General features: G+C 41.2%; 1 protein-coding gene and 1 pseudogene across 11 annotated transcripts; both read right to left on the reverse strand.

The window, feature by feature from the left end:
* Positions 1-14,117: 14,117 nt before the first annotated feature.
* On the reverse strand, positions 14,118-22,925 carry LOC148019606 (uncharacterized; annotated as a pseudogene).
* A 14,064-nt stretch (positions 22,926-36,989) lies between these two features.
* LOC148019607 (uncharacterized) lies at positions 36,990-173,925 on the reverse strand. 11 transcript variants are annotated; one of them, XM_087699710.1, is made up of 17 exons: positions 173,766-173,924; positions 173,351-173,520; positions 154,510-154,652; positions 101,419-101,614; positions 100,860-100,946; positions 94,618-94,674; positions 92,915-93,005; positions 84,650-84,716; positions 82,805-82,848; positions 82,394-82,564; positions 82,209-82,307; positions 73,967-74,044; positions 73,589-73,727; positions 58,374-58,545; positions 38,763-38,902; positions 38,627-38,654; positions 36,990-37,606 (listed from the first exon to the last, which is right to left on the reverse strand). In XM_087699710.1, exons 3-17 carry the CDS (start codon positions 154,642-154,644, stop codon positions 37,413-37,415), a joined length of 1,698 nt encoding a protein of 565 aa, XP_087555836.1. In that variant the 5' UTR covers positions 154,645-154,652; positions 173,351-173,520; positions 173,766-173,924; the 3' UTR covers positions 36,990-37,412. The 11 variants fall into 11 exon arrangements, 10 of the variants coding, with proteins under 10 accessions (XP_087555836.1, XP_087555830.1, XP_087555832.1 ...); XM_087699704.1 differs by having other exon boundaries at positions 58,359-58,545; XM_087699706.1 differs by having other exon boundaries at positions 58,359-58,545; positions 173,684-173,896.
* Positions 173,926-233,384: the final 59,459 nt, after the last annotated feature.

The following is a 233,384-nucleotide window of genomic DNA, read 5'->3' on the forward strand; positions in this document are numbered from 1 at the left end:
CTTGCCTCTCCTCCCTCCCTCCTTCCCCTTGCCATTCTATCTCTCCCTCCCTCCCTTTCCCACCCCCGCCATTGCGCCTTCCACCCTCCCTTCTCCTCCCCCCTCGAGCCACCTCCACCCTCCCCTCTTCTCCCATTCCTCCTCCCTCCTCCCCCCTTGAGTTGCCTCCATCGGTCGTCTATGGCCCACATTGAACGACTGCCACCATTAACTCCCTTACTACCATCGATTCCCCTAACGCCACCTCAAAGCTATTGCTGTCATGCCGCTCTCAGGACACTACTGCACGCAATCACCGCCATTGTTAGACGTTACCTCCCACTACTTGTTACCTCCTCCGTCCATCCACGAGCTCACTTTTTTGTCTAGCACCACCACCAGCACGCACGCCTCTTGTCGCCCGCAGCTGCCTACCTCCATAATCCTCGTGCTAGCTTTGTTGCTTGCCTCCACCGTTACCACATTTCCCGCCACTATTAACTACCCTCCTCCCCCCTCTTTCGACCCCCCATGTGCCTACCATAACTCCCCCCTTCTCTCCGTCCACCATTTGACCCCCCACTCGCCTACATAACCCCTCTTCCCCCCTTGTAAGGGTATGGGCTTTGTAGCTATACCATGGCATAGGAGCCATAAACACCTATATAAGGAGTAGTTGTGACTCTAAGCTTAGCTTGGTTTCCACTCTACGTGTAATTTCCTATGCTCAGTGGTGAATCCTCATATGTGCGGCGTCACGAAGGTGTAGTCCTAAGATGTGCCTCAATGTTGTACCTTTTGATATCATGAATACAAAGATTCCTTAATGATATATCTTGTGTGCCATTCCATTGTACCTTTTTGTGTCTCATGATAGGTTTTACCATGAAGTCCCGTGAAGGTTTGTAACACTTGGTATCAAAGCAACTCTAGCGTAGAGCATACTAGCTTGAAAGGGGAGCAAGTTCACAGACACGGAGGAGATCCTACCATAACACGTTGCGCACTACACGACACGACAGACACGACATGGTGTGACGCACCCTGTCGCGATGCCCTCCTAGGCGAGTTTTCTACTGAAAATTGGAAGGGAACTTGATGTGCCAACAAAGTTGAGAGGGAGCCATGGCGTGATAGGAACGCGTGGCATACCATTCAAAAATGTATTGGAAAGAGTTGAGGCTATGGGAGGACACTTTCTTTGAAGAGGAAGATGATCTATGTCACTAGCTCAAAATCACATACAAGAAGAAAGAGGTATGGCTCAAAATGATAGAACAGACAAGGAAAACCATCAAGATGCTAAGGAAGACCCAACAATGTGCTGGATGATCTGAAGAGAAGGTTGAAGAGCTGGATGAAGACTTGGAAGAGGTTGGCTACCACCATTTGATCATGGTGTGACAGAGAGCCAGACTATGGCAAGTGAAGACAACCTAAGACCTCGAGACGCAGTTATAGGAGAAAATCATGCTAAGGTGGGACTGGGAGACAACTTCTGGATTTGAAGAAGCCAAAGAGAGGGTCGATTGAAGCAAATGCGGCAGGCTGAAAGAGTCCAAGAGCTGAAGAATGGAAGGAAGCCAACCAAAGAAGAACTAAAGAGCCAAGAGAAGCAGAAACAGGTGAAAGAAGAAGAAGAAATATGGTCAGATGAAGGTGAAGATGAAGACAAGGGGGAGGATGAGCTTGACACTAATCCTGGAACACCTCGCCCCCAAAAAGAAGATGATGGCTACTACCCCGACTATACCCTAAAGGATACCTTGAAGATCAATATTTCACCATGAATACCCTTCTGAAGGGATGAATACTGTTACCTTGAAGATGTTCCCATCGACTACCACCCGAAAGGAGAATACCTCTAAACCAACTACCCCTATCACGAAGAATGCCAAACTAAAGAAATTCCAGAAAGGGAAGAAATGATGGAATATTATGTGAAGGGAGAAGGATGAAAAATGGATGTGAGTTCAAAGGTAGAAAGCATTATGATGGAGTTAGGATACAAAAAATAAGAGGAAGCAAGGTGGACATGTTAGAGGGATGAACCACTATACCCACAAGTTGTAGCCCACTTGGTTGAAGAACCAATGATAGAAAAAGAGAAGGGGGAGGATGAGCTCAATATTGACCTTGGAACACCTCTATCCATTTAGATTGAGGGTGAGGCCAGGTTGACGCCCTCTTGTGAGGCATGGGATGCCTCTGATGAAGAAGAAGATGAAGAAGTAGATAAAGAGATAGAGTTAGAGGATGAGAATGGAAGGGCAAAAGCACCTGGGGTAGGGCATCTGCTACATGGAGCCAACACTTCTACTTTAGATGATGATATAAGTGAAGAAAAAGAAAAGAGAGAGGAGTTAGAAGAGAAGAAAGAAGAAGAGGGGGAGGATGAGCTCATCCCAGATCTTGGAACACCTTGACCCGACAACCCCAACAACAAGAATTAATCAAACCCTCACACTTCAATGATGATAGGCTAGGAAAGGAGTTGAAGGAGAGAATTATGAAAATATGGGATGAGATAGAAGAAGATGATAGAAAAGAAGAAGAAAGAGAGTTGTTAGATAGAGCCATAGAGAAGATCAAGGAAAATATGAGACAAGAAAATAGAAGAAAAGAGATAGAAGAACAAGTAGAGTTAGCTAGGAAGAAGCAAGAAGAAAAGGAGAAGCTAGACCATGATAGGAGAAAACAAGTAGAAGAAAATAAGAAGAAGAAAGTTAGGAAAAATATTGAGCAAGAAGAAAAAGAAGAAGATAGCAAAGTGAAAGAACAAGTGTGGAGAGCTAGGAAGCCAAAGGAAGAAGTTAGGCTAGAGCAAGAAGAGCAAAAAAAGATAGATAAAGGCAGGAAGGCCAAAGAAGAAAAGATAGAAGAGAATGAGATGAAGAAGAAGGTGAAACCCAAACGCCAAGAAATGGAGGTAGGCCAATAGATCCATGATGAGAGATGAGAATGAAGATGCCTCCAAAACCCTCCAAACTCAACTCATGGCTAAGGACGAAGCAACCACAGTTTTTACTCCAAGGCCACATTTCATGGCTAAGGACAAAGCAATCCCAGCTTTTACTCCAAGGCCACATCTCATCCTAGCCAAATCAGATCAAAGTAAGAACCAAGTGCACTTTAGCAATGGAGTCATTGGCTACACCTTTGAGCCCAAAGAGGCAAACCCTTATGAGCTTGAAGAGGAGTCAGAGGAAAAAGCCTCAAAGAAGGGAGAGCATGAGGGAGTTCTCGCAATATGATCCAGCCAAGGTACCTTAGTGCCATGGAAGGGAACCCTGCTAGTCGAGCCTTGGAGAACTCTCCAACTCACTCTTAAGGTGAATGGCTTTGGTCTATGGGACCCATTGGGACATGCACAACTGTACTAACAGCCTCAATCCAAAAGCTCTGTGGTAGGCCTACATGGCTAAGCATACTTTGTATATGCTCTTGGATGGTTCTATTCATCCCCTCAACCAAACCATTTTGAGGTGGGGTATAGGGGGCAGTCAACTGACGCTTAATACCCCTCTCATCACATAGCTGCTCAAAGGCACGTGACACATATTCTCCCCCATTGTCAATCCTAAGGCATTTCAGCCTATGCCCTGGTTCTCAACCAATGCAAGCCATCTCTGAAACACAGCCAAGACATCTGACGTAAGCTTAATGGGGTAAGCCTAGACTTTATGCGAAAAATCATCAATTAACGTCACAAAATTCTTTGCACCACCCATAGACTAACATGGCATGGGCCCATAGATATCCAAATGTACCAATGCCAGGGCTCACTCATGCATGTCCCACCAGACTTCTTATGCGTATTCCTAGTCTGTCTGCCATAAAGACAATGCTCACATGAATCAAAACATGCATAGTCAAGGGGCGGTAAATAATAGAAACTAGATATCATTTTCATTCCCTTCAAGGACATATGGCCCAAATGGGAATGCCAAAGAGATACATGTGGGATGGAACTGATTGACAAAACATGGTTAGTAGATAGTTCAAAACTACTTGCTATTTTTTGCTATAAACAACCAAAATACCACCAAAACCAAGGCAAAAGGACCACAAACTAATAGCTAATGATGCTGCCCACCAAGTACCATCAAAAGTACATAAAATTTGGATGATTCAACATGAAAATTCCATGTCAGTCCATGCATAACTACTTGCTATAATAAATTATAGCCAGGTACAATGAGAGCAAATTGTAGGCAAAATGAATGCACCAAGTCAACGGTCGATTGTCAAAGCATAACTAGCATCAAGTGGACATGAATCACCATGTGACAGTCATACGAACATCAAGCAAACACCCAAGCATGGCAAATGAATTCGTCAATAAGCCAACACACCCCTGGGTATAAAAGGGCAAAGTGTACACAACACTGGCAAGACCTGACACAAATAGGTGTATGCTTAGAGAGTACAAAGCCTAAATCAGCCCAAGTACATGTATGTGCACCACAACATATCAACCATGCAACATCCAAGTGAAGAAGATCCCAGTCTCAGAAGACTCAAAGCTCAATAGCATAAACCGCCTACTCAATGTCTATCAAGCATCCAAAGATACTCACATTGGCACAAAAGCCATATGAATTAGGCCAAGAATTTCAAGAAAGGCATATGATAGCACTAGTGACAGAAGATCCAAGACCAAGCATCAATAAGACATCATGAGCATATAGACTCTGTAGCCTCTAATCATAGTATCCATAGACATCAACTGTATCCCAAATACAACTTTGGAAAGCCAATAAATATCCCAAGTAAGTGTTAGGAATCCAAATTCAAGCCAAGACAAAGCTCTAGTAACAATCGGCTCCAAACAATGTAACTAGCATGTAGTAGTGGCATAGGCCAAGCATGCCAAGACCGGTTAGACATAAGCAAGGTACATGCCACAAGTACATCAAATACAGAGCATCTAAATGATTTCCAAAGCCAAGCTCAAGATCAATCAATGATCAGCGTCGAAAGGTCCCCAAGAATAAAAGAACTCTACTTTTGCACAAAAAAACAAAGAAGAAAGCTTGCACGACATGAAGCAAGAGACTAATTGGGTACAATTTTCCCCCATGCCTTGTGTGAGCACTCCACAAAGCATGTATTTTATATATTATTCATCTTCAAGCTCGAAAAATAGCCCAATTTACAATTAGCGCGCTTTAGCTTTTGTGTTTGCTTTTGTACCACTAAAGAATTAAAGCTATTGGGCGGCCAAGGAGTCAGGTGGTACCCAAATACAATGTCCAATACAGATATTTAAATCATGCGCCCATGCGCATACAAAAGTAATAAATAAATATCAAGCGCTTTAATAAATAAGAGCGTCAAAATATTATCGCCATGCCTAAGATGCGCGCCCATCAAAAATTGATAATAATTTGAATACACGCTATCCTCCAATGCTTCCCAATGCCACCGTTGCTTGCTCTACACATCAACTGAAGCATTCACAATTGTTAGAAAAATAATACAATTAAATCGACAAAAGTGAATACCTAGCAGTCTTCAGCTACAAAATAAATTGGTTAGAACTCAATCCTAACCTTAATTTATTACGAGTGCGCACTCTAAACTCATAACGTTTATTAATTTAAATATGTATTTTGCGGAATCACCCACTTACACATTAAATTAACAAGACACCTGAAAAGGATGGGCGTCCCCATTGACTTTTCGCACAAAGAATCCACCTTGTATATGAGCCCCGGTAATAAAATTTTACGGAATCCACCTCAAAACCTCACGGAATCCACCGTGGAATATGCCTCCTGGCATCAGAGAATGAGCTACTACATTGTCTTTGCTCCTCGTATGAGTGTCAAAATCATAGTTTTGTAGAGTATCTACCCAGCTACATTGCTTAGGAGTGAGATTAGACCGAGTGAGCAAACACTTTAGGACCCTATGATCACTGTAAACTCTAAACTAGCTACCATACAAATAATGGCTCCACTTCTTTATCAAATGTAAGATAGCCAATATGTATTGGTCCAAACTCTTTCCAAAAATCTAGGCATACTTGAATGGGAGTAGAAATAAGGAGTTCTTTAACTAGTTGAAGCTACTATCTGCAAGTGCATCCCAAAAGAAAGCTTCTTTCTTCAATCTATCAGTCAAAGGAACTACAATAGTCACATAATGCTTAATGAATCGGTGACGATAAAATGATAGACTAAGAAACCCTCTAAGTGAAGTAGTGGTATTAGGTGTTGGCTAATCTTTAACACACTAAACCTTCTTAGGATCAACCAGTATCCCTTTTTCACTAACAATATGGCCCAAGTACTCCACCTCAGTCTACATGAAAGAGCACTTATTCTCCTTAGCAAGAGTCTGTGGTGCCCCAATACATCAAAACCTTCTCATATGTCATAAATGGTCCTATAGAGTCTTCTTGTAAATCAATATGTCATCAAAGAAAACTAAGACAAATTGGAAGAGGAAAGGCTGCAAAATCTTATTCATCAGACTCTGAAAGGTATATGGAGCATTAGTAAGTCCAAATGATGGCATTAGGAGAAAATGGTGTAGTCCTCAATTAGTCCTAAAGATAGTCTTAACTACATTACCATCTCGCATACAAATCTAATGATACATTGATCTTAAATCAAACTTGGCAAAGAATTTAGCCCCCCTAAACTCATCAAGTAAATAATCAACTTTAGGTATTGGGTACTTGTTCTTCAATGTGATCTTGTTTAGATCCCTGTAATCAATACACATCCTAAAGGATCTAACTTTCTTCTTTACTAACAAGACCAGAGATGCATAAGGTGAAGAACTAGGTTCAATGAACCCCATCTCTAGAAGCTCCTTGATTTGCTTGGCTACTTCTTCACACTCACAATGAGATAATTTGTAGGGTATCTTATTGATTGGCTCCAAATCAATAGGGTGATCCTTTGCTCTCTTAGGAAATAATGAAGTAGGTATTTCAAACAAATCCCTATACTCCTCAAGAAGAGCTTTCAAGGCTGGATGATCTGCTAAATTTTGGACTAATCTCGAACCTCTTTATTCATGTGCAAAACAAAAACTTGTGAGTGCCTCTTGTACTGCTTGAGTTGTTGAATGGTGATAAGTTGAAAATGAAATTTACTAGACATTCCCTATAAATCGATAGATTATCCATCACATGTAAACTCCTCCAGCTGTGAGAAATCCATGGTAATCTTTCCTAAGGTCATCAACCAATTACATTCAAGTATAATATCTATGGGCCCCATTTCCAAAGTAATCAGGTTTACTTTTTCTTCATAATTTTTAGCCACTTGTAAAGAAACTTGTGGGCATATTTGAGTTTTGATTTCTTCTTCACCATTTGTTATTTGAACTCTTATGGGCTATTGTAAATAAATGGGAAGACAATTCAATCTGTCTACAAAACTGACTTATTCAAAAAATTGTGTACTATCATTGTCTATCAAAATAAACACATCATTTTCATGAATATTACCCTTCATATGAAGTGTATTAGGGCCCTTAGAACCTGTCCAAGCATCTATGGAAATGAAAAAATTAGTGACATCATGTGACTCATCATGAATTCCTCCCAGATCAAAAGGAATACTACCACCCGAATCAAAAGGAAAGGTGTCGGCATGATAAAAAAAGTGTTATTGCCCAACTTCCTCCTCAACATTCTCATTTTTAGTGGTAGTCACAAATGCATTAGCCTCATCATTGTCATCCTCTAAGTCTTTAAAGACTAACATATTATGAACCTTGGCTTTTGCATTCTTGTATATACACTTTATTGTATAATCAAATGTATACTTCTTCCCACATTTAAAACATAAGCCTTTTTCTTTCCTTCCTTTGTAGAGGTTCATAAGAATAGACTTTGGATTTAAAGTGGATCTAAACATGTTGTTCCCTTGTTTAAAATCCACTCTTGGATTGTTTGTTGTCCTGAAATTGCCTTGAGGTCTTGAAGTATTAAACGATGGATAAGTTGGTACTCTTAAGCTCCTGCTTAGTACATGATTGATGCTATAAACATTGCTAACTTGTCCCTATTTTAAAAAAATCATTGATTATCCATAACTAGATTGAAATAAATACTTTCTTCTATACTTCCTTCTATAATGCTTTGCAAGCTCAACAGCTTTGAAAAGATTGGTAGGGTTTTGTGCCATAACATCAGCTGATAGAGAAGGTTCTAAACCATATATACTTGTCGAGTTTTGCTTCATCACTTATGCTCTATACATGGTAAGGTTGAGGAATTGGTTTTTATAATCCCATACACTTAGGTCTTTTTCTCTAATTCATACTATATTTGTGCCAATTTCTCTTTTTCAAGAGGAGAGACAAAGACTTTAGCCATAAGTGTCTTGAATGCATCCCAACTCTTTAATAGTATGTTCTCTTTCTTGATGTAACTCCGACAAGTATGTGCAAATCCTTCCAAATGTAATGATGCAAAATAGATCTTCATATCATCAATTCTAGGGAATATATCAAAATAGGATTCTAATTTTGAAATCCATTCCTCTAGATCAAATGGTGAATATGACTATCCATTGTACTTTGCAAGTGATTTTATTCTTCAACTCTCTTTTATGAAAAGGTTGCTATCCCAAAACAAACTTATCATGATTAGTGGGCATTGAATCTCCAAAATGAGATAGTACTCTTCCAAAAGGTGGTTGGGAATTAGTATGGAACCTTTCCGATGGTAGAGGTTCTCTAGAGAGTTGAGGATTCAACCCTTAAGCTTGGGGATTAGAACCATTCATATTACCCAAGTAGTCATCATGCTTTGTGAAGTCTCTCCTACTTCATGTTGACTATTAGAAATTCCCCTTTTTCCAATGATTCCTTAGCTTTGCCTATTTTGATTAGGTGGCTAAAGTGGGACTGATGGATCACTATTTTATTGAGCTTCCTTAGTTCCCATTTGCATTTGCATCCATTGGGAAAATTGCAATTATTTGGGCATTGGATTCTAATAATTTTTCAATTGAAGCCTTTTTTTGGGTAGTGGAATCCACCAACTTCTCAATAGATGCCTTCATTTGATTACTAGATAATACCGTATGTTCAACTCTAGATAGTAGTTCCATATGCTTATGAGCATCCCTATTCTCATGTTCACATATGGTAATATTAAGTGTATTAATTTTTCTTTGCATTTGAGGCTCTTAATGGCTCTATTGAGTCATATTTTCCAGTATGGAATCTCTAATTTGTTGAGCATATTCATCCTGGGCACCTCACTCTTTCCTTTATGACCTGCCATAGTAGGATAGTCCTACAATACTCCCTGTTAGAAAATTGGCTATAACTTGAGCAAATAAACTTTGATTTCTAATTTTTTTATTCAAAATGGAGCCAACAATTCCCTCTTCAGGATGAACTATAGAATGTCATAATAAGTTTAGGACAGAAAATTCTACAACTCAATCTCTAAGATTGAACCATCCAGGCCTACACCTTGTTTTAACCTGTAAGTACCATGTTTCCACCTATGAGTGAAAAAGGATAGTACCTAAGGGCTTCCAAACCCTATGAGGAGCTAGATAAGACTTATGGGCAACCTATAGTACATGCACTTGTACTTCAATGATGAAGATGATATCTATAATGACCTATATACACCCTACAGTGTCCTGTAAATTCCTTGTTTTACCCTATTTTAACCTTCAAGGTACTTGAATCTTTGAAAGTGCCTAAATCTTCAATTCTCCACTTGTTTCACCTATGTGAGAGATAAAATAGCAAGACATGCTCCCTACACGGGCTCTGAATCACTGGGAGGTGGGCAAAGTTCTCCCTGGGTCAGTTGGTTACACCCCTTTGGGATCTTTAATATTGAGAGAGGGTCACCTCTTTATTGTCCCACGATCTTCCTTGGCATCCACCTTTTCCCTAAGTGGGAATATCAATATGGTAGTGATATGCTACTCTAATCAATCTGCATGATATGCATTATTGCAATTTTTATTCAGCCTTCCATGATATGCACGATTGATCAATGAAAGATCAGAATGAAGAAATGAGTGATCGTTGGCTAAGGGTATTACCAATGCAATTCAGTGACTCACTAATTGCTACTACTTGCCCTTTACAATATTTCAATCTTTGGTAAAGAATATCAGATAATCAAATTAGGGTTATGCATCAAGATATTGTAAATGATATCTATGATAGAATAAGATTGAAATGAATAATGAAAATCAATGTAATAGGCTTTGATAAATGATAAAAGCACTAATCTTTGATCTATTTATCAATTCAGAGAATTAATCGACCAATAGCCTCCCATCAATAAGTGGAAAAGCTTGAAGCAAGTGGATGTGGAGAGATTTTAGAGATTAAGTAAGTGAATACCTTGATCAAGCTTGAAGAAGATGATTGATGCAAGCTTTAGTCCAATTATTAGAAGAGTCCTCCATAATCCACCATGAATCCATCATGAAGCTTTAAAATTCCATAAGATTAGCCCATATAAGGTCAAATAAGATTAAATCCATGAGGAAACAATGCCCTTGGCTTGTTTGAATACTTGAATGTTAAAGATTCAAGATTCTTGAAGAAAACCCCAAAATAATTATTCAATATGAGCTTCAAGGATCTCAATATGTTGAAATCATTGCAATGCCTTCAATCTTGAAGTCTATCCTACTCCAAAATTATGGTAGAGAAGCTTTGAAGGTGGGGAAGAGCCAAAGATTGAAGAAATTAAAGCTTCCCAGTCTAAAGCTATGGGAACCCTGCTGTATATTAGGGTTTCAGAGAAGAAAAATAAAGATTAGTGGCTTACAAAGGCCCATCCCTCTATTGAGTACTTTGCCAAAAAGCAATGGTCCAAATGATAGGCAAGGTAGAGGTAAGTGATTGTTGACTATTGTGGACTGTGAAAACAGAGAGCAGAAAATCAGTGCAAATCACATCACATTTTTTGGGTTGGCTTTGGATGTGTTTGCTCCATCATTTCTCACACTACAATGCTCTATCTAATGCTTAAAGGTTGAAGAATCATTGTCCCATGGTCAATAAGAAGAAAAGGTCACTAAAGAGCAGGATATTGCATTTATTAGCAGTCACCATGGAAGCTTCAACCAAAAGCTTGAAAGGGAAGAAGAAGAAAGCTCCACTCTGAAAAGTAACTAAGGTTTTAGTCTTCCCCAAGTCCAGTTACCTCTTCCTTCTCAAAGTTACCTCCAACATGGCCTATAATGGATGCACGACCTACCATTTTAACCACGGTTTGGCCAAATCTCTCCAAGATCTTTGTTAGAGCCTCGAGTTTAGTCTCTCCTTCAAGTAGAACTCTTGCAAGTACCTACCACGTGGCTATTGTACCTGATGTCCAAGATTTAATTGTGAAAATTGGAGAAAATATGTCTGAAATGAGAAAATTAAATGGATCAGAAGCCTATGCTCTGATACCACTTGTCAAGGAGAGAATTGAGAGGTGAGAGAAAGAAGAGTAGAGAAGAGAGAAAGAAGTGATGAGGGGAGATAAAGACTAGAAATGGAGAGAGAAAGATGGGAAAGAAGAGAGAGAAGCCATAGAAGTTGTAAACAAGGTGAGGTAAGAGATAGTAAATGTATTAATATTCAAAAGATGTGAAAATTTACATGTCTCTCCCTTTTATACCTATGTCAGAGTGACAAGGTATTATTAATAGTTCCACACTATATATATCTTCTTCCCAACTTCTTACAAATTTCAAGAACCATAGTGGGCTCTCCTTCTCCCTCCAGCTCCCCCTTTTGCTCTCCATAGATAGGAACTGTAGTGGGCTCCTCCTCTCCTTACAGCTCCCTCTTCTTCTCTCCAAAGATAGGAACCATAATGGGCTCCTCCTCTCCTTCTAGCTCCCCTTTCTGTTCTTTACAGACATTAGGCTTAGTGGGTATTTCCACATGCATTTTTGTGTCACCCTATTCATTACTTGCTTTAGGGTCCCCAAGTGCCTCTTCGTTGACATCACCAAAGTCATGTCCAAACCCTTGTCTATAGCATGGTTTTTTGCACACACCATATTAGCTCTGCAATCTATAAAGTTCAGCAAGATGACCCATAGAAAATGAGAAAAAGAATGAGATAGACAATATGAGAAAGAAGTAAATAGTTACTTAATCTCCTCAATATATCCCTTATGTGTCCAAGTCTTGGCCACTTTATGAGATTTGATGATTGTATCACACAAGTGTCATTTGTCATGAGAGTGGCAATAAAACACAAGGGGTGGTACTAGTACCTGCATGCTAGCATGAAAGGACCCAACACATAGGCGGAGTCTAAAGACTCCCCACAAGCAATGCAAGTCCCCAAAACATGGATTGTATTGCCTTCATCCACAACCTGGGGTCTAGGAAACAATGCAAACATTTTTCCTTCCTCCAATTCTGGAATCAACATTTTAAGAAAATTAGTCGGGGTGTGAGCCTCTTGACTCTTAGCTATGAGAAATGGCATTCCATCTGTGGGACAAACATGAAAATGTCATCTTAGTAGGGTATCAAATAGTACCAATATTATCAAAAAGCACCAAAAGATAAATCAAAATGTACTAAAATATGCAAAATAATATACTAAAGTATTTTAGAATGTATTAAAATAAACAAATAGTTGGGTGTAAAATGCACTATGATGTGTGCAATAAAACTGTGCCAAAAGTATAATACTATCGTAGAGTACCAAATAATATTTAATATTCAAAAATAAAAAGGATCAAACAATACCAAAAATATTGAAAACTACCAAGCAATGGGGACCCTTCAATAGTTCATATGAGGGTTATCACCAAGTGATAGGGGGGGTCGTCTAGCAACAAGGGATGGGGAACCCACCAAATGATGGGGAGTACGAAATAATATTTTATATTCAAAAATAAAAAGTACCAAAAAACACAAAAAATATCGTAAAGCTACCAAGCGATGGGGGATCCTCCTCTAAGCGATGGGAATTTCTCTGAAAAAGTTCTCATGAGGGTCACTACCAAGTGATGGAGAGCCCTTCGCCAAGGGATGGGGGGTCTATCAAGCAATGGCAAGTACCAAAAAACATTTGTTATTCAAAAGCAAAAAGTATCAAATAGTACCAAGAATATTGTAAAGGTACCAAGCAATGAGGGGGTCTCCCTTCAAGCGATGGGGGATCCTCTGAAAAAATTCTCATGGGCCATCACCAAGAGATAGAGGGGCCTTCGCCAAGGGATGGGGGGTCTGCCAAAGCAATGGGAAGTACCAAATAGTATTTTATATTCAAAAATAAAAAATACCAAAGAGCACCAAAAACACCTTAAAGGTACCAAGCAATGGGGGATCCCTCGAAAAAGTTCACATGAGGGTCACCACCAAGCGATGGGGAGATCCTCTGCCACAATGAGGGGTCCCTCTCACTTGGTCGTGACCCATATGATGATTGGTGCACATGAGGGTTACCACTAAGTGATGTGAGGGCCCTACACCCTAGTGAGGGGCCTCCCTCATTAGTTGTGACAACCTGTAGGGAGTTCAATGCACATGAGGGTCACCACCAAGCGACGTGGATGCCCTCTGCTGTAGTGAGGGGACCCCCTTGCTTGCTGGTGAGCCATAAGGTATTTAGTGTGCACGAGGGTAAACATCAAGCCTAATATACCAAGATCTACCACCGGGTTAAAAAATGTGCAAAACTATTTTGACGAAAATGTGTGAAAAGATTCAAAATGTTCTAAAATGATCCAAAATTTTCAAAACATGCCAAAACAAATATAACACTAGACCAACTGAGTACAGTAGCTACCAAAAGAAAAGGATGATGCCAAAAGGTAAGGCAAATGTACCTATTGAGCTTCGACCTCTTAGGCAAGAAGCTATGAATCCTCAGTCATTCCAAATCAACAAAGCACGCACTTTGACGCATTTAGATCTATCTCCACTTCATTTAGCTCTTTGACCCTTCTTAGTAAAACTTCTCTAGGCATTTCTCAAACGTGGTAATGACATCCTTAATTCTATTAGCCACGGCATTAGAGTCCTCAATTCTCAATAAGCTCTCCTTCTTTCATTGGAGAGATGCCCTCAACTCATGTAACCTACTCAACTTCTATGTGTAGCTTGTCAAAACCCTCTCAACAATGCCCCACAAATAAAAAATGTAATCTAGTTTAGAAGGTCCTGACTACTTAAACACTATTATCCTCTTCAATACACATGTTACTTGCATTCTGCATATAAACGGTCTTTTTGTTTGACCCATGCAGGCCACCCTGAAATATGTTGTCCTTGCTCCAATTTTCCAACCCTTTTTCTAGCCCTCCAGGCTTGCTTTTATACATTTCTAGCACGGACACCCCTTTGCCCATGCAATCTTATGCGCAGAAGGGTCTTCTTTTGTAGCATTACATATGTCAAATGTGTAGCACCTAGCAAACTTTGCCATGGCCTCTCCACATGATGGGAGAGCCTGATATGCCTTGTGGAAGAGTAGTCTGTAGTCCTCAAAAAATTCACATTGTAGATGGTTTAGGTATATCTTGGTATTATTTTGATGCTATAGCTTGAACACCAAGAGCCATTGTTCATTTGGGGAGACCTCAAAATAGGTCAAGTCTCGAGTGACCCTCCCCTCAAGGCTTAGGCTATACTCCTTGTGTAGTTCCTGTGTTGTAAATAAAAAAATTTTGAAACCAGATACTCAACCCTTTTATTTTTCCTTGCAATATGCAACTATTTAATTAGTTGTTGCATGGCACTTGAAATTCATCCTATAACTAACTATATGTGATCATGCAAGTGATGATGTGAACGCTCACCCCTCATTCTTGTTGCCAACCTATTTTGCTACTAAGACAAGGTGTTTTTTGTGGTCTCAACCAAAGAGATTTTCTATCCTCTTCAGCGTTGAGGTAGCGACTGTGGGGCTTGCCCTTGGTGCCCAGTTGTATGCTGGAGGCCTCATAGTAGCTGGGGAAAATGGAACCCTAAAAGCGTGAAGCTTCACACCTTTAACTGACACAAAAGATATTAGGAAGTAAAACCCTCGATGCAACAATCCTCACTGAGTAGGAATAACAGACCACCAAGTAGGAATAATAAGAACTATAGGAGACCCAATCATTGCATGAACATTTGATAGTCTAATTGTGTGGGTAGCCTTATCACCACATGGATGTTTGACAATCTTATCGTGTGGGTAGCTATTCCCTATGCAAGATTCGCTTTTCTTGAATTTTTATATTCGTATTTAATTCCAACTTTGTGTTACATGGGTTTCTTCGAAGGCATAAAAAGACATACGGAATTTCCTCCAAGTTTGTGGAAAAGAACCAAATGGAAAAACCAAAAATGAGTACAATCCCTCCAAAATAAAATCAAATATTAGATACTATAGAGGTTTGCAATGTCCCAAAAAGACCAAAGCATTTCTATCCAACCAAATATGCTAGAGGTGTACTCCCCTAATGCACGTCCTTTGTAGAGCTGGGAGGTTGTTTACGTAGCAGTAGGCTAGAGTAGATCCTTTTTCTTGCCCATTGGGAGACCTTGAGTTTGCTTATGCCATCACTATGCCATAGTTGAGAAAATTTCCTTCTTGACTTTGTTTTTGGTGACCTTGCAACGGTGCCATGATCTATTTTTTTGCTTCTTTTCCTATTGCTCTTTGCATCATCATGTTGGTGCTTGGACAACATCCATGGGGTGCACTGGCTCGAAGTCACCGCAGCTTAGGATGCACCATAATCGAGATTCTCCATTGCCACAGAGAGAGAGAGAGAGAGAGAGAGAGAGAGAGAGAGAGAGAGAGAGAGAGAGAGAGAGAGAGAGAGAGAGAGAGAGAGAGAGAGAGAGAGAGAGAGAGAAGACTACGGAGCTACGCCTACTACAACATGACTAAACAGTGAGTTGATTTTGGGGGGATAGGGAAGAGAGAGAGAGAGAGAGAGAGAGAGAGAGAGAGAGAGAGAGAGAGAGAGAGAGAGAGAGAGAGAGAGAGAGAGAGAGAGAGAGAGAGAGAGAGAGAGAGAAGACTATGGAGCTACGCCTACTACAACATGACTAAACAGTGAGTTGATTTTGGGGGGATAGGGAAAGAGAGAGAGAGAGAGAGAGAGAGAGAGAGAGAGAGAGAGAGAGAGAGAGAGAGAGAGAGGGAGGGAGGGAGGGAGGGAGGGAGGGAGGGAGGGAGGGAGGGAGGGAGGGAGGGAGGGAGAGAGAGAGAGGGAGGGAGGGAGGGAGGGAGGGAGGGAGGGAGGGAGGGAGGGAGAGAGAGAGAGAGAGCATGCTATGAACAATTAGTAGGCCATGCATACAATTTATATGTAGGGAGAGAAAGAGAGAGCAGACTATGGTGATTTTTGCTATGGTAGCAAGGAGAGAGAGAGAGAGAGAGAGAGAGAGAGAGAGAGAGAGAGAGAGAGAGAGAGAGAGAAGAGATGCAAAGTCTTGATCTCAACCCCCCCTTAGCCCCACCATGTTCACATCAATTACAATGGCCATTAGTAGAGGTTCATGGTACTTCAATAATTAAGTTTAGATATTTTAATCCTTCCATTTCTTCCCCCAAAAAAAACTCTTCTAGCCAATCGGGTCGTAGCATAGTGGTTGGTGCATGGGTTGAGTCTCACTAAAGGCACAATCATTGAGTGACAAAAAATTGGTTTATTCTACACACAATTTACCAAAGGAATGTGATTATATGGCACCAAACCATTCTTTCGACCTGGTACTTTCATTGTCTATCATTCATTAATGATGAACTTTGAAGACATTGCATGCACCACCTTCAATGCCTCACCATTGAATAGAAACTATCCTCTTTGATCACTCTCTCAAAATCTTTCCTCTCTGTGTTTAAGACTTTGTTTCCATGGACTCTAAACCATATCAACATTGCGAGCGTGGATCAATGCCTATAACTTGATTGCAAACATGGCTAGCCGTAAATGTCTATACCATCTCCATATTGATCTAGAAGATAAGTATGAATCCATTTGCAAGAGAAACCAAGTGTCTGTCAACACATCAAGTGTGCTAGAGACAATGAGATCAAAGGGTAAAAGGAATATCAATCTATAGACTGATGGCAGGTTGTATCATGTGGATCCCACAATGAGAAGTACCCCTCCATTCTCATCGTGTTTTCTCATTACTGAGGTTTTTGGGAGACGACAACCAAGGGCTTATACATAGAATCTAGCAGGACACTCAAACATATTGAAGCTGCAAGACCAATTGTTACTCCAAGAAAGAGCTAAAATGATGAGACAATGGAGGAGAGCCAAGAAAAAATAGGGAGGCTTGAAACCCAGCTATGTGCACCAAGGCAGAATGAAATGAACCTTGGGAGGTGCGCGAGGCAAAGAAATTTGAAGAATATCAAGACTCTCAAGCTTGGAAGCAAAGGTTGCAAGAGAATAATAGTACCAATATGGTAACATTTGGTCACTCACCCTAAACTACTTGTATTATTCCTCACTCTAACATTGTTGTTGTAACTAAAAAGGCCATTCTCCATTCAAACAAAGCACGAGGAACATGGAGAAAGCATCAGAAGCTTACAACAACACCATTCCTCCCAAAGTTGTAAGGAGCATGTTGACCAAGAAGAGGTTTAAGAAGGCCAAGGATTAGTGCATGGAAAAGTTCCTACAAGGGTCTTGCCTAGATAGAGGACATTCAAAACACCCTAGATAGGGTGGGGACTAGTAGACAAAGCTACATCCAACTTTTCAAAGCTATGCAAGAGACATTGAAAAAGAAAAAGGGTTAAGGGGTCTTTGCTTCCAAAGCCATTTTCAATTCAACAAACAAGACACATCATCAAAACCAACAAGTCTTGGAAGTCCTTGGGTGAGCCCTTTCACATCATGATAGATAGTTAACTTGGAAAGAAGAGAGTGCTAAACTATGACAGTTGTAACAACATATTCTTTGACCTAAGGACATTGCAAAGAGCAACGATTAGGTTTTACATGTTAGAGTATGTTAAAGAAAATGGTGTTACCATTTTGGTTATCAAGTTGGATGAAATTAAGATTTGTAAAGGGCAAGAAAATGGAGAGATTTTCTATCACCTTGATGAATAAGGCTCTTCAACCGTGTACCAAGGGAGGTGAAGGGTCAAAGGACTCAATGACTTCAACGTGCAATCAAAGCAAGCCATCTACTAGTTGGGAGCATTTCAGGTTGACATGGAAGGCTTTCACATGCTAGATTGGGTGTTTTAATGAACTTCTATACTTGAGGTAATAAGTCCTCAACAATTAGGGTAGGAACTAAGTGTTGAAGGGTTTGGATTAGATAATATAAAGTGGAGTGGCACATGGCCATAAATTTAAAGTTACTAAAGTGCATGTATAATGTGTCAAAAGGTGCTAGTGCTAAGAGTCCTTGCATTTACTACATGGCCATGGCCAAGGAGTGCAATTTTGTTTTGGAATAAGGCGCTCAGTAGACACACCAAAGATCCAAACTTTTAGGCCATTCTAGATATCCCCTTAACAAACGTCCACATGTGCACATTGTATGCCTTGTGTAGAATAGTTGAGAAAATTGGTCATTTGTACATTGGATTTGCATGGAAATTGCAACCCTAGAAGGCCAAAGATGGTGCTATTAGGGGTATTGAGAGGGTTTTGTCAGACATTGGTCTCCACGGAGGGAAGTTGTGATCAAGGTAGATCCTCAAAGATCCAAAAATGGAAATAGTGTTCCCACGAAACCCTTGATAGGTGGGGTTAAGATTAGAAGGTTTTTGGGCTTCCATGGCAAGACCAAAAAAGATTCTTCTCACATTCATTATAACCAATGGAAAGTGCTACACAATGCAGTCACAAACCATAGGGATGGTGAGAGGGTAAGTAATAGGAAGGCCAAAGTTTGGGAGGCACTGGACACAATGTTTGTATATTGTGATAAACAACCTAGTCCATCAAGGACCCCCATCCTTCGAGGGCGTCTTTACCTAAGCCCTTTGGAAGCACCCCTTCTAGACTACTCAAGATGTACTCCTGATGGAGCATCTCTGTCGTATAGCAAAATTTGCTCAGCTATGGGTACTCTTCCATTTTATTTTTCCATGAGAGATATCAATTGATACGTGTATTTAGACATACCATGGCCCTCTTTTGAAAGTAAAATAACACTTAACGTATATAAAATTTGGGATGATATTAGACACACCTCCCTGGCATTATTATTAGTTGTTGCTCATCAATGGGATTGATGGCAATGGAAATGTAGCTCATTTTCTTTATCAAAATTTGGTACTGATGACCATTAGTTTGGTCAACTCTAGTTTCCACTATCTACAATCAAGTATGCAAAGAACCTTATATTCTTAAAACTTTTCTACAACTTGTGAACAAATGCTTATAACACCATTGTTTGTAGTACTGTTTATAACATTGCCCACCCTCTATAAGATAATTTGGAGTAGCAAAATGGCCAAACTACAGAACAAAAATAGAGAGTCAATAACAAACAAATATTTAGAAAATAAAGATGGATCTTCTATTTGATTGATACAACTTTGTGTAAATCCAAGGTGTAGATTAGCAAACTCAACATTGATCCATTTGCAAGAAGTTTTGTAAGCAATCACATGGCACTGATGTATTCTTAATTAAAAGGCTTTCTAGTGATGGATTGATCTTCTTTGAATCTCAACAAACAAATTTTGATGTGGACTATACCAACCTTTCTATGGTTCCCTGCTCTTCTGAAACTGAACCTTGCATTGCTCAGTTCTTATAGGAACATTTTCCATGCTCAAAGATATGAATACACTTAACATCTCTGACCTTAATTTTTTTGCTTTTCTATCTCAAATACAGTCATGTAGCTCTACGCCAATCATTACAGACCAAGATATTCATAGTAACAGTTATAGTTGACCCTTCTAGTGTGTTGATTAAGGCGTTGGCAATTGTAAACTAGAGAAGTTACAAATTGCTTTGGAAAGTCTACTAGCTTCTCATTGGGTCCACAAAGTACATCCTTCTTCATGTCTTCATATATGTTTTGTGAAACCAGACCCAAGCTCGAAGAATAAACCTTGGCATGACATCTTTTCTATAACATCTTATAGCTTCTCATAAATTTATTTGCTTTGTGGGTGCTTTTTGTTGGAAACTAAAAAGGATTGAGTTTTTTCTTTGGCATCAATCCACCAACAATATCATGGTTTCTTCCAAGCCTCATTTGCAACTTGCATGACTTCAATCTCTCTTGTATCCTCTCACATTCACACTGCTACATAAATATTAGCTATGTAGATGTAAGTTGAAGTAACAATTTTATCTATCTCAAGGAGACAATCAAAAGCTAGAGGCCTCATGGACAACTTGACCTACATTGAAAATAGTTACAATTTGATTGCCTTGCATATGTAGGGCTACAGACAACAAAGGAAGGATATGTAGGGTTGCAATTTTCAGCACTAGTTCACTCTCTAACCTTCAGGCTTTTCTCACCTCCTCAACACAATTCTCACCCTCCCCCGCACCACATACGAGGGTCGCAACCATGCAATATGAGGGCCCTCTACCTTTGAGATGGGGATCTCTCACTTAGTGCTAAGCCATATAGGGTTCAACACACAAAAGGGTCACCACCAAGTGATGGCCCCTTAAGAAGCCCCTAGATACGTGGGTCAAAATGACTATGTGTGAAGCCATTGTATTAATTAAGGTTTTAGGATTGACAATTATGTTTTCTTTACACTTAAATTACTCACATAAAAGTATCATTTCATTTATCTCTGTAATCCAACTATCAGCCAATAATAACTTTCTTTACTTATTTACTATCCTTTTATCATTACCATCTAACCTCTCAATTTGAACTACAACTCATAGATTATAAACTTCAATAAATTCAAGAATCAAATAAGAGAAAAAATTTATTTTAACACTCTTGTTTCATCCATAATCTCTGTTAATCCTTTAATATAAACTCTAATATCCACTAATTACCATTTCAGCCCTGAACATCATTTTACATAAGAAGTACCTACCAACAGAATCCATTCTTAATAAAAATCTAGGAGCATATTCTTCACAAAAAATAAACTAAAATCTCTTTTTACTTCATCTCTTAATTCCTTCATTATCATGAGTTATTAATTTTCTATTATTACAATCCATAAAAATAAAGATATTCATAAAAATTATATATAATAAATCATCAAGCCCAATTAACCATACATCCATCATGATACATGTAGTTGATATATTAGTTTACAACCATAAATTCCTCCATTTCCTCTTAATATTCACCAATCATCATTTTTAAAAAAACCCAAAAACTACAATTTTCACACTTAGAAATTCAACAACTTAAATTCCAAACATCCATTTCACCTAAGATTTCATGAGTGAATGCATTACCACATGATGAAACTCTATTTTTTATTTTTCATCCCTAATCTTTCATTAATACTCTTAACTATCACTAATTAGGGCAAAAAATAGTTATTTTTAGCATTAAAATGTATATATCTCTCATTAAACTCATTTCTAGGTTATGAGATTTAATTTTGAGGTTATTCTTAATGTTTTCTTACTCTATTTTTACTCATCTATCATTCATATCATGCATAATTCTTAATTTTCACTAATTAAGGTAAAAATGTAGTTTATACCCTAATTTCAGCCGTTCCTTTATCATTTTAATGCATCTAATGTAAGAACTTTGTTTCTTTTATTCCATTTCATCCTCAAAAATTAGAAAATATATGCATATGATCACAAAACATCAATTCTTTCCATTTCTTGATCAAATTTCAAAGAAAACCAACATACTCGATTAACCAAGTAATTAGAGTCGTTCCACCGTATTCGAGAGTGTTGGTGCTTGCTCCTCCACTCCCTTCACTTCCAGAAATCAGAAAACTTCTTAATCTTTCACTCTTCTCACTAATATTCACTAATCCTCTCTAAATCTTGTAGAAATTCTCTCTCAATACCCAAGAATGGTTGCCAAGAATGGAATGAGGTTGAAGGAGATGCAAGAGGGGATCAAATGTAGCCTTTCATTGCTAGAAATGAGGAAGAGAAGTCAAAGAAATCATCAACATCTTCTTGCATGATGGCACCCATTTTTTGTGTGTTCTCCTCTCTTCCTTCTCAACCTCTCTCTTCACAAGACTCTTCACAAGACTCTCCCTACATAACTTCTTGATCAAGCTCTTTTTAAAAATTGTCAATTTCCCACTTGAACTGGTTTCTTTTGGCATCTCTTCACATCTCTCGACCTAATTTGTCCCACCTTACAGCTTCTTAACCTGAAATTTGTGTATGCATGCTAAAGTATACCCGTCTTTCTACCCGCCTCCAATTTTTCTACGCTTTTCACTTAAAAAATTTCCACACCGGCCTTCTACCACTTAACATTTTTTTGTTCCCTAAAATTTTCACTTAAAAAAATATCTAACGCTCAACTTCTAAATTCTCCCCTAACATTTCTCAAATACGGCTTTACGTCCCTATTTTTAATTAAAATTAATAAATATATATATATATAATACAGAGCTGAAACTCTTCAAAATTGCCAAAAAATAGTGTAAAAATGGCACAAAATAAGGAGTTATCATTCCTCTCTCACTAGCTTCAGTGAGCTCCTGCAAACTACTCTAGTCTTCAAGAACAACTTCAACAACAGCTCGTGGGAAAAAATAATTACTCTCACCATGTATGGATTTAGTCTTGAATATGGTATTGATGATGGTGTAACCCCCGCACTTGTCATATAAGCAGCATGAGGAGCTATTGGAGCTCGTGCATATGGTGCGTTAGTAGCCATAGAGGGTGACATACTTGAGGGAACTAATCCAGGATTGTTATATAATCCTTTCCTCCTCAACGTGCCTCTATCTTTGCATCTGCTACATTAACTAGTCGTTTAAGGCTTACGTGCTCCCTAACAATCTCCTGCAATCCTTGAATAAATTTCCGTTTCTGCATATCCTCTGAAGGAGCGTTTTGCCCCATCTTCCTAATTAATGTTTCCATCTTTTCAATATAATGCTCCACAGATTCTCCTGGGTTTTGTGTTAGATAATCAAATTCTAACCCCAAATGGTCTTGAAACCCTTGCCGTCTAAACTTAGTTAGGAATGCACCTCTTAACACTGCCTAAGTCGCCCAAGTGACGTCAGGAAGATTTCCATACCACAAAGCTACTTCATCCATCAAAGTGGTTGGAAATATATGTAACTTTTTATCATCATCAATGATCTCACTCACTATAGATGTAACTTCAAACTGCTGGACATGCATATATGGATTATCATCCCAATGGCCAGGATATTGAGTGAAGTCAGTAAGCCGCACAGGTGCTCTCATAGCCATATAGAATGATCTTAGTACCTCCTCTAGATCTTCAAAGATTGGAACATGTTATTTTGGGTCTGCAAATAACCTACTATGACCCCAATATTCTACAAGACTATAGATACTATTATCTTCTATCGTACATTCAACAAATTCTTTGTTTGTTCTATATCCTATTGTTTCAATGGAGAACTTATCAGACCCCACAAAATCGCCTTTTTGAGACTCTTCTTTTGCTTCTTCTTCCTTCTTATCACTAGGAGTTGACCCCTTCTTCGAGCTACCTTTATTGGTACCACTCATTTCCTCGGAGCTTTCTCCTCGCTTCTTCCAATTGTAATCTGACGCAGTTCCAACACTCCCCAGTGATTTTTCCAGGTTTTAGTAATAAATTCAATCCACCTTGCGAAGTATTTTGTAACTCTTTGTTCAACTTTTCTAACAGCTCCAATATTCTCTCAGTCTTTCTTTCCAGTCTTTTTCTTGCTCGCTCGTCCCGTGCTAACCTTTTATTTTCACTCATTTACTCTGGTGTGTAATGATTTTCCCTTCAAACACATCCCTCGATCTGTCTCTATTGCAAGAGCCCTTGCTTATGAAGGCTTAACTTACGCAAGATATCAGGTACTTCCTTGTCTTACACATCATAAAAGGTAACTCTTCACTAAGCTTTTCTATTATGCCCAAAATCTCAGTCACGTCTCTTGCGTCCCTAGTATCGAATGTTACTTTAGCACCCTTAGTTAATACTACCCACTTTGACACATTAGCCCAATCTATTCACCTAAACAATTTGTATCCCTCTCTCGTAAACCAATCGTAATGATGTTTTATGCTAATAGTATTCAGTTGAATTTCATCAACTAACTTAAAGTGTGCTACTACCAAGACAATTCCCTTTGCTTCATCTTGAAACATACAATTCCAAGTGCATAATTGCTCAACATCAACCCATAGTTGAGGTTCAAAATTCTAACCCCCATCTACCAAATCAATATCCCTTGCCTTGTTGACAATGATGCGATGTATAGCCTTGGGAAATTCAGGAAAGAAGTTTCATAAGAAAACTTCATTATAGCGGTACATCAGAGCCCTGATAGCTTAGATCAATACTTTGTTAAGTAAGCTTCAAGATAACTAGTCAGATCCTACAACATGGTCAAATAGGTGTAAGATTCTAATCCGAGGCTCTATAGCTTCTCCCCATCTCTCAGAGGAGACTCCTTATATGTTTCTCATGCCAAACTTGTGGCGGTTTGTTATTTGCCCCTTTCGGGATGTTGAACTTTAAAGAGAGTATGGTTTCAAATGATTAAATAATCTTCTAGATCTTCCCCGTCGTTTCTATTCCTTTTTAATGCCTCATCTTTGACTTACAATTTATTTATTTTTTTCTTATATTTCAGATTAACAAATAGCCACGCCCTCTTCTCCTTAATTAACGCGTTTTTCCTCTCGAAAAACACACCAAAAAATGATGGCCCCTTAAGAAGCCCTCAAATACGTGGGTAAAATGATTGTGTGAAGCCATTGTATTAATTAAGGTTTTAAAATTGACAATTATGTTTTCTTTAAACTTAAATTATTCACATAAAAGTATCATTTCATTTATCTATGTAGTCCAACTATTAGCCAATAATAACTTTCTTTACTTATTTACTATCCTTTTATCATTGCCATCTAACCTCTCAATTTGAACTGCAACTCATACATTATAAAATTCAATAAATTCAAGAATTAAATTAGAGAAAAAATTTATTTCAAAACTCTTGTTTCATCCATAATCTCTGTTAATCCTTTAATATAGACTCTAATATCCACTAATTATCATTTTAGCCCTGAATATCATTTTACAAAAGAAGTACCTACAAACGAAATCCATTCTTAATAAAAATCTAGGAGCATATTCTTCACAAAAAATAAGATATAGTCTCTTTTTACTTCATCTCTTAATTCCTTCATTATTGCGAGTTATTAATTTTCTATTATTACAGTCTATAAAAATAAAAATGTTCCTAAAATATATATCTGACTATAAATCATCAAACCCAATTAACCATATATCCATCGTGATACATGTAGTTGATATGCCAGTTTACAACCATAAATTCCTCCATTTCCTCTTAATATTCACTAATCATCACTATAAAAAAAACAAAAAAATTGCCATTTCCACACTTAAAAATTCAACAACTTGAATTCCAAACATCCATTTCACCTAAGATTTCATGAGTGAATGCATTACCACATAATGCGACTCTATTTTTGGTTTTCATCCCTAATCTTTCATTAATACTCTTAATTATCACTAATTAGGGCAAAAAATAGTCATTTTTAGCACTAAAATGTAGATATCTCTCCTTAAACGCATTTTCGGGTTATGAGATTTCATTTTAAGGTTCTTCTTAATTTTTTCTTACTCTTTTTTACTCATGTCTCATTAACATCATGCATAATTCTTAATTTTCACTAATGAATGTTAAAAAATACAATTTTTACCCTAATTTCAGCCATTCCTTTATCATTTTAATGCATCCAATGTAAGAACTTTGTTTCTTTTATTCCATTTCATCCTGAGAAATCAAAAACTATATGTATATGATCACAAAACATCAATTCTTTCCATTTCTTGATCAAATTTCAATGAAAACCAACATACTTAATTAACCAGGTAATTAGAGTCATTCCAACATATTCGAGAGTGATGGTGCTTGCTCCTCCACTCCCTTCACTTAAAAAAACAGAAAAGTTCTTAATCTTCCACTCCTCTCACTAATATTCACTAATCCTCTCTAAATCTTGTAGAAGTTCTCTCTTAATACCCAAGAATAGTTGCCAAGAATGGAATGAGGCTCAAGGAGATGCAAGAGGGGATCAAATGTAGCCTTTCATTGCTGGAAATGAGGAAGAGAAGTCAAAGAAATCATCAACATCTTCTTGCATGATGGCGCCCATTTTTTGTGTGTTCTCCTCTCTTCCCTCTCAACCTCTCTCTTCACAAGACTCTCCCTACATAACTTCTTGATCAAGCTCTTTTAAAAAATTGTCCATTTCCCACTTGAACTAGTTTCTTTTGGCATTTCTTCACATCTCTCGACCTAATTTGTCCCACCTTATAGCTTCTTAACTTGAAATTTGTGTATGCATGCTAAATTATACCCGTCTTTCTACCCGCCTCTAATTTGTCTATGCTTTCCACTTAAAAATTTCATGCATCCGCCTTCTACCACTTAATATTTTTATGTTCCCTAAAATTTTCATTTAAAAAAATATCTAACGCTCAACTTCTAAATCCTCCCCTAGCATTGCTCAAATATGGCTTTACATCCCTATGTTTAATTAAAATTTATGAAAAAATAATACATAATACAGAGCTGGAACTCTTTAGTTTTACCAGAAAATAGTGTAAAAATGGCAGAAAATGAGTTATCCCCAAGTGATATGGTACTCTCTGCTCTTGGGAGGGGCCTTTCTCGCTTTGTAGTGACCCATTGTGGGTTTAAACCATGTGAGGGTCACGAGGAGCAAAAGCTCTTAGGAATTAGAATAGTGATATCAACCATATGTGCCGGTATGGCAGACTACATAAAGTCCTGTCTAAATGTGGAAAAACACTGAACAAACAAAGTGAAATTCAAATAAAGTAATACCATGGAAACTCACCTCTAGGTTTTGTCGAGGACTTGTCTTCATCATTAAACCAGAATGATGTTTTCTCAGACGACTCCATGCAACATCTCTCCTTGCTTGCACCAGTGGTTGGGGTTCACGTCTCCTCCAGTATGGACTGCATTGTCTTGTTGATGCTACAAGGGATCTCATCCCCCTCATTGCGCTTCATCATTGGGGGCTTCACTAGGGTGGTTTTAACGGCTTCCCTTCCTTGATGGAGTCTTCATGGCAACATGTAAACAAGCAAATTAGGTGCAAAACACCAAGAAGAGAGTTTGAGCGACACAATAAAGAGCCTTGGGGCTACCTTGAGAGCTTAATGGCTGGAGGGGATTCGTGTTGTATCTAGGACAACGAGCTTTAGCATGTCTCCTATGCCCTATCAATTGGATTATGGCGAGATTCATTTGTGACAGGATAGGACATTTCTCACTAGTTCAAACTCAAGTCTACTCAATTGAACTCCATCCATATGCGATCATAATGACACCATACACGTATGTGGTGGCTTGATATCATTTGGGCTAGTAGTGTGTCCGAAATTCTATACAATTTTAACTTTTCTTATCTAGGAAATTTCCTCCAAAATCCAAATTAAGAATTAATGGAAGCACCAACCAAGCATAGACAAAATTGGCCCTTTTATTGTACCACCAAACCGTGCTTTCACCCACCCAAGGCTAAATTTCTCTAGATTGTGATTTTTTTCCCAATGGTGTATTTTATAAATTGCATAGCACTTTCTCTCTCCTCAATTTCTTAAAAGGCCAAATATTGACCTCAAATCTCCCCTAATGAATGGCCTTATTGGTGTTAGCTTTTCTCCTAGGAGAATTAGGATACATATAGGTTATCTCACATTTGGGGCATCATTGGGCCAATTGACTATCCGTGGGAGGTTCGATTTTCTAGGGACATCTTGAGGACACATGTCTTGATTGCACATAGTTCTAGCACTTTATATTGGGTTGGTGCTCTTCCTCTTCCTAGCCCTAAAACCATGATTGGTATGGGTTGGTAGTCCAGAAGAACTATGTTACCCTCCTTGTTATAAGTTAAGTAGGTGTTTGAATATTACTATTCCTCACTCAACTCCTTGATGTAGGGGGTGGGAGCATTGCTCAAAGGGTGAGCAACTATTGGGGTTGCGGGTTGATGTATTCCAAATGGATGGATTTATGTTCTTTATGTTGCTAGCTTATGCTTGTTAGGAATTGGCAAGGCTAATTACAATAGTCTGGGGTAATATGGGGACCTATTCTACTTTGAGTGTGGATTATTATTGAATCCATAGTTCATGCAAGCTCATGGAGGTCGAGAACACTTGGATGGGAGGTGGTCTCCCTTGGAATGCATGCATTGAATGTTTGGCCGATAAGGCCATGGTTGCTTCAAGGCATCTATTAGCCTTGCTAGTTCATTCTAGTGTTTCTTGAATGCAGTGAGGAGGTCCTATGCTATGTTTAGTTCTACACTACTTCTTAGTAATGCAACATTAGTTCTGGTTCTATTCTTCTTATCTTAGTTCCTTTATCTATGCAAATCATCAACATGTGTAGCCTCATATAAAACAACGTTCAAGTTAGACCTATCAAGTGTCAAGTTACTAGCCATCACCCCATACATGCATTCATCTTGAATCCCCTTAATAAATGCTTTTGAGATAACCTTGGGATTTTTCCTCTTAGCAAGAGGGATGCATTTGTACAAGCTTTAGACCTTAAAGATGTATTTGTGTATGCTTTCATCTTCTTGTTGCTACAAATTCATGACCCATACAATGAAGTTGTGCCCATATCTAGCTCTAAAAAACCACATAATGAATACATCCTTGAGGTTAGAAGAACACACTTTTTTGCTCAGATATAGTCTTGTGAACCAAGTTCTATCCTTGTCACCCAAGCAGAGGCCAAAGGCCTAGGCCGTCTTATCATTGATAGTGAGTTTTGTGCCTTAACACCTTCTCAAATTTCTATACAAAGCTATATGGGTCATTTCTTGCTCTATATTTCCTTATTTTCTTGGCAACTAATGGGATTTTTTATTGGTGCTTTGATCATGGCACAACATCGAGTCCTCCTAACAGTGAGTGCTACTTCCTCAAATACATCTCTCTGGAAATGCTTTCTTCTCCATCGTGTTATACCCTTGTAAGGTCACTTTGACTATGTTTTGGCAAAGCATTTCTAAGCCTAGGTCTATTTGATTTTGTATTGATTGGTTGTTTTTTCCTTGAAGTTTCTATGTTTTCCCCGTACAGTTTATGTTCAGTCCTTGTGCTATGGTTGCTTGTATCATTGATGGTTTGCTTAGATCCATTTATCTCAATAGTAGCAAAAGTTCGCATTCAATTTCAATCAATAACTTAAGCCCTACCTCTGCCCTACTGTGCTCAAGTAGGCATTCACTTTTTCCAAGAAGTTTGACTAATGTCATATGAGTTATTCAATGAGTGCTTGTGCTTAATCTAGTTGTTCACTTTCTTTTCCCAAATAAGTGATTTTAAAGACAAGAAATCAATGTTGAATTCACTTTCCCTTGCACAATCACTAATTGTAGGCAATATGCTTTCACAACTCTAAGATGATGCAATTTTCCACCTTAAGCATGCATTCATCAAACACATATAGACATGTGGTCCATTCAAGAGTCAATCCCAACAACCATGACACTACTTGACAAATTCATGTCAACACCTTAACACATGTGGGAAAGTTGGCAAGTCTAAGTCACAATGAGTTTATCTAGCTGACTTGGTTGTGTCCCCATAGGTTTCTAAGATGGTTTTCCTTGTCACTCGCTTTCTTAGAAGTATTGAGTGTTCAAGCTATGGCTCAATCAATGAGTCGATCGGCTGATGGGTGGGCAAGAGGCTCGTGTTCAAGTGGGCAGACAATTGAGCTTATATGTCACAAATTCCAAAGTTTGATCAACTGATGAGTTGACAAGGTGTGGCTTGGTATCAATGAATTCTTACTACAAGGACTTCAAAAGCTTTGCTTTTGATTGATGGATTAGTCTTGTGTGGATGGATAGTTGAGTTTGAGTGTTGACACTTAATGAATTTAAATACCAATGGGTTGACTCATTGACACTTGATGATTTGACAATCGACATGTATCTAGTTGATAATTGATTATATCCAAAGTTTCAATTGTCAAGTTGACAAATTGAAGTTTTCCCTTGTTGGCGAGTTGATGCCAAGTTGGTGACAGGTTTGTGGTGAATTGATGGACGAGTTTTGAGTTGATGCGTTTGAGTCTCAAGTTAATTATTTTGTGTTTCACTAAGTTGATCTACATTGACCTTTCTTGTTGACAAGTTTGTTGGTAGGTTGATAAGTTGATAAGCTAATAGGATGATAGATTGACAGGTTGTTGAGTTGCTGCCAATCGTTTATTTTGACTAGTTGCCAAGCTCTCCCTAATGAATAATTTCCTTTAAAGGGCTTAAGTTTCATTGAAAGGTTCATTTTATGTACTGGTGAGTTTATTAGTTTTGTATTGATAGATTGAAAAGTTAAAGCATTGTCAAGCCTACATGTTTCATGATAGGTTGATAAGTTTTCCCACAAGGTTAACATGCTTTGTTTGACAGGTTTATGTTGATGGGTATGGGTTCACAAGTTTGGATTAACAAGTTGAGGTTGACAGGTTCGTTCACGTCGACAAGTTTAGTTTTATAGTTTTAATTGGACAAGTTGAGGTTAACAACTTGTGGTTGACAAGTTTAGGATGATGTGTTTTGAATTGAGAGATTGACGTTGACAAGTTGAGGTCGATAGATTGGGCTCAACAATTTGAGTTTGATAGGTTAAGATTGAAAAATTTTAGGTTGACAAGTGTAGGTTGATGGATTGAGATTCATAAATTAAGTTTGACAGGTTCAATTTGACTTTGATAGGTTTAGATTGATGAATTTTAGGTTGACGAGTGTAGGTTGATGGATTGAGATTCACAATTTAAGTATGATAGGTTCAATTCGACTTTGATAAGTTTAGTTTTATGAATTTTAGGTTGACGAGTGTAGGTTGATGGATTGAGATTTCACAAGTTACGTTTGATGAGTGTAGGTTGATGGATTTAGATTCACAAGTTAAGTTTGAAAAGCTGAGATTGATGGTTTAACTCAACAACTTTGGGATCAACAAGTTAGGATTGAAGGTTGGGATTGATAAGTTCAAGTTGACAAGTTTGGATTTGACACGTTGAGGTTGACAAGTTGGGTTGATGGGTTAGCTTGATGAGTTTGAGTTAACAAGTTTAGATTGACAAGCTTTGACAAATTAAGGTTGATAGTTTTAGGTTGATGAGTTTCCATTGACAAAATGATGTTGATGAGTTGGAGTCAACAGTTTGGATTGATGAATTTTAGTTTGAGAAGTTGGGGTTGACAAGTTTTGGTTTGATAAGTTCAAATTGATGGGTTTTGGTTCTTCACAGGTTTATACTAACAAGTTTGGAGAGACAGTTTTGGGTTGAGAGGCTTGGTTTACAATTGGGATTGACAAGTGGGGATCGATAGGGTGAGATTGATGAGTGTGTGTTAACCAGTGGGTGGCGAGTTAGGATTGATAAATGACTAATTCAAGTTAATAGGTTGGGGTTGATAAATTTTTATTAACAAGTCTATATTTATGAGTTTACATTGACATTTTTAGTTTGTGACAAGTTCATGTTGATAAGTTCCCATTGACAAGTTTGTGTTTTAAGGTTTAAGCTGATAGTTTTAGTTTTACACTTTCCTTTTCAATGTTAAGCATGATGACATTGGAAGCATGAGTAGGCATGGTGAAGTGGATGTGGTTGTTGATAGGGAGGATGATGTTCAGAGGAAGGAGATGGCATCTGGAAGCATTGATTACAGTGATCACTTTGGGAAAGAGATAGAGAGGAAGAGCGGGTATGGCCGAGAGAGAGGAGGCATGGGGGTGGATACTAGGTGGTTGTAAAATGATGCGTAAGGTGTAGTAGGTGGGATAAATGAGAGGGTTAAGATTACAAAGAGGTGTAGGTTGTGAAGAGGATGGAGATGCAAAGAGGTAGGTAATGAGATGGTGGAGAGGAGGTAGAGTAAGGGGAAGGTGGAGAGAGGTAGGTAGAGTAGATAGAGTAGGGGGTGGACGAGGCAAAGAGAGGATGAGGATGAAGAAGGGAGATGTCGCTGAAGAAGCGAGGGACAAAGTGGTGGCAGAGTTGGTGGTTGGAGTGGAGAGTGCAGTGGTGGTGAATGGTCCATTACAGCAACAACTAGATGGTGGTGCTAGAGGGTGGTTGCATGAGGGTGATCCTAGAGGGGGCAATGGAGCAAAGGGAGATTTTAGGCACTCAAGCCCCACTTGTGGTCCTAGCATGGGCTGTAAGGCATGTGGTAAACTTAAGGAGTCTAGCATTGGCCATTTGGAGTCGTTGGCGGCTCTGGACACTACGAATAAGAAGGGGGGCTATGAAGCCTCAGGGTTTCATAACCTAGGTTTCCTACCCTCCCAAAAAGTAAACAATGTTTTTTAAAAAATAATCATCAAAATGGAAAATCAAACAAAAGAAGGAGAGGGGAAAAAAAAGAGAGCCCCTATCCTCATGGAAGAGTGTCTCTTCTATCTCTCTCTTGATCATTACCCGTTTGCGGGCCAATCCCCTTTTCCTGTGGTACTTATTATCACACTATGATTAATCAATTCGATTTCAATGCTGATCTCCCTTTCATACATGTAAAATTCCAAGTTATAATCAACATTATATATGTATGTATATATATATATATATATATATATATATATATATATATATATATATATATATATATATATATATATATATATATATATATATATATATATAACAATCATGTATCCCCCCCCGAAAAGAAATAAAAAATTATATATATATATATATATATATATATATTCTCTTCCTCATGTTCTTACGAAAATGATCAATTTGAACTTCTAATATCAACAACTAAGCTACAAGTGTGCATATTAATTCAACCAATAAAAAATCAAATCCTAACTATTCACATGCGTTTTGCGGTTAGCACGTGTGCACCACCTCCTAATCTACCATGTGAAGCATGTGAGTGACTTTGAGCTAGTGTGCCCTTGGTCTAGGCAACAAAATAAAAAATGCAACATTTACATGATACCAAGGACAGGATAATGGACACACCCTTATTGTTTTAAGGGTTTGATTCCCAAAGTCAATACTACCTCTCATCTAGCCTACTCACATACACATGAACACAACGAACTAATCTACCAAATGATAGATTGATTCAAGGTAATTGTAGTCAGACTACTTACCAACACTCACCATGTGGTAGTTGTAACACATTGACAAGCCTTGCTTCACAATCCACATGTACACCTACTTGCTCCTCTTCTCACTTGCATCATTGTAGTGCTTGCAGGGATCATGGAGAATAACTCAATGTGGTGAAGGGAAATTAGGAAAACTTTACTTGCCACATCTCTTACTCCCTGACACTCCCTACCTCTCACACTCTCACTATTACTTGAGTTGCTCCAAAATAACAAATTAAGAATAAGAAAAATATGAAAAAGCTTCTCACTTAATGTCCCTCACCCTCACCCTTACAAGAAAATGTAGCACAAGTATGAAGACCACAAGGTTGCACACACATAAATAGTCTTTTCCATTCTCTTATCACTTCTATACAAAAGTTTTAGGGTTTTCTACCCTCATTAGATGAGATTTGGACTCACTTTTGGGCCTTATAAGAATTACCATATTGTTGCCCTATTAAAAAAAGAGATCCATGGATAACTATATCCACTATACCTCAAAACTAGATCATAAAACATATCATTGGAATGGCTTTGATGAGAGGATTCTAACACATCATCATTTGACAAATTTGATGTTTACATGCTTAATTTATGGCCTCCAGACTAAAAAGTAACCTTAAAAGTTTCGTAATGGTAGCCTCACCCTCATTTATCCTTATGGAATATTCCACAAAATCTCAAAGAGCTTAAAAGGCCCAAAAGTGAGTCCAAATCTCCCCTAATGATTGGACATCCAACCTACACTTGTGGCCACTTGGTCATTCACACTTGCATGTACCATGTGTTCACATTAAACTCACTTGATTTCTCAAAATAATAACTACAATTTGGATGGGAGTGATCCATGCCATTGTTTTTCAATTGATAAACATATTTAAACATGAGAATGTTACATGACACTCAAAAAATTTATTGCACATCATTTACAGATACTCACTTTTTAGTATATGCGTGCTCCATTGCGAGATGAGTATTAACACCCTTGTAGATCCTAACATGCATATGTGTGACTAGTCTAACTACAATTAAGCTAGCACACAGACTTGTGTGTGATTCATCCAATGTGAGTCTATCCAAGTGTGTGTGTTCATGTTAGTGTTAAGGTGCATGTGTGCATATGAAGATGGTTATATGTGTGTGATCAGTGGATATGGAGAGAGAGAGAGAGAGAGAGAGAGAGAGAGAGAGAGAGAGAGAGAGAGTGTGTGTGTGTGTGTGTGTGTGTGTGTGTCCGTTTGATCATGACATCCAATAGCCTATTGCCACATGGAGGAAAGCCTAGCAAGGTTCCATTTGCGCAAGCTTTCTCTTTTAGGAGCTTGGGTGATTAACTTGCGCAAACAGTGTGATCAGTGTGATATGGAGAGAGAGAGAGAGAGAGAGAGAGAGAGAGATAATAATGCATCTATGAAGTACTATAGGTGTCCAAACATAATATACTAAAGCTTTCAGAAACAATGTCTTTCCAAAAATAATTCAAACACTTACAGTTTGATTGTCTTTGACTTCCCTCGACTTTTTCTTTGACCATAGCCTTCCACATTTATTATTAACAATTACCATACATGTTAACCATGTATGAAGGTGACAATACATTTGTATGGTACTAAGTGCTATGCTATTGAAACATTTCTAACTAATATGGCAAGATTCAATCAATAAGACCAGATTTGAACACCATTAAAAAATCTAACCTCGATGAAAAATTTCAACTTGCATCTAGCATACATAAAGCTTAGTTCCTAAAATCAATTTAAGTCCAAAGCCCACATTAAGACAAGTTTATACAATAACAAATGTTACAGATCCATCAAATATACAACAATCAAACTTAGCATTTTATGAACATTGTATTTAGACAAACCTAAATAGTATCAATACTAAACTAGTCATTAGTAAATTTTATTAACATTTCTATTCAATCAAATCCTAGAGTAGTAACTTTCTATACATCAGATATGCTTCTATTAGTTTAGGCCTACTATATGTATTAGTATTCAATTAATTTCCAAAAGAGCATGGCAACAAACCTAAATGCACCTAAGAATATATCAAGGCTATAATGGCATATAGACCAAAGGTGGTCACCCCAATTAAGTAAATATTTATTTGGATTACTAGCACATGTGAAGAAGCAATGCCTAGTATCAGAAGAATGAAATGAGTTCATTAGTGCTATTCAATGCCATATTGACAAATGAAGAAACATAAAAAATTCAAGCAATTTGAGTAAGTGCCTAATAAAGGGTCTTCTTCACACAATGTAATGTTCAGATACCAATTGAAACATGTTATTATATGATGCAAATGCATGCTTATTTAATATCAATAAGCTTATCATGTAAAATCCAAAAAGCATTGTCTGCCACATTTATCTAGGACATGCAAGACCACGAGTATTTATGAAGCATAAATCTTCAATAATGTCAAAAGAAAACCAATTCTGCATCTGGAAGTCTAAAAGACCTTACAATCTTATTGCATGATGCAATAAAAATAAATTACACCATAGTGGTGAACACAAGGATCCCCATAGGGATACCTTTGATGTCTCTCTTAATAACCCCATCAATGCTACCATAACAAAAATCAAATAAAAATTGATGAAAATCAAAGGCTACTTGAACAATATATAAACTGCATTTATGTATTCAACTTTCTTGTTGAAATTGGTAAAAAACTATAAAGCTTCCATTAGGTTGTAGATTTTGTCAATAGCTTTGAGGACATTGATTAAGCAATTCTAAAGATCAATTAACCAAAATGGATAACACTAAGAAAACATTGACCATGATGATAGGAGAAAAATACAAGCATGGGTAATGGTTATCCATGTAAAAGAGTTTGTGTATTTGAATATACAAATAGGGTATGGAAAAGCTAGATACCCCAAGGCTATTTAATATTTGACCTTTGAGAACTCTCTCCATGGAAGAAAAGTGTTGAATCCAAGGATACCTCAATTGTAGCAAAGTTTGGAGACTTCACCTCTTACAAATTTACATATGGAAGGCAAGGTTTGAGCAAGTTTATGCATGCAATAACAAATAAACAATAAGTATTGTCATCTCTAATGACTAGGTCATAAAAACATGGGATGGGAGACTTCTTATCTTAAGGTTTAGGAGAAACTTGAAAGTTCCAATTCAGATCTAGGGGGTTTTGTGAGAAGGGTGTCTATGCTCTACATTGTAAACTTGGAGGGAGCCAACCTAGGCTAGGTCATGAGCAATTTGGTTGTTAAAATAATAGGGGTCCATCATATTGAAAGAGTCTTTGGATGGTGAAGAATATGCAAATGTTGAGCAAAGTTGAGATTGTTTAGACTAAAGATGTGAGGTCGTTCTTACTAAAGATGTCAACAGATCGTATCAATATATAATATCAGTTTTGTTCAGTAGAAACGTGACATGTCAACAATTGGTAAAAGAGCAAATATCGTTGTTCACTCATCTCATGGAGAATCATACAAAAAATGCCATTCACACACATATGCAAAGTATGATAGCTATTACATCCGAGATATTCCTCCACATTACATACAACCTCACAACTCAAATGTGCCCACACACACACACATCATGGAGTAAACCACAATTCTTCTTGGTGAAATTAATTACCAATAATAATGAACCAAACTATAAGGACCTTAACATATGACATATTCACTAAAAGTATGTGCACTTATCATGAAACTTTAGTTTTAACTCAATACGAATTATAGAGGGGTTATTAGATACATAAAATGCCAATTAGCCTTCAGCTTTAAAATTGAAATTCATTCCATTTCTTTTGTGTTTTTAAACAACCTCACTGGAATTGGGACAACTCCTTTCCTATAAAGTGAGCTAGCGTTTTTCGTATCGCAACCCAAAATAGAAACCTTCAATTCCACACATTACAAGTTTTTCCTCATAACTCTTTTAAGGTTTTTGGGATTGTTAAGACGAAATTGCTTTCAAAATGGAAGGTTTTAGACTATCTACCCTCACATTCAAAGGTTTGGTTTCCGAATTTTCTTGGCTGAGGCCTTCATAACATGTAGTGAACCACAAAACAACGAGGGAGGAGGAGAAGTGCATCTTGCCGTCAACGAGTCACACGACATTGGCGCATTTCTATGCCGGATGTCCTCTTCATGATTTGTGCAACGCATACCCAAAAGCTCAATCTCCCTCCTCCTCCTCCTCCTCCTCCTCCTCCTCCTCTTCCTCTTCTTGCTCATAGATAGTATACTCCCCCTCTTCATCACTCAAATCCACGCGCCTTATTGCTCCATCAGTGTCGCCTGTAGTCAATGGGAACTTTTCTAGAAGCTCTTGTAAGTAGTTCTTTGGTACATTGTTGTAAAAATCCATGTCTGGAAGGTAGTTAAGGACTGTGTTCACAAGTTACTTCAACAATCTGAAAACCTAAAATCAAATCCACATGAACAGCTTCAAGCAAGTGGCGCAGCAAATCCTTTCAAGGGTGCAATCACCTGGACCCAGATTCGCAATTAAGCCTATGATGACACATCCACCCTTTAACGGTGCAATCGCGTGGACTCAGATTCACAATTAACCCTGTAATGACACACACCCACCTCCTCAGATACCAGATGTTCAGCAATACACACACAGGCATGTCCCTCTTTGAGCATCTGCATATTTTGCAAGCCTGATACCAGATGTTCAGCAAAACAGACACACATGCATGTCTATATGTGTGCATCTGCATATTTTTCGAGGCTTTGACAACTTCACGCATCACCATCACATGTCAGTAAACTTGTAGGGGATCCATCACACAGCAAGTTGCATGGATTTGGCAAGCCTTTGACAACTTCGCAACTCACATGTCAGCAACCAAGTATAGTAGCGGATCGCATAGCACGTTTGCAAAAGTCCATGCAACTTCTAAACTAGAAGCCTTACAAATTCTGCTCCTAAGACTAGGACCACTTTGGAATTCGAAAACTGTTCAGAGATTTATGAGACACGGTTACCTGCAAAGTTGCGGTACGTGGATGGATGAAAACGCTTTTTCTATGTATACCTTGAGACTCGAGAGAACCATGGATCTGCTGGTAAAGGTTCTGACTTTGTTGAACATATTCCTTGGCTGTAGTCCCTTCAGAAACTGAACATTATTCTCTGCTGTAGAGTTCTCTGCACCAGTCAGAAGTGAACGCTGCATTGATTTCTATTAGAGGATTGACTGATACTTCATTCTAAATACATTGATTTACTTGGCGTCTATAAATCCTTGTCCTAAAAGCCACTGCAACTTAAACCATATGCATGTGTTTTCATGTGACTGATGTATGAATTGGAAAAAACAAGAACAGGGACAACATAGGAGAAAGCTGCATGTGGCCACAGAGCCCAAATAAGGATACAAGTATCTGTGCTTTGTGAATCAAGTTCCTGAAAAAACAGAGAAATATACAAAATTAACTCATTAATCAGCCAAAGATCATAAATTCATTACACCAATTTTTTAAACCTTCGGGCCAAAGTGCAGAGAAATTTGACCTCTCGTTGTTGATCCTCATCTTCATCCTCATCATCCTCTTCCTCTTCCTCTTCTTCTTCGCCGTCTTTTTCGTCATCATTGGGGTGATTTGTTCCATAGGACTCGGTAGTCACACTGCCATCATCTCCTCTGTTTTGATCTTTGAATAGATAGATACGGTCAGCTCTCTCTCTCTCTCTCTCTCTCTCTCTCTCTCTCTCTCAGTAGCATGCCTTGAACGTGATGAACACGTCTCTTCCTCCACTAGCCAAAAATTAGAAAATTAAAAAAATCCACATAATGCAAGAGTTGCCAATAGCAATGTACGTCAAAGAGCACCTTGACTTGTGATGGATGCAGAGCAGCAAAGGGCCTTCTAACAACCAAATTTTGTGGCATAGTGAGGTCACCAAACATGACTCACCTAAATGTACAAGAGACTCTTTGGCCAACATGCAAAATCCATATGCTCAAGAGGATTGGAGGAGAGCCCTTAGAATGGTGTTTCATGGCACTAGAGACTGTAGGACTATACATAGTGGACAGTTCCTTGGATCATGGATAGAGGCCTGACGTGTGGATATGAAGATGCACATGGGTGTCATTTCTTACCATTTCTAGGGGCAACTTGGGACTAAGATCCCCATGTCAGGTTTCTCATAGACAGTGTGGACTCCAGGGCACCATGAGCTCATAGCTAGCATCATTGCTTGGTACATATGGACCACCAAATGCAACCACGCTATAGATTTATTGGACATATCTACTACAAAGGCTCGTTCCAAGATTTGGATGAAGACTCACCACTCTCTCCACTAGAGATGAGAGGATATACTAGGCAGCTTGGAGATTATGAGGGGTGAGAGATACTTTTCTTAAGACTTGGGATTCTTGCAATTTCTTCCATGGTCAAGCCCATACAGCCTGGCAATATCAACATCCCGACTGGTTTCATTCAAGTCTTGCAATAGACTTCCCCCTATCGTATATTTATTGGTACCGAAGTCCCTTACAGGGCTGATTTGTACTTTGTACTTTTGCCATGGAATACTTTGTCCTGATGGGATTTATTAGTAGTAATACTACTCTTCTCTGATCAAAAAATTGGTGACAACATTGGTTTCGTGAGTAAGCTAGCTGGATGGTCTATAAAGAGTGGGTACAAGAAGAAGTTGATGGTAAGAGTCTGCTAATGGCTGAAACGTAACGTTTCGGAGCAGAAATTAGCTTCTTTGTACTTAGTTTGAATGGCTCTTTTATTCTTAAAGAAATACACAAGGAGACCTAAGCTTTAGGGACAATGCGTGTCTTTTGTCTTTGAGCAAGAGCATGCTAACTCCCCATGTGTGAAGTGATTTATGCTGAATTTGTAGTTAACTGTTTTAACAGTTAAGATGAAGATGAAGATGCACTACATAAAGCACAGTTGATCAATGCAGCTAACGGATTTGCTCAATTCTCTACTGCAGTTGGCAAGTTTTGCACCTATAGGTCTCTTATGGGGAAAAGCTAGGGATCACATGGCATTGGTCCTTTTTGACCTACACCCTTCCTTCTCAGATAGGGTGGTAAACAACCTGATTTAACACTAATTACAACAAGTACAAAATTCACATGAACTGAAATGGGCGAGGGCCCGGACCATGGGGGTAATATATGCACCTGGTGGTACCAGCAAAGCATCTATCAGCCAAGCTCAGAGGTGTGACTTTGTACACTAATAGAAACGGGCCGCCTGTGCCATGGCCCACTCGATCATATCCATCAGAGCTCTCCACTATGGAGGGGCTCCAAAGATAATGCTTAGATGTGGGACCTCAGTCCCAACCCACCAATTTATGTCCATCATACAACCTGGCCACTGCTGGGAGAAGAGTGCTAGTCCTCCTCCCATCCACTAGGAGATGTGATCTGCCACCTAATTCTTCACCTCCTCTATCTGTGTCATCGTCCAGTCTCCTGTATGAGAGGTCTGAAGGAAGAACGCATAGTTTAGTCCATCCAGTGGTGCAAGTAGATGGACCTTGCCGCTCCTTGACTTGCGTACCACGAAGATTCTTACCTCCAAAGGTAGTGGGAACTCTCCACGCTCTGCAACTACTTAACCACTCTAAATCTTGAGCATCTCAAGAGATCAAGCATCGTGGGATTCGCCTCTTTTGATTGACCATCTATTTGTGGATGAAAGAATAAAGAAAATTTATCCATATTTTTAAACAATCCCTTCCAAAATAAACTGATTATTCTAGGATCTCGATCACTAATGATCTTAAACACATGCCACAAAAATAAGCATGCCATATAATCAATACCATATGAACCATTTGCATGACTAGCACTCATTCCTTGAGCCCCAAAAGCACCAATAGGTGAAAATGCATTCCCATACATGCCACTTTGTGTCCCAAGCATCATGTCCATGTTGCCATACATGGGATTATGCATATTACCAGCCATACCTAGATACATTGGGCCTTCCACACTATGCATTGGTTGCTGCATACTATAAGGAGTTGTACCATGTATTCCCATATGCAGCCCCTGACCTACCATAGCATGAAAAATAGTGTCATCACCAAAGTATTCGAGCTACTCCATCATTGCATGCATACCCATTGTCCAAAACCCATTCGATTGACACTACAAAGATGGCATTGCATTTGGGTATCCAATCTCACTAGTACCATTTGCTTTTGCTCATCCCCAACTTTTCATGCATCTTTAGACTATAGTGGTTGTTCTTTGGAAGCTTCTTGCTGCCCAAATGCCTTTGAAGATTACATATTCTTCTTGCTCTTTTTGTCCTTTTTAGAAGGATTCAAAAATCTCTCAAACTGTAAATCTTTGGCCACTTGTACAAAGATTTTAGTTGCTACCTTCAACCAATCCTTGAACTAGTTATCATATTCTTCATCTCCTTGCTGGTCATTAGCATCTTGTGGCCTTGAAGGATCCGCTTCTTGTTCAACAACCACATTTTCTCCTTGTTGTCCATGTTTAAGCATGTTTCTAGATTAGACATTGCATTTTTCCCTTTTTTTATGTGCATTTTCAAAATGAGATGCATCATCCCTTCTTGACCTCATCTCATTGTAAGGTGACATAGTTGATGTAAATGCTCACCAAAACACAATTTCAGCACTAGAGTCTAAGAGGAGTAAGAGATCGAAGCTCAACTAAGAGTACAATAGATAGTGTAGAGTGTGAGAGCACGACACCCAATGCAATATTCTGAAGTGTAAGATGCAAGTACAAAGTACAACCCTTGAACCTTAGGGTTGTAAGAGGGTATTCACACCTGAAGGGTGTGAAACACCATAAGTGCCTAAAGCTGTGTAACATAGGCACATTAAATAAAAGAAATAAATCTGGGGAAAAAAGCCTCTTGTACAGAGAGTAAAAAGTGCCCGAATGTCCTATTAAAGATCACTGTCACTCTTGTGTGAGCACCGGTGTGAGCCAAACCCAACAAACTCCCCTAGAGTGAAAAGTGATCAAAATACAAGGGTCATCCATCAAATGTGATCAAATTTAAAGCATTGAGAAATGCTTCAAAATTGTCACGAGGAAGAGCTTTGGTGAAGATGTTGGCCACATTACTAGTGGTAGGACAATAAATAAGGCTTCACCTGCATGTAGCCTCTCTGAGAAAGTGATAATAGATCTCAATGTGTTTCGTGCGTGCATAAACACTCGGTTCCGTGGCACTGCAATGGCCCTCTGACTGTCAATGAACAAAGGAGTAGACTCCATGACAAATACATCCAAATCAACTAACAAGCGTCTAAGCCATACACATTCAACTGTGGTAGTGAAAGATACCTTGTATTCAGCTTCACATGACGATGTGGCAATAGTGGATTGTTTCTTGCTAAGCCAAGAGATGCAAGATGAGCCAAGAAAGAAATAATTGCCACTAGTGGAGTAACAAGAATCATAATCACCAGCCTAATCAAAATCACTATAAGCATGTCAATGCAATGGTCCCCCCTTGACATAAAGCAACCCAAGAGTCCCAGTATCCTATAAGTAATGGAAAACATGTTTGACACCTTACCAATAAGGCATGCGTGACTGATGCATATATCTGCTCAGGGCTGAAACTGCAAACTGTATGTTTGGCCTTGTGTTGCATAGGTAAAATGTATGGATATCAAACAAGTCACTATCATCATGCAATGACAACTTCGGTCTAGGTTCCATTGGTGTACAAATTCGCTTGCAATCCTATAAGCCAACCCTCTCAAGAAGTTTACCAATGTGTTTCGGCTGTGACAATCTAATGCCTCTAGCATCATGAATGAATTTAATGACGAAGTAATAGTGCAAAGGCCCCAAATCTAACATCTCAAAAGTTTGCTGCAAATTTTGTTTGAATGCTGAAATCTGATCAGTATGTGTCCCTGTAAGCAAAAGATCATCAACATATAGACATATGACTGGCAAGGATCCCCCCTCTTTACATACGTAAAGGGTAGACCCTGATGAGCTGTTTATGAACCCTTGGCTGAGTAAAAAAGCATCAATCTTTGCATACCAAGCTCAAGGAGCTTGTTTCAAACCATATAAAGCCTTTTTCAGCTTACAGACGAAGTGTTCCGATCCCTCAACTGCAAAACCAATAGGTTGTTGTACGCACACTTCTTGAAGTTCCCCATGTAAAAATGCAGTCTTCATATCAAGCTGATACACAGTCCATCCATAATGGGCAGCCAAAGCAACCATAGACATAATGGTAGTCATGCGGGAGGTCGGAGCAAATGTCTCCTCATACTCAATGCCTTTCTTCTATGCGTAGCCCTTGGCCACAAGCCTGGCCTTATATTTGTCAAATGGATCCATTTGAATTCCTTTTCAACTTATAGACTCACTTTGTATGAATGGCTTTCTTCCCAACATGCAAAGACACTAAATCCCATGTTTGATTCTTTATGATGGAATCAAACTTAGCTTGCATTGCTGCCATCCAATGCACACTATGTTGTGCATCCTCGAAACATTCAGGCTCCTCATCATCAAATGTAAATATTGCCATAACAAACTCCATGGTATGTGCACCATTATGCATACAAGCTTGCCTTCTAGTACGACCAACAATAGGAGCATCCAAATGACTATCTTTCATAGTTTGCAAATACCATCTACACATTTGTCTGGCCTCTTGACTCTGTACAAGCTCTTGCTCAATTTCAAATTCAGCACCTTGCTGAATATTTACATCAGCCATGGGTTGATTTTCTACATTACCCAATGGAGCACCTAGCTGCACATTAAGTTCACTTGTTGAAGCTCCAACTGTATCACCGAAAGTAATGGACAGCAACCCTTCAAATACGTCATTGGCAGCCTCATGTGTCAAAACCAGCAAGAGATAATTCTGATTTTTCATCGAAAACGACATCCCTACTGACAAATACCTTCTTAGAGACATGATCATATAACCTATATCCTTTGCTCTCATTGTTGTACACCACAAAAATGCATTTAACAACCTTATTATCCAACTTCTTCCTAAGTACCTTGGGAATGTGTGCATATGCAAGAAATCCAAAGGTACAAAAATGCCCAATAGAAGGTTTTTAGCTGTTCCAAGCCTCAAAAGGCGTGACATTTTTCAATTCCTTTGTGGGGCACCTATTCAAGACATGGCAAGCACACATAGCTGCTTCCATCTAGAAACTGTGTGGCAAGCTCTTTGCTTTTAGCGTATATTTGGCGATCTCCATGAGTGAACAATTCTTCCTCTCTACAACTCCATTCTGTTGTGGAGTATAAGCAATAGTGTACTGATGAACAATGCCCTTCTGCTTAAAAAAGGAATTCAGCATAGAGGACATGTATCCCCCCCCTCAGTGCGAACGGAGAGTCTTCACCCTACAACTAAATTGATTTTCAACAAGTGCTACAAAAGCCAAAAATGCATCATACACTTTTGACTTTTTAACTAAAGAGTAGACCCAACAGAAACAAGTAAAGTCATCAATGAAAGTGACAAAATAGTAGCAACCACCCAACATCCGAGTGCACAATCTGTAACCTCGCAGTTGCTCTAAAAGCAACATCACAGGGAAATGAAAAACGATGTATTTTTCCCAAAATACATCCCTTGCATATGTTCTTACAAGGTCTCCAAGAGAGGTAAACCATCAAGCATCTGTGTACGCTCCATAAGCATCAAGCTACCATAGTTTACATGCCCTATGCGAGCATGGCATAACTCCGCCTGTGACATAGCAAAAGTAAGAGTGGACGCTAGATAGATTGACTGATTAACTGAAAAAGCATCCCGCTCATATAACCCATGACATAGAGTGTCAGTCAAAACCAAAGTCATGTGTTCCTTATCTCATACCATGCATTTGCCATCATCAAATGTAATCTGCAAACCACCCCTTGCCAAAGAAGAAATAGATAATAAACTCTTCTTTATGGCTGGCACAAACAAAGCATCTTGCAAGCGGAGAATAGAGCCATCAATGGTTGTCAACACAATCTCCCCAACACCTCTAACAAGGTATGATACATTGTTGGCACACTGTACAGACTTGCCAACTGGGGTTGCAATAACATAAGCAAACAAATCTCTGCAAGATGTGATGTGCCTGGAAGCACCACTGTCAAAAAACCATGTGCTCGCATCCTCAATAGAGCTAGATGCTCTATTAGCCCAAGAAGAGTCATAACTACATGTGTAAAAACAATAGTTCCTTTCTACAACAAACAGTAGCAGTAGAAGGCGCATCAGAAACAGGCATCCCTGACTCCTCCTTGGCTATGCGCTTTCTACATTCAGTGATGTAATGTCCTCGCTTCTTGCAATAGTGACACTTGCCCTTCTTGGCTTGTATGCCCCTTATTTTTTATTGCCCTGTGAAGTGCTTGAAGTCCTAGAGCTTTATGAAGCATTCTTTGTTTGGCTGCCCTTGCCCTTTTGTCTTACCATAAAAACCTGCTCAAAGGCTATAACATCCGCACCACTATTCTTTCTTGTCTGCTCCTCTAAGAGCAAACTGACTAGTAAAAGGAAAGTAAGTGGCTGTGGGGAAATCCTCATGGTGAGGTTCAATGCTGTATGAAAGGCCAAGTACGAGGGCGGCAATGAATTCAAGGTAGTAGATATCAACTGCGCATCTAAGTAATCCTTATCTACATTCATAAGCTACTCATGCAAGTCCTGAATTTTATTTAGATAATCTTGTATAGAATCACCGTTATCCATCTTCACTGTCTCAAGCTCTTTCTTCAAGAAAGATATGCACATCTCATTCTTTCCACCAAACATCTACTCTAAGGTCAGCCAAGCTTCTTGTGAAGAAGCTGCAGACCGAATGTGAGGGATGATAGACCGCTGAACTGCCAATGCAATCAATGACAAAGCCTGTGCATTTCGTGTATCTCATGCCTTTTGTGTTGCTGATCTTTGAGGGAGTGGCTAAGCTAGAGTGGGCTTAACACGCTGAGTTGCCCGTTGTCCACGTCCTCTTGGAGTAGCAGCAAGAGCCACAACTTTGGGTCTAACTTCTTCACCACTGACATAATCCCAAAGATTCTTCATCATGTAGGACTTGAGGGAATAGTTGTTACCATCCAACCTATCCTCCTTGGATACGTATGCAAATACATCACCTCCCTGATTTGCCATGATAAATGTTGCTAATTGGAGAGCAAAAGAACAATATCTCAAGCTCGACCAACCTAGAAATCTCAGAATTTTCAGAAATTACAGCAATATGTGCGGGATTATAGAACGCTAAACTGCCAATGCAGTCAGTTACAATGCTTGAGTATCCCATGTGTCCCAAGCCTTTTGTGCTGCTAATCTCTAGGGAAGTGGCTGAGCTAGAGCGGGCAAAGTGGGTCTTTGACCATGTCCTCCTAGAAGACATGTTGCAGGAGCCACAACTCCAAAACGAACTTCACCTCTAAAATAATCACAAAGATTTTTCACAATCACCACATTTTTCATCATGAAAGACCATAGAGAATAGTGTTGGGTATCTCACACGCCTTACTTATGCCTACGCTCATATGGGAGTGTGCGGGTGATCACTAGGACACTGGGGCACTTTTTACTCTCGGTAGGAGAGGTTTTTTCCCCCAGATTATGTGTACTATTTTGTATGTGCTTGTGGTGCACACTTACGGGCACTTACTGTGTTCGGGTGTGAACAGCCCCTTATAACTCTAAGGTATAAGGGTTATCATTTGTACTTTCAGTTTACACACTCTATTCAGTACTATTGCATTGGGTGTCGTGCTCAACTCTGTCTCTCACTCTCACACTGTCTACTGCACTTCAGCTGCACCTCGATCCTCTCCCATCTGACATTTGGTATCAGAGCTGGTCAGCAGCTCTGTTCGGTTCCCGAGGACTTGCGTCAGCACTGACAGCTCGTCAGTACCTGTCTGGTACAGCACGTGCAGCCTGTACCTTCGTCAGCAGCCACGTCACTTGCAGCTCAGTCCTGCCCGTCAACAGTCGTCCACATCTGCAAACGTCTTCAGTCCAGGCGCAGCCTTCTCTGCCCAGCGCGCTGGTTGCAGACGCCCCCAGCGCCACCTGCCCAGCGTGCCACCTGTCCTGCACAACGTGCCGCCAGTTCTGCACAGCGCGCCATCTGCCCAGCACGCGCGCTGTTCGTCAACGCAGTCTTCGACAGTCCTGCCCGCCGTTTTTGACCACGTGCAGCCCGCCTGCCCATCGCGACTGGTCAGCCCGTCTGACGACCTGCTCCCGCCTGCCTTTGTCACGTCAGCAGCTCGCGACGTGCTGCACGCCCAGGTAAAATTTTCAAAATTATTGTCATTCCAGCCCAGAATAAAATTCTGGAAGCGGCGGTTCACACGCGGTTGGCACAGATTTACTGGAAAAGTAAATTTCATGCAAATTTCTGACTGAATGGTCAGAAATTTTGGGGCTTTTGTGTATTTGGAGGACAGATGCATTTAAACTGCTGATACAGTCACAGACCGACTGTTTTTGACAGAGATTTTGGCAAAATTTTGGGGATTTATTCATAACAGTGTTGCACTGCACTGTTTGCACATTGGGAAACGTGTTGTGTCTGTCTGTGACACATTGAATGCACATTTTGGGGCTTTTGTAACAGACATTTGTGACAGAAATTTTGGGCAGAAAATTTTGGGGCTTTTGATGTTTTAGTGCTGCTGAGCACTAATTGCACCTTGGGAAGCGTGCATCAGTGACAGTTTTTTTGACAGAGTACCCTTTGCACATTAATTGCAGACTTGTGTTTGCTGCAATTTCTGGAAATTTGCAGATTTCCAGCCCGTACTGCATTGACATTGCTCTATTGCCTTTTGGGAAATAATGGCAAATCAGGGAGGAGATGTATTCACCTATGTGTCCAAGGAAGACCGATTGGATGGGAACAATTATTCCCTTTGGTCTTTCATGATGAAGAATGTATTAGTGGCCAAAAATTTGTGGGATTATGTCAGTGGAGAGAAAGCACGACCGGGAGTTGTGGCTCCCGCTACTCCTCCTCCAGGAGGACGTGCAAGAGGGCAACCTCAGCCCCCTCCACCTCATCCCGCTCAGCCACTTCCCCCAAGAACTGCAGCTCAGAAAACTTGGGATACACGGGATGCACAGGCTATGTCGCTGATTGCATTGGCAGTTCAGCGTTCTATCATTCCTCATATTCGTTCAGCAGCTTCTTCACAAGAAGCTTGGTTGATATTGGAGCAGATGTTTGCAGGAAAGAATGAGACTCGCATCTCTTTCTTGAAGAAAGAGCTAGAGACTCTAAAGATGAATGAGGGTGATTCTATGCAGGATCATCTCAACAAAATTCAGGACTTGCGGGAGCAACTCATGAATGTGGATGAGTACTACTCAGATGCGCAGCTGATTTCTACGACATTGAATTCACTGCCTCCCTCTTACTTGGCTTTTCATACTGCCTTGAACCTCACTATGAGGATTTCGAAAGAGCCCATCACTTTCATTCAGCTTGTCAGTTTGCTTCTAGAGGAGGAGCAAACTAGACGGAACAGTGGTGTGGATAGTATAGCCTCTGAGCAGGCTTTTATGTCAAGGCAGAAGGGTAAAAACAGCCAAGGGAAAAATGCTTCGCAGAGTTCTGGTAGTAGTAACACTTCACAGACAAGTCAGAAACAGGGGGGCACGCAAGCCAAGAAGGGAAAATGCCATTACTGCAAGAAGCCTGGCCACTACATCACTGAGTGCAGGAAGCGCATCGCCAAAGAGAAGAAGAAGGAGTCAGGGATGTCTGTTTCTGCAGCTCCTTCCACTGCTAGTGAGTCCGCGTCCTTTGTTGCAGACAAGGACTATTGTTTTTACACTTGCAGTTATGATGTCTCTTGGGCTGATAGAGCATTTAGCTCTACAGAAGATGCTGACACTTGGTTCTTTGACAGTGGTGCTTCACGGCATATCACATCTCGTAGAGATTTGTTTGCTTCTCTTGGTGCACCTCCCGTTGGGAAGTCTGTTCAGTGTGCTAATAATGCATCATACCCTGTTCGTGGTATTGGGGAGATTCAGCTTACAGCCATTGATGGCTCTATTCTCCGCCTACAGGATGCTTTGTATGTGCCTGGCATTAAGAAGAATCTGCTTTCCATTTCTTCTATGGCACGTTGTGGTTTGCAGGTCACCTTTGATGATGACCGTTGCATGGTCCGTGACAAGGAACACATGACATTGGTCTTGACAGGTTCTCTGAGTCATGGGTTATATGAGTTGGATGCTCTTTCGGTAGATCAGTCTGCATATTTGACATCCACTCTTACTCCTGCTATGTTAGAGGCAGAGTTATGGCATGCTCGTTTGGGGCATGTAAACTATGGCAGCTTGATGCTATTACAGCGTACTCAGATGTTGGATGGATTACCTCTCTTGGAGAGACCTCCTGAGCATTTATGCGAGGGTTGCATTTTGGGGAAAATGCATCGTTTCTCTTTTCCCCGTGATGTTGCTTTTAGAGCAACAGCCAGATTGCAGCTTGTGCATTCGGATGTTTGTGGGCCCATGCAGACACAGTCATTGGGTGGTTGTTCCTATTTTGTAACATTTATTGATGACTTTACACGTTTGTGCTGGGTCTACTGCTTGAAAAAGAAGTCAGAAGTGTATGATGCATTTTTGGCTTTCAGTGCACTTGTGGAAACTCAGTCTGGTTGCAAGATTAAGACTCTCCGTTCGGACCGAGGGGGGGAATACATGTCCTCTATGCTGAATTCTTATTTGCAGCAGAAGGGCATTATCCATCAGTACACTACTGCATATCTCCACAGCAGAATGGGGTAGCAGAGAGGAAAAATCGGTCACTCATGGAGATGGCCAGATGTATGCTGAAGGCAAAGAGTTTGCCTCATAGTTTTTGGATGGAAGCCGTCATGTGCGCTTGCCACATTTTGAACAGATGCCCTACCAAGGCCTTGAAAACCGTCACACCTTTTGAGGCTTGGCACAACCGCAAACCTTCTGTTGGCCACTTCCGTACTTTTGGGTGTCTTGCATATGCCCATATTCCACAGGTACTTCGAAAGAAGTTGGACAACAAGGCTGTAAAATGCATCTTTATGGGATATAGCAGCGAAAGCAAAGGCTACAGACTCTATGATCCCGTGACCAAGAAGGTTTTTGTCAGCAGGGATGTTGTATTTGATGAAAAATCAGAATTATCCTTGGCTGGTTTTGATACATATCAGGCTGCCCGTGATGTCTTTGAAGGGCTGCTGCCCATCACATTTGGTGATTCAGCTGGTACTTCAGCAAATGAACCTAATGTTCAGCCAGCTGCTCCTATGGAACATGCAGTAAATCAGCACATTGCTGAAACTGAAATTCAGCAGGAACTTGTACACAGTCAGGAAGCAAGACAGGTGCCTAGATGGTACACGCAGACTATGAGAGATAGTCATTTGGAAACACCCTTGGCTGGTCGTACTCGAAGGCAAACTCGACTGCATGATTCAGCACATTCCATGGAGTTTGTTATGGCAGCATGTACTCATGATAATGAGGAGCCTGAATGTTTTGAGGATGCACGACATAGTGTGCATTGGATGGCAGCCATGCAAGCTGAATTGGATTCTATTCATAAGAATCATACTTGGGATTTGGTGTCTTTGCCAGTTGGCAAGCGTGCCATTGGTACGAAATGGGTCTACAAATTGAAAAGGAATGTAGATGGATCCATAGATAAGTACAAGGCACGGCTGGTAGCTAAAGGCTACGCACAGAAAAAGGGCATTGACTATGAGGAGACCTTTGCTCCTACCTCCCGTATGACGACCATTCGGTCTATGATTGCCTTGGCTGCACATTTTGGTTGGAAAGTGCATCAGCTGGATATAAAGACTGCATTCTTACATGGGGAACTTCAGGAAGAAGTGTATGTACAGCAGCCCATTGGTTTTGCAGTTGAAGGCTCAGAAAATTTAGTATGCAAGCTGAAAAAAGCTCTATATGGTTTGAAACAAGCTCCACGAGCTTGGTACGCAAAGATAGATGCCTTCTTGCTTAGTCAGGGGTTTGTAAACAGCCCATCTGAGTCTACCCTTTATGTACATAAAGAAGGGGGATCCATGCTGATTTTGTGTCTATATGTAGACGACCTTTTGCTCACTGGAACACGTGCTGATCAGATTTCAGCATTCAAAAATAATTTACAGCAAACTTTTGACATGTCTGACTTGGGTATTTTGCACTATTACTTGGGCATCCAGTTTGTACATGATGCTAGAGGCATTGGATTATGTCAGTCAAGGTACATTGGGCAACTTCTTGAGAAGTTTGGCTTACAGGATTGCAAGCCAGTTTGTACACCCATGGAACCTGGGCTCAAACTGTCATTACATGATGACAGTGATTTGTTTGATATCCATACTTATGCTCCAGCAGTGGGATGTCTCATCTATCTATGCCACACTCGGCCAGACATACAGTTTGCCGTTTCAGTTTTGAGCAGGTACATGCATCAGCCTCGTATGTCGCATTGGCAAGCTGTGAAGCGTGTGTTTCGTTACTTGCAGGGTACTAGAGCTCTTGGTTTGCTTTATGCCAAGGGGGGACCACTGCAGTTACATGCTTACAGTGACTCTGATTGGGCTGGTGATTTTGATACTCGTCACTCCACTAGTGGCAATTGTTTCTTTCTTGGCTCGTCATGCATTTCTTGGCTTAGCAAGAAACAATCCACTGTTGCCACGTCGTCATGTGAAGCTGAGTACAAGGCAGCCTTCACTACTGCAGTTGAGTGCGTATGGCTTAGACGCTTACTTGCTGATTTGGATGTATCTGTTACGGAGCCTACTCCTTTATATACTGACAGTCAGAGTGCCATTGCAGTGGCACGGAACCCTGTGTTTCATGCTCGCACGAAACACATAGAGATTCACTACCACTTTGTCAGAGAGAGGCTACATGCAGGTGATATCAGCCTTGTCTACTGTCCTACCACCAGCAATGTGGCAGACATCTTCACCAAAGCTCTTCCACGAGACAAATTTGAAGCATTTCGCGATGCTTTGAATTTGACGCCCTTTGGTGGCGGATGATCCTTGTACACTTGATCACTCTTCACTCCAGGGGGGTTTGTTGGGTATCTCACACGCCTTACTTATGCCTACGCTCATATGGGAGTGTGCGGGTGATCACTAGGACACTGGGGCACTTTTTACTCTCGGTAGGAGAGGTTTTTTCCCCCAGATTATGTGTACTATTTTGTATGTGCTTGTGGTGCACACTTACGGGCACTTACTGTGTTCGGGTGTGAACAGCCCCTTATAACTCTAAGGTATAAGGGTTATCATTTGTACTTTCAGTTTACACACTCTATTCAGTACTATTGCATTGGGTGTCGTGCTCAACTCTGTCTCTCACTCTCACACTGTCTACTGCACTTCAGCTGCACCTCGATCCTCTCCCATCTGACAAATAGTTGTTGCCATCCAATCTATCCTCCTTGGATACAAATGTGAATACATCACTCTATCTGTGATTTCCAATGGGAAATGTCACCTCTTCAAAGAGCACAAGACCAAGACCTAGAGCTGGACCAACCTGGAAATCTGAGAATTTCCAAAAATTACAGCAAGCACCACGCTGTAATTAACAAATCTGATTACACTCTGTCAAAACTGTCCAATGTACATGTTGTCCAATGCACAAACAGTGCTTAGCAGTACAAAAAATACAAAAGCCCCAAAATTTTATTGTCCAAAATTCACAATTTCAGTCTATTGCAGACTGACCCAAATGTACATTTGCCAAGGTTTGCACTAAACCAAAAAAACCCAAATTCCTAGCTCGGAATTCAAGAAATTTCTGCAACAAATGTGTCCTACACACGTGCAGGAGCACAAATAGCCTACCCGAGCAAAAGCCCTTGTCTGAAATTCAAATTTGAATAAAAAATGAATAAATTTCTCCTTTTACCTCTAATGCTAGCTTTGAGCCAACTAGCTGGTGGTGAGATGCTAGTGGGGCATAGTTGGAGCAGAGACAGGTGGCACAGCGAGCTGGCAGGGGGACGAGACTAACGGCGACGTTACACGGCAGGGAGCAGGCGACTAGGGCAGGGTGCAAAAGGTGCTGGAGCAAGGCGCAAGTGGCAGACCTGTCGTAAGCTGGGCAGGTGCTAGGCAGCGCGCTGGCTGCTGGTGGTACTGCAGACAGGCAACATTGGCTGGCAGCTGGCGAAACAAGCTGAGCTGACAGGCGTTGGACAGGACTAGGGCAGCAGGTGCTGCAACCAGCAAACAGATCTGGGTACTGCCAAGAGGAGCTGAAGCTGAGCAGAATCCTAGGATTGAAACCTGGCTCTGATACCAAATGTGAGAGAGAGGGGACACAGAGTAGACAGTTTTGACAGTGATGAGAGTGTGAGAGTGAAGACAAAACTCCCAATACAATAATCAAAAGAGTAATGTGCAAGTACAAGGTATAACCCTTAAACCTTAGGGTTGTAAATGTGCATTTACACCCAAAAGGTGTAAAACACAATAAGTGCCTGAACTGTGTAACATAAGCACATAAAATAAAAAAGAATATAACCGGGGGGAAAAACCCTCTCATAAGGAGAGTAAAAAGTGACCCAGTGTCCTACCAAGGATCACGGATACTCATTTGTGAGCATAGGCGTGTGTCAAACCCAACATGGTGGACATTTATAATAAGAAGACTATCTTAGAGCATAGGGAAAAGCCTCATGTTATAAATGTAAAAATTAAGCAGAATCACTCCCTCTTGTACCAAAATTTAGCTATTTCTAATGTAATGAAAAACCATATTTCTACATGCTTGGCTTTTCCTATTGATAAAAGTGATGGTGAAGTTGAAAATAAGTTATCCAAGATAGATAAGGGCTGATTTCTTGAAGTGGAATAAAGAGTGTCTCTGAGTCTTTGCATGGAGAACTTCCACCTGAGAGGCCCGAGGGTCATCCCATTGATCTAGCTGCCCAGCACTGATTTTTTATTTACACTGATTATCAAACTTGGTAATATTTTCTCGCTTAGCTGAAGTTACTTGAGAAGCGGATAAGATGGACCTAGTTCTTGTCCATGTTCCACTTTGAGATTGTTCGTGTGATGCTCTATCCAAAAAACCACAGGTTTCACTTGTGCATATTGCTCAATCAGATGAGATGAAGACACAATATGTGCAAGATGAAGACTTTGGAGGGAATTATGATCAACTATATGATGGTCAGAACCACAAACATTATACCCACATATGATGCATGGTTGCCTATGTAACAAAGTTCTTAAGGTCAAAAGACATAATTGCGAGGCATTGAGGAATTGATGCAACAATGAAAGCAACGGATCTTTCTTATATTGCCCAACTTTGAGGCATCATGTTGACATCTTTATATATATATGCATTGTATGTCAGAAGGTCATATATAATCAATGGAAGGCACAAAGATTGCAGCATTTGTTGCCTATCTAGTGGAGAGCATAGCCATGAATTTTATTTTTGACCTTCCTAGGATACCTACATGGAATGATGGGATTTGGATTGTCACTTGACACTTGTACATCTAGTAAGTATGCCTAGTGGTGAGGGAGAAGATAAAAGGGGATCATATGGCAAACTTGTTCATGTATAACATCTTCAAGTATCATGATATGTTCCAATCTATCATTGGTGATATAGGTTGAAGAGTTTACAAGTTTGTTTTCAAGAGGGTTTCTTGACAAAATGAGTTCTTTGAAGTTCTCATCTTCGTTTCAGCCACAAATAGATGGATAATTAGAAGAGGCAAATTTTATTGTTCTAGGTCTTTTGAGGAGTTATTTCTTTGAGCATAATGCCACATGAGAACAATTTCTTACATCGGTGAAGTTTGGTTATGACAACACCATGGAATAGCAAGGCTCCACTTGAGATAATTGAAAGTGGCAAGAAGGTTCCACCTATTCTACATTCCAAAGGCAAAAAATTTTATGTAGATAAGCATTTTGAAAGTACGGATGAAGCATATAATTAAAGCAAGCTCATCGAAAGTCACAAGAAAAGCATAAGAGAGTAACAAGCATTACCACACACATATGAAGTTTGCTAATGCTGATTGGGTTCTCTTGTGCTTTGCAAAGGCAAGGCTTAAACAAATGAAACCATAAGAGTATTAATGTGGCTTACTAGTTAAAGCTACTAGATTACCACAAGATTCATAATGCATTCCACATGAGTCTTCTTTGAGCTTTTCACGCAGATGTGACAAAGGATATGCAAGATACAATCCACAATAGGCTCTACTCGCATGGAATAGCTGGCATACACCTCTCCACACCAGTTGCGCCCCTTCATATGACCATAGACAATGCTTCCCTTGGACATTGGAGAAGGCAAGTCCCCAGTGCTCAGACTGCACAAGCTATAGGTGGGGAGGGGCTAGCCAATCCTGGGGGATCGCAACATCAATCTCTCATTGTTTGTCCCTCTCTAAAGCTACCAAAGCCTCACTAGAACCTCCATGTAACTTATCATCAGTGGATGTACGTGGAGGAGCCATCTATAGACGATTTAGAAGAGAAGTAGAGAAAAAAAAGTATTTGGAGAGGGAACGTAGCTAAACCACAAGCATAGACTATTGAAAATGAGAGTTACATATAGTATTCACAAAATTTGACCAAAACAAGAAGAAATCTGTTGTGAAAAGTCAAAAAATCAGTCAAAAACGGCCTGACAATGCAATCACCCAAACACGAGGAGATGCAGAGATACCAAAACGCAAGCTAGAACAAACATGCAGGTAGCAGAGGGACTGACGCAGGTCGTACGGATGCTGATGTGAACAAAAACGTAGGAAAAACAGGTCGATTTGGTTGGAGCAACAGTCGCTTGATCAGCAACAGTGAAAACAGTCTTGAAATCAGCAAAGAAAACACATCAAGAGCATAGAAACTGAAATCTGATACCATGTTAGAAGTGGAGCATAGATGGAAGCGTAAACATATGATGTAATAAACTGCTGAAACACAAGACAAAAGAGAAAGGGAAAGAAAGAACATTGAAGAACACAATACAAATGAGAACTCAAAGGTACGCTTGGGAAATGGAATCCATATATCCAACACGAGACAGTCGCATACAACAGTGAGTCAATAGCTACGTGGGCACTGGCACTGGCTCCTCTCTCCATGGAGTCTCCACACATGTGATGGCAAATGAGTAATTGAGTGAGGAGCCTAAATATATAGGAAAAATATATATCCTCAATATGATCAGGTCAGCCAGCAATAAATGCTAAATATGACCAAAATGAAGACCATAAAAATTCCTAAAATATCCTAAACAATGTGCCCAGCCTCTGCATGCATAGACTCATAAAGCCCATTGGATGTGCATGCACTCTCCCAGCTACAATGTGTCTCAATTCTCAACCTGTGGGTTCCAAATGACTGGCTGTCTGTCAATCTCCTGGTGACAATCTGGGGGCCTCCTCTGCAGGACCCAAACTCATAGAAAGCTTTGAAGGAAGGATGACCTAGGTAAAGTGGTCAGCACTATGGTGAAGATCCATCTCAAAGATGGTCTTTACTCATCTCTGATGTGGGGCCAACATTCCTGGAAACCATCCTAGAGGAAAAGATTGCTGAAAGAGTAAGTTCAAGCTTGCTGAAAAGCTTCAAGCATAGGTCCAGCAAGGGCCTTTGTAAAAAGATCTGCCAAGTTGTCTTTTGTCAGGATGTAAGACAACCAAATATCACCACCTGACAGTCTCTCTCTAACAGTGACAATGAACATCAATATGCATTTTGCAGGCAGAGTCTCAAACCATGTGCAAGAATAGACAGCATATCTGGAAGGAAAGGGACGTCTCCACTTCAGACAAGCACAATGAGCTAAATTTGTGGAGCCTCCAAAACTAGGACCACAACAATGGCTTTAAACTAACTGCTGCATTTTAAGGTGCTATAACCCAAGCACACTCTATGTCTCTAAGGCATCGAGCAATATGATCTTGCTATGTCCTCATTGAAAACTGTTGATGGCATGTGCACTGGAGAAAAAGTCAAAAAGGAAGAAAAAGGGAGAGGCAGGAATAAAGTGAAAACCAGGCCAAACTGGACCAAATGGATTCCAACAACCTGACTTACCACCTTCAAAACTAACCAAGTCACATACAATGCTCATGTAAGTCACATAACTTGCCATCATCAAAGGTCACATAAGTAAGCTAAACTATGTAGGTCTATTGATCACACGGATCAAATAAGCCTTGTCTTGAGAAGTAGAGGAAGATAATTTTGATCTGCAGCATCAGGAAGAAAGATCCTTTGATAAATGCAACTTCTTGAATGCACAAAAACCCAGTGTAGACTGCATCAACACCACAGGATCCAGTGTATTACCACTGGTATGCCTGCACTACGAAGACAAACAGCCTTCAAGACCATAAACCTGTGATGCTGTTCCCACACTCCATTGCATCAGCTCTGCAATGATTGGCATTTGATTACAAAGTTAATTAGAAATGCAAATGTGACTTAAGACATGAGATGCAGGTTAGTTATTTCACAATGTGGAACCTAGGACCTGTAGATATTAGTTGGTGCCAAGGGCAAAAGTTGTAACAAGCTATATCTTAGAGGTACTGGTGGTACCTGGTGTCAGAATTTGGTCTAGAGCATTTAATTATCCATAAATGTCAATGGTGACACTAGGAAATTGGCATTAATTAATCAATTAATGCTAGTTCTCAGGCTAATGAGTACCTAGGATTACTTGGGTGGTAAATTCGTCTATCCAATTTAATTGTTGGCCTGTTTGATTGTTTTTTGAGTACATAAATTGAAAGCATGAATGATCAATGCACAAGAAACAAGTGGAATGTATACTATGTGGCAAACTGTGAATATACAATGGATGGTGAATTATATGTGTCAGGCCCAAAATATGGGCATACCATGATTTCACCAGACCCCGCTCAATAATGTAGATAAAGCCATGGTAGAAAAGCTAGCCTACTTGTTAATGGTTGGAGGAAGAATCATTTTTTACTTTTTTCCCGCCTTCAGAGAGTCAGTAATGAAAAAATTAACAACTGGTTAAGGACTAGTGTATCCCAGAGAAGATTTCTTTATTCTATACAAACTGGAACAGAACGCACCAGTAGATTCCATACTTTGGCGCTGACTGCTCGCAATCTGTTCAAGTCGCTTCAATGATGCCAACTTTTTGGACTCAGTTTGCTCCAAATTTCTTGCGATGTCCCCTGGGATGACACTCAGAAACCGAACTCGCATTTGCAAACGCAACCTCACAATAGTAGCTCGATTGAACCAGCCCGTGTACTCCTGGATTGTAGTTTGAAAAAAGAGGGAGGGGAAACAGAGTAACTTTAAGAATTTCAAATTGCAGGTATAAAAATTTGACAACTAACAGCATGTCCATCTGAAAATACCCCATTTGACTCTGCATGTCCAGGCATGCACACACACAGATGTGCATGCATGCAGAGGCATGCCCAGGCCCCACACCCACCCCCAAAACCCCCACCCCCACCCTCACCCCGCCCCCCCCCCCCCCCCAAAAAAAAAAACGCACGCGTGCACACACACACACACACATGTATGTATACTTGCATGCATACATCTTTGAAAACATCAATTTGATTGGCTACACATGATTTCTCCTCTTCTAGTCAAGAAATGAGATTTGTAACACATTCATTCGATTGGCTCACTTGATGTTCCCTCTCCTTGTCAAGTGATGAAATGCATTTACAAGGCTGGCCTTTTCATATTCTTCCGCCTTTCCATTGCATAACTATTTTCATTGGAGAAAGCTTGAAATTAAAGGCATCCACAAAAAAACATTTACTCTTTCTTGGGTTTCACTCACCCCTATGCTCACAGAGGAGTGTCGGTGATCCGTAGTAGGACATTGAGGCACCTTTTACTCTCCATATGCAAGGTTTTTTCCCCCAATCATACTATTCTCTATTGTGTGTTTACGTTACACAATTCAGTCACTTACCATACTTTACACCTTTCCGGTGTCAACGCACCTTAAGGCACTCAACCCTAAGGTCTAAGGGTTGTACTTTGTACTTTCACTTACCCACTTGTGAATTGCATCATGTGTTGTGCTATGTCTTCTCTCACTCTCTCTCACTCTCTCTCTCTCTCTATTGCTCATTGTGTTTCCAGCTGAAAGCTACCATCTCCACTCTCACATTTGGTATTAGAGCTACAGGCTCACTCGGTCGGGCTCAGCCTCTCGCCCTGTCCAGTTCTACACCAGCCAGCAACTCTGCCACCTCAAAGCTCAGCTGAGCTACCCCCTGCATCAGCTGTCGCCACTCCTGGTCTAGTCATTGTTGCCCCCTGATCTACGCCAGTGCCACTGTCGTCAGCTCGAGCCTACGCCAGCTTCGCCTGCAAGCTCGCCACCTACAGCACTGCCCCCTGGTCCTACATCGCCCCTTGAGCTACTTGGGCTGCGCTGCCCCTTGCTCTGCCTGCCCACCAGCCCCGCCAGCACTCCTTCCACCTCCTACTGCCTTGCTCATTAGTTCTGCTTGTCTGCCACAACCTCCAGTAACTGCCACCTCTGCCAAGTCCTTGAGCTCCAACAGGCCACTGCCTACCAGCTCAAGCAGCTCGAACATTGACCCAGCTCTCGTCTCAAGTGACATGTATACTTTATTACTTTTTTATTTGCGAAATCTGAGCTACAGAAAGGGGCTTTTGCCAAAGAGGTCCATTTCTGCTCCAGGAAGTGCTTTTGGGCACACACTGCAGAAATTTCTTGGAATTCTGGTCAAAAAATTTGGGCCTTTTTTATGTTTGGCAAACATTGGCACATGTACTAAAGATCAAGTTTGAAATTGACTGAAATTGTGCAATTTCGACAGCTAAATTTTGGGGCTTTTGCATTTTTTGTGCTGCTGAGCATTGTTTGTGCATTGGACAGCGTCCTATTCGCTGAAATCTATGGAAATTTCAACACATTGGACAGTTCTAATCAAGTGTGACAGTTTTGCTAATTACAAGTCGTCGTATGCTGTAATTTCTGGAAATTTGCAGATTTCCAGGTTGTTCCACTCTTGCTCTCGTGCCTTTTCAAGAGTGACTTTTATCATGGCCAATCAAGGATAGAGTGACGTTTTCGCCTATGTATCCAAAGAGGATAGATTGGACAATAATAACTATTCTCTATGGTCCTTTATGATGAAGAATGTGCTCACTGCTAAAAATCTTTGGGAGTATGTTAGTGGTGAAGAAGTCCGTCCTAGAGTTGTGGCTCCTGCGAATCCCCAAGGAGGACGTTGTCAACGGCGAGCTCCAGCTCAGCCACTTCCCCAAAGAAAAACTACACAGAAGGCTTGGGACACTCACGATGCCCAAGCATTGTCACTCAGACTTGAGCAACTATTTGTTGGAAAAAATGAGACACACATTTCTTTCTTGAAAAAGAAGCTTGAGAATGTGAAGATGGATGAAGGTGATGTAAAGAAGGATCATCTTAACAAAATTCAGGACTTGCCTGAGCAATTGATGAATGTAGATGAGTATTATTCTGATGCATAGAGGATCACTACTACTTTGAATTCCTTGCCACCCTCTTATTTAGCCTTTTCCACGGCCTTAAATCTCACCATGAGAATTTCTCCCCAGCCACTTATCTTTCTTCAATTTGTTAGTTTGCTACTAGAAGTACAAACAAGGAAGAACAGTGGGATGGATGTTGTAGCCTCTGAACACGCTTTTATGGCAAGACAGAAAGACAAGGGCAGCCAATCTAGAAATACTCCACAGAGTTCTCGAAGTTCAAGTACTTCATAGAGTTACAAGAAGCAAAGGGGCGCGCAAGCCAAGAAGGGCAAGAGCCAGTATTGTACAAAGCCAGATCACTACATCACAAAATGCAAAAAATGCATTGCCAAGGAGTCTAGGATGTCTGTTTTTTATGCTTTACTACTACAGAGTCCGCATCTTTTGTTATTGACTGTGACGACTATTTTTACAGTTGCAGTTATGATAGAGCATTCAGCTCTACAAAAGATGCTAGCACTTGGTTTTTTGGCAATGGTGCTTCTAAGTGTGTTACATCCTATAGGGATTTATTTATCTCTATTATTGCAGCTCCTATTGGCAAATCTATGGAATGTGCCAACAATGCATCTTATCCTGTTAGAGTAGTTGGAGAGATTGTTCTAAAAGCCATTGATGGCTTTACTCTCCATTTGCAGGATGCATTATATATGGAAGGGATAAAGAAAAATTTGTTGTCCATTTCTTCTTTAGCAAAGCGTGGTATGCAAGTCACATTTGATGATAACAAATGCATGGTCAAGCATAAGGAATTCTTAACTTTGATATTGACCGACAAATTACGTCATGGACTCTATGAGTTAGATGCTTATTCGATTGATCAGTCAATCTATTTGGCATCTACTATTACTCCTACTTTGTTACAAGCAGAGTCATGGCATGCTCGCATGGGGCATGTTAACTATGGCAGTTTGATACTTATGCAACGTACTCAGATGTTAAATGGTTTACCTCTCTTAGAGAGACCTCCTAAGTATATTTATGAGGAAAGCCTTTTGGGAAAAATGCATCGGTTCTCTTTTCCTCCTGATATTGCTTTTAAGGCAACGCCCACGTTGCAGATTGTGCATTCAAATGTATGTGGACCTATGCAGACCAAGTCATTGGGTGTATGTCATTATTTTGTCACCTTCATTGATCACTTTACTCACTTTTGTTGAGCCTATTCATTGGTGAAAAAGTCAGAGGTATATGATGCATTTTTGGCTTTTATTGCACTTGTGGAAAATCAATCTAGCTATCAGATTAAGACTCTCCTTTCGGACCACGGGGGGGAATACACGTTTTCTTTGCTTAATAATTTTTTGAAGTAGAAAGGCATTGCCCATCAGTATACTATTGCATATACTCCACAGCAGAATGGGGTTCCAAAAAAGAATAATCGGTCACTCATGGAGATAGCCAAATGTATACTAAAAGCTAAAAAATCTGCCACATGGTTTTTGGATGGAAGCACTTATGTGTACTTGTTACATTTTGAATAGGTGCCCTACCAAGGTATTGAAAAATGTCATGTCTTTTGAGGGTTGGAACAGCTAGAAACCTTCAATTGGCCACTTTCGTACTTTTAGGTGTCTTGCATATGCTTATATTCCCCAAGTATTGAGAAAGAAGTTGGACAACAAGGCTATCAAGTGCATATTTGTAGGGTACGGCAGCGAGAGGAAAGAGTACAAATTGTATGATTCTACTTCAAAGATAGTCTTTGTCAGTAGGGATATGATTTTTTTATGAAAAATCAAAATTATTTCTTGTTGGTTTTGACACATATCAAGCTGCAAATGATGTGTTTGAAGGGCTACTTCCTATTTCTTTTGGCGATACGGCTTGAGCTTCATTAAATGAACAAAATGTTTAGCCAGTTGCTCCATTAAACAATGCAGAAATTAAGTCTATAGCTGATCTGAATATTCAACAAGACACTGAATTTGAGGTTCATCAGGAGCATGTACATAATCAAGAGGCTAGACAAATGCCTAGATAGTACTAGCAGACTTTAAAAGTCAACCATTTGGATGCTCCTATTGCATCTACATGATTGTGCATTGGATGGCAGCAATGCAAGCTAACTTGATTCTTTCATGAAGAATCAAACATGGGACTTAGTCACATTGCCTATTGGAAAGAAATTCATTGATACTAAATGGGTCTATAAGCTCAAAAGAAATGCAGATGGATCCATTGATAAGTACAAAGCCAAGCTTGTGGCAAAAGGTTGTGCACAAAAAAAGGGCATTGATTATGAGGAGATATTTGCTCCTACATCCTGCATGACTACCATTGGGTGTATGGTTGATTTGGCTACCCATTATGGTTGAATTGTGCACCAGCTTGATATTAAAACTGCATTTTTACATGGGAAACTTCAAAAAAAAGTGTATGTGCAACAACCCATTGGTTTTGCAGTTGAAGGATCCGAACACATGGTATGTAAGCTGAAAAAGGTTTGTGCGGTTTGAAGCAAGCTCTACGAGCTTGGTATGCAAAAATTTATGAATTTTACTCAGCCAAGGTTACATTAACAATCCATCAGAGTCTACTCTTTATGTATGCAAAGAGGGGGGATCCTTGTTGGTCATTTGTCTTTATGTAGAAGATTTCTACTCACAAGGACACATGCTGATCAGATTTCAGCATTCAAGAAAATTTTACATAAAACTTTTGAAATGTCAGATTTGGGGCCTTTGTATTACTATTTGGGCATTCAGTTTATTCATGATGCTAGAGGCATTGGATTGTCACAGTGCACGTATATTGGTAAACTCCTTGAGAGATTTGGCTTTCAAGATTGCCAATCAGCACACCAATGGAGACTGGACTCAAGCTATCTTTGCATGATGACAGTGATATGTTTGACATTCATACATATGCTCCAGCAGTTGGATGTCTCATTTATTTATGCAACACAAGGCCAGATATTCAATTTGTAGTTTCAGCCCTAAGTAGATATATGCACAGCCCACGCATGTCAGATTGGCAAGCTATGAAGCATGGTTTTCGTTACTTGCAAGGTACTAGGACTCCTGGATTGCTTTATGCCAAGGGGGGACTACTACAATTACATACTTACAGTGATTCAAATTGAGCTGTTGATTTTAGTTCACATCACTCTACAAGCCGAAACCGTTTCTTTATTGGCTCATCTTGCATTTATTGGCTTAGCAAGAAACAATCCATGGTTGCCACATCGTCTTGTAAAGTTGAATATAAGGCATCTTTCACTACTACAGTTGAATGTGTATGGTTGAGACATTTATTGGCTGATCTTGATGTGTCTGTCACAAAGCCGACTCCTTTGTTTATTGACAGTCAAAGTGCCATTGAAGTGGCACAAAACCCACTATTTCATGCACGCACGAAACACATAGAGATCCACTATGACTTTGACAGAGAGAGGCTACATCTAGGGGATATCATCCTTGTCTATTATCCTACCAATAAAAATGCGGAAAGCATCTTCACCAAAGCTCTTCCTTGCGACAAATTTGAAGCATTTCACAATGCTCTAAATTCGATCTCCTTTGATGGATGACTCTTGTATGCTAATCACTTTTCGCTTGGGGGGGGGCGGTGTTGGGTTTCACTCACGCCTACACTCACAAACAACTATGGGTGATCCATAGTAGGACACTTGGGATACTTTTTACTCTCTGTATAGGAGGTTTTTTCCTCCAATCACATTATTCTCTATTTTGTGTGTTTATGTTACATAGTTCGGTCACTTACTGTACACTTAACCCTAAGGTCTAAAGGTTGTACTTTGTACTTTCACTTACACACTTGTGAATTGCATCATGTGTTGTGCTGTGTCTTCACTCGCACTCTCTATTGTTCACTGTGTTTCCAGCTGAGAGCTACCATCGCCACTCTCACACTGTTTTTGCTTACTGATTGGGAAGACCGGGATTTTCTTATGACATCTATTTGTTGCTATCATAGAAAGTGTTTGTTTGGCATCAAAAGCATTCATCATTGCCTGTATGTTTCATCAAGTCCTCACCCAATCCATATCAAAGAACAGTAAATGAGTTTCATCGTCCCTAAGTATTGTCAACTCCTTACCCAAATCATACTAGAGACCAGTAGATGTGTTTCGATGAGTTACGTACCTTGGGTTGTAATATGGGAATACTTATTTGTGCCTAGAAGAAAATTGTTCCTTTACTTCTAGCATCAAGAAGAACAAGTTTTAAAGCACAAACTCACCTTGCCAAACATAGTAACTGTAACCTATAGGTTGATGGTGGCTACATGCGGTTGGCCATTTCCAAATAACTGAATCGCCTTACTACTTTTTATGTAAATCAAAGACCCTTCTTGGCTATTCATTCAAGCCTTGTATATAGTCATGAGGGGATTTATTGATAGAATCATTCTTTTCTCTGAGATAAAGATTAGAGACCCTTCTACCAAACATCAAACAAAAGCTCCTTTACTTGAGGACTATCACATTTTGCAATGATATTTCACAAATTTTCACTTGGAAAGGATACCCTACTAAGATCTCAAAAGGACCTATATGAGAACGTTTTGTGCATCCCCTTCCATTTCTTGATTCCCCTAGTGCACCCAAGGAGGACTTCGGTGAGCTAAGCACATGTGATAAGTTCATTACATCAAACATTTACGGTTTACCATTTCTACAAAGATTCTGGCATAAAAGGTGACTTTATGTTTCTAGCTCACGATGATAGGACACCAGCATTTGGCTAGCAATAGGATATCCTTCTATCAATTGCTCAAGTGTGGGTATCACACACACTCGTAGACATTTAATGTGTGATTGCCTTTGGCACAAAATATTTGGCAGATACCTCTCAAGATGACCTTTTCAAGTCCAACTCTGGGCAGTTGTGCATCTACTATCAAAGTTTTCAAACACTCAATGGCCATTGTTCTCTCTGTAGACTTCCCACAAATAAAAAGGAAAATAAGATGAAGTCAAAGATAGGGATCCATATTTATAGTACAGAAGGCCAGTACAAACGGGTAATAGAGCAAAGAGGATACCTTCAACCAAGGCTATTTCTCATTGGCTATCATCAACACTTGGAGATTACTGGAGAAAGCTGAAGGAAAATTTTAAGAGAATGAGGCAAAGAAGTGCTTTCTTGAGCATTTGAGAACCAAGTCCTGTCCATGAGTTTGAGGTTGTTCAAGTGAAAGGATCAAGGTCATAGGGAAGGACATGGAACATTGACTCTTATTAATTATTGATACTTTGAAACGGACATGTTAACATCCACTTTTGAGGAATCCATTCCTCTTACCAAAAGTTAAAACACTCCAGACAAATCCGCTTCATTACGAAATGAGATATTAGCAATCAAGAAGAATTGAATTTAGTGTTATGAGATTCTAGGATAGCCGCTCAGTATCATCACGTCGTATGGCTCTACACCCCCCCCCCCTGCCGTCTGATCGCGCCCGCCCCCCAATTTGGATCACGCCCCTCACTCCGCTTGATCGCGCCCACCCCCCAATGTGGATCACACCTCCTGCTCCGTTTGTTCGCATCCCTCCCCCCAAGATCGAGGACCGTTTTCTCCCCCTGTTTCCGCCCTGCCTAACCAGTTTGCCCCTCGCCTGGACATCTATCCCCCGCCTCTGGCCGCCCACACGACTGCCCGCCCGCCCGGCCTTCCATTTCACCTAGCCGTTCCCACCCGCCTGTCCATCCAGGCGTGATCCCCCCCCCCCCCCCAAGGCTACCTTCTACTCTAGATCTCCCACCCCCCCAGCGTGCTTCCCCCATCCGCGATGTATCAAAAACAGCAGTGTCCCCCCCCCCCCCCCCCCCCCTTCTCGCCATTGATCCCCCCCACCCTCCAGTTGCTCCCTCTATCTGCAACAACTCCCCCCCTCAGGTAGCACCCCGACCTGATTGGTAGTTCTCTCAGAAGGGACGCACAATGGAAACCTCTAGTCAGACGCCAGTGCACTCTGCGAGTGCCCCCCAATCAAACACCTTGTGCGTAGTCCTCTCTGAGGAGCAGCTCTTAGCCGTCCGAGCTAAGGAGCTAGAGCTAATGGAAACAGCGATTTATGATCAGGTAGTAGGACATTACCCAGCCAAGGCCCAACTTCGGGACTAGCTTCACTCCACCCTGCGCATCCGCACAGCGCAGATCGTGGAGGTGGTTCTATTGGGCCAAGGGATCTTCATGGTCCAGCTCAACTCGACAGACACAGCTCGCAAGTTACTCACCAGTGCACCGTATGCATCCACGAAGGGGGTCATCTCCTCGGCACTTTCCTTTCCGCGTCTTTTGCGGATGCAGTGACAGCAACAGGAGTCCCAAAGGTACGGGCGGCAATGAAAGAGGTTAAGAATATCCCATAGTTCCTAGAGATTGAGGCAGGCTGGCACTCATTTAGACAGCAGGTCATTGTAATTGGGCAACCAGGGCAATGCCTACACTGCCACGATTTTCGGCATCAGGCAGCAATTTGTATGCGTTTCAGAGCCAAGCGGCTCCGCCGACAGGCCCATAGGTGGACGCTGACGGCTTTAATCAGGTCCAGAGACAACAAAGAGGGAGACGACATGGGGGGCGCAGCTAGCTCATCAAACCCAACCTCGTCAACAAGGTGCAGGCGGGTGAGCCACGCCCACTCGGCAAAGCACTCCACAGCCCCTCCCCCCCCCCCCCCTTGTCTGTCCCACCTAGTAGGACCACAGCCCCCCACATCCTCCACCCGCACCACAGACTCCCTCGCATGAGTTCCCACAGTCCCCTCACCCACCCACCCCCCCCCCCCACTGACCTTGACCCACAACCCCCCCTCTCCAGGGCCACCCCCCTAAACACCCGCCATGCATCTCCATCCATCCCACCGTCCCTTGATCCTCTCCCCCCCCCACCACCCCCCCTACCAAGCACCCCCCCTGATCCCCACCCGTTTCAAGTGAAACCCCCTAGACCCACCCCCCCTCCCACAGGAGGTGATGAGCCACACACACCTACCTTCTCCGCGCACCACCAGTCTTTCCCCTCCCACACAGCCACCATCTCATCCACCCTTGCCACCCGCCACACCTTCCCGAGACAGGCACAGTTGTTGCCATAGGAGTTCTTCCGCAGTGACCCATGGTCCTATCTAAGAGTTGCGGAGCGCGGAGAGTTCCCGCTACCTCTAGAGGTGGGGATCTTCGTGGTTTGTAAGTCAAGGAGGGGCAAGGTCCATCTACTAGCACCAACGGATGGACCAAACTACGTCTTTTTTCTTCAGTCCTCTCACTCGGGGAAGTGGACGACTACACAAATTGAGGAGAAGTTGAAGAGTCAGGTGGCGGATCACATCTCCCAGTCGATGGGAGATGAAGGATTAGCACTGTTTACACAACAATGGCCTGGTTGCATGATGGGCATTAACTGGTGGGCTGGTACCGAGGTCCCACACTTGAGCATTATCTTTCCAGCCCCCCCACAGTGGAGAGCTCCGAGGGACGTGATCGAGTGGCCCCCAGCACAGGCGGCCTGTTTCTACCAGTGTACAAAGTCGCAATTCTCAGCATGGCTAATAGATGCATTGATAGTACCACCTAAGCATCTATCACCCCTACGGTCCGCCACCATGGGGGATTGGAGTTCACCATCCAGACCGGCGGCAAAGCGCACTTGCATGCCTCACAGTCTCTCCTCCTCATCAATAGCATCCACACCGAACACATGCCTGTTTTGTCAGTCACAGGTTTCCCCATGAGCTTACTACGGTGGGGCACATGATTCCAAGAATTTGATTGTTCAGCAGGAGGTGCAGCCTGCCCTTGCCGGATGGATCGACATCTTGCTTTTGCAAGAGTACAAGCTCACCCCCACCCAAGCCCAGCGGGTTGGGAAGGTACTTCCAGGCAACTCGCACACTTACTGGGAGCATGCCATAGGTGCCCACGGCAGGAGTCGAGGCGTATGCACCTCTATTGGCCCGAGTCTCACCGCCTGTGTACGAGACCACGGGATGATAGTGGCAAGAAGGAATCTATCGATCAGATTGGATATTGGGGACTCATGCATTGGAGTCCTCAATGTCTATGCCCCTACAGTTATTAGGTCACGCAACAAGTTCTGGGTGGAGAGTGCACATGGATTCCCAAAGGTGGACTCTTGGATCGTTGGAGGAGATTTCAACAACCTCAAGGCTTTGGAGGACCAACACGGTAGAGGCAAAAACTACCAAGGCACGGAGAGACCCTACCATCCACAGGAGGGAGAGGTCGTTGGACTTCTCTTGGGGATACAAGCGGCTAGGTGAAGTCCTGCTGGAGCGGTTGGATAGGCTTTATGTGGGAGAGAGGCTCTTGTGGAGGCCAGACTGAGCAGTTGGCAGGCACCACGTTGTCCGATCATTGCCCGGTTCTCCTGACACTTAACCTCCCAGCATCTGCCCTAGACACACAATCCTGTCGGATCCCTAACTCGATCTATAGGAGGGAGGAGGTAACGAGACAAATAGAGCAGATTTGGACGAGAGAGTGGGACGAGAGGGACCGGATAGCAGAGTAGAGGTCCTAGCCGAGTCTAGCAGAATCTGCCAAGAGGCAACCATACAGACTAGGCAGCAGTGCTGGGAGGAGGAGAGAGCACTCCGGCAGGACCTTGCAGCCACGCAGAGATTATTGCAGGAGGCACCAAGGGATCCCACCGTCCACGCACAGCAGGTGCGTGCGCGAGCAGCCATTGCTGGCCTAGAGAACAGGCACTTGGAATTCTCTTTCGAAACCTCAGCAACCTTCTTGGCACGGAAGAGAGACACGATATGCAGGGAGTTCTTCCAGATGCACCAGCCCCGCACCGCAGGAGAGCAGATATGCAGCCTTCCGGATCAGTATGGGAGGACCAGTTCTAGCCCAGACGAGGTGATGGAGATTGCCACCGACTATTACACACGCCCTTTCCAACAGGAGACAGCTTCAGCTAGAGAACAGAGATGCAGACAGCAGGTATGGCATCACATCTCGTCCCTCGTCACAAAGGAGATGGGACGCTCCCTCCTAGCCCCCTTCACAGAGAAGAAACTAGACGAGGCTTTCCATACACAGGATGGGCAAAAATGCCCAGGGGAGGATGGCCTCTCTACTTCTTCACTACCTACTAGGAAGTGGTGAAGGACCCCCTACTGCGGGCCTTCCAAGAGATTTTCACTTCAGAATAGATGCCACGGAGTCTCTCAACAAGCCTTATCAGTCTTCTCCCCAAAGGGGGAGACCGGTTGGAGCTTTCCCAGTGGAGACCAATCACCTTATTGTTAGCGGCCTATAAGGCACTGGCAAAGATGATTGGTAGGCGACTACGCCCCGTACTTTCAGATATCATCCATGACACATAGACAGGCTTTGTCCAGGATAGGAGCATTCTAGACAATGTATTTACCTTCTTTGAGGCGACAAAGTGGGCTCAGCACAGTGGGCAGAGACTGGTCGTACTACTCTTGGATTTTGAGAAAGCTTATGACAGGGTGGACTGGGATTTCCTAGAGGACACCATGGTGAGGTTGGAATTCCCCTAGGCTTGGATTCGTGGGGTCTCTGTCCTGTATAGATCGGCCACCAGCAGGATTCTCATAGGCGAAAGGCAAGGGGAGGAGTTTGGGCTGGAGAGATCGGTTCGACACGGCTGCCCCCTCGCCCCATACCTGTTTCTACTCTTCGCAGAGGCGATGTCTCACTTCCTCAGGTCATGTGTGAGTGGTTTACGCGGCCTCCGACTTCCAATGAGAGAGGCGACTGAGTTGCTAGACTCAAAGTACGCAGATGATATAGCCCTCTATATAGAGGACGATGAGTTGATACTGGAGAGAGTGAGGCTGGCTCTTAACATGTTTTGCTCTGCAATGGGAGCGAAAATCAACTGCCGAAAGTCGGTTGGTTTCCACACAGACCCAGACTCCAGCACGGAGTGGGGTGTCCACCTGGGATTTAGATGGTTGAGCAGAGGGCAAACCATCCGGTATCTAGGGTTCTAGGTGGGACTCGACATCACCCCTGCCCAGCAGTTTCTTCTTGTCCTTGATTCTATTCATAGGAAACTGACCTACTGGAGTACGCTTCGCCTCTCACTAGCCGGACGAGCCCTAGTGGTTAACCAGGTCCTCCTAGTGACGGCCAGGTATATCGCCTCGTGTTGGTGCTTTTCCTCATCGTGCATAGTGCACCTTCGCCGCCTAGTCCGGAATTTCCTTTGGTCAGGGTCTAATGGTTCCACAGATTCCAAGGCTAAGGTGGCGTAGGCGACCATCATACAACTTAGGTCAGAGGGAGGGCTTGGGATCATAGACCCAGAGTATCAGAGTATGGCCCTCTTGGGCAAGCTAGTTGTCCGTGGTCTCACACTAGGTGGGCAAACCTGGAAAGTCTTATTGCAGAAGGGCCTTCAGGACTGTAGACCGAGGCTTGGGGGTGAGTAGAGGCCGTCCCTGAGATGGATCTTCACGTCTGCCCAGATCACCCTTCCTTCGCAGCTTACTTTGCATGTGGCAGGGCCTCCGAAAGGCCCTAATCCAAAGCCCCCCAGGCTGCCAAGAGGAAACAAACCGTCAGCCGGTGATCTGGAACCCCCAGGTCAAAGATCGGCAAGGGGCACAAATAGGTGAACACCCCCACATCCAGTGGATTGGGTGGAAGGCCGGCCCGGCTCGTACCATCAGGACATGGTAGGAGATGTACAGGATGGCAGTCGAGGAGGTGTTGTAGCGAGTATCAGGCTGCCAGAGAGGAGTGGAGTTGAGGAGAAGGGAGATAAGAGGCAACAATACCACCGAAGTGGCTTGCTCCCCCGATACGAGAGCGGATAGAGCCCGGGGAGTATGGGCAGCTAGGTTTTCACCAGCAAGCATCCCCCTTCAGGTGACAGGTAGAGTGGCTGGCGCCCCGCAGAGGGCTTTCTTCGTCGTTCAGGAGGGGGGACGTCTGGACCTTGATAGAGGGCAACAAGATGAGGGGATTGCCGCTCTTTCGTGGAGGAGGATTCAAGTGGTGGGCCTTCAAGGGAAGACATGGCGACTCGACCCCTATGTTTTCTGGAAAGAGCTCAGACAGTGGCACCTTTGAATCTGGGAGGGAAGATCACTTGATGAGCTGGAGTGGGATCAAGGAGAGTGGCTATGGCCAGCCTCTATGGTTGCCAAGAAGCCACCCAGCTTCCTAGAGTACACTGCCAGGATTGGCAAACATGTACTGATGCACGAGGATATCGACTTGGCCCCGTCACATAGCAGGCACTGGGCGGAGCACAGCATCATGGAGCCCTTCCGACGAACCTTCTGGCGCTGCCTATGGGATAGCTAGAGGCTGAGGAGGGTGTCGTATTTCTTATGGCTGGTGGCACATGGAGGCTTGGCGGTGGGAAGTTGGCTTGCCCAGATGCAGAAGAAGGGAGGTATATACTAGGGCCAGCATCCAAGACGGTACTCCTTGTAGGTACTAAGCTAGCACAAGGTCTCACCTGCTCTAAATGAGGATACCATTCAGACTTGAAGACTTGATCTGGAGCTACCTTCTAGCACAGGACATTGGGGGAGAGCTCTAAGAATGGGTTTTCCAGTTTGGAGCAGGGATGATGACGACTTGGGGAGCAGTCGCATGATCAAACTTTTGGGCCACCCTGGATTATGAAAACCACCTTGGCACTGTACCCATCACCGTTGCTTTTACACATGTCAATAACAAATCACCTTCTCAACTTTTAAACATGCAGTGTGCATGAAAAGGAATATAATGGGATTTGTGTGTGAAAAGGTTACATATAGAACAGCAGACTAGCCAAAGATGGTTCAACATCAAGCCATAGTATTGTGGCATATTGGAACACCAAGTGCACAATGCACATAGAGAGCTTCTACCCTTTCCATTCTAGACCTATGCTGCAGAGCTGCAGTTTCCCTCTGGACTTTTTAGTACCTATACAGGAAAACATTTGTAGCCCAATGGATGTTTAACTAATAGGAGACCTTTAAACCCCAGTATCTTCCTTTTCACACACGTCCCCAGCAGGCCAGCATAACACTACAAAAGATATGGACAAAGTCACAGTAATATGGATGAAAATGTTCAGGATTTCAGAAATTATATACTGATATTAATGGGTTTGAAACAAACGATTTGATTTAACCTAGCAAGCTGGATAGAACAACCTGGCTGGTATGATCACCATCAGGGTAAAATTTAGAGTCCAATTTTAGCCCAACGGCTATTTTGGGACTTTTTCAGATGTCAGCCGAATTTTTTGAGCTTAAAATTTCAAAAAATGACCTTTATATACCAATTTTGGATATTTTGACTAAGCACTCACCCCAAAACACTCAAAAATATAGGTTTTCAGGAACATTTTCCCGCAATTAAAAACTTCCCCACTCATAGACACTCAAGAAATCATCAGGATCCCTTAAGTTTTACCCTGGTCACCATGAACCCCTGAAGTCAATGCTGAACCTTCAACCAGTGACTGTAACGCCACCATTTTTTTACATGACCATCCATATATGAAAAGCTGTTCTTGTATTGGCTGCCAATCTGGACAAAGCATTTTACAGTATAGAGATGACTCACAGTGATTTACTACATACAAGACATACAGACCCTAGAAAACAAGGTTCCAGTAACAGTGCTAATAACTTACACATGCACTATTGTGCCATTTAGGTTGGTTGAAGCATTCCTGAAGACTTTTGTGAGTTATCTAGTTTTTGCTTTACTTCTAAATGTGTTTAATACAAGCCGAACAACAAGGTTTTTCCTTGCTTAGAAAGTTGGAAGAGTAAAATAATGTTCCTACGCACTTACACTACATGTAAGTCGCTCTGGTGGATTCTTTATCTGGCTTTGAATGTAATCATCATCAAGATCATACAGCTGTAAATATGAAAACTTTTTTGAAGGGGCCTGTTTAAATGAGCAGATATCCTTCCAGCTAACACCATCCCTGCATGGGCACACATCCATTCGTTACTGCCTCTGACTTTTTCCATCTTAGCAAGTGCTGCATCAAATGGAGAGCTAAGCAATGTCTGTGCCTTAACAGAGAATAATCCCACAATGTTTGTTGCTATATTCTTGCAGATGCAAAGGCCAACCTTACACAGTATCTAAAACATGATTCAAATTAAATAAGCATACATGTAAACAGGTTCAAATTCACAGTGGACAAGTTCAAAAGCTTACAATCCTCCCTTCTCAGCTGCATGGGGTTCACCAACTTTCTTGAGAGGGTGTGGCACACGGAAGTCTATCATCTGAAGCCTTTATCCAATCAATTTAGAAGTGATTAGATGGAAAAAGACGCACATAAATAAGGACGATATAAATACACTATCAAGTATTTTAAGGGTTGAAAGCTACCAAAAATTTGTGTGCAACCCACATGGTGACAATAATCACTTCTGATCAAAAATTTCCTAGACCATGCAATTAAGTTTCTATGGGGATTCAAAACAGTAAGCTTTGAACAATACCAGTACTTGGAATTGCTTCCCTGCAAAATTTGCAACTCCTCTCCCCTCCCTGGTGCATCCATCATGCAGCTCTACCAAGCCCAATCCCGCTACTAGTTTGATGCACAATTCATGTAGGAGAGCTTCCTCGAATGAGTTTCTCTTGTTGGGTCTTCACTACTATGACCAGAAGTAGGGGCATCTAGAGTTTTCTTGAATGAGTTTCTCTTTTGGGTCTTCACTACTATGACCAAAAGTAGGGGCATCTAGGGCTTTCCAAAAATGAGATGAAAAGAGCCCATCTTCACTAAGCACAACTGGCTCTAAAACATAAGCCAATCAATTGCAAGAGTCCTAGAGCCACTTACTGGCCCACAGCTGAGCACATCAGTCACCTAGTTCTCCTTTCCAATTACATACTTGAACCCCAAGGTGAACTTGTAGTGGCGAAATTGGTGATGCATGGCCCCCATAGAAAGGAGATGGAGTTTTGGACTCCAATGAGGCTGGCCATGCCTCTGGTAGATATCAAATTATAGGCAGACTTCAATATGGCAGAGTTTAGAGAGAAAAGGAGGGACACAAAGACTGAGGTTATTACAGACAGTGAGCAGGCAGCTTGGGAAGAGCTGATCTTACATATACCAAGATAGGATCCCTGGTTTGCAGTTGAGTTTACCAGGTCTATATGCTTTTTGCGATTCTCTCAGGAAGGGAGAGTAGTTGCATCCAATTGAGTTAAGAAACTGACCAGCTATATGTAGATGATTGGGCTTCTGACACCAGGGGTGTTACATTCTAGATAGATCCCTGTAGCATTGGCCAAACAAAATACTCAGAGACATGGATCTAGAGTGCCCCCCACACTTGATTGGTGACACCTGTTGGCCCCAAGGTTGGTGTGGGTGACATATGGTGAGTAAGCACAACTGTCCACAATCTACCAAACTGGATGGCCAAAGGTATGTTATGAGGGTATTAAATACCAAACCTGTGATATGCACCATGAATAAAGGGAGAGTCTCCCTGCACACACTGCACAAAAAGGAACTCACTGTAGCACCTACCTTATCCACTAGTTAAAGAGCACCTCACTTACACACTAGTCATGGAGCACCTACCACAACACAGCTTGTTGATATTTTTCAAAAGAGATCCTATTAGCAAGCTAAACTTGCCGCGTTATCAGAGGGATTGCAGGACAATAATTGTTAGTCACGTATATTTTATCCAGATTTGCATGCTTCCTTTGCTAGGGAAAATGTGGTCCACTTGAGCAATTCCAAAGGTGAAATAGTCACAAATCCTCAAGCAATTGTGCATGTGTATGACCTATTTCATGGACTTGCTTGGATTGCAATCCTATGTTTCTCATACGGTTGGTGCAGCTCAATCATTATTTTGCGACCCCGTTAAAGATCAAGTTTCACTGGATGTTGTTGACAGTTTATGAACATAACACAAAATGAGATGATGGAAGTTATGTTGCATTTCCCTAAAGTCATGAGGCTTGGGTGGGATGATATCATTAACAAGTTCTTTGGGACTCTCACCAGGTGGTGATACTTTTTAAAGTTGCTTTTCTTATTTACTTATATAAATATTTTATTTTTCTTTTCTTTTGTTGCTGTTGCTTTTTACCCCCAGAGTTCTCTTGGAATAAGCGGGATCTTTGCATGGCCAGAAGAGGCAACCATTGGGACAAATTGGACTAATGGTTTGTCTGAGCCTTAGGACTAGTTCTATATTGAATGGGCACTGAAGAATAGAATGCCAGTGGTTTGGGACTGTGTGCTTAGCCACTGGAGACGGTGCAGGACAATCAGCCTAGCCAAGATAGAAGATGTACATGTGAGAATGCTCACGGAATAAAAGTCACTATAACTGAGCCACATTACACTTTTGATGTGGTCGCAATGATAAAAGTTGCACAGAACAACTTGAGAAATGCAGGGGTCACCATTCCTAAAAAATTAGGGAGTTACTATTTTTGGACCCCAGAATCTGTTTGCGTCATTGTCTTCGTTTTTACACGAGAATTAATTCTCTGGTCTGTGCCGAGGTCAAATTTTGCACCGATCAAGGAGAATTTTAAACCGGAAGGTTTAAACGGGAAAATTGTTACATGTATGCCATGTGGCACAAATTCCCGAGAGAGAGAGAGAGAGAGAGAGAGAGAGAGAGAGAGAGTATTTCTTTTAAAAAACGTAATAGGCATAAGGGGCAGATGGGAAAATGAAGTTTGGAGGAGCTGAGGGCAGATTGCTGCAAGAAAACCAACCATGGAGAGTACTTCTATGTCTCAGACTCAAGCACGGAGGTAGAGCTTGCTCCCTCTGATCACCTCTCTCTCTATTCTCAGAAGAAATGCTTTGCATGATGGATTGATTCCATCGAAGGTACAATTCTGTGTTTTTTCTCTCCACATGCTGAATCGTAAGGACAGTGAACTCTGCTCATGCTAAATAAGAACAATGAACTCTGTTCATGCTGAATCAGAACAGTAAACTCTGCTCATTCTGAATAAGAACAGTAAACTTTGTTCATGCTGAAAGAGAACAATGAACTCTACACATGCTCAATAAGAACAGTGAACTCTGTTCATGCTGAATCAAAACAGTGAACTCTACACATGCTGAATCGTAAGGACAGTGAACTCTGCTCATGCTGAATCAGAATAGTGAACTCTGCTCATGCTGAATAAAAACAGTGAACTTCGCACATGCTGAACTATAAGAACAGTGAATTCTGCACATGCTGGACAGTAAGGGATGTTGATCTGGACATGCTGTATTGTTCCTATGCAGCTGGGACTTACTTAGAAGAGATGAAAACCAACTGTTCAGAGGTTATGTATTTTGGAACATTACTATTTTTGTAATTTTCTATCTTTTAATTGATAAAGAAATACCGAGAGGGGTGCTGGTCTTCAGGGCCAATCTGGTGTTGAGCGAGGGAGAGAGGTCTCTGTTTATGTGTATGTATGTAAGGTCCAGGTGTTAATTAAAAGAACTATCACTTTATGTGAGTCATAGACCGGTTTCATGGTTCCATCCTCGGGATTTGAATTCTTTTTTGTAAGAATTTAAGCTCGAACAGTTTTGGGTGAAAAGGCCATACACACAGGTTTTACAGAGATTACACGACTAGAGAGATTGCAGACGTGGATGAAGGCAAAGGAAACTCCCCCATAAAGAAGAGAGTTCTTCTTCTGCTCATAGTCACCGATGTTGGGTATTTGACTCATGCCTCACTTACGCCTATGCTCATATGGGAGTGTCGGTGATCAGTAGGACACTGGGGCACTTTTCACTCTCGGTAGGAGAGGTTTTTTCCCCCAGACTTATAGTCTTATTGTCGTATGTGCTTATGTTACACACTTATGGGCACTTAGTGTGTATCGGGTGTGAACACCCCCTACAACCCTAAGGTTTAAGGGTTGTACTTTGTACTTTCTGGTTACACTCTTTTAGTCTATTCTCTTGGGTGTCATGCTTCACTCTGTCTCTCACTCTCACACTGTCTACTGAATCTCAGCTGCACCTCGATCCTTCCATCTCACATTTGGTATCACAGCTCAGCTCTGAGCTCAGCTCTGAGCTCAGCTCCTGTCTACAGTGTGCAGTCCTGACCGCACCCGAGCCACCTCTGCTCTGCGTCTGCCTAGCATGCCCCTGCGCCTGTCAGTCTGCCTGCGCAGCCTCCCTGCGCTGAGCTAGCCTGCGCCGTCAGCTCCAGCCGCCAACGCGCAGCTCCAGCCGCCAACGCGCAGCTCCAGTCGCCAGCACACCACCTGTACCTATGCGCGCCCTGCCCAGCGCACCACTTGTACCTGCGCGCGCCCTGCCCAGCGTGCCACCTGTTAGTTGGAGGCGCCGCCAGTTCTCCACAACGCGCCATCTGCTCAGCACGTGTCAGTCCTGCCCAGGCCGTCACTAGCCTGCACGAGACATCTGTCTGAAGGCGCTGCTTCTTGAACCTGCAGCTATCCGCCACCAAGTTTGTCGGTCTGTTCCTATGCGCAGACATTGCCTCGGGATCCATGCCCGAGGTCAGTCAGCTGCAATCATTCTGCAGAGCTAAAATTTTGCATTTTTTAATTCAAACACAGGAGTTCGTGCAGAAGCAGGGTCAGTTTTCTGCATTGGGACACGTGCTTGTGTCTGTGACAGCAACACATTGAATGCACATTCTGGGGTATTTTTTACAAAAATTTTGGAAGAAATTTTGGGGATTTTGATATAACAGTGTTGTTGAGCATTGTTTGCACCTTGGGAAGCATGCATTAAAGACAGTTTTGACAGAGTACACCCTTGCACATTAATTGCAGAAGTGTGCTTGCTGCAATTTCTGAAAATTTGCAGATTTCCAATCCTTACTGCTTTGACATTGCTCATTTGTCTTTGGAAATTTGTCATCATGGCAAATCAGGGAGGTGATGTCTTTACGTATGTATCCAAGGAAGACAAATTGGACGGAAACAATTACTCACTATGGTCATTCATAATGAAGAATGTATTAGTGGCCAAGAATTTATAGGATTATGTCAGTGGAGAGGAAACTCGATCGGGAGTTGTAGCTCCCATTACTCCTCCCCATGGCGCAAGTGGGCACAAATTCCCAAGAGAGAGAGAGAGAGCATTTTAAAAAAAACGTAATAGGCATAAGGGGCAGATGGGAGAATGAAGTTTGGAGGAGCTGAGGGCAGATTGCTGCAAGAAAACCAGACATGGAGAGTACTTCTATGTCTCTAACTCAAGCACCGAGGTAGAGCTTGCTCTCTCTGATCACCTCTCTCTCTCTATTCTCAGAAGAAATGCTTTGCATGATGGATTGATTCCATCGAAGGTACAATTTTGTATTTTTTCTCTGCACATGCTGAATCGTAAGGACAATGAACTCTGCTCATGCTGAATAAGAACACTGAACTCTGTTCTTGCTGAATCAGAACAGTGAACTCTGCACATGCCGAAGGACGAATAAGAACAGTGAACTCTGCACATGCTGAATAAGAACAGTGAACTCTGCTCATGCTGAATCAGAACAGTGAACTCTACTCATGCTGAATAAGAACAGTGAACTCTGCACATGCTAAATAGTAAGAACAGTGTGTTGGACAGTAATAACAGTGAATTCTGCACATGCTTGACAGTAAGAGATGTTGATCTGGACATGTTGTACTATTCCTATGCAACTGGGATTTACTTAGAAGAGATTAAAACCAATTGTTCATAGGTTATGTAGTTTGGAACATTACCATTTTTGTAATTTTCTATCTTTTAATTGCTAAAGAAATACCGAGAGGGGCGCCGGTCTTCGGGACCAAACTGGTGTTGAGCAAGGGAGAGAGGTCTCTGTTTATGTGTGTGTATGTAAAGTCCAGGTGTTAATTGAAGGAACTACCGCTTTATGTGAGTCATAGACCAGTTTCAGGGACCTATGCAACTCAATCGCCTGCACCTTTGATAGCCTTATGCCAATAACTTTGGATGACTGGAAATATGCCACACTCTTGGAAGGAGAGTCTCATTAAACAAATTCCCAAAGTGCCGTGCCACTCAGCTTTGAAGCATTTGCAACCAATTTCCTTGATGGGCTATGTATAAGATTTTTACCAAAGTCTTGGCTAATAGATTGCATGGTACCTTCTGAACCTTATTCACCCTCCACAATATGGATTCAATAAAGGAAAGGATATTCTACACAACATCTTGAACGTCCAAACGAGGGTAGATTATGCTCGCCACTCAAAATAGGAAATGGTGATGGTTAAGTTGGACTTGGAAAAAGCCTTTGACCACTTGGAAAGGTTTTTCTTGGGTCAACTAATGCAATGCATGGGATTTGGCCCTAGAATGTCTAGACTTATTAATACTATCAGTGTGGATTCCTTTTGACGAAGTCTACTCAAAGGTGGCGTCTCAGAACCCTTTCCCCTCCGCCGATCTGTTAGACAAGGTTGCCCGCCACTAAATCCTTTATTCTTTGCTTTGGACATTCATCCCATTCTAACAATGTTGTCTGGCCAGGCAGCTAATCATGAGGTGGTTGGATTATTGGATTTTCTCTCCCTTCACAGGAGCAAATGATAAAGTACTACTGGATTGGATATCCGCACACATTATGAATAAGTTTGTATATTGGAAATCACAAGCTTGGCCTTTCCACGTAAGATTGAAAATAGCTCAAACAATCATGGTACCGATAATTTCATATTACCTGCCCTTGCTCCCTTGGCCAAAGTCTAATTTACAAGAAATTACTCAACCCATCTGGTTCTTGTTTTGGAAAAAGGATTCTACACGGATGAGCATATCCTAGATCTTTGGGCACCATGTTTGCACTCCCAAAAGAATGGGGGGTGGGGCTATTTTGGATTTGAAGACACATATGACTACTCTCTATTGGTCACTATTCCAAGCTTTGTGTGAAGGTACGCAGCCCTCGCCTTTGATTGCCAAGTTCTTCCTTGAGACTCAGAGTATGTTGAATAGGATGGCACACCTGGGACAGGTCACTGTTGTTGATGCTCTTCTACCTGCAAGTGGGGATGTCATGTCTTTCAGATCAATTTGACGCTACTTTCATCTTCCTAGAGGCTATCATCATTTGTGGGACTCCATCTCCACCTCTTTACGGGCCATGCAGCCTCTCCCCCCTTTGGACCAAGAGGCCCCTTGGCAAGATGGGATGATTAATGGTCAGCTCCATTTGGGTCATGCTTCTACTCTGACATTGGTCGTCACGCTCCAAATGCAGTGTGAACTGAAACAATGCCTCCCAACACAAATGGATGATTTCGATTTTCTAGGCGATCACTTTTGCGAAGCCATTCAGAGCTTCACTATAATTTTTATTTATAATAAACTAATTTGTCAAGCTGTTCAAAGCTGATTCGTAGGTTTTCTTTACTTTAGTTCTTAATTGGCTTAGTAACCTTAGTATTTTTAAGGGGGGGTTAATGTGCTGCATAAAAAGCCTGAAGCTGTTTAAAAACTGGAAGCTGGGATACTAAATTTGAGAGCCAGGATGTAAGCTGAAGGATGGCATTGAACTTGGGCATAAAACAATCTACTCAAGTGCTGGTTATTTGTCCAAAAGCCAAAATTTTTGAAATAAAGGTGACATTATGATCAATTAAAAATTTTAGCAAAATGATGACATCACCAATATATTGATGCCTGATTTGAGCAAACATAAGCTTTGATAGGTTCATGAACAGCCAAAGATTCTTCACTCTAATGAATGCTTTCTTTGTGCACGGGATTATCCTGGGACGGTGGTCTACCATACCAATGCTTGTGGGATAGTACTACATTCCAAACCTATATCAACAGAGTGGAGTATGGACAGCCTGGAAATTTTCCTTTAAAGTCACCCAGATCCAATTCCAAGTGATCCGATATCCAATTCCCACACAACTTTGTCCTCTTAGATATAGTCATACGTATTGTCTAGGGCTCTTTTGCTCAAAGAAAGTAAATAATAAGGCAGCCTTCTTTGACATATTATAGTGAATACTCAATAGATTTAGATCTCCATGCATCTTTGACATGCATATCAAATCCACCTTGAGAAAAATGAAAGTTTTGTGCTCCATATGTAGTCGCCATGGAACTTCCATGGTTGTGAACATAAATGTATCAACATCTTTTGCAGTTAAGGCACAAGAGGCAAGTAGAACAGCACATAAGCATAACAGTTTACTGAGCATGCAATGGCCAACTAGATAACTTCCAATACTGCAATGTGCAACACTATTTATGTGACACCCATCCATTTGCTGCTTGAGAGTGACTTTCTGTCCATTGGGATAACCCAAATGCCTAACAATTTCACACAACTACAACATCTGTCCTGGTCAAATAGATCCATGCTAATCACAAGATTCTAAAGGTAGAAGTAGATTTAAGAAAGTTAAGTTGCAGCCTTCTTTCCAAATGCAGTCAGAGTATCCATACGTACTCACTTACATTCGAGATTCTGGATCCTTCCTTGGATCATAACCATTCTTAATCCAGAGAGTTCGAAACGGACCATAGGCAAAATAGTAGGATATTCGAAACAAACACCTGTATATAAAAAACCATCTTTTCAAAAATTAGCAAAAGGTGGCAACAAAAACTAACATAGAATCAAGTGAAAATCCACATCTTACCTTCGAAGTTGTATATCAGAGAGAAAAATTTTCTGCTCTATCAAGCGCTCATTGATTGTGGCCTTAGCCCAAATTGGCCTCTCCTCAAACAACTTTGCAATAACACATTGAACTCGCCATTCCTCAGAATTTTTATCGAGCCTTTCTTCCCATTTCGTTTTCGGTGGAACTTGTGTTCTAAAGTTAAGTTCAATAGTGCAAAAAATCTGTGTGTATCAGCAACATTCGCTAGCAAAGGTGTATGAATCACATCAAACAAAGATTACTTCATCAAACATAACAAATCACAGATCCTCTTATGGTTTTCAAAGATTTTCAAAAGGTATTTAAAAATGTCGAAGAATATGCTTTCCTTAGAATATGAAATTCAGATTCATCTATCAGAGTGAAGCGGCATAACAGGTTTGGATATCTTTAATCTTGAAATCCAAGTTGAAGCAAGGGCCCATTTGGATCTAAAGCAAGACAAGCACAGTGAGCACTGTATCAGCCAGCTAATATAAGCTTAGCAACCTCCCTCTTGCTCTCCTCTCTCTCAACTCCATCCCTTACACACCCACACCCACCCAGCAGTCCCCCAACCCCATGCCCACCAATTTTTCAAAAAAAACAAAATATTGCTGTTTCTCCCTCCCATCCACTTCTTTGCCACTCTTTTTAAGAGCTGTGACACTTCCATGCAAAAAACAGAATCCAGAAAACCAAGATATATCATATGAATGATAGAAGGCTTTAAATTTCAGGTCGTTAAACTTGATGGAATAAACATGTATAAGGATTTAATCAGCAAATGAGAATCCTGAAGGATTTATATTATTACACCACAAAGTGGATATGTCTCATGGCAAAAGGTAAACAGTTTAGGCACATATATTGCAGGCAGCACTTGCCACACCACACTGATGGTTTGACTGGGTGGTCAGATTTGCAGGTTGGACAGGCATAGGGTGCCTTCTTTTAAGGGCCTCATTTCCCGCTTCCCTGGCTATCAGCAGTTTCTATTATTCTCTCTCACTCCTCATTCAGGATGTTCACATAGAGCTGCTGGACGTACCGTGGTTCAGAGGCTGCGAACTAAAGTGTTCATGTCTTATCATGGTACTACCAAGGTCCAGACAGCAAAAGTACTCCATGGCAAAATGGATCTCTTCCAAGTCCCTTGAAGCAATTTAGGGGGTCATTACTAGGTGGAGTACAAACCATATTGATCACCATCATCTTGCATCAGTTTAATCAGTCCACTACATTAGATGTCAACAAAGATCATGAGTTTCGTAATAGACAGGTGGACTCAATGAGTTAATGGATACCACACACAGTCTAATATTAGAAGCTGGCAACTGTCTCCGGCTGGCAACATTCCTGAGTAGGAGTGAGCAGTGTGCAAGGTTGCATAAAAATGAAGAGCATTGTTTATACACTATTGGCAGCCGCTTTCACCCCTTGTGCTTATCATAACTACTGCAGTCAATAATATAGAATTTCATGCAGATTCTAGAGGAGATTGGAGGACAGTTTTAGACCAAAAAAGAATTCACTCTTTTTTCCGTTACTAGCATACAAGAGTTTAGCAGTTGGTACATGGCTTGGCTATTGTAGAGACCCTCTCCCTTGTGCTAGATGTGGGGAGCATAAGGAGACACAGAAGCGATGTATAAGGGTTTGCCTGTCTCAGGGCAGCTTGTGAGCAAGATTGTCATGCTAGATTTCTCACATACAATGTGAATTGAGGTGCATTGTCACAGATGGGAGGTCATAGCTAGCATCATTACTTGGTACACATGGAGAGCCAGATGTTGCCACGCTATTGATTTTGGGATATATCTACTACAGAGACTCCACACAATTTGGACATAGATTGTGCATACTCTTCAAGGAAGATGGGAGAGGATACATGACAGCTCAAAGGCTATGAGGAGAAGGAGAGAGGCATTTCTCAGGACATGGGATTCTAGCACTTTCTTCCTATTCTAGACCCACAAGGTCTAGCATTATAGACCTCCTGATTGGTTATCCATTCAAGCCTTGTAACTTGAAATTTTTCCTGGGGTATTATTGATAGAAATCTTTCTCTTCTTCAAAGAAAACAAAATGTAGGACATTTCTATATTTGGATGCTCTCATCCATGACAAGTTTTGAATATTTTGTGACTTAGTCTTATATTTGATATCAAAACCAGCTCACAAACTATATAAACCAATAAAGAACCAAAGATCGACAAGCAAAGACAAATGTTACACCCATACATCTCATACCTCCCATGGTTGCTGAGCAAGTAATGCTTGCCTTTGGGACGCTCGAGCAACTTCAGATGGTTGCAATCTACAAAATTGACAATGTTTAGAGAAAGAGACTATATTTCAAGACATTTACAACACAAAATTAAGCTTTGCAATGCATAATACCGCATACTTTCAGCCAACTACCGTCTAGTGTGTTATTGTCCTTCACATATTAAGCAACAAAACAAGCTTTTTCTCAAAACACATGAAAGCTACCACAACAATAAAACAAAAATCAAACCCAATCCTTTCACAAAAAAATGATCTATATGCTTCCATGTACTTGCACATGCCTCGAAGTCAAATTGATAAGAGCATCAATAAAAGCACTCTTTCCTTAAACTGCTACATTTATTCACAAAATGGTCAACCTCAAAAGTTGCATAATGTCAGAGTAAGAAAAAGACATTTGTAAACTGAATTGCCAATATGCTTGAAAGGATTTGTTTCTTTCTTCTTATCATCATTAGTGTGGCCTTAGCTCTCCAGGAACTGTACAGACTTTCAATTTATGTTATAGAAGTGATGAAACAAGTTGGCCAAGTATAGGTGTCTTAGGACCATCACAACTAACTAAATGTCCAGATGGGACTAAATGGTCTAAATGGGGATGCTTTATTGGACATACACTTGCACATGTGAGCTTTGCATCACAGACTTTTCAAGGATATGCGTGCTGCTCAGCACCCCTGGGTATTGATGGTCAGAGCCTTGATTGAGCAGGTTAAAATAATCTATGTTAAAACAAACATAGCAGCTACAAGGTTGTGGCAGTCCAAAGGTGTTTGCCTCTTCGCTGGTGTTGGAAGCATCAACTCAAGACTTTTGACTCTGTAGAATGGAAACATGCAGCACACAGACAAGAAGGTAATTCCTTTCTGGGTGAAGTATTGCTTTTTTACCCAGTTATGAATTGGCTCGAATATTACCTCTTTTTTTTCCAAATAAAGTGTGGCTAATTATATTCCTCCTGCATCAATACATGTCTGCCAATCCTGGCTATGTACTCCAGGAACCTTGGTGGCTTCTTGGCGACTGCAGTGGCCAGCCATAACCACTCTCCAGGGTCCCACTCCAGCTCATCAAGTGGCCTGCCCTCCCAAATCCAAAGGCACCACTCCTATAGCTCCTCCCAGAACACATAAGGGTCCAGACGCCATGACTTCCCCTAAAGGGCAACCACCCGAATCCTCCTCCATGAAAGGACACATGACCCCTCATCCTGCTCCCCTTTGTCAAGGACTAGACACCCCCCCTCCAATATGGTGAAGAAAGCTCCATGTGGGGCGCCGCCCACTCTCCCTGCCACCTGTAGGGGGATGCCGGTTGGTGAAAACCTAACAGCCCATACCTCACCACGCTCTACCAGCTCTCGTATATCAGGGGGTCAAGCCACTCCTAAGGTATGGCTGCATCGATCTCCCTTCTCCTGAACTCAACTCCTCTCTGGCAACCTAATGCCCGCTGCAACACCTCCTGGTCCGCCGCCATCCTGCACACCTCCCGCCACGTCCTAATGGTAAGAGCCGAGCCGGCCTCCCAACCAGCCCACTGGATGTGGGGGCACTCGCCAATCTATACCCCCTCCCGATCTCTGACCTGGGGGTTCCAGATCAACGACTGGCGGTCTATCTCCTCCTGACAACCTGGGGGCTCTGTATGAGGGTCTTACGAAGGCCATGCCACACCCGAAGTAGGCTGCGGAGGAAGGAGGATCTAGGGGGCATGATCTGTGCCGTCATGAAGATCCATCTCAAGGACGGCCTCCAATCACCACCAAGCCTCGGTCTGTGCTCCTGGAGGTTCTCCTGCAATAGGACCTTTCATGTTTGACCACCTGGTATGAGACTGCGGACTACTAGCTTGCCCAAAAGGGCCAGACTCTAATACTCTGGGTCTATGATCCCAAGCCCTCCCTCTGACCAATACCGTATGATGGTCGCCCACCCCACCTTGTCCAAAAGTCCTTGGAACCGTCGGACCCGGCCGAGAGAAAATTCCGCACAAGGCAACGAAGCTGCACTACACAGGACACGGAAAAGCACCAACATGAGGCAATGTACCACGCTGTCACTAGGAGGACCTGGTTAACCACCAGGCCTCAACCCGCTAGGGAAAGGCAAGTAATACTCCAATAAGTCAACTTTCTCCGAATAGAGTCAAGGACTGGAAGAAACTGCTAGTCAGGAGTAATGTCGAGTCCCACTTGGAACCCTAAGTAACGGACAGTCTGCCCTCTGCACACCCACCTAAATCCCAAGTGGACACCCCACTCCGTGCTAGAGGCTGGGTCCGTAAGGAAACCGACCAACTTTCGTCAATTGATTTTCGCTTCCGCTGCAATGCAAAACACCTCGAGAGCTAGTCTCACTCTCTCTAGCATCAACTCAGCATCCTCTATGTATAGTGATGTATCATCTGCATACTCCGAGTCTAGTAGCTCCGTCTCCTCTCTCACCGGAAGTCGGAGGCCACGTAACCCTCCTCCCATCCACTGGGAGATGTGGCCTACCACTTGATTCTTCATCTCCTCCTCTATCTCTGTCATCGTCCACTCTCCTGTATAAGAGGTCTGAAGGAAGAACACATAGTTTGGTTCATCCGGTGGTGCTAGTAGATGGACCTTGCTACTCCTTGACTTGCGTACCACAAAGATTCCCACCTCCAAAGGTAGTGGGAACTCTCCACGCTCCGCAACTCTCAAGTAAGACCACAGACCACTGTGAAAAAACTCCTATGGTAGGAGTTGTGCCTATCTCGAGAAAGTGTGACGGGCGACATGGACCGATGAGCTGGTGGCTCGGGGGGAGGGGTTCTCGGGTGAGGTGGCGCCTCCGTGGGAGGCAGGTGTGGAGGCTTGTGGGACAAGGAGGGAGGGACCTCGTGCTGTTCTTCCTAGGGGGGACGCTTGCCCTCCTGCTTCCTACTATTGTGGCTATCTCTGAGGAACTAGCTGCAGCCCCCCTTGTCGTCTCCCATTCTGTCGTCTCTGGACCCCGTGTAAAGTTGTCGCCTGTCGGCGACACCACCTTAGCTCCGAAGCGCGTACGGTCTGTTGCTTAATGCCCAAAGTCATGGCAACGCAAGCACTGCCCTAGCTGCCCAATCACAATAACCTGTTGTCTAAAAGAGTGTCCGCCTATCTCAATCTCCAGAAACTATAATATATTCTTTGTCTCTTTCACTGCCACATGTACCTTTGGGACTCTTGCTGCTGTCACTATGTCCATGAAGGAAGTGGGAGGGTCAGTGCCGAAGAGCCGTCAAAAGTCGTCCACTAACTGTCGATACTCTACCGCCAGTCCAGGGAAGAGTAGGGTGACCGGAAGTTTAAGGGTTGTGGAGCGTGAATGCCTCCACTGTGAAGCCACTGTACCCGGGGACCATGTAGATGACCCCCTTTGTGGAAGCATAGGGTGAACTGGCCACTAGCTCATAGGTTGCGTCTGCCAAGGTGAGTCGTACCATGAAGGTCCCTTGCTCCATGAGAATCGCCTCCACGATCTGCGCTGTGCCAATGCGCAGCATGGAGTGAAGCCAATCCCGAAGCTGTGAGCCCTGGATGGGGAGTGTCCTACAACCTAACCAAAGATCGTTGTTTCTTTTAGCTCTAGCTATGTGGCATGGACTGCTAAGAGTTGTTCCTCAAAGAGGACGGCGCGCAACGTATTTGACTGGGGGGCACTCATAGAATGCACCGGTGTCTAACCATAGGTTTCCATTGTGCATCCCTACTGAGAACCTACCAATCACACTGTTGTACTGCTGGAGGGGGAGTGTTGCTGCAAGTGGAGGGAGCAATTGGGGGGGGGGGGGGGGGGGGGGGCTGGGGCGCGGGTCAGTGAGGGTGCTGTTCGATGGCGGGGGCGAGGTCCTTTGCATCCACAATTGTCATCATCATCATCATTACTCACATCATCTGCCATTCCACGAGCTACCATGACTAGTCTGTTGTTGTTCAAAGGCTTCTTCACCCTGCCACAGCTGCCACAACATGGTTTACAGCATCTTCATGATCAAACATCAGGCGACCAGTCCTACAGCTTCTGTGACTTGTTCCTCAGGCAAGTGACCTGTTCTACAGCCGTTGCAACATCTATACAACCAGGCAACATCATTCAGACCTATGTTTTCACCAGTAGCAGCTTCCTTTACTGTCATCCACTCCAGCCTGATCTGTGCTTTTGCCCATCCAGCAGGTTGTGTTCAGGTTTCGCACATTCTGCATCACATGTGTAGTCATTCTTCACCCTGACTACCCCTTGGCTGTTGCATGATGACATCCTGAACACTAATCGGCTACATCTGCTACATCTACATCAGATTTGTTGGTATTGTTGCATTCGGGTCCGCACACAGAAAATGACTCTTTTTGGCACTCTCCCTCATCCCGCTCCCACAAGAGTCCACGGTTGTTAGACATCTCCACTCCTTGAGCATCTCACCTATATTATCTTCTTCACTCAATCTTATTTTGTATTTCATTCATTCATCACATTCTACTCTTCTCCCACTTTTGAGATTTTGTCTTTTTTCTCTGAGTTATTACGTTTTTGTCATGTTCCCATATTCTCTGCAAACCCTAGCATATTTTTGAATGGTTTCAGAGCAGGTGCTCTTCTAAAGAGTATCATCATATGGCCATTGCGAAGGCTTGGTGTGTACAAGTGACATGAGCGACACTTAACTAGTTCGCAATGGCTAAGACACCTTTCTCTTGGGAATCCATCATGCCTTCTTAGCCGCCTTCTTTCCTAGATGCATGAGGCATCATCATGCTCTCAATGGGGAAGACCATACATCCTTCACCTCATCCTCATCCAGTTTACCGAATGTTTAGCAGATGTCATATGTGGAATTCACAAAGTGCCTGCATAGAAAATTGCCCGATTACACTCCTCTGTCTTCACTCTGTGCTCCATCAAGAGCTACTGCATCAATCACAATAAGCTAGTGAGGCTGGCCACCTCTCTACTCAAAGAGGACATACCACGTTCAAGACAATTGGCAAACTCTTTGTCTTCATCACAACCAAGCCTAGTGTCAAATTCATATAACCCTTTAGATGCATATGAACCAAAAAAACCCTCTATTTCTCCTTCTGTTGAGAAGGATCCAATTGTAAGTCACCATTGAGATCATGACCAATATTCAATTATGGAGTCTTAACATCATATGAAGTTGGTATAACTGCCATTTTGGATTACCAATCCTCAATTATCCACATAACAGTAATGCTCTCTCTATATCCTAGGTTATTCAACAATAAAATCCATGGAGATTGTAAGCATGGGGAAGAACGTAAGCATACCAATGCTTTGAACTTAATCAACTTAATCAATTATCACCATGAAAAGTAGAAGATGGAGAGAGAGCGAGAGAGAAAGAAAGAGGAGCGTTGACACCACTTTGAGAGGGAGCTGGCCCCTCCCCCTTTACAAAAATTTATTAAAACAAAGCACTAGCATGGAGTGCCTAAACCATATACAAAAGGGCTGATTTGTTACACTTCTAAAAATTAGGGTTTTGAAAACTTAATCTCTACATACTCCGGGCAGCAAGCGGATTTTTCTTCTTTAGTGCTTAAATTGGATCAAGGTAAGTAGAGAGTGCTTCTTGGATGAGAGAGTGATAGGAGGGGACAAAGTATGTGGCTGAAATTTCAACATGAGAGCTTACTTGAAATGCAAAGAGAGACCTCCAATATATAGGTGTGGGGCTTAATTGTATAGGTTCACCGATTTATGGTAATGAGCATCTAATTTCACATTCTCAAACCACTCATTATATAGGCTTCTAGTCAATGTGACTACCCAAGTCTAAAAGTCTTAGTCATCTGAGCTTTTTGGTCAATTTGACACCCTGACTAAACTTTTAATTTCACTTGGGCATCTCGTTAATAATGACCCAAGTATAATTATAAGGTGTTTTGGCAAGTGGCCACCCTTAAATAGAAAGATAAACATTTAATTATATTTTGAAACACTCAAATGATACAAATTGCCTTTCAAATTATATAAGCATCAAATTAATATGATCATTGAGCCAATATGTCTTTGTACCAATTGATATACAAAAAGTTAGTTGCATCCCCTCCCTCTTAAAATCCGCCTTGTCCTCAAGATGTCGCTTGAAGTATTCCTGATCCTGCAGCTTCTTCATAAGCTAGAAATATTCCTGGATAGTCTGTGCATCCATTTACAATCTAAATGAGAGTACTTTTTAAATTTTAAAATTCGTTTTTTCTAAAAATAATTATTCCTCATTTCCTAATCATATGAAAAATTATTTTCTCTAGTTGAAGGTTCTCCTCCTATTCATCTACTTCAGATATATCCTCTATTATAGGTTCCAATGGTGGACGCCCTTCATAAGGTTTCAAAAGATAGATATGAAAAGTATTGTGAATTCTCAAGTACTCTAGGAGTTTTAACCTATAACAAGCATCATTAATATTTTCGGTGACTTGAAATGACTCATAATTTCTTGCTACGAACTTAGTGAGTAAGGATGAAGGCTTGTTACAGTTTCTTAAACGAGGTTTGTTAAATTTCAGCAACACCCAATCTCCTTCTTCTAAAATCACGTGCCTTCGATGTGTATCTATTACTTTCTTTTCTTTTTCTTAAGATCTTTGGATAGCTCATCTAACTTGGGCAAAAGTTATATCCATATCACGCATGAACTCATTCGGCGTGAAATGTCTCCTCCTTTGTTTTGAGAATAGATAGAAAGAGTGATTTTCCATACATAACCTCAAATTGTGCTCTACCTATTGAAATATAAACTGTATTGTTATACAAAAGGTAAATACTTTTCTCATCACTTCATGGCAATAGCACTTGAACATATCCAATATTATGAGATTAGCTATCTCATTTTGCCTATCTAATTGAAGATTATAAGAAGAAGAAAAAGAAATCTTTATACCCAAATTTTCAAAAAAAACTTGCCAAAAGAGACTAGTGATTCATGGATCTCTATCACCCACGATGCATTGTGGTAATCCATCATACTTGAAGATTTGTTGAATAAATATTCTAGCCATATGTTGACACTTGATGGTCTTCTTGACAAGAATGAAATGAGTCTGCTTGCTAAACCTATAAATAATATTCTATATACCCTCATTGCCATTTGCGGATTTTAACAAACCAAAAATAAAATCCATAGCAATGCTTTTCCAAGGTTGGCTTGGAATTGGTAAAACATTATGTTGGAGGAACAAAAGTTATCCCTCCTCATACATACACAAAAAAGTTGCATTCTATAGACCACCTTGTTGAACACCTGTGGTGGATTCTACATTCCTTGTGGCAATGACTTCATACAATTTTCATGTAATTAGTCAAATAAAAATTATAATCAAAATAGAGGCCTTCTCCAGCATTACAATGTACTGAAATGAAAATCCATTTCTGCCAGTTCTAAAACATCCTTTAACAACCAAGATCAGGATCATGGTGTTGACATACAGGATGGACTGGTATCCTCAAACCAGACATCACTGTTGCACATGTGATTTATGTACATCACCCAATCGTCTTTAGTGTACTTATCCTCCATTCTTCCGGCAGGACCCCTCTCTTTATACATGTAATATGTTTGGGTATATACACCCAGAATCCTTAGTAACATAAAATTTTTTTGTCTCTGCATGGTGATTCTCACAGTGGTTATGACCTGAAAGCTATCATTTACGACTTTTCACTAGGTGACTGTAGGGTCTGCGTAATGCTCTTCATTCTAGTTCCTGAAACACTCCTTAGCACTTCAAACATTGTTATACACAGTTCAGGAACCTTTCCCGTGTAAGGATGATGCTAAGAAGTGATGAGGCTCTCCCCTTCTGAGAGTTGATGGCACCTAAAAACCCTCCAAGACCGTTTCTACTTAAGGGCTGCTCAGCCAACTGTAGAAACATCTGAATTAACTGGTCTAGTTACTGTTGTTCTGGGCAGACACCATTCACAAGGCCTTCTTCACACAAGTGAAGTGCTACTGTACCCTTGCCTTCATCCCCCTCCTTTTGAAGAAAATGGTAGCTACTGAATTTTATTTTTTAGGACAAAGGACCAGGATTTAATTTCCACATACATACCTATTTGCCCTTCTCCTAGCAACTGACAAGATTTTCAGAAGAAAAATATCAAAAATGCAACAATATGTAAAAACCTAAGTTTGGTTATTATTTTACTTTCATGTACAATCACACCTTGTGTAACCAATATGACTTACACAAGCTCATCTGGAATATCCTTCACAGAAAATAAAGGAGGTGGAAGCAGCATCATGTCTTCATGGCCTGGAACTTGAACCCTTTCCTGCTCTGAAACCATGCTCTGATACGTTAATATTCAAGCTTAAGTTAAAATGTTATTTTCATTTTAACTTATCATATCAATTGCCTAAGGCCCTAGATATGGAATTGGAACTTGATACAAACTACAGTGTTTTAATGGAAAACAGTTAATGCACTCCAATATGAAATAATATTAAAATCAATGAGCTAAAAGAGATAGCCATGACTATGAAGGTATGTGCAGCTAAGCAAGAAGACAGGCATTTCAAGTTTCAACTACAATGAACAAACATGACTAAGTCACTTAAGCAATAACCTTTCAAAATCTCTTAATATAAATTGATCATTTGTGTTTTGGTATTTGGGGTCAATGTTTATGGCAAAGATACAATAACCCAAGTCACTCCACTCCATGTCACTACTCCAAAGTGTATGCATTGGGCTGCTCTTTTGGATGTCAAGAACACATGATGGCTCTTTGATTAGCTCTAGCCTCTCTTACGAGGCACTTGTTTGAAGCAGCATCCTTGGGTGGATATTTTAAAAGCTTTTATTGAGAAGCTGGAGAATTCTCATGGCAATACACATGTTCAGGTCTCTTCGTAGCATGATTTAAATTCTACTTAGAGAATTTAACGCCATAAGTCAGTTGTTATCCACTTGATTGCAACATGGCAAGACCTATTGTCTTTTACTCATTAATAACCCCCAGATTCCAAACAAAAGTATTGCCCGGCCTGATGATTTTCTGCAATTCAACAAATGCAATGTGTGATACGATGATAGAGAATAAAAGGCAGGTTACTAAAGTGGCTAATAAGGGTCAATCAAGTAGAGATGGACGCACCAAATTGTGCAATAGATTGCGACAGTTAGGGGAAGTTAGAGATTCTATATTGGCAAGATCTCTATTTGGAAGTTCTTCTTGGAGACCTCTGTTATGGCCTCTCAAGACCACAACAGAAACATAGAAAAACACCTGACTGCCTGAAATTACCCTGTTGCTGCAGATAACTTCCTGAATCAATTTACAGCCATTTTAGGCATTTAATATTCAGAAACTATATGCAAACACGAAATACATATTGTATTCATTATTTCTGAACTGCTGTCCTGAAAAATATCACACAGTTTACTATCATCACGATCATTCCTAATTGAATAACTTAAAGTAGACATCATTAATATTCATGAGACCAACATAGATAAATAAAACCAAACATGAACGACCATATTTTGGTACTGTCCTGAAAGATTTTACATTCCTGATCACGCAAAATCTGAAAATATACTTCTTCTTGATTCTCAAGACAAACGCCTAAACTTCAAGTGAACCTCATATGAAATATAAAGTCACTTTACACATGCTAATCCTAAAAGCATACATGCATATAAGTACTAAGGTATAAAAGTACTAAATAGACGATGGAATCCAAGCCCTAACACCTCGCGGAGCCCAGTGGATGGCTACATGGTAGCCATGACCTAAACCCACATATCCCTTCATCCAAAGTAAAATAATGGTGTAACCAGTTCAAAGCAACATGCCATGGCTGGGAACCTATTAAGCACAATGACATCCATAGAATATCATAGAGAATGAAGATATAGAATCATGATTGAATAAGTAGATCAATACTCCAATGACAAAGAGTAGTTGTATCGATCAAGAAATATGTCGATGATGCTCCAGCATCTGCATCATAAGCAATGTATGGCAATGTATCACAAAACTTGAATCTTGAACAAGAAATAGCATCACCAAATAAATATGCAAGATAATCTAACAAAACCTGCAAAAGAAAACAATACAGAATTGCATCTGCATCTGCATTATAATCTTCCATAACTTCAATCTGCATCATGGCATCTACAAAGTATTGTGTGGTATCGATCCAAACTGATAGAACCTATAGCTACTGACTTTCAAGTCTATTTTCAGATTCCTGAAACTTCTGATCTTCAGGTTGCTACTCTAATTGCTGTTTTTGAGTTTGCTGTAGCACTTCCTGTTGTGTATCATGCATTTTAAAATGCTACAACACTTCACACTGTTGTTGCAAGAACTCAGGTTGTTGTTTCAAGAATTCAAGTTTCAGCAATCCATACTGTAATTCTAACACTACCAGCAAACAAGAAATTATTGCTACATTTAGCTTTCGCTTTTGTATAATCAGTTTGCCATCCTTCTTCAAATTAGTTCTATGATGACAGACCATTGAATCAAAACCTTTCATGTCAATGTAATTCCATGCAAATATATCTTGAAACTCTTTGCACAACTAGACAAGATCTTCTTGAAGTTTTCTTCCAGAAAGATGCTAACCTTTATGGGTTTTCCCTCTCCTTCCACATTTAGGTTGACATCCTGAACCTCATCTTCAACTATCCTTGCAGATTTTCTCATTGTATGCTCATATCTCAACTCAACCTAAATGATAACCTTTTGTCCTTCTGCATCCACTACATCAGAGCTGTCCATACAATGGTCCACATCACTTTGCTGATTTTTAGGTATCCCTTGCTCAACAACTTCAGGATGACTAGTTCTTGAGTCCTGAACCGTTTTATACTCCTCATTCCCTGACCTCTCCTAAATTTTAAATTGTTCTTAAGCTTCAAGAAAGCCTTCAAGATGCTATCCTGTGATTGATTTTGGTCTGCAATTTAAGCAGTTTGTTGTTCCAGAACTGCATTTCCTTCCCTTATGGAAGAATCCTAATACTCTTGAATAATGCCATCAAGATTTGTCTCAAACACTGAAACCACAGAAGGATTTTCTTGACAAAATAACTCCTCCTCGTCACCCTCAACATCATCTAGCAAACTGATTGTTTGTGCATACAGATCCTCAAGAATAGCATCCTAACTTGGAACAAGTATGCAAATCAACAATTTCATTTTCCTTCCCCAAAACAACTTCCTCAAGAGCATTAATAACCTCAAAACAATGTGAAACTTGCAATTCCATTGCATTCTTGACATGAGAAACCTCTTGTTGAAGCAAAGCCTTCTCTTCTTCAAGCCATGTATGTACCAATGTTGAGTAGTCGCAACTTTGCTTTGATAATTGCTAATTTGTATCCTTCTCCCTAAATTGGTGGTGTAGCCAAAGAAGGCTATGTTGCAAGGTCTGGGCCTCATTGTCCTAGATTCCCTTCGATAGGTATAGGGTCTCCTACTTCATGATGGAAAAAGTTGGATCCAAACCAATATGGGTTCTTGGATTAAAATGTGCAACTTGTGAACTTTGCACAATCCTAGTCCTCTTCCATAAGTCAAATGCCTTTCTTGACTTAAAATTGAAAACCCTCTTTATCGTTGATTCCAATAATTCTTAGTAGGATGTAGACCTATTGTAAGTCAGGGAGATGCCTAGGCCTTGTGTCTATCCTTCACTTTGGAGAAACTCCATATCACTAGTAGGAAGGTTATTAGGCCTTGGATTCCATCGTCTATTTAGTATTTTTATACCTTAGTATGTATATGCATGTAGGCTTTTAGAATTAGCATGTGTAAAGCGACTTTATATTTTATATGATATTTACCTGAAGTTCAAGCGTCTGTCTTGAGTATCAAAAAGTTGTATCTTTTAAGATTTTGCATGATCACGAAGGAATGCGAAATCTTTTAGGACAGCACTAGAATATGGTTGTTGATGTTTGGTTTCATTTAGTTGTGTTGGTTTCCTGATTATTAATGATGTCTACTTCAAGTTATTCAATCAGGAATGGTTGTGATGATAGTAAACTGTGTGATACTTTTCAAGATAGCAGTTTTGTATTAATGAATATAATATGTATTTTCGTGTCTGCATATCATTCTTGAATATTAAATGCCTAAAATGGCTATAAATTGATTCAAGAAGTTAACTGCACCAACAGGATAATTTCAAGCAGTCGGTGTATTTCTTTGTTTCTGTTGTGGACTTGAGAGGCCACAACACTTAGGTGATCCTACTAGTTTCATGGGCATAATTCTCATGATTTAGGCATCAGGCCTAGAAAGAAGAAATTTGCAAGACAATGCAATATTGCAATGATTTTAGTCGATAGCCTGAAGACCTCAATCTATTCAAGAGTTTTCAATGCTCTAGGCTCAAAGTAATCTGGTTCCAATTGAAATTTCTCATCTGTGAGATAGCCAGTAGTTTCAAGGGTTCATTTTGGGAGTTTCAAGATGTAGCCCTAATTCAAGTCTTCAGGTTTTCTCTTCAAAATTGAAATGTCAATAGAGGAAGATACAAGAACAATAAAAGAGGGTACATTCTATTTAGAGGAAACTAGGGATGATGAGAGAAAGGCTATTTTAGAGAAAATAGAGATTCAAGCAGTTTCAGGGTAGACATATATTCGAGCAGATTCCTCCAATTCAGATAGTTTCTTCCAACTCAGGCAGATTTCTACAGTTTAGACAGATTCCTGCAATTCATGCAAATTTGTGTAATTCGGGTAGATTCATGTAATTCGAATGTTCAGGAGATGATGGAAAAGAATACGAATAAAACTTGCCAAAAAAGTGCTACCAACAAAGAAGGAGATCAAAAGCAATTTCAAGAAAATGCCATAATGAGGAATTAACTGGTATGACCTGAAGTGCGAAAGCGTCAAGAGCTGTAGAAATGGCAAGAGTAACCAGAATTGTCAAAGATCTATTAGAGATGGCCTGATAACACAAAGAAATCTTATCAATATAGGAGTCTTCAAGCAATACTTGCAAAATAGTTTTTCAAGTAGCTTGAACTACAGAAATTGCAAGAATAACCTGAATATCATAGGTTGAAAACCTACTACTTCATCATTGCAAAAGTTAGGAGGTTTGGCTGAAAGAAAAGTAGTTCTTTTGTGCAAACTGCATGCATGTGTCATCATGGGTAAATCTAAGAAGAAGCAAAAGACATGCAAAGTCTGCTTTAAGCATGGACATACCTCAAGATGTTGTCCGTATATTTATGAGTCTTATGAAAGAGGGAAATTCTGTACGTATTTCTACATGATTGGTTTATGTACGCACTTCAATGGTATCCACAAGAAGCTTTCTTCAACATCAAAGAAAGGTGCATGTTCAAGAATGGTTCTCAATGCCTTTCTTTATAGATTTTTGGAGGAGATTGAATGGTAGCCTCAAACCCAAGGAGATCTCTTTCTTCATCTAGCTTATAGCCCATAGGAGTCTAGCAGTTGACACTTCGCTTAGTCATGGCAAGGATGGTATAGCATGTGAAAGATGTGGAGAGATAAAGAAAACCAAATGGTGTTGTCTATGGGATTGTCCCAAAGCCTGGAGGATGAGGAAGAGAGCCCTCATGATAATCTTCCATGGCATAGCTAGAACTACAATAGCAATGTGGAGAGCAATAGCCTAGGTCAATTTTTCAAACAATCTACATTGTCAATAATATCTATTCCATAACTTAATACAATTGAGTGATCCATAGCTACCAGCACACCTTGAGGCTTATGGCCACATAAAAATATTTTGTCTAGGGTACATCAAGATTGAGTCTAGCCGTAGACAAAGGCCTAGCATGTGGATATGAGGACTTTTAGAGAAGCCACTCATTTCTCATCATTGGCCATCACTTGAGCAAGATTCCCATGATTACTTGTCCCAAATATGAGAGACCAAGGGGCATTGTCACATATGGGAGTTGATTGCTAGCATCACTACTTCGTTCATTTTGACTATGAGGTGTACCCATGCATTGACCTTCACAATGTCTCTACTATAGAGAGTTGAGACTCTTCTACGATCTAGACAGATTACTCCTTTGATCCATGGGAGATAGAAAAGACTATAGGGAAACTTTAATTTGATGATGAGGACAAGAGATGCTTTTATGGAGACATGAGACTCTAGCACATTCTTTCACTTAGAGACGCATATGGTTTGCTACTACAACCCGCCAAATTGGTTGTTCACGTAATCATTGTATCTATGATGTACTTCGCAATCTCTTGTAGGGCCTTTTTTGTACTTTGTATTTTATGTTCAGCATTTCTTTCAAAGTATAATTAATAAAATTATCATTCTTGGAAAAAAGAATGTGATTGCTCGTATTTATATGCATACATCATGTTCTTTCTTCCACTTATCATATGGAGAAGAGTGGATATGGAAGCTTTTTTGACCTTGATGATTGAGATATTTTAGGAAACTACAAAATGGAAGAAAGATATAATACTACTGCAAAATAAATTGAGCTCTTCAAAGCTGCATTGTCAGCTTAATACCTTAAAAATCTAGTGCCACAAGTAAAAGAAGTTTCCTTGGTTACATTTGTTCAACCAAGACAACCTTGGTCACTATAATGCTTGCCCGAATGTGCATGAATATCTTTTACCTTTTGGAAATTGCTGGATAGTGGATCTGAATAGATGAACATGCAGAATCTACATGCAAATTCTATGCATCTTGAAACTATTGATTGGAGTGGGTTATTTGAACCAAGAAGAGCTACTTCATTGAAAAGAAAGGAGTGACTCTTTATTACATGTGACAGATAATCAAGGAGCAAGGTTATGTGCTCTTGTTTGTTATTGCCTCTAGAAGATATGGATTGGGCATGCATTACATGCTAATTTGGAGGGAAATCAAAGAACTCTTTAGGTCTTCTAAACCAATTCCTCCACTTGATGTAGAGTTCAAATTGGAGCCTACAGTGTGATATTCCCACTGCTAGACCATTTCTACTTACAATTGGTATCTCCAAAACTGAGTTTCCAGTGTATCATTCCTTCTTCTTGGATAAAGGATCATCCTAATACTCTTAACATCTAGTAAAGCACGTCAGCGGTAGAGAAAATTTATGAATTGCATATGAAAAGGTAAGCTTTCCCTCAAATTGTGTCTATTCTTGTGCAGATCTTTGGGGTGTACTCCCCCTTGGGGCACTTCTTCTTAGGAGAGGCATAGCAAGTTCCAAAAAGCTGCACTGTGCAAAATGAATCAATCCTTCACTTTTTATGTTACCCTTCAGCACATGGCCTTATAGATAGATTGGCGGCAGATTTGAGATCTCATTTCCCTTCCTAAGTTTTGACAAAACTTCTAGACATTTGGAACAATGTTCACCAAAAACCAAGGTCTAGTGTCAAGAAAATTACAAACATTCGAAAGAAGACTCTGGATTGAAAGGATCTATGTGCCAATGAGTGCAACTTGCTATCCTAGACTAAGTTGCTGTGTGGGTGGGGGATGCGCAACTTCCTATAGGTGCAAAGAATTCAACACAAAATGCTAAGAATAACATTTTCAAAAGAAAGTTCAAAATAACTTGGTTATGTTTTGGTAAATGCTATGCAAAGCCTTTGAAACAAACCTGCAAATTCTGGAGTTTGAAGGTTTTATATCAACTCTCAAAAGAAAAAGCAGTGAATATTTGTTTACAATCCTGTGTCCTGCTTTGAGAATGCTCTTTACACTTTTTCACTTTTGTCAGGTTTTGGGTATTTTGAACAATTTGAAAGTCCCCCAACTATGTGGTCTTTGGGGACTCTTCTATTGATCCATTTACTTTCTTTAGGAGATCCCTACAGCAGTCATGATATGACTGCCTTAGATTCCAAGATACTGATCAGGATAAATAGTTTTACTTTTCAATGTTTTTGGCATAGGTTTGAACCGAGAGAGAGAGAGAGAGAGAGAGAGCATGCTCCCACACACGCACGAGTATGTGCAGAGCCCATGACAAACAATTACATACAGAATAATGAAAAGGAGAACAGAAAGGTCAGCCATTTGTTTCCTCCCAATAACATAAATGCAAACCTGTATACAAGCATTCATAAAGAAGCATTCAAATTATATACACCAGATCCCATCTTGAAAAAGGTTTGTATCTTGGCAAAACCTAATTTCAAATGGACTTAAATCATTTACCTCTTTGAAAATGTTGGAAGCGTTTGAGTGTTTGTCCTCTTACTTGCTTTGCATGGAATGGTGCAATGTATTGATAGTCTGACATTCCTAAACAAAATATTTCAATCTTCTTAAGTGTGACATAATATTGGAACACAAGTATCATCCGAAACCCCCCAAAGAAGCTAGTACATTAATATAACCAAGCATCATCCAGAACTCCACAAACAAGCATGTGCATCATAGCATGTCATCACACAAGTGGAAATAGTATAAGCTTCACTCATGGTGTGTGAAGAAAGAAAAGATCAATATTGCATGCTTGCACAAAAGATTAAATACATCATGTGACAGCATAATGCAATTTGAAAAAGAATATAATTGCATCAAAGTAAATATTTGCAAAAGGTTAGTAAGAGCATTTCATTACATCATTTTGTGCCGATGGTCATATGCACACTTCAACTAGCTTAGAAATTTTTGTGGTTGTAAACCAGGGCTAATACAAAAAATCTTTCATAATATGAAAATACCCCAATCACAACAATAGAAACAAGAAAAGCAAGATCAAAAGGATTACCAGTAAATTCATAGGATTCATTAACTCTTGCCACTACATCAGCCCTCAATTGTTGATTTACACCATCCTCGTCTTGTACTTTAGAAAGTTGCAAAAGTAAACCTGATATTCTATGCAGCTCACCAAAAACTGGGTGCACAAATGGATCTTCTGGTCGAAAGCGAAGTTCTAAATAGTTTGACTCTGATGCTCGCGTCTATAGAAGCAGAAAACAAACATCATTAAGCGGAAAGTGGGAGATATTACACCACAATAACACAACTTGAATTTAGAAATAAAGAATCTCCCTCCCTCTCTTAAGCATTCACTCCCTTATAGTTGTTTTCCTTTATTCCTTCTATGTTTTCTTTGGGGTGATGATGGCTTTTTTTTCTTTTTTTTTTTGGCACGGGGGGGTTGTTGGTTTTGTTCAGGGTTTTGGCACGGGTTATAAATGGTGGGGAGCCAAGACTAGCCAAACCATAAAGTATTCAAAACCCAATGCCCCTATCTATCATAAAGTATTCAAAGCCCAATGCCCCTCTCTATCCTAACACAACAAAATAAGAATTTATATCCTTTCCATTACTTTGCATATTAAATTTGTTTCCTTTGCACTTGATTAACATAAAGAAAAGTTCATTAGAGCTGGCCATACTAACGAGTGGTCACAGGTTATGGTGAACCAATACATTGGATTAGAGAAAAAATAGTACACACTTCCACCTATATGATTGATTGGGCACCTGTGACTGAACCTCAAGCATACAAGGGCCATGGTCGCACATAGAAAGGATTAATGTCTTGAAGTGTGGGCTAGATCCACAAAAACAAACAATTATAATCAACAAGATGGCATGATCATGAAATGTTTGTACAATGTACATGTGTAAACTAAAAGCTTCAAATGCACATATCTTTACATAGAAAACTCATATGAAAATTTTAGCATGTTTTTGTAAGGTACTTGCAAAGAGATTTTGCATAACACTCATATTGTGGGGATCCTTCAATTTTCAAGGATTCCTAAACTTGAGGAAATCCTTAAAAGGTGTCTGATTCCCCTAAAAATGCTAGTCTTAAAAAATAGAGATGACATTCAAAAAATTAGTAAGTTTTGTGTTCTAGCAATACTTATTAATTTTGGTTGTTTCTATTCTTGAGTACTCAACCCAAAAAGGAAGGTCATAGAGAAGAGATAAGTGTTCAGACACTTGTCATACAAGCTTTCACATGTCTCATGACATGTGGTTGCACACTTATCTGACACTACTCCACTTTCCCTTTTTACACTAGCTCTCCTCTTTCTTCTATAAAGAGAGTTCATTTTTCCTTATTCTACATTAGTTTTCTTGCCTCTAATCTCTTATACAAAAATTGAAGATAGCCTAAAGTTGACCCCACCTATATACATCATCATCCTCCACTCTACCACCATCAAATACCCCCATATTCCCTTTTCTTTTGATGTTTTTTTATAGAACAACAAACCTATAAATTCATTACAACCCTTCCTTCTAGAGCTCTTTTTTCATTTCAAGAATCAGAACCAAGCGATATCAATGTATTGCTAATCAACAATGGAGAAAGACTAATGTTTTCTCTTTCTACTTACATCTTGTAAAGAAATCTTTTGTTTTTATTGCATAGTAAGTAATGAATGTATGTACATCAATCTTGTAAGAGTGATAACTATTTCTCTTCACTCTCAGGTTGATTGTAACAGAGCTCTTCCCTAAGGAACTTAGGTTGAGCAAAAATACATTTCTTCAAGGGGTTTGCCCGTCTTCAACCCTCAATCTTGTCTCCATTACTTCTACAATTCCATGGCTGTAATCTTCTTAGTAATTTTCACATTCAAGCTTAAGAATTTATTTTCTTCAATTCTTGAAATATTAAGTCTTGAAAACAAACTAATGCTATAATTATTGAGCATACTATGTTGTTCGAGGCTTTTGCAATGGAATTAGTGCTTTGACTCGATCCTCACCCCAATAGTAGTAGTGCTTACAATTATATGTGTATTGTTTTCAGCCCTTGCATTGAATGCTTGAGAGTATTTTCTAAGAATCCCAATGGAAGAGCGAGAGCTATCCTTCAAGCCATTCCAAGCCTTAAAGAGAAGATTCATACGCAACTTCTTAAGCTAAAAAGAGTTGAGAAGTAAAAAGAATTTAAGAAAAAAAGTCCATCTACTTCAAGAAGACAAAGCCATATCAAATGAAAGGGGCCGATCAAGAAATCCAACTACTTCCAAGAGGTGATGTGGAACAAAAGAAAGGTCCCGATCAACTTCATGACAAAGGAAGAGATCCCATCGAAGCCCATTCTCTTCTTCAACATCATCTAGTGTCTTTTCCAATGGACCCTCGTCAAGCAATGAAATGTCACATCCTTCTTGTGAAAAATCTCCTCATTGACAAGAGACATCAACATTCTTCATCTTCATCTCCATCTTCATACCCATCAACCACTTTATCATCTTCAACCTCAAGCTTCAGTCATGAACGAAGGCACAAGAAAAAGAGGACTAAGTCATTATCTCAACTTGAAAAGAAGATCGAATTCAGTATGTATAATGGTTCCCAAAATCCTGATCCTCTTCTTAATTTTATTCATTGATTTCAAATCTTATATAGTCATGACAAGTATAAAGAAAAAGAAATGATTAAAATTGCAACGCCTACACTTGGTGAATTGGGTTCAAATATGATCATACTGCCCCCAAATCTTGGTAGTCCTTTGTTCGAATGATATAAGTGTCAAGGCCAATCCCGTACGGTTCATTTCAAAAGAGATGCAGAAATGAAATGGAATGGACTTTAGCAAATGCAAAATGAATTGCTTGATGAATACACAAAGAAGTTTTGGGAGTTACTTTTGAAGGTCCAATATTTCAAGAAAATCAGTAGCTCTAAAAAGCTTAGAAAGTTCTAAGAACATTTGCATTTTAAACTTTGTATTGCTCTTCATCATTATCATGTTCTAATCTCAAGGAACTCATTGACCATACTAAGACATGGAAAATGGAGCATAATGGCAACAAATCATTCCAAAAGAATGATAAGAAAAGAGTGGCTGATCATGAGGAGCAATCAGCCCCAAACAAGGACAAAAACAGATACAAAAGCAGCCATCAAATCAAAAGAATATTAAGCCCTATGCAGCTCCAAATGCTCCTCAATTCCGTTCCAATCTATACCCACAAGCCATGAAACTTTTTGAAGAATAAAAGCAATACTTCATGAAAGAAAACAAGTGTTTAAAATATGGACAAACATGCCATATAGCAAACCAATGCACAAATAAAGAACAAAGCAAAGTTTCTAATAACAAGTCCAAGATGCCCATGGCAATCCATGCTATCAATAATGTAGTTGCAGCCATGAAATCATAGAGTAGACTCAATCATCTTGTCTCAAAGGAAGAATGTAGAACTCACCAACAAAGGCAATGAGTACGAGATTCCTACTAAAGTATCTCGAGACATCATACCTATATAAGCCATATACAAGTCTCAAGGGCAATTAAGGATTATATTCAATGTCGTTTACCTTATGTCAATGATAGGATATGAATTATGAAAACCAAGAGCAACTTAGACTCTTGGAAAAGTATAAAGATTGTTAGTCAAAAGATCTTCCTTATCAACTTTCCCTCAAAAGGCCACAAGACTACCATATTAATATTATTTTGCGCAATTCTTATCTTAATATAGTACCATACCATGTGAGCTATCCTCGGCAAGAAAAAATCTGAAAGCGAGTCAAATACCTACTTAAACATGGGCTAATCAAGCCAAGTAGCTCACCATTTTATTCACTAGTTTTTTTAATCAAAAGAAGGAAGGCATAATTCATTTCATATTCCCAAAATTAACAACATTTTGGTCTAGGAGACTCGAAGGTTTTCAGCCACATTGATCTTAAGAGTAGATATCACTAGATTAGATAATGCCATGAGATGTACACAAAATTGCTTTTTGCACTTTGTTTGGTCTTTATTAATTCTTAGTGGTTCCTTTTGAATCAAGTAATGTACCAGCTATCTTCAATCGAATTTTTAGAGATTATTAACCATATGTTGATACTTTCTTTGATGATATTCTTGTTTTTAGCAAAAATAAAGAGAAGTATCATCAATGCTAGGAGACTGTTCTACAATTACTTTAATAAAATCAACTCTTGATATATAGTAAAAGAGTAAATTTTTCATGTAATAAAATAAATTATCTTAGATATGTCATCTCTTCGAAAGGGATTCAAATGGATCCTAAGAAGATCGAGATACTTTAAGCATGGCCTAGCCTTTGTTATGTACATAAGGTGTAATCTTTTCTTGGCTTATGCTCCTATTACCACCACTTCATCAAGCATTTTGCACATATGGCTTCTTCTCTTCATGACCTTAGGAAGAAAAAGAGTTCCTTCCAATGAAGGGAGAAAGGGAAGATAGCCTTCACAAAGCTAAAAACAACCCTCACTTCTAGACTTGTTTTTGTCCTTTCAAATTTAGTAAGATCATTTGTGGTGAAAGTGGATGCTTGCAATGATTATATTGGTACAATATTAAATCAAAAAGGCTATGCTATAGCATATGAAAGATATCGTCTAAACGATGTTGAGAAAAAACATGACATTTATAAAAATGAGCTCTTAGTTGTGATTCATGCTTTAAAGATATAGAAGCATTATCTTTTAACCAATGAATTTCTCATAAAAACTGATCATGAAAGCTTGAACTATTTCAAGACTCAAAAGCATTTGTAAAATAAATATACACGTTGAAAAAATTCATTGTCTACGTTTCATTTTCAAATTATGTATACTCCAGGAAAACATATTGCACTTACCAATGCACTTTCTAGAGTTCCCTGCATTGCAACTATTACAATGACGCATCATGAAGATTTCTAAGTGATGAAAAATACTTATGCCTAAGATGTTGATTTTGTAGTAGTTTGAGAAAATTTGTAGCAATGAGATTCTCATCCAAATTATTCCCTCAAAGACAATTACCTTCTTGTGGGATAATTGTCTTTGTGTTACTCTTCCTATTCAATAAAAAGTGGTTAAACCCAAAATTCAAAATGTGGAAAACACAAACACCGACAGAGAAACAAGAGAACTCTAAAGTGAATGAATCAATGCACTAAATGAATGTAAGAGTCGGAATGCTCAAGGGTGAAGCAATGAGTGTCAAAGTGTGACATCCACCGAAGACGGATCCGAAGTATTGAAACCACCAGATCAGAGATGTCAAACTGCTGAAAAGTGATGAATATTGATCGCCACATGCTGTAAACAACTCGGCGATAGCAAAGGAGGTGGAGGATGATGTAGGCGACCTACTGGACAGCAAAACACAAGGCTGCAGCATTTCAATGGAAGAGGCAACAACCTATTGCTTGGTTCTAGGTGCTGAAAATGCAAGGCAGTCAGTTGGAACGATGACATGGACTACTAGTGGCTACAATTAGACAACAAACACGGTGGGCTGAAGGCTCCATGTAGCAAGCCGGCAGTTGTAAACAGGTCGCTAGGTGCTAGAGAAGAAAGGGTTGCAGTTGGCAAGGGCTGGATAGCCAATAGAAGAGAGCTAATGGCTGAAATCTGCACATAGATACAAGAAACCTGCACACAAGGATGGGCTAAATGGTGGGCAACCTATCTATTTGTAGACGTGGAAGGATCCTCCCAAATTAGGGTTTGCCATGTCAGACACAGAAACTCTCTACAACCACTTTTCATTTAATGGCACTTTTGGTAATTTACATGTTTTGCGGCTATTTTAAAGAGCTAATCAAAATGGAATGATTTTTTAGCTCAACATTTCCTATCAGGCCCAAAATTGGAACCATCTAGATATGGAGAATTGGCTATCTCGAATTGCAAAATATGCCTATACTCGATCTCAAGAGAGGGCTGCAATGCTGATCAAGTGGCATTGGCAAGCCCAAATCTCAACCTGTGGAGAGGTCTCCATGCTAGTTGAGAAGCACCAAGAGAGCAGTCCACCATGCAAATAGATTGAATGGATGAAGGAGGAATACCTTACCATCCCCAACTGGAAAAGCAAGAAAATTTTGGCCATCAAGGGAGTCGAGATGGGTCTGTACCTGAACTCAGGAGAGGGCTCCAATGCTGGCCAAGTGTCGTAAGCATGCCTCAAACTCAACCTTGGGAGATGGCTCCTATGCCAATCAAGAATGCAAAGGCAAAACTACCAAGGAAATAGTCACCTGCCATGAAAAAATAAACTAGGAAGTGTAGCACATGATCATTAAATTATAAAAACACCTCAACTGAAAGGAAACAAAGATGGCTGCCAAGAGAAGAAGGATGCCCAAGTCCCAATCCCATGAGAGAAGATACTATCGTCATCTCTATCCTGATGGAGGCAATACTTGCCAAGGCAAAAACTGAAAGACAAATCTTCAGCCTAGGTAGGATTGATAATATACCTACAATGTTAGTCCTAACTAGAATACAAAACCCAGCATGAAAATATGAAGAAAGAAATCTGCATACTAAATGTTACATATTGAGATACTTTAGATATTGTAAGAGTGAGATGCAATGGAAGTGAATGCAATAAGGAACGATGCAACAGAAGACTTGAAAAAGTATGGCTAAGCCTAAAGGAAACTATCCCAAGGTTCCTAAGGATGACTTCGGATGCCTAAGAAACTAGCCTAGGGGAAGATAATGAGCAAACTAATCAAAGATGCCATGAGGCACTAAGGGGTGAAACAACTAATGAAGGATTTGCCTTGTGGAACATCTCTAAACATAGAGTTTTCTTTAAAACCATACTAATACCAATCTGATTTGAAAAATAACGTAATTAATTCTTACTTAAAAAATTAACTATGCCAACCAACAATTAAATTGGCTAGGGCAATTTATCATCCAAGGAATCCCCGAGCATTTGTCAACCCATGAATTGGCATTGATTAATTAATTAATGCCAAGTTCCTAATGTCGCCACTAACATTAATGGCTAATAAAATCTTCTACGCCAAAATCTGACACGAGGTATCACAAATAACTAATATAATTAATTATAATTTTTGTCTTGGACACCCATTGACATCTCGAGGTCCTTGACCCTGTTATTTTGAAATAACTTACTTGCACATCGCATGTGCAACTCACATTTGCACATTTGATTAACAACTTTAGCAAATGCTAAGCAAAGCATCAAAATCTCACATCCTCGTGACAGCCACTTGAAATCCTTGCAAGCACCCTTGATTGTACTATAATATGTGAAAAGTATACATTACCACTCTTGGCAATATATGTTGGCATCATAGTCAAACAATATCTGCACATATGCCTTAACCATGCTCATGCCCTCTACAAGTCTAAATTCAACCCACTTAAATTAATTACAATCCACACACATGAATCATAACCACTGTCAAAACCATAAGGGATGTATCCACATGCCAAATCTCAATACTACTCCAATAATCAAGGCATTGTAATGCATGAACTAAGCATAAACAACATCTCATAACAATGATACTCATGTAAAACATACCTCTGCATGTTAGAAGGACGTGAAATTTTATTCCCTTGCTTAGAATTTGATTAGAAATTAATCAATTGTGTAAATGTGACTTTCATATGTGAGGCGCAATTCAATTATTTCAGTGTGGAACCCAAGACCTCAAAATATTAGTTGGTGCCAATAGCAAAAGTTGTAATAAGTTTATATATGATAGATACTAGGTCATACCCCACGTCAGATTTGAGCCTATACCAATTTATAAGCTACTAATGTCAATGGTGACATTAGAGACTAGCCATTAATTAATTAATTAATGCTAGTCTAAGCATCAATAGCTACTGAGGGACACTTAGAAAACAATTTGACCTAGCCACTTTAATTGGGCCTTCCTAAGATTCATCTTACACTGTTGAAGAAGGTTTTGCATACTTTTTAATTCATCTTTCCCATGAGGATTGATTTTATCATTGAAAATGACTGTGGGTAAGGACACCTTATAACCATACATAGCCTCAAAGGGTGAAACTCCAATACTAGCATGAGTGGAGTTATTGTAGGCAAACTCAACTAAATGCAACCAAGAATCCCATAAATATTGCACATCATGAGACAGAAATACCTGCAAATGTACACCGCATATCTTCCATGTGTACATGTGATGTGCAAATTAGTTATTTCACAATGATGCAAGGACCCAAGATATCAATGGGTATCAAAGACAAAAGTTGTAATAAGTTATCCTAGGAACTAGGCATTAGTTAATTCATTAATTAATGTCAATTCAAGGACTAATAAATGCTTAGGATTGCTTGGATAACAAATTCAAATTAATTTGATGATTAATTATTACTCAAGAAATTAACTATATCAACCAACAATCAAATTGGTTAGACCAATTGGTCATCCAAGCAATCCTAAGTATTTATTAGCCCCTGAATTGGCATTAATAAATTAATTAATGCATGGTTCTTAATGTCACCACTAACATTAATGGCTAATAAAATTATCTAGTCCAAAATCTCACACCAAGTACCACCTAGTACCTACCAAGGATAACTTATTACAACTTCTGACTTCGACACCAATTGACATCTAGGGGTCCTTTAGCCTGTCATTGTAAAATAACTAACATGTGCATCACACGTACAACTAACATTTGCACATTTGATTAACAACTTAATGGTGTACGAGATACCTAAGAGGTTAATGCCGTCACAAATGCAGTATGGTCAACGGCTGGCACACGTGGTGCTCTTCTTACAGAAGACGGGGCTCGTAGCCCAACATCCTTCTCTGTGAGCTCTCTTCTCTTCTCGAGGGTCACGTTAGGACAGTGTTGCATCTCATATCCTTCAATGTGTAAGAAGTGAGCTCAAACTTTGCTTGTTTCACTCGTGCGCCAATATGAGCATAATTTACATGTCCATGCACGAGATCCTTCCCCACTTCCGGGACACTCAGCATGCACTTCATCCCACCGAGACCATGTGTCAGCCCTCCTACTTCTTCCACCATGATGACCACCTCGATGAGAGTGGTTACCCCGTGCTCGGGATGTTGATGCCATGAGAATCTGAGATGATGAGGAAGATAATAGATTAAAATAGGTTACGAGAGAGAGAGAGAGAGAGAGAGAGAGAGATTGAAACTTGGGATACGCTGCCGCTACAGCCTACCACAAAGAGAGAGAGAGAGAGAGAGAGCGAAGGGAGTTGGCTCTCGACGGGCCACGGGTGACGGGTCACAGGATGAGTCGGCAGCTAAACTTTAAAGCCCTCGTTTTTTTAATCTGATGTGCCATCTTGCATCGCAAATGTCTGTCATGTTTCTAAACTTTCGCGAGGCAACTGCTTGTCACAAATCCATCCCAACCTTCCGTCACAAACATGGCCTGGCGTCACATTTCGCATCCCGCTCCGTCATGTTGTGACAGACAAAAAAGTGACGTCACATCTGAAAGTGACACATTCCATCACAGATCCTTCTTGGGGACGGTGTCCGAGCATCCCAAGGGTCCGTCCCACTCATTCCCTATGACTATGGATAGGGCAAGAGTGAAGCTCCTCACCCTAACCTATGATGGCCTCAAGGATGTACCGAGTAAGACCTTCTTCATCCATAAGTGGCACCTCATCAACTGTGTCCATAGGAGCATCATAGAAAGACTTCAGCTAACTAACATGGAATACATTATGAATCTTAGTGGAAAATGGTAGTTTCTATTTATATATGAAGTCTCCAATGTGCTTCAAGATCTTGTAGGGTTCACAAAACCTGTGAGCAAGTTTGTTACTAGATCCATCCTTCAAGGTAGAATAACGAGACTTCGGCACTTTCAACAAAACTAATTTTCCTTCTTTGAACTCTAAGAGTCACCTCTTTTCATCTGCATACATCTTCATCTAAACTTGGGCCTTCCTAAGATTCATCTTACACTGCTAAAGAAGGGTTTCAAATTCATCTTTCCCATGAGCATTGATTTTATCATTGAAAATGATTGTGGGTAAGGACACCTTATAACCATACATAGCCTCAAAGGGTGAAACTCCAATACTAGCATGAGTGGAGTTATTGTAGGAAAACTCAACCAAATGCAACCAAGAATCCCACAAATACTGCACATCATAACAGAAATGGCGAAGATAAGTCTCCAACCACTTGTTTACCCTTTGTGTCTAGCCATCAGTCTGTGGATGATAGGCCATAGAAGGAGACAACTTAGTGCCCATGGAACTAAATACCGTCTGCCAAATGCACTTTGAATCTCTATCATGTACAATCACTTATGGTAATCCATTTAATCTAAAGATCTACTCCATAAACGGATTAGCCACCTATGAAACAGTGAATTGTGTCTTGGTAGGAATAAAATGGGCTGCCTTGGAAAGTCTATCCACCACCACATATTCCATCCCTTTTTTAGGGTAGGCAAACCAATAATTAAGTCCATGGCAATGTGCATCCACTTGCCCCCAGGAATACATAGTGGCTGCAACAAACCACCTAGCTTATGGGTACTATCCTTATTTTGCTGAAAAGGCATGCACTTCATGACAAAATCTTTGACATATTTCCACAGTCCTTTCCAATAAAGCTTTTACTAATCTTGTCATAGGTTTTAAAAACTCCAAAATGTCTAGCTAAAGGCGAAAAATGCAACTCCTCCATAATTTTCCGTGTAAAAGAAGTAAAGGGAATAACAATCTTGCCATTTAACCAAATTAGGCCATTTTTAAGTTGATAATGTGAGTTTTCTTCCATGAGACCTTGCTGTAATTTCTGAAAAATATGGATGAGCTCATCATCCAAAAGATAGGCTTCCTGTAATTCTTCAATCCAGTCATTATGTAGCTCAATCATAGCTGAAACTCTGCATGCCCACATGCGAGAAAGAGAATCAGCTATTACATTGTCTTTGCCCCTCGTATGAGTGATGTTAAAATCATAATTTTACAGTAGCTACCCACCTACACTGCTTAGGAGTAAGACTGGACTGAGTGAAGAAATACTTTAGGACCCTGTGATCACTTTGAATTTTACACCGGTTGCCATACAAATAATGGTGCCACTTCTTTATCACATGTAAAATAGCCAACATCTCTTGGTCATAGACATTCATAGCCATTTCCTTATTTGTAGGCTTGTAACTTTCAAAGGCAATAACTCCATGCTCTTATAACAAAACAGCCCCTATGCCACAGCCACTAGCATCATACTAGATGGTAAACTCTTTCGAAAAATCTAGACATACAAAAATAGGAGCAGAAGTAAGGAGTTCCTTTAACTGGTTAAAGCTAGTATCTGCAAGTGCATCCCAAAAGAAAGCTGCTTTTTTCAACCTGTCAGTCAAAGGAGCTGTAATAGCCACATAATGCTTAATAAATCGGTGATAAAATGAGGATAGACCAAGAAACCCTCTAAGTGAAGTAGTAGTAGTGTTGGGAATAAAGGGCCATCGTGCCTTTTATATGTGCTTGAATGTGAACACACCCTTAGCACATTTGTACTTTCATATATATCTATCTAGAACCTAAAGAGGTACACTCGTCATTGTACCGAACATCAAGTGTCGTGCTCACTCTCCTCTCTCTCTCTCTCTCTCTCTCTCTCTCTCTCTCTCTCTCTCTCTCTCTTCGTGAAGATAATTGAATTGAGTAGTAAATATTTACATAAGACCATCAAGTTAACATTGTCTTTGTATCTCTTACATTCTATTACATCAGACCATCAAGTCAGCATACTCAATCTCTCTCACACCGTCTCTGTAGAAATTTACAAGATGCGAGCACGCTCTCAGAACAACCTATTACATAACCAATTCTAATAAATCAGACAGAAAGAACAGTTGGAGTAGAGCGAGCAGTCGCCAGCCAAGGAGTAGCAATGTTCGGAAGGACCAGGTCAGTTGACATCATAGAGGTGATTTGCCATAACACCAATCCACGCACACAGGCCACATGCCCATGGATGCCCGATACCGAATTAAAAATAAAGGCATTGCAAGTACGCCATACGTGCCACAGGGCTGTCCATGTAAGAAAATGGAATAGGCAGGAACAACCTGAAGACAAAGATGGCATAGAGGACATATTTCCCATAATCCACGAATGAACTGGCATGCGGTGCTGGGTCACCGAGAACCACACACCGGAAATGAAATTTGGTGCGCAGATCGGACGCAGGTAGCTCACGTGGTGAATTCCCAAAGGTCCCCAAGAACAAAGTACTCTACTTTTTAGCACAAAAACCAATGTAAAAGCAAGCACGACATGAGACAAGAGACAAATTGGGTTCAATCTCCCCCATGCCTTGTGTGAGCGCTTCACAAAGCATGTATTTAATGTATATTTCCAATCTTTTTGCTCAAAAATAGCCCAATTACAAAAATATGACAAGCTTTTAGCTTTTGAGTTTGCTTTCTACCAAAAATAGGAAAATAAAGCTAATGGACGGTGCCCAAAGAGTCTGGCACGCCCAATCTCAATGTCCAAATAGAAATAACATATCCAGGCGCATAAGCGCATACAAAATAATAATAAATAATCGATGTCTCTATAGACATAATCAAAATATAGGCGTGGCGCCTATCAAAATATAGTCCAAAGATCGAAAACCCGCTAGACTCCAATGCTTTTCTCCGCCACTGCTGCTATCTTTACACATCAACTAAAGCATTCACAATCGTTAGTAAAATAACACAATTAAACCGACAAAAGTGAATACCTAGCAGTCTTCAGCTACATAAATAAATCAACTGGTTAGAAATAAATCCTAACCTTAATTTATTACGAGTGCGCACTTTAAACTCATAAACGTTTATTAATTTAATATGCATTTTGCGGAATCACCCGCTATGGAATCACCCATGTACACACTAAATTAATGAAACGCCCGAAAAGGACAGGCGTCCCCATCAACTTCTCGCACAAAGAATCCTCTTTGCGTATGAGCCCCGGTCATCTAAGTTTACGGAATCCACCGTAAAACCTCACGGAATCCACCGTGGAATATGCCTCCTGGCATCATACCCCCGGGGTGGGATAGCAATTGACCTCAATTGCTATTAGCTCAATGTGGAGCTAACAGAGTGGGGAAAGCATTTAGGTCTCTAGCGTGCATCCATTGTGCTTCTTCTACAGGATGGTTCTTAAATTTCACGAGATATCTAGAGTACCTTCGGCCAGTTCTAGTGGTCATGTAATCAGTGTCTATGATGGCTTCTGGTTCAAGGATTTCAATCTCTTCTTCTAGTAAAGGTGGGTTTTCATAGACAGGGTGGATAGGTAATTGTCCTCTAAATGGTTTCAATAAACTAATATGAAATGTATTATGAATTTTCCAATGAGATGGCAGTTCTAACTTGAATGCATTGTCATTAATCTTATGAATGATTCTAAATGGTCCGTAGAATCTGGGAGCTAATTTGACAACTGGATGTCTATCTACACTTTGCAGTCTACGCTTTTCTATTCTAAGCCAAACATAATTATCAACTTTGAAATTCATGGCTTGTCTTTTCTTGTTGGCTTGTTTGGTATATGATTGTTGGGCTTTAGCAATCATATCCTTGACCTCATCAAAAATAGTGTTATGCATAACAGCAATATCATCGGCACTTTGTATTCTATTAGACAAAGAGGCAACAGGTGTAGATAATCTATATCCATAAATAACTTCAAAAGGTGCTTTCTTTGTAGATGTGTGCGGTGTATTATTGTAAGCAAACTGTAATAAATGCAAATGAGTATCCCATGTCTGAGGTTTAGAGATAGTGTATGCACGTAAAAAATCTAAAATGGTGCTATTTGTGGCTTCTGTTTGTCCATTTGTTTCTGGATGAAATGCAGATGAGAAATCAATCTTTGTGCCTAGATTTGCAAACAGTGTAATCCAGAAATTATTACAAAATCTAGAATCTCTATCTGAAATAATCACTTTCGGCAATCCATGGTTAGTAAAAATAGTTTTCAAAAATAACTGTGCTGCTTGTGATGCTGTTAAAGTTTTCTTGCATGCAATGAAATATGCTTGCTTACTAAATCTATCTACAATTGTCCAAATCATGTCATGGTTAGATTTAGTATTTGGTAAGCCAGTAATGAAATCCATAGATATATGTTCCCAAGGTTTAGATGGAATAGATAAAGGCATTAATAACCCATACTGTTTACCATGATGTCTTTTTATTCTTTGACAAATCAGACATTCAGAGACAAAATTAGACACATCTGCATCCATATGCGGCCAATAAAAATCTTCAGTTAACATGCGTAATGTAGAAATGATACCTCTATGACCTTGATATGGGGGACAATGAATTTCATTTAAAACAAAAGATCGAAATGGAATAGTAACACACAGTCTCTTTTCAAAGAACATGAATCCATCATTATATGACAATGAATCAACAGGAATGAAATTATTTTGAACTAATTTTTGCCAATCAGAATGAAAAGTAATATCCTGGTGATATGTGTCTTTCATAGCAATCAAAGAATCAAAAGATATGATAGAAATGTTATGAATTGCAGGTCTTCTACTCAATGCATCAGCAACTACATTTTCTTTTCCAGGTTGGTATTGAATGATAGGATGGAAACTTTGAATGAATGAAGCCCATTTGATATGGCGGTCAGAAATTTAGGGTTAGCTAAGTAGATGTCTAATGCTTTGCTGGTCGGTCTTTATCATGAATTCTGAACCCATTAAATAATGCTTCCATTGTTTTAATGCTTGTACAACTGCTAAGAGTTCCTTGTCATAGGTGGAATATTTAAGCTCAGAGGGTTTCAGCTTAGAACTAGAATATGCTATTGGATGGTTGTCTTGCATTAGCACGGCTCCTATTCCTGATCCGCTAGCATCGGTCACAACTAAAAAGAATGGTCTATTAAAGTCAGGCAATTGTAGGACAGGGGCATTGGTCAATGCACGTTTAAGTAAATCAAAGGATTTCTGCTGGTTTTCAGTCCATTGATAAACAATACCTTTCTTAAGAAGTTTGGTCAGTGGTAAAGCAAGTAATGAGAAATTACGTACAAACTTCCTATAGAAACTAGCAAGACCAAGGAATGAGCGTAATTCATGTACATTTTTAGGAACAGGCCAATGCAATATTGCGTCAATTTTCTTAGGATCAACTTTTATTCCTTCTTTTGATACAATATGACCTAGATATTCTATTTCTGTCTTAAAGAATTCACTCTTGTCAGGATTTGCAAACAATTGATTTTCTTTCAGTAATTGAAAAACTAATGATAAATGCTCATAATGCTCTTTTTCACTTTGACTGAACACTAAAATATCATCAAAGAAAACAATCACACAATATTGATATTTTAGAAAAATACGGTTCATCATTCTACTGAAAGTGGCAGGTGCATTAGTTAATCCAAATGGCATAACTAAGAATTCGTAATGGCCAAACTGTGTCCTGAATGCAGTTTTAAATATGTCAAATCTATCTAACCTCACCTGATGATATCCAGATTTAAGGTCAATTTTACTAAATATAGAAGATCCTTGCAGTTTGTCCATAAGGTCGTCAACTCTAGGTATAGGATACCTATTCTTTACAGTGATCTTGTTTAATGCTCGGTAGTCAATACACATCCGATAAGTATTATTCTTTTTCTTGACTAAGAGCACAGGTGCACCGAATGGAGAACTGCTAGGTCGAATTAAACCTCTATTTAGTAATTCTTCAACTTGACTCTGGATTTCTTTTTGCTCTATTTGATTGTGCCTATATGGGGCTTTACAAGGTAGTTGTGTGCCAGGTATTAGGTCAATCTTATGGTCTTCTGGACGTGATGGAGGTAAACCTGGTGGTAGGTCTTCTGCAAAACAATCCTTAAAATATGCAAGAAATTCCTTATGTCTAGGGTGCATATGAGTTTCTTTTGCGTGCAATTCATTCACCCAAATGAGATATGATTTAGTGTTCTTGCGTAGTGCACGTTTTGCTTGAGTATGCGAAAGCAGTGGAAACATATGAGATGCATGCATACCAAATAATGTAATAGATTTTCCTTGAAAATTTATATTCATTGTGTGTGTGGAATAATCTATATTGGGATTATGTTGGTGTCTCCATGGCATTCCTAGAATAATGTCGCTAGATTGTAATGGGACAACTAAGAAATTTCTTCTTTCAATATATGGACCAATTTGAATTTCTAGATCTTGAACTTCTTGTGTGCCATTGTACCTAGTCCCTAAAAATGCAGCTTTTATGCGATAATGCGAAGGTACTGTATGCAATTTCAATTCCTTTACCAATTTTGCTGAAATAAAGTCATGGGTACTACCGTCATCATCCAGTATAGTTCTTTCTTTTCCATGCACCATACATTTCATAGTCAATAATGAATGTAAAGTAGGCATACCTGGTAAAGTGTCGGAAGTAGTAGTAGGATCATCTTCTTCTTCAGTGAAATCCGGCATATCCTCATGCTCTTCTTCGTCCATAGCTCCAAAGTAGTTGATATGTGCTGATGGCTTCTTTGAATGACAATTTGCTGCGAGATGGCCTGGCTGGTGACACTTGTAGCATACGATGGGCTTGGCTTTGGTCACATTATTTGCAATGGCTGGGAGTCTGGGTATATTTGGATTTGCTTGTGGAATAGGCTTAGGATTTGGATTGACAGTGGATGGTAATGCAGGTGGTTTAGGCCAATTCTTGCGGAAAGATGGTGATGAAAAACGACCTGGATTAAACCTTCTGAAATTGGAATTGAATTGTTTAGATCCATAATTACCGTTTGCTTGGAATGGCTGTGGTCGTCGATCCCTTCCACGTAACTTATCTTCAGTGTCGTGAGCTAAGGAGATGGCGTCTTCAAGGGTAGCAGGCTTGAACATATTCACCTCAGCGTAGTAATGTCCAAGAAGTCCAGACATGTACTTCCGCTTATGTGTCGTCTCTGGTACGTCTTCAAGCATGCGTAGCTGTAAAAGTGCATTCCAAAAACGCTCTGTATACTGTGGAATAGGCTCACGATCGCGTTGTTGAAGTAAATCCCATTGCTTGATAGCCTTCTCATGAAATTGCGGTGGAAGGAAATTTTGCATGAACTTCTTCTTGAAATCTTCCCATGTAGCAGGACATTCTATGCTCTTGCGGACTACAGTCCACCAAAGTGATGCTCTATCTATCAGATGATTAGTAACACACTTCATTTTATCTTTCTCAAGATAAGTTTCCTCATGGAAATAGTCATCAAACTGGCTAATGAATGATAAAACAGTCTTTCCTTCTCTTATGCCATTGAAAGTGCGAAACTTGAAACTTCGTTTACTTATCTTGGATTCCTTGCGAATGGTTTGTGCTTCAAGAGTGGCGTCGATGGTACGGCGAATCAAATCTTCAGCTTGCGGTTCTTCTTTGTCAGTGGACGCTCCTTGTAGCTTTGTCAATTGCGCTTGCAAGGTTTGCCTAGCTCTTCGCTCTTCTTCCAATTGTAGCATGATAAGATCCAGCTTTTGTTCCATGGTAGGCTCGGGTAGATCGTCTTCAGCCATAGGATCATCCATATGTGGGGTAGTCATCCTGTAAAACTCAACAAACCTTTCTCACTCAAAATCAGTTAGCGGGATGAGCGTAGCTCAAATTTGGGGTTACAAGGCTATGTATTTTTGGGTATTTTCTTCTTCAATTTTCAGAAATTCTGAAATATTTCTATCTCCGTTTGCTGAAAGTACTTCAACGAACTTGTAGATAGGTAAAACAGCTTGCTGCGAACAACTTTCCAGTTCAGAGTTTTTGCAAACGAACAAATCTTCTATGAGTTTCGAGCGTTAGTCAGTTCTGATTTAGTCTGACTTGCAGAGTTGCAGACTTAACAGACTTGCAGGGTTGTTGACTTGCTGGACTTAGCCGACTTGCAGAACTTGCAGGACTTGATTCCAAGTGACTTACTGAACTTGACTTCTGGAGTGCGAGACCCGGAGTTTACAGACTTGTTTGCCTTCACTGACTTGCAGAGTATGGAGGGACTTAAGCTTAATTAGACTTGGTAATTAAGCTTAAGAGCTTAATTGGTGGACTAGCAGGCCGCCGTTTTTGAATCGTGGGGGGGGGGGGAGGGGGGGCTGTTTTTGACTGCGCGAAAATTTCGGGACCCTCCTCTTACACCACGAAAAGATTTTGAGAAGCTTAGGTTTCTCTGAAGCTCTTAAAGCTTTGTGATTAGGCTTTTAATGAAGAAGATTAAGAGCTTTCTCACTGTTTTTTCAACGACTTGATGAAGAGAATTGATGAGTGGTCCTCCGCCTGCAGAGATTGGTCCTTCGCGATCTGACAGTGGAAATAGGGGTTCTTGATCGCCAGAAGTCTACCTGTATCGACGGTTCGCGACGAGATTGACTGTAGAGGCCGTTTGTTCCTGGAGCTCCGCCTTCGCCCGAGATTGGTAGCGATTGGAAGCCCTTGATCTCTGCTCCGCTCTGATACCACTGGTGCGCAGATCGGACGCAGGTAGCTCACGTGGTGAATTCCCAAAGGTCCCCAAGAACAAAGTACTCTACTTTTTAGCACAAAAACCAATGTAAAAGCAAGCACGACATGAGACAAGAGACAAATTGGGTTCAATCTCCCCCATGCCTTGTGTGAGCGCTTCACAAAGCATGTATTTAATGTATATTTCCAATCTTTTTGCTCAAAAATAGCCCAATTACAAAAATATGACAAGCTTTTAGCTTTTGAGTTTGCTTTCTACCAAAAATAGGAAAATAAAGCTAATGGACGGTGCCCAAAGAGTCTGGCACGCCCAATCTCAATGTCCAAATAGAAATAACATATCCAGGCGCATAAGCGCATACAAAATAATAATAAATAATCGATGTCTCTATAGACATAATCAAAATATAGGCGTGGCGCCTATCAAAATATAGTCCAAAGATCGAAAACCCGCTAGACTCCAATGCTTTCCTCCGCCACTGCTGCTATCTCTACACATCAACTGAAGCATTCACAATCGTTAGTAAAATAACACAATTAAACCGACAAAAGTGAATACCTAGCAGTCTTCAGCTACATAAATAAATCAACTGGTTAGAAATAAATCCTAACCTTAATTTATTACGAGTGCGCACTCTAAACTCATAAACGTTTATTAATTTAATATGCATTTTGCGGAATCACCCGCTATGGAATCACCCATGTACACACTAAATTAATGAAACGCCCAAAAAGGACAGGCGTCCCCATCAACTTCTCGCACAAAGAATCCTCTTTGCGTATGAGCCCCGGTCATCTAAGTTTACGGAATCCACCGTAAAACCTCACGGAATCCACCGTGGAATATGCCTCCTGGCATCAAAATTCCAGATCTATCGCGCAACAGGGCAAGAGACAAAGAGGTGAAGCAATGTCTCATCGCATGTGGTACAGAAAACATAGTGCCCTACAGAGATCTATCGGGCACTGAGCACTTCTCCCATTGAAAGACCCCAATGAGCAGCCTCCACATGAACACTTTACCCTGATACAGAACCTTAGACTTCCAAAGCTGGATAAATCTGTCCCACCACTTCTTTTTGCTATTCCTGAGATGCCAGAACTTATTAATCTTCCCCGTGACCCATCTTTTAGCTTCCACCATCTAATGATATATCTGATTCGCTGACCTTTTCTGAAAGTCATCAAAAAGCACAAACTTCCAGTCACGCCATGGATGCAATGGCTATAACGCAGGCAAAGGAGAGAACCTCGGAATACAATCTTGCATTGACGACCAAATGTCCTTGTATCCACGAGCCACCTTAAAGTACTGACAAATACACCTAAAAGAATAAAGGCGGGGCTGCCCAAGAATAACCCATCACAGACTGCCTTCAACCCTAACCTAGCCATCCAATTAAACTTATCTCGCTTCAAATCTTTGTGTGGCCAATCCAACAACCTTAAGGAAGCCAATATTTCTCCTTGCAACGAATTTTCCTCCTTACAAATATCCGGAGGACGCCAGACAGCAAAATGAAGCATCTCTTGCCAGGAAGCAATTAAATGAGAAAGGAGAAAAGACTGGGAGACCTTTATGGGCCTCGTAGAATTAAGCGCATGCCACCAGGAAGCATGAATAGCCGTGCTTCCATGAGAGATGCCAGTCTTTTCTATTAAGAATTTGACAATATCTAACCAAGAATGACACTGGATACATAGATTCTGTAAAAGGGACAGCCTCAAAGAGGCCATATGCAAATTAGCATCCAACAAAGCTACACCCCCCATCCTTTTCGGAGTAGTGACATGCTGCCAGGAGATCCATACTTGCCCCAAATGATTGCCCTTCTTTTTCCACAACATAAATCTGATAGGCTGGACCAAATCCAAAAGGGACTTCTTAGTCCAAGGCAGCAATGGCAGAAAGAAAAAAAACATACTAATCATAATGCATTGAGCCACTTTTAGACTAACATGAGCCACTTTTAGACTAACATGAAGGCCAACTCTGAGATTTCCAGTACATGAACCTGTCATGAATTCGGGATGCCATCCAATCCAACAAAGCACGGGGAGCAACCTCCACACCAATAGGATATCCCAGGTGTCTAGCTATATTGCCCCTCAAGATCACCATTCCATTCAATCCCAAGGCCTGTAGATCATTCTTTGTATAGGAGAGAAGGGTGGATTTCTGAGTATTAATGTAAAGACCCAATGCCAAAGCAAAAAGGTTCCAGGCCACCATTGCCCGATTGACATTAATAGGATCCGCCTTGAGGAACATAAAAGAATCATCTGCCAAAGATTGGCCCACCAGCTATCACCGCCAGGAAGAGATAACCCAACTATCTCACCTTGAGCTGCCAACTTATCCAATAATGAGAGCATCAGGTGACTTACCAAAGCAAACACCAAGGGGCTGAGTGGACAGCCTTGCCGAAGAGCAGAGATAAGACAATTTCCTCTGTAATCCCTCCATTAAGAGCAATATGGGCCACAGCACCCTGACTGATAGTATCAACTAGAGAAATTATACGGGGGCCAAAACCCATTGTAGATATTAATTGCCGCAAAAATGACCAACTAACATGATCAAATGCCTTCTCAATATCTAGCTGAAGCATAACAGCCTGCTGGCTAGAAGCTTTGGCATAATCGATTACCAACTGGACATTCAAAATATTGTGCATTATATGCCGACCTTTAATGAAACCATATTGACGTGGATGAATGAGGTGCAGAAATACTTTCTGCAATCTGTTGGTAATAATCTTGGAGAAGATTTTATATAATGATCCCATAGCTAAAATGGGTCTCCATTGCTTCAAAGAGGTTGGAGAGGGAACTTTGGGCAACAACCTGATGATTGCAATCTTCCAATCTGAAGGCATCATACTCGAGTTCCACACCTACTAACACAATCAAGTTAATGGATCCTTAAGCAGTTGCACATTGGCTGAAAACAGCTCATTAGGAAACCCATCCCAGCCTGGACTTTTCCTTCGAGGCAAGTGAGAAAGCACTTCTTCCACTACCTCTTCAAAAATATCGGCCTCCATTAAATTTACCCATTTTGGTCTGACCTGATTACTAATCAGATCACAAATGTATGTTCAAGTAGAGAGAACAGCATCTGAAAGGATATCTTGCTGACCCAACAAGGCCCTATAAAAGTCAACAGTCATCCAAATAATGAAGGCAGGATCAGTCACCATATCACCTTGCCCATCCTTTAAGCGCACAATATTTTCCCGGACATATTTTTTATGCAAACGAGCAAAAAATTGATGAGTTTGACTGTTGTTATCATGTAAAGCTTCGGCTCTGGCTAACAGTTTGTATTTTTCATACTCCTCTTCCTGAAGAGATTAGACCCTGCCTTTCAGCCATTCAATGCAAGTGAGCAAGTCATCATCGAAATCCCCGGTCTGACGCAAAGCCAAGGAATGAGCTAATAAAGCTTGAGCATGTTGCAATTCAGATCGAAACAAGGAAGCATGCTGAATACCATATTGTTGGGATAAGGCTCGCGCATTATCCCTAAAAACCGCCCATGCTTCCATCCCTCTAGGTAGAACCTTCAAGCTAAAAGAAGCTATCAGGTGCTGAACATCTTCCAAAAACTGATTTTGCTACAAAAAAGATTGATTAAACCGAAGAGGCAAATGGGCAAGGAGAGCCTTGAATGCATGAACAGGTCTGTGGCTCATTTCTAGGACTAAAGGGTAATGATCTGACAGAACATGTTGTCTTTCCACCCGCATATCAATGACTGCAAGAAGAAAGGAGTCACTTCGGCAGATGTAGATTCTATCCAGTCTGGCCCAAGTATTTGGATGCTGCAAAGAGTGATAAGTATATCCGGCTTGTGATGGATACATCCAGGACCACATGTCCTATTTCAAAGATGCCGCTACAAGAGCATCCCAAGCATGTCACTCAAGACCATCCATAACCAAATGCGGAGAGGTCGCCTGATCTGCAGAAACATGGGCATTAAACTCACCCATAACAAAGCCTTGATAAGCCAAGGCAGGGCAGTGCAGATCATCCCAAAGCTGACAACGATCCCTTGCATTAGAAGGAGCATACACACCTACAATCCACAAAACCTCCCCCTCATAACAGATTTCCAAGATCAGAAATCGGACACGGGTATCTTGAGAAACCAATGTTGGTTGCAGGGAGGATTTGACAACCAACATAACTCCCGATTTATATGGAACACGACCACTAAAAAAGACCGCATAATCCTTATACACATAAGAGGATCCAGCCAAAGAATGTTGTTTGTGCTCCACAACACAAAAAACATCCCAATTTCCAGCAAGCACAACTTTCCACAACCAATATTGCTTGCTGCCAGAAGAAATACCTTTCACATTCCACAAAGCAAGATTCATGATCAATCAAAAAATAAGAAAAACTACTAAACCATCGCTTTCCCTTTCCCTTTTACATCAATAGCCTTGGCAGCCTGGAATCTCTCCATTTCAGTACGTATAACATCTACAAGATCTGCTCTCTGCAAACCCGCAATTGAAGCTCGGGAAGGAAACTGCAGTTGTTAGGAGTGCAAAACATCCCAAGGAGGCACAAGCCTTCCACGAGCATCGAATCGCAAGGTTGTAGAAGTCCTTCTATCCTCCACTACTGGGGTACGCAAAGATTGAGGTTTCATATAAAAACCCCTACCTCTGCATTAGAGGTCTTAGTGATTGGGGGCAACGAAGGATGGGCAGGATTGAATCGAGAATCTTGCCTAGCATTATGACGAACCACAGTGACCCAAGAATCCTCCCGAGGAGACAAATTCTGCCCTACCACAGTCAAAGGACGCTCCCCACGCTCGTGGGGGTCATTCTTCTTACTTTCCTCACGACCTTGTTGGGGAAGGTGCTCTGGATCAGGTATTGTTTGCTGAAACATGTGCTGAGGGTGGTGGTCTTGCATTTCCATATCATGATCCATAGGGCCCCACACTACCTCCGTATTTTTGTTGCATTCCGAAACGAAATGGCCCAACTAGCCACATGTGAAACAATGTCCTGCAAAAGTACCCCATTTCAATTCATACACCAATGTTTGTAAGCCTGAAACTTCAAAACGAATTTCTGTCGGACGAGGTTTACCTGTATCCCACAGCATACATGCCATGTTTCTATTGTGGGAAGCTAACCGAGATTCCACCAAAACCTCACCAAGGGTTCTTAGTACCATAGGGAGGAGTCTCCAAAGATGCGCAAGAAAATCCACCACCTCTACCCAAATTGGGCAAGCCTCTCTCAGCATGTCCTGAAATTCAGCCATGGGCCTCCAAGGGACCACATGAACTAGCTGCCCATCCATAAACAAAGGAATGCATTGCATAACAAGAGCCCGTACTTCCGTAGAACGAAACACAACCTCAAAGAACCCCTTCGGGCCATCATAAATCTCTTCAACCAGGGGAACCTGCATACGCCCTGAAGCATCATATGGGCATTGTTCAAAACTAACAAGCATAGACTGCAGCCGAGCCCAAATTCTGGTGATCAAAGGAGTCCTTCCAGTAAAATAAAATATGGCTACCCTCTCATGGAAAGCAGCTATCTATTGTAGGACCAAGTCGATTCCCATGACTGCTACTACTCGATCCCCTTCCGGTAATGTGTAAGCTTTATCCTCATTACTGTGGACATAATCCGACATAAGATGATTGGCAGTTGCCAGCATGAATTGTAAAGACCCATTAGGTTGCGAACACGAAACATGAACCTCAAGCTAAGGCAAATTCAAGCCGAAGGCTAGTTCTTCAACGGACATCCTACGGCGTTTGCCCATCTCTTCACTATCCAGCAACGGCCTGGGTTCATCTGCCAACGAATCACCATCCGAGTCAGCCAAGTCTTTGTCATTCCCTTGCCTGATTTGCTAATCGAGAAAGGCCATATCGATACCATTAGATTCCTGTAGGTTTGCCATAGCAAAAGCAGATTCCAATCCCAAAATTCTTCCTCTATATCTCTCTCACTCTGCGCAAAACCCTCAGAATGTGCTGCAAGCTCTCTGCACAGGTCTTGGAACTACGAACTTGTCAGATGGGAGAGGATCGAGGTGCAGCTGAAGTGCAGTAGACAGTGTGAGAGTGAGAGACAGAGTTGAGCACGACACCCAATGCAATAGTACTGAATAGAGTGTAAGCTGAAAGTACAAATGATAACCCTTATACCTTAGGGTTATAAGGGGCTGTTCACACCCGAACACAGTAAGTGCCCGTAAGTGTGCACCACAAGCACATACAAAATAGTACACATAATCTGGGGGAAAAAACCTCTCCTACCGAGAGTAAAAAGTGCCCCAGTGTCCTAGTGATCACCCGCACACTCCCATCAGATGGGAGAGGATCGAGGTGCAGCTGAAGTGCAGTAGACAGTGTGAGAGTGAGAGACAGAGTTGAGCACGACACCCAATGCAATAGTACTGAATAGAGTGTAAGCTGAAAGTACAAATGATAACCCTTATACCTTAGGGTTATAAGGGGCTGTTCACACCCGAACACAGTAAGTGCCCGTAAGTGTGCACCACAAGCACATACAAAATAGTACACATAATCTGGGGGAAAAAACCTCTCCTACCGAGAGTAAAAAGTGCCCCAGTGTCCTAGTGATCACTCGCACACTCCCATATGAGCGTAGGCGTAAGTAAGGCGTGTGAGATACCCAACAAACCCCCCTGGAGTGAAGAGTGATCAAGTGTACAAGGATCATCCGCCACCAAAGGGCGTCAAATTCAAAGCATTGCGAAATGCTTCAAATTTGTCTCGTGGAAGAGCTTTGGTGAAGATGTCTGCCACATTGCTGGTGGTAGGACAGTAGACAAGGCTGATATCACCTGCATGTAGCCTCTCTCTAACAAAGTGGTAGTGAATCTCTATGTGTTTCGTGCGAGCATGAAACACAGGGTTCCGTGCCACTGCAATGGCACTCTGACTGTCAGTATATAAAGGAGTAGGCTCCGTAACAGATACATCCAAATCAGCAAGTAAGCGTCTAAGCCATACGCACTCAACTGCAGTAGTGAAGGCTGCCTTGTACTCAGCTTCACATGACGACGTGGCAACAGTGGATTGTTTCTTGCTAAGCCAAGAAATGCATGACGAGCCAAGAAACAAACAATTGCTACTAGTGGAGTGACGAGTATCAAAATCACCAGCCCAATCAGAGTCACTGTAAGCATGTAACTGCAGTGGTCCCCCCTTGGCATAAAGCAATCCAAGAGCTCTAGTACCCTGCAAGTAACGAAACACACGCTTCACAGCTTACCAATGCGACATACGAGGCTGATGCATGTACCTGCTCAAAACTAAAACGGCAAACTGTATGTCTGGCCGAGTGTGGCATAGATAGATGAGACATCCCACTGCTGGAGCATAAGTATGGATATCAAACAAATCACTGTCATCATGTAATGACAGTTTGAACCCAGGTTCCATGGGTGTACAAACTGGCTTGCAATCCTGTAAGCCAAACTTCTCAAGAAGTTGCCCAATGTACCTTGACTGACATAATCCAATGCCTCTAGCATCATGTACAAACTGGATGCCCAAGTAATAGTGCAAAATACCCAAGTCAGACATGTCAAAAGTTTGCTGTAAATTATTTTTGAATGCTGAAATCTGATCAGCACGTGTTCCAGTGAGCAAAAGGTCGTCTACATATAGACACAAAATCAGCATGGATCCCCCCTCTTTATGTACATAAAGGGTAGACTCAGATGGGCTGTTTACAAACCCCTGACTAAGCAAGAAGGCATCTATCTTTGCGTACCAAGCTCGTGGAGCTTGTTTCAAACCATATAGAGCTTTTTTCAGCTTGCATACTAAATTTTCTGAGCCTTCAACTGCAAAACCAATGGGCTGCTGTACATACACTTCTTCCTGAAGTTCCCCATGTAAGAATGCAGTCTTTATATCCAGCTGATGCACTTTCCAACCAAAATGTGCAGCCAAGGCAATCATAGACCGAATGGTCGTCATACGGGAGGTAGGAGCAAAGGTCTCCTCATAGTCAATGCCCTTTTTCTGTGCGTAGCCTTTAGCTACCAGCCGTGCCTTGTACTTATCTATGGATCCATCTACATTCCTTTTCAATTTGTAGACCCATTTCGTACCAATGGCACGCTTGCCAACTGGCAAAGACACCAAATCCCAAGTATGATTCTTATGAATAGAATCCAATTCAGCTTGCATGGCTGCCATCCAATGCACACTATGTCGTGCATCCTCAAAACATTCAGGCTCCTCATTATCATGAGTACATGCTGCCATAACAAACTCCATGGAATGTGCTGAATCATGCAGTCGAGTTTGCCTTCGAGTACGACCAGCCAAGGGTGTTTCCAAATGACTATCTCTCATAGTCTGCGTGTACCATCTAGGCACCTGTCTTGCTTCCTGACTGTGTACAAGTTCCTGCTGAATTTCAGTTTCAGCAATGTGCTGATTTACTGCATGTTCCATAGGAGCAGCTGGCTGAACATTAGGTTCATTTGCTGAAGTACCAGCTGAATCACCAAATGTGATGGGCAGCAGCCCTTCAAAGACATCACGGGCAGCCTGATATGTATCAAAACCAGCCAAGGATAATTCTGATTTTTCATCAAATACAACATCCCTGCTGACAAAAACCTTCTTGGTCACGGGATCATAGAGTCTGTAGCCTTTGCTTTCGCTGCTATATCCCATAAAGATGCATTTTACAGCCTTGTTGTCCAACTTCTTTCGAAGTACCTGTGGAATATGGGCATATGCAAGACACCCAAAAGTACGGAAGTGGCCAACAGAAGGTTTGCGGCTGTGCCAAGCCTCAAAAGGTGTGACGGTTTTCAAGGCCTTGGTAGGGCATCTGTTCAAAATGTGGCAAGCGCACATGACGGCTTCCATCCAAAAACTATGAGGCAAACTCTTTGCCTTCAGCATACATCTGGCCATCTCCATGAGTGACCGATTTTTCCTCTCTGCTACCCCATTCTGCTGTGGAGTATATGCAATAGTGTACTGATGGATAATGCCCTTCTGCTGCAAATAAGAATTCAGCATAGAGGACATGTATTCCCCCCCTCGGTCCGAACGGAGAGTCTTAATCTTGCAACCAGACTGAGTTTCCACAAGTGCACTGAAAGCCAAAAATGTATCATACACTTCTGACTTCTTTTTCAAGCAATAGACCCAGCACAAACGTGTAAAGTCATCAATAAATGTTACAAAATAGTAACAACCACCCAATGACTGTGTCTGCATGGGCCCACAAACATCCGAATGCACAAGCTGCAATCTGGCTGTTGCTCTAAAAGCAACATCACGGGGAAAAGAGAAACGATGCATTTTCCCCAAAATGCAACCCTCGCATAAATGCTCAGGAGGTCTCTCCAAGAGAGGTAATCCATCCAACATCTGAGTACGCTGTAATAGCATCAAGCTGCCATAGTTTACATGCCCCAAACGAGCATGCCATAACTCTGCCTCTAACATAGCAGGAGTAAGAGTGGATGTCAAATATGCAGACTGATCTACCGAAAGAGCATCCAACTCATATAACCCATGACACAGAGAACCTGTCAAGACCAATGTCATGTGTTCCTTGTCACGGACCATGCAACGGTCATCATCAAAGATGACCTGCAAACCACAACGTGCCATAGAAGAAATGAAAAGCAGATTCTTCTTAATGCCAGGCACATACAAAGCATCCTGTAGGCGGAGAATAGAGCCATCAATGGCTGTAAGCTGAATCTCCCCAATACCACGAACAGGGTATGATGCATTATTAGCACACTGAACAGACTTCCCAACGGGAGGTGCACCAAGAGAAGCAAACAAATCTCTACGAGATGTGATATGCCGTGAAGCACCACTGTCAAAGAACCAAGTGTCAGCATCTTCTGTAGAGCTAAATGCTCTATCAGCCCAAGAGACATCATAACTGCAAGTGTAAAAACAATAGTCCCTGTCTGCAACAAAGGACGCGGACTCACTAGCAGTGGAAGGAGCTGCAGAAACAGACATCCCTGACTCCTTCTTCTTCTCTTTGGCGATGCGCTTCCTGCACTCAGTGATGTAGTGGCCAGGCTTCTTGCAGTAATGGCATTTTCCTTTCTTGGCTTGCGTGCCCCCCTGTTTCTGACTTGTCTGTGAAGTGTTACTACTACCAGAACTCTGCGAAGCATTTTTCCCTTGGCTGTTTTTACCCTTCTGCCTTGACATAAAAGCCTGCTCAGAGGCTATACCATCCACACCACTGTTCCGTCTAGTTTGTTCCTCCTCTAGAAGCAAACTGACAAGCTGAATGAAAGTGATGGGCTCTTTTGAAATCCTCATAGTGAGGTTCAAGGCAGTATGAAAAGCCAAGTAAGAGGGAGCCAGTGAATTCAATGTCGTAGAAATCAGCTGCGCATCTGAGTAGTACTCATCCACATTCATGAGTTGCTCCCGCAAGTCCTGAATTTTGTTGAGATGATCCTGCATAGAATCACCCTCATTCATCTTTAGAGTCTCTAGCTCTTTCTTCAAGAAAGAGATGCGAGTCTCATTCTTTCCTGCAAACATCTGCTCCAATATCAACCAAGCTTCTTGTGAAGAAGCTGCTGAACGAATATGAGGAATGATAGAACGCTGAACTGCCAATGCAATCAGCGACATAGCCTGTGCATCCCGTGTATCCCAAGTTTTCTGAACTGCAGTTCTTGGGGGAAGTGGCTGAGCGGGGTGAGGTGGAGGGGGCTGAGGTTGCCCTCTTGCACGTCCTCCTGGAGGAGGAGTAGCGGGAGCCACAACTCCCGGTCGTGCTTCCTCTCCACTGACATAATCCCACAAATTTTTGGCCACTAATACATTCTTCATCATGAAAGACCAAAGGGAATAATTGTTCCCATCCAATCGGTCTTCCTTGGACACATAGGTGAATACATCTCCTCCCTGATTTGCCATTATTTCCCAAAAGGTAATAGAGCAATGTCAATGCAATACGGGCTGGAAATCTGCAAATTTCCAGAAATTGCAGCAAACACAAGTCTGCAATTAATGTGCAAAGGGTACTCTGTCAAAAAAAACTGTCACTGATGCACGCTTCCCAAGGTGCAATTAGTGCTCAGCAGCACTAAAACATCAAAAGCCCCAAAATTTTCTGCCCAAAATTTCTGTCACAAATGTCTGTTACAAAAGCCCCAAAATGTGCATTCAATGTGTCAGAGACAGACACAGCACGTTTCCCAATGCTGAAAACTGAACCTGCTGTTCAGCACGTTTCCCAATGCTGAACCTGAACCTGTTGCACGAACTCCTGTGTAAAAGAAAAGTGCAGAATGTTACCTCTGCGTGTTGACGACGGGCACGATTCCCGAGGTAATGACTGCTGGGTACAGTCGGACTGACGCACAGGTACAGGCGTGCAGGTCCAGTGACACGCGCAGGCAGGACTGGGCGCGCGCTGGGCAGAGGAGGCGGTACCCAGGACTGGCTGGTGGAGACAGGTGGCGCGCTGGCAGCTGGAGCTGACGGCACAGGCTAGCTCAGCGCAGGGAGGCTGCGCAGGCAGACTGACAGGCGAAGGGGCACTCTGGGCAGACACAGGGCAGAGGACTCGCTGGGCAGAGGTGGCAGCACGCAGGTACAGGTGGCGCGCTGATTGTTGGAGCTGCACGCTGGGCAGAGGAGTCGTCTGGTGCTGCGCGCTGACGGACTGACAGGCGCAGGCAGGACTGGGCAGGAACAGGCGGCTGGGGCAGAACTGGCGGGGCTGCAGACTGCAGACTGAAGACTGCTCTGAGCTGAGCTCTGATACCAAATGTCAGATGGGAGAGGATCGAGGTGCAGCTGAAGTGCAGTAGACAGTGTGAGAGTGAGAGACAGAGTTGAGCACGACACCCAATGCAATAGTACTGAATAGAGTGTAAGCTGAAAGTACAAATGATAACCCTTATACCTTAGGGTTATAAGGGGCTGTTCACACCCGAACACAGTAAGTGCCCGTAAGTGTGCACCACAAGCACATACAAAATAGTACACATAATCTGGGGGAAAAAACCTCTCCTACCGAGAGTAAAAAGTGCCCCAGTGTCCTAGTGATCACCCGCACACTCCCATATGAGCGTAGGCGTAAGTAAGGCGTGTGAGATACCCAACAGAACTGACAGTTAGCTATAACCAGGCTGTCTGAAGTGGCCTTCAAGCTCTCTCTCTCTCTCTCTCTCTCTCTCTCTCTCTCTCTCTCTCTCTCTCTCTCTCTCTCTCTCTCTCTCTCTCTCTCTCTCTCTCTCTCTCTCGCGTGTCTCAATCCTCGCGCTCTCTATCATAACAAACTAGTATCAAAGCAGGCAAGGAGTGCGCGCTTCTCGAGATGTCAGGCGTGTGCTAGGTGAGCAGGCGACGGCCACAACTGGAGAGCAGGTGGGCAAGTACAGTGGTTGCGTGTACGGAGTGACCAGGACCTAGGGGGTAGACGGCTAGGCGAGCAGGCTACTAGTTTTGCAGAAGGTGACAGTGTGAGTCAGGCGCAAGTGTGGACAGTCGACAGGCGACAATGTCGACTACGTGACGACCTCGACGAGCGACCAGGACCAAGCACTTTGATGACCAATCGACAAACAATGCCAGACAGGCGCCGCGTGAGGCTCCAAGGCATGAGACAGGTCCAGCGCGTGGCGGCTGCCAGCTACACGGACGCATCTCAGTTCAGGATTTTGGGCAGATTTGTGCTAGAAATTTGGGGATTTCTCCAGATTTGATGCGAGCAAGACACAACAATGATATTTGTCTCAAAATTTGCACAATTTTGTGGCATTTTGCCTCTGACATTTGGGGCTTTTCATGTACATGCAAGAATTGGACTGAAATTCACCCAATTTCTCGACATTGATGCACATTGGATCTCGTGCAATTTGGGGCTTTTGCTGTTTGGGCGAAATTTGTGCACCATTTGGTCATTTTATGTACATGCGGGTTTAATTCCATGCAATTTGGACATCTAGCACTTGGAAAATTTTGGAGGTTTTGCTGAAATTACTCTATTTTGGCAAAATTGGCCTATTCTATGCATGTCAGAGACAATGCAGATGTATAATTGATGCTTTTGAGCACAAAAATTTTGGGACTTTTGACAGTGCGTGTCAAATTTTGTGTCCGTGGGTACATGTACAACAAAAATTGCAGCTAAGACTTGGGACTTTTCATGTAATGTGATGTATTTGTCCTCAGAACAGCTGTAATCAGTTGTGAAGTGCTGTAGCACAAGGTTTAGTGCTTCTGAAAATTTATTTGCAGATCTGAAATTTCTGCATTGTGGTTATTGATTGCTGGTTGGTACTTGTTTTACCTTGGTCACTTGTGTGATAGTTTGGGCCTACATTTGCTGAATTTTTTGCTCACATTTGGACTGAAAATCATGGCTGGCAGCAGTCATCTCATGCACATTAAGAAGCTTGAAGGAGCACGTAACTTTGCAGTCTAGCAAAAAGTGTATAATATTATGTTGCAGAAGAAGCAGGCAAAGCCTATTAAGTCCAAAGAGGCAAAGCCCGCAGATATGGAACAAGAAGATTAAGATGAGTTAAATGAGCTTGCATGCTCAACCATCGAGCTATCGATTTCTGATGCCTTGTTGTTTAACATTGAAGATTTGGATTCTGCCTATGCTATTTGGACTCAACTGGAAGAACTGCATGCACAAAAGAGTGCCGCAAGTAAAGTTTATTGGCTGAAAAAGCTTATGGACTTGCATATGAAAGAGGGTATAACAATGTCTACTCACTTGAGTGAGTTTAACTCCATTTTCAGCCAGCTGATTGCCTTGAAGTTCATGATTGATGAAGAATTTAAGGCTACGTTCTTGCTTTGCACTCTGCCAGAGAGTGGGATACATTCAGGACTGTATGAGCAATTCTAATGCGCTACTTCTGTATGCCGATGTAGAGAGTGCTCTACTCATGGAAGAAATGAATCGGCAGAACAATGCATCCAGTAAGTCTTCCAGTCCTTTGCATACTAGGGGCAAAAGTCAACCTAAGAAGTGTAGTGTCAAAATCGAAGAGGTAAATGTAGTCACTCATAACAGTGACAATGGAAATGATGTACTCTTTGTCTCTTCACACTTTAGTACACATGCTTTACTTGCAGATACGGATGATGACACGCATACTTCAATTCTAGATTCACGTGCTTCCTTTCATATCACCCCTCATCGTGAGTGGTTTTCTGACTATACAAGGGATCGACATGGTGTTGTCCATCTTGGGGACAACTATGCATGTGATATTGCAGGTATTGGCAATGTGCAGTTGCAGTTTAAGCATGGTTCTGACTTCACACGTCAACATATACGACATGTACCTCAGCTCAAGAAGAGCTTGATTAGCACATGGCAGCTAGATGACGATGGATTTCATACCACCTTTGGTGATGGGAAAGGGAAGATCTGTAAGGGATCTAGAGTGATTGCCAAAGGTTGTAAAAGTGATACCTTGTATCCTCTCCATGTATCTAGCATGCATAACCATGTTATTGCTGTGATCGAGCAGCCAAGTGTTTCTTTGTGGCATGGCCGGTTGGGACACATGAGTCAGACTGGAATGAAAGTGCTTTCTCGTTTGGGTTTCTTGCCTTGTCTTCATTATGCTGATTTTGAGCATTGTGATCATTGTGTTTATGGTAAACATACACAGACGTCTCATAAGAAGTCTCTTTCGCTAAAATCTTCTCCTCTAGAGTTAGTACATTCCGATGTATGTCAGATGCCAAGGTTATCTTTAGAGGGAAAGAAATACTTTGTCACCGTTGTCGATGGGTTTATCCTATTTGTAGCAAGGTTGAAGTGCTTGACAAGTTTAATTAATTCTTGGCATTGATTGAGAATCAGACTAATAAGACACTTAAGTGTTTTCGCTCTGACAATGGTGGGGAATATGTGTCCAAGGCCTTTCAGGCAATTTGTGATAGTAAAGGGATCAAGAGGGAGCTCACTGCCCCTCATAATCCACCCCAAAATGGAGTTATAGAGCGTATGAATCGGACCATACAAGATAAGGTCCGTACGATGTTGTCTCGTGCTGTATTACCCCATGGTTTTTGGGCAGAGGCTGTTATGACAGCCATACACTTGATTAATCGGTCATCAAACAAGTCTTTGAGGGGGAGGGGGGAGGTTCCCCAAGAAGCGTGGTCGGGCAAGCCACCTTTGTATGCACACTTGAAAGTGTTTGGGTGCGAAGCGTATGTACACATACGTAAGGAAAAACGCAACAAACTTGAGCCAAAGTCCTGTAAATATATTTTCCTAGGATATGGTGATGAAGGTGAAATGGGTTATAGATTATGGGATCCTGGGAAAAGGAAAGTAGTACGCAGCAATGATGTTATCTTCCGAGAAGATCGCATGCATAAATAGCCCGAAAAGACTGAGATGGTCCGTAGAGTTGTATTTCGAAAAGAAATACCTTTTGGACAGTAAAATGTGCCCATTGTACAGCAACAAATACCTGCTGTAAATGAACCTGCAAATGCAGAAAATAATGCTGGAAATGATCAGCCAGCCATTGCCCGTAGTGATGAACCACTGGATGTGCAGGAACAGTCAAGTCAACAAGCTATTAATGCTGATTTGCAGGCTGAAATGCCAGGACAGCAAACTAAAAATTGAAATTTACGGGCTCAAGAGCCAACAAACAACAATCATTGGGTTAGGAGATCGTCTAAGGCTACTAGACAACCTGATAGATTTGTTCCTGGTGCAAACAATGTGCTTGATTATGTAAAGTTAATAGACTGTGGTGAACCGTCTTGCTTCAAGGAAGTAATGGACAGACAAGACAGCAAGAAATGGTATAAAGCCATGTTGTCAAAGATGAAATCTCTTGAGAAAAATGGCACTTGGGACTTGGTGCAGTTGCCTAAAGGGCAGAAAACTCTTCCATGCAAATGGGTTTACAAGATGAAGGTCACGTCTGGTTCCTCGCTAAAGTACAAAGCAAGATTGGTTGCAAAGGGGTACAAGTAGAAAAATGGAGTTGACTTTGATGAGAACTTCTCTCCTGTAGTCAAGATGACTACATTGAGAACCATTTTGGGCTTGTGAAACGTGGAACCAGACTGACCAAGAGAGCAGAATCACTCAGTGAAACGTCTGACGATCTTGAAAACAATGGCACGAGACCCTCGTTTCTCCTCCCAACCTCGCCTAGATAGTTGCTGGCACCTCCCTTCTCGTTTCCTCTGCCAGCCGTCCACTTCAAGTGAGTCCTACTATTCTCGGATTCTCTAACTCTCTAGGCTCCCCTAGATCCCGTTCGGGTGCCCAAGGCCCCCGGACGGTCATCCCTCGCGTCTGTTCCCCATAATTTACCTTTTTAATGTAACATTTCCTTCCCCTTAAGAATCGGTTTCGTCCTCGAAAACGATACTTGGAAGGTCCAACTGTAAATTGGGAAACCTTTTCCTTAGGGTACTTACTCGCTCGCATGTTGAGCTTTCTTCTGAACAATCTTTCCACTTAACCAAACATTCTTGATAAATAGTATTCCTTGTTCGTCTGTTACGAACATTTAATATTCTTTCTAGTTCATGTGGATTAGATCAATCATCTAATAGCTCCTCAATGTTATCATTTAAGATTAAATTATCCAAATTACCCAACTTCTTCCTTAGCTTACTTACATGAAAAACTGGATGTATTTTACTACCAGCAAGTAGTTGGAGCTTGTAAGCATGTTCTCCCACCTTTTTAAGTATTGTGAAAGGACCACAATACCTGGGTGAAAGCTTTGGGCATTGTCCCGTTTTCATGGTTTTAGTTTGTTCACGTACCCTAAGATAAACCAATTCTCCTTCTTCAAAGGAGACGTCTCTTCAGTGAGGATCTGCATAAGCTCTAGCTCGATTTTGAGCTTTCTTAATATTTTCTTGAGCAAATTTTAACATACTATTTATATCCTCCAAAAAATCCTTGGTTGCCTAAACCTTTTCCTTATGCAGTCCTACTACATGAGGAGCTCTGGGCTGAAGCCCATACATTAACATAAATGGACTATATCCGGTGGAAGAGTGCTTGGCACTATTATATGCAAACTCTGCTATCGGTAGATACTCTTCCTAATTATTTTGCCTTTTACTTACATATGCCCTGAGCATATCTTCAAGGATTTGGCTAACCCTTTCAGTTTGCCCATCAGTTTGCGGGTGGTCAGCCGTACTCATGCTAAGTTTAGTATCCAACTTCCTAAATACAGCACGCCAAAATTGACTATCAAATTTTCTATCCCGATCAGAAACTATATTTGCTGGAAGGCCATACAATCGGTATATGTTCTCTACGAACAATCTAGCCAATTCTAGTGTTTTAACATCAGTTGAAGTTGGAATAAGCCTAGCCATTTTGGTTAACCTATCCACAATCACCCACACAGAGTCGTGCCCCCTCTGTGTTCTAGGTAATGCAACAATAAAGTCCATAGAGATACTCTCCCATTTTCCCGAAGGAATCTCTAATAGGTGGAGAAGTCCTCCCATTTTCAATCTTTCAGCTTTATTAACTTGGCATTTATTACATTTGACCACATAGTCAAGGACATCCTTATTCATTCCAGGCCAATAGAACTGCCTTTTAATAAGACAAGTCTTATTAACTCCTGGATGTCCCACACTAGGGGTATCAGGACACTCAAAGAGTATCTAGCGCCTTATTTCTTCATCTTTTGGGACACATACCCTACCCTTGTAGAGTAAAAAACCATTATCAATGGTAAAATTCTTCCACTTGAATCTCATTTGAGCGACCCCTGATGCTCCATTCCTTGATGAACATCCTCAGATATTCCTTCCTCTGTGGAAGCTCTTCCATTTGGATCCCCATTATTTATTGCTTCCCATATGTTGGAATATGCAGGATCAACCTGGCATTTCCCTTTCAAAGATTCAAGTAAATCAGAAGTCAACTGAGTAAAACTCAATTCATTTATGATGGGCATTCTACTGAGTGCATCAACCACTATATTGTACTTCCCCTTTCTATACCTTATTTCGTAGTCGAACTCTTGAAGGAGTTTGGCCCATCTGGCTTTACGCCCTTGTAGATCCGGTTGGTCATTAAGCCACTTAATGCTTTCATGATCCGACAAGATCAGAAGTTTGGCACCGTACAAATAGTGACTCCATTTCTTCATTGCATGTACTATTGCATACAGCTCCCTCTCATAAACAAAATAATTCCGTTTTGCATGGTCTAATTTCTTCCTTTCAAAAGCAACTGGTCGACCTTCATATAATAAGACCGCGCCTATCGCCTTATCACTCGCATCAGCTTCAACCACAAATGGTTTATTGGGATCCACAATTAATAGTACTGGAGCTGTAGCAATAGCTACCTTAAGTTTTTGAAAACTTTCATTTTGGTCTGTTCCCCAATTAAAGCTCTTCCCTTTCCCTTTAAGTTGGTCTGTCATTGGAACAGCTATTTTGGCATAATCTCGAATGAATCTACGATAAAATCCAAATAAACCTGGGAAGATCTGTAGCTCTTCCAGGTTCCTTGGAGATGGCCATTCAATAATTGCCCTTACTTTTTTTGGATCCATCTAAATTCCCTCTTTCGAGATAATATGCCCCAAATATTTGACCTCTTGTGCGAAGAATTCACATTTAGTTTTCTTCGCATAAAGGGAATGTGTTCTTAACAATAGGAATACTAATCGTAAGTGTTCCAAATGTTCTTCTCTTGATTTACTAAAGATCAAGATATCATCCAAGAAGACTACTACAAAATGTCCTAGATAAGGCCGTAACACACTATTCATCAACTTCATAAAAGTGGCTGGTGCATTAGTGAGGCCAAAAGGCATCACTAAAAAATCATAATGCCCGTATCTAGTACGAAATGCTATCTTAGGAACATCCTGTGCCTTAATTCTTACTTGGTGATAGCCTGATCTTAAGTCTATCTTTGTGAAGAATTTTGTCTCTTGTAATTGATCAAAAAGATCTTCCATTCTGGGCATAGGAAATTTATTCTTCATTGTTATCTTGTTAAGTGCTCTATAATCAACACAAAGTCGCATAGAACCATCTTTTTTCTTTACCAATAAAATTGGCGAAGCCCAAGGTGAATTGCTGGGTTGTATAAACCCTTTATCAAGGTAATCCTTAATTTGTCTTTCAACTTCTTGGTGCTGTGTTTCACTTAACTTATAAGGTGGTTTAGAAATAGGGTGTGTATCCTTATTTGTGTCAATTGGGTGATTTATATCACCCCTCTCTGGTGGAAGGCCACTTGGTAAATCAGAAGGAAACACATCTTTAAATTCATCTAACAAACCACTTAATTCATTACTTACATTCAACTCACAAACATAAGAAAATTGTTGCTTTATATTACAAAAAGTAAACGTGTTTTGCACAGGAAGAGACCATAACATATATATCTCACAAGCTTCATTCTTTATCAGCTTCTGAACTTCAGTGGAACACAACAAAGGATTATCAGATACTTCATGTTCACCTTGAATCACAAAAGTCTTACCATCCCTTTCAAATTCCAGTGTATTATGACGATAACTACGTTTTAAGGATGGTTCCAATCCCCATAGCCACTCCCTCCCTAAAGCAATATCGGCTCTTTCCATATTCATAATTTGGAAATCAAGTTTATCTTTATATCCTTGAATCTCAATTTCCAAATTGGATACCATTGTATCCCATATTTTATTATCTTGACCTTGCATCATACGAACAACATATTGATGCCCACTCTTTTGTTGGGGAAGTTTCAATTTTTTGACAAGTGCATAATTTATGAAATTGTGGGTAGCAGAGTCATCAATCATGACTCTAACTCTCTTTCCAGCTATCAATCCATGCACTCTAACTAAATCATGTGGCCCAAAAGTAGGCTGCCACATAGAAGTTGACATACAACACCTATGTTGTACATCCTTGTGCAAAACCTCTAAAGATTTATACTTTTCATGCCCCTTTAATTCTAGGGTCTGTACTACATGGATTTGTTTTTCTTTCCCCTTGCCCTTGTCCTTATCCTTTCCTTTATCTTCCCCCTTTTTCCTTTGGGGCAATTCCAGGCAGCATGGTTACGGGATAGGCAATTGAAACACAGCTTTTCTTTTTTGGCCTTATCAAAGTCATCTGGACTTAACTTTGGCCTTATATATTGTTTCTTTTCAAAAGGTTGTTTCAAGCCCTTAAGAAATGGCATTTTCCTCTTAAATTTGCCTACAAATTTTGAGGTTTTCAATTCTTTAGTCTTGGGTTCCGTATCAGTGAGACTAGTGAGTGTACCTGGACACATACTATCTTCATTGATTAATGCAAATTTAATTGCCTCTTCAAGCGTCTTAGGTAAACTCCTTTTTACTTCCTTTTTACAGGCCTTATCTAGTCCCCTAATGAATCCTCTTGTCTTTTGAAATTCATCTATTTCTTCCAATTTGAGGATTATCTCACGATATTCCTCCAAATATGTCAGCAGGGGTCTTCCCTGGTTATAGTGATAGGGCAACTGTTGATGGCTTTTAGTAATAACTCCAAAGAGTGAGGAATAATTCGTCTTTCCCAAACTGAGCCAGTCACGTTGACAATAAAGCTTATTGGTTGGAACACTGAATAAGACAGGGCCTAAACACACCCCCTCCCCCAACGGGTCACATGAACCAGCTGTACCCCTGTTACGTGTGAGATTCGTTCGACTGGCTTGGTCTGACTGGTGACAAGTTTTACTGTCGTTCGATTGCTACTGCTGTTCGATTGTTGCGCTTCCCGAAATACTGCCGTTTGATTGTTGCGCTTCACGAAATCAATCGTATATGACAAGATACGGGCCAGTGTGACATATGGCGTGTGGGCACCGTCTTCTCAAAACTGGTACCCGTATGACGTGTGGGGCACCGTCTTCTCGCCTCACCCGTGTGACGTGTGACGTGTGACGTGTGGGCGCTGGAGAAAGCCTTCGTGGGAAACAGGCGAAAGCAGGACCCGACGGCTCTAATACCAATGAACGTGGAACCAGACTGACGAAGAGCAGAATCATTCAGTGAAACGTCTGACGATCTTGAAAACAATGGTACGAGACCCTCGTTTCTCCTCCCAACCTCGCCTAGATAGTTGCTAGCACCTCCCTTCTCGTTTCCTCTGCCAACCGTCCACTTCAGGTGAGTTCTACTATTCTCAGACTCTCTAACTCTCTAGGCTCCCCTAGACCCCGTTCGAGTGCCCAAGGCCCCCGGACGGTCATCCCTCGCACCTGTTTCCCATAATTTACCTTTTAATGTAACAGCTTGGTTGCAGCTAAGGATATGGAGCTCATACAGATGGATATAAAGACTACATTCTTACATGGTGATCTACATGAAGACATATATATGCAGCAGCCTGAAGGGTTTGTGGCACAAGGGAAAGAGAAGATGGTATGTAAACTCAAAAGGAGTTTGTATGGGCTGAAACAAGCACTAAGAGAATGGTATCATAAGTTTGATACATTTATTCAATCTCAAGGTTTTCATAGAAATCAAATGAATCACTACTTGTACACCGAGAAAGTAGCAGATGGCAGCCTAATTATCTTGGTTTTGTATGTTGATGACATACTGATTGCTGTCAGGGATACTCATGCCTTGGACTCACTGAAGCAAAGTCTTCATGGCAACTTTGATATGAAGGATCTTGGTGATGCAAATCACATTCTTGGCATGCAAATACTCAGAGATAGGTTAAAAGGATCACTCTATCTATCTCAGTAAGAGTATATCTCCAAGGTTTTGCAGCATTTCAATATGGAGGGGGGGAAAACAATTGGGGTTCCATTGCCTCCATATGTGAAACTCAGTGCAAAGGACAGCCGTACATCTGATAATGGGAAGGCTGAAATGGCCAAGATAACATATGCTTCAGCTTGTAAACGCCCCGAACAACGTAGTATGCTTAACAATTATGATATTCGCTTGTTTTCGAGATTTAATATAAAAGAAAATGAACACTTAAAGCTGAAAATGAAAATTACTCACAAAATTACAGCCATGAAAATGTCAAAGTAATGGAGACAAGATTGAGGGTTGAAGATGGGCACCCCCCCCTCCCCCGAAGGAATGTATTTCTACTCAACCCAAGTCCCTTAGGGAAGAGCTCAGTTACAATCAACTTGAGAGTGAGGAGAAGTAGTTCTCACTCTCACAAGATCATGCAAAGATGTACAAACACACATGCATTATCTATTATGCAATGATAAGAATTGATTTCTTTACAGTTATAAGAGAAGAAAGAGGGGAAATTAGCCATTCTCCATCGTTGAACAGTAGTACATGGATAGGGCTTGCTTCTTGTTGCTAAAATGGAAGAAAGAGCTTGAGAAGGAGGTGCTGTAATGAATTTACAAGCTTGTTGTCCTGTAAAACAACAGTGATAGAAAAGGGAATATGGAGGAATTTGATAATGGAAAAGTGGGGGATGATGATGGGGATGGATGGGGCCAGTTTCTGGCTATCTATGGGTGCTGTACATGAGTTTACAGCAAAGAAAAATGATGCTGAATGAAGAAAAACGAGCTCTTATTTATAGGAGAGGGAAGAGCTAGTACAAAAGGGGAAAGTGGAGTAGCACAAGACAAGTGTCCAACCACATGTCATGAGATGTGACAAGTGGTGGGACACTTGGAAACTTGTGTGACAAGTGTCTTGACACTTGTCTCTTCTCTATGGCCTTCCTTTTTGGGTTGAATACTGTCAAGAATAGAAACAACCAAATTTAGTAAGCACAGTCAGAGTACAGAACTTACTATTTTTAGAACGACATCCCTATTTTTTAGGACTAGCATTTTTAGGCTAATTCGAGGCTCTTAAAATTTAGGGACCTCCTAAAATTTAGGAATCTCCTAAAATTTAGGGATCCCCCCAATATGGGTGTCATATGAAAGCTTTTTCCGCGTATATCGCAAAAACGGTATCAGAATCTTCATGTGACTTTTCTATGCAAAGAAATGTATATTTCAAGCTTTCAACCCACACATGAATATTATACAAGCATTTCATGATCATGCCATCTTGTTGATTGTAACTGTCTGTTCTGGTGCATCTAGCCCACACTTCAAGGCATCAATCTTTTCTGTGTGCGAGTCTAACCCTGATATGCGTGAGTTCCGGTCACAGGTGCTCAATCGGGCCATATAGGTGGAAGTGTGAACTATCTTTTCTCTAACCCACCGCGTGGGTCCACCATAACCTATGACCACTCATCAGTGGCCATCTCCAATGCACTTTTCTTTACATCTAATTAGTGCAAAGGAAATAAATTTAATAAATCATTATATAGACAAGTTAATGAAAAAGGATACAAATTCTGTTTCTATAGAGTTGTGACAGCCCTCTGGCTTTTATTCAGCTGTCCTCAGCTGAAAAGCTTCTTGATATGGCTGAAGAATGTTTGGGTAATCCTTCATGAATTTTTCATCTATCCACTGTGCATCTATTGTGGGTAGATTTTTTAATTTTAGTAAGAATTTTCGTGTCACAAGGCTACTTCTCGTGGTTCGATCCTTGTGAAACAAAATCTGTTCAGATTCCAAGAGTTGCTCTGTTTCTTCAACTTCTGGGGGATCTTCAGTAATGGGTTCCTTTGGTTCTGGTCCTATGTAAGGTTTTAGCAAACTTACATGAAAAGCATTGTGTATTTTCCAATGAGCAGGAAGCTCAAGTCGATAAGAAACTTCATTTATTTTCTCAATCACTTTTAAGGGTCCAAAGTATCTACTGGAGAGCTTTGGAAAAGATGAATTTTGACCGGAACCTTGTTTGAACCTACTTTTATCAAACTTTAGCAAGACATATTGACCTTTTTCAAAAGCCAAAGGTCTTCTTCATTTATCTGCTTGCTTCTTTTGTCGCTCTTGGGCAACTTTAATAGTGGCTTGAACTTGATCTATTGCTGTTTTTAAATCTGAAGCAAACTCATCAGCAGCAAAAATCTTATCTTTAGTGCGAATAATTGGAGAAGGAATCACTTTACCCTGTACTATTTCATTTGGAGCTTTCCGTGTGGATGAGTGCACTGTATTGTTGTAAGCAAACTCCAATAATGGAAAGATATTTCTCCCATTGTGACTTATGTTCACTAATATAAGCTTTCAACATATCCAAAAGAGTGAGATTCATCACCTCTGTTTGGCCGTCAGTTTGAGAAAGAAAAGCTGAGGAAAACTTTAAAGTGGTTCCCAAATTCTCAAATAAAGCACGCCAAAAGTTACTTTTGAATTTGGAGTCTCTATCTGAAATTATCTCAGAAGGCATACCATGTAATCTGAAGATATGTTGAATGAAAAGTCTTGCAGCTTGTGCGGATTTCAATGTTTTATGACATGGAATAAAATGTGATTGTTTGCTGAATCTATCAATTATGACCCAAATCATATCATGACCTTGAGGTGTTCTTGGAATACCTGAGATGAAATCCATTGTGATAGATTCCCATGGATCTTTGGGCACTGGAAGAGGTTGCAACAATCCTGGAATCTTCTGCCTATCATACTTGGATTTTTGGCATACCAGACAAGCCTCAATGAAGTTATGTGTATCTCTTCGTAATGTTGGCCAATAAAAGTAGCGCTCAATTACACTTAGAGTGGCTGCTCTCTCTCTATGCCCTGCATAAGGGGGTTCATGACTTTCTTTAAGCACCTTTTGTCGAACAGGAAGAGTGACACAAAGGCAATTGTTCATGAGAAGGTAACCGTCTTTGATGGAATAATCTGGATGAGAACCTGCTTGCTGTAAATTTGACCAAATTGCTGCAAAATCAGTATCTTCATCATAAGTATTCTTCATCGTTTGAAAATCTTCATGATGAGCCACTGTAATAGTTGCAATGCGAGGCACTCTAGAAAGTGCATCAGCAACTACATTTTGTTTCCCTGGAGAGTACATAATTTGAAAATGAAACATAGACAAGAAATTTTCCCATCTTGCATGTTTTTCTTGCAAATGCTTTTGAGTCTTGAAATACTTCAAGCTTTGATGATCAGTTTTAATAAGGAATTCATTGCCTAAAAGATAATGTTTCCATATCTTTAAAGCATGAACCACTGCTAAGAGCTCCTTTTCATAAATGTCATACATTTTCTCCACATCATTTAGACGGCGGCTTTCAAAGGCTACGGCATGGCCTTCTTGATTTAGCACTGCACCAATACAATCACCGCAAGCATCTACTTCCACCACAAATGGTTTTACCAGATCTGGAATGATAAGAACAGGTCCAGAAGTAAGAGCTGTTTTCAGCCTTGTGAAGGCTGCCTTCTCTTTTTCCTTCCATTGGAAAGAGATCTTCTTCTTTGTAAGGTCATGAAGTGGAGAAGCCATATGTGCAAAATGCTTGATGAAGCAGCGGTAATAAGAGCATAAGCCAAGAAACGATCGCATCTCATGTACATCATGAAGATGAGGCCATTCTTGGATTATCTTGATCTTTTCAGGATCCATCTGAATCCCTTCAGAAGAGATGACATGCCCAAGGTAATTTATTTTATGCATGAAAAATTCACTCTTTTTACCATTTACCAAGAGTTGATTTTGTTGAAGTAATTGTAGAACAATTTCCAAGTGTTGATGATGCTCCTCTTCATTCTTGCTAAAGACAAGAATATCATCAAAGAAAGTACCGACATATTGTCGATGCTCTCTAAAGATGCGCTCCATCATTCGATTAAAGGTGGCTGATGCATTGGTTAATCCGAAAGGAACCACCAAGAATTCATAAAGACCGTATGAAGTGCGGAAAGCAGTTTTGTGTACATCTTGTAGTATTACCCTAATTTGATGATAACCACTCTTTAGATCAATGCGGCTGAAAACCTTTAAGCCTCCTAGACAATCCAAAATGTCGTCAATTCTGGGAATAGGAAACCGATTCTTCACAGCGATTTTGTTGAGGGCTCGATAATCAATGCACATCCTGAATGTGCCATCTTTCTTTTGAACAAGAAGAACCGGTGAACAAAATGGTGAGCTACTTGGCCTAATTAGCCCACGGTTGAGTAGGTCTTTGACTTGCTTTCTGGTTTCTTCTTGTTGAGGACAGCTCACACGGTATGGTGCTATATTAGGAGGAGAACTGCCCGCGATAATATCAATACGATGCTCTTCTAGCCTTTTTGGGGAAAGCTGATAAGGAAGATTTTCCGAAAAACAATCTTTATACTTTTCCAAGAGCTGAAGTCGCTCTTGGTTTTCAGCATTCATATTATCTTTTACATCAGTGACATAAAGCAAACAACATTGAACACGATCCTTAATTGCTCTAGAGACTTGCATATGGCTTACCATAGGTATGGTGTCTCCAGAAACTCCAGCTTGGATCTCGTACTTCTTGCCTTTGTTGGTGAGTTCTACCTTCTTTTTCTGAGAGAAGATGGTTGAATCTACTCTATGATTCCAAGGCATGCCAAGAATCACATCGCAACCATCAAGGTCTCCGATACAGAAGGTATCTTCGTCACTGTAGCCTTGAATTTGAAACTTGAGCTTGCCGATGTAGGGTGTCACAGTCTTCACTGTGTCACCTTCATCAGCATTTAAAGCTTGGTGAACTTCTGCCGGAGTGTCCATCTCTTCATTCTTTAATCCAAGCTCTTTAGCTAATTACAAGGAAATGATATTTTCATTCGCCCCAAGATCTATCAAGAATAGTGCTTGCTTACCTTGCAACTGCCCCCAAGCTTTTAATAATTTGCGCGTCTCTGGAGTGTGAGTTGTGTTTGCAACTACATCACTGATAGCATTGATTTTCACTGGCGACTTAGGCTTGTTGTCAGAAACCTTGCTTTGTCCCTTGTTTGGACATTGCTTCGCTATGTGGCATGTTTGTCCACATTTAAAGCACTTCCCTTCTTTCATGAAGCGTTGCTTTTCTTCTTCGGAAATTGCCACTGTTTTTGTCCTTCATTTGGGGCTGAATACTCCTCATCATCAGCTACTCTCTTCTTATAATTCTTTTGGAATAATTTGTTGCCATTGTGCTCCATTTCCCATGTCTCAGCATGGTCAATGAGTTCCCTAAGACTAGAACAATGATAATGATTAAGAGCAGTACGAAGTTTAAAATGCAAACCTCCTTGAAACTTCCTAAGCTTTTCCGAACTGCTGATCTTCTTGAAATGTTGGACCTTCAAAAGTAGCTCCCAAAATCTCTTGGTATAGTCACCAAGTGACTCATTTTTCCTTTGCCAAAGCCGATCCCATTCCATTTTTACATCTCTTTTGAAATGAACAGGAAGAAATTGACTTTGTATCATGCGAACAAAGGACCGCCATAATTTTGGGGCAGCATGATCATATTCCAACCCCGTCCACCAAGTATGGGCTAAGTCGGTTAAATGTAAAGCTGCAAACTTAATCTTTTCTTTTTCTTTATACTTGTCACGATCATACAAAATTTAAAATTGACGAATAAACTTCAGAAGAAGATCAGGATTTCAGGAACCATCATACATATTGAACTTGATCTTCTTTTCAAGTTGAGATAGTGACTTAGTCTTCTTCTTCTTCTTATGCCTTCATCCATACCCGGATCTTGAGGTTGAAGATGATGAAGTGCTTGATGGGGATGAAGATGGAGACGAGGGTGAAGAATGTCAACACCTTTGACGATGATGAGGTCTTCCACGAGAAGGGTGTGACTCTTCGTCACTAGAAGAGGGTCCATCAGAGTAGGCGCCAGATGACTTTGAAGAAGAGAATGAGCTTCGACGCGATCTCTTTCTTTGTCTTGAAGTAGAATGGGACTGCCTCTTAGAAGTAGTTGGACTTCTTGATCGGCTCCTTTCATTGGTATGGCTTTGCACTGAAGCAGATGGGCTTCTTTCCTTGAATTCTTTGGGATTCTTAACTTTTTCTAGTTTGAGAAGTTGGTCACGAATTTGCTGATTCTCCTCTCTAAGACTTTAAATGGCTTGAAGGATACCACTCGACCGATCCATTGAGACTCTTAAGAAAAAATATGCTCAAGCACTCGATGCAAGGGCTGAAAACAAACAAACTTATAATTGTAAGCACTACCAATGTTGGGGTGAGGACTGAGCCAAAGCTCTGATACCACTGTAAACGCCCCGAACAACGTAGTATGCTTAACAATTATGATATTCGCTTGTTTTCGAGATTTAATATAAAAGAAAATGAACACTTAAAGCTGAAAATGAAAATTACTCACAAAATTACAGCCATGAAAATGTCAAAGTAATGGAGACAAGATTGAGGGTTGAAGATGAGCAAACCCCCCCCCTCCCCCCGAAGGAATGTATTTCTGCTCAACCCAAGTCCCTTAGGGAAGAGCTCAGTTACAATCAACTTGAGAGTGAGGAGAAGTAGTTCTCACTCTCACAAGATCATGCAAAGATGTACAAACATACATGCATTATCTATTCTGCAATGATAAGAACTGATTTCTTTACAGTTATGAGAGAAGAAAGAGGGGAAATCAGCCATTCTCCATCGTTGAACAATAGTACATGGATAGGGCTTGCTTCTTGTTGCTAAAATGGAAGAAAGAGCTTGAGAAGGAGGTGCTGTAATGAATTTACAAGCTTGTTGTCCTGTAAAACAACAGTGATAGAAGAGGGAATATGGAGGAATTTGATAATGGAAAAGTGGGGGATGATGATGGGGATGGATAGGGCCAGTTTTTGGCTATCTATGGGTGCTGTACATGAGTTTACAGCAAAGAAAAATGATGCTGAATGAAGAAAAACGAGCTCTTATTTATAGGAGAGGGAAGAGCTAGTACAAAAGGGGAAAGTGGAGTAGCACAAGACAAGTGTCCAACCACATGTCATGAGATGTGACAAGTGGTGGGACACTTGGAAACTTGTGTGACAAGTGTCTTGATACTTGTCTCTTCTCTATGGCCTTCCTTTTTGGGTTGAATATTGTCAAGAATAGAAACAACCAAATTTAGTAAGCACAGTCAGAGTACAGAACTTACTATTTTTAGAATGACATCCCTATTTTTTAGGACTAGCATTTTTAGGCTAATTCGAGGCTCCTAAAATTTAGGGATCTCCTAAAATTTAGGGATCCCCCCAATATGGGTGTCATATGAAAGCTTTTTAAGTGTATATCGCAAAAACAGTATCAGAATCTTCATGTGACTTTCCTATGCAAAGAAATGTGCATTTCAAGCTTTCAGCCCACACATGCATATTATACAAGCATTTCATGATCATGCCATCTTGTTGATTGTAGCTGTCTCTTCTGGTGGATCTAGCCCACACTTCAAGGAATCAATCTTTTCTGTGTGCGAGTCTAACCCTGATATGCGTGAGTTCTTGTCACAGGCGCTTAATCGGGCCATATAGGTGGAAGTGTGAACTATCTTTTCTCTAACCCACCGCGTGGGTCCACCATAACCTGTGACCACTCATCAGTGGCCAGCTCCAATGCACTTTTCTTTACATCTAATTAGTGCAAAGGAAATAAATTTAATAAATCATTATATAGACAAATTAATGAAAAAGGATACAAATTCTGTTCCTATAGAGTTGTGACACAGCTGTTGGCAGTTTGATGTACGCTATGGTTGCTACATGTCCTGACATTGTCTTTGCAATGGGAGTGGTTAGCAGATACATGGCAAACCCTGGAAAAAGCATTGGGAAGCAATGAAAGGTATTATGAGATACCTCAAAGACACAAAGGACTTGTGCATCTGCTTTGGAAAGTAGAAGGCATCTGTCGTTGGCTTTACGGATGCAGACTATGCTAGTCATATGGACTGCAGGAAGTCCACTTCTGGGCATGTGTTTACCTTCACAGGAGGAGCAATCTCTTGGATTTCCAGGCTATAAAAGTATGTTGCATTGTCTACTACAGAGGCAGAGTATGTGGCTGCCACTGAGGCATGCAAGGAGGCTTTATGGCTTTCACGTCTGGTGGGAGAGCTTGGCATTACAGAGTTACATGTTCTCCATTGTGATAGTCAGAGTGCTATCATGCTAGCACGGAATCCCGTCTTTCATACAAAGACCAAGCACATATAGGTGAAGTATCACTTCATTAGAGATGTACTTGACAGCAAGAGCATTGAGCTTGTCAAAGTGCATACAGATAATAATCTTACAGATCTTCTCACGAAGGGTCTTCCAGCAGAGTGGTTTGCTCATTGCCGACAGATGATGGGAGTTGGATAGGTATATATATTTCAGCTTTGTACATACCTAGACTTAGCCGATTCTTTTCTCCTTTTAAGGCACATTGCCTTTAGGTGGAAGGTTGTTGGGAATAAAGGGCCATCGTGCCTTTTATATGTGCTCGGGTGTGAACCCCTTAGCATATTTATACTTTCATATATATCTATCTAAAACCTAAAAAGGTACACTCGTTCATCGTACCGAACATCAAGTGTCATGCTAACTCTCCTCTCTACTCTGCACTCTCTCTCTCTCTCTCTCTCTCTCTCTCTCTCTCTCTCTCTGTGTGTGCTGTGAGAGCATTGCGTATCTTGATCCTCATACTCTCTGTCATAACAAGTAGTAGGTGTTAGTCAATCTTTAACACATTGCACCTTCTTAGGGTCAGCCTGTATCCCTTTTTCACTGATAATATGGCCCAATTACTCCACCTTAGTCTACATGAAAGAGCACTTCTTCTCCTTAGCAAAGAGTTTGTGATGCCTCAGTACATCAAAAACCTTCCTCATATGTGATAAATGGTCCTGTAGAGTCTTGTTATAAATCAATATGGATTTGGGGGAGTTGGCCTCTAGATTAGGTGGATTAGGACCCTCAAGAGTAGCTATGGCCGGCCAAAACAAACGCCGAGAAGCCCATAAAGTTTATTGGCCTATATAACTAGGATTGGTATGCATGTACTAATGGAAGAGGACATGGATTAGGCGCTCTTACGCAACAGGCATTGGACGGAACACAATATCATCGATGCCTTACATCAAACCTTCTAGGCACCTCTAGGATAGCTAGAGGCCACAAACGATATACCGTGTCATACTTCCTCTGACTTGTCGCACATGGAGGTTTGGTTGTTGGTAGCTAGTTGGCCCAAATGCCGCATGATGGAGTCTACAAGCATTGCCCACCACAGCCCTTGGAAACTCCAAAGCATTCCATCTGGTCATGTGAGGCAACACAATTGGTGTAAAGATGAGCTTGTTGTACTCTTTGCCTTGTGGCAACTAGCCTGGGGTACATACCTTGGGGGGCCATTTGCTAATAGGCAATTAGTCAGGGCCTCCACCTATTATATGAGGCTAAGATGCATGACTCAAGTTTCTTCATTGAGGTAGATTCCTATGCTATGATCGGTTTGGAGACGCTACCCATACTAGAGCCCATGGCATAGCATTCAAAGGTGTGGGAGATTATTGGGAGCCTTATATGTTGGCACATTTGGAAGGCAAGCTGTCAAATGACTTTTGGTGGCGAGTGCCTTTCCATATACATGACTTTGGCAAAGCTCTAGTGTTGAGAGATAGACATGTGAACCCACTGTATCCAAGGGTGGATAAGGGTAGATGAGTATGGATGGACTGGAGGGCAGGGGAAACCCTAACCCTAGCCATCTTGTGGCTGTTTAAACAGCCCTAAGGGTCAATCTCATTGTGTGAGAAAGTACCCCAATTATACTTGTGAGAGCAACTTACCAAGCAAGATCTTATTCTTGTACTTTGAGCTCTCTTCTCCCTCTAGTGCACACTTTTTCATGCTCCCATTCTGATATTCCAACATAGTAACAAAGCGATCCAACAAGCTTCCTTCAACTCCATCTCACACTAAGTGCACATGAGTGTGTCATTTCTTCATCATACCTCTTCACCTCCATAGCTGCTTGCCATACCCACCTTTGTTGGAGAACCTGGGGAAAGCAAAAGAGGGCATATCAAGCCCTAGTTACCTATGGAGATCTCTTCATTTGCTCAAGGCACAGTAGCATGGCATGACAGAGCTTGACATTATGCTTACATGAGGCTGACATTGCTGAAATTCATGAATCTGGCGCAGATTTCGCAGCGTGGAGTTTGGATCATTGATGTGACCTGCAGAAGGCATAATCAGGGCAGCCACCATAGGGCATTTGTAGCCCTCCAAGTGGGCTATCTCCACCTCAAAGGGTTTCCAGAAATTCCATCTCTGCTGCTCGAACAGAGCAAAACCCTAACTGTGTGTTTGCAGGCAGCCATAGCCAAAGCTTCAAAGCTTGGTCCTTTTTGAGTTTTCTTCTCACTGAAGTCACTAACAGTGATTTTAGTCACTGATTAAGATTCTGTGAAGTTTAGTGCAAACCTGAAAGCTATAAACTCAAAGCGTCTTCAACCAAAGGTGATTCCTCAAGCCAAGTACAATCGGGTAACGGCAACGAGTGCTTCTTAGTACTAATAATAAATTTGTTTATCACTACTTGCTGATTATTTTTCAGAAATTTGAAAAGTGTTAGACCTTAAGCACAATTCCATAAGTGCTTAAGTATCACCATCCAATTGACCACTGTAAGGCTATGTGTTAGTTATAAACACACAAACCATTGTCAACATCTCTTATCTCATCTTGTAGACCATCACATTGAGCCTGCTACTTATTTCATTTGCTTCCGCACTTATTGGCCATTGTGTAAAGGATTAGACATTGCCATTGCCTAGTGCAATCGGTAAGGCCTTCCTATTATGGCCATGGCCTATGCCGATGTCAAACCTCAAATTCATAAGTTCGGTGAAAAAGACTTTCATCCATGGCAGGTATTAGTGAAGTACAAAATGATGGAATGATGTTACTTGCCCTTCATCAAAGGGACCAAAGTTATTGACCCATCCAACCTGATTGATGTAGAAGATGATGAAAGAGCCCAAGCCATAATCATGCTTCATCTGGATAAATCCTTGATTTATCACATTGACCAACTCTCCATTGCCAAGGAGAAATGGGATGAGCTTGAAAAGCTTTATGGGGTTAGAGGAAAGAACTCTAAAATTTTCCTCAATATCAATTTTTTTAGCTTAGAGTATAAGCAAGGAGAAGACTTGGGTAAGTTCATCTCTCATATCAAGCTCCAATTCATGATGAAGATGCCATTGCAATGCTCTGGAAAGTTGTAAAGAAGGTGTTTCCAACCCTTGTAACTACTCTTACAAATATCCCTAAGCCGACCTTCGAAAGCACCATTCAATCTTATTTAGTTGAGAAGAAAAGAAATCAAAAAGAAGACAGTACTAGTCAGGCATCTACTTCAATAGCCTGTGAGCAACTGTTAGTTCATATTGTTTCCACTAAATGCTCCTTTTGCAATAAAAATGTGCCTTAATATTTAAAACTACTACTCCTCCCATTCCTTTAGGGGTATAAGTGATAACATCAAATTCAAATGATTCTCAAACACCTAGACTCCTTTTTCCATAACACGAAGTAAATGGGCCACGTGATTGCCTGCAATCACCTTCTTACAATGGCAGCAATGGCAAGTAATAGAAGATTGTTAGCAGCATGACTATCTAAGAAACCTTTAGATACACATGAAACAGCCATACCTATGATTTCCAATAAACAAGTTTATCAATAATGCAAATTGATATCCAATCACATAATTGCTTGGACGAGACATGCACTCCCAACAGATCCTAGATGCCTTAAATTGCTGCTTCGTGTAACCATCTCCCCCTGCCAACCCAAATCTGACAAGTCTCCTTCCATGCAGTTATTAAAGCTGACTTGTTATTGGGAAGGGGGAGACAAACACATCATATAACCATTTTCAGCCAGATGGGATAACATTATCAAATTGGGATACATAGCAAGAGTGAAGAGCAACGGACTTAATGGGCACCCATCTAGCAAACTTGGATAGCAAGAATGCCACTGTAACACTGCCACTATGCATTACTCACAAAAAAGAGCCTCTACCGATTGTATATATCAGTTTTGAAATCTTGGGCCTGAGTGCCACAATCATGTTCTCCATGAGTTGGGCCATAAAAGACCAATCCAGATTATCACAAGCTTTTTATTTGAACAAATCAGCACCCAAAAGACTACTTCCCCTACCTTGTCTGCTATTTAGTATCCTGTCCAGACTGCCTTCAAAGGACCTATCCTTATGTGATGTAGCTATTTTATGTTCCATTCATGTTGTAAACACCATGCCATTCCATGTTTTAGTAATGAAATCAGTCGATTGGGTCTCTCATTAAAGATGCAGAGCATGTCTCTACCAAAATTCTCAATAACGGAAATAATAGAAAGCAAAACAATCTAACAAAGATGATCCTCCTCTAAGCAAAGCCAATTCTTGTTATGGCTAAAAGCATGATTACAAACTTCGGTAGTGCTATATCTTATCAGGAAAAATGACTAATAAGGATTGTAAGTTAGCGGACTTCTTGCCTACAACAGATAGTATGCATATGCACCTTGGCAATACTTCATAAGCTTTAGTCCAAGAACATTCAAACCATGGGCCACGTCAACCTTAATTGCATGTGCATTTAGTGCTTAACTGACTCAGAAAGCATCTGTTCAAACCTGCTCATGATCAGCTTGTCCCTAACATTCAATGCAAATTATCATTGGCATGCCTCCATACATACAATTCCCATGTGTACATTGCAAGTCTATACACATGGTTATGTGGCCTACCTTTGAAACTCCATCCTCTCCCCCTAGAGTTTCCACAGCTCTTGCCATTGAAGTAGGATATCCTGGATAATTGACAGCAAACAAAGTCTTCTCTGGGATGACTCCGTCAGTGGCACCATTCTGAATCAGTCCCATGGTTGTTTCTGCACTTGAAAGATAAATAACAAATTAGGTTGAACTTTGTAGGAAAGGCAAGGAGGGAAGTCTAGTATTTCAACAGCAACAAAGATAAAGCATACTGCAAAAGCCCACGAATATGCTTATATATGCAGTTAAGACCATAGTTTGAAAATAATTTGCGGTTTTGAGTTTGAATCTTCCATAATTGATTTATTTTCCTTGGGCTGATAACAAAAGCAGCATCAAACACTAAAATGTGATTCTAATTTCTACCTGAAGAAAACAGGTGATGAGGTACAAAACAACTTATCATAAGGTCTGCCTTTAGGAAGAAAAAACCTATATTGATGAAAACACATGAATGGACAAATCATGATTCAGAGACAACTTTAGTCATCATGACTTTTTTTATTTCTTAGACCATGCATACCCTATGCAAGACTAAGGGAGGAAGCTCAGCGGGAGTCCCCTGCACCCCCCTGCCAGCACCATACAAGAGTTCTTGGCTCTCATATTATCAAAATTATCTTGCATAGGGTCACTATGAAGGGATCTTGGTACATTTGTGTGGCATCTCCTTACGGTGAGGCTCTCCAACATGAATGGGCAGATCATAATTCAGAGACAACTTTAGTCATTGTGACTTTTTTTATTTTCTTGGACCATGCATACCCAATGCAAGACTAAGAGAGGAAGCTCAGTGGGAGTTTCGCGCAACCCCCCCTCCCCCCCCCCCGGCCACCCCCCCGGGGAAGTGTTTACTAAAAGGTCACTACATGTACAAGAGCTCCTAGCTCTCATATTATCAAAATTATCTTGCATAGGGTTACTATGAAGGGATTTTGATACATTTGTGTGGCATCTCCTTAAGGTGAGGCTCTCCAAGATTGTCTAACGGTGATGGGATATGATGGCCTAGATCCTCAGAAATCCATAGTTACTACTTTCAAACCGAAAGGGGAACCCAAACAATCATAGCCTTTGGCCACAACCAACCCTATCACCTTAGCTAAGCGCCGAACCCCCATTGTTTCAATAACACAAGTCACAAGTTCTAAAACAAACAACACAAACAACTCAGTAATTCACAAGACACACTCTTCACAAACAAAATCTCTAACAAACTTAAAGCCTAAACTTGTCAAGAGCTCCATCGTGAAGATGGCAAAGGCCCTAGCACAAAGAAACAATCGACTGATAATTGAATGCCACAAGGAACTTGATAATCAAATAAGTTTTCTTGCTTACATGTATGTTCATGCTAACATTGGATATGTGGTGAAAGATTATAAAAAGTTCCTAGAAAGGCCATTGACATGGGAAAAGCAAGAAAACATTTACAAGCATTACCCAAATATTGTAGATGTCCTCATGAAGCATATGGTCATACCTGAATTTGAGGAGCTCCACTTGGTTCCCTATTTCCACAAAACACTAAGCATTGTGAGAAAAGCATGGAGGAAATACAAGCACTAGAACAAAAAGCACAAGGACAAAGTGAGTTTGACAAGAAGTGATACGCCATGCGAGCTTCAATCGCAAGATACTTTCATAGAATGGAGAGCTAGAGCATAGAGACCAAATTGTGATGCGCATGGTACACTTGATATTGTTTGTTGTAGAGCTTCCTAACTGCCGCTACTCAAAAGCTATTAACACCTACATATACATTCTAAACATGCTCCACAACTATGGTCCCTTATAAGACCCCTTCAAGGCATTCTATGGCACTTGACCTTCCATTTCCTACCTTCATGTCTTTGGGAGCCATATGTACACATATACTCCTAACGACAAGATGGATAAGCTAGTGCCCAAAACAAAGCTCTTGATTTCCATAGGCTACTCTTCTAAGGCCAAGGCATACCGATTGTACAATCCTCATACAAACCACATCTTAACTAGGAGAGGTATTTTTTATGACCTCTTAGCCTATACTTCCTAAAATTGTGCCATCTAAGCATGGCCTATTTCTGGCTCCTAACCCACCTACAAAGTTGTTATATACTTGGACATCTGGATGGATACTAGTAGCATTGGTCACCACAATCATGAAGTGACACAATGCAAATGCACTAGGGGCACTTCACTGTTCCTGAGAAGACACCAAAGCTTCCCAAGAGTAAGGTGTCTCAACCATTGTGAGTTGGTTACGTGTTGCTCTTGTATCTCATACAAACCAAACCTCCATGATAATGCATGATATTCTTAGTAGAGCACCAGCTCTGATACCATGTGAAGATAGGCTAGAGTTTACACTAAGAAAATATAAAAGGTATGAACATTACTAAAACACAATAACTAAGACAAATATGCAAAAGCACAAAATAAAGTAGAAGAGACTTTAATGAAACAGAATGAATGCTGAATACAAATGAATATATGTACACAATGTTCAAAAAGAGAGTTGTTTGATAGCCAATGGCTCTTGTGGGAGCAGGCTTGAGGGAGTCATCAAAGTATATCATCCACTAGAGATGGATCCAGAGTGTAGAAACCGCCACTAGGAGCTAAGGGACGTTAAAAAAGGAAGTAGGCGGTAAAAACCAATGCATAGAAGTGTTAGAGAAATGGATGTCCTCCAAGGGCGATGTACCAGCAAGAGACTAATCAAGCTTGAAAATGTAGCTATCCACGATGGCTCAATGCACAAGCCAACAACTAGGAACAACTTGATGAGAAGGAATACCCTAATGCAAAAACATAAACTAAAGCATATGACAAAGCATATACTTAGAAGAACACACCTAGGGTTAGGATAACCAAAGACAATGAACACAGTGAATCTAAATGAATGAATGAATATTGAATATACAATGCTCATGCAGCAAACCAACCATGCATGAACGAAAATTGTACCCTAAACTCTCGTGTCTCGAGGACCGAGGTAGCAGTGCTGAGTGCGAGAGTGTGTCATACAGTGTGCTCTTGACAAATCCCCAAAAGGCAACAAAGGTAGTCTCCAAGAGTCAACCACTAGCAAACGCAGCCACAAAAGGCTAGATTTAATGCAAACAAACAATGAGGAGAGAGAAAGACCAAAAACGCATACTTGAGGAGAGAGAAAAACTAGGCGACAACAGATGAGTCCAAATGTAGCCATCAAGAGCCAAGCGACAAGCAAAAGAGAGAAAAAAATACCACATGTAAATGCCAAATGATGAGGCGATAGTAGGAGAGTGATGGCAACAGCTCCAACAAGTGGTGACAACAGTAAACGCAGCTCCAAAGGACCAAGCGACAACTCCAAATTAATGGTGACAACCAACAAGTGCAGAGATAGAGGCTAGAATGAGACGCAAGATGGTAGCATATAGCAAGGGGAATCTTTAACCATGATGTTCTCCGGGAAGGAGGTGTGGGCAACAGAGATACAGCTTCTAAAACCTACAAAAACAAGATTAAGACTAAATGGAAGTAGTCGGCATATTTATAGAAAATTTCAAGACCTCATACCGCGCATTGTTTCAAAACTCTTGAACCATGAACTAAATTAGGAATTTAATTAATCAAGCATTTTTTGAGCTATTTAAGAGGCTAATTCAACATGTAATGCTCATTTTAGCTCAACACCCCCTCTTAGGCCCAAAAACTAAGCAAGAAAGAAAGCCCAACCCGAATTTTGATTATTTTTGTTATATTTTTACCCCAAGGGCATCCCACCCCAAATAAGCTAGGGCATCGAACAAAGGGTACACGGTGGCTGCCCAATGGCCTACCAAGACTACAGAGACATTGGTTATCTTACCAAGGGAGTCCAAGTAATCACCCCAAATAGGCCAAGGCATCGGACAAAGGATGCATGTCGTCTATTCACTCGTCTACCAAGTCCTTCAAGGCGAATGAAACCACAATGAACTTTTTTTTCTTTGGTTATTTGATAATCATTGTTTCAAAAAGGGGAGGTGAGGGACAATTAAGTAACAAAAAGGAGACAAGTAACCAGTCTCAAAGGCTTTCATAAAACAAGCAAGCTATCCCTACCACTACTGGGTATCAATGACGAAGTAATAGGCTAGTAGAATATACAACAACAATGGGGGTATATGGAAAGGATGTGGGAAAAGCTAAAGCCTAGAAATGATGGAACCTAGACCCCTCGGCAATCAGCTAGGATAGAAAACGAGTCATCATATAGAGGCCACTAGGTTGTACCTCACCGCAAGCAATCACTAAACCAATCTGAGAGTCTATGACCTTGACTATGGTCATAGTGAAGAAGATCACTCGCCCCAATCAACAAAGCTATTGAACGGATAAGAGATTTACCCCAAGGTTTGGAACATAGTACAATCATCTAGCAAAGCAAGATCCCAAACCTTGTCACTATCAAACTTGACATGACCTAAACCATGGATCTTGACCAAGGAGTTGTTCCCACATCGAGCATTGTTAGAGATACGGGCTTGGGAGACCAAAGTGCCCTAAATAGAAGTTATGTGATGAATGGCTCCACTATCCACAATCCAAACAAGTAAAGATGTGCTTGATCGGGTAGAGTAGGCCTTTGCAGTCACCTCCTAAGAAGATAACTCGCAAATATGGACTAAGCTCGCATCCATTCATGTTTCTACAAAGACAAGGTAGGCTTGTGGTCCAATAGACCATTCAAACATACCCTCTAGAGTTGGAAACGAAATTAGCTGTGATGACTAACCGGTGGCAATGTGGTTTTGAGTTTTCCACTACTCCTAATTTTGGTTGCCACCACCTTGCCTCCTCTGTTGGTGATTACCTAACTGCGGGATTGGGGTCTCATTCTTATGTTTAGGTTGTGTGCCTGTTGCCTTTGATAAACACTCGTTATCAAAATGGCCAACCTTTTAACAATGTTAGTAATACCTATTTATCCTGGATACATTCAACCCACCCAAGTTTGAGAGCAAACTAGACTCCAGCTTGGTAGGTTTTGATTTTGAGTTTGAGTTTGAGTTTGATTTTAATTTAGATTTTGTTTCTTGCCTTTCATGTGTTGTTCTTTTTGAGAACCAGTAGCAAGAGTCTCATCTTAAGAGTGAGTAGTTTGAATAAAGTGAAAATATTTCCTTGGGAGCTTGTTTAAGAACAATGTGACCTAGTTGTCAAGGGACTTAGGAGCCCCTTTGATGGAGAACTCAACAAGTAATCACCAATATTCAGCCAATTTGACCTTAAGGTCATTTTAGTTTGTGATCCCGAATTCTTGGAGCTCATGGTTAAGATTTATACAAGTCCCATCCCAAGCCACATACCAATCAATCAAGTGTTCTCATCGCTCCAATGCAAGGTCAAAATGTTGTAATTGGGAATGAAACTTTGAGAGTACCTTGCATCAACTTGATGAAAGGCGGTGAAGGCATTTTGGGCCTTCCAAGAACAGACAACCTCGTATGAAAAAAGGTGAGGGTCTAGTTGAGACTCCATCCCTTGTACAATGTCTCACAAGTTCTCTGAATCTAGGACATGACTCATTAAGTTTGACCAAGTAGTGTGGTTAGACCCATTGAAACAAGCCTTGCCAGTGAATATTACTTGACTGACAAGGAGGAAGAACTATGAGGTGTCAAATAAGAGGGGTAAGAGGAATATAAACGATAAGATGAGTAGGCAAAAATAGGTTGAGTGTAGCCAAAAGGTGCCCTAGAGGAGGCATTGGGACTCACTGGAACTCTATAGCCCTGCCCAACTGTTGACTAAGGCATTGGAACATAAGCAATAGCTCCACTAGGCATGGACATGTAGACAAACTATGGTATCAATTGATCTACACTCTAGAAAGCTTGGGAGGGTGCCCCATGCAAAAACCTCAAAAGTGTGTGAGATGGCGGTCGAGCCTCCCCCATAGATGCATCTACATCACCGAAAAAAGTAGAGATCCTAAAGGTTGTTGAGAAACCAAGTCATTCAATACATTTCTTCGCCTTCATTCTTATTTTGATTTCCATTTACAGCCCCAAAAAGTCTTTCTAGGAGCCACCCAAGAGACTTCAATAGGCGTCACTCCAGAGAGTTGGGTAACACTAGAGACAATCTATGCCTACATATATGCCACTCACTCCACCCATTCATCTATTAGAGATTAGTCATCCCCTAGACTAGCATTCTCAAGATACAATTGGTGTAGTCAGTTCTCTCACAGGGACTTACGCATTTCCTATCAGTTATTTGGGTATCCTTTTTCAGAAAGCGCCAACTTCTAAGCAATTTTGCCAGGCAGTCTAGTGCCACGTGAGAGGGCAGGTAGGTCACATTCATTGCAGTTTTTGTAGGCAGCCGGATTAGAGAGTTTTGGGCTAATTTGGCAGGTTGGCCAAATCTGGAAGCAGTCAGCCTGGCTGGCCAACCTGCCTATTTTGTTGCATTCTTTTTATGCTATATAAAGCACTTGTGCAGCCTGCCCTTGTCACTTGTGTTTTCAGGTTTGGTAAAAGAGTTCCAACACGAGGAGATACATCAACAGCCCTTGTACATCTGCCCTCTTCATTTCAGCATTCATTGACTGCAGGTTTCAGCATTCTTCTGTCTCTTTTCTCTCTCCCTCTTCTCTTGTGTTCATTGTCTTTAAGTCTTGTCCATATGCTTCCACATTCGTCGCTGCACTCTGAAATGGTATCACAGCAATGTAGGACTGATTGATCATGGGCAAACCTAATCAAGGGGATTCTTCAAAATAAAAGTTTGTTTTCATAGCCTATAGAGGCTTAGGTGAACAGGTACAGCACAAAGGAGCGAAGTTGCTATTTTTTGTCCTTACTGTTGGTGGAGGAGGAAAGGCTGTGTTTTCAACCTTTTCAAGCGATTTTGAGTTTTCATCGCCTTCGGCAGATGAAACTCTTTGAGGACAAGTAGAGGAAGCCGTAGTAGGCACCGACACCATGCCCGGAGTCAAAGGGGGGAACACAGCCAAAAAACAGCTTGAAACCTATCGCCCAACCCTGCACAAAAGCAAACGAGCAAAATGCAGATGCTGATGACAAAACGCAGGTAGGAACGGCACTAAAAGTAGTGGTCCTACAAGAAAAAAAGACCACAGCCAGTAGACACCAAAATGCTGATGTAACTAGCACCATCTCCCTCTCTCCACCAGAACCTATCAAATGATGAATGTGATCACTATGGAGGAGTGCCTAAAATAAATAGGTAAAAATAATGCCATAAATGGCAATAGGTCGGCCAACATTTAATGCTGGTCAACCAGCATAAAATGCTAAAATAGCCATCATAAAATGCCAAAAATAATCTAGGAAATATACTCGTGCCTAGTCATTGAATTACATGCACTGACTCAACCATGAACTGACATATCTACTAACATTCTTCTCTTATCATTTCTTCACAGACTCAAACCATGCTTTAGCATGCTCGATTTGGCCACCTCAACTATGAGTATCTTCAAAAGGCCACTCGTGGTCAACTAGTAGGTGGGTTGCTAGAGATTGGGGTGAGCCACCTGCCATGTGTCTCTTGTATTCGTGGCTAGCAACATAGAGATGCTATTCCGAGCAAGGCTTCACACCAGGCTAAGGAGCCCTGGAGCTTGTTTTGACAAACTTATGAGGACCCATGAGGACGGAATCCCTGAAGGTGAGTTTGTATTTTATGCTAATTGTTGATTATTTTAGCAGGATAACATGGACATATTTCTTTGCCTTGAAGTTCAAAGCATTCTCACATTTCAAGGATTGGTTGATCTTCAAAGAGAATAGGTTTGGTAGGAAACTCGAGACGCCGCATTCCAACAAGGGAGGGGAGTTTATATCCCAAGGGCTTGTCAGAGTGCAACGGTGCGGAAGCATAGGACTGAGAGAGAGAGAACGCAGAGAGAGAAGGGAGAGAAAGAGACAATGTACAATAAAGATCTGCTGTATAAAGAATGCTGAATACAAAGATATACACGGGCGAAGTGCGCTGGACTGCGTGTCTCCACCTCGACGATGCGACCTGCTGTCCACCTCGAAGTCTGCTGCAGTCTGCACTGTCTGCTGTCTGAAATCTGTGAACAGAGACAGAAAACTGCACAGCACCGGTCTGTAATCTGCGACAGAGAAGAGTGGGCAGACTGCTGGAAACGTCGGCAATATATAGCCGGAAAACTGCCTGAAATGGGGCGCCAGAAATAGGGCGCAGCCTGGAATAAGTCGGCTGCAGGCAGTCGGACTGCCACGTGGCAGTCCGACTGCACAGTCCGACTATGCAGCAGCCTGCTGGTCCGACTGTGCAGGCCTGCCTGCCCACCAAACAGGCTATGATCTCTAACACCCCCTCTCAGAGCCTGGGCAGGGCAGAAGCCTGAGGGATCTGGAATGTTGCCGAAGGAGAGCCTGAGGAAGCGCCTTTGTAAACAGATCCGCAAGATTGTCCTCCGTCTTGCAATACTCCACAGTGATGGTCTCATCCAGAAGCTTTTCTCGGATGAAGTGGTACTGAATCTCAATGTGCTTCGTCCGGGCATGAAAAACAGGATTCCTCGCCAAGGCAATGCAACTTTCATTGTCACATCACAGCAATGTAGGACGAGTCTGGGGGCACCCAAGCTCCTCCAACAATCTCCGAAGCCACACAACCTCGCATGTGGTGGAAGACGCGGCCCGATACTCCGCCTCAGTAGATGAAAGGGCTACCGTGGGCTGCTTCTTGCTACTCCATGAAATAACACCTGCACCCAAAGTAAAGCAGTAACCTGTTGTAGACCGCCTGTGGTCCACGTCACCGGCCCAATCCGAGTCGCTCCAACCTGCAAGTACAAGATCTGACCCATCTGTCCCTGCGGGGTAATGAATCCCCAAATCAGACGTCCCCCTGAGATACCGAAGTATCCTCTGAGCAGCCTGCCAATGCACCGTCTTAGATTCACTCATGAACCCTGCCAAGAGCCCAACAGCAAAACATAGATCAACCCTGGTGTTGAGAAGCCAAATCAAAGACCCTATCAACTGTCGATAGCGGGACACATCCGCCAAAGGAGAAGCTGAATGGGAAGTGGCCTTCTAGTTCGGATCCATAGGAGTAGAGAGGGCCCGACAATCTTCCATCTCAAAAGACACCAAGAGCTCCTGTACATATCTCTGTTGGGAGAGAAAGATCCCCCTCTGAGACTGATAAATCTCATGGCCTAAAAAGAAATGGAGTAGCCCCAAATCCGTCATCTCGAACGTCCGATGTAAAGCTGACTTTGTCTCCTGGACCTGCTGTGCATTATCACCTGTGACAATCAAATCATCAACATATAATACAAACAGCACACAACCATCCTCGGAAGTGTGAACATACAGCTGTGGATCGGCCTTGGACCGCCGATATCCCAACTGAGTCTGGAGGAACGAATCAATCTTCTCGTTCCAAGCTCGCGGGGCCTGCTTGAGACCATACAAGGCCTTCTTCAACCTGTAGACTTTCCCATCTGAAGAACCAAAGCCAGGAGGCTGCTCAACGTAGATCTCCTCCTTCAAATCACCATTCAGGAAGGCCGACTTCACATCCAACTGATAAACAGGCCATCTCCTATGGCCAACCAAAGCAAGAACAGCTCTAATGGTTGCCATACGAGCTGTGGGGGCAAAGGTGTCATGACAGTCAATCCTTGGGCGCTGGGCAAAACCCTTAGCAACAAGGCGAGCCTTGTGCTTATCCAAAGTACCATCACTGAGATATTTGGTCTTGAAGACCCACTTGACTCCAATCACCTTCTTCTTCGGGGGGCGTGGCACAAGTGACCAAGTGCCATTCCTCTCAATAGCCTCCAACTCAGCTTCCATAGCTTTCTTCCATGGGGCGGACTGTAAAGCCTCCTTCACGGAGGTGGGCTCTCGATCCTGCATAACACGGGACATCAAACAATAATTGGAGCAAACAAGCTCCGAAGAATGCGCCTGGTGCCTCCGTGACCGCCGCTGACCATCCTGCGGTCCCCACTCCTCAGGAACCCCCTCGATCCCTGAATCACGGAGTGTGTCACGGGCCCAGCGAGGAGGAGGCCGAACCTCCCCTCGTCGTTCTCCATCAGTAGAAGACTCTGGAATGTCCACCGGTGGTAACTCCTCAGAAGGGTCCGGTGGAACAGTAGACTCTGTGTCAGAAACAGAATCATAATCAAAAGGCACAGGCTCCAGTGGAACTGTAGAAGGAGCCAAACTCTCCCCTGGATCTCCAAGAACGGGATGCTCATCACCCGTTGAAGAAGCCGAAACCTCCACAAACCGCACATCACGGCTAGTATATACATCCCGGTTGACGAGATCATACAGTCGGTAGCCTTGGGACTGGGAGCTATAGCCAACAAATACCTGTTTTCGGGAAGCCGCTTCAAATTTGTCACGGTGAGCCTTGGGAATGTGAACATAGGCATCACACCCAAAGACTCGAAAGTAAGAAACATCTGGCTTCGTCCCAAAATAAGCCTCAAATGGAGTCATCCCTGCTACGGCCGAAGTAGGGGATCGATTAAGGATGTGGACTGCAGTAGCCACAGCCTCGGCCCACAGAACCTGTGGGGTCTGTCGGTGCTCCATCATGGTGCGCGCCATCTCGATCACACTACGGTTCTTCCGTTCTAGAATACAATTTTCTTGAGGAGTATTGGTATTGGCAAACTCCTGGTGAATTCCTCTATCTGCACAAAACCGAGCAAATTCATTAGACACAAATTCACCTCCCTTGTCGGATTGCAAGGTCTTCAACTTCCGGCCTGATCGGTTCTCCTCAAAGAGAAGCCAATCCTTGAAGTGCGAGAAAGCTTCTGACTTTAGTGCCAAAAAATAGGCCCATGTCATCCTGCTATAATCATCCACGATCAGCATGAAGTACGAGCTCCCACGCAGGGACTCATTCCTCATAGGGCCACATAGATCCGTAGATACTAACTCCATCGGTGAAGTAGACCGCCGCGAAGCGGTGTGGGGAATGGCATCTCTATGCTGCTTCCCCCGTATGCAGGAGACACATGGCTGCTGGCTCACCACTATATCCGGCAACCCTCGAACAAGCTGTCCACGTGACGCCCTCCGAAGATAGTCATAGTTCAGGTGACCAAACCGAGCATGCCATAATTCAAACTGTGACTGTGAGGTAAGAAGAAGAGTAGAGAGGGCAGTGGAAGACTTCAGTTTGTAAATGCCGTTCTCCTCATATCCAGATGATAGAACCTTCCTCGATTCACGATCAAGGACTCGCACAGTAGAACTGTCAAACTCCACCAAAAGACCAAGGGAGCAAATCTTATGAACTGAAAGAAGATGGTACCCTAATCCTGGTACATGCAAAACCTCTGAGGTATGGGTGCCACCTCGTCCATCCGGAATAAGCTGCATCTTACCCCGACCTGCAACAGAAACTAAAGAGCTGTCTCCAATGAGAACCTGCCCACGCGAAGGTCGCAGCTGGGCAACACCATCTGATGAAGGAGTCATGTGCCATGAGGCACCACTATCAACAATCCACTCTCGAGCTTGGGGAGCCGTCATCGCAGCATCAGAAGCATTCGGTGAAGCGTCTCAATGACAACTAAATGTAGAAATGCAGCTGATGAGGGTGCAGCCACCGCTCCAGAATCCTTGGTTTCCTTCTTCTTGGTGTCCTTCGAGTCTTTGTCAGGGCAATCCTTCTTCCAATGGCCAGTCTTTCCACAAATATTACATGTGGAGTCTTTGTCCTTGTCCTTCTCCTTGTCCTTCTTGGACTTGTTATCCCCCTTCTTCTTCTTTTGGTCCTTCCCCTTCTTCTGAGAGGCTTGACCTGTCAACGCCTCCGTCTTGGAAGCATTCTGTTCCTTTAACTGTTCCTCTTGGTCCAAGACCATAGGAACCAACTCTTCCCAGCGAAGAGTAGACTCTCGCCCCGAAGCAATAAGGGCAGAGTAAAATGTACCGAATCGTGGCGGCAACTGGGACAATAGTGTGATCACCATGTCTTCGGAGGAAATCGGCTTTCCCGCATTCTGAACCTGCATCTGTAGCTGCCTTAGCTTGTTAATGTGTTCCCTTAGCGAAGAAGACTTATTGACGGACAAAGTCCACATCTGGACCTCCAAAGAAACCCTCTTCATTAGGGTCATCCGATCGTACATTTGATCAAGCTCCAGCCATATCTCACGAGCCACCGTCAAGTGCTCGATGTGAGCGATCACGGCTGTAGTGCATGATAGAAAGAGAAAGGATCGAATCCTGGGATTCAGTTTGTCCCAATGAGACTGGGCCCTGGCCAACTCCGCACGAGCATCGGAAGAGAGTTTGGACTCATCTCTTACCGAAGGCCGGTCAATATCTTCCTAGACCAACTCCGCCAAATCATAGGACTCAAGGATGGCCAACATCATAACGCGCCAAATGCGGTAGTTGTCGCCGTCAAGCTTCTGATCTGTAAGAAGAGCCGGTAAGACAGGCACCTTCCGGTCCATAATCGCCTGGAACTCCAAGTCCATCTCTGTAGACATCTTCACCTGCAATGCCTTCTCAAACGCAAAAGCAGCCCCCTCTGACTGGGTAAACTCAGCCTGCTAAGGCTCTTCCGCGTCCAGAAGCTTCTTCACCCGCCGGAGGCGATGAAAAAGCAAAACCTGCACTTTTAGGTTGAAAACTCAAACTTCCTCCACGTCAAACAGCAGTAAACAGCAGCAAATCCACCACCTGTACTCCTTTCCTGTGCGCCCACACTCATTTCAGCCTTGTTCCAAGGCACAGCCCTCCTATCTGCCCTTAAATGCAAAAAACGCAAATTTGTGTCGCGATGGAAAATTCACTTCAGGTTGATTCTACGCTCAGTCAGCCCTCAAACTCTGCTCTGATACCATGTTAGAGTGCAGCAGTGCGGAAGCGTAGGACTGAGAGAGAGAGAACGCAGAGAGAGAAGGGAGAGAAAGAGACAGTGTACAATGAAGATCTGCTGTATAAAGAATGCTGAATACAAAGATATACACGGGCGCAGTGCGCTGGACTGCGTGTCTCCACCTCGACGATGCGACCTGCTGTCCACCTCGAAGTCTGCTGCAGTCTGCACTGTCTGCTGTCTGAAATCTGTGAACAGAGACAGAAAACTGCACAGCACCGGTCTGTAATCTGCGACAGAGAAGAGTGGGCAGACTGCTGGAAACGTTGGCAATATATAGCCGAAAAACTGCTTGAAATGGGGCGCCAGAAATAGGGCGCAGCCTGGAATAAGTCGGCTGCAGGCAGTCGGACTGCCACGTGGCAGTCCGACTGCACAGTCCGACTGTGCAGCACCCTGCTGGTCCGACTGTGCAGGCCTGCCTGCCCACCAAACAGGCTATGATCTCTAACAGGGCTAACTCAATTTTGTAAAGATCATGGCATTCACTAGGAGTTTGCCAACACGAATAGCCCTCAGGAGAATGGCATATTGAAGCAGAAGAATCGCAATGTGATCAAGATGGTGTAGACTATGATGGAGCATCATCAAACACCTCAATGTCTTTGGGCCAAAGCAGTTACCACCACTATCCACATCCATAATCAATCCCCTACTTCAGCCATGGTTGGTATGACCCCTTTTCAGGCACACTTTAGACAAAAGCCAAATGTTTCTCGTTTCAGAGTGTTTGGGTGTGATACCTATGTTCACATCCTGAAGAAGAAGAGGGGACAAGTTTGAGCTTGCTTCCAAGAAACAAGTGTTCATGGGATATAGCTCGCAATCCCACGGATACAAACTTTATGATCCCACTTCCCGAGAAGTGTACACGAGTCGAGATGTTTGATTTGTGGAGTTTCCAGCCACGGAGGCGGGGTGTTGAGCATCCCATTCTTGGAGATCCAGGTGACAATAGGACACTTGCTCCACTACCTTTGGAGCCTCTGCCTATTGAGGCTCCACCCTCAGTGGAGAAGGAGATTGCTTCACTACCAAATTCACCCATTGAGTTGGCCCCAATGGATATTCCAAAGTCTTCCTCCGTAAAGAAGGCTCTACAATCACAGCATTGAAAAAAGACTATGGAATAGGAGTTCGATATTATAGAGCAAACTAGCACTTGGGGACTTGTGCCTAGACTCGTTCATAAAAGGTGACTGGTGTTAAAAGCTTAAATGGGTCTTTAAGACCAAATACCACAGTGATGGCATTCTAGATAAGCACAAGTTGCAGCTTGTTGCAAAGGGCTTTGCACAACGGCCAGGGTTGGATTTCCATGACACCTTCGCACCTATAGCTTGGATGGCTACCATTAGGACTGTTCTTGCCTTAGCCAACCATATGAGATGGCCGGTTTATCAACTCAATGTGAAGTCTACCTTCCTAGGACCTAAACGGTGATTTGAAGGAGGAGATCTATGTTAAGCAGCCTCCTAACTTTTTCTCTCATCAGATAAATAGGTGTACAAGTTGAAGAAGGCCCTTTATGGCCTCAAATAGGCTCCACATTCTTCAAATAAGAAGATAGACTCGTTCCTCCAAGGGAAGTTGGGGTATAAGCGTTCCTCTTCCAATCCCCAATTGTATGTCTACACCTCACCTAAAGGGTACGCGTTGTTCGTGCTTTATGTGGATGATCTTATCTTAACAGATGAACATGCCCAAAAGGTCAAATAGAAAAAGGAGACACTCCATGAGGTGTCTGAGATGACGAATATGGCCCTTCTCCATTTCTTTTTAGGCCATGAGATTTACCAAACTTCGAGGAGGGCAATTTTTATATCCATGCAGTGGTATGTACAGGAGCTTTTGCCCACATTTGAGATGGAGGGATATAAGGCAACTTCTACTCCTATGGATCCAAATTGAAAGGCTATGGCCCATATAGATTCACCAACAGTGGAAGCTTTCTACTACAAACAATTGATTTGATCCTTGATTTGGCTTCTTACCACCCCATTGATTAGTGCTTTCTAGTAGGTTTGTTGGCTAGGTTCAAGAAAGTTAACTATAGAACGGAAGGCAACAAGAGAGCAAAGCAAATCAACAAAGACACACAAAGGTGGAAAAAGTAAAGAGCATTGCAAATCAAGCAAAGAGCACAAGGTATATAATTTTTTGTCAAAGCCCACAATCATACAATTAATTGTAATATTATTTTGAAACCCACCCATAATGCCCATGCAAGTTGTAATATTTTCTATCGGGTAAAAAGACTCATAGCTCAGCAAGGGCATGGACACTAGCTTGCATTCACTTTCTGCCGATCGGTGTAATCTAATATGTATACATAAACCAAGTAAGGCCAGCCAAGAGCTAAATAAGATAGACAAGCACCCAACTTAAGTGGAAGCCCAAACTCAAAACTCCCTGTATAAAAACCAGAAAGTGAATAGATAAGCTCATTCTTGTGGTGTGCAAACTTAAGAGCATGCTTCTTCTTCTTGCTTCTATTTTATCTACTTGTGCTCCATCTTGAGAGTGAGGGAGAGTGAGAGTATGAGAGTAAGGGAGAGAGTGAGGGACTTGGAAGGTAAAGCTCCTTCCTTGCGTCCGTTCTTCTCTTCTTCCCCTTTGTGAGTGAGAGGTTAATTGAAGGAGGGATTGGATTGTCTTTCTTCTTGTTTGCATTTCCTCTCGCAAATCAAGTGCTTGTGGATCGGATTGGGAGCTATGGAGTATAGATTGCGGATCATGAGCTATGGAGTAGAGATTGCAAATCGAGTACCATAAGGAGCTACGGAGTAGAGGTTGGAAATTGAGTACCATCGCACAAATCATGGAGCCACCATCAAGCCGCCGCTTGGTGGTGTTGAGGAGAAGGTAAGGCCATGAGTTCACTACACCCTTGTCGGTTCATTCATGCTTGCTTTCATATGGTTTGGGAGAAGAATGGATAGATTGATGAGTTCAAAGGATGTATAGGCTATGTGAGAGGTTGCCATTGCCAAATCGGATGAAGTGCTTGAAACAATAAGTGTTCCGTCAAGTCGGGCAGTCAAGCTTGTTAAAGCTTCAACATTATGGTTCCATTGTCAAGACATGACAAAATCATCTATGAAGGCAAACAAGCATTCTCTTTATCATACATTGGAATAGAAACACTACCCTAAAACGGATTAGGAGCGCGTACTCCAAAATGGAATAGGAACAGAGCTTGATACGGATATAAGATAGAGTAGGACTGACGAAGTAGGAAAGATTCAAAGATTTTGGGCATAGAAGTCGGATTTGAAGTAGATTAGCAAACTAGTATAGCCTTGGGAAAAAATCTTAGAAAATAAAACCCATAAAAAATCTTCTCTGTTTTTTGTCTCATTTTTGCATCCTATGGACTCAGTAAAGGGTCTACTTGTGAATCTAAAGCAGGGGGCTTAAGAAGAATATGTGGTTTGCTTGGTAGCAAGGCTTCTTATCTCTTCTTAGTTCTAGTGTTGGAATTTTTGTTTTTGCACTTTATGTGTCTTGATTCCTGTAAAAGCTCATGGAGTTAAAAGAATAGACACAAGAGAAAAGAAGTACTAGTTGGGTGCTGTGGAGGAGAGGGAAGGAGACAAGACAAGGTTAGATTGTGAGGAAGGGAAATCTAAGCCTCATCTTTAACAAGCATTCAATCGCCTTTGGATTTCGCATATGATCTCTCAAAAGGAATCATTCTAGAAACAAGGGCCATGGAGACCTCCACACGTATAGAATTGGCTAAGTGCCATTCAAAAGGATGAGGACTTGGCCCCTGAAATATTCTTTCTATCAGCCGTACATGGATAGTAAGGCCAAGAGCCTTTAGAATTGTCAAACGGCCTTTAGTTGTGTCAAAGACTAACAATCTTAACCTTTTATTTTATGAGTGATCCCCATTCGGCCTTCGGTCGTGTCAAGTCTAATATCCTTAGTCTTTGGTCACAACAGCCGAAGGGCCATATGAGAGGCCAAGAGGCTTAATCCCTCTAGTCATCAACAAGTGCCAACATGACAAGCCACAAAGGCCTTAGCCATAATGTAGTCAACCGAATGTTTAAGAATTCCTCGTGACAGCCAAATGCCAAGGCCTTGATTCCAATTGGACGAACAACTCAGATGGCATGAAATCATGATGGCCAACAAGGCCTTGAAGGCTTTAGAAAATCGGACACGCTTGGTACTCCAATGTCTCTCCACCTGTATTGGATCCTTGCGAAGTAAGATGTGAGGGCCGCTCCTACACAAGTATCTACATGGAGGGTTCGGAAGACTGAAGTGGTGTAGAAGTGTTTAAAGTCATCTTCCCTTTGTGAAATTGCTCCGAATGACGAGATCTCCAATCACAAGCCCAAGTTTTTTCAATGAATCCTTGCTCTAATACCATGTAAAGAGATACTCGTCCACACATAACAACACAATCATTTGACAATGCACAAACTAATAAAGAACCTAGTTATTGTTAAGGTAACTCAGAGATAATGAACACTAAAGAAGAACAAATGAATGTTGAATATATATGATGCTCAATACAGCACACTATACAAAGTGAATACCGACCTTGAACTCCCATGTCTATGAGAATAGGGCAGAGAGTATGAGCTGAAGAGTGTATCACACTCTAACGGATCCTGATCACAGCAAACAGCCTCTAGAAATAGTTTGGCAAAAGCAAGCATAGCTTTTGACAGCCAGACAGATCATTCAGATGCAGAAATCAGTAAGTGCAAGCTGAATGATGATGTGGCAGCCAAGAGATGGTAGCAAACTGCTAAATGCACGCCACAGGCTGATGTGGACTGGCAGGCGACAGCAAGAAAAGCAAGATGCTCACTGAACAATGCCGTCAGCAACTAGCGACACCAAATCTAGACAAGGCAATGGCTAGAAGACGGTCATCAACAGTAAACACAGTAAATCTAGTTGCACAACATGCACCAAGTGATGACAACAGTAGACAACAAAAACTGAGATATCCTTTGCGAACTTAATTTGAGTTTTGGGGCTGTAATCAAGAGCTAATCAGTTTATATAATGCATTTTTCTCAACACCACCCAATTTCACTCTTCCAAACCATGCAGGGAAGCCGTTTGTCATCATCTCCTACTTGTGTTTACAGTTCCAAGCTGTCAGCTGCCTATGAAAGCACATCTACTATTGTTCAAGATCAGTTCTACCTGCATTTTCTGCAGTATATTACCATCCAGACATCTACTGCTGTCTCCTTCACTCCCAAGACTATGTTTTCCATCATAGAGGTCTGATACAGCAGCTGACTACCTGCATTTTGCTGCCCAACAGGCCACCATCCTGCCACTTCCAATTCCCAGCCTAGTCAAGATAGGTAGCATTGTCTTCATCAACACATCTGCATTTTGGTCACCTGGTCACTCATACTGACATCATCAAAGACTGCTTGCTGTTTGCCCAAGGTACAACACCCTTTGGAAGGTGTCATTAGTGTCTCTAACTCCTCTAGCTCACCTCATTCCTAGTCCACCCGAGACATGGAGAACCATTGTATCATACAAGCATAGAGTTTGATCATTCACTCATTCATTCAGCACTGTGAGTTCTCTTCTTCTTGAGTTCTAATGCTTTCATTGTGTTTGTTGTACACTTTGAGTTCGAGAAGCGACCTGATCCATTTTATTTGCTCTTCTCTCCTTTTGGCATTCTTTTGTCTTTGTCAAAGTTATTGTATTTTATCGCATTCCTACATTCTGTGTTTTCTCTATGCAAACCCTTGCATCTTCTTCTTCTCTTTTTCTTTGGACAAACTAAAACCTGAAGCATTATATATGTTGGACAAACAAGAACACGTAATTTGACTCAAAAGGATAAAGAGAACCAAATTCTTTGCATCTGCTATCAAAAAAAATGCTTTTTTCATGAAAGCGAAGCATAGGAAATGGCGCAAACCTTTGTTTGCTCAGCCTCTCATAAGGAGCTAATGGGTTTCATATCCTCATCAGATCGAACCTCTTTTATAGACAAAGGCGCAATGGCGTCTCTCCTGCAGCATGATCCACCTCCAAGGTTCTCAGCTTCCAGACTCAGACTGTAGTTTCCAGCTTCGAGCAAACGATAGTCTGCACGGGGGATGTATACAATTTTATCCTAGTCGAAAAGAAAAGGATTTGGTGCTCGCGTGCTATGTCTCGAAAACCCAAGAAATAACAAGTAACAGCCTACCTTCTTATATATAGGCAATATCACAAAGGAAAAACATATGCTCCCAGACACAAGTACTACCTCAGTCATCCCCCATATCCGCACACGTACTCTAACTGCACCCACACTAGCTTGCACGCGCAATTAGACATTAATTATTCACCTCAGATTGATGAATTAGTCATTGTAATTTGCTGTGATAGAAACGTGCAAGGGCTGGAACTCGCAGTCCTGATATTTGCAGGCTCCAATGCCTTTGATCGAGGATTTTACCCTTCTGTGCTTGTGCTCAGGTAATAGGTGGGTTCACTTCATCCTAAGGCCGGTTCATTTTAACCCAAAACTAGTTTGATTGAAAGTGAGGAGGAACTACCTCCCTTTGAAAAATGTAAGTGAATAGGATTTGAACCCTTTCACCTTTACCATGGAAGGAGAGTATCCTTCTCATTGTTAGAGTAGAAGGATAATATCTTTTTAAATATATAGAGAAAAGGATTTTAAATAATACATATAATATAACTAATATTAAATAAACATAAAACAACTAACCCACCTAGCATCAAATTCTAATTTTAAATTACCTTTTAAACTTTAACGTTTTAGCTTTAATTATAATTAAAGCTAGATTGTGCCCAGTGCCAGCAAACTGTAGAGAGAGAGAGAGAGAGAGAGAGAGAGAACACACCTGAAATCTACTTGTTTCATCATTCAAACTTCAAAGGAAGTTTCACTTCAAACTCAACTGCAACTTGCTCATGAGTCATCACCATTGAGTCTTGGCGATTGATCTCTTACTCATCGCCAAATCTATGGCACTGCCTCTTGCTGCACCTCTTGCACCATATGCCTCTTACATTCTACTATTGATCAAGAAAATGCTACTAAGCAATGAGTAATATCTAGTGGCCTAGGTGCCTGTTGTGGCATTGCAACCCTCTTACTGCGATGTTGTGCCTAAGGTCAGGGCAGATCTTCAAAAGTTTGGTGTTGAGTGGCGATATTGACCCTCTGCCAAACTCAAGTTATTGTCGTTGATAGTTATTGCTAGCTAGGACTTGCATGAACAATGGACACGCCTATATAATGTGCATGCACCACATCTATTGCAAAGTCCATGTTGTAATATTGATCACTAATCAATCATCTGTGAAGCTACAATGGTAATTTATGAAGGTTTGATACTAGACAGGGCCCTTGCGGAAATTTTTTGAAGCCTGGGTATTAGGCAATTGGACTTCTAGCGAGCCTGGACAATTGTGGAGAGAGTGTGTGTGTGTGTGTGTGTGCGTGTGCACGCATGTGCCACTAAGAATATACTAGTTAGGCAGAATCAGCTCTGCAGCTTTGGTGGCTATGGAGACACACACACACACATGTGTGTGTGTGTGACTCCATCAGTCCTGGGACAACGCAAGCAAGAGCTGTGTGAACCTTGAAGCACAAAGGCAAGAATAATATATATTTCCCCATGTACAGGTGTCCCTCTCTCTCTTTCTTTCTCTCTTTCTCATCTTTGGAGTTTGAATGGAAAAAAAATTTGCGATAGGTTGGAGGCAAAAGATTGGCAACAATTTACAAATTATTTTTGGTATACAATTGTTTATAGGCTAAAGGTTTGTGAAGTTTAGAGCCATTCTAGTTTAAAGATAAAGGCTCAAGAAACTTAGATTTCAAAGGGAAGGGAACACAACAAAAGATAGCAAATTTCAACTATTATCAAAAAACACGGTAAGATAACAACCACTCTTTTTATTTTTGAGAAACAACACCTAAATTGAAAGATAAGAGACCAGGAACCCATCTTGCACGGGCTGGGATTGAAAACATAGCCAAACATCCTTCTAAAAAGGTTTTAAAAAACATCAATAATGTTGGAGGCTCAACTTCAATTAATGTGTTAGCTTCAAATGAATCATTCAATTGCAGTTGAATTTGAAAGGAAAAAAGAATGATGCTTACTTTTTCAAGAGGTTGGCTAGACCAAATTAAAATTGTAAAATTAGAAACTTAAAATCACATATTCACACATCATGTCATAGGTTTGCTATGCCTTCGACTTGAGCATAGTTTTGATGTGAGATGGTTAAATGGATATGGAGCTATTAGTAGAGTATGTAAGCCTTTAGATGCCATACTTGAGATCACAAAAAGAGAGGCATTGCATATTTATGAAGAATTGGCTGGTTTTGAGTGTGTTTATTGCTTACATTTCTTAGCTAACATTTTGAGAGGTTTAACAATACTAAGCCAAATGTTTCAAAAAGACTTTGTAGATGTCACAACCGTAGATAGTCTTATGAAGAATGATATTGTATCCATAACGCAGTATTACATTGATTATCCTCCTCCTGATGTGAATGCATTAATTGTTAGAGTATATGAATATGAAAACCTTGTTGACTAAAGCCTGAAAAAGGGTATTTATACACATTAACAGGTGCTTTGCATGGGAAGAATTTTATGAGCATGATTTCAAACATAAATTTAATGGAGAAGACTTTAATATGGCCTTAGAATTTCAAGTTGCTTTTGCTAAGTCAATGATAAGTAACTTGAATTCTCAATTTCAAGATAATTCTGTGATTAATAGTTTAAAAATACTTGTGCCTGCACAGCATCAAATACACAAGAAGGCCTTTAAAGACTATGGAATCCAAGACATAGATCAATTAACTTCATTTTATGGCTCCCCTAAAAAGCTAAATATAGAGGAATTCCTTGAAATGATAGAAGTTAATGAGTTCGAGAAAGAATTTAGAAACTTTAAGCATCAAGCTTCTAGAGATTGGGTATGATTTACATGGCCAAAGGTAACTTCAAGTCTTTTTTGCAATAGTTTTTTGGGGGGATGCTTATCCAAATGTTCTTACTCTTTGTCAAGTTGCTCTTGTCCATTGTTCGGGCATTGCTATTTGTGAGAGAGGTTTTATTGCTTGAACAGTGATAAAGAGTAAGTTATGTAATTGTTTGGAGATTAAGAGTTTAGATGCATTAATGAAAATCTTTAATGACTATAAAGGACTACAAATGACAAGAGTATGTTATGCTATTATTACAACAAAATAGCCCCAAAACATATCCAAAAGAGTAGGAGAAAATGAGAATATAGCTGTAACTACAATCAAAAGAGTGTTGAAACAAAATATTTGCTCTCCAAAAGAATGCTGAAAATAGTAATTATAGCACTGCTATAATAAATGCATCAATGTATATCAATCCAAATGTATGTAAATAGACAAGAAAGCAAGCATCCAGCACTAGCAAGGATATCATGGTAGCAACTGGGATATAAAGAATGCAACTAGCAATGAATAAGCATAAATCATTGATACCAAAGAGTGTTACAAACTTAATGTGTCAGTAGACAATACATTCCATAAGCATATACATCATGTATGTAAAAGATCTCAAGAGCAACTACAAAGATTTGCAATGCACAATGGATAGGTCAAAGAGCAATGTTGCTCAATATATAACGAATATGCATGTATACATCATTAACAAACTATTGATAAAAGTAAGTGGCGGTGTCCAAGACATATAGAGTCAAATAAGCCCACGAGGGAAAGTAACTACATCCAATATCATATAAGAGAGCATGTACATGGATCAAGAGTTCCACTATCTCAAAGAACCAAGCTCTGCAAATGAGGTATAAACGTCTCCCACTAGAAGTAAATCCAATATGCAAATTGAGCAAGCAAAGCTCAAGACATATACATCAAAGCATTTGAGAGGCCCAAGCTCATCAAAGATACATATGGGAGCATAAGTATTTATTAAAACTTCAATTGAAAGGTGAGTAATCAATGAAGCTTCAAGCAACTGACCAAAACCCAAGTACATCAAATGTAGCTGAAATCCAAGTGCCAAAGAATGTCACAAGCATATCCTACTGCATACATCGATGCTAGACATTACTCTAGATAGGTAGTAGCCACAATAGGCATAAACCTTCTTACTGAAAAAGCTTACTATGCACATTGTTATAATAGTGATTACCCTATCAAAACAAAGCCAAGCAAGCTTCAAGCAAGCTCAAATTTCTCCCCAAAGCACCTTAGTACATCATCCAAGCATCTGAGAAATAATACATGTGCATATGAGTACTAGTAGAAGCATAAGTGAGCTTTTAAATACAGAAGGACAACTATCCCAAACCTGATACGGAAGGTTTGATGTATATGATAGCAATGATGGAGGTTAGGGAGCTCCAGAATAGTACTTAAAAGAAAATATCCAATGTCGATGAGCTGTCCAATGATTGTCCAATGTTTAAGAGCTCAAACAAGGGCTATAGGTGATGTAAACTATCAAAAGAACAAGAGCTTAGAGAGTAGGCACAAAATATGTTGATGTGGTAGATAGCTTTGTTGCTCTTGCTGGCTACTACTGAATCTCAACCAAAGCTCAAGGAAGCCCTTGTGGTCCATGGAACAAGCTTTGACAAGGATGGAACAAGTTGGGAGAAGGAAGAGCTCAATGTATACCTTGAGAGAAGAAACAATGGTTGCCATGAAACCTTAAGCTAAAGCTTTGAATCCAAGATGAAGAAAATGATAAAGAATCTCCTTGAACCCCACTCTAATACTAGTTGAAAGGTGAGTGAAAGGTGGAAGCACAAGTGGAGCAAGAAGAGCGCAAGAGCTATGAAGGTTCAAGAAAGAAGAGAGAGTCCAATATGTGGGAACTCCAATAGTCACATTGTGTGACATGACTTCCCTTATTCTATTTTTCACTAAAAGAATAAAAGCTAAAGTGACAGTCTGCTTCCTCGTTAATAAGAGTATCAATAACATGTCTTCTCTTTGCTATAAGTTTAACCTTAAGATAAGCAAGAGGTGTTATCTCATTATCTTTTGCTTCTAGGTCTATAACCTTGACCTTTCAGCTATAGGTCCCTGAACTCCTAGTTGCACTATCGGATATGGATTGCATATTAGAATTAGGGCTTTTTCATGCAATGCTGCTCTTATCACATTCAAGGTCAAAGTTTTTTAGTTGATTCATTTTTGCATTGGTCTTTTGATGGTGTTGCATTCTATTTAGAATGCGTGCAATCTGATTGCAATGTGCAAATATTCTTGCATGGCCTCACTACCATTGATGGCTATTGTGGCTTGTTGAAGTTCTATGGTCTCCAATTTCCCCTTGTTTAAGTGTGGTTTTCCCTTGTTTCATCCTTATCCTTAGTAAGATCTATTACTTGGATATAGTCACTTCTTATTCTAATTTCCTATAGGTTTTTGTTTGATTCGCCTTCCTTCGATTTGCTGCTAGTAGTGTATTAGTCCTTAGTGTGGTTTGTTGTTTCTTTATACCATTTTTCCATGTGCAATTCTTGTGCCTCTTTTTTGCTTGTCAAGTATAGTCAAAGTTTTGTTTTCCCTCATCTCATATCTCTTTTTTGAGCTCTTGAATTAGGTACACCATTTCTAGAAAACGTTGTCGTGCCACTACGCAGACACATTGTGAAAAACTCTAGAGTGCATCATCATCCGCCTTTCTTATTGATCAAGAGAGTCAATGTGAATTGAGTCATTAGTACTAGTGTGAGTGGCATTAATGGTCCAAAAATACTAGATTTTTGGATAATTTTAGCTTATTTTTTATATTATTTATTGTAAAAATCCAAAAAAGTGAGAAAAGCTTCTAGATTAGGATGGCATGCAAAAAGTAAGTTGCTTTTTCAATCAGTTTCGGGATTTTTCATAAAAAAGAGAGATTGATGAAATCGTGCACATCGCGATTGCAGTTGACAGGATGAAAACTGCACTTTGAACTGGAAGAAGAAGAAGGAGTGATCAGGGAGATCCCTGAGCAGGTGTTCTACAATTTTACTCCCCTTTCGAAGCCAAGGGAGCCATTAGATTTGGGTTATTTTAATCAACGTTTTTGGTCTACGAAGGAGCTCCAGGAGATCTAATGCCTGGAGATTGTTTCTGAGTAGTGTCAGACAAAGGATTTCAAGTTCTGTCAATACATATTGATTCAATACATTGTGCTTTGTCTTTATCGTGTTTACCTCTTGTCTATTCTTTTTCTTCTCTTTCATCTCCTATCTCTACTTCCTTCCATCTCTGTTTCCTGGTGGATACAACCTTTCGACAAAAACCCCTCCCACATTGGTGAACCCAACGTGAAAGGTCGTCAGAAGAGGGAAAGACAAGATGGAGAACCTTTGAACAAAATCTCCAATGATGTTTTGCAACAGTTGGTGCAAAATATGAATGTGCTTATCCAGGTACAACAACAACAACAGGTGATGCAAGCTTCTGCTCAAACAGAAAGTGCTGTGATGAATGCTTTGCAAGTAGTTGAGTGTGAGATAAAGTTATTCAATGGCAGGAATGTATCTACATATGTACATACCTATGCTCAAAAGATGGAATTCTTTGGGGTGGCTCAACTTGCATGGAACAGGTATTCTGTACATGTTATTGTACATGAACTGAAAGTGCGAATTACTGAATTATACATGCAAGATGCTAACTAGGTAGCTTTCAAGAAGACACTCAGGGAAGAATTTTACATTGAGGATACCAATTTGATTATGCGCAAGACTTTTCAAGAGTATGTTTTACAACCCAATAAGGGCCTTGTGGCTACAAAATTGTTAAGAGAATTTGAAAGTCGATTTCAGCAATTGGATCTTGCAGAACAGCAAGCTTTTGCAAGTCAAATAATTGAATTGTTTCTACAGGCAGCTGATCTTGAGCTTCAAGAGAAGCTTGATGATTTGATGGAGGATCAAACTACAAAGAAATGGCTGAAAACTGAGTGGAGACATGTCAAGGAAGCTGTTACGGCACTTGTGAAAAAGCATAGAAGAAGAGAAAGATTGCATGTCTCTAGCTTGCCCATTGTTACGGGCAAAACAATTGAAGTATCCAGTAAGCCACCCGCTTCTGTGGCTAACCCTATGGCTGTACTTGCTATTGTTCCCTCTGTTAGGGAAGATGTCTTAGATGAATTGGTCAAAGGGATGCGGTATCTTCAATTGAAGGTTGCAAAATTGGATGAAAAAGGACAAGAAAAAAGGGGATGGGCAGCAGCCCCTAAGCCAAGAAAAAGATGTATGTGGTATGAGTTTACAGCATGAGAGAAAGGATTGTGTTGCCTATTAGGAGGCCTTGGCACGATAGCTCATCTTTTGGAAAGATGGCAAGATCCATGCATAAGAAACGGGATTGCCTCTTGCTTTGAATTTTGGAAAGGGAGGTATGGAGAAGTTGTTGGAAGACTTGGCTGTCTAGAATGCTTAGGCAATGGTACATGCTTCTACGTTTGGTCTACAATTGGATAGAATGCATGGCCAAGTGATAGTTGGCCCAAAGGTTGAAATATGGACACATGCTTTACATGCAACTAAAAAGAGAAAGGTTACTGATAGTGAAATGTCTCATGCAGGGCAAGACATTCGTGACATAAATGGTTCGGAATCACCAGTAGATGCATATTCAATGTATGTATATTTAGCAAATGTACAAAATACGAATGTACTTATGGAACAGAGATGAAGATAATATAGGGACATCTAAAAGAGTGAAAAGAAGTGTGGATCAGCCTAAAGTTATAAATAAGCCAGGATTTATTCCTCAAAGTCATTACACAAGAAATCATTGGGCTAGAGCTACCACTGAAACGATAGTGAAAATAGGAGAACGTTGTCGGAGGGGTTTTTGTCGAAAGGTCGAATCCACTGGGGATCAGAGGTAGAAGGAAGTAGAGATAGAAGATGGAAGAGAAGAAAAAGAATAGATAAGAGGTAAACATGACAAAGACAAAGCACAATGAACTGAATCAATATGTATTGGCAGAACCTAAAATCCTTTGTTTGGCACTACTCAGAAGAACTCTCCAGGCAATAGATCTCTTGAAGCTCCTTCGTAGACCAAAAACATGCATCCAAATAACAGCTCCTTCTCTGTTGCTTGGAACCCAAATCTGATGGCTCCGTTGGCTTCGAAAGGGGAGTAAAACCCTAGGACACCTGATAGGGGATCTCCCAGTTCACTTCTTCTTCTTCTTCCAGTTCAAAGTGTAGTTTTCAACCTCTCAACAATGATCACGATGCACACAATTTCACCCATTTGTCTCTTTTATGAAAAATCCAATAACTGGCTAGAAAAGCAACTTGCTTTTTGCATGCCATCCTAATCTAGAATATTTTCTAATTTTTTTTGGATTTTTACAATAAATAATATTAAAAACAGGCTAAATTTATGCAAAAATCTAGTATTTTGGGATAATCCATGCCACGGACACTAGTACTAAGTACTCATGTCACATTGACTCTCTACATTAATATGAAAGTCGGATGATGATGCACTCCAAAGTTTTCATACCATGGTCGCGTAGTGGCACGACATCCACTCCCTCTGAATCTGCACATCCTTTGGTATGTGCCAAAATCCTAGTTGTCGCCGAATTCTGAGTCCTCATCCTCTACAACCATTTCCTTCGCTTCTTCATCTTCCATATCTTCCTGGCTAGGCCTTTTATCATGGCCACAATTTTCTTGCAATTTTGTCAACTCATAGGCATTAAATTATTATCTCTTGAATAATTTGATTATTTTCCCTGCTATTGAAAGTTTTATGGATGTCCCATCCAACTCATTTAATTCATAAGCAGCATTCTAAAATACCTGTCTTACCACATAGGGTCGAAACCATCTTTGGAAACTTTACACATGGCACTATGCTGGTTGTCTAAATTGCTATCATAAACCAATACCAAATCCCCATCTTGTATGGTTCTTGGTCTTAGTCTATGTCTTTTGTCAAACTATTTCTTGTTATGTATCCTTGTTGCCCTTAATTTTGCAATTGCTATCTCTATGTCTTCTGACTTTCTTTTGAATTGTCTAATGCGCAAGGCCAACAACTCCTCTCGATTCAACTCCTCTTTCCAAGGTAGCACACTCCATGTGATTGTCATCTCTTCTATCGGCATGATAGGTTTTTGACCATACATCAATTCTGCAGGTATATATCCTGTAACAACACTATGAGTTGTTCTATCAGCCCACAAGGCATAAGGGAGCAATCGTGGCCACTCTTTTACCTTCTCTCCCCATGCTTTTGCCAATGCCTTCACAATAGGTGGATGAGCTCTTTCACTTTTGCCATTCCCTTTAGGGTTATAGAATGAAGTTAAAGCAAGCTTTATCCCCAACCATGCAAAGAAATCATGAGCTTCATCTGCATCAAGCTCACCCCTATCTGCAGTAAATTTTCCCACACAGCCATACCGACAAAAGATCTCTTCTAAGAGAAAACTACACACAGCATTTGTTGTCTTAGTACGGACAGCTCTCCCTTCCACTTGATTAGTCAAGTCTTCACGGGCAAGGACAAGAAATCTCATTTGCCAAAGACCTATAGGCATCGTGACTAAATCCACCACCCACTTAAAATGAAGAGACAATGCATATGTGGGTTGCAATCCATCTCGATGTCTCACATATGAATACATTTGACATGTTGTACATGTTTCCACAAGGTGAGCAACATCCTTGTACATACTTTGCCACCATATCTTTCTTTGATCTTTGTAAAAGTACCCCAAACACCTCTAATACTAGCCCATAAGCTTTCATGAAATTCTTGCATAACATTTACTTGTGAAGCTCTGTCACCCAAAACTCGCAATGACATACCCTGTTTCTTTTTAGAATGTTTCCATAAGTATCCATCTTTTAAGAACAACCCATAGGCTTTTCTCTTGATCTTCTTAAACTCCTCATCTGACCATTCATCTCTCTTTGTTAATGTATTGAGGTATTGACCAATTCTCAGCTACTCTCCTACATATTCGTCTTCTAAAAACACTTCTACACAAGATGCAAAACATCTAAAGTGTCTTCTCTTTCTTGTCCAAGCTTCTGTTAATGCTATAGAGACACCTTGCATTGCTAAATTCACTCTTACAACATCATTTTCAGCGGCAAGAAAGTCGTCTTCTTTCTCCTCATCCATCATCCCATCTTCATTCTCATAGCGTGCTCGAGATAACATGTCTGAAACAGGGTTATCTCTTCTTGCAATATGCTGAAATTCAACATTCAAAGATTTGATGTATGCAATCAACCGAAGCATAGCAATGTTTGGGGTTGCAAAACTAGTAATCATACCTAATATCGACAAACAATCGGTGTCAAGAGCACCCATAAAATACTCCTTATTACATTTAAGGGCTATCACAATTTCCCATCATTCTCTTTTAACTTGTGGATACCTTCTCCATCGTTCAGTCAATACTTTAGCACAAAAGCGAATTGCATATCTTTTCCCTTCCTCATCATATTGCCCAATTTCCATCCAATCCCGATTAGGCTTGTATCAACAGTAATAACAATAGGCTTTCCATGTGAATAGTCAGCCTTTCTCAATGTAGGAGCATATTTTAAGAGTTTCTTCAATTTCTTCATTGCTTTCTAATGCTTCCTTTCCCAATGAAATCTTTTACCTTTCCTCAGAAGCTCATATAGAGCATCAGCCATATGTGCAAAGTGAGGAATCCATATAAAATAGAACACACATGCACCCAAGAATCTACGCACCTCTGATACATTCGTGCATACATCTTGCATTTTATCAATCCCATCTATTTTCGCTAGCGATGGTCTTCACCCATATGGCCCACACATATGCCCAATAATCAAAACCTCTTCAACTCTAAAGACATGCTTTTGTCCTGAAAGAGTTAAATGTGCCTCTTCTAGACGTGTCAGAATCCTCTCACAATCCACAATACGGTCTGCAACAAACTATTTGCATCCATGAGCATCCATCTCTTTATTATTTTCATCCATTGCACACCCTTTGATTGGAACATCATCCAAGAAGGGCATTGTCAATTGTGGTATAAAATCCCTGAGTACCCTATTCATAGCATTTGTCATATGTGCCACTGAGTTTGTTGCACCCTGTGGGAGAGTACACATCTGAACTAACCCCAAGGGAGTCTTTATGGTTGTGATATCCTTGCTCTCAATTGCAAGCTAAAACTGATCATACTTTGAGTAAAGATCACCCAAAAAATAGATCGCTCTGCCTACAAAAGCCTCTACAAATTCATCAACCACAAGACCTGCACCCACATTTCTTATGGTCACTTTATTGACGGGTTGCATGTCTTGAATAAATCAGAAAGGCCCATTCTTTTTGGATAAAGTAAACCAACAATGTGAGTGTGGGGCTAAAGAGGGCTCCAAGATCTTCGTGTGAATCTTTTCATGTAGCAAATCCATCATTTTTGGCAAGTAAGCTTTAGGCATTTGAATAGGCCTCAAGTTCCGTGATACATGTGGCACAGTAAATATGACCATAGGAGAGACAACATTTGGATCCACACAACCTATTTTAGTTGGCTGAAATGCAAATGCCTTTCCATGCCTAGCCAACATCCGCATAAAACAATTTCTTTTAGCAAGCAAAAGAAACCCTTCTCCACCAACTTTCAATTCCTGTAATGTTTCAGGTGTAAACTGATAACCTATATCTTTAGGATCTCGTAAGCTTGGCTGCCTTGACACTTTTTCATACAAACCCTCACTTTCTGGTGGAAGTGGCAAAGCAATTGGTTTTACCTTTTTGTCAACTGTCTTATACTTTGCCTCCACAAGTGCTTCTGCCCATTGTAATCCTTCCTGCTAAGCAAACAATGCTATAACATCATACATGTCCAAAGAACATACTAACAACACTGTTTTCGGCCTCATTTTTTGCATGTATAGTTGTTCAAATTTCAGCCATAGTGTCATTAATATTCAGCCCATAAAAGATGCATGAAATGCCTTCATTTTCAGCTAATAGTCCCAATGCTTTCAGTTCCTTAGTAGCCCGTTTCATAGATATGCTTTCAACCTTGCACATAGCTTCCATAGGTTTAAACCAACATGAACTATTTGCTGTAATCTGAGAATAACCAATAGTAAATACATGCTTCATGCCATCAAGAGGCGAGTACATCCTCTGAATAGCACTCTTGTAGCCCCGCATTACAGCAGTGCTTAATGAAAATCTAGGTCTTTGAATTCCCTTGCGTTTGGAGCTAAAGGAGACTCTTGAAGCGTATCATGATTTCTAGGATGATTAACATAAACAGTAAGAAATTGGATTGGTTTCCTCCAATCCTTGTTTTTAACTCACGCATAAGGAGAACCATTATCAAGCACCTTTGTTTCCATATGCACTCTTGTAATATAGGGCTATCCCAAAATCACTGCATATGAGGAATTATCTTGCACAAAGAAGTGTTGCACTTCTTGTACATCACCAATCATCACTTTTGCATTAGGACATGCAGCATAGAGCTCTCCTGAAGAATTATTTGCAGCCCTCATATGCCAACCATGATCAGTGTCTACAGGCCATGTACCATTTTCATACAATCCATGCTCAATGACATTTATCTCAGACCCATGGTCAAGTAAAGCAACACAAGGAGTTTCACATTCCCCAATTTTCACTAGAGTTTCAATGGTAGCCCCGTCCCAATGATTTCTTGTGTAGTGACTTCGAGGAATAAATCCTAGAGTCTCTTCCCCATATTGTTGCATTTGCTACGAGACAATGCATTTTCAACCACTTTCTTCTCTTTTCCACATGCTTTCCATTGATTAGTAGCATCTTGCATAGATAATCCATTACTTACTTCATGCTCATATTCAGCCTGAATACCCAACTAACCAGTTTTCCCTTCAAATTGTAGCAATGCACTATTGGTATTACCAAGAAACTAACACTTCCTCTTAATTATGCCAATGACCTCATCATGAAATTCTCTCTTGGCAATGCCAAGCACCTCTCCCAAGGTAAATTCCACCCAACTGTTTGAAATCTGTTCCTTCTAAGGCAAGAAATCACATCATCCCCTGTGTCTTTGGCTAGATATGTGGCTAGTGTCAATAATGATTTCCGCTCATAGGAGGATCTAAGGCATGCGGCGGGTGGTTGAAGTTTGACAGAACTAGAGAATTTGGTAGCAGATAGTTGCGGGCTCGGTTATTCCTGAGATTGCAGGGGGGTCCCTTGCACAATAGGTTGGGATGACTGGACTGCGAATGGGGAACCACTACTTGCGGATGCAGCCTCCTGAGTCTTGATTGAGTTATGTGGTACTAGTTTGGGAGTAGCAGGCAGAGTTTGGGCCAGTAGACCTGGTTGATCTTCATGGGCATAATTAGTTGTGAGTCGATGGGCTTGGTGTCTTGAGGCTTCTGCAGCTTTAGACCTTGACACGCTGTATAGTTGGGTATGGTTACGCGTGAGGGTGGCATTCGATCCAGTGCTCTTGGTTGTTTTAGACTTAGGGATCCATATCCAGGCATTACCCTCATTTAGCCTTGCACTTGCAATAGGGTCTTAGAAACCCATCGTGGCTTGACCACACATTGTTGTTTGTAGCTTTGTTTTGGCCTCTTAGGTTTTGAGGTTGCGTTGTTAGCCTTGTAAAGGCGTGGCCGATTGCTTTTCGGCGCCGGCAGGCTCTGATGTTTAGGTACCCACCTTAATTGGGGCTCATGGGCATTGACCTTGACTTTAGCAAGTTGTTGGCATAGAGGCTTGGGGGGTGTAACAAATCACAACCCCCCTCCTTGGACTTAGCTAAATGCATGTCTACTGGTGGCATTGCGGGTGTGGTGGGAGTTGCACAGCCCTTGCTAAAAATCACCACTATGCGGACATTGTTAATGGTTAAGTGGATATGCTGCGACTCATAATTGACATTGCAATGAGCTTGCTTTTTAAAGGTTCAACCCATTAGCGATTCGGTGCCCGCATTTTTAGCATTTGGCAACACATAAAATGTCATTGGTATGCTCTCAAACTCGATAGAAATTGCGGCCTTGCATTTCCCTAGTAGTGCGTATGATCGGCCCCCATATGGGCACAGTTTGGCGATAGTGGACTATAGTTGTGGTTTGCCAATATTGGTCTAATGATCGTGGGTTAAGACATTGAAGTCTGCTCCCTCATTGATCAAGGCTTTGATAGTGCATGTTTGCTTGGTAGTGACCGTAATGCGGAGGTAGGCAGGTTCTACGGTTTCCTCATCTTCATCATCAATCTTGGTGATTCGTGCAAAGGATGCGTGGGAGGATAATACTTCTTGATGTGACTGTCATTGAAGAAGCCTATGCCCTCACCTTCCAAAGTCTTGAGTTTGACATTATCGGTTTGACTGATGGCACAAACCTTGAAGGGCCCTAGACCTTTAAACTTCATTTTCTGTTTATTCCCCTTAACGGAGTACAAGAGCACTAAGTCACCTTGTTCAAAGTCGCGTTGCTTGGCATGCTTGTCAAACCAACTTTTGCATCATGCTTTCTTGCATATGAGCGCATGGGTAGCTAGAAGGTGAGTTTTCGAGAGGCGTCCGAGTTCAATTAGACGTTTCATCCATGCTTCCTTCCCTTCCCATCATTCGTGAAGTGCAATATTCAAGCTAGGAACGAAGAATTCTACAGGTAGAATTGCTTCAATTCCATAGGCCAACCTAAAAGGTATCTAGTCTACATCCATTTTGTAGGCTGTGCCTTAAGCCCACAAGGCTCTCATCAGCTTGTTATCCTAGTCACTGCGCAAAGCAAAGACTACCTTGGTCAGGTAGTTTACTAGAAATTTATTGGTGGATTCCGCCTAGCCATTTTCTTGAGGGTAGTATGGCAAGGATTTCCGATGGATAATTAGAAAGGTGGATAGAAGATGCATGATCACTTCATTAATGAAGTATGTGCCCTGGTCGCTAATCAGTTCGATGGGGCAGCTGAATCGTGAGATCATTGAGAGGTAGCCATGGCCACTCGACTTGAAACACTTGACCAATAAGCGATTCGTAGGTCTTGGGGGTTGAGCAAGAGAGCTCCCTTCATTTTGGTTCCGTTACCGGGACCAATGGATTCAAACCTTGAGCATCGGTGTTTCGAATCGAGCATGGAAGTAGGGTTTCATCCCTGAACTGCCAATGCTTGAGGTAGACAGAAGATTTTAATCTTCGAATCAAGTAAGTATTTTGGGTTTTTGATGTGTAGATGTGTAGGTTGATTCAGCCCAAGCATTGTCTTTGTGATTTTTGTTTGCATTAAGGTAGGATAGGACCAAAATCTTGTGAGAAAACATTAGGGTTTTGCTGCTATAAACATGGCACAACTAGGAAAAGAGCTAGAAAAAGATGGGCTTCCATGCCTAATGACTAAGGAGGGAGAGTTGGGAGGTAAGGACTGAGTAAGGCAGGACCCTAAAACCCCAAGGATAGGGAGAAGGACTCATTTCTGCACACTGATAGTGAAAGAGAGAGCTTAGAGAGAGAGAGAGAGAGAGAGAGAGAGAGAGAGAGAGAGAGAGAGAGAGAGAGAGAGAGAGAGAGAGAGAGAGAGAGTTGTAGATCAAATAAGAGATCACGCATGTTGATTTAGAGTTTTTCAGCCACCCCAGGTAGATACAAACTTTCCTTGTTGTGTGTTTGCTTGATCTGAAAAGTCTTGTAGGCAGTCGCAACCATTGCATGGAGAAATTGGCCAAGTCGCATTGCAATGCGCTGTCAAGCCCATAGTTGGCGAACCATTGTGTCCTAGTTCAACTCCCAGAATTGGAGAGTTGGAACATCCGATTGGTATAGCCAGGCCACGTGGTCTGATTGGACCCAGGCCCTAGGTCCAGTCGGACCACCCTTGCCCGATTGGATTTTTTCTCCCCACCAACCAGTTGAATAACTTGACCAATTGGACCTACCTTAATCGGATCGCCCCCTCCGATTGGACCGCATGAAGATCAAACCAAACTTTGAATTGGACTAGCCCAGTCCGATAGGACCATCCAATCAGATGCTCCACTCAGACCGTTCGACTCTAAAAGTCGGACCACCAGGAATCAGACAATCCGATTCTAGGAATCGAGTCAACAGACCAGAGCAAAAAACACTGAGCTAGGACCACATCCACAACTCACAACCAGTTAGCTTAGATCCCAATATACCCCTAGAAGCCCACCCTAGCATGCGAAAGCCAAAAACTAGCAAAAACCGCAACTGAATTGCCTAGAGGCAATCTCTAGCAACTTGGTCACATAGCCGACTAGACTTGTAGCCCAAAGTTGGCATGTACAGCTTGGAAAGAGCATAGAGGGAGCAGCATAGACCCCAGACAATCCTTAGAAGTGACGAGAGACCACACTTAAATCCATACTAGGTCGTCGACAAGCCAATGGGGATAGGCTTCTTCAATGGAAGTCATATGAAGAAGTAATACCCTCCCACACATCCACTGCATGAGCCCCTTATGCTAGAAGCCCTTGTCAATGTCCGCGTAGCTACCATCATTGAACGATGATTCAAGGAACTATGGCACAATAACAATAAGGACAGGAGAAAAAGAGCGCCAAGTGGAGGTGCCCCTAAGTGCTGCAATGGTGGAGAAGTCCCTAGGTCTGGCCCCCAATAAAGGAAAATGCCCTTGGAGAGATCTATATGCCATGTTGGGAGTGAACAAGCTTGATGTGCACACAGTGGATGGGATAAGTCTGGTAGACATCCCAAACCCAGAAGTAAGGATGCAAGTGAAGATGGCGCATGCCCTCTTCTTTGGATAGAGGTATAATGCATTGATAAATAGAATTGGCATGTCACTGTTGGAGAGTATAGCCGCAGGGACCCTTAAAGAAGTGGGTTGGAATGGGTTTGTCCTAAAAACCATCAAGAACTCGGCCACCATCCTAGCCACAAGTGCAGCACAACAGAAGGGGAATCCCTAGCCTCAATGGACAAATCAACACGAAAGAAGCTTGCTTCTAAGGCATCCACGATTAGATTTGGTGGAGTCTTAACAATTCTCATCCAAGAGGCCATAAAGGAGGCAGAAGGAGTTGAAGAGGAGGTAGGAGAGGCACCCCAGCAGTTGTCGTGCCTTGACATGGAGCAATCCAATGAGAGAATCATTAGCAACCAAGGAGAGCAGGAAGTGTAGACTACCAGAAGGAGGCCAAGGCACAGGAGAAGAAGAAGGCCACAAAGCCCCAACAACAAAGGAGGGAGGAGATGACGAAAGAAGAATGGGTTGAACTAAAAAGAGCCCAAAGAGAATCCAAAAGAGTGAAAGAAGAATGAAGGGGCAAAGACAAGGAAGAAATGAAGAGGGGAAGAGAAGAATCATAGAGAGTTGAGGAGGAGAGAAAAAGAAGAGTAGAAGAAGAGGTTGAGAGGTTGAGAAGAAAGGAGGATGAAGACATGGCCAAGGCCATGCACAAGTTTGTAGAGGAGACCCATGCTGCCAAAGAAATGGCCACCTTGAGCCCACGGCACGAAGGTGAACCAAGCGGCAGTGCTAAAGCAGCCCTAGTTGTTGCAAGAAAGGGCAAAGCCCTGTTGCACCCCCTCCCTTCGACTCTCACACCTCAGACCGCCACCACCACCTCCACAACACAAGAGCTAGAGTGTGCCATTGGACACCGCTAAACTTATGTCCATGATGTAGTTCTTAGTCACAAAAGTACAGGAGATAGTACCAGAAGCAGGAGTCAAAAGGCCAGCTACAGAAGATGCCGAGTCAAGGCAAGACCCAAAGTGACAAAGGTTGGAAGCATCCACTACCACAACACCACCTATAGTGCCCCCAATTGCAGATTACGATGCATATGTACTTGAACTTCTAGCCCAACTAGAGAAGGCTAAGGAAGAGAAGAAGGCAACAGCGACAGAACTAGAGACCGAATGAGAAGTTTATGCAGTGCTAAGGCTAGAGGTGACATGGCAAGCTACGGAACATCAGAAAGAAATCTGAAACTTGAAGGATGAACTCAGTGCCAAAGAAAATGAGGCACAAGAGAATGAAGATTACCTAAGGCAGATGCTAGAAGATGAAGCCCAAGACCTAGTGGCCGAGCAGCGGGACCACAAGTTTCTCATCCAACAATGCACTGAGCTCTAGCAATGAATGGCACGAGTGGAAGAGATGAATGCAGAATTATGGGAGAGCCAGTGGGAAGGGGACTAGGCATCAGAATAACAACACCAAGAACAAGAGGATGCCATGGTATTCAGGTTGTGTTTAGCAATGGAGTAAGGAAGGCTAGAGAGAGAGATAGAAGTCGTGTTGAAGGAGAAGGAAGAGGCCATAGAAGAAGCCACCAGGAGCCTGTAGGACAACCTACAAAACACCCAACCCGAAGTGGAGAGACTGATGGCCATAGCCATGACTGAAAGAAAACTCCATGGAGCAGAACTACAAAGCCAAGCACAAGTCAATGAACATCTATCAAAAAGGCTCGTAGAAGCCCACGAGTAGTTCTCGGTGTGGCTGATCAAGGTAGAAGAATAGCCGGAGAGCAGCTGAACCGCCAGGATAAAGAGAAGACCCAAACATTGGAAGTGTGGAATGAGCAGCAACAAGTGGTAATGACGCTGTCTCACGAGATGGAAAAAGGCAAGAAAGATATGGAAGAAGAGAAAGCACAGCAATGGAAGAGGCATAATTTTGAAAGAGTAGCCCCATCCACCCCTAGTTCAACCCACGATGGAACATGACATCGAGGAAGGGCCGAACTTCAAGCAAGAATTGGAAGAAGAACAATAGCACATAGAGCTCAGTCTGCCCTTCCCTGATCTACCCCTAGAAGAGCCAGAGGGTTTCTAGGTTCCCGAGCACATTATTACTGCAAGAAAAAGAAGACAAGAACTCATGGAGCAAGCCTAGCAAAGAGAGCGAGCACAACCACAATAGCTTCTTGACAAGCCCATGCCACTACACGAGGATCACCATCCTATCAACTCGCTGTAGGAGCTAACCATCTAGCAATAGCAAGAACTTCAATCCCGACCCATAGATTTATCATTCCTCTACCCATGAGCCTTAGATCGATTCTTACCCTTGGAGGTAGCGGAAAGGATCATTCATTTGGGAAATACTTTAGCGGACTGATGGGTCAAGGAGCGGAGCATCGTAATCACACAATGGAGGGCGGGAACCCTTGGACTACTAAAAAGATAAGGTCTATCAGGTTCCCAAAACCGTCCAAGGCTATGAAGCTTCCCAAAACCGTCCAAGGCTATGAAGCTTCCCAAAACCGTCCAAGGCTATGAAGCATAGCCAAAGTGGTGGCGGAGGATTTGGAACACCAATCTTGTTGCATGGATGGCCTTTCACGATATGCTACCAAAAGAAAGGAACGATCCTATCTACATACCCTACCCTTGCAGACATGGAGTGGATTATGATAGGGGGTGCATGGCAGGTACGACTTCCCAAAGATCTACAATGTCAATGCAGCAACTCCCGAGGAATGCATGACCTTTAAAGCAGGGGACTTGTTCCCATCCATCAATCGCTTCCTCAAGGATTTCTCTTCATGCTCGAACCCAGCCTTCATATCCTTAGGACCATTAGGTTTTTACTTAACGAAAAGCCAGCAGTTGGAAAGCCAACCTTCTCCCACTCTTTTTTTACATTAACTTAGGAATAGATAGCTGTGCTATGGCTAGGCTCATGACGAGGGCAACCCTGCTTCCCTCTTTTTGTATGAAGATCCTTGAGGACATGAGCGATATCCACTTCACGAGGTATAATCATCCTTTCTTGTCAACTACACCTCTTAATGCAAAGGCTAGTATCAAGGAATACTTACAGAGCCGTGCCTTTTTGACTAAGTCCCTAAGACCACCTCGTGAATCATCCGAGGAGGATCTATGAGAGTGCACAACAGAAGAAGAAACACGAACACAGAGGGAGAGAGAGAGAGAGAGAAAGCAAAAAATGAAGGAAGAAAATCTGCACTAACTGTACTGAATGCTGAATACAAAGCTGTGGACTGATCAGTCCCTGCACACAACCCGAAGCATCAGTGAGGGCACCAGATCGGGCTGATGATGACGGCAGCACCGAATACGGAGGAAGATGACGGAGTCGGAGTGTGCACCTGCCAAGGAAGGAGGGAAGATGATAATACAACTAACTGCCAAGTGGGAAATGGCTATAAATAGCCAAAAAACCCAAAAACTGATCAACCTGAAATTTGAGGCCATAAATATGTCTGACCAGCATTTAATGTTGATCCGGCCAGCATTTAATGCTGGTAAAAATACTAGGAATACTCAGAAAAATCCTGGAAAGGGTGGACAATGTTTGGCAGGTGAGGCAGGATGAAGAATGTAGAAACTACCCCGGGAAATGCACATAAAATCCCGATTGGAGGAGAAAATGCACTGAAATGCAATAAACTGAGTGCTCTAGAATGAGCTACCTCCTCCATCAAAACAAGTGATAGACAAGTCAGATCTCCTAAAGTCCTCATTTGACTCAGACTAAGGCTCATAGGCAGGAGATGACAAGGCATGACAAACATGACTACTAACACCCCCTTTCAGATCCTGGATGTGGCGGAAGGCCAAGGGAGAAACGAATCCTGGGGTGGCAAGAGGAATGCCAAGGTCGATGAAGTCTGTCAATGAAGATTTCCGATGAAGAAACTCCTCGCGATCCTGGGAAGCCCCCTCTAACACAGTAGAGGCCAGGAAATCCACAGCCGCATCACCGAGATTGTCCCCCTCTGAAAGGGATGGGGGGTACGAGGGAACCACTAGATGAGAGGGTGGGGGATGGGAAGGAACCTGTGGAAAAGAGGGTGCACAAGTGGAAACGAGTGTAGCAATAGATAACTGCCTCGGAGGTCCCTGCATAAGAGAAGGGGAATGGAGCCTATAAAGCCGGCTCTCCTGCCAACCTGTCGCAATAACAGCCCCTGTAGAAGAATCCTCAATACAAACGGCCTGCTCGGTGAAGACAACCCAGGTACCAAGCCTAGTAAGGCCATAGACTCAGAGGAGTGGAAAGTCCAAGTTAGGAACCTAAAGAGCCTGGGAAAGGGAGCTCGACGTGCAATCGGGAAATAAAGGCAAAGTGCCAACACCACAAATAGGCACCGAAACAATTTCACCAATAGTGATTGAACCCTCAGAAGGGCATAGATCTTGCAACAAATCACCTTGGGGAGTCATGACTAGAAGCTCCAATATCAACTAGCTAAGGCCTCTCAAAAGATGAGGTAACCACCACTCAAGAAGGCTCCTCCAAGTCAACAATATGAAGGAACACTGACTCATGGGTAACCGCTGGAGTAGAGGTAGAAGGTTCAGATGTTTTAGCTACATCCTTTGCTCCTGGACGAAGGTGAGGGTACTTCTTTCAACATTTCTCCTCTAGATGTGTCCCCTTCCCACAGTATGGGCAATTAGGCTTCTCCGAGTCGGAGTCATAACTTGAAGAACTCTTCTATCTTTTAGCCTGTCACTTCCCTTTCTTTTGTGTCCCCCCTCTCGAACCTGCAACAAAAGCTTTGATGGAGGTGGATCCACTGGCTACCTCTTTGGCGCGCTCGTCATGCTCCAAAACAAGCGGGGCAAGCTCCTCCCATAGAAGCTTCTCACGGGTCCTCGATGTAAGGTTGGTGTAGAAGATATCAAAACGGGGAGATGGCAGCTGAGTCAAATGAATCATGGCCATATTCTCAAAAGAGATCATCCTATCAAGGGATGCAAGCTCATCCCTCATGTCCTCCAACTTGTTGATATGATCCTTCATGGAAGAAGAATCATCAACAATGAGCATTCGTAATTTCTTCTCAAGAGTAATCCGATGGGCAAAAGTCTTCTGATGGTACAAAGAAGCAAGCTTTGTCCACACTTCCGCTACTTTCCGCAACCTGCGCACATGCACTAGGACAGAATCCTATAAACTCATAAAGAGGAAAGATCGAGCTCGTGAGTTGAGCCGATCCCATAAGGCCACACGATCCATCGATGATCCAATGGTGGGATCCTCCACTGGACGGGAAATAGGGTGGGTAACAAACTCCCAAAGATCGAAGGTATCAAGGATATACTCCACCTTACACGACCAAAGCGAGTAGTTGGAACCATCAAGCCAGTCTTCTTTGGCCAAAGAAGGGAGTACGGGCACCTGTATAGAGGGTGCCATGGAAGGCATATGAAGGCCAGCAGAACGAGCCTTCTGTGAAACATGGAGAGAACGAGGAATAGAGGGATCTCGATCAAATGGGCTAGGTGACCTCTACTCATCGCGTGAACTAGCATGAAAGTCTCTCCGTCTCTCAAAGGAAGGAATAGAGACCTCATCCTCTGAATCAGCAAAGAACTGGTGATAAGACATCTTCGTATATATCTGCAATCACCAAACAATCTGCAACCAACAGACAGTCAAGATGGAGCCGCCTATGTCAGAAAAGACCCAGAAGATGCTGTCGCCTACAAGAGGAGAGAGAAAATGCTACTGCCTAGAGAAAAAAAATGTTGCCTATCCTCCAGATGATGATGCCTTCTCCTCTACTGATGTTAACCACCTCCTGCTGGCTGCGTTTGATGCAAACGCAGGCTGCAAACACCTAGAAAACTGACGCCTACTCCTCCTGATGCTGCAAACAACAAAACGCATATATGGAAGGCTGTGTTTCAGCCTGGATAGCACCGCCAAGGGCTGGAAAGGAGGGAAGAAAGGCTGCACTTGATGGTGTCCTCCTCTACAATGGAAGCTCTTCTCTGTGCTCTCAGTTAGGCTTTGATACCATGTGAGAGTGCGCAACGGAAGAAGAAACACGAACACAGAGGGAGAGAGAGAGAGAGAGAGAGAGAGAGAGAGAGAGAAAGCAGAAAATGAAGGAAGAAAATTTGCACTGTCTGTAATGAATGCTGAATACAAAACTGTGGACTAATCAGTCCCTGTACGCAGCCCGAAGCATCAGTGAGGGCACCAGATCAGGCTGATGATGACAGCAGCACCAAAGACGGAGGAAGATGATGGAGTCGGAGTGTGCACCTGCCAAGGAAGGAGGGAAGATGATAATACAACTGATTGCCAAGTGGAAAATGGATATAAATAGCCGAAAAACCCAAAAACTGGCCGACCTGAAATTTGAGGCCATAAATATGTCCGACCAGCATTTAATGCTAGTAAAAATGCCAGGAATGCTCAGAAAAATCCCGAAAAGGGTGGACAATGTCCGGCAGGTGAGGCAAGCTGAAGAATGCAGAAACTGACCCGGGAAATGGACATAAAATCCCGATTGGAGGAGAAAATGCACTGAAATGCAATAAACTGAGTGCTCTAGAATGAGCTACCTCCTCCGTCAAAACAAGTGATAGACAAGTCAGAGCTCCTAAAGTCCTTGTCTGACTCAGACTGAGGCTCATAGGTAGGAGATGACAAGGCATGACAAACATGACTGCTAACAGGATCAAGGCACAGCCTGAGCACACCCCTGTGTTAGAATGTCGGTTGTAATCATCTAATCCCAAAAAAAAAAAAAGCAAAGAAAAGAAAAAGAAAAAGTGAAAACACTGGATCTCCCAAAAGCAACTTGAGTGCCACAATCACTACACCTAGGGTTTCCATACCTAGCCCTGTCCCCCACAGCACATACTTAGGGCACATCAAAGGCAGGTCATTTCCAAGACTTGTCTCCCTGTGTTAGAATGTTGGCTGTAATCATCTAACCCGTGTGTTAGAATGTCAGCTATAATCATCTAATCCAAAAAAAAAAAGCAAAGAAAAGAAAAAGAAAAAGTGAAAACACTGGATCTCCCAAAAGCAACTTGAGTGCCACAATCACTACACCTAGGGTTTCCATACCTAGCCCTGTCCCCCACAGCACATACTTAGGGCACATCAAAGGCAAGTCATTTCCAAGACTTGTCTCCCTAAGCACCACACCGCACCAAACTTACAACCATGCATGAACTAGGCCCTCAAGTGTGGGACACCACTGAGCGACCCATCTCCCAGTTCCACAAGCACATGCACCACGCACTACATAGTAAGGCAGACACACCCCTTAGGAAGTGCACAAGTTTGTCTTGCAGGTTAAGATTGTGTCGCATCAAGGAGAAGGCACAACGAGGTAAATCCATCCAACAACATTTTCAACCTCAAGAATAGGTCAACCATCTTGGGCTTCTCCAAGGAGGATCCACTCAACTCCATTTTTAATCAAGGGTAGATCCACCCATGGCCAATGTTAAGAAAAAGGTTTGCCTTAATACCATCGTCAATTTCAAAGGCAGACCTCCACCACAACCAACTCCCCGGAGGGACTCACTCTAACACCATCTTTAATTCCAAACATAAATCCCTCCAACACATCCTCAATCAGGACTTGTATACAAACTCAAAAAGCCACCTGAATACCCCATCACCACCATCCAACTCACCACCCAGCAGTGCCATGGGACTGGCACTCATCTAGGAGGGGGATAATGTTAACCCTTGAATGAACAAGGTGGAAAATCTGAAAAATATAAAGCAAAATATAAGGCCAAGGAAAAAGTGAAATGGAAGACGAAGGCACGCCAAGAAAAATATGGAAACACAAGAAGTGTAGAAAAGTCCTAAATCAAGGAGAAAGGCGCACAAGAAAAGTGCAAGTCAATACTTTTGTAGAAGAGCACAAGGAGCATCATGAATTATTTTAAGAGTGCCAGCACGAGCTCTCACCCGTGCAAATTGTAAAGGTAGATGGGTAGTAGGAAGGAAGCTAGGAGGACAATGGGAAAAAGGGTCTAGGCCATAGCCGCCCATGTACAAAAGGGGAAAAGGGGATAGCTGCCCAAAAGGGATTTAGGGTTTTGTATATAAATTTGAAAAGTGAATGAGAAGCTCATTCTTGGTGTGTGGCAAAAAGCTCCTCCTCCTTCTTCTCTTCTTCTTGCCTTTTGGCATGTGCTTAATCGAGGGAGTGAGGGAATGAGTATGTGAGAGTGAGAGATCGAGGAGAAGAAGCTCCCCATCTCCTCTCTTCATCTTCATCTTCATCTTCTTCTCTTCTCTTCTCTTCTCTTCTCTTCTTTTGTCTCGTGCGCCTATGGAGAATGGAGCTCGACGGAGAGGGGCTGAGGTTGCTCGAGCTTGCATCAAGGATTGTGGAGCTACTGGAGTACATGAGAGAGGAGGTTACTAGATCGGGCATCAAGGTAAGTTCACTATACCCCATAGGTAGGGAGAGTGTGTCAGCTTTTTGAGAGGTAGCCATGACTGCTCGCCTTCAAACGCTTGGCCAATAAGTGGTCCATAGGTCTCGGGGGTTGAGCGAGAGAGCTCCCTTCAGAGAGCTAGCTATTGCCACTCACTTGAAATGCTTAACTTGATAAGCAGTCCATAGGCCCTCCACCATTGCTAGTGAAAGCGATGACAATGCATATCTCGAGGAAAGAAACAACGGCTATCATGAAACCTTAAGTAAAAGCCTTGAATCTAGGCTAAAGTAAACGAGTAGAAGCAAGAGCTATGGTGGATGGAGAGAGAGAGAGAGAGAGAGAGAGAGAGAGAGAGAGAGAGAGAGAGAGAGAGAGAGAGACTGTATGTAGGACCTCTAATAGTCACAATGTATAATCGACCTTTCCTTATTCAAGTGTCACTGAAAGAATAAAAAATGTAGTGACAATGATGGGCGTCTACCACTCGCAATGTATAGGTGTGTGGGGTACTATTATTGCAATAAGTATGCAGATAGTTAGGCATAAGCACCTTTATCCCCAATAGGTTCATTAACCAATAATGCTATCTTTAATATTGAAAAAGCTTGATGGAAATAGCTTCCAATACTAGAAGATGCAGATATGGCAATTCTTCATGTAGAAAAGATAGGTTAAACCATTTAAGTTAGAGAGCATAAAGCTTGAGCTTTATGATGTAGAGGATTGAGTAGAACTTGATGAGCTATGCAAATCTACTATCATTCTATCATTATAAAGGTGTATTTCAATGCCATTGACACTTAGGGTAGTCCTTATGCATTATGGAAAAAGATTTATAATCTTTATAATAAATAAAGTCCTACATCATAGTTATATTGGGTTGAAGAAACTTATGGACCTTTGCATGAAGGAGGATATGGCTATGTCTACTCGCATAAATGAGTTTCATTTAATTTTTAGCCAGCTTGTATTGTAGGGCATTTAGTTTGTAGATAATATCAAGTCTTTATTCTTGTTAGTTACACTGCTTGAGTCATGGGGCGCCTTTCATACTGCTATGAGTACTCATCCACCTAAGAATGGTCTAAATGTAGTGATGTAGAGAGTGCTCTATTGATCAAGAAGGACAACAAAAAGAACATTGATGTGACCTCTGCACTTCTCATGCATTGATTGTTAGAGATAGAAATGGTAACAATGGTAGTAATAAGCATCGTAGAGAATCTCATCCCAACATGGACAAGTCTCAGTCTTGTGGGTAATCTTACAATAAGTTCAATGGATATAAGCCCTCTTTGATATGTCATTATTGTGCACAACAAAGTCATATTTAGCCATAATGTTATAAAATGGGCAATGAGAAAGGCAAAGGAAAAGTGCAGGAGAATGCAAAGTTTGACGATCGTAGCACTATTCCTAATAAGTCTAGAGTGAAGATTGAAGAGACAAATGTAGTGCAGATTGAGTGAGATGGTGTGTATAGCTTAGCTACTTCGTCTCTTGATGCTACTCAATTGATCAATGCTTCATCTACTTTCAGTATTAGCTGCTTGATTTGAGATCTTCTTTCCATGTTACCTTGCATCAAGATTGGTTTCATGTCTATCACAACATTGCAAGTTCTATGAGGCACGAAAATGATATTGCATTGGATATCATTGCCATTGGGATGTTAGATTGTAGTTTGCTTTAGGTAGCTCTTTTGTTTTGTATAATTTACTTCATGTATTGGATTTGATTAAAAGCCTGCTCTCTTTTTGAATATTTGGATAATGTAAGTTGTCATGTCTCTTTTAGTGATTCTATAAGGAAGATTACCCATGGTCACCTTGTTTTGCTCAAGGTGCCAAGGCTAGTAGCCTCTATCCTTTATTTTTATCTGGGTATGTTGACTATGTCTTGGCAATGACCGATTTACCACATGTATCTTTATGGCATCATTGCCTTGGGCACATATCTTTGACATAAATAAAAGTCTTGACTTAGTTTGTAGTATCTTCCACCTCTTGATTACTCACAGTTTGATTCATGTGATCATTGTCACTATGGTAGGTAAACTTTTAACTCATATAAGAAGTCTATTTCTACACACATATGGTTAGCCTTTGGCTCGTATGTATTTTGATATATGAGGTCCCATGCCCTATCAATCCATGAGTGCTACAAAGTACTTTGTGATATTTGTTAATGATTATTCTCATAAGGCATGGGCCGATCCTATTAAGTAGAAATTAGATGTCATGGCTACCTTTCAATGCTTTATTACTCTTATTGAGAACCAACCTAGGTATAGGCTAAAATGCCTAAAGTTTAACAATGGGGGTGAATATATCTCTAAGGAATTTGAGTAGTTTTGCAATATGAGCAAGGCATTAAGCATTAATTGACCACTCCATACATGCCACCCCAATATGGTATTTCAGAGCAGCGTATGAACATGACTATTTAAAAAAGAGTCCACAGTATACTTAGTCAAGTATCCTTATCCTAGTACTTTTAGGCTAAGATAGTTACTACTTTCATGCATCTCATTAATAGATCCCCATGCATGGCTCTTGGCTATCAGGTTGCAAAGTATGGTTTGGGTAACCTCCGTCATATGCTCATTTGCAGGCCCTTTGATGTGAGAGGCTTTTTGCCATATTCCCAAAGATAAGCACAATGAGTTGGATTTGAAGTCTACCAATTGCATCTTTCTTGGATATGGAGATATAGGTAAGATGGGCTATCACCTTTGGGATTCGCAAGCTTAGAAGATTATCTGCAGCCATGATATGATTTTCTATGAGAAGAAGATACATAAGTAGTCTAAACAAGTAGCTGAGTTATGCAAACTGGTCTTTCAAGAGGACCCTTTGATTATCATATAGCAAGCCCTAGCTAAATAGCATGTAGTCGATGATGTAATGGCCCAAGATCTGCCTATTGTGTGGAATCATGGTATTAGATAGAGAGGATGTGTTGTATAGGCCCCATAGCTAGCTTTGAGATGCTCTAGTATAGCTTCACATCCTCATGATCACTATGAGCCCTCTATTATATCATGCTGATAGACTCTACTAAGCCACTTACCTATGAGGAGGTTATGTGTAGAGGTGGTCCTCATTCTTGGGAGAGGGCTATGTAGTATAAGTTTGATTCACTGTAGAAAAATTGTACATGGGACTTGGTTTCCTTGCTTTATGGAAAATGTATATCCACATGCAAGTGAATGTACAAGTTGAAGAGTACATGGGATTTGGTTTCCTTACTTGATGAAAACTGTATATTCACATGCAAGTGAATGTACCAGTTGAAGAGTACCCCTAATTGCCCTAAGCTAGCATATAAGGATAGATTGATTACAAAGGGTTTTAAGTAGGAGTATCTATAGTCAAGCTGAATATCTTATACTTGGCCTTGGCCTTGGTTGCTCAGTTGGATCTGAATCTTTATCAAATGGACATTAAGATAGCCTTTTTACCATGGGACCTACATGATGAGATTTATATGTAGTAGCCTAAGGGTTTTGTGGAGAAAGGTAGGAAACACCTAGTGTGCAAATTGAAGAAGAGTCTCATGGATTTAAGCAAGCATCTAGGGAATGGTTCCGTAAGTTTGATATTTTTATGCATTCGTAGGGGTATTCTTGCAATGATATGGATCCATGGTTATACATGAAGAAGGCACAAGGCACGTGATGGTAGTCTAATTTATTTGGTGCTTTATGTTGATGATATGCAATGATGGGAATAAGTTGAGATGATGTATGCTCCTCATTCTATTGTATTTTATGTACATTTGTATATTTGTCTTTTTCTTTTACTCCTCACTCGAGGTGCATTTAGCTTTGAGTGAAAGGTTGTTGGGGGTAAAAGTGATTGTGCCTTAGCTACCTTGTATTCACTAGACATGTTATACCCACACACTTGTATACTATAGGTGGCGGGCATCCATTATTGTCACTTTATGCTTTATTATTTCAATGAGTATTGAATAAGAGAAGGCCAACCACACATTGCCATTGTTGAAGTTCCCAAATGCAATGTCTCTCTCTTGCACTCTTACTCCATCCATGATAGCTCTTAGCTTGCTCTTGATTTTCTACTTGGATGCTTCCACTCAAGCTCTACCTTTTCACATTGAGGTACTTTACGGGTGTGCTTCCTCATGTGCATATAGATATTGGAAGGAAAGAAAGCTTAATTTTGCACAAATCACTCATGCATGTTTTGGAATCCAAGTGTTGAAAGAAACATTAAAGTACCTTGATAATTCAATGAGAAGATTGTCCAAAACAAGATCAAGAGATCTAGGAAACATTTTATTACATCATGAAGGCCCAAACCATAGATACACCTATAAATTTAAGGCCTAGGCTAGAGCTCAAGATTGATCTTGTTGTATACTTTTCTAAAATGGTAACCTAATCTCTAGTCCTCCTAGGGAGTAGAGCTTGAGCCCCAATCCAACCACTACAACTTTAACCTCTAAGTCCACTCTAGTTATGGTCTCAATCCTCAAGGTCAAGCCTCTCAAAAATCTCATTGACCAAATGATTGTTATCAATTTAGAAACATCAAATCCTAAGCCAAGAATAAAGGCTTATTAAAAGAAACCAAAGGACAATTGCACCTAGTGCAAGAGCAAAGAGAAGGATACTAAGTCAAGAATTTGAGGAGACAAACTTGAATGTCTAGAACATGAAAGATAAGATTGAGAACCAAAGAAAAATAGACAAGCCTTAAGGGTTGCAAGATATTAACTGTAAAATGGAAAGGCAACAAAATGGTAGAGCCAAACTGATGAAGGTGGACAAAGGTGGCAAAAGCAAAGAGAAGTGCAAATCAAGGAAAAGATACAAGATATGCAAGAATTTTTTGTTAATGTTCACAATCAGATTGTTAATTGTAGTATGATTTGAGAGCTAGGCATAACGCCTATGCAAGTTATACTAGTTTCTATTGAAAAGAAAAATCCACAACTTGGCATGGGTATGGGCACTAGCTTTCATTCATTATGATAATGATTGGTGCAATCTAGTTGTATGTGCATAAACTGAGAAAGATTAACCAAGAACTAGATAGGAGAGATAGGGACCCCCAACTTGAGTGGAAGCACAAACTTAGAACCCCAAGTATAAAAGCTAGAAAGTGATTGGTTAAGCTCCTTCTTATGATGTATAAACTTGAGAGCATGCTTCTTCTTCTTGCTTTTAATCTATCTACTTGTGCTCTATCCTAAGAGTGAGGGAGACTGAGAGAGTGAGATTGAGGGACTTGAGAGGTGAAGCTTCTTCCTTGTACAAGCTCTTCTCTTATTAACCTTCTTGGGTGAGAGGTGGATTGGAGGAGAGGTTAAGTTGCTTCTCTTCTTCTTCTTCTTCTTCTTCTTCGCATTTCCTCTCATAGATCAAGTGCTTGTGGATTGGATTGGGATCTATGGAGTAGAGAAGATGGATCAAGTACCACTACATAGATCATGGGGCTACCAATGAGCTTTCACTTTATGGCATCAGGGAGAAGGTAAGACAATGAGTTCACCACATCGTTGTTGATTTGTTCATTCTTGCAACTAGGGCGTAGAGTATGGCCACCATGGCCACACTTTTGTTAGAGTAAACCTTCTGTTCATTACACGTTGTACATTACGTGATGACATTCATGAGCTTACACATAACAACTTCAGACCTCCATGTTGAAAACCTTCAAGGTCCCAAGTATATGAAAGCACTTCTTTCTTCCACTCCACATGATCATCCTTGAGCATACACATGAGACATTCCTTAATCGACTTGCTCCAACTTCGAACATAACTAGTGCAACATTGCATGTTGTTCCAATGTCCGCAAGCATGCACCTTCATGTGCTCCTTGCTCAATAGTAAGAACCAATAGGATAATAGTGTCCACAAGCAACAACCTTTCTCTTATTCTCACTCTTATTTGAGCATTCTTCCAAGCTAAATAATAATAACCAAAGAGGCAAAGTGACCAAATACCTTTGGCTTCTATCCACAACTCCTTTGTTGGCAATGGTTTCACATATTTGTGTTGAAAAACTCCATTTCCAGCTTTCATTTGTAATGTCATTGCAAACACCTTCACTTGATGATGATAGCATCTCCATAGTCCTCACAAGATTTCAACTCCCACCAACGAAATCCTAATGATAATGAGTGTGCATGATTTTTCATTAAGCAAGGATGAGTAAGACATAGTAAGCATGAATCTAATAAAAGAACTTAAAAACACAGTGATCACCCAACCTAGCTCTGATACCGTGTTAATGATCCCAATGCGGGGTTAATCATGGTGCATGACAAAATGCTTTTGACACACATTATCATCACGAAGGATTGGGATAGACAAGGAACTCCATGGCTAAAGAGAAGACACACAATATGCACACTCAAATGTTCTATTATCTTTGATTGCATAAACTTGTTGCATATATAAAGGAGGAGATGCTCCATCAATGATCCCTCACACTTTCCATATGTGTCCCCATGTGATACCATGGAACCCACACTTTATATGTGTGCCATGTGTGGTACACTTTATTCCACATCTCTCATCCATATTCATGCACCATACAATTTTAAACACATAGAGTGCTTTCACATGCACATACATGCATATTGAGCTTACATTCTCAACAAATTGGACTTGAGAGAGCCTATGTAATAAACCCCATGCTATCCTAAAGAGTACTAGGTAGCATCGCTCAGGAAAAGTCTCTCACAATGGACCACTAAATCTTCCTATTGAGGGCTTCTCAATCAGACACGTTATAGGCTACCTTGATTCTAGGTGCCAATTCCTCAATTGCTCAATTTGTATTTATGTGGCTAATTACATGCTACCCAAATAGTCATTCAGTTTGTTTTTTTTTTTGCCTATTTATAGATAGGCTCTTTGCTCCACCTACATTCATCTCATTTACCTTAGTTGCTTCCTAGCGGAGAGAGGGAGACTATGCCCACTACCAATGACTCCGAGCCCAAGCTTTTTAGTGTCTTGTGCATTGGTAGATAGATTCCACTTCTTAAGAACATTCTTCTTCTTTTAAAAAGAAAAACAATGTTTCTCTTTCGTATTTGTGTTTATGTTGTTTGTTATAGCAAATTCTCACATCCACGTTAGAGTCTTGTTTCTCTTTCCTATTTGTGTTTGTGTTGTTTGTTATAGCAAATTCTCACATCCACGTTAGAGTCTTTTGTGCTTCTTTCTGCGTAGGTCTAAGTTAAGCTTGTTCAAATGCTAACTTAGCTTGTGTTTACATGTGGTCAAAATGATCAGCACACTTCCCAAGATTAGGTGTCATCCATCTCTTTTGATCCGATTAATTTGTGCCATTATACAACTTGCATTTGACAGTCAAGCCCCTGATGTTTTGTGCTCAACACTATATGTCTACTAGTTTACCAAGTGATATATGTTAGCTAGCTATATCACTTGGTTTCAAACCTGGCTTGCTGAACCCACATTTTCTTCATCATACCCTATGCTTACTAGCTAGCTATAATTATCTAATCTTGGTGAGAGTTCTTTGAGCAAATTGATTGCATTTTACTGCTTCAAAATAAAAAAATGTCAAACTTGTTGGTTGTGTGCCAATTTTACAACTACCCTTAGGTAATTTTTTTCTATCATGAGTTATTTTCAAGCTACATTTTTTCATTTTGCTAGTTCTTTAAACTTTGGGTTGACACGTTTCCTGTTTGTAACTCAAATATTCTTTTCTTGGGTAGATACATCTTTTCCTCTCTTTTGTGTTAGAGAGTGGTTGTGCATAATCGATTATCATGTTTTCACACTATGCCCTATTTATTCTTCATCCGATCTCTTTGTGATTAGTTGAAATGCATGAACTCTTTAACTTGTGTTTGTGGGCTAAAGTCTTGGTAGACACTTATCTCTATTATATCCCTTGCCTTATTTCATCTTCTCTACACCTATCTCGCAATGGCTCCTCCAAGTTCCACAACCCATGACAAGCTTCATGACACTAAGTACTCATCTTGGAGTGTTCTAGAAACTTGTTGTGCACAAATTCAAGTTCACTTGTGGATGCTATCTCTAACTGCTCCATTGTGATGCTCAAGCTCTTACAACTTCAAATATAGGTGCCATGGGAAGAGGAAGAACATATTGTGCTATTAGCATGACAAAAAGAGATTCAAAAATCTTGCAATACATTAGGGGCATAATGGTAGGAGAAGGAACACACAAAGAACATGGGTATCAACTCCTTCAACAAATTATCATCATCTTGAAGTTTCGGCCATGTGAGCAAGCCAATAGGTTGCATATGTCTCTTCTTTGTCCTCTTCCTCCTCCTATTCCTATTGGTATGGTCATCCCTCATGACTCTCTAATACAAGATAGAGATTGTGGCAGGATGGTGAAGTTGGGGCATTTAAGCCTTATCCATATGTAGGTGCAATGGGCCCAGAGTACAGCTTCCCATATGCATGAATAAAGTTAGGTAGATTGATATCTTGGAGCTGGGATTGACTTCCGTGCTCATGTAGACATGTTTCATGATAGAGATTGGGCTTAGCTCCTAGTTGAAGGTCACATGAGGTGACACTTTGGTGAAGTAGCCAATGATGGTGAATCCATGGTTACATATGCTATTGTTCATAAGCATGAGAAATTGTTTTAATTGCTTTCTATTTTGAGGTCCTGGTTTGAGTCCGCATCAATCTTTGTGTCTATCCAAGGCACCTTGGTGGTGGCTTGCACACCCACTACTTGGGTATCCATTGTTCTATCTAAAGGTCATTATTGTATGTACTATGATAAGTCACTATGACTATATCTTATATTGTATGGATCACCCATTATCTAAGAGAGCTTGTTAACAAATTATACATCTCATTGGCAAATCTATGTATTTATGCAATCGATTTATGCATATTCTATTTATGTTTATGCAATCTATTATAGCATATTCTCATGTCCATTTTAGAAATTTCGGTGCTATTTTCTATGCAGGTTTGAGTTTACCTTGCTCATATGCTAATTTATACCTACTACCAACTACTATCCCACTTCCCAAGGCTAGATGATATCCATATCTAGTGATTCAACTTGTTTGTTGCTTTATATAGCTTGCATATAATAGTCAACCCCCTTCATTTTGTCCTCAGCACCTTGCATTTATTGTTTTTTATGTCCTATTAGATTGAGCAACCACTTTGGGTGTTGCATGATATAGTTTGAAACATAGCACACCTACATTTTCTTTCTCAAACATCATGTTTACAAGTTGCCTAATAATTATATGAACTTGGGGATATTTCTCTCAACAAATCGATTACATTTTGGTTGTAACTTGATTTGACAATTGCCCTAAGTAATTTCTTTCCCGTTGTTAGTTTTTTTAAGGCCATGTTTCTCCCCTTTTGCCATTAATTTTAACATTAGGCTATCATTTTTTCCATTTGTAGTTGTGGAATCTTCTTTATTTTGATGGATAGACCTTTATTTCCATGTTCTATGTTAGAGAGGGTTCACATGTAACTAGTTGTTGTGTTTCCACACTACACTCTACTGATTCTTGATCCCATCTCTTTATGCTGACTTTAACTAAGTGAACCCATGAACTTGTGTCTTTGGGCTAAAAACTTGGCAAACACGTATCTCTCTTATATTAGTTGCCTTAATTTCATCTTCTCTACATCTAGCTCACAATGGCTCATCTGATTTCTACTACTAATAACAAGTTTCGTGACATTAGCTATTCATCTTTGAGTGTTCTTCTAGAACCTTCATGTGTATAGGTTTAAGTTCGCATGTTGCTTATGCTATTTGTGGCTACTACTCTTGATGCTTGAGCTTTACAACTTTAGAGAGGGGTACCATGAAAAAGAGGAAGAATGCACAGTGCTATCAGTGTGATAAGAAGAGATATCCAAAGAGCTTGCATAGCATTAGGGACATAATAGTAAGACATTAGGGGTATAACAACAAAAATTAGGGGAATAATAATGGGAGAAGGAACATATATCTAATGTCTTGGATATCCATGGTCCTATGTGATGGTCATTAGTGTATATATAGTGATGAGTCATTATTGTTATATATTTTATTATATCGATCATGTATGGTTTGAGAGAGGGTGTTAGTGAGTTGTACATCTCATGGATGAGATTGTGTGTAACTTTATAATGTATTGTGCATTAGTATATGGATTCCATTTTTCGAGCATATTCATCTTAAGTTCTTTTGTTCTTTTGTTCTTTGTAGTGTTTCTCTTTCCTATTTATATCTATGCAATCTATTACAACAACTTCTCACACTTTTGCCACCACCCCCTTTTTTGACATTTTCCAATACACAACTAAGGACATAAGAGTTGGTATTATTGGATTTTGGTTATGCGCCTTTGTGATTGCTCTCTACTAGTGTACTATAATATTAATCGTATCTATGGTTTATTTTGATAACTTTACTTTTTTCCTCACAAAAATACAATTTGTCACATTCAAATTTGATTGATTGATCATGTTTTCATTTTAAGGATATAAGGGGATATAAAAATGCACCTCCCCTCAAAATTCAAATTTATTGAAGGGATATAACTATTGCCTCCAAAAGTTACAAATGAGGTATATATAATGGCACAAATTTGGGTTTTTTAAATACCATTTGAATGCATGTCATATACCAGGCTTACACAAGGTACAACCCTTGAGGATGTGAGCTTGGAGTTTACCTCAAATAATTAGAGGTTGGAGCTATCAATGAGAGAAACCTTAAGGTTGATGTTGTACAGAAAAGATTAGAAGAAGGGTCTAGACACCCTTAGGACAAAACTTTTGACTTGGGAGTCTCTGAAGTTGAAGATGAGATTGTAGACATTAAGTTGTTATCTAGTAAGGTTGGTTGCAATGAGTATGATTTTGAGAAAAATATTTTAAATATGGAAGCATGCTATGAGAGTGCTAAAGCAAGTACTCATCAAGTAATGCATATACATTGAGAGTTGTTGAGATGGGAGACTCGTTGAAGTCAAGTTCTAGGGGTGAAAAAGTATTGGTTTGAGTTGTGATGGGAGTCTAGAGAGACCTCTGTTGGGTGATTTTGGTGGTGTTAGGAGCCCTAGAGAGGCTCAATTAGTTGTTGATAATAGTTCTAATATTGAAATGAGAGGGAATTGTTTAGCACATCTTGTTGAATGTGTTGTTGAGTTTGATATTAATCTAGCCAATGAAAGTAGAGTGGAAACAAATATGAATGATGAGTCATTAGAAGTCCCTAGGGTAGAATGGAAAAAAACTTATTTTCAAGGTTTGGTTTGAGTGAAGATAATGGGGATTGGAACTTAGAAGAACCTAAAATTGAAATAGATGAGACCATGAGAGAGAATGTAAAAAAGGCACTAGAGAGAATTCAAGGTTTTACAAAAGAAAAGCTAAGAGAAGCTTAAACAAGATAAGAAACTTAACAACTTGAGGAAAGAAAGGGGAGAGGAGGTTAGAGAAGTATAAATGAATGAACTATCACTATTCATTTTTGAGAAGAAAGGAATCAATTATCTTTGGAAGATGTTGAGGAAAGAGAAGGGGAATTGCTAGATAACATGGAAATGATAGGAGACATGATTGTTTTGAGAGAGGTAGACTTATATGATGATGATGAAAATGAGTTACAACATTCCACTAAAGAGATCATATCTTTTGGAAGGTGAATATTTGAACAATCAAGAAGATTTAAAGATCTAGAAAGAGACTTTTGATAGACAATGCATGTTCATATATAGATAAATGCAGCACATGAATGCTTGCATGCTAGGGGTGGGCTAAATATGCAATGCATGTTTGTAAAACCTTTAAAAACCCCTAGTTTGCATTAGGCAACTAGGTTATGGGACCTTGTATATATATGTGGTTGTTCCTCTTTTGCCATGATAATCAATAAGACTCGAGCTAGTATACAAGGAGTTCAAACGCTTCCTTTGCTTTGAATTTCCTAATGTACATTACCTCTTTGTGTCAAGATTGAGTGTTCATACAAATGAAAAAGGAGTAGGAGGCAAAGTGCCAAGCAACACAAGGATGAGATTAGTTATCTAGTACCATAAATAAATTCACATCACTAAGGCTAAAGGGAAATAAGTGCTCCACTACACTTGTATTTGAGCACTACACTAGGGCTTCTTATACTCCAACCAATAATTAACTACTTTCATGCAATTGGAACGATGCACTAATCTGCACCTTTTTCTTGCACTATACGATAGGAGGCCTGTTAAGACTATACTTAGCAACCCTAGTTGCATGTGCACAAGAGTTTACACCATCATTGAGCACACACTTCTTTGCACATCACACTAGGAAACTTTGTCACTAATTAGGGACCCTAGATTGAGAGAGTTAGGGGTTGGTGGTATTGTAAGATCTACACTTGTTGAAAGAAGGGCTTTAAGTGATTTCCAACTTCATCAAGAGTTGTTGAGAGTGTGGGGGTAGATTGAAGTTTTATATTTCAATGAGGGGTGAGAATTCACAGAGTAAAGGCCCTAAAATGTAATAAAAGAACTTGTGTCTACATGGATGCATTAGGGATAGAGCTCAATATGGACACGATCTTTTCAATATATGCATATTTTCAATGCGTAAGCGTCAGGTGTTTTACTTTCATGCCATGAATTCTATTGCATTTATATTTTGAAACATTGAATGCTAGAGCACATTGTCCATTGTTTGTATAAGCATAGGTGCCCTAGGAGTGGGCCTAGTGTAAGGATCGGACCTTCTTTCAACAACATACAATGAGAGCTGTGAGAGGGATATGTGGTGAGAGTAGGCCTTTTTCCCATCAACAAGGGGCGAGAAAAAAGGAGTGTTATACTGCATGTGTACAGAATTATATCATATATTATATGACCTCGTGTGAGATATATTCATGAGTATTAATAGTAGTGGTTTATTATTTGTGCATGTAAGGCATCTCATTTAGTATATGAGTGGTTGCTTTTTGTATGTGCGCGTGCGCACGCGCGCGCGCGTGTGTGCGCGCGTGTATGTGTGTGTGTATGTTCCCACGAATGAGAGACCTTTTAGATATTTATTTGGGTTTTTGAATGTATGTACTTAATGTTTCTATATATACGGGGATATCTATATCTGTGTGTTTTCTATGTATGAGTATGCGTTTTAGGTATGTGTCTTATGTGAGATTGAATGCATGTATCTGCTTATTGCTTATAGGTTATTAATGTGTGAGAACTAGAGCTTCAATAGCCTTATCTAAAGGCCATTTAAGAAAAACAGCAACGATGAGGAATTTCACGTGGAGCAAGGAAAGAAGGTGGTGGAAGTTGAGAGTAGGCGGGAAGATAGGAAGAATGGGGGGTCCGGGGATATCGAAGTGCAGCTTGACTGTCTAGCTTGATAGTCCCTGCAGCAGCGAGAGCATATAGGACGCCATAGCCAAGGTTAGGATCAGCATAAGCCCACCATGGCCCGTCACAGTTACAGCAGCTTCAGCTTCTTCTTCTGCGTAGAGTAGCGTCAGCAAGGACTTACGTGAACCGGAGTGTTCTCTTCCACCGTCTGCAGAGGAGCTTGAGATGGAGAGAAGCTCCCGCATGCCCCTGAGAATGATGGGCTTCCGGGTTCAGCCAATCCGATAGCTATGAAGCAGCATCAAGTCAAAGAAGGCGACGCGTTTTATTGTAGATGCATGGTTGATGATCACTGTGTGATGATCTCTGCCTGCGGTAGTTGTAGAGGCAATGATCTGTCTATGGAAGGCCTCGGAATGCTGAAGAGTAGGCGGCCGCATACTTTGATGGTTCGAGAAGCAATATGAAGATGGCGGCTGTACATCGATACCATTCGAGAGGTTCACAACTAAATCCCTCGGCATGTTTATCATCAATCTATTCTACATCATGTTGCTAGTCATTTGAAGGTTATGCAACTGATCTTATGCAATCCAAGCTTGTTTGTGTGTAGGCCGTCTGTGTTTTTTGCTTCATTTGACTCTTTTGTGATAGATGTATATGATAATACACATGTTCTTGGGTAAAAACAAACAATTGTTACAAAAATGCAATATGTAATGATAATATCACAACGGATTGAAACATACGTAGGTATATCTCCCTCCTAATTTCCCCGGAAATGTTCCATAGTCTCTTAGTTTCCATGTAGTCTCAAACAAGTAAAGAATACTTTCAACCTTGTGCCCATATACCTCATAGAGGGGGGAGACCTTCATAAAGTTGACTAGTTTTTCCTTAATGGAAAGGCATCTAATGATGAATCTTCATAGAATCACATTACAATGACTTGAAGGGGTCATAGTCTAGAACTTTCTAGCCAATCCTCCTAGGATTTCTAATTCCTATATGGAAACTTATTTCTCCAACATTTATTTTCCTTAAATAGGCATCCATCCTTCTTGTCTTGATGGTCTTAGTGCATCCAAGCCTTTTTCTTACATTTGATCTAATACTTGGTTAGATTGTTGGTATTCTTAATGAAGGAAATAGGCCTACTATCTTTGATATGAGGAAAGACTAACTCAATCTAGGGCCATTCCTTCTTGGAAGCTCAAATCTAGTGATTACCTATTGCGTTGATAGAAGGTAAATGCTATTGGTAGCCTAGCAATCATCCTAACTATGCAAATCTTTCTCATATATCTTCTTTCACAAGCAAGGTTTTGCCAAGAGCAGCAAGCAATCATCCCTATAAGTTGAGACTAAAAGCCATATGCACATGCGTAGAGAAGTGTCTCTCTTCCCATGAATAGCTACATTCGAGCTACATTCTCAGTATAGTCTTCTAATTGAGAGGACTAACACCTCAATAAATTTTGTGCCTACTTAAAGGCCCAATTGTATTGCTTTATTTCCCTAGAAAAAACCACATCAATCCAATCGAGGTGCATGTAATGCACCTACACTCAATCACTCACTCAACACATGGCACAGAAAGGTAATACGATATATGGGATCAAGGTACACTCTTGTATTATTCAATGAAAGAAATGGTACAACATGGGTACATCCCAAGACTACACCCTTGTGATGCCACACATGTGAGGGTTCACCACTGGGGTATAGGGTATTGCACATAGAGTGGAAACCAAGCAAGGCTCAGAAATCACTACTACTCCCTATATACGTGTTTCTGGTAGCAACGTCATGGTATAGCTACAAACCCCTTACACTAACCCCCACATAACGGATTGCTATCCAGCAATCTAAGGATAGTGCTTATTGACTCATTTCGGGGTCTTAAAATAGCTCCTTCTAACAAGCTAATCAATATCCACTAGTCTAGGACTTGATGCATTAGCAAGGTCTTAACGCAACCTTTTTTATCAAGCCGGTCAATGTTTGTCGCACTATAACTTTGGGGTCTTAACACAGCTTCTCTTATCAAGCTGGCTAGTGTCTACCCATCTAGACTCGATTTTCTTTTTATTTTTCTTCTCAATTACATTTGAGGAGTGGAGTCTATGCAAGTCCTATGGTAAGTTAAGTGATGACTCAAGGTACACTAGAAGTATCGTTGGGATTCTCCTTGAGGTAGGTAGCGAAGGCCTTGTTATCATGTTCGTGTGCTTCCGCTTCCAAAATCCAAGTCGCTTCTTTGAGAGGGAACCCTTTCCACTTGATGAGATACTTAGGGTAACCTTTGTGTTCCTAACACTGAAGGATTGCTTCTACTTTAAAGGGGCCATTGGAATGAAGCCATGGAACATATTTCCCCTATTGGGTGTCAAGCTACAACTTGTGTAGAAGGTGCATGGAATTCATTGTGGACACAAATCCTTATTGGGAAGTCTAACTTGTATGTGACCTCATTCAGGACCTAGGTGATGAAGTAGGGTCCGTAGTAGTGATGGTTGAACTTGGGACTCATATTCTTTAAAAGAGATATGCTTGGAGTGAAGGGGATGCAATGGCAGCGGAGAAGGAGAAGAGGAAGATGCAGGAGAGAAGAGCACACACAATGTAGGTGCTGTCCAACTGAACTGACAGCCTTATTGCACTATCCTATTATATATGAATAAAGAATGGGTGGTCACAGTATAGACAGGGTCTCAAGACTACATGTGGGCTTGCTTCATGAGAAGCATTCTGGAGAGTTTGACTGCTCTCCGCTATCTTATATGAACTCGTCCAACGGGGTCTCAAGACTACATGTGGGCTCACCGAAGCAGAAGACTGACATATGGCTGGCTGTCTAGCCTGCAAAAGTACAAGAAAACGACTCTCATGCGCTTACAAGGGGTCTAGCAACTGACCACCAACATCCTAACCCTGACTGTTATGCATAGCTACATCATCAGCTGGGCCAATAACTGCCTCATTTTCAGCATAAACAGGTTGCTGCAATGGCACTGCAACTGCTGTAAAATCAGCCATAAAGCATACTGAACGCTCATCAAGAGGGCTAAGAGGTGTCTGCGTCTCATAGAAGACAGCATGACGGCTGCGTATGACCTGCTGGGTATCCAAATCCCATAATCTGTAGGCCTTAAAGTCACCATCTCTATAACCAAGGAGGATACATCTACGTGACATAGGCTCATGTGGCATACATACAGATGCTTGGCAGCCAAACATCCTCAAGTAATCATAGGAGGGTTGCATGCCACTCCATGCGTCATGGGGTGTAATACCATCCAAGGTCAAGGACGACGTCCTGTTAACCAAATAGACTGTTGTCATAAGGGCCTCAGCCCAAAATCCATAAGACAACCCAACTGTGGTAAGCATAGAAGCAACCTTTGCCTGTAAGGTCATACACATGCCATGAGCAATCCCATAACACCGTGGGCACAAGAAATCAATGCCATACTGCTGACAAGATGTCCGAAAGCTGGGAGAGAGAGCATGACTCTCATAATCCATATGTAAGCACCTAGGCCTGCTACCAGCTGAATCCATAAACCTGTCAAGCATAACTGCAGCATCATCAATCTGCACCAAGGGAAAAGCCCAAACACAATGGGTAGCATGATCAACAAAGGTCACAAAGTACGATGCTCCACCAAGTGACTAGGAAGGCATAGGTCCATATACTGCACAATCGACAAGATCTAGAGGAGCATGCCTCATACGATCACCATAAGCCAAGGGGGCTCTGCAAGGACTAAGAGTACAATCAAGGCAAGCATCAAGATCTATAAGTGGCATAGGAGGCAGCAATGAGTCTGAACGAGACAAGATCTCGATCTCTCTGCGGTGCATATGGCCTATGCGATAATGCCATAACAATGCATGTGGTACCCGGATAACTGCAACCATAGAATCTCCCACATGAGAGACATGCACTGGGTAATGAGAACCAACTCGAGAACCTCTGGCCAAAACCAAGCAACCATGACAGATCTGCCATGACCTATCCTGAAGAGAAACAGAGTAACCTGCATCATGCAACTGACTGACAGAAATCAGGCTCTTACTGAGCATGGGAACATGTAGAACATCCCTGAGCATAAGAGAAGTCCCATTAGGCAAAGCTAGGTGTATGTTCCCTATACCAACAATAGCATAAGTCTGCTCAAGGCCCAGATCAATACATCCATCAACCTCCATGTAAGAAGAGAACCATGCTCTATGAGGGGTAACATGACAAGATGCCATAGAGTCGAAAAGCCAATCAAAGGCATGGGCCTAATCATTGAGCAAGTAAGCTATAGGAAAATTAGATGACAGGAGGACATGCTCAACTGCATCATCATGGGTAACTGCATGTATCTCACCACTAGAAAGAGTGGTAATACGTGCTGCATCGCTGACCCTATGCTCATGTCAAGTCCGTCTCTGTCTCTACTGCTCTCTAATCCGTCTAAAGCATTTTCTTTGAACATGCCCAAGCTTCCCACAATGGAAGCAAACAACATCTGAAGTAGAAAAACCTGTAAAAGATGACAAGGAATCCAAGTCATCATGAATAGGGCTATCCATAGCATCCACGGAGCTCAAGCAGTCGATGGCTGTCCCAACATAGGGAACCTGCTAATAAAGACAATCATCTGCTAGTACATTAGTGGTAGAAGCATGCTACAAATGCTCATGAAACCTCAATGGATGGGAGGACATAAAGGCATCAATCAAGGATGCAAAAGCTCCCACATGAAGAAGAGTCGTAGCCAACTGCATGACATAACCAACCACAGTACAGTAAAGCATAAGACATCTGTCATAAGAGCATATGATATTAAGCCATGAAATCAACCCATAACCATATGCATATGCATAGTTTGCAATACATCATGCCACCAAGGAACATCCAAGTCAAGTAAAGACCGACAAGTGGCAAAGCATCCTGCAAGAGTCAAGCTCCAGGTGAAGCCCAAACATCTATACAACAACATCCAAATAAGTGGCTCTGTAAGGTATACAATAGGAGACCATGTGCATAGATGGGTAAGCACACATAGCATCTGCTCTCTAACATGGACGGGCAACAGGAGCCCAACTAGCATAGAAGCTACACAACAGAGGAGCAAGAAAGCCATAACTATAAATCCCAAGCACTATCCAAGTCCACTGATCAGTAAGTATCCCACATATCAAATGCAAACGAGCAATCACAGCTCAATAGGCAACTGCCAAAACAAGGGAGCAGTTCACTGCTAAATACCTATAAGTGCATCCAAGTAATAGCCAAGATCCATAATCGGAGCATCAAATCCCATATAGCATCCAAGGTCGTAATGGAAAAAGCCAAGTCAATGTCCAGCTGCTCAAGGGAATACTCAAATGAATGTCGAGACAAGCTCAAACAACTGCCATCCACAGCCAAAGCATAAAGCATTCACCAAGACATCATAACCCGTACTGGGTAGCCTAGGCATAAACCATGTCATAGATGAAATGCCAGCTGCAAAGAAGTGACAGTCAAACCCAAATAGAACTCTAATTTCAGCTCAAAATCATTCCGAAGCATAAACAAGGCATGTGGCATAGTCCAAATACATCATGACATCATGCCGAGTAGCCTGGAGCACCCCGTAACCAATAGGCATAACCCAAATATAGCATAAATAGCTTTAGCCCTGAAGTTTCCAACAGCATATAACCTCTAAAAACTGAGCAAATCAGTGCCCAATCCAAGCTCAAATCCATAGGCATACATTCCCGTATGTATAGGCACCAACTGGGCATAATCGGGCATCAAATGCCAAGACCTGTAAGCATGAAATTGAAGTAATAGGTGGCTGTCCTATTTTGGACAGTTCTGGGATTGTTCAAAATAGTCAATGGCCGAGCTAAATCAGCTCCAAATGCATCTCACAAAAGAGGCATAACATCCACAAGTGATCTGGTATCAATAGACATCAGTAAAAGCATCACATAAGCCACAGGCATACAAATACATGCTATCTCAGACCTGAAATCTGTTGCAGAATATTTTTTCCTCATAATTTGGCAAATCCAACATACCATCGCGTCTGGAGTGTGCCAAAACCCCAACTTAGAGTCTTACCTTGCCTGAATCAGGTTCCGAATGCTCGAGATATGACAAAAAGAGTGATTTTTGGGCCAGATTTTGAAACAAGTGCAAAAATAACATGAGCTGGCTGGGGGGGGTCTGCTGTCCCAGGTGTCAACAATGGGGCCCGAAGGGGACACAAATGGGGACCAAAGAAGGCCTATACCAAGCCTCAGCAAGCCTTGATAGGCTGGAAGCAAGATCTAGGTGAAGGAAGCTCCAAGTGCTGTGAGCTATTGGTGCCCACAACCTGTGACAACCCTGTTGAGCTGAAAACTGAGTGAGAATGAAGATCTCATACCTCGTGTGGAAGGCCGGGATAAGCTCTTGAAGACCCGCTCTGATACCAGTTGAAGGGGATGCAATGGCAGTGGAGAAGGAGAAGAGCACACACAATGTAGATGCTGTCCAAGTGAACTGACAGCCTTATTGCACTATCATATTATATATGAATAAAGAATGGGTGGTCACAGTATACATGGGTAGGCCCAGAGGCTTTTTACCCCAACATGGAGTTGACAAGAACCATGTATCCTTCGATGAAGAGGAATGCCTTGCATTTCTTGTTGGCCTATTCGATCATGGTGATTTTGCTCTTTTCCGAACTCTGCTTAGCTACTACATTCCTTTCTCTCCATTTCTTCAAGAAGTCTTTTGCATCCTAATCTTCAACTTTGGCAACTCTTGAGGCTAAGGCTAAGGTTATTATGACTTCTTTCCCTATGGCTAACTAACAGGGTGTGTAACCTGTTGTTGCTGAATCAATTTATCTATTGTAGTGGAACTGAAGCACATCAAGATATAAGGCCCAATCTTTTTGGTCCACCCTGGCATAGCTTCTGAGACAATCTTCAATGCCTTGGTTCACGTCTCTGTTTGCCCATGTGTTTGGGGGTGGAAGGATGATGAGAATCTCAATTGTGTTTCTAGAGTCTTAAAGTGTTCCTTCCACATGTCACTCATGAGGTGGCCATTTTGATTTGATACAATGGCTAATGGTAGCCCATGTAACTTGAAGAAATGCGTGAAGAAGAGGTGAGCTACCTCCTTGGCATTCAACGGTGGCTTGGTAGGTATAAAGTTGGCTTGTTTGGAAAACTAGTTAACCACTACAAAGATGATGGTATAGCCATGGGCTTCGAGGAGTTTCACAATAAGATCCATGCTAATGACGTTCCATGGCTAGCTAGTTACCAGCATTGGTTGAAGTAAACCTACTTGCTTGGACCATTGTGCTTTCACTGTTTGGCAAGTGGAACAAGTCTTGGCATAGTCTATGACCTCCTCCTTCATGTTTGGCCAAAAGAATTGTTTCTAGAGGGTCTCGAGTGTCTTACTTTGGTCCTTATGTCCCCCTAACTTCCCATCATGCACTTCATGGAGTATGATTTTCTTCAACTCCATACTATTTGTGGGAATGTACAATCTCTTGCCTACGAATAAAATTCCCTCCTCTAGGGTATACATGCCATGAGGTGTCCTTTCAACTATCATTTCTTCTATGATCTTGTGAATTTCTTAGTCATGTTCTAAAGCCTCTTTCACTAACTCAAGGAAGTTTTTATTGGCCATGCTCACTACCTTCAAATTGTCCTTGTAACTTAGTGCATCTGCTATTTTGCTCATTGACCTTTGCTTGTGTTTTATGTCCAAGTCAAACTCTGGCAAGAAGTCGAGACATCTAGCTCGTTTGGCAGACAACTTGGGTTGGGACTGGAAGTATTTGAGTGATATGTTGTTTGTGAATGCAATTGTGTGTTTGTCTTGTACATAGTGCTTTCATTTTCTACGGTTGTGAATTAATGCTAGCATTTCCTTCTCATATGTGCTCCATCTAGTCTTTGTATCTATGAACTTCTTGGATTCATAAGCTACAAGGTGCCCCTCTTGTATCAACATCCCCCCAATGCCATAATCCGATGTATCTATGGAGATTTTGAAGGGTTTGGTAAAGTGTAGCATTTTGAGTACAAGGGTCTGACTCATACATTCTTTCATTAGCTCAAAAGCGGCTTGTTGCTCACTCCCCCATGTGAAATTTCCATCTCCTTTAGTTAGGTGGGATAGTGGGGCAGTTACAATAATGCAATCCTTGACGAATATTCTACAAAACATTGTGAACCCTAGGAATTCCCGAACTTCTCTAACGATCTTTAGTACTGGCAACTTCTTCATTACAACTACTTTATTAGGGTCTACTTTGATACCTTCCTTGCCTACGATGAACCCCAGGAATTCTAACTCCTTCATTGCAAACTCGCAATTTTCAGGTTTGGCATATAGTTTGTATTGTCTCAACTTCTCAAAGACTAATCTTAGGTGTTTCTTATGTTCCTCTAAGGTTTTGCTATATGCTAGGAGATCATCTATGTAGATAATGATAAATACACTTGTCTTTGGCTACAATACTCCATCCATTAAGCCACAAAAGTTACCCATCCCATTGCTGAGTCCAAACCTTAGGACCATCTACTCGAAGCTCTCATATTAGGTATGAAAAGTTATTTTGGAAATATCTTCTTCATCTAGGCAGATTTAGTGGTATCCTGACCTAAGATCTATGTGGATAAAGTATTTGGCTCCATGGATTCTATCTAATAGGTCTTCAACTAAGGGCATGGGATATTTTGTCTTTGATTGATCTTGTTAAGAGCCTTATAGTCTACGCATAATCGAAGCCTCCATCCTTCTTCTTGACAAACAACACTAGGGCATCGAAGGGGGACTCCTTACTCTTCCAATTCATGTAATTGCTTCTTTAACTCCATGAGTTCAATGTGATTCATGCAATATGGAGTTCTAGCTGGTGGGACTGCCCCTCAATCTTGTGGTCTACCTCTCTTTTTGGAGGTAGGCCTTTGGGTAGTTCTACTTGCATCACATCTACATACTTCTCAAGTATCGCTTCCACTTCTTTGTTGCCAACTTGTGGTTTGGGCTTCTTGGTAACCTCTTGCTCTACAGGTCGGATCATGCATAAATACACCGTGTCTCCTTGCTTCACTGATTTCTTCACTTGTTAGGCACTACAAGTAATGATGCGGGGTCTAATATTTGTAACTTGCTGAGGTGTTGCTTGGATCGATGCTCCTATTTTACTAGGTGCTGACTTTTGTAGCTTGGCACAAGACTCCAAGCATGCTCTCCTTCATTTGTACTTTGATTGACATCTTGCCTAGGAGTTGCATCCTTTCACATGGTACTCTTATGCCCTCTCCTTGCATATCTGATAGCATTTCATTAACTTGTTTTCCAAACATTGCAATGACATACTTATCATAGAACTCTGGGCCCAAAATGAACTCAAAGTTTTCCATAGGTGTTACTAGAAAGTTGAGCTTAGCCTTCCATTTACCCACTTTGTATTGCAAAGACTTGCCTCACTTCCTTTGCTTCTCCTTGTGCAAAGGTCATTGTTAATCCTTTTGGGGCCTTAGGCAATTTGAGTCCATGTTTTGCTGGCAATCTGGTGTGATAAAATTGTGAGTAGCTCACTTCCTTTGCTTCTCCTTGTGCAAAGGTCATTGTTAATCCTTTTGGGGCCTTAGACAAATTGAATCCATGTTTTGCTGGAAATCTGGTGTGATAAAATTGTGAGAAGCTCAAGTATCTACAATGATTGCTTGATCTCCTTCACTCACTCTTCCCTTATAAGTGCTATATTGATGTTACTACTTGAGCCACCATGCATTGGGGTGGTGCACTAACTATCCCCCCTCTCTTGGATGGTCTAGGCTCTCTTCACTTCCATTGGGGGTTTCCTAGATGCACAAGGGTTGTGGCTCCTCTCCTTCACAAGCACTTGTGATTGTTACCCTAGACCCACTTGTTGAGGCTATGTCTTCCATGGGGGATCTATTTTAGTAGTCGGGTCCCCCGCACACTTGAAACATCTAACCCATGTGGTTGTAGCTTGGGGTCTCCACCATGATGTATTTGATCCTGCAAATCCATAAGATGCAGTAGGCATTGGTATGTAGTGGTTGTTTTCCCACCGTCCAACTGCTCTCTTGGTACCAAGGCTAACCGCAACATGGAGGGGTTATTCTAGAGATTTGACCTTGAATATCAGAGATGGGGTGTAGAGCATGTTCATGCTTAACTGCCAAGACCCAAGAACCGCTTATTGTTTCAAGCATTTTCAAGCGAGCACAAATGGCTATCTCTCACCTAGTCAATGTGCATTTGATCCTACCGAGGCGTGATGAGCCTACCTTGATGTCCAAATGAGTAGCCTCCTCCCTCAAGCAAGCGAGTAGCTCTGCAATTCTTGATGCAAGCTCAAGCATCCTCATGCCTCCACCTCCAAGCTCCATCCTCCATAGCCACACAAGAGACAAAAAGAGAAGAGAAGAGAAGAAGACGAGAGGAGACAATGGAGAGATTCCTCTTCAAAATCCCTCACCCTCACACCCTCACTCATTCACTCCCCCACACTCTCATACTCCCTCTGTCAAGCACACACAACAAGCAAGAAGGAGAGAAGAAGAGAAGAAGAAGAGTACACTTTAGCCACACACCAAAGAATCTCTTCTTCACTTTTTGTGTTTATATACAAAGCCCTTATCCCTTTGGGCACCCATCCCCTTTTTTAGATGACCGGCCATTGTGGCAAGGTCCTCTTTTCCCATTCCCTTCTAGTTGTCCTTTCTCTTTACCTATGCCCTTCGACCTTTTACAATTTGCACCAGAGGGAGCCTGGCAGTCTTTTACAAGAGTTTTAGGGGCGCTATGCGTTTAAAAAATGTGCCTTTGCCTTTGACTTAGCTTTTGAGGCCACCCTTGCGTTTTTGGCCATTTCCCTTCCTACTTCCACTATGTCTGCATTTGGAGTTTTCTTGGACTTCTTTTTCTCTGTCTCAAACTGGGGTTAACATGGGGCTTCGTGAGGGGTTGGGTCTTAAGGTCCAAGAGTTGGTGGTAAGGTTGGTGTCGAATCTAGCTTGACTTTCTTGGGTTGTCTCCCTTCCTTCTAAGTTTACTAATCTCTCAGCCATCCTCATGGCCTCTACCAAACTAGTTGATTCTTGTCTTTCAACATCTCTCTCGGCCCACTCTTGCATGCTAAATAGAAATCCATGTAGCTTTGTGTCTATGTCCATGTTGGGTAGTTGTAGCATCAACTGCCTAGACTTGTTAATATACTCATTCATATTTCCTTATGCTTGCTTGAGATTTTTCCACCCATCTCTAACTTTGAATTTTTCCATCTTCAGGATGAAGCAGTCTATAATTTCCTGTTGAACTTCTTCCCATGAAAAGACAGTGTGTCCTTGCACCTATTCCAATAGATACTGACTAGCAGCATCCTTCTCTAGGTAGATAGCTACCACTTCTCCCTTCTTGTCTTCCAGTGATTCTAGCATACTTCAAGTATCTATCTACCTTTGCAATCCATTTCTTCAAAATCAACCTCTCTCTCTCTCTCTCTCTCTCTCTCTCGGTGGGTTGGGGCATCTTGAACTTGCCATAGTCATATTGTGAACTCTCACTTTCGTGTTCCTCCTTATTGTTTTGCCTCTTTTCTCTCTTCTTGTCCTTCTTCTTGCTTCCTACCTCAACTTCCTTCTCCTTGTCTTTCTTTGTATCCTAAGCTCTCCTAGATGTTTCCTCCCTAACTAACCTATATGCCAATCTATCCATCTCTTCTTGTAGTTTGTGTCTCTTATCTTCCTCCTATTTGCCATGTCACCCACTCCCTATAAACTTGCTCCACTTCAAATTTTATTCTATTGTCAAGCGATGCCGCAATGGGGGTCAACGCAATGTGGGGCGACATGATGCAGGTCATCATGACATGATTTCAGGGCAATGGATCTTTTCTCCTACTTCTCTGAGCACTCCTTCGAGCAAGAGTTACTTTGATACCGAGTGTAATGCACCTACACTCAATCACTCACTCAACACGATACAAAAAGGTAACACAATATGTGAGAGCAAGCTATACTCATGTATTATTCAATGAAAGAAATAGTACAACATAGGTACATCCCAAGACTACACACTCATGATGCCGCACATATGAGGGGTCACCATGATGTAGGGGATCATACGTAGAGTGGAAACCAAGTAGGTCTCAAAGTCACTACTACTCCCTACATATGTGTTTCTAGTAGTAATATTATGATTCTCATTGTGCCAAGAGAAACCACATGTATGGGCTCCTCCAATGCCAAGTGTAATATCAACAAACACATGCTTTGTCATCTCACTACACTATCCCAATCCACTCTCCCATCCTAATGCATGCATCCTCCTCCATGAGAAATTCCTTTATTGCTATCTATCATATTTCAATCCCCCAAGATATCCTTCCAACATCTCACAATTTCTAGCATAAGAAGATGAGGAGTAAATTTTAATATCATGCTAATAGCCTCATCTCCTAGCACCTAATTTACATGGCAATAGTCCCAAAACAATCATTTATTCATAGCACAACATGTTCTAATTTATCCCCATAAAGAGTAAGGCTACACCTCTCACTCTTCCCTTAGCATCTCCAAGTATTATAAAGCTTGACAATCCATCTTTGAGACCTCCTTGCCTTGACCCTTAGATCCACTCTGATACATATCCTTCTTTGTTTTGCGTGTTTTGCTAGCAAACCCATTTGATTTTGAATCATTTGAAGAGGTGCTCTTCTCCTCCTCTGCATGCACCTTGTATAGGACAATCTGTTGTAAGATGGCCCATCATCGTATACAGATATAGACATCCCCTCTACATGCACCTTAGGGGAGAATCTCTTGTAAAATTGCCCATCACCCTACATAGATATTAGGCATCTAAAAAGGGATCAAAATGTACCCTTCTAACCATCGGGGTTCCATTCGCATTGAAGAATTTAAGGGTTTCCAATTGGTTATGTCTTTGGTTCCAAAGAATGCGCACCTTCTTCTCTATCTTTGAAATGCTTGTGGATCTCAAAGGAATGTATATAACATTCTAGAAAGCTTTAGCAAGACCTTGACCTCCCCACATGGGACACTCATACTACAACATGTCCTCATTGGAGATATTTACAAAGTTTGGAACTTTGTTTACCAATTTTCATTTGTTTCCAACAATCCTTCCAAAAATCTAGGCATGTTCATTTGAGAACCAACTAGAGCCAACAGACACCACAACCAACAAAGTGATGATCTTACAACGTGGCTTTGCCATGATAAGTTTCCTCAAATCATTGTTCAACTTGTAGTCCCCAAGGGGTTTGCCATGAAAAAGAAAAACAAAACCTCAAAATGAATATAGAAATCCTTTGATTTTAGGTACTTCTCTTTTAGGGAATTGATCCTAAGCAAAATAATTTATGTTGCTTGAACTTGTTATCCCATAAATACATGCTATAAGAACACTTATTTGACAATAAAAAAGAATAGATAATTCAATGGATATTGCAAGATTTCACAGACTTTTAACATGATTTCTAGTACAAACGCAAATCTTAACACTTAGAAATGCATCTAATGACATTTTATCTTTTCTCTCATGTGTGTAATAGACCATGGAACTAATGCAAGTTCGAAAAAGATTTAGAGCTAAATGCTTAGTTTTGTATACTTGCATGCTAGGCTGCAAAAAACAATTGAATGGTAGATGTGGAGAAATTTTATTTATACTAAATTATCAAGTAGAAGGTAAAGGTAATTTGCTTCATTTATTGGTCTTTTAATCTTCCAAATGGACATTTGACCCATGGGAATCATTGACTTACGCTTAAATGTTTGACTTCAAGTGTTATAGAATAATAAACTTGTGCTTTTGATTGTAAACTACAAACATGTTGTTATCAAATGATTATACTATCAAATAATGTAGCTATAGACTTTGGCATACATTGTTTTTATTATTGGCACCTACAACTCTTTTGCTAGAAATCATGCTATTTAAATGAGCAAAGCATCATTCAAAGTGTTAATGTTGTCAATAATAATGAGGCATTCCACTTAAAAACACAGCTCTTTCATTGACTATTTTAGCGTCCATGAGACTTTAGCAAGATTGGTTAAATCTTAAGTTAGTATAGTATTTCTTATTTTTTGGCAAGATATGGTACAAACGTTTTGACTACTTTAATTTCCATAAGACTTTAGCAAGACACTTTGAACACTAATTATGATGATCTTGCTTATATTTTGGCAAGACATGGATATATCAACATGATAATATCCAACTCCATTGTCTTTTTGTGGGATATTTATTGCATCTTGATTTGATATGGCTAAATATTAAACTTGTGAAGCACTCAAGTTAGGTTTTAAAAGCCTAACTTTCAACTTGATTTGCTCACATGGGAGAAAAGGTATTGTACACTATTGTGTGACATTTACATCCGACCAATTAATTTGTGCATAGTACTTTAGTGCTAAAGCACATGCATGTCCAAAATAAGTAGTCTTTAATATTTACATGGGTACAAATCAACTTCACAATAAGCTCACCAATCCTAATTCCTTGGAAAAATGAGGGAAAAAGTTGAAGTTGGTGGATGTGTATAGCTTGCTAATGAGACGTCTAAAACAAATAAACATAATTTAAAAAAAGGGGTCTCATGAGATGTATTAATAAGAATAAGCATGTCACTATGTTGGCTCAAGTGAATCTTAATCAACATAAAATCTAATATGAAAATTTGATTTTAACAACCTATTTTGTACTTGTAGAAAGTTGCTAAGAATCTAGTCTTCCAAAGTATTGAATCGCAAAAGAGGGGTACTCAAGCTATCATATATATGTGAACAAAAACAAATTCTATGTTTACAAACTCATGATTTGTCATAATGGACTAAGTAAAACAAGACAAAAAAATATGTTAATAGCACAATAGCCTACTATTGAAGTAAAATGAGTTACATGCTCCATTTGTTTCCGATTAAGGATCGATGAGATATACAATGATGAATAAATGGTGATGCATTAAATTGCATATGCATATTTACTAGTGTAAGCCATCGTCAATGCTAGGGATAGCTCTATATCCTCCATATTTGTGAAGCAATATATCATTTACATCTAATGTTGTTTAGGATTGAGCATTTTGCAACATTCTATTACTACTAAACAATTGTATATTGGCTTTTTGGTACTCAAAAAAGAATTATCTTCCGATTTGATTTTGTTTGTTTAAATATTAAGGCTCAAATGGGCATCACAGAAGAGGCAATAAGAAACAAAGTGACAAAGTACAATGTGTACATAGAGTATAATAGGATGAGGAATGGAGGTCATCTCATCCGATGCCCGTCAACTTCCTAAGGAAGGCAAAATGCTTTGCTAAGAGACTTTTCATGAGTAGATCTGTAGGATTTTGGTCAATTGAGATCTTGACAAGGGTCAACAGACTTTTCCTCAATGACCTCTCTAATAAAGTGGTACCGCACCTCAATGTGCTTTGTCTTCACATGGAAGACCAGATTCTTGGCTAATTGGATGACACTCATAGAATCTGAATGCAATGTAAGAACCATATCAATCATACCAAGGTATGCCACCAGATGGCCTAACCAGAGAGCCTCCTTGAAAGCCTCAATGGCTGCAACATACTAGACCTTTATGTAGTAGAAAGTGCTATGTATTTCTACACCCTGGACATCCAAGAAACAACACCCCTAACAAAGGTAAATACATAGCTGGAGGTGGATTTTCTAATGTCTGTATGTCCTGCATAATCAAAGTCAGTGTACCTCATGACTCATGTATCCTAGCCACCACACATATGCACATATCTGTTGTGCCCTTTAGGTACCTCATGATACCCTTAATGGCATCTCAATGCCACATGCCAGGTGTAGCCATATAGCGTGCCACAACTCCCATTGCAAAAGCTATGTCAGGATGAGTGACTATCATGTCATACATCAAACTACCCATTGTGGATGCATAAGGGATCTTGGCCATCTTGGCCTTCTACTCATCAAATTGTGGACAATTGACTTGGCTCACCTTCACATGAAAATGCAAAAAGGATAGCCAATAGGCTTAAGATCTTGAATATTAAACTGCTCAAGGACCTTCTAGATATACTCCTTTTGTGACAAGTAAAGAAGCCCTTGAGAGACGGCCATGCGTAATGCACATCCCAAGAATATGTGAGGCCTATCCTAAGTCTTTCACCTCAATGCTTTTCTTAAACTGACTTTTTAGAGCATTCAGCTCATCAAGAGCTCTCCCAACAATCAACATGTCATCCACATAGAGTGCCAAAATCAAAAGGTTGCCATCACAAGCCTTCTTCCTGTATAAACACGAATCTATATCACTACGTGTATAGCCCTATGAATGAATGAAAGCATCAAACTTGTGGTACCATTCCCTAGGTGTCTACTTGAGGCCATAAAGGCTCTTTCTCTATCTACACACTTGGTGTTCCCTACCCTTAGCCTAATGTATATAAATCTCCTCATGCAAGTCCCCATGTAAGAAAGTTGCCTTAACATCCATCTAATAAAGGTCCATATCTAACTGAGTAACCAATGCTAGTACCTTGCGTATAGGGTAGTCATCTTGACTATAGGAGAAAGGAATTCCTCAAAGTCAACACCATGCTCCTATTTAAATTCCCTTAGCAACCAATCTAGCCTTATAGGCAGGCTTGGGGTGTTCAGGGGTGCTCTTCAACTTGTACATCCACTTGCATGGCAATGCACGCTTTCCACCATGCAAAGTAACAAACTCCCATGTATGATTTTTATGTTAAGAGTCAAACTCTTACTGCGTGGGCCTCTCCCAAGAGTGACTATCACCACAGTGCATGGCCTCATCATAAGTGACATGCTCATTGCATCTGTCACCACATCATATAATCAACATAGGGCTCAAACCGCTTAGGAGGATGTCTGGCTCTAGTAGAGCATCTCAAAGCAGGCAAAGGAGCTTGCACATTCTATCTAACGTCATGGTCATGGGCCACTACAGCATCAACTACTACTATAGGCTGTCTAGCTAGCTGTACGGGAGCAGGAGGCTCCTCTTGAAATAAAACGCTATGGAACTCGACTATCTACTCAGGCTGCATATGCATCATTTCTTCATGGAAAACTACATCATGGCTACAGATGACTTTCCAAGCTTGCGGATCCCATAAGCAATAGCCCATCTCACTTGCATCCCCATAACCAAGAAAGATGCATTTCACGGACTTAAGATCTAGCTTTGTGCACTTGTCCTTGGGTACATGGCAGAAAGCCTCACAACCAAAGACACGCAAATGATCATACAAGGGAGGTTTTCTAGACCACACCTCCTCTACAACTTGAAAGTTAATAGAATTGCAAGGAGATCAATTAATCGGGTGTACAATAGTAGTCACTATCTCAGCCCAAAATTGTTGTGGTAAGCCTACCTAGCTAAGTTAGTAATACTATGAACCCTTTCCTATATTGTCATATTCATGCGCTCAACCATACCATTCTAGGGTGGGGTGTACAAGGTGGTCAACTGACACTTAATACCCCTCTCATCACAAAATTTCTCAAAGGCTTGAGAGACATACTCACCCCCATTATCCGACCATAGGCATCTTAGTCTATACCTTGACTGGTTCTCAACCAATGCAAGCCAATGCTGAAAGATAGCCAAAACATCAATTTTTTTCTTTATGGGATATGCCTAGATCTTATGTAAGTAATCATCAATGAATGTGACAAATTACTTTGCACCTCTTAAGAAGTGACAGGGCATGGGTACATAGACATCAGAATGAACAAGAGCCAAAGGCTGGCCCATGTGCAAAGTGACAGACTTTTTATGCATACTATGTGTCTACCTACCATACAAACAATGATCACATGACTCAAAACACTTATAGTCAAGGGGTAGAAGATATTGCAAATAAGTAAGCTTTTCCATTCCCTTTAAGAACATGTGCCTAATGTGAGGATACCAAAGAGATACATGTGGAATTGCAACCACAAACAAAACATGATCTATGGATCCAGAGACAACCAAGGGATATAAAGTGCTAGACTTGTCACCACATGCCAAAACAAGGTTCCCACGCATGATCTTCCAAGAAGAATCCCCAAAGGAAGTAACCCTCATCGTCCAATGTGCCAACAGAGATAAGACTCTTCGTGAGAGTTAGTACAGGTCAAACATTATACAAAGTAGACATACTACCTAAACCAAATTGTAGCCGAATATCACTAAACCTAACTATCTATACTACCAAGTCATTCCCCAAATGGACAGATCCAGTCATACTACAATAAGAGTGGAACCACTCTCTATGAGGGGTCACACAAAAGGAAGCCCCTAAATCCATCAACCAACATTGTGTAAAACTAGGCAAGGCATCAAAGAGCTACATCCAAAGAAGAAGCTGCAAGTATGTAATCATCATCAGAGTCAGGTTGCTACACTACATTGTTCTCGTTGATCTTAACACTAGACTTAGAAGGGACAATGATGTGATCATCAGACTTGTCCTGCACTTTCCCTTTGCCCTTTTCCTTGTGCTTGTCATTGTGCATTTTATGGTACCATGGCCTGATCTGTCCCACTTTCCCACAATAATGGCATGTCAAATTGGACTTATGTTTCTACCATGGCGATCATTCTTGCTCTTTCCATCATGGCAACCACGAATAGTCAAAGCGTGAGAACTACGAGAAACATCCACATTCTTCCTATTGATCTCCTTTGTCAGGAGTGCATCCTCTACATCATACAATTTTAGTCCATTCTTGGGCATATTTGCACACATAGCGATATGGAATGTTTCCCAAGACTCGGACAATGTGACCAACAAGAACAAAGGTGGAAGATTGTCCTTAAAGTCAATACCTTGCAATGACAGCTTGATAATGATAGCATGAAACTCACTCAAATGCTAAGAAACACTGGTACCTTCCTTCATATAAAGGTCCATGAACTACTTTAGCCAATACATTTAAGAAGCAAGGCTCTGCTTATCATAGAGATTGCGGATTTTCTCCCAAAGATCCCATGCAAACTATCCATCTATGACAACATTATAATAAACTTGCTCATTGAGGGATAGGATAATCGTGGATCTGCAAAGCTAATCTAAGTCATCCCATACAACCTAATATTGACCTTCAAGCTTAATGCATTTACATTTGATCGGCCTAATCTAATATTTCTAGACCAAAACCTGCCAAATTTGGGTCTTCAAATAGCCACAATTGCTGCCATCCAACTTTTCAATGTTGAAGATGGCACTAACATTTGAATGACTATCCATACCTATAGGAAAAAGAGGCATAGTACAGACCAAACATGCTATTGCAATACCCACAAACAACCCCAAAACTACTACCAAAACAAGTGAAAATAAAAGGTACGTAGCTGTCCACAAACTATGACCAAAATAGCATCAAATGGAGGAGATTGCTCTCATAAATAATACAACTGTATGCAATTACAACGTTTTGAAAATGAGATACAACATACTCAAGCTCACTGCAAATAAAATCCAAAGCTTTATGCAACATCCAAGTGCCAAGTGAGTGGCTCCCACTGGAACAAAAGTCACATGATAAAAGCTTCAAGCCCATAAGGTCATAGACCTCTCAAGCATCCAATGAAGTAACTGACAATCTATGTCAAATGTCATAAGATCAAATCAAAGCTCAAATGCATTCAATAGCATAACAAAGGATAGAGCTGCAATATCATACACCAATACATCAGATAGAATGCCCGAATAGCATAAAAGAGCATTAGGCATAGACTATCCCTATTAAAAGCTTGTTGTCCATTGTATGTACAATAGAAAATGGCAATGAAAGTTGAATAAAAGTGAGTCAATCAAAACCCAAAAGCATTCCGGGAGCATGGCCAAGCATGTGGTATCAACCATAGACATCAATGTATCATCCCAAGTAGTCGAGAAGCATCAACAAGCAATAGACATATGATTTCACTGAAAAAATACTTTTTAGTCTTACTTACTATAGCAGTAAGAATGACAATAAAACTGAGCCAAATATGGGCTCAAATAATTCCAAAAGCATTCCAATATATTGGCCAAACATTCTCCAAGTGTCCAGCATCAAATGAGTAGCCTGAGAGTATCACATAAGCTAAGAGCGTGACATTTCCCATATAAATAACATTCAGTCATGTCTGACTGCATTGATATCTATGAGAAAATTGAGCTAAAAAAGTGCTCAAATTAGTCCAATAGCATCTCAAACGAATGACATATGATCCCCAAAGTATCCGGCAACAAAACACAGGCATACATGCATCCCAAGAAGCATATACAAGCTCCAAACATTGAAGATATGGCTGTCCCTGTTTTATGATAGCATGCTGCCCTATTTGCATAATTACTAGCTAAAGCTCAATGACTCAAAACCAATTCTCAATGTTAATGGTCAATGTCGAAAGTAGTGGTAAACAATGCAAAAGCCTTTCTCCAATGATGGGGAGTGGTTCATGCTGAGTGCTTGAAAGTGGCAACAACTGAAAAAACGTGTTTGTATCTCTAGCCCTAAATATTGAACTGAATACTCCCTAAAATAAGCTCAGTGTAGGCTCAAGATTGCCCTGACATAGCCCCCATAAGTCTTGAGAAGTCCTAGAGCAATGAGAGCTCAATATGAACCTCAAGAGGCGGAGCTATGACTCCCAATTGTGAAACCTTACTATAGGTAACTCGAATGAGAGCTGAAGCATTGCTAGATTGAGCTCAAGCTCATGATGAATGTGGCTCTGATACCAGTTGAAGGGAGAAGCCCAAGTGGAAGCATGAGCAAGCAGAAGCAAGAGAGGTGTGAGCTATGGCGAATGGAGCAAGAGAGCAAGAGAGAGAGAGTCAAGATGTGGGAACTCTAACAGTCACAATGTATGATCGGCCTTCCCTTTATTCAAATGTCATTGAAAGAATAAAGAATGAAGTGACAGTGATGGGCGCTTGTCGCCTATACTTGCAGTGTGCAAGTGTGGGTATTATCAGTGTAGTGATACATGGGAGGCTAGGCACATGTGCATTTATCCCCAACAGCCTAACACATTGTAAATGAAGTGGTTGGCCAAGAGTATTTATTTATTTGAAGAAGGCTGGGTTATTCCGCTTCATAGATATGTGGACAAAGCCCATATCTCCCCTTGCAAGTAGTGGAGGAACCTTAGTGTCTTTGTTTACCTTGTCTCGAGCTCACTACACCTTCATAAGTATTATCCACTAGCCAATAGCTATTTAATGCTTAGTTCAACGCCAAAAAGAAATCTCTAGTCATCCCAACCTCACCATGCCTTAAGTCCACAAAGACTCTATCTAATCAACTACCCACTTCTTACTACTAGTCCCTCAAGTTTGCAAGCTAGCTTTGAAGAGAGTCTAGCATGATATTTGGTGTTAGGAAGACATCTGGGA

Source organism: Lygodium microphyllum, chromosome 19 (assembly GCF_053477565.2).
Source record: "Lygodium microphyllum isolate KBCC chromosome 19, Lygodium_microphyllum_v1.1.10, whole genome shotgun sequence".
NCBI classification, from domain to species: Eukaryota; Viridiplantae; Streptophyta; class Polypodiopsida; order Schizaeales; family Lygodiaceae; genus Lygodium; species Lygodium microphyllum.

Bases quoted from the DNA above. Each gene is read 5' to 3' on its own strand.
- LOC148019607 (XM_087699704.1), bottom strand. From the start codon at position 154,644: ATGGGACTGATTCAGAATGGTGCCACTGACGGAGTCATCCCAGAGAAG. The intron at 100,947-101,418 runs GTAATCCTTTTG...TATTTTGTTTAG, and splicing joins TGAATCCTATGAATTTACTG to GAATGTCAGACTATCAATAC. The intron at 38,903-58,358 runs GTGCGTTCTGTT...ATCTATTCAAAG, and splicing joins CCAAAGTATGGAATCTACTG to ATCAAAACAGAGGAGATGAT.